This window comes from Strix uralensis, chromosome 2 (assembly GCF_047716275.1).
Source record: "Strix uralensis isolate ZFMK-TIS-50842 chromosome 2, bStrUra1, whole genome shotgun sequence".
Classification (NCBI taxonomy): domain Eukaryota; kingdom Metazoa; phylum Chordata; class Aves; order Strigiformes; family Strigidae; genus Strix; species Strix uralensis.
The window spans coordinates 70431780-70669623 of record NC_133973.1 but is presented as its reverse complement, the minus strand read 5'-3'; the positions used below and the strand labels follow the sequence as shown (position 1 = coordinate 70669623).

Genomic DNA, 237844 nt, shown 5'->3' with positions numbered 1-237844 from the left:
TCCGTGTCGCTTCCCCGGCAGAGCGCCGGCGCTCACCCAGCCGCCTGCCCTTTCTCCCTCCCTCCTTCCCTCCCTGCCGGCTGCGGCCGTGCTCCTGGGAGCCTCCCTGCTCGCGGGGGGGGCGGGGGGACACTCTCCGGACTGGGTCTAAAAAGTTAAATCCGGCGTTTAACTCCTGAAGCCGTTGCTCTCAAAGGCATTAACGTGAGGCGTGTGGAACCGCGGCCCGGGCGGGCGGGAGGCCGGGGCGTGCCCCGGCTGCGCTGGGGGCTGCCGCTGCCTCTGGTGGGTGAGAAACCTAGGTCAGGGGGGGAAACGCGGCTGCTCCTCGCCTGCTGCTCCGGCCGCCCCGCGGCGCGGTGCCGCTTCGTGCCCGGTACCGACAAACAGAGCCGGGCGAAGCAGTGGGAGCCGAGGGGCTACGAGGCGATGGCGGGGAGCCGCCGCCCGCTGGGCCCCGCGGGGTCTGCCCCGGCCGCCGGCGGGAGCCATCTTGGGAGCGGGGCCGGCGCTGCCCGAGCGCCGGGGCGGGAGCGGGGGGCGGCCCGGACCCAGGCACCGACCCAGCCCCGCAGCCGGGCTGAGGCGGCGGGGCGTCCCGAGGAGGGCGGTGGGGGCGGGCGGTTGTCGGTGCCTCCCGGCCCGGCGGCACTTGGCAGCCACCCGCGGGCAGGGCCGGCAGGCCGGCGCGGTGGGGGAGGGCGGCTGGGTGGTGGCGGAGGAGGAGGAGGAGGAGGGGGGGGGGGGGAGCGGAGGCGGGGACCAGCCGGCCCCGGCCCAACCCAGCGCCTTGCCCCGGCCGGACACGGCGCCCGGGGCGGAGATGGCGGACGAGCCCCAGAAGAAGCCGCACTTGTCGGCCTTGGTGGGGCACACCAACGGGCTCACCAAGCCCGCCTCGCTGGCCGCCGCCACCCGCGCCGGGGGAGGAGGAGGGGGAGGCGGAGGCGCGACCGCCTCCTCCAAGAAACTCGTGATCAAGAACTTCAGAGGTGGGTGCGGGCCGGGCCGGGCCGGGCCCTCTGCCCCGGCAGGTGCGCCCTGCCCCGCCGCCCGGCCCTCTCCCGACCTTTGTTTACAGCCGGCCCGGCCGCTCCGCTCCCCGCCCCTTCCCCGCGGCGGGGCCGGGCCGGGCCGGGCCGGCGACGAGAGGGCCCCGCCGCTGTCACCCGCCCCGCCGCCTTATCTGGGCGAGAGGAGGCTGCCGCCGGGCTGATAACCCTCCCCGCTGCCGTCGCTATCCCGGTTTAAGGGCTTACGGGGGACAGGCGCGGGGCTCCGTGCGTGGGGGCAGCGGGAGGAGCGGCGCAGCGACGGCTTGCGCCCTGTGGGAAGCGGGCAGAAAGCCACCTTAGCGTCAAAACTAGTTAAAGCAGGGCGAGGGTTATCTTGCTGCAAGTAACAGGGGGGTAAAACGCGGCAGCCCTGCGGCCGGAGGGCGCCGGGGCTCTGCCCTCGCCGGGCAGGGTCCGAGCTGCGGCCCCGGCCGCCCCGGCGTGTGCGGGGCCAAACGCACCGCGCGAAGGTTTCGTCGCCTTGGGTGGAGTTTGTAACCCGCTCCTTGTGCCGAACTTCCACGATCAAGCACAACGTGGCTTGGGAGAACTGAATGAAGCAGGGTGAGGAGCACTGGTGCGGGCTCCTGTCCGGCGGCTAGTTTTCAACTACCTGTATCTTCCTTCGCAGAAAGACCCAAATTACCAGATAATTACACTCAGGACACATGGCAGAAACTTCACGAAGCGGTGGGAGCGATACAGAGTAGCATTTCTATTAAATACAACCTTGAAGAGCTCTACCAGGTAAGGCGTGTAGGGTTTTTTTCGGTTTAACAAAAGGAAAATTAACTGCTTTGGGACTTCTGCAGAGCTACATATTTAATGTAATACATTTTGATTTGTTAAAAGCTGATTATATTTTCTGAACTGTTCATTCTATACTCTGTTTCTAGTCAGTTTGCAGTTTTTTTTAGCAGTTCCTTGGAGAGTTACCAGGATCTGGGCCCATGAAAAAGCAGTTTATGGGAGACAGAGAAAGCTGTGCCTGGGTATGCTTGAGATTTAAGTCTAGATCTCTCCACTACAGTGCCTACCCAAGATGCCAAAACCAGGATCTTACTCTTGCTGGGTTATGCAGATACGTATTTTATGATGATTCCTCTTTTGTACATGCTTTGGTCTCTTGCGAATACTAATGTTGAAATATCTGTTGTTATTATAGATAATGACAATTAGACCAGCATCAATACCCTTTGGGGAATTAAAAAATAGCCTTGATTGAGCAGGCAACAAACTGTCAGTTTACCTGTGTTGCAGATTACTGTTACATTTTCGTAACAATCAGGATCTTGATTTTTTGATTAAAATGGTGAAAAAGTATTTCTGGAACATCTGGACTACTGGAGCAGGGGCTAGGGAGGGTAAAAGAGATAAATACTCATGAGCCATTTCTTTCTAATTTCTCCATCTATATATGGTTTAGTTTTATAATATTTTAAACGTATGCGCTTTGAGATATTTAACTGAAGTAATTTTTTATAGTGATCATGTTATAAAAAAATTACTGATGCGCTAAGTTGTGCTACATAGCTGAAGTTAGTTATGAGTTTTCTGTGGGTGCAGGTGTTTGATCTGCAGATGTGGATCTCATTGCCAGATCAGGACTTCAGACATTATTATGCTCACCTGAAATTTTCTAAATGTTCAGATGAGGTAGGTTTGATGTTGTCTGAAAAGTGCAGACTGAGGGAGGAGAAGGCCAGCAGTCCATGCTGGGTCCATGCTCAAGAAAATGAGCATGAATTTGAGAGCTGACTATACTTGCTTGTCTCTGATTAGTTAGAATATATAATATATGGGTCTAAAATGGCTGATTTTGTAAATGCATATTGACTTAATATAATTTATTCCCTTTAACTAGGTGACTGATATTCATCTATTTATACTTGCAGGTTTGCAGAGTTTGAATTACATAAGATATTTTATGGTTTTAAATGCTGCATTTGAAAAATCTTGCTTTTTCATGCCTAGCTAAAAAAAAAAATCCACAGATGCTTTGAGTGTTACCTAACTTGTTTTCAGAGGCTGAGAAATGAGATTATAGTAATATGGCTATGAAATCGCCGGGGTACAGACTTGAGTTTTGGCAGAAGAGGAGGAGAGAGATTTCAGATAAACTGTGAGGGCAGAACTGTAGTACTTGCTTTTTCTGTTTGCCTGCTTATTTGTAAAAACTGCACAAGGCTGGTCCAGTAATCTGTAAGGCAGCGGTGCAAATCAGCAAGATTTCTGCACAGTTGGGTGGTGGTGGTCAGCATGCCTGTGCATAGATAGGTACATACTCTCCTGCCAAAGGAATAAAAGATGAAGTTCAGCATCTGTCGGAAACCTGATCTGTACTTACAGATCGTTTTAACTGCCTGTTGGTGATCACCGAGTCATCCACAGGGGAAAAAATTTCTCTGTGTGCATCGGTTCTTACGATCAGGGCTTTCTTTTTTTGTGTCTTTATCTGACATTATGGGAGGAAGTGAGAGGCCTACTAGAGTTCAGTGCAGTGAGCAGGCTGGTGTACCAGCCTGCCTTTGAACTTTCTGATTTATTTATTTAATTTGGCACAGTGGCTGAGGAAAAACTGAAGAACAATGACAAGGCTTTGTAGGAAGCCTGAAGGATACTCCTTTCCAGGCATTACAGGCAGCATGGGATCAGACATGAAGGTGCTTGGCAGAGATGTAGTCAGTGAGCAGTGGGAGGGTGGCAGCCAATTTTTTGCAACTAAAATAGAAATGATGTCTGGGATTGGTGGTAGATTGCACAGATTTTGATAGAAGTAGCTTATACATGATGGGATAGAGAAAGTGGGGCAGTGCAAAGAATTGCCGAGTGAAGAGTGAGTGATAAAAATAATGGAAAAAGAAAATTACCTTTGCAGCAAGGTCCTAAATAACCTGAAATGGGGCAGTACTGCCCTTCTGGAGGACATAAGAGTAGGACGGTGTAGTAGTGAAGGAAAAAAATTGATGAGAGTCCTGACCAGACTTTAATTTGAATGGATTGATAGGAAGGACTGTGTTTTAGGAAACATAACAAACTATCTGCAAATTGATTATGTGTCAATACTGTTGGTTGCAGATGTCATTTCACTTACCTGTGGTGTCATTTCACTTACCATATGAAAAACATAATATAGGCACTGTGTGATAGTTTCATTTGTTTATTTACTTTCTTTAAGGTTGTATCAAAATTGAGAGAAGACATTGTTAATGTGCGTTTAAATAAAATGACATCAGATAGGTTAGAATTACCCCGTGGGGAGATCTCTGGGAAGCAGATTCACTTTATGTTTTGGAAGACAAACTCTTCAGGATGTTTGGACCTGTAGAGGAAATAATACCAGAAGTAGCAATTATTTGCATACTAGATGTTAAAACAGAAGACTCTGCTCAAAACAAGCTATTAAAAGGTTGATTTGAAACAGAACTTTCACTGGGTTTGTGTAGGTGAAGAGTCTAAAAGTGTTGTCTTTCTTGTATCCTTGTAGATGTGATAATTACTGTTGCTTTTTACCAAACTAATTGTTGCAAGATGACTAGAAGTCAAATCAAATTTTGTCAGAAAGAGGGACAGCAAAAACTCTGAATGAAACAAAAGGTGAAGGAGAAGGAAATTGCTGGATTTCATGTCCCCCCATCAAAAAAAGCAGAAGTGGCTAGTAAAGGTGGCACTGAGGTGATATGGCTGTAGTTTGAAACACACTTTAAGCTGACACTGTTGCTCAGAGGAGCAGCCCCGCTTTCCCCCTCACCTCTGTCTTGGCCCATGCACTTGCTAGCCCATGTGTGGGTGACCTTAAACTGAAACAGAGTGAAGAACATTTACTAATGCTTTGAAAAAGAGTTACATGCTGGCATTAGGCACCATAACGTTTCATATTACAAAGAAATAATGTGCACCAAAATAAGCTAAAATTTGGGGAAAACTGAGTAAAGGGCAAGCACTGTGAAAATACTGAAGCTTTGTCCAAGTTCATTGATGCTATCAAAAAATTTATCAACAAAACGTAGCACTATAAATCCTCTGGAGCAAAGGAAAACATTCTTGGATCAGTTTTAGTGGCCCAGATGAAATTGTGCTTTAAATCTTAGGCGTGTTCTCTGCAGTATCACCTCATAGTATAAATGCAGTTGAGGTGAAGTTAAAGGAAAGGACAGCTGGATTTTTGGATTTTTAGTTCTGAAAATCATGTTCAACTCCTTCAAATAATTGTGTGAAGCACTGAACAGCCAAAAATACTTAGTGTAAACTTTACAGTTCTTACAGAACATTTGGCTGTCTTCATTGTGATTCATTTCAGATGCTATGGTCTATTAATAAAATAATTTATTGAAATACAGCATACAAGTTAAAGTGTGCCTGGAACAAAGTCTAAATATAGGCAGTGGTATCAAGCAAGGCTACATTTTTCTCTTCGGCATTCTCATTGAGTTTCTTGTGAGGCAAAAAAGTTAGTGTAAGACAACATAATTACCAAATAGCTGAACAGCAGTATTCTAGAGGTGGCCAGAGCTGTCTCAGCGTAGTCTAGGTCAGCTGCATAATAACTTGATTTACATTAATGTGGTGACCACAAGAATGTTTGTTTTTGGGCAGAATCGGTCATCTTAGACAACTATGGATAAATACTCAACCAAGTCACATGAGGTCCAAATAAATCAATTCAAGTCTTTATTTAATGGTTAATGTAGGGGGAGTTGTTTTGGGTTCTTTTAATTATTATTATTTCCCCTTAGTTTACACACCTTAGCACAAGTATGTGAATCTGTGGAAATATTTGGAAAGAAATAAGTTAAAATGACAGGAAAGCAGCTGTATTCATTTACCATTTATAGAGAGTGATTGAAATGTCTACCTTACAGTTATTAAGAAATGAAAATATTTGGTATGATTGTGTTCCCCCCAAAAAAGTGCGTGTGTGAGTGCACTGGAGGATGTACAAAATGAACCTACAGGAAGAGTTCCACTGCTGAACAGTATTCGGGGGGAGGGGTGGAAATTCTAGTCATGTTTGACAGCACATCTGAAATATGATCCAGATGGTGATGGTGGACCTTGTTTGTACACAAAATCTAGCAGCATAAGAGAGATCAAAATCAGAAAGGAATCATGAAGTCTTAATTTGTCTACATACTTTGGGTAATTTCATTTTGATGTTTTGTTTTTGTGCATGGCTTGAACAGATAATGCTGATATTTTTTTCTCTTTGTTGTTGGCCTTGATTACACAGGCGCTAAAATCTGAGTTCTCTTTTTTTTTTTTTTTTTTTGTCTCATTCATAATCTTCTTTTGGTTTTTAGGCTGTTGAAAATCTCTGTTCTTACAAAGTCTCTGCTACACTGTACAAACAGCTGCGACAAGTCTGTGAAGATCATGTGAAAGCACAAATCCTTCAATTCAGAGAATATCCTTTTCTCGTGCACAGAAATGGTTAGAATGGTTAGTTTAAACCATTATTTTTTAAAACAAAACTTTGTAAAAATTGCACCAGTATTTGCCAATGTGTTAAAGAGGTTCTTTGACCACTTACATATTTTTAAATCAAGTGTAAACAACTTTAATCATCTGGGTGAATAATTTTTGTGCACCAGTATGTAGCATGCTAATAACAAATTACTCATCATTTTAATAGGAATGCAAATTTTACATCTAATCTAGAAAATTTCAATTGCACTATGAGATTTAAGAGCAGGTATGGATTTGTATGACAGGTGAGTAGTGGAGATGCTTACAGTAGCAATAGTTTAAAAAAAAATCACTGCAGTAATTTTCAACAGCAGTGTTTTCTGTAAAAGAATTCTCAAACGTAAAGTACACCTGTTTGACCAATAATAGGTCAGCAGTGATGTGTCATGGAGGAATTCTACAAACCCTTTAGGTATCTTACATGTACCTTGGGAGGTTCTTGGCAGAGAGCTCTAAGGAGATCACCGGGCTGTCTTCAGATGCACAGAAGCCTGAAGTTTTATGATGAATTACCCCACAGTTTTCTGAAGTTACATTGTCGGACTTTTCTTCTGGCTGAACTGGTCACAGAAGTGCCTGTAGATCTTCTCTGGACACCTGGGTGCAGCCAGCCCTATTTTCTGAATCCTGTAGTGCTTTGCATGCTGAGACCATGCTTTATGTGATAGTTGTCTTCTGTGTAATAGCTTTGGGGTTGTGCTTCTTCTGGCAGTAGGATAGATAGACTCTACGCCCACCTGGCTGTCCCCACATTCCTGGATAGTGCCTTAGCAAGCAGATGCTGGAGAGTGCCATACTGAACAGATACTACAGTACTTTGGGTGCTAGCAGTGTTTCCCAGGTCTCTGTATGTATTTTATTAGTAGGAAATGATAGGTTACAATAGACAGAAGGAAGGGACTGGGGCTCAGAAAGAACCTTCTTTCCTGGTGAATGCCTTAAATGTGCTTTGCATTGGGACTCAGCTTCTCAGTTCACTGCATTGCCCAGGTAGGCACCTACACTCATAAAGAAGATAATTTTTTTTTATCCCCCCCCCCCCCCCCCCCCCCCCCCCCCCCATCTAGCTAAGTCCCAACATGGTTTTGAGTTGTGTGTTTTGGGGTTTTTTTTTTTTTGAGTCCCAGTTAAGGAGTCTGGCTTCTACATAGCATATAGGAAGCATAGGTACATAAATCAGCACTGTGAATTCACCTTTTATATGGCAGCTGATTTTTTTCATTACATTTACTTTGATACATTTAAAATCACTTCTAACTATAAAGTACATCAGTCAGTACAGTAGCCTCTTAAACATAACTGATCTCTGAGAACCAAATCTTTCAGTCTGCTTTAAAGCAGTGTACAGTCAACCATTTTTTGTATCCCTGCCTTTTCAAACTTCAGATAATCTTCTGAAGAGGTGTTTTAAAACTGCTTTCTCCCTGCCCTCTGACAGAGTTGGTGGTTTGGAGAGTCGGGAATTTTGTGTTTTACAGGTATATGACTTTATATCCCAAGGACATGAGATCAAATTAATCAGATTTGGCCAGAGGGAATTGGAGATGATACTGTGCAGGAGAGGAAGGTAAAGCCCCGTTTGGATTTACTCATATGACACATGAAAATTCTGTTATTTGTAAATAACAATTGGATCTGTTGTGTAATGAAGAAAACTCTATAGTTTACTTATGGAGACCTGGAGATGTATATGAAAAGAGTGGTATTTGGATTTGTTGAGGATTATTTAGAACTGTAACTGCTTTTAAGAGATTAGGGTCACTCCTGTTGTGCACAGTGTGAACTCATTAAACAAACAAAATAAACCTTTCTATACTTCTCACCTCAGTTGGTGACAAGGTTGTTTTTGACGCTGGTGGGATTTCTTGTTTAAATCTATATCCGAGTTATACATTGCAGCCACTAGATGGTATTACTGAAGAGCAGTGAGTGTTATTCCTTGAAAACATAGGGAGGCCTTCTGGAGAACTGCCAGTCCCTTTGCTAGGCAGAAGCTCTGCAATTAACAGTTTATCCCTGGGCAGTCACAGTAACATCAGAATATCCACGGAGCAGCTTTGCTTAATGGCTGGCAAAGATCATCTCCAGAATCTGGCCTGAAAAGATATCAGCAAGCTACTTTTCCTTAATATGTGCTGTACAGATTCTCTGGATAGTCTTTTATTTTTAAAGAAGATAAATAAATGCTGGCAAGATCATTGCAGACAAATGGTAAGTTGAATGTTTGTTCAGAATACATATCCTTGAGGTGTGAAGTCTGACAAAAAGGGAGTTTGTCATGGTTTTAACTTGGTACTGCGTTGCACCTCCTCCTCCAAGTTTCAGCATTGCTTTTCACTTTCCCCTTTGCTAGCTGGGGGCAGTTTTGTTGTTGAAAACTTATGTTCTGTTGTGTTAACTCTGACTTTCATATGAAGTTGGAATATCACTCAGAAATATATTGTCTCCTGTTTTCTGTGGGTGTAAAGAAAAACTAACCAGGTTATGCTGAAATTGTTTGCTGTTTGTAATTTTAAGTAATTAGAGAATCCACAGTCTTGACCTTTAGATAGCTCCAAGCGTTACGTTAATTTGTGCCTTTTTTTTTTTTTTTTTTGGCAAAGCAGAGATGATTATCCTGACTATAGGGCTAAGAAACAGGAAGATTGAAGAACCGAAACTCTCTCTTTCTTTCTGCCCTTCTTGTCCTCTACCTCCACAATAAATTATGTTACAGAAAAAAATTCTCTCTCAAAGATACTCTGTGTGAATTGTCCCTTTGAGAATGCATCATTATAATTCTAAACCAGCATTTTACATTGAGTTTTCATTGCACTGTCACTTAGCTTTGGCTACAAATGCCCCAAATGTTTCTATTTTCGTTCCTTGAATCCACCCTGCTCCCCTCCCCTATGGGGGATGAGCAGAGGTATGTAATTTTTACCTGAAATAAAAATGGAAAGCATTATGGAAACTATTCAAAACAAATTCAACAATCTGAGAAAATAGAGTTGAAGTTTATTGCCTGGAAAATGTAATTAAACTGGATCTGTGTTTTTTTAAAAAGGCTTTTAATATGACCTCTGTTCACTTTAATTACTTTTGAGTGTTCTTTTTTTTCCTTCTCAAAGCAACAAACTGTAGTAAGTGGCTTTCTTGCCTATGTGCTGAGTTAGCACTTGGGCTATTTAAGAAAAAAAGTCAGCCTCGCTGATGTTGTACTTTAATATGCTTGGCCGGAAACTATGTCAGCTTGAGAATTGCTTCAGAAGCAATGAAATCTTTTAGGGGAGGAGTAGGTGGACAGCTGGGGATAGAAATCTCTGTAGCTGGCCTGGGGGTGAGTTAATTAGTGTGACTGACATCAGGACTGACATCCTGAGTTATGCTAATGCTAAACTGAAAGCTGGGCAGCCTTTTTATGAGCAAAGTTAAAAATGGGTTTTGAATGTGAAACAGTAATAAGCTAAAAACTCACCTCCTTCTCCCATTTTTTTTTTAATTTAAAAAAAAAGATAATATTATATCTTCTTTCCCCTGTTAGAATTAATGTGTATCTATTTTTCTCATGAATTTTGACAGCTAACTTTTATTATGAAAAGATTTGTTGCACAGTTTATTGCTGTCTCTGCTTAAAGCTTCTTCTTTTCTAAAAGCGAAAACTGTGGCAGCATGCTATTTCAGGGTGTGTACTGAATGTCTTGGTGGTACTGCTTGAATAGCTTATGTATCTCTGTAGCAATAAAATTCATAACAGGCTAGTAAAACTATTTAGTTAATGGTTATGAATTTGAAAACTGTCTTGGATGTACTTGGCAATACCGCTTAGCAATAGTATTAACAACAATAAATTACATACCAGTGGCTGTACAAGTCACCACAGAAGTTGAAAACACATGCGTCGGTAGTTAAGGTGCATGTCTATGTGATGTAGTTTTTCAGAAGTTGCTTTATAATTTAAAATGCCACATGATGGTAAAGAGAAAAGCATTTTCTTTATATATTTTCAGATCATGATCAGAAGCATTTTCTTATTTTTGGATCGTACATATGTACTTCAGAATTCAATGCTTCCTTCTATATGGTAGGTATCCATGTAAGTATTCCTTGAATCTGTAGAGTTTGAACATGCTATTATATTTGCAAAGGTTGAAAATAAATTTTTCACGTTATATTTGATCTCTGTAATAGGTCTCTCAAATTTTGTGTTAATTTATGGAAATACATGTGTCAGCACATGCATGTGTCATTTCCTCCTTCCCCAGGAATATTCATTGTCAAGTGAGGGTAAAAGAAGAAAAAGGTCTGTGAACATATGCTTAAAAGTCAAGGCATATATATAGCTGTAGTTGTCACAGCCTGGGTGAGGCTGGCTGTGTAGGGAACTTCCTTGGGCTGCCGCCTCTGTGCCTTAGCGCTGGCCCAGCGTTACTTTAGGTGCTTCTGGTTTTGACAGAATTCAACATTCAACTTCTTGCTCAGTTTTTTTAAATAAGTCGGATATACACTGACAAGGTGCAGATCATCTTTGCAGCACTGGCCTCTTGAGAGTCAAGACCTGTGGCTCAGCATTGAGATGATGCTACTGTACTTTCAGCACACCATATTTGGGCATTCTGTTTTTAAGCATCCCACCTGAGGGGCATTTTATATCATTGCCCAAGCAAACAAACCCAGACTTTGCTGAAAGTTTCTGGTATTGTACTCCGTCTAAAGCAAAACAAAAATGTAGATGAAGTACTGAAGTAAGAGCGTGCCTTTTCCCTGCCTGGCTGGCTTCTGTGCTCTCCAGAGTTCCTCAGGCTGAGGAACATGGCATCCTTCTCCCACTCCTCGGTCATCCTGTGGATGTATGTCTTCCTGACATCTGCAGTAGTTTTCCTCCAACTCTGTGTTAGGCTTCCTTTTACTAAACATTGTTGAAGAAGTCTATTTATACTTTGTGCCTTTTTTTCCTCTTACTGAAAAAATTCCCTTTATTGAAATCCCAATGCATGTGAAGAAGTTGGAGTTAACAAGTTTTATCTCTGTTTTCCTTGGCCAAGGCAATGTTTAATAATTGGCTGCTTCATGGCATAGAAGCACCATTCTTCATCTTCTCAGAATGAAACGATCTGATATAGGAGATCATAAGGTCCTAACCATACAGAATATTCATGCTTTTGAACAAAACTTATAAATTACACACAGATTGACCAATCCAGGGAGTTTTATGTTAAGGTATATGTTCAGATTTTTTATTTTTATAATTTTTATAACAGTAGTTGTTTAATAAACAGAGAATGTTATAGTCTATTATGGGAAATATGGGCAGGCTGGTCACAGTTCTCACTGAGGCGTATGCATCTGGTGGTATGTGGGCTGGTATTTTTATGATAATTCTTGTTACAGTTTTCTTAGTGGACAGTGTCAAAAAGAATATACACACCATTAATATATTCTCTTTATAATATGTATACAGTGTATTTCTTTGATTTTTTTAAAAGACTCAGCAGTGTGATTTATTCTTTTTCAATATTCACACAGGGATATGGGGCTAGAGTTATTTAGAAATCACGTCATTAGTGACAAGCAAGTTCAGAGCAAGACTATTGATGGAATCCTCCTGCTGATTGAACGAGAACGAAATGGTGAAGCTGTGGACAGAAGTTTGCTGCGGAGTTTGTTGAGCATGCTGTCTGATCTGCAGGCAAGTACAGCAAACTTTATAATAAAGGCTATGTTTAGAAACAGAGTTTGGACTTTTATAATTCATGTGTTGTACAGAAACAACTTTATTCTTATAGCAAACGTGCTTCAAAATCTAGCAATTAGATTGATAAGATTGCCTCTTCTTTACCCGGTGTGCAATTTTTTTATTCTCTGTTTTTAAGGGAGACCTCTTTGCCTGTTTTCCTTAGCAGAGGTAATGGCCTGCAGACTCTTAAATAATAGATTTGAAAGTCTTTTAGTATGTGCAATATTTTGTCTGTTTTAATCACTTGTTTTCTAATCCTAGTGCAGATTAAATGTAGGAACAAAAAGACCATCTCTGTCACTGCAAAAAGGCGTCACTTTTTGGAGTCTGGGTCTGTGTCACAAAAACATCACTGCATTGGCAACTTTTTAGCAGAGATGCCAAGGATAGAGTGGGATGTAAAGTTAAGGCCAAGGTTTTCAAATAGATAAGGTCAATCTGTAATTTACTGGAACTTTTCTATTAGCATAGATAACCAAATAGACAAAAAAATGCTGTGCTTCTGACTTTGACACAGGTTGTCCTCTAGTTGTGATGTATGTGATGTGCAATAAAACTTAGGAGCTCTCTTTCATTCTTAAAAACTGTTGAGGTTGCTCTGTTCCCAAGTGGTGTATAGTGTTATGAAACTGGCTGAAGGTTTAAAAAAGAGTTCAAAGAGGAGAACTGCATAAAATAGTTCTTTCTGGTCAGGCAGCTTACCTGCTTTTCTGCCTTTCATGTTAACCCTCCTGACTTTTATCCATAACTTTCTCTAGTGTACCAGAAAGATTAATAACTAATTATTCCATTCAAGAGAGAAGGCAAACTTCTGTCAAAGAATTTTCAGATCACGTAACCTGGAGGTGCTTTTTCCAACTTCTTTTCCCACTGTTATTTGCCAGGTTTCTCTAACTGCATCAGCTTTCCCTAGGTGTTGACTTTTTAACATTTATTATTTTTTAGCAAAGTACTCTGCTAACTAAAGATAAACATTCCCCTTTATTGGATGCTTCTTACAGAATTGGATTTAAGTCTTCATTCTCCTTCATTGGCTCAAAAGTGTAGTTTTCTTTTTTCACTAGGGAAACTAATCTAGTCTCATCTGTTCTTTTATAACATCTGTCACTTCACTGAGATAGAGATGTGCTCATAATCCTGTAATTATACAGCAGGATCTCTACTTTTCCCTCTTTCAACAGAAGTTAGCTTCTGGAGAAAGACTAATTAATTAAGCAAATCTTATATTAATTTGAAAACAGTTCATCTCCTACTCATTCCTGATTTTTAGGCAATTAATGCAATTGAGGCCCAGCTGCTGAAAGTTGATTCCTCCTTGCAGAAATCCTATTATATGGCTGTTTCCTATTGTAGAGTTTTACATGTTTTATGCAGAAAATAGTTCCATATGCTGTTAATGTTTTTCCAGCTATCTTGATGGAAAGAAAGGTAAGAAATGAAATCTAGTATTTGATTGTTGAACACGGAGCTAGTCTGAAGAGAAACAATGAGTTGATGCTGAATTAGTGAGCTGTTATGCTTTGAATGCTTGTCGAGCCAGGGGTTTCATATTTAAGTTCGCATTGAAAGAAAAAAAATAAAGCTTTTAAAAGTTCTTAAGAGAAAAAAATGGTCAGAATGTAATCAGTTTACAGCTCTGCTGTATGTTTTCGAAGAAATATTTTCTTCTGTCCTTCCACCACATTCAAGGAATCTTTCCTTTTTCTTTTCACTAACTGTCCGTTTACATGTTATTCCCTAGCTACTTTCTCCAGCGTGTTTGAACTATTTTATATAGTTGTCCTTTCTAACTTCCCTCCTTTCTATACTAAACTGTTAATCATTATGCAGAAATTTTTCAATGTATGTGAAGTTGGTGGTGCCCTTCTTTAGACACCTTATTCCTTCCCTGGAGAATAGAGAGTTCACCTTATTTGGTATAATTTGTTTTTCCTGGGCCATTGAGATAAACCTGGCAGATCTTAAGGTGCATTACTGAGCATAGTATTATTATACTGGTGGGAATTACCTGTTTTGTGCCAATGTTTCACAGGTTGGAAGTATTTTATTTTATTTTAGCCACAGAAATATCAATGGGAATCTTGAGCTCAGGTGGATTGGATGTCTTTGCTGTGCTGTGATGTTGGGTACTGGTATTGGACTGTGTGCCTTAAGCAGAAGTCTGTCAATTTAGCTGGTTTGAGTACTGATGACTGAAACACACTATTGCTGCACTGGAAAATCAGCTCTGATCTCTGTCGTTCTAAAATCAGTGGGCAGAGAACTTCTGTGTTAATGTAATGTTACTGACATGTCTCATAACTGTGCATTCTTGAGATTTTATTTGCCCTCTATGCCTGACAGCCAAAATATGCTACCATTACTGGAAGCTTAATGTAAGTAACTAAATTAATTTTTTGAGCAGGTTTACAAGGAATCATTTGAACAGAGGTTTCTGGAAGAGACAAATTGCTTATATGCTGCAGAAGGCCAAAGATTAATGCAAGAAAGAGAAGTATGTGCATGCTGTAGATGATTTCAAAATGCTGGTTTTATCTGCTGTGGGATTACATGAGAACTTCTGGTAGTTCCATGGTGTATTAATGTTCAGTGACATTCACTGGTATCCAGGTACACATGTACACATTCATGTGTTTTGATGTGGACCACAGTATTGTATCAAAGGGAAAAGCAGACTCCAGATTGCCTTGGTGCTTGAAATGTACAATTAAGAGTGGAGAAACCCAGTGACGTTTTGTGTAGCTACCAGAAGTCATTTCCACATAAATCTTAAAGGTGTGCCATCAATATTATTTTTGCCCAAGAGCTGTAAAATATCCACTGGCATCATTTTATTATGTGGTTAATACCTAAGTAAACCACTTCTTTGTTGCATTTATTTTGCTGTTTTGTTTCTTTTCCTCATTAGTTAAATTAGATGTAAGACATTTTTGTTTTGTCCTCTTGAGGTTAAATTATGCTCTGCAGTGGGCAGTCTGCAAATGTGGTTATCTCTGAAAATGTGTTTCTTGGTGATCTAGAATACAGAAGACTACCTTTATTAATTCCATTTTAACACTGAGCCACTACAAACATTTTGAAAATGCCTGTTTGCATTGTATTGAGGTGAATCCTTGTGTCTAATCTTGCTCCATTCACCTCATTCCCTGGCTTTCCGCTGGGACCTGAAATGAAATGCTTCAACACAGATTTTGAGACCAAGAGTCTTGCTGCTTTTATATGCCTAGTGGGAAGCTATGGAAAAACACAAAAGGAGTAAGACCCTAACTTATATACATGTACATACTTATGCATATGCACATAATACATCCACATATATGCATCATGCACATGTGTATATGTGTGCATACACGTTGCATAACTGTTTTGATTGTTTGAGGCCTGAGTTTCATACATGTGTTGTAATATGTGCTAAATGTGTTAACTCTCCATAGGGGCAGATACTCCACTGGAGAAACTGCCATTGAAATAATAGAACTGTATGGTTCACACCAACTGAAAATCTGTTCCATGATATTTAAGGACTAGCTTAGCTCAGAAGGGTTTTGAGAAAAAATTAACTTCCTCTGAAAAATTCTCAGATTTCTGTTTTTCTCTTCCTTTCTGTCAGGTGTAGTTATAGTATTTTTAGTATGAACTAACATTGATTAACAAAAATATAGATTATGTAGTATGTAGCAACATTCTGGTGGAATAGTTCTTTCCAATTGGTATTCTCTTTAAATTTGAAGTTTAAAATAATTGTCATGGAACAAGATTATCGGCCTTTCATACCTTTGTAGTTGAACTTGACATTCTGTTGTCTTGCTAGGTCCCTGAATATCTTCACCATGTTAATAAACGTTTGGAAGAAGAAGGAGACAGAGTAATAACATATTTAGACCACAGCACACAGTGAGTACAAATTTTGTCATTCTTAGCGTAAGTCAATCATCCTTCATGAAACAGTGTGATTATCCGTGGTTGTAGAGACAGATTATTTCTGCATTATTTTACATATACTATCTTGCTGACAGCACTTGTGATACAGCTTGGATTTTTTTTAGACTTTATTTTTATCAAAACTGATTTCTTTAAAATCAAAATATACTTTGAATAAGAGGGGAGAAATTTGTCCAGAAAGATTTATTGGTATATACTGAAGTTAACAAAGCATTATATAAGAACTCAATTTTTCATTGTCAAAGTAGCAAGCTGATTTTAGCCATTCATGTACTGATAACAACATTAACCACAAATCCTTTGAGGGAAAGGAAGATTCATTAGGCAAAAAAAGAAAAGAAAAGGTTAAATTATGGCATAGGATAGAGGACATGAACATCATTCATGAGCAGTCCAGTATGTGAACTTAAAAGAAGATCAGCTTTGGTGCAGCTACTGCCAATGTATTGTGCAAGGTAGCTCGTCCTTTTTTCACTCGGGTGTTGAGTAATAGTTCGTGTTTTGCTGGGGTAAGAATGTGCATTCAGGAAGTACTGCAGAGTCACTGACACACTATAAATCTGTAATTTGTTCTGCAGTAAGCTGTTGCTTTTTTTTTAATAAAGAACATAACAGTTAATAAGGAACATAAACTTTTATTTTCTAGTTTTCTGGATGACCTATTGACACTTCCTTGGATGTTAAAAGGACAACTGAATAAAAATTATATTTTTAACTTATTCTCTTCAGACATATTTTATCTATATACTCACACATGTGTTGTGTGTCATGGTACATATTTGAACTTGAATCTTCTTCCTGTAAATGCTGATTGCAGGGTGACTAGCTTTTTCTGGCAAAATCATTCACATTAAAGCATATATATATATATTTATTTACAGTTTAAGTTAAATAGGTTGGTATCATATTTTCAGTCTAGATATATGCATCAAGTCCTTGCTTTGAATCTTGTCCTTAATTAAAGAAACCTTGTCCCTAGAAACCTACTTTTAGAACGTTTCGCACTAATTTTCTTTCTTTGCATTAAGAAACAGTAGTTTTTAATATTAGTGCCCTTGAGTTGTCCTCAGGTCATACTGTCTCTCTGGGTATGCATGAAAAGAGCAGAAAGGATATTAAATTCAGTTATTTGATTTGATCTTGAGGTGGAAATGATACTACCAGGACAAAACTGTGATGGAAAAACGCCATTCAAAATACTTCAAACCAGATTTGTGCAACACTTGGAGAACATGTTGTTGCAGCCCATAGAGGATCGGTACATGCCTTTCTACGCAGCTGACCAGAATAAACATCTCTCCTGGTCGGTCAGTAGGTGACCAAGGTGGATGACTTTCAGGCCATATAGAAGGTACCTCATTAGCTAGCAGTCAGGATAAATACTCATCCTGTCTGCGTGTTAGGAAACAGTGCTCTGCCTCTCAGTCTCAAGCAGATGAATCATCTTTACTTCCTCTGTAGGGAGAATAGGTCTTCTAGGGCAAAGAATGGTATTTTATACAACCTTGACTCCTTCTGTTGTTGGAGACAGTCAGCAGCTGTAGATAGCAGTAGTTGGAAATTTCAGGGAGTATGGAAGTGACCATAAAAATGGCCATATGTGTTAAGACCAAGGGTCTGTCTAACTGGTATTTCATGTTCATAAGCCTACCACTGAAGGGAAAGAACAGAGTAAGTATATGTGATTCTGTGATACTCTCCTAGTATCTGCCTGTTTTCAGCTCAGGGTATTTTCTGAACCTGATGTGGTTTGTCTGTTTGGATCTCTTTCAAATACTTGCACTGTCTCACTGGGATTTACATAAGCTTTTCCATCTGTGCCAGCCTTTGGCAAAGCATTCCACCAGTGCACTAGCCACCACGTCATAAATTGCCTCCTTTTGTTTAAGTCTGGCTCCCAGTACCATTGCTGATTACCCCAGTTCTTGCATTGGAAGGGAAAGTGATCAGTCAGTTCCCTTCCACCTTTTCCGTGCCTGTCAATGCACTGTAACCATGCTAAGTCATCTCTTTCCCAGAAAGAAGAGTCCTAACACATACAGTTGTTCCTCTTGTAGCTGCTGCTGCATGCTTTGATCATCCCTGTTCCTTTCTCTGAACCTTTCTAAATTCTAATTTACTCTTTTTAGGATGAAGGGTCTAAAACTGTGTTGTATGGAAGGTCAGACAAGTGACTGATAGGGTGTTTCAGGAAAGGCAGTGTTTTAGCAAATGTAGGGACATAAAGTGGATGCTGCTATGTAAAAGGCTTCCATCAATCTGAGTCGAGCACCTCTCTTCTAGAAAATCTAAAGTAAGGGTCTGAGAACCAGTTTTGTAAAACTTAACTCAGAAAGAAGTGGTTGGTCTTTTGTTGTCATATTGTAAGCATCAGTAGAAGCTTAAACATTGAAGTTAATTATCCCTTTGCACTTCAGGAATTTCTTTCTTCTTTTAGGCTACAAAAGATGTAAAGGAAAACTTGCCATTATTTTTCAGTCCTGTCTAAACTGAATATATCAAACAAATATTTCATTAATAATAAAAAGTAGGGAAAATTCAAGCACAAATTTAAAATGTTTTGCCAATGTGAGTTTTGTGGTTCTAGCTCAATTTATGCTTATGTAGGTGCATAACACAATTAGATGAAGAGTTTGAATTTTTGAACATCACCAGCATGTATTGTGCTATTTCAAACCCTTGGAGATTTTTGTTTTGTTTTGTTGTTTTGTTTATTTGCTTGTTTGTTTCCAAGAAAATGTCGATTTGACTTTTTTTCCAGAAATGTGTTTGTATTGATTTTTGGTATCTGAGCTTCTCTCTTCTACTCTGTAGGAACTTGCTTTTTAGTATTCAGACCTGAATTTCTTTTTTAATTACATACATGGTTTATTGTCCTCTTTCTTGACTTACATCACGTATGACATTTTTGTCTTAATTTGTAGCCTCTGTTTTAAGTAGAAAATTGCTGATTTTTTGTATTGTAAATTATTCACAAATACACTGTGACAGGAGGAGATTCCCTTATACTCTAATACTTCTAATATACTTTTCTTGCCTTATTTAGGAAACCACTGATTGCTTGTGTGGAGAAACAGCTACTAGGAGAACACTTATCAGCTATTTTGCAAAAAGGTATTTTTTTAAAATTAATATAATCTATGATAAGCAACGGGTTCTCATACTCTACAATAACTATAAACTCCACAGCTTTTATTTAAGGAAGTATATTAGCCATGGGAAAAACTTCCACAGATACAGAAAGCCAACCCTGTGGCTGTTACACCCACTATGACAAGTAAATGTATATGTGGAAACAAATATCTAAAATATAGTTGCATATTTGTAAAGGTTGCTAAACCTTCCAAATTTGCTTGCAGCAGTGGGCTTAGGAATTAAACCTTGAAACTGCTGATTTCCTAGAATTAGATAAACTTCTAAATGAGAGATGAAGTTACTGTCGTGGCTTCTTTCTTGCTCAAGTGCAATAGCTTCACGTGTTCTTGTGATTGTATAGTTTAAGAATCGTGAGGTATTGGAACTAACAACATTCCAAGGCAATGAACTTCCATATGCTTTTGACTGTATTTTACCTTTTGTCTGGCAATTTCAGATAAGAGCTGCATCTTCTTAGGAAGTCCTTATTCAGACGTTAGTGTCTTCAAATCACCATTTCTTTGTTCCTCTTAACTTTTAATCTCTCCTTTTTCATGGAATTTCTGGATTTGATCAGTATTCCCTGATCTTTTAATACTTTAAATGATCCTTTTCTTTTCTTGCAGTAGCCATGTTTTAGGTTTTAGATCTTCCAGCTAATTGTCCTTACATCTTTGTTTCCTTTACTGATGCAAAACAGATGTCCCTAGTAGTCTGGTATCGTCAAGCTCCATCACATCCATGTTTGTTAATACTTTCAGGTTGTTATACATACCTCTTTCACTTCTTTCTTCGTCCCCTTTAAAGATAGACGTACGCTTACAGTTTTCTCTGAACTACTGTGGGAATAGGTTATTTCACTGTTTTTAATACATTTATAAAAATAATCATGGTCTCTTCATTTTAGCTATTCTTAAGCTTATCATAAACACAAGGTAAAAATAATTTTTGTTGATATATGCTAATTTTGTTTGCTCTCTAATTCAAGTATTATTTTTAAGGTACTCTTCCAGTGACACATTTGTTTATCAGTTGGCTTAACCGGAAAGTATGTGGTCTTGTCTTAACCTGAACTTTTTCTTGGTTGATAATGTATATATACCATCCATGTACATATGGAGAGATCTGTACATTTTTATAGTTTCTGTGTTTTAGGACTGTAGTATTGTTGGATCAGCTTTTGCATTCTATGTCTGTACTTAAAAAAAAAAGTCTAACATCACTTGACTTGCATAACTTTCTGCATTCATTTGATCCAGGGCAAGTTGTAATTTGCTTATAACATCCTAGTATTCTGTGTAGGTACAATAAGATATTGCCTTTTGTAGGTTTTGTTTAGGCGAAGGCATGTGATGTAGTCAGTTTGATACAGGGGTGAAAAAAGCTTACAAATGCAGGGTATATTTAAGAAACTTTTTTTTTTGTGTGTTACTACAACTGCCATTGACTAGATATTGGTGGGTTTTTTCATTGTGAGTTTAATAAATTTTTTCAAGGCTGTGGCAGTACTTTCTGGAAGTTGTGTGAAGCCTTGTGTCAGAGGACTTTCCTGTATGTCTTTCTTCATTTGTCAAATATGTGACAAAAATATTTTTTTCAGTCACACAACTCATGTGCCAGAAGAAGAAGAAGAAAGGTTAAACTTTATCATCTAGGTTAAAATAAAGCAGTTGGTGTATCAGTGTCTTTAAATGAATAGGAGGTGATGCTTGGATGTGATGGAATGGGCATTTCTTAATTTCCTGTTCAATGCCAAAAGAACATCAATCACATGTACTCAAGACTTTGTAATCTGTTTTCCTACATTTAAAGTATGTCCATTCTGATATCTCAAAAGTTTAGGAAATCTCAAAACATCAGGCAAAAATTTACCAGACATAATTTTTGAACATTGGCTGCCTTTCTGAACATGTAAGTTATAATATACAATGAAAGTATTTTTAAGATGAAGAATATAGTAGAAAATGGGATAATTCAGTAGTAATTGAAAACCCTTTGTAATCTAATACCATTTAAAAATTGGAATTAATGAAGTGTATTGTGTGAAGTAGGATAGTTGTATGGTGTCAACTACACTGATTATGTGAATTGTCAACCTGTGTAAAATCAAGATTTCTGGATTTAAAAAAACGCCATAAATCTTTGATGCTACCCTCCCACATTAGTGAAGCCTCTGTCATCAACACCAGACAATGTATATGATTAGATTTGAACTACGTTTATCGTATTCTGAAATGTAAAAATGTGTACGTACTTGTTATATGCTTCACATTTTGCTTTGAGCTTCACTTCTCCATTTGTTAGTCCAGCCTAGTCTCATGTAGGGTGAATTGGTAAAGGCAGAAGTTGCTTGGAAGGAATTTGTAGTCTTGTGTTGTTCCATCAGTGTGAGCACAAACAATTCGTAGCACATTCTTAATCTGAAAACACGGCTCACCACTCTCCACAGAAGAAACCTTGCAAAGTATTTATCTTTACTTTAAAATTGGGACAGTTTACTTAGCTTACTGTTTTCTGATATTCTGAAGAGGTTCTTGATAAAAGTGTATCCTTCAAATCAAGCACTGTTCATAAACATTCTGCAAAAGGCTTACAGTCAACACCTTGTTGGGAAAGTACTTCAGTTGAAATAGTTTTAAAATATTATACCATAAATCATTTCAGCCAGTTTAAACAAGGGACCATGTTAACCCTGAACATATCACTTGCTGTCAGAAATTTAGTCTTAAACAGTTCATACTTCTTAAGCACACTGGAGGGTCTTGTCTTTTGATGTATTTCATAGAGATTTTTCTAATACATTTCTAACTGTATTTATGCACCCATATTCAAATTTGCTCTTTCTTTTATTTTTATTTTTTTCAGGTCTTGATAACCTGCTCGATGAAAATAGAATATCAGATTTGACCCAGACATACCAGCTGTTCAGCCGGGTAAAAGGTGGGCAGCAGATCCTTTTGCAACATTGGAGTGAATACATCAAGGTATTTCAAAGATCTCTTACTAATGTCAAAATTTATGCTGCTATCCTGTATTTCATCATCAAAACCAAGAATAATATGTTTGTGTATGCATCAAAATTCTGTTTTAAGCAAATATGGGGAGGGATGTTAATGCTTCCCCCCCCAATAGCAGTCACATGACGAGAAACAGCAACATCTAAGTTTTGGTTTTAAATTTCTGCTTGGAAATTGCTTTCTTTATAGGTTTGAACGTTATACAAGAAGTTATTTTGGTTTGCTTTGCTTTTGAATACAGCCACATGCACATGTGTTTGGAGTATGCTGGACTGTACTATGTGTTGTGTGTTGCTACAAATGTAAACAGTTGAGTGTGTATCTGTGAAATCAGTGAAACATCAGCATGTAGCTATTCTGATGCAGGTTAGCAGTGCTACATGTAACCAACCTACAGCAGTGCTGTTGAATGTTTAAGCTATTTGTAAGGGAATACTCCTCTTGAAAATAGTCCATCATCAAAGTCGTATTTAAATGCTTCAGGTTTGTTTTGCTAGGCATAATATGCATATAGTATGCTACCCCAGAAAGCTTGCACTCTAGTGCTCTTGCAAGATGAAAGCAGGAAAACTTTACAGAAGATATTTCTCTCTGGAGTTGATAATTCCTGATGTGTGGTTCTTCCCTGAATCGCTCATGTGTTTCTCAACCTTCAGGACTAAGTGCACATCAGTTCATTTCAGTGGTGCCTTTCCTGCACATGTATGTCTGGAGTTTGGCATGGTACACCAGTGTGCAGCCCATGGGCATGGGACATAGTCACCCCTCTGTCCCCCAGAACCGAGGTGGAGTTTGCTCTGCAGGGTTTCATCCAGTGTCCCTGTATGCAGCCTGTGGATCCATAGGCAGCTGGGCCAATTGAACAACTTGTGGCTGAGAAGAATGTTGCTCCCAGATCACATTCCTGACTTAATCCTTGTGCTGCCTGCCACTCCATAGACTCTTTTGTGATCTGATTTATCACAGTACCTGGGCAAGGTCAGTTTTATGCCAGGTTCAGTAAGCAAAAGAGGCTCACAGAAAAGTCCTTGTGCTGGCCCAAGAAAAGAAGCAGGAGTTCAGGACAGGTAGGAAAGTAAGGGAAGGAGGACCAGAACCCCTCCTTTCACTGCAGCAAGTTGTTACGTTGGCTTATCATGTCTCACAGAATCAGACCTTGTATGGCTTTGTTTCTAGGAAATTTTTTTACAGACTCAAAAAGCTAGAAACCATTTTCTATAGCATCAGTAAATGTCCTCCTTTCAAACATTTTGTATGACAGAATGCATTAAAGTGAGACTTCAGGAACTTTTATCTTGTGAGCCAGTGTAAGAAGGAGCACAGAGAGTGGGGTGATGGTCTGTGCTCTACTGTAGTCACCTTTTTATGATTTCAGAGGTGCCACTTTGCTTTCTGTATCTCAGTTCGCCATTTGCAGAATGGGGGAGATGGCCTGCAATTTATGAACGTACTTGACAGATGTCTAAATGCTGTGTTAATGAAGGGGAAATTGTGCTAAGTGTAAGATACGACGGACTAGATGATCTTCAGAGATCCTTCCAACCCAAACCATTCTGTGATACACATACTGAATCCAAGGACCTTGGGCAGCCTTGTGTTTGTCTTCACTGCGATATGTTACTTGAGAAAGATCGCAATGAAAGATGACAGTGGATAATTAGATACTGAAGTGGAAATTGTGAGGTTTGAGAGGGATTTCCCCATCTCTCTTTGACTGTTGTGGCTAACATACTTCAGCTGATGAAAATACACCAACTGAATACTGTTTGGCTGTTACTGTGCAGATGTTCTTCTTTCCCATCTTGGAAAACTGATCATTCTGTCTAGGGTGCTGATCAGTGTTAATAAGTAATTGTAAATTGTCTGATAGGTTAAAATCCTCCCTAAACCCTAAAACAGGTTAAAATACCCTAAAACAGGATATTTTGGTTCACTAGACAAATGGTATTGTATCTCTAACTTTAAGATAATAAATGTAGGAGTAAGAAAAGAAGGTCAAGGCTATAGCTGCTTCTTGCGAATGGGAAAATTTTGTTTTATTGCAAGTCAGCTAGGTTTTTGCTTTTAAGCCCTTGCTGAAAGAGAAATCTTGGAGTGATGAGCAACGGTTGAATTTTCACCACCTGTTCCATCAATAGAGCTCTCTAGTGGATTTAAGAAAAATAGTGCAAAGTTTGCCTTTACAGTTAACATTTCTGAGGCAGTTTCCACACAATTTCTTTTATGTGAATCATGTAGTTCTGTACCTAACTGTAAACTTGCACATCATACAGTCATGTCTACTGTGTTTTTTTTTAGCTTTTGTCTTAAATGTATACAATCTTTAAATCAAACAATAATGTTTGAAATCCATTAATGTGTGTCTGGGTTTTTATTTTAAATTTCAATGCATCTCATTTTTTGAAAACTCAAAGTCATATAAGTAGCTCTGTAAAAAAAATTATTCTTTCTAATGATAAATTTTATAAGGGTAAATGTGTCTGTTGGGGGAGATAGGTAGCACTCTAAAGTATTTTATTATCAAAAGTGTTTGTTTTACAGAACTTTGGGACAACAATAGTGGTTAATCCTGAAAAAGACAAGGATATGGTGCAAGAGCTACTAGATTTTAAGGATAAAGTGGACCATATCATAGAAGTGTGCTTTCAGAAAAATGAAAAATTTATAAACTTGATGAAGGAGTCCTTTGAAACATTTATCAACAAGAGACCAAATAAGCCTGCAGAATTGATAGGTACACAAATATTTTTCTGTAAAATATTTCAAAAAATCAGTAGAAAGCATGATAAGATAATGCTGCTGAGTGTGCTAGTGCAATAGTGATGCAGTACGCATTCTGCTTTAGGAGACTCGTTTTTTGGATGCGAGGCAAAAGTTAACCTGGGAGTGTTGCGGGTTCGAAAAGCTTGGGTGTGCTGTTAGGTGTGTGCGTGGCGTCCTGACGGAGCATGCCAACTTCTGCTGTCCCTGCGCTCTGCTTCCTGCACGGTGCCTGGTGCTAGCAACTGCTCAGAGAGTGTAATGCTGATGCTACGAGTGGAGTAAATGGTTAGGGGGAAGAGTAACTGTGGCAAAAAAAGGGAACTGTTTTTAATCATGGTAGTAGAGGGGTTCTTCGGATGTTACGGATCTCTCAGAAAGGACTAAGTACAGCCTGTCTGCCTTGAAGGCTGAAGTTGGGAGAACAGTTTTAAAGCCTTCAGATACAAGGAGTTTGAATAGAGAAAAAAAAAAAAAAGTTTTATTACCTTGAAGGAGGAACTAGTGCTCATTAAGGGGAAGAATAATAAAGACATCTTAAAAATACTATTATTGGGTTTATCCCTGACCTGGCAAAAGCTGTTCTGACTGTTTTGCCTGCAGCAAAACTGGAGCTGCACCATTTTACACCAGGAGAGGATCACATTCCTTGGTTGTTTGCTTTTCCTCTGTACGTTCTTTTGCCTTTATTCAACTTATTTTGTGGCTTCCTTCTAAAACCACCTTTATGTAGGACAGATTGCACAACCTAGTGATACAGGTTAAAGCCATGATATGGGCTGCTGTCATTTGTGGATTGTGGTGCTTCAGCTCCTGCAAAGGTTTCCTTCTTACACAGAAGGTTGTATAAGGATGCTAATGTGGCTTAATAAATAGTTAGCTAAACTCATAGCTTAACCTTATTTCTGGCATTTTGCAGCTACTAACTTGAAAGCATTGCTTCTGTGTAAATTTTTGTATGCTCTTACCAAGGAGCATGAGGGACATGGTAACAGTCTACAAAAATATAGTCCTTTTTGTGTTGTTTGTTTCTGTTTCTCATAAAATACATTCATATGCATTGTACGCTTCCAAAACATTGTGCTTCAGTGAGTACCGTGCTTGCTATGACTATAACACAAAAAGTGGGAATTTCTAATGCATTAATTTTAATGATTGTAGTGTATTTTTTTTTTTATTGGATGGTTCCTTTTTTGTGATATTTTTCCTTCACGGCAATAACACAGTGGGGCTCTATCATTCCATTGAACATAGGGATGGGAAAAGGGAAAACAGAAAATTTAACACTTATGCTATATTTTAACATCATATAGTAATATTTCAAGTGGGAGACGCTTAAGTTTGTTATTTTAGATTTTTTTTTTAAAGCTCTTAAACTGTTTTATTTATTTGTAGCAAAATATGTGGATTCCAAGTTAAGAGCTGGTAATAAAGAAGCAACAGATGAAGAGCTGGAAAGAATCCTTGACAAAATCATGATCATATTTAGATTCATTCATGGTAAGAAATAACAGTTCACCATTGATGTGGTTAAAACTGTTTTCTTTGCTACTAGCAGGACTGCATTCCTCTGAATGTGAGAGATCTTTTTTAGCATGAGTTTCTGCTCAACTTGGTCTTAAATTCAAGTTGCCTTACACCTGAAGGGGCACAGTAAATACACCAGGGAGGACAAACTTGTTCTATAGATATTGGCAAGTCACAGACCTTTTACAGTCTGTGAGTGGAGACCTGAGAGCTAGAGCTGTTGGTGGAAGTTTTTTCACATAAATTAACCATATCTGTAACCACAACCTCTCTTCTAATGACAGAGAACAGAAAGGTTAGTACAGATTTTCTCTTCCCTGCCCACCTCAGTATGTCATAGGTGCAAAGTATGTGAAAACCCAGCAACTAATGACTTGCCTTTTCTCATCATGGTTGTGAATGAACACAGAGGAGGGCTCAGAATGATGGGAGAAAATGTTATTGCTGTGTTTTACTGCCTTTGAAATGCATTTCCCTTATAGATGTCCCTATCTGAGCAAAACCCTTGAAACTGTTAGGAGAATTTTTTTTTTATTATTATTTTTGTTTTGCTAGGTTGGATATCAGAAAAAAAAAATGTGGTTGAGTCCAATAGGTCACTGTTTTGAGGGAAGTGGGATGTGTATCCTGGGCTGGGGTGGAATAAGCAGGAACTACCCAATTCTGTATTAGTATGTTCTGAGATCTGTGGGGTTCTTTCCTCATAAAATCCAAACCAAGTACAATATAATGGGAAAGCAGACAAGAAATCCGTCATAAAGTAATGTCATTTCCATCACGATTTTTGTCAAATGCAAAGGGTATTGGATGGAGATGGTAAATGAAAACAGTATCGCTGCCAACTTGTCAGCCTAAGAGATTTATTTCTGTTAATCTGAAACCTTGACCAACTCTTTTTCTCTTAATGTTTTTTGTAGTATTAAACTAAAAGTGCAAAATTATTTTGAGCTATCTAGTGCATAAGAGTCCTTTTAAGAGAAGATGATAATTAGTAGTTCATTTCTGGGCACTGGACTTTTCGGTGGTATCTTGATGTTGCTTCATGAAAGAGCACTTCACCAGAGGGCAGGATGGAGAAGGGAGAAGAGTGTCAGAGGAATCGCTACATTGGAAGGTGTTTTAAAGGAATTAGGAGGGGCTGCTGTAGGCAGTGCAAACAGTGTCTTGAGTTACAGTGAATTTCTTCCTGTTAAAAGTGAAACAACTTGCTGATATCTTTGCACTATCAATAGAAAAGATTTGCAGAAGCTCTGGTTTAAGGTGTGAAAGTTTGTGGGTGCCTGTATGACTTCTTTGTTTCAAAAGGCTCTTGGCAAACTAAGTAGGAAGACTTCTGTTAATTTTTCTTCACCTTAGGCTTTTAAAAGATATTTCTTTAATAAATTGGAACCTTTTTTTTTAATTTTAATAAATCAGACCACAGGAGGAGAATGTTCTTCTGGACCCCAGAATAATTTCATTGGATTTGCAGCTGATCCAATGGGAAATACAAGGCAGCACATGTTCCGAGGGGAAAAAAGAAGACAGAAGTAAAAATTTTGCAAAATATGTTAAGAAAATTACTTGTTCTTATTATATTTTAATTGTCTACATGTTTTTCTTCACTGTTACGTCATGGATATTGTTCTGCTGATCAACATGTCATGAGGAAGGCTTGTGTCACAAACCTGAAGTGCAATGATGCAAACAGAATGTATGATTTCAGTTGTCTTTTATTTTTGTTTCAATTTCTATACAGGTAAAGATGTGTTCGAGGCGTTTTATAAGAAAGACTTGGCCAAAAGATTGCTGGTTGGAAAAAGTGCATCAGTAGATGCTGAGAAGTCCATGTTGTCAAAGCTTAAACATGGTAGGCGTCTTCAGATGTGTTAAATTTTTATGACTTTTTGGCATGTAAACTGGAACACTTATTTTCTCGTGCTTTAAGAAGTGACAGGCTGGATTTTAAGTAATAGCTGAGCATATCACAGCTTTCATTGTGCTCAGCGAGAACTACTCAGCTGACCTCTTAAATATGCGACTGGTTCATTTAATGTACCTACGGAGGAGCGAAATCCTTAAAATATGTACCTATTTGTGGGTGCTCTCTAACCTGGAAAATCTGGCTCATCTGTCTCAGGTTAAACCTTTATTGCTTGTTCTCTGCTTCTTTGTAATTGTGGCATCTTTGCTTTAATTCATGTGACAGAATGTGGTGCTGCTTTTACCAGTAAACTGGAGGGCATGTTCAAGGACATGGAACTGTCAAAAGATGTCATGGTTCAGTTTAAGCAGGTACATTTAGCTTCTGTTTGTGTACTAAATTTTGCAATAGTCATGGTGTTATACCTTGGATTAAGCTAAAATTAAACAAAATGGCTTTTGAGCAGGTCCTGGTCACAGTAACAGAGTCTACTTATAGTTCTAGATGTCTATGTATGCTCACCCTGTTGTTGCACTTGTCCCTGGGTACCTTTTTTGGGGCCTTGTTGAAGACGTGGTATGGGAGTAATAAAATACTGTAGTGACTTTTCTGTCCCAGACTTTGCAGTCTGGCTTGACTGATGCTATGCTGAAATTATATGAAAATGTTTTGTCTAACAGATGTGGAAATCCCAGGGGATCCTTTTGATCTTACAGTTCTTGCCCTGGCTTCCCATCAAAAGTTTTTCTTTTGCTTTATTTGCAAGTGACTGAAGTTCCTTTGACCTTAATACCCTGTAAAGACAGTGGTCTAGGATACTTCAAGGCATGTTATTTTCTTTTTACTTCCAACCACTTGCTGTGTTTTGAAATTGGGGAGGGGGCATTAAATAGTCACTCAAAATCCTGGTAGAACATGCCTAACCAAGGATGTGGCCTGTAGAAATTTTTCATTGTTATACTAATTTAAATTTCTAATTTAAGTATATATATTTTCTAATTTAGCATGCAGACATGAAGTATTTTTGTCTCTTGTGTTTTAGTATATGCAGAACCAGAGTGACCCAGGAAATATAGACCTGACAGTAAATATATTAACTATGGGATATTGGCCAACTTATACACCTATGGATGTTCACTTAAATTCAGAGGTTAGTGTTTGACTTATTCTTCTAAATGTACTTTAGAGAGTGGAATCACAGTCACTATCATAGGGTGAACTAATGCCCTTCATTTAATGCTTTTCTGTTAGATATTGAAGGGGTTTATCTCATTTTAAAGATTCCAAAATTGCAAAAAATAAAATGTAGCGGATAAAATCCACTTTTTTCTGGACAGTTGTGGGTTTTACCTTTTTAATAATAATAATAATATAAAATTAGTATTAAAATAAAATCAGTGTCCTACTTAACATGGCAGTCAAGCACTTAAAAGTTTAAAACTGGACAGGTCACCTTAATTTAGTCAATCTTTAACTACATTGGTTAGGCATTTTGATATAGCCAATAGTTATGTTGCTGCATGTTCTTTTTTTTCCTGTAAGATTCTTCCTCTGTTCCCTTCAATGTGTCACACAAAACTAGTCCCTGCATTTAAATGGCATTTGCCTGAAAAAAGATTGCTTCCAAGTTGAGAGATTTTTGCAAAGCTCCCATCAGTGGCAATTTAAGTTGAAATACATATTTGGAGTCCTGTTTCTTGCAATACCTTTCTTGATCTGAAACGTGGGAAGCACTTCAGAGGCTAAGAGCGGTAGCAGGGTTCCCGTTCAGTTCAGAAGATGTGGAAGCTTTTGTGCTCTGGCTCCTGTGGCGTCTTTTCCTCCGTAGCAGACTACTTTGGAGGGATCCAACCTGAGCAACAAACACGTCATGAAAATGGAGGGATAAAAACCCCTTACTTGGAAGTAAGAGGTTATAACGTTATAAATCAGACTTAAATCTGCATAGGACAAACTAAAGGAAGCACTAGGGAGCAGATTGGTAATAGTCAGTGTATAGGTGTGAGATGTATGCTTTTGTCCAGTGACTTCTTGGTCAGATTCAAAGTCCAGGACAAAACTAGTATTTATTTTTGAGATTTAAAACTCTTTACAGGGCATTTATTTTACTTTTATTTAAAACAAGCAAGGAAAAAAAAAGAAAAAAAAAAAGGGAAATGAAAGGTATTTTTGAATTGAGACTTTCTTTTGTGCATAATAGTACCAGTATACTTGAGAGTAGAATTTTGCTCTTTGAATTTAGTTTTTCACACAAAAACATTTATTATGAAACATTGTTGAGGAGAGTAAAGAAATTACATGTGTGAAATCATCTGACATCAATGAATTGGTATAATGCTATAAACATTTTTCTGTCTTTGCTCTACAGATGATAAAGCTTCAAGAGGTATTTAAAACCTTTTACCTGGGAAAGCACAGTGGTCGAAAGCTTCAGTGGCAGACCACTTTAGGGCATGCTGTGCTAAAGGCGGAATTTAAGGAAGTAAGTTTGCTTGTTGGGATAAAATTTCAGTCAATTATTTGGAATCTAGTCATGTATTGTATTTTTTACAAAGGTAGTAAATAACATTTTTGTGGAGGAACAATCACAATGCTGTTATTTTGTATAGAAAGTAGGCTTTTTATAATTTAAACTGAAATACTACCTAGCTAACAGAATACAACAATGTGATACCTTTTGGTAACATTTCTATTCATTTGATAGGAATTGTTGGTCATTCGAATAAAGAAAGTTGTAATGAAGCAGGAAATTAATGAAAGAAAAACAGTGCAGCATCTGTTTATTTTTAATATGGAATTGTTTTGATCACAGAAATACTGGTGACGCTTTTAGTCTGCTTCACTGATACAAAGAGAGACTGAAGGGTGTTAGTCATGTAATGACTGTGGTTAAAATTTTAATGCTTGTTGAATTATTTAAGTCTTAAATAACCACATTGTTTCTTGATGTGGTTTTGTTTTGACTCATGGAATATCTTGCCTTGCTAATAATGCAGCTTAATTGAGCCAGAGCAAAGACAAAAAACTTGAATTCTTTTACTAACTCATTGTGAATATGAAACTTAGAGGTTTAGGCATTACATAACAGTAAGATGGATAGGTTTGTAGTTGTCGATTGACAGAAGCATTTACAGCCATCTGAAGAGTTTGAGTTATTTCCTTTCCATTGCCTGTTTTTACAAATGTTATGCTACTGATAATACTGTCACTCCGTATCATAGTAAACCAAAATTATCTTTTGTTTCTTTCATATTTGATCCAATGCCAACATTTCTTTTGTATTAGTTTGCTCATCTCTATAAAATGAAACTTGAAGAGATTTGCTGTTGATGGCAACAAAGCCAGGATTTCATATATTGTAATTAAAATTAAGTAAATTATGTCAAGTAAATACAAGGCCATTCTAATGAGCTTCTGCTGTGTGCTGTATTGCTACCGTTAGAGAAGCAAAAAAAGAGGTTTTAAAAATATCCTGTTTCCTCAATATGCATTCAGGCAGATTCTTCTGTGTGCTAGGCATTCTAAAATGCACATCCCCTCTTCTAGAAATAGAAAAAAGAATGTATAGCTTCTGTAACTTGTCAGATGTGGGGGATACAATAGAAAATGCTCTCAATAATACTTTTAATTACTTGATATTTCTTTTTTAGGGAAAGAAAGAATTTCAAGTATCGCTCTTTCAGACATTAGTGTTGCTTATGTTTAATGAAGGAGATGAATTCAGTTTTGAAGAAATTAAAATGGCCACTGGTGTAGGTAGGAAGAATACTTTTTTATTCTTAAATTTATTCATCAAGTGATTGCCAATTATGATTTGGTATGTAAAGGCCTAATTTTAAGAAATTTGCCATGATCATTAGGACAAACTTTATGAGCCAATAGCATGTAGACACCAAAAGAGATGAGGAAAACACACTGCTGGTACTTCCTAGTGTAGATAAAATAGATGCTTCACAAAATTAATAGCTGTGTAGTGTATGGTGCTACTAACAACCTATTAGATTTACAAATTGTATTATTGCAATTCTTAAAATTCAAGTGGTGATAAAGACTGTTGTGTGTACAGATTATTTTTGTTCTGTTACAGTTTCAAATGCTATATTTTGAAGATGATCTGTTGTAGAATGCTGTCATTTTGGGGTGATTCAAGAGAGTATTTTCAGTTGAACTGTTCTGAGAGCTTTCCCTCCTGTGTTCCATCACTGTTGTTGGGAGTGCCCCATTTACAATAGGTCTGAGTTGTTAAGAGCAGGGTTCTGTAGGGTTTATACTTTGTAGCTGTCTGTCTCTGCACTTGAAACCTGAAGGCAGAAAGGACAAAGAAAACTGAGGAAGAGTTCAGTTTTCTTTTTAACCATCTGCAGTATTTGCATTCTGTGTTCTTCTTACGCTCCTGGGTGATTCTTCCCCCTCTCCCCCCCCCCCCCCCCCCCCCCCTTGAAATAGTTACAGCCATTGGCATTAAAAATGATAATGCTATCATCTCTTTACTCTCTGGAACTTCTGCATCAACCAGCAGGTCATACCCAGTAGCCCTTCATGTGTTGAATCTTAAAATCAACCCAATATAGCAACTGCTGAAAGAGTATTTGAACCCATACAAGTAAAATATTGTAAATATATTTACTGAAATACTGTAAAATGGGGATATCAAGAATCCCTGTGGTTCAGAATGATGCATTGCAGAAGGCAGCCTGGGTGCTCCAGCTTCTCAGTGTCAGTACTTCAAGTTGCTTAGTCATCCACTCCATTAATGCTAAGGGAGCTGAAGAGAACTCATGCCAGTGTGAATGATAAGCATCGGGGTAGACCGCAGAGGCTCATTAGGTCAGAGTACAATGGTTACCGAACAAACATAAGTTCATGCAAGCCTGATCCAGATCCTCCTTTCTCATCTTGTATTGCTGTGCCTTGGAGCTTGCGTTCTGGCTGCCTGACAGCAACAGATAAAATCAGCTGCATGGAAATCCAGTCCATTATAGCACAATAGAAAGCATTTCAATAGACTGTTTTTAAGGCAGCTGGCTAGAATTGATAGTTGGGAGCTACCTATATTGTGTTATGTCATTGCGCTGAGTGCCGTGTCTGTGTTTCTATCTCCTGTGGGGAAGTAGTGTGGGAATGCAAGTAATGAGGACAGTTCGTGGTCCACAGGCTTCTCATGAGGCCAGGATGGATGACGTAAAATCTCTGTCTTCCCGAGCTCTACCTACACAAGGTGTTCAGAGCTGCTTTAGAGAGGTCCCATTCTCACCTAGCAGTCTCCCTACTTCTAATGAAGAGGAAACTCTTATGGCCAGAAATTATGTCAGAAATAGGTCCCACACTGTGCCCTTCCTGCCTTCTGCTACTTGGATGATCCTTTTGCTCAGCAGTACCCTGCCGAAGGCTGGTATCCTGGCTGGTTGGAAAAGAAGAGCAATTCGGTTATTAGAAAAGGTAGCTGAATTTTTGATGCAGCTGCTTGGTGAATTGACCACTAAGGGCAGAGGTGCTGACAGCCATACCTTCAGAGACCACCCTGGATGAACCAGATGTCCTGGCTCATGGGTACAAGTAACAGTATGTGGTAGAAATCCTGGAGGGCAAAACCTGGCCATTAGGGTTGCTATAGAAACAGTTTCTAAACGTTCTAAACATGATGTGCAGGGCTAGACAGACAAGTGGAATTGCAGTGTATGCTTGAAAAAATGACATGTGGAAGAGGGTCTAGATTTATTAGGAAGTAGGAAAGTCTTTGAAACAGGGGAGACCTGTACAAGAAGGGTGGCTCCACCTAAATTCAAAGGGAGTGAAGTTGCTGGCACATTTTAATGTTTTAGAAAGTCTATAGGGTTTGTCAGACTTCTCCCTCCACCATCTAAAAATAACACAGTGGATCTGAGAAATGTTCAGAGAATGGGAATAAAGGTGGAAGACATGGGAGAGCTTCTTTAGAAGGAACAGTTATATGTGCTAGGACTAAACAAAATAGACCAAAAGGTAAATAGAAATCTGTGAATAAGGATTTGTTTTCTTACTCAAGAAAAGCTAGAGGGAAAAAAACCCCAAAATTAGCACATGGTGGTGAAAACTGAACAGCATGTTGTAAAAGCTGGAAGTTTACAGAGTTCAAGGGGACAGGTTCAGGGAAGAGCAAAGCACTGAAGGTTTCTCAGCACATAGAAACCACCTCTGGCTTAGGAAATCCCTGAGCCCTAAGTGATTGGAGACATAGAGAGCAGCAGGATGAAGAGAGCGAGGAAGAGCAGAGAAGTGTGGAGCTGTGTTAGCTTTGCTTTTATATGCTGCCCTATGCACTTGCTTGTGGCCACTGCTGGAGACAGGGTGCTGGGCTAGATGGACCTTCTGACCCAGGGTGCCCATTCTTCAGTTCTAAACTAAACACTGGAAGGAATTCTGAACCTCCTAACTCTGAAGAACTGGCCCTAAGCACTTCCTTTACTTTGGTGTTCACATGTTCCGGCTCTTTTTGGGAGGTGGTGGAAGTCTTCTGCAGTTTTTAGTTAATTAACATGTGTTTATGTTGAGACCTGTTACGAGGTGTTGCTCAGTCTTTACATATTGGTGTTTACTGCAGAAAGTTCAGAGGGCTATGTACATGCCACAGGGCAGAATAAAATAATTGCAAGTTGAAGTCTCAGTAAAGGATTTAGAACAGATGAGTAAATCAGACAGTGAATTAGACCACTGCCAACTCAATAGTATTCACCCCAAAGCTTTACAGGAATCTGTCTAGGTTATAATTTAAGTGAGCCTTGGTGCAGGCTTGACAAGAGCAATGCTAAATTTTTTATCTTCTTTTTACGTTCATGTGGTAATTTTGCAGATTACTGTGGGGTGGCAGGTCTGCACTGGGAAGAACAGAATCGGTAGGCCCATGGATAGATGTATATTAGGGAAGAGCCCGCATGATTTATGTGATGCATGATTTTCCTTTCAAATTCTTTGAGAGACTCAGCAAGTATATGCAAACAATGACAACATATACAGTATATGCAAATGGCCCCAACAACCCCCAGCAGCGCTACAGGCTTGGGGAGGAGTGGCTGGAAAGCTGCCAGTCAGAGAGGGACCTGGGGGTGTTGACTGACAGCCGGCTGAACAGGAGCCAGCAGTGTGCCCAGGTGGCCAAGAAGGCCAATGACATCCTGGCTTGTATCAGAAATAGCGTGGCCAGCAAGGACAGGGAAGTGATCTTACCCCTGTACTCGGCACTGGTGAGGCCGCACCTCGATTACTGTGTTCAGTTTTGGGCCCCTCACTACAAAAAGGACATTGAATTACTCGAGCGTGTCCAGAGAAGGGCAACGAAGCTGGTGAAGGTCTGGAGTACAGGTCTTATGAGGAGCAGCTGAGGGAACTGGGGTTGTTTAGTCTGGAGAAGAGGAGGCTGAGGGGAGACCTCATCGCCCTCTGCAACTACCTGAAAGGAGGTTGCAGAGAGCTGGGGATGAGTCTCTTTAACCAAGCAACAAGCGATAGGACAAGAGGGAATGTCCTCAAGTTGCACCAGGGCAGGTTTAGACTGGATATTAGGAAGTATTTCTTTACAGAACAGGTTGTTAGGTGTTGGAATGGGCTGCCCAGGGCAGTGGTGGAGTCCCCATCCCTGGAGGTGTTTAAGAGTCGGGTGACATAGTGCTTAGGGATATGGTGTAGTTGAGAACTGTCAGTTTTAGGTTAATGGTTGGACTGGATGATCTTCAAGGTCTTTTCCAACCTTGATGATTCTGTGATTCTGTGAAATATGAATATTGTGCACTTGGCTTTTAAAAAGTTCTTGATAAGAGTTCCTCACAATCTCTAAAAGAGACTAAATTTTCATGACTTGAGAGGGAAGTTCCTCTTAGGGGTGAATAATTGATTAAAAGACAGAAAACAGGTAGAAATGAATGAGCAGCTTTCATAGTGAAAGAAAGCTCTTATTTAGGATCCCCAGGTATTATTCAACATGGCCATTAATGATCTGAAGGAGATGAATATTGGTGTGACAGTATTTGATGCCGATTTCTGGAGAAGGTCAAATCTGAAATGTCTAAAAAAGTTACAAAAGGATCTCACACTGTTGAACCGTTAGGAGATCAAATGGCGTCCATTGTTGATGAATATATCTGAGGTGGGGGGAGGGAAAAACCTTAGCTACCTGTCAGAGATTGGCTTTGTTAGGCATGACTGCTCAGGAAAGAAGTTGTGCTGTCATTGTGTCCCCTGAAAACATCAACTGAAAGTTCATCAGTGATCAGAAGGGCAAACAGCGTGCTGGTAACTTCTGGGGAAGTTACTGAGAAAAAGGCAGAAAGCATCATTGTGCTTCATATGTGCTTGTGTTTGGATACTTAATAAATTTCATTTTAGCCCATCTTTACAGGTGTATAGTAGAACTAGATAAGGACAAAGAAAGATGTGAAAAAATATGGAAGGTATAGAACAGTTCCCATGCAGAGGATGGAGAGTTCATCTCTTAAACTTGGGCATGATAGTTTGGAGAGAGGTGAAAAGGAGGAAATACAGTAGTCTGTAGAATTATGAATGGCTTAGAGACAGTGAATAGTGAATTCACGAGTTCTCACAGCACAAGAATTCAGGCACCTTTTAGCTTCTCCATCTGTTACTAGCCAAGTCAAAGAGCCCATGCTGAGCAAGGCAGGTATTTTGATCCAATCCATGAAACCGAGTTAGCTGCCTAAGATTAATGGCAGGCCTTAAAGCACTAACTCTCAAACATCAAATCAACTCAAATTGAGTTAGCCCCCAATTTCTTGCATGTACATTGATTTTTAATTGAGAACACCAAAAAGGTGATCATAGGTTATATTCTGCTTATTTAATGTGTTCCTGTGGACCTCTGACTATATAATGTACTGGAATGAGGTGTGAAGCAGTTGGGATTTTCCAGTGTTAGAAAAATCTGTTTGGCAAGTTCGGTGCTCTTCCTTCTCCTGTTGAAGCAGCTTTAGCAGTGCTTCCACGGGGCTTCCTCAGGTCTGTCAGTCCTGTCTCCCCAACTCCCTTCCTGACTACAGCAGAAGATAGGGGCAGTCAGGTAAATCTATGTTTGTTTCACTCAGGAGTTATACTGATGTTAACATAAAGAAATGATCAGTCAGTATGGTATGACTTAAAACTTTCAGTTGCTTATGCAAGTGCTTTCACAACATAAAACCTAGCAATTTGTGTTCAGTGCTGCTCTTGGCAGGATAGGACAGCTATGTCCAGAGTTTCAGTTCTTTAATAAGTCTTTCATACATTCATTGTCTACTACGTATATTTTACAGAGGTGAATATGATATATTCTGTGGTTCTACTGTCCAGATGCTCATTCATTTATGCAGCTTCAGTACTAGCTACATTGCTGTGTTTACAGTATTACAAGTTAGTTTTGCAAATGTCTTTCACTTTAAAAATTAAGTGGGTATCTGGATACCAAAACCCTTGAGTATTAGGCAACTGGCATTTCAGACTTTGTCTATTGTCTGTCTTTGTGTTCCATTGCCATCTAACACAAAACACATACACTTTTGGAGGTCAAAAAGTCATATGAATTCTCTTCATTCTAAGTAGAAGAGTACCTCATGTGCAATTAACACATTACAAAAAAAAAAAAAAAAACACAAACCAAACCCAAAATAAACAGCACATGGATTTCTGCCTCTTCAGGATATCCCCGTCTTCATCTGCATTAACTGGCCATAGTTGGAATTTGTGTTTTCGAGTCACTGTTACAATAAATTTTCGCCAGTTTCTTGGAAGAGATGAGATTGTCCCTGGTACATTAGTACATTTAGGAAATGCATCAACTGTCACTCAAGAGAAAGAATGGGTACCTTCTCTTTGGTAACCATGCTGCTTTGAGACATGTTGCCCGAATATACTCCATGTTTTTTACCTGCCTTTCGCATTATCAAGAAAGCCTCTAGGAGCTGTAGTTTTTGCTTCAGTGATTGATAGGTAATCGCAGATTCCTTCCCGCTGGCAGACTGTAACCTGCGACTTAGCATGCAAGGCCAGAGCAAAGCTCCAAAGTATACCGAGTGTTTTTAATAGTATCCTTGTGTTTGGACAAAAACACAACTCAACACTCTGCACTTACTGAAGGTGAAACGCCCAAAAAGTGTGAAATATCTTAAATGCCTGTTTAGTCAATGCAGTTTAAAGATTTTTTTTTTTTTTTTTTAGTAAGCACAGAAAAACGAAGTTTAAAAAAAGGAAAAGGACACTGGTTGAAGTATTTTAGAAATAATAATAATGTTAATCTTTTACTCGGCTACACTGCACTTCAGCACTAGATTGCAAAACTTTTCTTTCAATGTTTAGACTAAAACTCTGTTCAGGAGATTCAACACATTTGGTGATAACTCTATATTGTGAATAAAAGTTTTCTAGAGACTGCAGAGGCTGTTTTAATGCAAAATCTTGATACGAGACTTTGCAACATAATTAGTAGAGTGTTTTAGACTCCATTTTATCTACTTGTCCAAATGCTTTTAGCTTTAAATATTGCTGGATAAAATTTTCCTCACCCACTTGTTTCTGCTACTTTCCTGTTGTGGGGGAAGTTTGTGACTATAATAGCTGTCGGCTCTACCTTCTCACAAAACATCTTCCTGCCAATTTAGTTTTTTTATTATATATTTTCTGGTGTGTGTTAAGCATAGTGATGAAATCTTAAAATGAGGGACTTGAACTTCTTGTCACTGACTGATTTGTTTTCTTCTAAAGTCTTGTTACTACCAAACAAAACTAAAGCAATAAAACCAGGCTCATGTTAATGTGAAGTCTTTTCTGAAACTACTTTTGGATGGAAAGCTTAGTGAGGTGAGCCTGAGTCTGTCTTCCTGACATACACAATTCTGGGCACGGTCTCAGTACTTACCTGTGAAAGGTGTGAGACTAAGCTTGAAGACTAAGTTCCTAATTGGAACTTAGCTGGAAGAAGGTATTAAAATAAAACCAGTAACTTTTCAATTGTATTTCAGATTAATCACATAAAACTCTTCATGTTAATGTTTTGTTCTGCTCTCTCCCATACTTCGAACTTCTTCACAGAGGACAGTGAATTAAGAAGAACCTTGCAGTCTTTAGCTTGTGGAAAAGCACGAGTATTGATAAAAAATCCAAAAGGCAAGGATGTAGAAGATGGAGATAAATTCATCTTTAATGGTGATTTCAAGCATAAATTGTTTAGAATAAAGATCAACCAAATCCAAATGAAAGAAACAGTATGTATTTATTTTTTGCATTCATTCAGTTTATGTTAACTGTTTATCCACATCCCACATGGAGAGACAGAATCTCTGCATTTCCTCTCGTAGTTTTTGCATATGGAGAAAGGAAACAGATACTTCATTTTTTCGGTAGTCAGGATGACTCACAGGGGCAATAAAGGTTTTTAAAACTCACTGAAATTGAAACAACTGGGGTTCCTTCCTGTGCTTGCAAATTTAAATGCCTATATATTAAACTGATAGCATCTTGTAGGTGCTTCAGTCCGTCTTAGAAGTTTCTATGGTATTGCTGAAGTGCTGGTACTATATTGAATTCATCAATCAAATGTCACCATGTCACTTCTTTATTTAGCAGGTAAAAGAGTTATTAAAGTCAGGGTTGTCCCTGTTTTTGCAGTTGATGTCTTTGTTGTACTTAAAACCCAATTCTTGACACAAGGTGACATGTTTTAATCAACATTGACTTGTTTCCTTTTGCCTTTGCATATTAAAATCCACAAAAGTCAATTTGGAGTTGATCAGTTTGATACAAAAGACTACTGTGTTTGGGCTGTCAAACTGTTACGTGTTCTCAAAAATCTGAAGTGAGTTTTTAATATTTAGTTTAATTTATCAAATAGATTTAAAATGAGATGTACATTATTCTTTTTCGTTACATTATCCTTAATTTTATCTTAGACTTGCTTTAGCAGTACACTTCAGAATCACTTAGCTCTTAGCATGCAGTAATGCATGCATTTGTCTCAATGATGAATAAGAATACATGAATTTCATTTCAGTGTAAAGGTTAACTATAGAAATGTAATTGATATAAAAAATAGTAATAAAAGTTCCTATGATTTGCGGCATTGTGTTGTTCTTTAGGTCGAGGAACAGGTCAGCACAACTGAAAGAGTGTTTCAAGACAGGCAATACCAGATTGATGCTGCTATTGTACGAATAATGAAGATGAGAAAGACTCTTGGTCATAATCTCCTTGTTTCTGAATTGTATAATCAACTGAAATTTCCTGTGAAGGTAACTGATTTTGTTTTTCAAACCATCCTGAATAAGAAATGTGAAATATGTCTGAATCGAATCCAAAGATTAAGGTATTAAAATGAGCGTGTGAACAGAAATAAACTAGAGTATCAGTGGCATATTTACTGTGGCGTATTTTCTTATGTAGCTGTTAGCTACGTAAGCTGTTAGCTATTTTTTAAAATAAAATATATTTGCATTTATATTACTGTTACACTAATCTCATCTTTTCTTGTAGCCTGGAGACTTGAAAAAGAGGATTGAATCTCTCATTGACAGAGACTATATGGAGAGAGACAAAGACAACCCTAATCAGTACCACTATGTTGCATAATGGAGAATAAATACTTTTATTTAAAAAAATAAAAAACAAACCCAAAAAATAAAAACCAAAATCATCCACATATATCTTCAGGACACCAAATACCTACGCTGTTCCAGACTTTCCTTTTAGCAGATTTCAGGTTGATGTATATTATTCAACCAGCTGCATGCACTGCTGTGGAAAAGAAGCAAAATGACATGTTAATTGATCATCCTTGTCAAGACTCCTTACTAATTTAAAACATCATGGTTTTATTTCTTTTAGTTACTCTTTTGTTCTTTTGGGTTCTTCAAAATTAGGTTTTACAGTTTTGTTTAACAATGTCATTGAAGTTGGATGGAGGGTAAAATTACCTGTGTGAGAAATACTTTTGTGATGGATGCAAGTCTAGTTTCTTCATTTATGTGTTTCTAACTGCATCCCTAAAGACCCTATATGCTGCATTCTTTAGCTACAGTGACAACTTGGGTAACTTTTTAAAAACCCTTAATTGATGAACACTTATGTACAAGCAGTGTTGTTGAAATACACTGAATTTTTGAAATTATGCACCATGAAAACCCTTAAACTTGTGTTCAGTAAATTTTCTTCCAAGCAATGATAAACTTCAGTCTGGTTTGGATAAATCAGGTTTTGAAGTGAGATCCTTGAAGTGCCAAGAGGACAACTGTGTTCATGTGTGTAGTGAGTTGTTGGATTATTTAGCTGAAATACGGATTATTATTTTATTACTATTTCTGCTGGCTTGGGTGGCAAAGATTAGATCTGAGTCAAAGAGGCCCTACCTCATTTTAGGGCAACTGTTGTTTTATCACTGTTTATGTAATTGCCGTAACATTTAGTTTTGCCTTGAAAATAACATACAGGGAACCTACTGTACAGTGTGCTCCACTTGAAAAAACAAAACCTTTTTTTTAAAAAGACTTTTATGGTCTCAATATTGTGAAAGCATAGTTTTTTGTCTTGAAAGACTAAGGATTTTGTGAGTACTTTGTTACATATTGTATATATGTAAGTTGATTTGAATTAAAGAATGAAAGACACTGTAGATCTGTAAGGTAATTGTAACTATAAGGAAGACACCTTTTGTGGCAATACTTACAAGACTCTGTTTATTTTCCGGATTTGCATACTGGTGTGTTTCATTCTGAAAAAGAGCTACCAAAGGAGTTTTGATCATGGCATAAATGAGAATTTAACTGAGCAATATTTTCTTGAGAGATACCTTATTAAGTTTATGTAACACGGAGTTTGTACATCCATTAAAAGGCCACCACCTCTTCTTAAAGTAAACAGTGCTAAGAGTTGACATCTTGTGGATTTACATATTGAAGTCCTTATTCTGTCATCTGGTGTCATTAATTGTATTGCATTCTTCTGAATTATTTTTGTTCCCTTTGTGTTTAGAAACTAAACACGTTTAGTTTACTGTATTTAAAGCATATTTAATATTGTAATTTAATGTAGACTTATTTTAATATTTGAATCTTCAGTTAATGCAAATAAAATCTTTGATGCATATTAGATGTTAATTTCTTAGCCTTTGTGAGATTGTGGCACTTCAGTTTGTGCAGTTTGTTCTTCAGTGTGTACCATTCACCTTGTAATTCATTTGCTAGGCATATGGAAGCCGATCAGATCCATCTTACTAGACTTTTAAAACAAGAAGGAGTATGTGCCTCACAGGAATGTAATGGCCAGAGGCTTTATCCGCACAGAGAGTTGGCAGCAGTGTGCAGTAACTGATCCCAAGCAGTGAATGTGTGCCGCCTTCCCTTTCTGAACCCCAGCTTCCTGGTTCAACGGTTTTAAACAATGGATTAAAAGCAATGGTGTTATCCTGAAGATGATTGAAGTGGTTCTGCCTTACAAAGCAATGTTAATTGATTAAAAGTGCTGAGATGTGCAGTTTTTCTTAATTGCTATAGACTAGAACTCTTTGGCCAAATTACTCTGGTATAGCAATTAAAAATGAGTAGTTCCACGAGCGGTGGAAATAACGAAGTCCATCTTTGTGATGTATGCCCTTGATCCCCTACTGTATCATCCCCCCGCAATAGCCTCAAGCAGCCATAGTGAAGGTTTTTTCTGCTTAGTTCTGCCTTTCTGCTTGTGGGAGCATTGGTTTTGTTCTCCTTTGTCCAGCTGCTGATCTCCACCTGTCCCCCTGCCCCCCAAACCTACAGAGGATCTAATGATCTCTGAACATTTTTACTCTTCCAAATCTGTCTGAAAGTGACTTCAGATGTTCAACAGCTATGGGAGAGATTGACAGGCCAGGTGATCATGACTCTCTTTTTCTCAGGTCCTCATTTTTAATTTGACTTCCTCAAACTTCTCTTCCTGGGATTTTGTATGTGCTGAACCAAGCAGGTAGCTTATTAGTCAGTATGGTAGTCGCTTCTTCATAGCAGAGTAGCTGCATTTGCTCTTTGAGAGCTGGTGATTGAATTTGGCTGAGCATCCAGTCTCAACCAGCTGTTGGTTCGATGCTGGCTCTTTGGGCTCACATTGCCCCCCGAGTGCGTTTGTGCCCACAGGACAGAGGTTGCTAAACATTTCCTGGAAGATTACCCAGTGTTGAAGACATCAGGCTGTAGCAAAGTAACAGATTTCCTCTGTAGCGCATCTGTGTTCAGAAGGTGTCTTGAAAACCTGGATCTTGGCAATTCAGCCTCCTTGGAACAAACTGTGTAGCAGCTTCTATGGAATGACAAAAAATACAGCAGGAATCTGGGATACAGGCAGGGGCTCTCCAATCTTACCAAAAGCGTACAATTTCACAATTTAAATGTAAACATAATTTAAACATTTCCTGAGGGAAAACAAGTGTGAGAATGCAGGCTGACTGCTGACTTGCAGATGCTTCCCAATTACAGCTCTTCTTACCAGCTGCCGAGAGCCTCCTTCCTGCCTGCTCCTTCTGTCCTCTTTTCTTAGTTCTGTATTTTAGCTTCCTCTGATTCCTTTATCTGAACCTGGGTTTATCATTTAACTCCCTTGGTCTGCTGCATCTTCTTTCTGTCTTTGTGCTACGCATCTTTGAAAAAAAAAATTACACCCTTTTCAGGCAACTGTAGTGCATTGATTTGTTATGCAGACAGACTTATTTGTAGGTTTATGATCTTTGGCAGGTGTGTTAGGGAGAGTGGACTCTGTACTATGACCTTGGTTATCTATTCCTAGCAAGAAAGAAAATAACCCTGTGCAGTCAGATAATAAAAAGGCTACAGGAAAAATGGAGTCATATTTTGTGGAAATTCTTTCCCAATAAAATTCCCAACCTGTGCTCTGTCTACCATGACAATATTCTGCCTCAACTTTGCAGAACACTTTGTATTGTAGTAACAGCTCTAGATCTTCTGAGTATTTCCCATGTTCTTCCCCACAAGCAGCTGTTCTGCATCCCCAGCTCTGAAGAGGGGCCAGGAGCTGTACCATGGTTAATCTGGAACGGTGTGCGTGTTGGTTGGCGAGCACCTCTGTCACACAAAATGCGTAAGGGCTGGGTATGGACTACATTTCCCTTGGTGACGGCACTAATTTGGATCTCCGAGCTGTCTATATACCAGCTTTTACAGAAGCTCTAACTTCATGTTTGTTTATGTCTTACCCTGCTATCAAGTTTGATTGATGTTGGCCAATGAGTTATTGAGCAGTGAGTCTGATGGCCAGCATGGTTGCGTAAGACTTGTTCCATTAGGAAAGGAGGGTAACAAACATCCTGGTGATGCTTCGACTGACAACGACATGGAAGTTGGTTATTGTGCAGTCTCTACACCACTCTAAAAGGCTGAGTAAGCTAATGAGCCGCAGCATGCAAGATCAACATCATTCTCTGCTGATAGCCTTATGTTCTTTATTTACCAATTTCTTGCCACAAATGCTTGATGCAACTCATATACTGATATTAATTGGTAATAAGCCAAGTATCCATTATTTTTCAATTCATAGATGCCTCCCAGTTTTCCAGTAGAGGGGCAGACTACTGCACAGCAAGTTTAAACCTGACGTTGGGCCTCCCTCTCTACTTTTTTTTCTGGCAGACTTCAAGTATTACACAGACTTTCCTCGACTCCCACTGCAGGTTTCAAAAAATGAGAACAACCTATGGCCCACCTCCATTAACCTCAACTCTTCTGCAGATGACTCATTCAAACACTTGACCAGAGCTGTTCCTTATGCCCTTTTTCAAGCTGACTAACTTCTGCTTTTGGCAATACATGGCAAGAATAAAGATTGCTAGAAGTGCTGCAGGGAAAACCAAACGTTACTGTCTCTAAAAATGCACAGATAAAAATGCAGCATTAAGAAAGAAATGTCCGTCAATAGCAATAGTGTTGGAAAAGGCAGGCAGATCCCCAAGCTACCCTGAAGAGCAAATGAACTTCTCTAGGATGTTTTGGGGAAACGGGAAGTGTAAGTGAACCGAGACAAACATCAAGGAAAGGTCAAGTGTACAGCAGCTGGACTTTAGCAGCTGGTAGTAGCTAAATTGCATTTCAAACTGGTTCTAAGTAAAAATGTATGAAGGCAGCTTGGGAGCATAAATGATTCTGTCTCAGAGCTGATTAATCTGGAGTACGCTGTAATGAGGAGAGGGATGACATGGCAGTCATTTTGAGAAAACAAAAGCACCCTGCTATTGGCACACTTTCCAATTGCACCAGAAATAGGATTTCAGTAGCAAAACAAGTACTTCTGAGGTTTCAGATGAAGAAAGCATATCCTTAACAGCTTAGATAAGAAAGAGCATTGAATTACAAAGTGATCAAATGGCCTAGGCTCCCTATTTCTGTTACTATGCTAACATCTGAGAATGTTGATAGATTAACTTCATCTATTTTTTTTCTATTTTCTCAAAAAAAAGGGATTTCTTAAAATTCTTGTTTATAAAAACATCAGACATCATCAGAAACTATGTGAAAGTGCAGTTAATTTTATCCATGCAACCACAAGTCATTAGCAGTCCCTGGTTTGGCTTAGAACACATGTGGATGATATGTATACACAGGTATACATACATGCATCACTTCAGAGATACTAGACTGTTAACTTCCAGTGCTTTTACACAGCTGGGACTGAATTAGTTCTATCAGAGATGCTTGTACTCACCTTAGGCTGCCTTTAAACTCAGTGGCAAGAAACATCTGGAGGTAATACATAAATTAGATGGGTTAATTGCTTACCAAAGCCACTTCTCACCCTCCACTATCACCTCTCCTTTAATAAAGGGGCACCTGTGCTGCATTCCCCACTGGGAACCACAGTTAAAAGCCTAGAGCTGGTAAAGCTGTCCCGGGCCCTGATGTTCCTCACAGCTCTCATCTGACCTGAGTTACAGGGCTAAGCCATATGGCAGTTTGCAGAAAGACCCCAAACCTCCAAATGCCCATTGCCAAACATCCGTGCTGCAGGTGAGTGCTAGGCAGGTGGCCCGTGCCAGAGCGGCAGTGCCCCAGGACCAAGCCATGGCTGTCTTCAGCCCATGGCAGAACAGGGTCTGAAAAGCCCACAGGTTAGGGCTGGTGGCAAGAGGAGCCTGGGGCTGCACCACAGCAGCTTGTGATGATGGTGCATTGTACCTGTGTGTACCTCTGCATGCTATCACACAAAGTGTGCATCTGCCCCTGCAGGGGGGAATGTACACACCCACCACCCCACGGCTGTGTGCAGTTCGCACGTGTGAGGGACACAACATGCGATACTCACACCTGTACCAAGGAACGGGCCTGCTCCATGTTTGCATGTGTCAGAACCACCCACCTGCATTCACGTATGTTTTCACACATTTATCTGTGCATGTACATGCATTTACACCTGCATGCGCATTTCAGAGTCACAGAATGGTTTGGGTTGGAAGAGACCTTAAAGACCATGTAGTTCCAACCCCCCTGCCATGGGCAGGGACACCTTCCACTAGACCAGGTTGCTCAAAGCCCCGTCCAACCTGGCCTTGAACACTGCCAGGGAGGGGGCAGCCACAACTTCTCTGGGCAACATGTGCCAGTGTCTCACCACCCTCACAGTAAAGAATTTCTGCCTTCTATCTAATCTAAATCTACCCTCTTTCAGTTTAAAACCGTTACTCCTCATCCTATCACTACACTCCCTGATAAAGAGTCCCTCCCCATCTTTCCTGTAGGCCCCCTTTAAGCACTGGAAGGCCACTAGAAGGTCTCCTTGGAGCCTTCTCTTCCCCAGGCTGAACAACCCTGCCGCTCCCAGCCTGCCCCATAGGTGACCTGCTCCAGCCCCTGATCATCCGCACCCCCAGGCCGCCCCGCCCGCCTCAGGGGCCACCGGTGGAGCGCGGGGGAGCCCCGCCCCCTCCTCTCGCGAGATCCTTCCCCCTCCCTCGCCGGGGGCGCCGGCTGCGCCGAGCGTGTGGGTCACGTGACGGTGCCCGGGCGGGGCCGGTGACGTCATAAGTCATATGACCGGCCGGGGCCGTCGCCACTCTCCCGAGCGCGGTGCGCCGCCGCCGCCGCCGCCGCCCCCCGCCACCGCCCTCGCCCCTTCTCCGCGCTCCTGCCAGTGCCGCCTCGCCCTGTCCCCCGCCATGGCTCGCGCCCAGGGCGCGCGGCGGCTGCTCGCGGCGGCCGCCCTGCTCGGTAAGGAGGGGGGCGGGGCGGCCGCGGCCTGTGGTGCCCGGCGGCGGGGAGGGGTCGCCGCGGCCTGGGGCGGCCCCGGGGCCGCCGGCGCTGGACGCGGCACCTGCGCGCCAGCTGTAACTGGAAACCCGCCCGCGGGCTCCTGCCCGCTGTTGCTATTCCGGGGCGGTGACTCTGACCCGGGGGGTCCTGGGCCTGCCGGGGGCGGCGGCGCGGCACCCAGTTGGTGCCTGGCCTGGGGCTGGGCCGCCGCCCGGCCGGTGGTGGGACGGGACGGGTCCGCCCGCAGGGGTCCCCGGCCGCTGCACTGCGGCGGGTCCTTTGGGGAGGTCATCCCTTTCCCTCCCTGCACCGGGCCCTTGCGGCGGCCGGGGACCCCCGACAGCTGCCGGGGGTACGAGGGGAAGGACGGAGGGAAAGCGGCAGCGGCTGTGCTTGGCGGGGAGAACCGTGCGGCGGCCGGGAACGCTCCTCTGAGCATCTGCTCGGGATGGAGGGACAGCGCTCCGGGGAGAACCGGGAAATATGCCTTTACCTCTCACGAGGCATGGAAGCGCAGGAACTACTGATGTCATTGCTAGGAAGTAGGAGGCTGGGGGTCAGAACTAGATGATTCTTAAGGTCCCTTCCAGCCCAAATCAATTTATGATTCTATAAGTAGCTCTTTCCTATAGCGCGTGTAATGCTCCCTTCACTACTGGCTTTCACCCTGCTGTATCTTGAGTGAAATCTGAAATGTTGCTGGAATAGATTTTGGTGCCTTGATGAGGTTTGTTAGTGCAGTAAGACTGTTTTATGAGGAAGTGTTTCTTGCTTGTTCACTGATGACTACCTTGCTTTAGCTTTCTTGCCTTGAAAGCCACATCACGCGACACAATATCAAGTTTCTGAAATGTGGCTTTGGCAGCAAAGGAAACTGCTTCAGCAGCTAGCACAAATATTTCCTCAGTAAAGCAGCAGTTGAGAACGGTTATCTGCCATAATTTTGGAGATTATGACACCCTTTGAAACTCTTTTAACTTTTCTTTGGTAGTAAATACCATTATCATTGTTGACAGTAGTTCAGTTTCACTGAGCCTGAAAGATGTCACTCACAAGGGGCACTGAGCAGTTGTATCCAGCTTTACAAGCACTGTGACTTACAGTGCTATTAGACTTGCTTTTTAGGACTGGCAACTTCAGTAGCATTGAACTGGTGTTATAGTGGGAATTCTTGTATAGCTGTTTAATATAGTTATGCCTTAAATAAAGAATTGCTGTTGTTTGCCTTCTGATCAGTCTGTGTAGTTTTTAAGTGGTACCACGTGTACTGTTTTCTGGGACTGTAGTAGTCTTCCCCTGCTTAATTAGCAGTTACAAACATAATTCAGTGCATTAGCTTTGTCACTTTCTGGCATGTAAAATGTGTTAGATTCCTGCAGCTGAGGCAAGTTTATTTTACTAGCGTAACTAGTGACAATCAGGGCTTTGTACCTGTGACTAGTAGCTGGGTGTTTCTACATAACTTCATCCTACAATCTCAGGGGAAGACTTTGTGGTGTAAATAGAGACCCCTTCTTGGAGTACAGATAGCCACCCTCTCCTGCCAGAGTATGGGGCTTGGGGGTAGTGAAGGGAGAAGAATATGAGATAATGAGAAGATAGGAGCTGAATTCTTTAGATGCTCGTTTACAGCCTTTTAGTCATCTGAGTGAACTGATGAGGATAAGGTAGTGATCACAGGAGGCTGAAGGATTAGCATGGGTGGGTCAGATGTGGAAGCTTGTTTGGCAATGCCTTGACTTTGGGACAATAGAAGATTTTTTTTTTTCCTCCAGAGTACCTCACCACACCTCACTTGCTCTTCAGTGTGAATGGAGAACTGAAAAAGTAAGCACTAAGCTAAATATTTCATGTCAGCATTAAGTATTTCGTGATGAATTTCCTCATGAGTATCAAACATGTATATGGAATAAAAAAAAGGATTTAGGTAGTACAGTTATAAATACAGGGAATGGGGAGGTACAGGAGGTGAAGTACCTCCCCTCAAACTTAGATGCTGCTTTTTGAAGTATAGAGGAGGATTATGCTTGTCTAGTTTTGAGCACAGTGGATCAGTTGGGTTGTGTGCCAAGCCCAACAGAGCTGCTTATGCTCTTTGAGTCTTAGAGCACCTGTAGTTTTTTTCCTTACTGAAACACAAACACATCAGAGAAAACATTTCTAAAAATCTCAGTTTAGAGTCAGACATGGATTCAGTATAGGGGAAGGAAAAATGAGTTTGACAAGGTAGTGTGATGCTGTTTCAGGGCTATTGACGCATAATTCATGTGTTTCTATTGCACAACTCTAGTTTAAAGGGGAATTTCAAACCTTGCTACCAATGTAGGGATAGCTGAGAGAAACTTGGATAATAAATTCCAGCCAATGGCTAATTTGTTGTATTGTTTTCTTCAGTTTTGGCATTGCTAGCTGTGTGGAACTGAGACAGAGTACAAATTAGTTTTCACAAAATAGAACTGCTTTTATGTTGTGTGACTTTTGAAACGTTGTTTTACCAAATGCTGCCCTTAACACAGTGTTTGCTCGATTGCTTCTTTTAAGTGTGTTGACACGGACTCTAAAGATCTGAATTTGTGTGCTAATGCCAAGCCTGTCACTAGGTGATAGGTTACTCAGCTTTGACTTCGGCAGCTTTTCTGACTTTTGAAGTAACTTCTTACTTGCTGAGTAAGAATTCCTCAGGCTCCCTGACATGATACTTTTGAGATATGCTCCCTAGGTTCCTGTTCAGGCTAACTGGGAAGTTTCATTTTTGGTGTAACCTGTTTCTGGATTGTTCTCTAGTGAATAGGATGTTTTCCAGTCAGTAGCAGACAATAAACTGAAGAATTGCCTCTAGGTACAGAGCAACCCTACTCAAAGAAAAGATGGATATTTTATTGAGAAGTTAACTACTGTTATCTCTGTTAAGCCTTTCTATGTCTTAAAGATAACTTATTTCTAGCACTAAGAAGACACGCCTTGCCTTTGCTTGTTGCAGCTTGACTGCAACAGTTTGTCTTTTCTCTCAAGTCAGGCATGATTATTTGGAAATTGTTTGAGAAAGCTTGGTGCCATAATGGATTTCCTGGTATTTATTCTCTTAAGCTTGGCAGGAGACCCTTTTGGGTGTGTGAGTGGCAGTAGTTAACACAGCTATTTGAACACCTCATTGCATTATCTTAATTCTAAATTACATATTTTAAAATGTACCTTATGCTTTGGTAAATCAGGCTTCCATGTTTTTTATGCATCTGACTCAAGATGGACTGGTGTCCCTTTCAATCTGAGGGTAACAGTCTCTTAACCTTCTGCCACTTGACAGCACCACTGATTGCCAGTACTACTTTTTCTACTGTAATTCAAAGTGTGAGAGTGTTAGTAGCACCTTGGTAGTAGAGTGCAGAGTTTCAATTGCAGTTCAGCTCTGCACAGTGGGCCCTTGTCTAGCTGTTCCCTCTCCAGCGCTCAGGCTTGAGCACAGTAGTCCACACTTTATGCATTTAGTTTTATTAAACTTCAATGGCTTCTGATTTCTTAACAAGGTAGAATTCAGTCTGTGTAATATGGGAACACCAGTTTGTCTTTACTTTCCTTGATGGGGGTGAGGCCTACTCTCTTTTCAATAGGACTGGGAGAGTGGTTTTACTCAGGCAGTTGGTTTATTATCTTTTTTCCAATATGCTCTCCTCTGAGGAGGCTTTATCTTTAAATTGTCAACACACTTGCTCCTTCCTCCAAAAGGGGCTGCCAGCTTGTTTGGGGCTGCCAGCTACCTTGAAGGATGTGTGATAGAGCAGCTCGAACCAGAGCAAGTACAAAATGGACTTGTGTGAATGCTGGAAAGGATCTAGCCACCCAAGTTCAGACCTCCCAGTGGACTCACGTAATCAGCTGCTGTAGAGCTATCCCAAGACTTACTTCCTCTAGATAGGAAACTATAAAGAAGCTTCATGTGACTGAACTTGATGTGGTTGTGCAATTTGCTGGCCAAGTGGCAAGTGCATGGCTGCTAAATAGCTTTTCCTTTACAATGCTTTTTTACTTTTATAAATTTGCTTATAAAGACAGAGGTTATTCATCTGCAAACTTGAATTGAGAAACAAAATGTTTACTGCCTTAACAAAAATCAACAATGTCAAAAACATAACCTGAGACTGTAAATTTGTTTCTGTTAGTTGGCAAGTGCATCTTGTAGGGCTGGATCAGGCACTTGATATAACCAGGTGCTGTATCTGCACAAGTGCAGCTGATTCTCTTTTCCCCTAAAGTACTCTCATCCATCCTTGAATAAAGCTGTTCCCCCTTTCCACCACTGTGTTTGTGTTCAAGTGTGTCCAACAGCAGCTGAAGTGAGTCCAGCCTTGTCTTTCCCTACAATGCTTTCCAGGTAGCCAGTGTTCAGTCTTCTGAGTCTGTTGGTGACAGTTAAGTATAACTCATAATGTTATGAGAACCATCTTGTCTCATGCAAAGTGGTTTGTACATCAAGTCTGCCAAGGGATTTTCCTGCTTTCAGTTGTTCCCCAGAAATGTTAGGGTTAGTAAATAGTGTGATCTTTCAAATAATATTTTATTTTTTAAGTTCTTGCTTTTTCTGTACTATCCTAAGGTAGTATAGATCATGGATCCTAAGCAAGTGATCTTGACTTGGTCTGCTGAGAAAGGACTTATACCAGGTGTCCCTCTGGGAAGTGGTGCTTACATTGGAAGACAAGTGATTAGAGGGGAGCATAACTCCTCAGGGATTTTTCTATTTTCTTCTCTGGCATAGATTTAGGAATCTAAAGTGGTGATGAAGGTCACTACTTTGTTCACAAAATGACAGTGAGCTGACAGGATCCTTCCAAACCATCAGAATGAGTAAATTACTGGGCACTTCTGCTCACACGTACAATAGAAAATAAACCTTCTTTAGATGAGAATCAGCACTTCTTATCTCCTTGGATTAATGCCCCATAGATAGCAGCGTTCGCTGCCATGTACCCTAAGAACATCTGGGCAAAGGTGCAGGGCAGCACAGCAGTGCTGTAGCGTGGGTACAGAATGATTGTGTAGTGCTGGCGTCAGTCAGCAAGCACCCCTTACCTTACGAGTACTGCTGCACAGCAATTACAGGGTAGGCTGTAGCCGAGGAGAGTCTTTGATGTGTGTGACCAGGCTGTGGGTGTGATACTCTGAACCACTGTCGCAGCACTTGTGGGGAGCAGTTAGCTGGGCTATGCTGCAGCCATGGTTTTCCTCCCTCATGCCATAGTCACTCAGTGTAATTGCCAACAGTCCCATCCACTTAAACTACTGATGTGGAATATGTGCCCAGGTGGATTTGGACGGTTTGCTGTCCTTTCCTTCAAGAAGGAGGAAGAAAAATACTGAAGAGGTTTTTACTTATGCAGGAAACATGTCTATAGTAACGAAACCCAGATTATATAAAAGTAGCTTTTGTGTTTGAAATCCTTATTGTCAGTGTTCCATGTTTCTAATAAAGACTGGAGACAAAGTAAATCATTAACTACAGTAACTGAAGTCCTCTTTGCAAGCAGTGTAAACAATTGCCATTAATATATGCTTGCTTTTTTAGAGCACAACAACCATTCATCTTTCTCCCTTAGTAGGTTTCCATTATGTGGCAGAGTAACCCAAGGGTAGCTGTGCTTGGCTAACAGGATTTCAGTTATAAAAAGGTTGAAACCCAGAAGCATCTTTGTGTGGTCAAAGCCGTTCTAAGAGCCAAATTCAAAAGGACTCAGATTTAGATTGTTCAAATGTGCTAGATGGTTTTATTAGCTTAGTAGTTTTCAGTTTAAAATAAACTTAACTTGTTGAGGTAGATTTCTTTAAGATGACTTGCTTGGTTATATAACAATTTTTCGTTTTGATTGACTTGTTTATTGTATTTCAGTGTTAATATGATCTGCTTGGGTTTTTTTGATGTAGGTACATTAGGTAAGGCAGGGTGCTGGATTTAATTCCGGTGACATATCTAGCTGTTTTAACTTCCATCTTTTCTTGCATGAAACTATAATTTCAGAAATGAGGCATAAGGCGAGAGATTTTTCTTATGATTTTCAATTGAAAACATGCAGCTAGAATAAATACGTAAGCAGCCCTTTTTCGGAACCTATTGGAGTACAAAGGAAGCATCTGAACCAAGTGAAATTTCTTTGATATGAGTACATTTTTGATGATTCCTCTACTAGATATCTGTAGCATAATATTTCCAGCCAAGTGAATAATGAACTTCACAAAACTTACTTTTTGTTATTGAAAAGTCTAGGAGCTCTTCAGTGGAGTAAATCTGTAGTACTGCACTTGCTCTAGTGCAGGTAGTTGTCAAATAGGGCACTGCAGTTTATTAAGAGCATTTCAAGTCTGAAGTTACGAAACTGGAGGTTGTATCAGGTTTTGTTAAATAGCAAAGAACAATATTGTTATGAGAAGTACAAGCAATATTCTCAACTTGTAGATACGCCATGACAAAAATTGAGCAATACTTTATGTAACTTAATTAGAAATATTCCCAGGACAGATTGATTCAACATCAGTTTGCTTTTCTGTATTCATGACATTTTGACTGTAGGCTCTTACTATTTGTGGGCTGGTGATGATTCATGCATTAATCTCTAGTCGACACTGAAACTGTCTTCACAAACTCAACAGCTGCTTTCCTGCGAAACCCAGCGAGCTCTTCCTCTGCCTTAAACTGGCTGGAGTGAAGAGTAGGAAGGACCTTTTTTCCTTCAGTGTCTTGATTTGGTTTTCAGTGTTTTTTTGCTAAATTTTCTTTGCCCCTATGTCCCTTAATGTTTCATCTGCATTCCTCCAAACCATGGGAGAAGATGATGCTGCAGCACAGTGTTTGCTCTGATCGCCATCCTTGTACACACTGGCTTAGTCGTGGTGAAACAGCTTTCTTGCTGCTTCGAGGACAGCTCAGTGTCTCGTGCTGGATGTGTCTGTCTCATCTCCAATACTGCAAATCCAGCAACTGCTGAACATTTCTTAAGGAATGGGGTTTCATAATGTTTGTTCCACGGTAACAAAATCAGGTTTCATATCATGGTGTGAATTTAACCTCACAAAAATCTAGTACTTATGCAGGTGGTATTTTTTACTGCTTGTTCATACCCCTTTATTCTCTATTAATTAAACTTGCTGAGGGTGATTTGTCACCTCTTCATTCCCAGAATCTGTCTTTCATTTGGTGCTTTCTGGTACCTCTGTGTTTTCTTTTGTTGTTCTCTGAATCATCTGTAACAGGCAGGTCTGTCACATTTTCCTTTAGGTCAGCAAAATTTTTCTTATTTGCTTTTCAGTCTTTTCTTTCCCCTGCATTTCTTCTTGAAACTGATTTTTTTTTTCTTCTTTCATTCTTTTACTGCCTATTATTTGTTTATTTTTAGCTCTAAAATTGCCAACATTTTTAATAGCTATCAAACAAGGGCGTCAGCATGGATGGTGAAGATTTTCCTTATAGCACATTTTCCATTGGTTGTGTTAGTTCAAGGAGCCATGGACTCTTCCCTGCCTCTATGCTGTGCTAAAAATCTTCAGGAAAGTGTAAGCAGCTTGCTCTTGAGAAAATAAGTGCTTGGGTAAAATGTAAACAAGTTCCAGATGTAATTTTAAATTGAAGGAAACTTTGCAAATTGAAACTTCCGTGTGGAGGAGCATTGACTGTTTCTAGTACTGCTCTGAAGTGCAATAAATAACATTTTCTTTGTGAATATATGTTGCTTAATGAGCACTGAGCTGGACATAAAGGCAAAGGTAGGACAGTTTTGCTTTGAAGTACCAGTTTTCTACACTATCCATTCTTAAGCAATTTCTTTCTTCTGTCTGTCTCTGGTTTCAAGTCTAGTCTCTTTAAACAGCTGGGTAAAATGTATGAATTCCAGTTTAAGTTTTGGCCCCCTTTGGTGCTGGGGGAAGATATATTGTTGCTAAGGGGAAGGCAACAAGGGAAAAGGCTGAGTGCCAGAGAAATTGTTTCTAATGTGTTCCTACAACTGAAGGGCCTTCTACCAAAGTCCAGTTGACAAAAGTCCAGTTCTCCTTAATAATTGTCTTAATACATTTGTACATACCATAGTTTTGTAGTGAAAAGTTTTAAAATTGGTATTTCTTGAAAACTTTTTGGGGAGGGAAGCTAGCTAATGGATAACCCTTCAGCTGGATCTTTTTGCTGTATCAGCAGTTGAATGGATTAGCATGTTTGACTCTTTAAAGCTTAATTGCTTGAGATAGTGGTTTATGTCTCACAGCTGCTTTTTTTTATCAGGTTTTCTGCAAGACTGAAGTTGCTGCAAATGCAAGCTGATAAAATGCTACCATGAAAATGGTGCAGGGTTTTTGCCGTGAGGTTTGTTTCAGATGTGACAAATTGAGAATCAGAAAAATCAAATGCTCTACGATAAAGGACTTGGATCACCTTGGTATTATTTCAGATACAGGAGCGCTGTCCAGTTCCCCTTACTGCAAATGAAGTATGAGATAACCAGCTTTCTGGCTGTATCCAGCCTGCCACAACACATCCCCTAGATGAAGCTGCATTGGCAGTGGATGCTGGTCTAAGTCCATGCTGCTGTCGGGAAGGATGATCCTGTGCTCCTCTTGCCACATGTTCTTACCCTGTTAAGTCAGTAATAGTGTGGTTGGTTGTACTAGTGCTCTGAGCGCTGGGGCTGGAGGGGAGCGAGTGGGGGGAAAAGCCGAGCTTTTGTCAGGAGCTGGGTCTGAGGTTAGCTTAAATCAGTCAGGAAAAGATAACCTCAGTCTGTGTCAAGGTCTTGGCCCTGATCCTCCTCTCAAGTGCAGAGAGTGTGATGACAGTAAAAAGTTCTCCTGGCAAGGGTGGCATGCTCCATCATGCTATTTTTGGCAGTCCCTCTAAAACATCTGCAGTCAGTCCAAGCTTTCTAAATGCTGCATTCAGTGCATGTACAGCTGAGTGTCCTGGTACAGCGGGAATGAAGGCTGCGTGGTGTGCGGGGGGAAGGCTGAGCGCTGTAGGCATGGAGGATCAAATATGCGAAGTCAGTTCAGGCTGAAGGTTGCTAAATAGTTGCTGTGTAGGGTGAACACTGGGTAGCTGCCTTGAACAGGATAACTGGTGTTTGTTGCAAGTTTTTCTTACCCTCTGAGGACCCAACATGTCAACAGTTTCGGTTTGGGTGGCTTTGTCTTGTATAAATGGGGTGTTCAGTTTGTCCTCTGTGTGATGTTGAAGCTAGTGTAGAGACTGTTCATGCCCAGGTTTCCAAACTCAACTGCTGTTTAGGATGTACTCCCAAAATGTACAGTTGTACATATTTGTCTCTTTGGGATCAAAAATAAAAATTTATGTTACACCAAGTTAACCACTTGTCATTCTTAACAGGCTTTTTACAGGCTTCCTCTTCATTTGAGGTGAAAGATTCAAGTGGTAAGGTCTGCATAATTGCTGATTTGACTGTAGACTTCTCAGTGGAATACAAAAGCAGGGGGCAAAAAGAGGTAAGGGCACTATCTCACTGCTAGTCTCTAACTTGTATTTATAAAATGTGTGGTATTTTTGCATGTGCACAGTATTTAAACTTTGAACAAATATTTATGGAAAAACTGCTTCAGCAAAGACTTCCCCCCTCTGTCACGTTGCATCAACTTTTCTGTATTACTGATGCATCTTCTAATTAAACAACAGGGTTAAGGCTGCCTGAAACCATCACAAACAAATACATGTGTGAAATTGCTGTTGTGGCTGAAGTTCCACACCAGTCATATTGGTAGCTAGAATGGCTTTCACTGGAACTGTGAAGGCAAAAATGCTACTAAGCATCTTTTGGTGAACGTGGTTATACTTAGATGGATTAGATCTGAACTAAGCCTAGCTTTTAAACTTCCCTGAAATCTGTGATCTTCTCATTTAGCAAATCTGTAGATTTCAGCATGTCTACAGTCTAGTGCAGTGCTTACAGGTTGTTCTGTATTAACAGCAAAAGCCTGTTAATGGAAAGCTAAAAATTTTTATTTATAAATACTCTGCTTTTCAGTTTACTTTTTTGGCTATCTTCACTACTGAACAGGAATTGTGGATTATAAATAATCTCATTGCAGTTGCATGTTTTGAGGCACTCTTATTGAAGATTATTTTTTCTAGCCATCAGTGTAATGCGAGATTAAAAAAATGAGGTCTGAGATCCTGCTGATACTGGTGTATGAGTTTGCATTCAGAGGTGAATGCTTTCATAACATGCTTTTGCCTGTTTCTTCTTGTAAGCAGCAAGCTCAAAACTTTCCAGTAAACATTGTATTGGTCTTCAGGTACCACATTACTTCTCAATATGTAATAAACTCAAAGTATTATAGCCAAGCTATGTAGGCTGTACCATTTGCTTTAGTTCTTGCGCAATTGTGCTACAAGAAGCAAATCTTAAATTCTCTCAGTTTTCATATGTCCAGAGTTTGCCAGATTTGAGTCACGTAGTACAAAAGTACCTGCAAATTCATGGTGCTAGTTTAGGGGGAAAAAGTCTAAGAGATGCTGTGAGTATGTACCGTTTTATCCTCAAGTTTCAGAGAGCAATATTCTTAGAAATCTGAGTGCCAGTAACATGCTACTTGCTATATACAGGTATATAAGTAGAGATCTTACAGCATGTATGAATGTCAGCTGTATGCTTTACAACAGTTTCATAGGATATTAGAAAGCAGTAAGGAAAAGCTGTTACATCATCCCATTTACATGTGTTTTGTTTCCTACCCCACAGTTTGCACACTTTTTTCTTCCACAAAATGCTACAGTAGAGCCACAGAGCTCATGTGGTAGCGGTAACACATCTCATCCCATTCTGGTATTGGGTTTTGGAGCAGGACATTCATTAAGCCTGAATTTCTCAGAACTTGCAGACAAGTACCAAGTCGAAGAGCTAGTTTTCCACTACAATTTGTCAGATGCAACTTTATTCCATAATTCAACTGCAGGTAAGGTGAAAACTTCCTGTTCTCATTGTGTTAACCTTTAGAGATGTAATACTGATTTGTTTCTGTAAATACTGTTTCATACTAATGCAATGCAATCTTTTTGCAGGAGAAGTGAAGAGAGTATCACATAAAACTATTATTCAGGCATATGTGGGCACAAAATACAGATGCATCAGCTCCAAGCATGTCAACATGAAGAATGTGAACATTACTTTTAGCAACGTTACTTTGGAAGCCTATCTCACAAACGGCACTTTCAGTATGAACAGTAGGTATCTTGTAACAGAAAATGTACTTGGTGAGCTAGTATTTCCAATAATAGATCATTTCTTTTTAAGTCCTGACTAATCATATTTAGGCAGGTACAAACTGGATCTGCAGCTCTAATAGCAGCATCTTTTGAAATGAACGGACCTGCTTCAGGTTTTCTCTGTAGGGGTGTCAGCATCCACGACTAGAAGACAGCGCAGTGTTCGCATGGGTTTTGTACAGGTATTGGGGAACACTCCTTCTGTTCATGAGTATTTGTGGGTGTAAACATCTGCTGTGGTAGGTCAACTGGGCACATGGCCAAAATCCTAGTTTAAGAAGTATCTGATGACTGTCAAGTATTATGCCTTTACCAAAGTAATTTGAACTAGTTACTGTGTGCTCTGGGGAAAATTAGTGATATAGTGGCAGACAATAGAGAACTGATCTGTAGGGAGCAGATACGTACATCTTCCTACAGGAGGCTTTATGTAAGCTGTAACAGTGATGTTCTTTCTCTGTCAGGCTCAGTTACAGAGCATCTTTTTGTCCTGATGGCTTGTATTGAAAAGCATTTTGGAATTTTACTGCTATAATGAGTTTTGGAATTTTACCGCTGACAAACTGCTTTAAGGTGTGTTTGTGTCCTTTGCTTTTGTGGCAACACTCTTCAAACACAGAGCCGTGTAAACTTATCACCCATGCTATCTTAAGGAGTGATAAGTCTTTGCCTTTTGGGGCAAGTAAGAAGTCTTCATCTTCTGGGAAATGTAGAACTTTTCTTATGCTGTTAATCCTATTTATGCACCTGTTAAATTGAAACAACTCTTAAAAACTAGGGTAGTCAGTGCTGGCATGGGATGGATACACTGAACAAGTGCCTTCTACAGGAGTATCTCTACCTTGTCCTGTATCTCTGAAAAATACCTTGTCTGATGCATGGTAATACTGACATTGACTACTTTTATGGCTGCCTGGCACGACTGGCTCAGATTTCAGTGCGTATCATTCTCTTGATCAGTCTTTTCCATTCAATGAACTAGTTTGCAGCAAAGATGTGGACCTACATTTGTAATTAAAAGTATCTTATTTCTATTACTCCAGTCTTTAGAACTATCTCATTTTTTTAATATGATACCTCAATCCAGTTACATCAGATAACCGATCACTTATCATGCATATCAGCAGGCTTGAACATAAGCCATAATATTGGGAAAAGCTGGTTTTTAACTTATACAAAACTTCAATAAAATCTCCCTACTGTGTAATACTTTTCCTTTTAAGACCACTTATTTTTTTCTTCTTACATAGTCCTTTGGTTAAAACAATTCAATATTGCATTATTTCTGGAGGGTGTTTCTTATGCAACACAAGTTTGTCAGTATTTGCTTTATTTTCTGGACTAATATAAATGCTTTAATTTACCATGATCACTTCCCCAGAGTTGCTTTTCTCCATGGTACCACTGTCTTGATGAAACTACTGAGCCTCAGAAAAAAAAATATTTCCTATGATCGTGGGATAAACACTGGTCTGAGTTTAAGCTTTTTGTTTTGTGGGTTTTTTGTTTCCACATTCCTGTTATCCATACTGCCATGCACAGTTTTTTCTTTAAATTACCATCATCCCTAAGTTTTTATTACTCTCTCAGGTCTGCACTCAGATTTTATTTTTTTTCCATTCCTATGGCACAATGAGCTCTTTCTTGGTTTTTTTTTTATTCAGATGGTTAAAAAATTCTCACTTTATCCTTTTTTTAAGTCTTCTTGTCCCTGAAATCACATTGTTCTTTCCAGATCAGTTCCTCTTTTCCATTCTTGTAGACTTGAGACTTCTCCTGTCCTTTTGGCAGCTAGTTATTGATAAACTTTAGATCTGGAATTCTCCCTTAACTTTTTCTCCCTGCAACTTTTTCATTAGAGGATATTTCTGCTGGTGATCTGGACAAGGCTAGCTGAAGTCAGTATTCAGTGCATCACTAGCAATGGTAACTTCTGTCAGTGTACCTAGAGGATAGTGACTGAGGTTACAGTAGTGATTATCTGCAGCTCTGAAGAAAAGGAGGGTTTTGTTCTATCTGTTGGTAGTGTTGTCAGCTGCTTTCCTGTAACTGTCAGAAAAAGACATAAGAATTTGTCTCCTCTTCAAATCTGTCTTGAAGAGTTACTAGGAGCTCTGCTGTAAATAAGTTCAGTAAAAATACTGTATCAAGACACCACCTAGAACAAACTTTCATTTAAAGTGATTTGGTTGTTTCCATCTCTGTCAACTTGAGTAAGAGGCTCTATGTGTTGAGGTCTTGCAGATGGAGGGAAATTCTACATTGAAGTACCAAGTAAAGCTGCTGTTTTGTTTGTTTATTAGGGAATGATTACATTTTGGGACCTGATCAGTATCCCTACAAAAGATAGGGTCACTCCTCCATTCATCCACCTCCCTCTGTTCTTTGACTTTCCAGAAATGGAGTAGAAATAGGAGAGCGTGCTATGTTGGAGTCTCTGACTTCAGAAGGTGTGACTAGAGTTCCTCTTTCTGAGCCATAATCAAAAATTAAATTGCTGTTTAAGTTCAGATATTTAGTATCTGCAAGATACATACGGATTAAATGTTAGAAGTAGTCCCTTTGAGACAGAATTGACTGCTGCTGCAGTTGCCGTCATCCTTATGAAGTGGCAAGCTGTTATCCCTGACATGTGGAGATGACCTTGCCTTGGGACATGGAAGCCTCTACTACAGTAATGACTTTGCTGTGACCTTTGGTTTTGGCTTGGATGTTCAATGCAGGAATCTTCTTGGCTCCCAGATCAAGTTCAGATCTTGCTGCCAGGTGTTTCTGAGTACTCTGGCAAATAAATCAGAGTCACTGTTGTTTCTTCTTTTGCCTTGGAAGTTGCTGCTGAACTGGGTGAAGAGAGAAGGCAGTCTTACACATCTTCACTTACCCTTGTACCACCAGTGGTGGGTGGCTGCTAATGCAGGACGAAAGGGAGGATGGATGGGAAATGACATAGCTGAAATTTTGCCATGAGCAGCAGTGGTTTGGAATTCCTTTGTTAAGGATAGAAGAGCCACAGCACTGCTGTGAGGACTTGGGAGGTCCAGCAGTATTTTAATGTTACAACGAGTATTGCCGAAAGAGTAACATGGGGACCTCACAACCTGGTAGTGTAACTGAGGAGAGGGGAGGGAGACCACATCTCCTGGGAGACCACTTTTACCAGTGGGCAGGAGAACTGTTCCTCTGCCTCTAGCCCACGGGTGCCCAGAGCATCTGAGGGGTACTTATCTCAGCCCTGCTGTGAACATTCGGCGGGAATGCTGGCTCTGTCAGCGTAGCAGTATCTTATTTATCCTGACTTGATGGCAAAGTGAAATGACAGACATGAGTGAAAGTAGATGTGGTCATGGTGAACTTCTGTAAACAACAGCAGAGGGGTCACTTTCCTATGCCAAGCTTTAAAAGTGTCTCAGACTTTGTGACAAGAATTTAGGTAGTGCTTTACCATTGCGTTTCTGAGCTTTGATTATCTTCTATTAGGAAAAGCTACTTGAAATTGTGTCCTCCTTTCCCTTGAGGATTAAAAAGGTAGATCATCCCACAGCTTCATTTTGTTTGGTAATGACTGTTTTCCTTTCTCTCCAGAGACTGAATGTGCTGAAGATATGGTCTCAACTACTGCTGTAGCGCCTACAACTCCTAAACAGACTACTAGCCAGGTTCCAACAACTAGCCCAGCACCAACTGCATCGCCCCCAAATCCTGCAGTTGGGAAATACAATGTGACTGGTCCAAATGGAACCTGTGTACTGGCCTACATGGGGTTACAGCTTAATATCACCTATCCAAAAAAAGATGGAAAGGTACTTTTTTTTTCTCCAAAGCCTTAAGATTCCTTCTTTGGGGAAGACTTGGTAAACTATTATAGGCTAACTTTTTTCTTTAAAAATCCCAGTTCTTTGTGATGTTCGTCCATGTTTGTCCTTTATTTGAATTGCTTAACTTGGACTAGACTAGTGACAATTTCAATAGTTCTCTTCTACTGAAAGTGGTCATGAAAGATTTTTTCATTCAGTGAGAGTACTAAACTTGTCTGTCAAATCCAGTAAGTGTATGCGGCTATTCCACAGAAGCAGTAAAAATTATCAAGATATGAGTAGGGGGAATCTGTTATCATATCAAAGATGCCATCTAAACAATATTTTTTAACTGTTAAATGCAGGAATTTGGCGTGAGGCATCTGAATAAAAACAGTGAATGACTGTTAGAAGGGAAAATTGTTACTGCTGTAAAACTGGACAGGCTTGTGACTTAATTTCCAGCCAGCACCAAAGAGGCTTGGGTTTGACTTTAATGCTTAAGAGCTACTTAATGGCTGATTTTAACAGCAAGAATGCTACATGGTTTATGTAAGATCCAGCCCTGGCACAGGTTCTTTCCCTCTGTTGTTGATGCGAAGCCAAGCTTGCCGGCCCCATGGACAAACCTGTTGCCTGCTGACCGGTAAGGCAAAGCTTGAGGAGTAATCCCAAAGAGACGGCTGAAAGCCCTCAATAGGAAACAGATACCAAGGGTCAGCAAACCTTTATGTTCAGTGAAGCTTTGTTACAAGGACCTTTGATCACAAGCTGCTTTTTCCTAGCCTGTGGCTTAATCTGAGGTAACGAGGATGAGCATTGGCAAACAAATTATGGTGGCTTTTGTGTAGTTTAAGTTGGATCTCAGTGAGGAAGGACCTGGTGTGTGAGGAGGGTGGTATCTGTAGGATTTAGCTGCTTAATGCTGTGGTGCAGAGGAATCTATTGCATTTATGATGATGACTGAGAAGTAAAATCATGAGCACTGAGAGCTGGTGTGTGGCTGTACAGTAGCTGGTGCTGATGGCAGCTGTGTTTTAGCCACCTTTAATTGTGTGAAGTTCCCTGAGCATATAGCATGGCATTCTAGCTCTGCTGAACAGCTGATCCGTAGTGCAGTGACCAGTGAGGAGGTGGCAAATAGGTTTTCCAAAGTCACATGAGGATCAGCTTAGAGCTACTGAGAGGTTTCTATTTGATTGTTTGGCAAGTGCATTTAACTCAGTCTTCTGCAGATACAGGACGGTATAAAATCACGTACCACAGTCAAATCTAAAGCATTTTGAACTGAAGGGAGTTGCAAGATGATCGTGCTTACAGGCGGTTCCCTTGATTGCCTCTTTGTTATGGCAAAGCGGTATTTTACGGCTTGTTGCCCCTTGTGTAGCGGTGTTTATTGATGTTTTTCCTTAAGCTGCTTGGACCAAAGATGTTTAGTGTGGAGAAAGCAGCAGGTCATTGACTGCAGCCAGTCAGGGCTGCAGAAGGCTTCCTTAAGCATGCGAGCGTGCTCTTTGTTAACTCTGTGCCAGCCTGGTAACTCGGGTGCAGCATACGCCAGCCTCTAACTGGCACACATACCTGCCCCGGTGTCTGTAACGTGTGGGCAAATACGCACTGTGTGCATGAGTACAGGCAAGCTAGAAGTTGACTGAATGTGTGGTGATGTGTTACTCTCTTCAAATGCCATATCTGGTCCTCTTCTCTCACAGATGGGTTTGGACTTGCTGAATTTCATACCACATAATACAACTTTCTCTGGGAGATGCGACAATACGTCTGCCTTCTTGAATCTGACTTTTGAGAAAACAAGGGTTATCTTCCACTTTGCATTGGTAAGAATCTCTAGACAGCATGTAGGGCCTGCAAGACTTTTCATGTGGGGAAGACTAATTGGGACAAGTACAAGAGAAAAAAAGATGCAACTACAGAGAGGGGAATAAATAATTCCTTTATTTTTAATACTAGGATTTAGAGGTTTTAATACTTGGTAACCATTATGAGGAAATAATATGTACACGTATATATGCACACATACATATGTATACACAGAAATGTATTTTGTCTGGAATGGGGATTTCTTTTAAGGTTGTATTGCCAACTCTCTAAAGCTTCTTGCCCAAACTGTGAACAGCCTGTGACAAGTAGGTATTTCGTCTAATCGTACAAGTCCAGAACTGGATTTAAATCCTCATTAATATTCTGTGTCTAGCCCAAGGGCCATGTGTGCTTGTTTTATGGTCTTCTATGATGGTTGGGAATCCTGTTTTCCACAGCCCTGCCCTAGTGCTGTATTAGAGCTGTGGACCCTTGAGGACCAAATCCACTGTGTTTGTCAGAGCTTCGTGCTCCTTCTAATACTTGTGAGATTGATCAAATGTGACCACCTTGACCTGTTGTTATTAAATGACTCCCCACATCTCTGTGGGGTACTGAGCTGCTTTAAAGCTGTATCTGTACCACAGGTGAGACTGTTGCAGCAGCCTGGTTAAGGCATGGGGGGTGCTGTGCCTGTAGTGTGGAAGTCAAGTCAGCAGTCTGAGGGGGGACAGTCCCCGCTTACCTCCCCCAAAGCAGCCTTCTCAAAGGTGCATATCTTCTGTAGCTGTTCTCTCCTAGAGTGCAACTAAAGCTCTTCCTTTGGATGCTAATCCAAATTGTGGACCATCCTTTGAAAACCTTTCTCAAAATGCATGCAGAATTGAACCCAAATGTTAACAGCTTATGTTGTACATCAGTAACTTAAATGACAACTACTGGTTTCTTTTTTTTTTTTTAAAGAATGCAAGTACTGAAAAATTCTTCCTGCAAGGTTTGAATGTAAGCACAACTCTGCCTTCTGAAGCAAAAGGTAAGGAGTTTTAAGAAGTCTACTTTCAGTCACTACTTGTATAAATATTCAGGGTTGCCTACATTAAATAACATGTTAGAAATGTTGGGGATGAACGTATTGAATCTAGGCTCTATGAGCTTACGGCTCCTGCTCTTCAGGATTTTGTAATAAGACTTTCTCTTGCACAGTTCCAAAGTTTGAAGCATCGAACAACAGCATGAGTGACCTGAGAGCTACAGTAGGGAACTCCTACAAGTGCAGTGCAGAGGAGAACCTCCAGGTCACAAAAGACGCACTTGTCAATGTATTTGATGTTCAGATTCAGGTTTTCAAGATTGATGGAGACAAATTTGGGGCAGGTAAGAGGTTTACATCTTGCAGGGGGAACTGAAGGTTTGTGAAGTACACTTTGATATAAACATAATATTCTGTAGTCAAATGTCAGCTTGTGGGTGCTATGCTTAGTCTCTGCTGTAGATGATATGGGGACTGATGTCTGAGTTGAGGCTAGTGCAAGAAGTATGTAAAAAACTTTGAAATAACTAGGACTTGCTCCTTGTGGTCCAGAGAAGAGTTAAGGAAGAGTGTTAACTTTCTGCCCTAACTAAAGGGGCAGAGTTCTGGGAAGTTCCTAACTCTTTTAGTGAACACTGTCCTTTGGGACTGTGGTTAAAGCAAAACATAGGGGAGGACTTGCATGGATATCTCTGATGGCTAAGCCTGTGTGCAACAGTAACAGCTCTTGATAAGGCAACAATTATTATAAATCTTCATATTGTACATACAAAACTAGTACTAGAAAGACCTCATCCTGACTTGGCTTCCTTTTGGTTGTTGGCAAGCTAAGCTAGAAGTTAACTTGAGCCAGTTTTATCTGTGTGCTGAGCGCAGAAGCTTGAAGTTCTGGCTATAGCCATCTGTTGCTGCATGGGTGCCTAACATGGATCTTTTTCTCTCTCTTCAGTGGAAGAATGTCAACTGGATGAAAATAACATGCTGATCCCTATAATAGTTGGTGCAGCCCTTGCTGGTCTTGTTCTCATTGTCTTGATTGCTTACTTGATTGGTAGAAAGAGGAGCCATGCTGGATATCAAACAATTTAATGACTTGCACTAAAATTCAGTGTAGATGAAAAGCAATTGCAAGAGGCTGGGAAAAAGAAAAACCCACACATTTCCCCTGAGCTGAGATTGATATTGTAAGGGAATACCTTTTCTTGCAAATTGCTTCTTCTTTAAAGTCTGCTTTATTAAATGTGAAATCATCTTGCAGCATTTAACTATGCACAAAAATAACTTCTGAAAATTCTGGTGTTTAATTTTGCTAACTAGTTTAAATATTTACCCACTTAGAAACAAGCAAAAAGTTTTTAAGGGTGCTTTTTTGGAATTGGCGTAAGGTCATGTCAGCTAAAGATTCCAGAGAGGGATGTTGCTAATTCACACTGACTCAATTTCAGAATTCTTAACAAAGGGAAAAAGTTCATTCTTTGTACTGCTGCCATTCAGTGATGATGTTAATTATACTGATGATGCATTTAAAGTTTAGTAACAACTGACAAAATCAAAACTTAAAATCTATGCTCCACCTTGTCTCTTAGGTGTGTATTTTTTACTTAGCTTTAAACTTAATGCCTGGCACATGCAGGGTGTGAACGACACAATACTCCAACCTTACAGGAACTCTTTAATGATTGGACAACTCCCTTGTTTGATATTTTTGATGCTATACCAGCTTGTTAGGAGCTGGTACTTTTTTAAAATGGGTGTTATTTTTATTTACTTTTTTTGTAAAGTGATTTCAGTCTATTCTGTTGGAAGGTCCAGAGAGATCCTGTTACTGCACATGTGTACAATATAGATCTCAATCTGCTGATTCTCTTGCTTTAAACTTGGCTGGGGGTTGTACACTTTAAGGATCAGTTCTTATGTATGCATTGCCTGTAACAATGCTAATAAAGACACTTTTTTTCTGTATATCTTAGTGTTTCTGATCACTCTTAAAAATGTTTGACTGTTTGCTAAGTGCTAAGGTTGTGGTTTGGCTCTACTGGGGAAGTTTTAAACAATCCTTAGTGTGGAGTTGTGTTAAATAAGTGTTCTAAGTTTTTTCTCTAGCACAAAGGTGAGGCTTAACTGTGCATCTTCAAAACAGTCCCTTGTTTTGGACTTTGTGCTTGGAAACAGGTAAAGCTTCTGTGTATCAATAACCTGAGATCTGAAGAAGTTAACTCCTTCATTAAACTGCCACTTGCTGAGAAGTGTCAGTACATTGGTCTGCCCTGCTAAGCATTGCTTTCCAGAAGTGCTGCTAAGAAACTTGGAATAAGGACTGTATAAATGACACTTTATGTTTTAAAGTTGGATTCTTACCACAGAGTAGGAAATGCATGTCTGCTGAGCCTTATGTGTGTTGTAATGTGCTGGGAATGAACCTTTGTGTTTAAAACTTCCCTGACCCCCTCCTGCAGTAACATTTAAGTGTTAACAGTGCCAACTATGCAGGGCAGGAACCAAGGCACAGAACACTGTGCTGCTGACAAGGAGAACTGGCTGGCCAAAGACACTTTGGACCTCAGAGGTATCTGGAAACTCTGGATTTTGGCAGTGGTGAATAAACTAGTATTTCCTAATACCTGCTGATGTACTAGAAGTATGGCACTGCTACTGTCCTTATAATTTGGTACTCGAGGAAAAAGCTCTATATCTGGTACTGTAAAGATGGGATAGCTTGGAATCATACTGCTGTGTAGCTGTCTACTCACTCATCTACTTCCTCTGAAAAGTTTTGGTTTTTTTCCCTGCTGAGGAATGAAAGAAACTCAATCTGCAGGGGGGAGACAAAAAAAAGCCTTGCTTGACAAGGAATGAAGATAGCTTGGAGTAGTGTCTGAAAAGGAGTGTGGTGTTAAATGGTGAGGCTTTCAACAGGGAGAATGAAAAGCACAAATGGCTGGTCTCTCTTCAGCTGTCTTCCCTCCCTTCCCCAGCAGGAAGATGCGGGGAAGATTTGGCCACGAGAGGGCTCTGTAAGGACAAGAAAGCAAGTCCCAGGCACCTGGCCCCAGCTTGTTTCTGCCCAGGGGTAGGCTAGTTAGATTTGCATTAAGGTATAGCCTTGTAAGTGCCTGATGCCTCACCCTGTCAAGGAAGAAGGATGTTGTTTGTGGCTGTCTTTCTTTACAAGTGTTTTTCCCCAAATTTGTAGAGATACAAGTATATGAGGATATAGCACCTGTAGTGCCACCTCAGTATACCAGCACAAAGTAGAAGTACAGTATCTACTTTCAGCATCCCTTATAACAAAGTGAGAAATGATTGAGTCAAATTACATGTTACCTACTCTGGTAGAACTAGAAAACCCTGAATAAGCATATAAATATTAAGTGTTATAGAGGAATTTTCGCTACTGCTTTCTGGAGCCTGGACTTCCACATGTTCCCTGCTGCCTTTACCTGAAGAGTCATCATACACTGCACAGAGTAACTGCTAGTGAAGATAAAGATCACCTTCCTCATGGCTGTCTTGTCCTGTACTTTACCATACTTGAGTTCCTTAAGTGATAGCAGCAAGGAAAAAGGAAGATGCTTGTATTCTAGCCAACTACTGGCAGTCAGGAAAGATATCAGATAGATATTCTATTCTCTTCACACCAAGAAACAGGTTCTGACAAATTAAATTAATTTATTTTGTACAAATGATAGTGGTGTCACAGTTAATACAATAAGAAGGATATATCATTTTATACACCTGGGGGGGTTTTTAACATTACAAAATGCCCTGAAAAGACAAGGATGGTGACTTTTTTTTAAAAGGAGGGTCCTGACACTGATCACATTCTACTCTGAAAACACTTTAATCCTTTAAAAAAACCCAAAACAACAAGAACGGAACCACCACTTCCAGTTATCAAGTCTAACATACAGTACAAAGTGTTAATAACACTTACTTGAAAGGCAGGAAAAATTGGTCAAGTGTCAGTTAACTCATGGAAAGCTTAAAGTGTGCTTTAGTCAGTGCAAATAGAGGAATGTGTCATTGCTGTAGTATCTGACCACCTGGTTAAGTCTGGTGAGTTATCCCTGAGAAAGCACCTTCTCTCTGCAAGTCTCTCTAAGTTTGTTGATTGTTGCCATAGGCAAGCTTCCAGGGTCTGTGAATATTTTCTGTGGGCAAAAGGAGAAAATTCTTAGTTAAAGTGTTGGCTTTGGAAAACATGCTGGAATTCTCACATAATTATCTGAAGTGTGAAATCCCTGCGTTGATATCCACACTGTGCCATGATTACTGCTGTTTGGCCTCCTTGTGACGGGGTAGCATCTTCATCTACTCTGCTGTAAAGACATGGTAAACCTGTAGCTCCTAACAAGTGCTGTAAGTTACACAAAAGCAACAATACAAAAGCTAGTTTGAATATAAGCGTCCAGTTAAAATTATTTTAGAAGGCATTTGTGTTGGGGGGTGGCTGACATATTTAGAACATATTAAGCCATCCTAGGTAATGCTGCAAAGCACAAGTACATTTCCCATGTGGTGCCAGCACAGGGTGTTCAGGCTCTGGAACACACACATGCAGAGAACAGTATGTTCCTACTGCAAAAAAAAAAAAAAAAAAAAAAAAAAAAATCAGTCTCAATCCCTTGCTATGCTACCTTTGGTCTTCTTTCCCAGGCTTTCCAGGGTAGTAATGTATATGGATGTAAGAATTTCAACTACTTCAAAAGCCATCACATATCTGTGTTGTTTTGTGTTTTTTTTTTTTTTTTTCCACTTTGACTTGTTGCTCGAGAACAATACATTTGTTTCCACTACTTCATCTAAAACTACAGGGCAAGCTGCAAGTTTATGCACTTCAACCTACAGTTAAGATGTGTGGGCCCCTCAGCTCTCTGTAGTTGTAACTGACAACTCTGGAGACAAGATTATAAATGAGCCAGTTCTGAACAGCATTCTGGTAAAGAAGCCTGCACTGCATTAAACTAAAAACTAAGGTTTTGTTCAAGCAGAGGGCAACAGAAAATACTCAACAGTCATCCCCTCTACTGATGCTAGTATCTGTACTGCTGAAAAAAAACCCCAAACAAATCCAAACCCAAAAGTCTTTCAAAGTTATATAAGAACCTAACCTAAACTGTTTATTTAATTGCCTTCAAAGCTCCCTCACTACAGCAGCCAATACATTTAAAATAAACTGTTTTATTCAAGATAACTGCAAGAGAAAGGTAGTTGATTTTCTAAAAACAGCTGCTGTAAAATGTAGTTAAATAAAAAGGGGGGGGAGGGGGAAGTCCTTCAAGGACAAGTGTTTGTATCTCATGGCAATTAACATTTAACAAAACTCTTATTCAAAACCCTTTATGGAATAGGAAAAACGCCTCAAACATCTCCCTTCTAAATTAAAGCTCCACCTGCAATTTATTTTACTTTAAAGACTCAAACACTAGTACGTTAAGCTTATTTTTCTTCTGTATGAGCAAAAAATGAAACGTAACATGAATGACATCCTACTATGACAGACCTATGCACAGAGCTCTGACATGAGCATGAAACTCTTTTTGGGGTAAAAGTCACCTGCTGGGATGAAGTTTTGTGCACACTAGGCAAACAGTGGTAGTGGAGGTAGCCAAGTGTTTTATGACAGATGTGCTCCTGTTACTTTTTTGAAGCTAACATCTTTTACATTTCCATCTTCTGAGTTAAGCTCTGAATCTAATGTTCTATACAGATTTGGCATCCAATCTATTAATAATTTACAAGAATAATTCTTAGTTTGGAAATAAGAAGTTGGTGCTACCTTTTTGTTCTAAACAGAACAATATATTCTGGCACTATAAAGATTTATCAATGCAAGTTTAAAATTCACTTTGTGTCTGCAATACTCTGATACGGTTCATCTGAAAAAAGCACAGAAACATAATCCATAGTTCACTGAAAGAATGCACTAAAGTTATTTTCTTGTCAGACTTCCTGCCTTAACTGGTAAAAAGGGCAAAAAGATTTTTTTTCCCTGTACAACAGATACTGTGAATGGATTGCTATATACAGATTTAGATAATTCTTTTTTAAAAATTCTTAGAAAGGTTGGAGTTTCTTATGTAAAAACATTCTTTGTCCCTTTGGCAATTCCCACAGTACATTTCTCCTAACTGTATCCATCTGTTTCGACTGAGCAAAACATTTTTAAGTCAGTCTTGTTTTTAATTTGTAACATCTAAAAGCTGCAGAGATTTTACCTGCATGAAGCTGTGACACTCTGTTACAAATGTTCCTTTGGTGATCTGCTTAAATTTGTCACAAATGTCAGGGAAGTTTGTGGCTTCCAAAATAAAAGCTTGGTGTTGCTTAATTAATGTTAAGGCCACACGGAAGATGATCTTTGACCCTTCATAGAATAAACAATCCCATATTCGGAGCACAGTCTGCAGAAAAGGAGAGAATTCAGATTATAGCTTCTTGATTTCCAGTAGGTAATTACTACTAAAGCAGTACCAATGAAACAACAATTGCGAGTGTATGTTAAGAGAACTTTACGTTACCAATTACCTCTACTGGAAGAATGTCAATGAACAAGCATATAAACCAGCGTGACACCACTAGGGTCCACATCACTCCATGTCTTTCCATCAGCTCTGCCACAGCTGGAACTTTCATTTTCACAAGTTCTCCAAGGACTTCCTGATCAGTTTTCAGGCCCAACATTGCAGGACTGTAATAATCTTGGAGAGAAGAAACCAAAATTCAGGAATCTGTGGACACAATCTTTCCACAACACTGAAGAGAATGTCCTGTGCAGCTGAGCATATAAAGGCATGTTGAGCCTGTGAATCCCAAGCTGAAGTAAATTAAACCATGCAACAAAGATGTCTGCATTGTGGTCACACAGCCCTTCCTTCTCTTTCAGCCAAGGCTGATCCCCCTACACAAACCCTTCATTCATGCCTACCAACGTATCTGCTTTCTCTCTGATGTTTTTTGGCAATTCATTTTTCCTTCCCAAGGAAGGATAATCTAGGTAGTATTTAACTGCTGGCTAAACTACAAAAGTCTTACTAATATTTAAACAATATAACCACCACCTCCTTCCCATGTGTGGGGGCTGCACACCTCCCAGTCCACACAATACCCAGACAGGTAACAAAAAAAACCCCAAACAACTTGTAGCCTTTAGACTGGGTCCAGTCAGGAACTATAAATGCAAACTTCTGAGTGCCAGCTGTGCAGGGGTGCTGTACCACTTCTCCTAGGGTGTGACCTAGCCATTAAGAGTTTTTTTTTCTTTTTTCCTCTGGCCAAGGAACCCACTTTTCATAGAATAATTCCAAAAGGAAGTGAATGACAGATCCCCCAGGCAACATTTCCTACTTAATTTACCTGCAAGGCAGGGGTTGAAATTAGACCTACATCTCCTACACTGCTGGTCACTGCACTAAACTGTTAAATCCAAAATTAAGAACAGTGGAGCACACTTATGACTGTTACTCCACAGCCTGTTTGACAGGGTAAGCATTTTCATTACAAGGTACAGGCTGATACAACAAGCATCTCAGATCTATAAGCAAGTAGTTCTGGGTATACTTAAGGAAAGAAAAAGATTATTTTAGTTCCTAAGAGTTCAGATGGCCCAGCAAGGCACAAGAATTACACAGATGTTTAAGGAAATTGTATGTTTCATTTAGATGTTGACAGAAACATTTAAGCTGGACTTGATGGCTCCAGCCCTGGGAAGCAATCCTTGATGGTTCACTAGTGCTTTGCTGACAAGACCTATGTAATTATTTAGTAAAAGAAGTAACTGGTAACACAAGCACCCTTGTATGTGTTTCTTTACTTCACTGATTCTGGAAAGCTGCAATTCAGGTTTCTCTAACTTAACTGGTTTCTGCCAAGGTTCCCAGACACACACAGCATAGACCAACGGTTCACAGGAAAGTGAAGGAATCAGAAAAAACAAAGTCTGTTTGTCTGAAATGATTTTAATAAAACTTTTCAGTGCCACAAGTTTAAGATGTCCAAATTACGCAGTAAATTTATAACCACTTTAATTTCCCTAATGAAATCACAAGAGCAGTTTAATATTCCACTCTTTTCTGTGTCAAAGGTTTTCTTGACTGGACTTCCCACCTAAGGAACTATTTGCTCTACATTTGTCCTGTCCAACTGCAGAACATCTACAGGACTTTTTATGATACCAAGGAGCATTGCATTCAACTTTTAGGAATCAGGCTTTTTGTCTGTGATCCTTATTTGATTTGTTCCCATTGAAGAATGATAGGTAAAACTCCTCTACAGACAGAAGAGGCACTGCCACTACATACATTCCTTTAACCGTTTGCCTTTCACTTGCTTGGAGGCAAAGCTCTGTGAGCTAAAGCACAAGTAATCCCATGAAAAAGTGTACTAAAACCAGTCACACCATGACCCCAAAGCCAACACAAAAACCTCTTTCTGCATATTTGGTGTGTTGTGCTCATTTGTGAACTGGAATGCAGGTAAAGTAACATTAACTGGCTGAGTAAACCTTTTTTTAAACGCTGCTTTAACGTAAGCGAAAAAACAAAGAATCACATTTCAAAAAACAAGCCTTCTTCCCTTTCCTACCCTTCCTCCTCCTCTCATATATCCACAAACCAGTTTTTTTTTTTTTTTTCTTTTTTGTGCTCCTGAGACATGTGAGCACTTAAAAGTTCTTCAAGTTATCACTGGCAAGTGTCCTCAGGAGGAAGGACAGCAGCCCACAGGCTCTCTGCTCTGCTGCAATCATCCGATACACTGAAATCAACTGAGCAGCTGCTATTTTTAATTTGTACAGCAAAGTAAATGTCAGGATCTCAGTGAGAACGCAACTGGACACCCACCCAGCTTTTTGAAAGCTGGCAAGTAAAAAGTTAACAGCCAGGCAACTTGAATAGGTTACTCTGTGAATTACTGAAGCAGCATGCAGCCGGGAAGCCTTGACATAAATGAAAATTTCGTTCAAGTTTGTTACATTGTACTGCTGGACAGAAAGGAAAAAGGAACTATTCATCTATCTGGGGCAGCCTCCTGCCACTCCTCACGGAGCAGGAGCAGCTCCCATGTGCCCTGGTACGCAGCAGTGCAACGTTCAGCCCAGCGCTGCTGCAAAACAAGCAGGGGGAGGGATTAACGGTTTTATGCAAATACCAATAACCGAGTAGCAGGTTTTTTCCAGGATATTAGCTGTCAATTCACAACAGAAAGAAGTTACATTAAAAGGATCTGCATCCAAGACGTTTTTATATGTAATTATTGCACTTTAATTATAGTTACTAGGGGTATTAATTCTAATTATTACACATAATTAATATGTGGTTATAATTTAATATCTATAATTTTAATATATATACCGTTATACATAAATGTACATATATAAACTTAGCTCCTCAAATTAAGAAAGCTGCATTTCCAATCCTCCAGAAACATTCCTGCAGCATCCCATATTTGCGCAAAACTTACTCACTGGTCATTTACAAGGAACATAAGGGCATTGCAGCAGCCCAGGGGATAGCACAGACCCAACCATAGAGCTCTAGCATCGATCTTCTGAGGGCAGCGTTACCCCAGATGGAAGCCAGGCCTCCGCCCTGGAGCACGCACTCTGCCACGCATCACACGAAGTCATCAGGGCTACACAGGCGTAGCCAGAATTACACAGGCGAGTCAGAAGAGGATCCAGCATCATGTTTGAGCCACCTTTCATGGTCCATGGCTGGTCTCACTAGTGGAAATGATTTTGCAACTTGGTTTGGTGCCTAAGTGCTTGGGAACATTTAACCTACACGGCTCTTCTATTCTGTTCTTATTTGCTAAGGATGCCCAGTCCCTAGACCTTCTGGAAATGTCCCCGCAGCAAAAATCCTGCACCTCTCTCTTGCTGCAAACGTTTCAGTGTTCCCTATTTTCCTCATGTTTTATAATTGGTTGCTCTGCCCAGAATCTCTCCCTAAAGTCAAGATATCCTTGTTTATAAACAAGCCTAACCCTCCCCTCACCACAAAGCTGTTTTTCACAAGATACTGTGCAGCAAATTAATTTTACTCACCTACCATCAAAATACATTAGCTTTATGTTCCTTCTATATCTTATCTTACACATTATTTGAAATTTCTAGATTTTCACCATCCACGTTTAATTAGTGTATTAATTACTTTTCCCTCTCAATAATCTGGCAAAATACTGAGCAGTTGATGACCCAGAACCGATCCGAGTCAGTAACTGCTGTCACTCTGCCACTTACCAATTTAAAAAAAAAAAAAATATATAGGCTAATTATATTATGTATCTATTGATCTAGGTTATAGGAATGTCCTCTGACTATGTATCATCCTCCTGAAAAAACACATAGCCAGATTGCTTCCTTTTATTCCTCAAATCGTCAAACAGAAGTGATAACGTTAACATTTAGGTGATTGTGCACTACATTACTTTTCATCGCATCTTCTTCTGGAAGGCAACAAATGAAATATTGTATTATAAATTATTATGTTCTACTATTAAATTATTATTATTAACTTCCAGAAAAATCTCTAGATGAAAATTAAGTTTTCCAATAGGAAACTCCACGTCTCCAAGCTCTTTTGTAAACTGGTCCTAGGCTTTCCTTACTTTCCTCTCTGCTTTCCTTTGCCTGTTGCTTTCCCACGTGTACCTGCTTTGCCTAGTCTGTCATTCCTGGTGCCTGCCTGTGGAGTTCTTGCTAAGTTTAGCAGTGCCCAAGAATGTAGCAAAGGGCAATGCAGGCAGCACCTCACCGAGTGCCCCTTCCTCAAAGTCCTTACCCCAAAGAGCAGCTCTGCCGGGATCATCAGCTTCTCTTCCTCTTGGAGTCAAGCAACAAAAAGGAAAAGCCAGCTTCACCAACTCCCAGGTATTTTATTGCTACTGTACAAGACAGGCGACTAGATGAAGGGACTTTTTTCCTTGTTTAAAGGGCTTTTTGTAACTAACACTGCACTGACTGTGGCATGCTGTCACTGAGCTTGACACTGTTCTGGCTCAGCATCTGGCAGAGAGCTATTCCTTAAGCTACATTTCACTGTCTCCCTGTCGCAATAATTAGCACTTCTCTGAATCCTACCAGGATGTCCAGGACTAAGCTTGTGCTCTAGAGCAGTAATGAGATTTGCAGGAAAAAGGATAAAGCTTGTAGGGACTGTATGACCTTGTTCTCCGTTACAAATAGATTAAGAGGTTCCAAAAATAAAAGTTTAAGAAGCAGTACTCTTACAGCCTTGAATTACCTCTACAAGTCAGAGCTGCAGAAGTTGAAAAAGAATCCTTTAAGTCTTTTGTGCATATGTCAGGTTAAATATAAACACTCCTACTGGAACTAACATGATATGAATTCTTACCATTATAGAAATACCCAAGACAAGACCTCAGCTCTGCTGCTTATCTTCCAGCATTTCTAACTGTTATTTCAAGAGTGTATATAACCCAGCCTGGGACAAACTCAGTGATTTGTCTTGGCAATCCAATTTATTTAACCAAACTGAAAAATTAAAAATTAGCTGGTTTAACTTTTCTCATAGTCATGAGCAATGTAAAGTATTTTATTCACAAGAATATAATGTCCATGAGAGCCATGGCAGGGGAGGGGGATTAATGTTCTCTCTCCTCCCCCAAACAAGCAAAAATGGTTCATTGCAACATGCAACATTCAAAAATGTCTCCTTGCTGTAGATTCACGTTACCATTTGCTACCAGACTTCACTGGAATCCAGAAGAGACAAATAGAGCAGGCCTCAATGCTGGCAGACAAAAGCAGAGGTTGCCATGAACAGATTGGCCAGCTTCATGAAAAACACTCAAGTTCTACATTTCAAGTCAAAACAGAAACAGATTCCACCACGTGCCTTTGTGGGAAAAAATCCTATAAAAAAAATCCTTCACTATAAAACTTAACTGTTTGCATGTTACTGAACAGAGGGATTATTTTAAATAACCTTGGCAGCACAAAGCTTTCCTTTCCAAAAAGATATGCTATCATAGCTGAGTTTATGAACTTCATGCAACACACATGGAAGGAGTTTCATCACTTTAGCTACAGAGGTCAAACTAGATTACAATAGCAGTCCCTTCTCACCTTCAGAGCATCTAAATACCATTTATGCTACTCCTACACAATTTATTGACTCGCTCATTCTCCCTGTTGGCAATTCTCAGCCTGCTTTGTCCAAGAAGGCAGGGCAATGTTCTGCTATTGTATTTCTACCATGGGATAGTCCAAAAAGGTGCAACAGGTCCTGTAAAAATCTACATCATGAGCCTGGCATAAAAAGTTGGACGACCTATGTTTGGGAGGAAATCAGAAAGTCATAGTCACAACAGGAAGAGGAGGAAAACCAAGAGTACTGCCAAATCTTTTTGCAATATCAGGCCAAAGTGACCCCCTGCAGATGTCCTGCCCAAAGCAATATCCTGCAGATATGTAGTTAAGCAGCAATCTGAACTCCTAATTATGTTATTTTTAAGACACAAGTTCATAATCCTCCACAGAACTGAGAAGAAATCCAACAAATAAACAAAACAACTCAAAACAGGCTCAAGCCATATTTTTTTTTCCTTCATTGAACCAAACTGAATCAGAATTTCTGTCCTGAGGTAGTAAACTCACACCTGAACCAGCAGTAGCTGTATCATTCACAATTAAATATTAGCTTTAAAACAAAAAAAAAACACAATTCATTTTGGATGGCAGAACTACCTTGAATGCAAGCATTTTATGGATGCTTATTGGTTGTGATACTGAGATTACACAAAATTTAGAATAACAGTATTCTGAGAAATTATTTACTATTAACGCCTTTTTATCAAGCACAAAAAGGCAGTGTTTGATGGTTTCTACATGATTCCATCTGCCTGTATTCATCTTTTGCTTCTGATCCCAAACTTGGAAAAATGGATCCTGTGGAGCAGAAAGAGCCCTTTGGTTTCCTATTTGCATTTCACACAGCACAGTGGGATTGTGAGCAGATGTAGTAGCCACCATTTGGAAACTGAAGAAGGATGCTTGTTAATTATAAAGACAATGGAGAGAAAGGCAAAGATGATATCCTTCCAGACATTACAGAAGGCAGAGATGAAATATATTAAGTACTCCATGTGTAACCTCTCAGAGAAAACAAATTGAAGTTAGCAGCATGTTAGAAAGCACAAATGCTACTTTCAGACATTCTAGTTATGGAGAACTAAACTGGCTAGGTTTTTTATTATTTTTTGGTTTAAACACTAACTCTGTTATGTGCTGCTCAGTAGAGATATATGCATCATTAAAACCTAGTCTAGATTAAAGTTATACCTACCAAAGCACTCTTGTACAGATAAGATATAACTCTGAGCAAAAAATGCTGTTGGCCTATTCTCCTTTCTTCTCTCTCCCCCCTCTTTGTATCCACTACCATTGGAATTGCTCCCTTCGTGGATAGTGGTTTATTTCATAGTATCAGTGAGGTGATAGACACCAATGGATACAGGTTATTCACCACTCAGCTGTTTCCAAACGGCCTGGTCCAACTCCAGTCATTGCACTCTATGAATCATGGCAGTCTAAAGAGTTGCAGAAAAAGCCTTTGGAGAAGGCTGCAGCTTACTGGGTTGATGGTAGTCCCAGGAGCCAAGGCTTTTAATTCACAAACTCACTTTGACAGACTTTTAACATCAATTTCCTCAAATGAAAAGGAAATTCATGAAAAAGCATTGAAGATTACCACAACTGCTTATCATGCCTGCAGAGGAAACAGACTTTATTTTATTTTTTGTAAAAATAAGTTTATAATTGTACAGTGAGTCTTAATGACTGATGACTTCAGCTGAATAAGGATTCCTGGATCTGTGGCTTTTTTAATTCCTCTATGTGATTAGGAAGAATGGCGATTTTATCACTTCACCACGCTGACAAGATTATTCTTAACACTTCAGCACAAAACACAGGATTGATATTCTCTTGCATTTAAGAATCACCCCAGTGTTACATTTTCTTCAGCTCTTTACAAGAACACTACAGATTGAGCACCTTACTTAAAAGACTGGGACAGAAGCAGGAGGCTTAAAATACAGAGCTGGACAGACACATACAGTTCTAGCCTGTTATTTAGAGAGGGAAACCAATCCAACACTTCAGTCTGAAGAGAATGAAAGCCACAATCCTCTTATTTCAAGCTTGAAGAAGCTAACAAGAGAATTAACTTTAATCTTGAAGCAACAGGTTTTAAAACTACAAGAGGAACAAATGAGACTTTTTCACTAGCCATAAATTGAAAGCTTAGTAAAGCATTCAAGTCTTTTGACATAAAACACATGTATCAACCAAGGTTGTATTTCCCAAGCATCTCTCTGAAACCGAACAGTCACTTCTTGTACATTTAGGTAGACAAAAGTTACCACTGTGCTCTGCACATTATTTTCTTCATTTAATTTCCTTTACTCCCAAAGCACATCTCCCTTCACAAACACATTCTTTACATAGCCACCTATGCTACATATGCATTATACTACATTTTGAAACAATATCAAAGCCTGCTATCAGTGCTTCTTTATAATATTCCGTATTAAAAAAAAACCAACAAACTTGACAATATGGTTGAGCAATTTAAAACAACAATTTTTGCAGTATCTTAAGTTGCAAATACGATAAATCCAGAGTAAGCACATCTTAGCTCAGGAAAAGCCAAAGTAATCCTTGGATATTTCCACTACTGAAGGAGAGAGTATGTCATCTCTGTATATGACATTAGCAAACCTGAGGTTAGAAAACTGTCCAGCTCTGATATTCACATTTAAGGCAGGAAGTTGAAGAACTGGAAAGGATGTGAAAGAAAGGGTTACAAATACTACTTACAAAAATTGAGCTCCGTAAAGAACTTCTCTATTTGTAGAATTTATGCAAGGAAAATTAAAAGCAAACTTGACCACTTCATTGAGAAAACACCCTAGGTATTATGGGCTTCTCAATATAGTAAGAGAAAGTCTTAAAAAGAAGTAATTGCTACAAGTTAGGACAAGATAAATTCCAATAAGAAGTATATCAAACATTTTAAATAAGAGTGATTTATAGCTTGAATACACTACCAGGAGTGCCAGTAGGGTTCTTCTTTCAGACCAAGTTTGGGACCTTTCACAAAGACAAGCTCTAGCCAAATGAGTTTGCTGCAGAGGGAATGGGAGGATATACTATCGTTTCCTCAGCTGGCTTCTTGTACAACAAATCCAGTTACATTTCCAGTTTTATGAGTCCTGGCATTTAACACATGGATTACTACAAGCATATGAATACATCTTACAGGGATTTACAAGTTAAAATACAAACCTGTATATTAGGATCTACATTGAGTGCCCCTAACAGCGTTATACATTTGTCAGCAATTATATTATGCTTCCTGCTGTCAAAGTGACATATTCATGAAGGCTGCATGATTAAAATTTTAATTGAATGTGTAGAGCCCTGACTGACCATTAGAAGGTCAAAAAAAAAATGCTATGAGGAACAAAATGTGCTACTCACTCTGGCTTTGTGCCTCTGCCACTTTAATTATACAGTTAAAACAGCACAATCCTTTCATCATGGAGACAGCTCTGTCAAAACTATAGTTTCAATACCACATGTGCACATTAGTGCTTTCACAACTGGAGCCATTAGCTAAAACTAAAAAAAAATAAAACATCCCTACAACATGGCTATTCCAATAAAACATAAAGCACAAACTAAGTAAGCCTTATGCTGCATGCTAAGACTTGGCCACTAACTAGTTTTTACACATAAAAAAAAAAGAGGGGGGATCTCCTCCCGCAAACCCACACTTTTGGGTTTCCACCACTCTACCTACCTTCCTCCTTTGTACACAGCCAGGGAATTCTACTTTTGGTCAGTCCTAACTGAACTAAATTTTCATTTGAAAAGTTTATTTTGCTGGTGGCTTTTGAAATGGATGAAACTTTGATTTACTGGGGAGATAAACAGGCAAATATCACTGCTTGAACAGATAGCCAGAGGCTGCAGTCCTGTCCAGAGTAGTGCCACAGGAGGCTTCTGAAGATCTCAAGTTCCACATAATGGAATTACATTAATACAAGGCTTGCCTGCCAGAAGGAAAGAGGCATACTTGACTTCTTTGAGTGGAAGTCATCATTTAGGTCCCGATTCTAGTGTAAATACAGCCATACCAAGGAACACAATATTCTTTAACATTTTAAAACACTATGGATCCTTTTGCTGCATACCTGAAACTTAGCATGTTTCCTCACCATGGTAAGGCTAACAACACGTATATTCTTGTCATGTACAGGAAACTTCTGTTTTAGACAAAACTAAGATTTCTACCCAGATACCTAAAGCACACCTACTAAATACTGTTACTGAGGAGGCTTGTGATTGGGGGTGGGGTACAATACATACAGGAAATAAATTATTCCGAAAGTCTAAATATATGTATAATTTTAAAGAAGAAATACATCAGTTACTTCCTGCTTGCTCAAGTTTCCTAAATCCCCTAGCAGTTCAGATTTGTAAGTAATAAGCATTGGAGGCTTATCATGGTTTCTAAATACAGGCACACAATGACTCCTACATTCCACCTTCAGCTTAACAGGACACTACACACTTAATTCCTAGGTAAATACAACCAATCTCTAATGTTCGAAGATTAATGCTTTCATCATGGCTGCTATTTAACAGTAAAGCATGTTGGGGTCCCATATTTCAAAACTCCTAATTATTCAGCCTACCAGTCAAGTGTTCCTCTCTCCTAGCAGTAGATGTGATGTCAGAGGCATCCACTGCTATGGCTTCACATGCCATCACAGAGGAACTCTCTGCCAGCTCATGGCCCTGTAGCTGGGTGCTACCAGAAGAGGAAGATAACGAAACAGGCCAGAACCGATCAATCTGCTGAAATTTGAGTTGATGGTGCTATAAAAAAAGCTTGGTTATCAAAAACTATTTTGCAAACAAACATGAGGTCATGCATGTTATGCCTAGCCTTGCAAGGAGCTTTCCACCCCAAAGGCACATGGCTGTAGTGCTCAAGTCTTCTCTGTGAAAGGACATGTTTTTCATCAAAGTCTCCTTCACCGGCTGTAAACTCAGCTCAACATTACTACTATTCAGGTCTTGCACTATCTTTTAGCTGCACAGCTGAATAAAATGCTTCATGTGAAACAAAGTTCCACCCTGCTTTGGAGAAGCGCATCTTAAAAGACACAGCTGCAGAGCCAGTTCTGCATTCAGAGGTTTGCTGGCAATACCCAGAGTATTAAAATAAATTCAGACACAAGAGCAAAATAAATACATGCTTAACTGCAATTAAAAGCAAGCAGTCTAAACAGAAATACTGTAAGGGTAACACAGCATTCTGCATTTCTCAAGCGGCTCTTCCCTTCAAACCTGGAAGTCTGTATGATGGGACTTCAAAGAATTTTATCATATGAATCATTTGAAAGAGAAGGATATACAAGAGTTTGATACATAACTATGTTATTATAGAGTTCAAACATTCATGTCTACTACTACACCTAATCTCTTATGCAACAGTACCCTTAAGTCTGTGGCTGATACAATTGAGAACCACAGAAAGCTCAAAACAAACATGTTAGATATCTATTATCTCAACATGCAGACATTTGCCTTAACCAGCAGTCGCTAAGCTACCCACCAAAGTGGTATCCTGCATTGCACCTTGTATTCTTGCAGATAATGCCAGTTAGTTCAGTGCTGTCTACTACTTTTGTGACTATTACATCATTCAAAACTCTGTTCTTATTTTTAATTATTGATAAACCACCAGGCAGTACACATGGGTAAAATTTTTAAAAAACAAAAGGCTAAGAAGTACCAGGCTGAAGGAAGGTTGTTAGACTGATCCTTGAAGAATGCTTGTAAACTACACCCAATATAAGAAATGTATTAACAATGATGGAGAAAAAGAAAAATCTGGTATTTGTTAACAATCTGAAGCCGGGAGATACTGTCCCACATCGATACACGAGGCACAACAGAGTAACATAGTGAAAAGACTGGAGTAAAGAGAGACATGGCGGTATTTATAATAACAAGGACAAGAACATGCAAATAAAGTTCAGTGAGAAGGTGTTATGAATTCCTATAAGCTGTGGAAAAAGCATCTGTTGACAATGAGAAAGAAACAATAGCATATGCATTATTACTGAGATCACAAATCAAAACCAGAGTGCCACAAGGGAAAAAAGACAAGGAAGATCCTACAGTTTTTCCCTCTCAAATAAAATGTTTTCAGCTGTGAAAAGAGAGAAATAATGCCACTGCACAAGGCACTAGCAAATTTTCCACTGGAAAAAGAAGGGTGCCATTGTAATCAAGTTAAAAAAAAGTAAGTTTGAACTGGAACAAGCACACAAAATAATTATTAGGCTAAAACAGGAACAGAGAAGAGTTTCATGCAAGAAGAGTTTGACTGTAGCATCTTAGTAATACAGAAGAACTGTAAAATGAATTGTCTGTATCCTACAAATACATGAAAGGTAAGCACAAGAGGGAGACTTTTTTTACCCCCAAAAGTCATCATTGGCACAAGAATAAAAGGATAAAAAATTTGCCATGAACAGGCTAGTACAGAAGTCATAACACCTCTCAATCACTGGAGGAGTACTCTACAATTGGTTTTCAGTAAGTGTAAGTAACTCCAGTATAATAGTCCAGTAGACTAATTGGAGTATACCTTGATAAACACTGCTGCTTTCAGACTGAGAACCACTGAAGTGAGCGGAAAAAGAAAATTAAAAATCGTTCTGCTATATATAAGCATAACTGTCATGCTAAAGCAAGTTCAAGTTGTCAAGTTTTTCTTCTCTTAAACTCACCATTTGATCACAAATATGTAAAATATGACAAAATATGCTCCTTAAATTACACACCAAACTACCACAGTTAAAAGTTCCCACCTACCTGATGCTTTCTAAAGCAACCTCCCCAATTATTTCTTCACCAGAACAAAAAGATTTCTCAACAAGAAGCAGAGTGATGAACAGAACAGAAACACTAGAGCTACGCTGAATACATATTGCAGACATATCCACTCTGAGCTCAAATTGTGGGCAACACAGTCTGCTCCGGCCATCTGTTTTGAATGAACCTGGGAATAAAAGATCTTCGTAACACCCAAAACTTCAGTTAAACAAATAATTCTCTTTCCCCTTGCTGTGTTTAAATGAGATACACTCCTAATCCCTCCAAATCCTTGGTTGAGCAGCTGACAGACACAAAAGGGAGCAGACTAGGGGCTTGCCTTCAGCAGAAGCAGCATCTTTCTGTCCTCATCCAGCAGCGCTATGTTCAGACAGGTGAATGGCACGCACACAACTCCAACAAACCAAACCGTGATTTGTGCTGGCTTGCTCTTCCTACTGTGCTAACTCCATCTGAGTTTAACAGAACAATTCAGCTACAGAACCTCTGCTGATGGGGTCCTACTCCCAAATTGTCCCCCTTCTGTCACTGGGTGGAGCAGTCACACCTGCATCATATTCTGTGGTACATTCCTCCACCCGGACCTAAAAACCAGTACAAGTGGGGAGGCAAGTCATAGCTTTGGGAGCCCTTCTCTGTCACTTCCCCAGAAAGCTGCCACTAATGCCCCCATCTGTCACATTCTACATTTTTGAATCAATGACATTGATCTGTGGCTGTCTTGGTTCCTCTGCTGACCAAAAGAATGCTGTCAGCATCAAGGTACTGGAGCAGCTGTTTAATGTAATTAAATGCTTGTGGGCAAGGGGAAGGAAGCATTCATAGGGACACTGCAGAGGGCAGAGAAGGGATTTCTAAACTGTCCTAAATCATCACTGATTTAACCAGCAACAACAGAACATACTTGAAATGAGGACATGACCTGGAGGCATAGCTGTTGTAATGAAAGGGGAAAACATGTAGATTATAATGCAAACAGATCAAGAAAAGAGCATCAATGAAACTAAAGGAAAAATGTTGGCTAATCAAACTGTTCACATCCAAGAAAAAATGATTGCTACTTTTCCCTCTGAAGATCTGGAGAACGTATGCTTCTCTGCTTCCCCAACAAATAATTACAGGGCTTTAAACTGACATGTGCTGTACCTAGCACCTTTAACAGAAGGCTAGTACTTACCTGAGTTTATGGATACAGTCTGTCTGACTGATATTCTCTCTCACATATACACACACAATATTTCACTGAAATTATGCCAATAATTTTATCCATCATGCTTTGAATTTTATAAAGGTAAAACTCAAGCATGATATAGGAGGGTAGTGGGAATAAAAGGGGAAAACTTTTTTAAAAAAAGGGGGGAGGGGAAGCATCAGCAACACATTTTCTGACAATTAAGCCTGTATACTTAATACAAATATTTTTACTACATAAAAGATTCATACTACCCTAACTTGTGCTCTTGTTGAGGCACGCAAGCTGGAAGGAACACCCCACGCTCTCTTAAAACTGACTGTGGAGGGGAAAGGGGCACATTCAGATCAGCAGTTCTGATCAGATATCCCCTTCCCCACTGACTATCAAAGAAACATAAGCATGCGTGTTTCTAACTTCAGCACCTCAGATGGATGCCTGTATTGGATGTGCTGAACCAAGGCCAAAGTCTGTAACAAGACTCTTGTTACAGGGTAGTAAAAATATATCTACAAACAGCATAGTAAAAATATATCTATAAATACAATTAAGTGTACATCTCCTTTACACACAGTAATTGCCTTTCACATTATGAGTTTCTTCTCATCACCAATGCTACTGGCATCAGATAAGTTCAACAACTAAGAGGGAAAAACAAGAGCAACTTGTGTCATTTAGGTAGCATCAAAGTATAGAAGGATATACAAGAACAACTAAAGGAAGCTCTCTATCAAAAGCAATGAATAAAGAATTCTGAATCTACTCCCTTGCCCCAAATAAAAACATACAAGACTATTAAAAAGATTTACCAGCAAAATTTGTCACACATCACTTTGCAGTGAAACCTGCCTTTTACTGAGGGCCTTATCCCTCACACAGTGATGTAAATGGAAAGACATCCAGTGATGGCAGACAGTGGCAGGTCATGTGGTAGACAGCAGCCCTCAAGTCTCCTACCTGTTTGCACAGCTTATAGTTCTCAAAGCTGAACAAAAGCAACACAGTTGATTATTCTTTAGACTATTTTTATAGCTTGAAAGTAAACTTGAAGGCTGCAAACCCTCAAATATTTGCAGACTGATTCAACAAGCCATAGCACTCCCAGACTGTCTCTACTCTTTCAATGTGCAAATGAAGTCCAACCACTCTGCTCACATGCAAGGAGAACCTGGGTTCCTATAGGGTGTATTTATTGTAAAAGATAATTTCTTACAGTCATTCAAAAGCAGTAAAAGACTTGCTTAGCTCTTTTTGCTTCTTTCTCAAAGTCTTTACCTTCTGTTCAATAAGGAACCAAAAATTATACGCTTTTTGTTTGTTTAAATCTTAAACAAGAACAGAAAGAAGCAAAAATGAAAGTATCAACCTTGATGTCCTTGACCAGGACTTAGTTGACACTGTAATACTGAATTCAGCCTCTCACCATTTGGGATAAAGATCTATTCAAAAGCAAAACCGGGCTAATAGGGAATAGAAAAATTAGTCTTCTGTTTTGAGTATGGCTTTACATTAAGGGTGTAGCTGTAGTCAGTCCTGTGCAATGCTAAGGGGAATTCATGATGAAACCATTCTTCCTCTATAATTAAATCCCAAGAAAGAGTATTCCCAAATGGATTTCATAGGGGTAAAAAACATAGCTGTGCCTGATATATGATGTATTTTAAAACCAGAAGCAGACATGTGGCAAGATTCAGCTTATACATGGGGCAAAATTCAGTATATAAACACCTCCTTCAAACCCAGAGATCCAGGCAAGGGAACCTAGAGAGCTACTGAACTGACCAGATGTAGACATTGTCTATAGCTTAGGGTGTGCTGAATTTCCCTCTGGACTCTGTTGACCAGCCTGGCTAGATCACCAGTGATTGTGACAGAGCTTTGATAACTTCACATACAGACACAGACAGAGATTGACATTTGTTTGCTTTGTTGCATAATCACAATGTGTAAAGTGCCCAAGATATCCCGGCTCAGAAGTGAGGGACACAGCAGAAACTGCCGTGCCTAGCAGAAACTAACACCACCTTGTCAAATGCCTCTGAAGAAAGCTCATGCTGCCTCCAGTCAAACCACTGGGAATTCCTACTTCAGGCTCAGTGCTTAAACTGTGCACATCTCTCATCTTTGCTCTGCAGTCACTGCTTCATCTGTGTCTAATATCATATTTCTGCAACCAGAAGTGCCAAACCCCAGACACCCTCCTGAGTCCTGTTCCCCAGTATCGTACTGCTATAGGAAGACATCTACCTAACAGGTATAAGTAGGGAGTGAGACGTAAGACTGCAAATTAACATACACATAAACCACTGCATCAAGACTAAGATCTGACTATAAAACAGACAAGTTCTGCCTGTGTGCTGTGTCTTTGTTCTTTGTCCTGTGTCTCCTGGACCCTTCAGTCCATGCAAGTCCATTTTAACATCTAAAACCTCTAAAAAAAAAAAATGGAGAAGAATGCAAAGATAACATAAAAGCCAAGCTCCAATATACAAATACAGCTATATATGGTTTTAGTATACCAGGCAATATTCTTCCAATAAGAGCATCTAGCAACCAAAAGGATTCCTCTTCATTCTTTGTAATAAGAATCAGGTATCCAGCTATGAAGTTCATGCCCTGAAATAGAAAGAACGGTTTTAAGATGCATACACTTATCTTAAAGAGTTTTTAGTTTATTTCTTTTGATTAAGGACTATATTACTACAATTCTACAAAGTGGGCATATTAAGTAAAATCCTGTAATAAAAGCCACCAGTTGAGTAAGCTGTTAAACCCGCATAACAACAGCTAACAAGAATTATTAACAAAGATCAAGGAGAGAAAAATGAAAAGAAAAAGCTTAGCAGTCTGTAATTTACCTTAAATTTTTTTTTTTTTTTTTTTTTAAATCACAAAGCCCTCTCCCAATGTAACTGGAGACTGCTTTGACCAGAACCAAAACACAGCTGTATCAGATGTGCACTACAAACACAACACATATACAGGTAGACAGTGTGGCTGCAGAAGAATGCCTGACCCAAACAGTCTTTAGCAAAAAGTTGCAGCTCCGGCAGCTTTTACAAGCTGCTTAACTCAAATGACTGCATACAAATCATTTGCTTCCATAATACCTTCAGTACTCCACATGCTAGTCAAGAACTGGCCACTACAGCTTCTGGCTTTCAGTTTGCAAACAGAAGGTAAACACCGGGCTTGGGCTAGGAAGATTGGAAGAGCTACCAGAAAATTTGTGAAAAGTAGTCAAGTCATAACTAGCCAAATACCAACTGTGCAATTTTTGTAACTGTTACTGACTCTCTCTGACCCGAGAAGCGCCATACAGAACACACAGTTTCATGAACTGGTATTCCCTGTAAACACCCTGTCTCTGTCTCAGGCACCCTTTTTCTTCTATCTACCATAACACTGCTAAGTTATGACAATATTACTGATTTACATGCTTAAGAAAGTGAACGACTGTGCATTTTTTAAGATGTCTTTTTCATCGTAAACAAGCTAACAACCCTAATAACATAGACAGTACATCAAAACAATCTACAAAAGCTGCCTCTGAGGTGCAAGCCCCCCCAAAGTCTTCCTAAGCTAACAGAAAGTTACCTTTAAATATTTACAGGCTATGGTGTTGGTTACATTGCCTTCTTTGGTTTCATCCCTCTTTTTGACCTTCTCCCTGTGCTCTCTCCCTCCAAGCTGGGCTTCTCCAGCACGTCTGTCACCACAGGCAGCACCACTGTCTCTAGGTATCCTGCAGTGCTGCCAGTTATGGCTTTGAGCCAGATGACAGCTACCAAAACCAACGCCCCTCGCAGCCCCTGGAAGCTACAACTTCCTCTCTGAACCGATCTAATTTTTTGTATTCAACAGATTTGACCCACCTGTCCCACCTCAGAAAGCCTTGCAATACTCCCAGAACATACAAAATATTAGGACACTGCCTCCTCTCCAATGTCTCATTTTCAAGCTTTGAGTCACTACAGCAGTTGTTACACAAATGGCTTGGATAGACCTTGCATGGCCTTACATGGTGCTTGGCCTTCTAGTTAGGAAGGCAACTCTTTGTTTCCATGCTGACACTTAGTATAGTAATCACATCTATGGTGACAAGAGACTGTTTGGCATTTAACATGGCATGCACAAAAAATTACTCTGGAGCATATGTTCACAGGACACTGAATTTTGCTGGTTATACCAGGGTATGCAACACCGTACCACTGTCACAGCATGACAATGCAAAGCCTAACACACTCCCAGATGGGAGACTTAAATGCCAATAAGTACCACAAATGCACTAGCATGATGGAAACATCCCCTGAAGAGCCTTCACTCAGTAAAAGCTCTGCAAAACACTGACTTTTCTAGTGTTTACAAGATCTCTCTTATCATGCAGTGGGTATCACTATATCTATCTTGATGAAGTCTGCTGCTTCACTAGCAGAAAAGGTGATTTCCTGGAATTGCTTGATTTACAACATGCCTTGGAAAGCAGATGTTGACCTTTGGTTTATGTTCTGGTTATTTAGACAGAAACGATAACATTCACCCTGTGAGGAGACCAGAGATGAAAAGAAATCACATAAGGCTTCTTAATTATTCTTCTTTCACCTCCAGTGTTCATAATGCCAAGTTAAAATGCAAAAGGTTAGCCCATTAAACACTTAATGTACCAAAACTTTTTTTGTAACAATTGGACGTATGTTTCGGGTAGAAGCTAGCATGGTTTAGAAGTTGTGGATGTTTGAGGGTATAACTACCTTTATATAGGAGCCTGACACTTGCAAAAGAAAGTATTCATAATTCTACCCCTTCTGTTATTCTCAAAATATTAAAAATATATTTTAATAAATACATAGTACTGAAATAAAAATCATTTATCTTTTACTCCATTCTTCAAATAATTTCTGTACTAAAACTGGTTCGGATACACAAATGTTTGGTTTTTTTTTTTTGGGGGACTTCAGCCTAGGATTAAGTCCCTCTAAGTCTTCTCCTCTCCAGAATTCAATCAATACAATTCATATTCTTTTAACTTACAGTTGTATTTACTGTACTAACTTTCTCAACTAACATGAGGTATAGGTTAGCCCACATATCCTTGGTGAGGAAGGGGAGGAGAGAGGAGAGGACTCAAATGAACTGAAAACAGATTTTGCTCATAACAGTTCCTGCTTCTTTATGAGCCTTAAAGATGGACACTTTTTTCTTGACTGACATGAATCAAATTTTATCTTTTGTGCTCCACAGGAAACTTTACAATACTTGGCAGTGACGACAGAAGCTTTTTTGAGCCGTCATCTAACCTTCAGTATCAGGTTGAATTTCAAACAGATTTTCTACCTACTTGTCTGTCTATACTGATAGAGGGCACTAAATAAACGCTACCACCCCCCAACAATGTGACGTCACATGAATGTTGGTCTTCCTGTTTTCAGTCACATTTTTCAAAATATGAAGGGAACTGAGATCTCATGATGCCTCATACAAACCAAGGACTGTTTTGGGAAAGAGGAGGGAGGAAGAGGGAAAAGGCAAGCTCACTTTCTCTTTCTCTCCAAAGCAATTCATCTTGATACAACCACGTATGATAAAACATTTATTTTGCAGCTAACAAATGGAACCAAAAACTTGATCAAGCTAGCTACAGAAGAGGCCACAGAGAAACTCACAAGGACATTTGAACTTGCCTGAAGTGATTCATTCCACCAAGGCCATTTTAAAAACAGAAATAGTTTGTGCATCTGCTTTGAAAAAATGCACATTCAAACAGACAAGAACAATTACCACTGTTGAAATGCAGCATTGTTTAAAAAATAGTCATTACATACCTGACAATATCCTACTGCTTTATTATGATGCCCATATGCTACCAACACATTGTAGAGTGTATGCTGCAAACAGGGATCAGCAGTTTTGCGGAATTTTACATTATCTGGAAATGTTCTGTTCATGTCTAGACAAAAAAGGAAAAAGACCAAAATTCACTTTCCAAACAAACTTTCATAGCTTTTCTGAAGTGCAACTGAAACTTCACTATGGTTCACTAAACTGTAGTTTTGGTGGATGAATTTTAAGAAATAGTTTTACCTCCATTTTGGCTAAAAGGCCATCTGCATTCAAGGATAATCAATTCCTAGAAAGATTACTAGTGTACAGAAATCAATTTCAAGCAGGACTAAAGAAATTCTCCTGCAGATTGGACACTCTCAACATCTGACTGCAAAGGCTTAAATGAAAGCAGACCAGACATTTAGACTGATAGAAACAACACATACCAAATTCATCTAGCCAAGTGGCACGAAATGAGCTGCACCTCTAGGAAAGCATATTCTCAGAACAAATTAGATGAACTTTCAGTTGACTTATTCAGTGAACTTCTATCAGTCCTAAACAGCTAAAGAAGTAGTCCTGTTCCTGCAGCTGGTAACTTCCACTTAAAATCACCTTCTAGAAGTTTTAAGTTTCTCCATGATGTGACCATGAGAAAAGTTGTTTCTTCACTGGTGCAAGATCACTGAGAAGGAGAGAAGATTTTTGATATCCAAGCAGCAGAGCACATCCCACATGCTTCAAGCTCAATCCTAAACTAAGTAAGGACTACTCAATTACTGACATTTCAAAACATTCATTTCTTCCAGACAAAACATGAATAGTAGGACTCATCTCTCCTTACAAAGATCTAAATATTAGACATGCAAGTTTGAGCTAGTCACCCAAAATTCTCTTTAGTTGTTAGAAAGAAACAGGCAGAGTTAATTTTTGGCCTGCTTCACTCTATAAAGAGGGAACCCAAGGTCACTAGTCCAGGCTTGTGCATCTGATTTTTAGAAGTTTAAGTTGAGGAGAAAAATCAAAAGTAACTTTGAAGATTTTCAAAACCCAAGACTTATTTATAAAATACAAATAGTTGTTTTGGTTATATTTAACAACAACAACAAAAAATTAGGTTAAAGTTAAAAAAAAATCAGTAACAGCACTACTGTACAGATACCTATGTCCTATGACTTATCACTTCTTATCAGCCTTTTCCTGTATAAAGGAAGAAGTCTGTTACAGTTTTGACACAAAGTTGAGCTGTAAGCAACCAAAGGAAGAGAGCTCCCCAAAATCATTAGTGTAATGGAAGTCACAAGCATTAAAATTTATCATCCTAATCACTATTTCTTCCTTTTAAAGTGAACAAATCATTTACAGAAATGGTAGAGCAGGGAAATATTTCACTTCACCTCTCATGTGAAAAGAAAAACACAAGGAAAAACACAAGGAAAAAGACAATTTTTAAAAGGACTTGAGCAACAGCCAGTTATAGGATAGATAAATTTGTTTTGTTTCTTCCTGGTAGGAAGAGCAGCACAGTATTTTCATAATCAAAATTTGTTGTTTATTAAAGTATATGCTGGACGTTACAGAAAAGATTAATGCTGACATTTCAGTTATGGTTCTTCCCTTCAGCTATGCAGAACAAGGGTGAGGGGGGAGTATGAAGAGTCCATCACATACAGAGCAGAGACTACTCAAACTGAACTCATCTTTAATTTCACAACCTGAGGAAGGCCTGCAGTTGAGAGAATCAGCTCCAATTTGTTTTCTGATTGCAGAGCATGTTTTTCCCCACAAGGGCTAGGGGAAGTCTTCTCTAATTTTATGAAGGATTTAAAACTTTTCTTTATATTTAGTAACAGTATTTTAGTTTGGGAGGAGGAGACGGGGACAAAAACAAGATACAAGAACTAGAAGTCTTCACCCTTAATAGAAGACACAGGGCACAGTCTCACAGGATTCCTTATGCCAGATTATTATCTTGAGCACACCAAGAGCAGGGGGTCCTGCTTCCTCTTCATCCTCCCCTTTCTGCTCCATCTGCATGCTCTCCCTCTTCCTCTAGCTCTGAGGCTCCTCAGACTGCAAGGGAAGCCAACCTACTCCTTAAGTGCACACAAACTGTTAAGTTTTACCATACTACAACTGCCAGAGATGACTTGAGGCAAACAGCAGGAGCTGTTCATGTGACTTGAGCACTTACTCACACTTTGCTACACCTGTCCCAGAGGAGGCATCCAAACACCACCTCCTCCCATTCTGTGCAGCCCACCCTCTGATCTGCTTCATTCTTGATAGACATTAGCGTCCAAAGCAACACAGCCTCAAACTAGTCCAGTTTTGGGGAAAAAAGCGTCAGAATTATTTTCAAGAAGGGAAATGAATGTTAGAACTTTATACTGCTAGATAAACCCCAAAACTATGACCATCTTGTGGTTGCATGCAGATCTGCTGGCTATAACCAAACTAGGTATAGGAGCACGGGACCAGGAAGAAGGTCACAAAGAAAAGACTAGTTACTCCTTTGCAGTAAACTCAGATTAAATCCTAATAGCATTTTTTATTAGATGATCTTTTGAGTGCTGTGAGGTGGCAGTGTTATGCTGCTGTGAAACAAAACCAGCATCTTTCCCTTCCTGTTGATTTACCTCTGTGCAGCAACCATGAGAAGACCACTGGCTTGTTTCTTCCCTTTCACAGGTCTGCAGTACTTCTACCTCTCATTTAGTAATACAAACATAGGCAGAAAGCCACATTAGCCTCAGTTTATAAAACAGATATCTGTTTTGGTACCTGGAATCACAATTGTTGATATTATTTCTACAGCAAAGAGATTTAAATGTGCAGTCCAGAAAACTAATGCTTTCATACCAGTCTTGTGCTTTTCATATTTAGGGTACTTCAAAAGTCAGGCACCTACAAGTCAACCTTCTTCATTTTGCTATCTCATCCTTTCTGTTCTCACCTTCATATCCATCCAGGTGCTACCCACTCACAGACACAGTGCCCAGTAAATCACACAAGTATTTTTATAACTAACATCCTCTACTCCACTTAATGGTCACTTCTTTACTTCTTTGCTACTGCTACATCTGTAACTTGCATCTGCTCTGTCCAGGCAGGTAATTTTTTAATTTTTTTTTTTTACTTATTAAAGAGCAGAATAAAAATTCACCTCAACTGACAGCTACAAGCATTCAAAAACTCCACTGCAAACCTCCAGAATAATGAGGTAAGGTCATCAACTACAACTTGTAAAAATAATATACTTAAAGGGTATTTTAAATTTGTTATAACTGGATATTTAGGACTCAAGTTCAAATTTTTCCCTGTAACACCTGAAACTATAAATTGTTTTGGAGGCTTGGAGGTTTTTTGGTTTGGATTGTTTGGGGTTTTTTTGTTTTTAAGTTAAGGTCAAGTTGCTATCAACTAAAACCAGAGAAACTCAGCCTGACACCCTCCACCACCAGCACCAAGTAACAGTTCAACAGCTTGCAGCAGTCAAGAAAGCAAACAGGGTTAGGATTTCCTACAAAAGAACAATAATGCCACTGTATAAAGCTGAGAAGCACCCACATAAATTCTAGTCTCCTTCATCTCAAGAAGGTGATATCAGAATTGGAGGAATTGCAGAAGAGAATGGCAACAAGGAAGATCACAGGCATGAAGTGGCTACCATACATAGTATAAAACAAGGTGAATTAGAGCACCTTAGTTTGGAAGGAGATGCTTATGAGCAAGACAGCACAAGTCTGCAAAATCACAAGCAAGATAAATTACATGAAAAAGGAGCAACCAGAGCTTTTTTGTGAATTTTTCTCCATCCAATGTTATTAACTACAAACATGTGGCACATGACTCAGGGACTCCCCAAACCACTGATAACTGGAGACTACAAAAAACATTCCTAGGAAATGAGGATGAGGAAATATCACTACACACTTTACTCCTCCAGTTCTTCCTTTAGCTGTTCTGGTAGGCAGAAGACCAGATGAGGTAGACATTTGGATATGATGTAATATAGCTTCTCTTACAGAGAGCGAGAAGAGCTGACACTGCTGTTCCCCTTGCTCTTGCACGGTTAAATGCCCTAAACTCATGTGAAAATTCCCAACCTTCAATAATAGTTTAACCCCGTTCAGAGAAGTTTATTAGTGCTTTAATAGTAAGATATTCACTGTCTCCAGTGAAGTGGCAAAGGCTATTGTTTGAATTAGTTTTCTGAAGCCATCATAAACTAAACTAAGATCCTGCAACTGCTATCAAATCCGTGAAGTCAGATCCTTATGCCAGCAGACATGCAGGCTCAGGGGACTGCTAAATATCAGACCCTGGACTTCATAGCACCTACAACACCTCCTCAGGAAACACAAGAGTGGAAACGTGGATATTAGCTGCATGTGCACACAAGAGGACTTGCAGACACATACTTTGAAACTCAATGACCTGGCCCAAGGGGGCATACTGCAAGGAAGCTACATCAACTTACACCCCAGCCTTTTTGTAGCCAGCATGTAGCCTTTGCATTAGGACGACAGCCATATTTTATCCTGCTAACATCATCTGTCCTACTGAACTTTACTATAATAGGGCATGAACAAAATGCAGTAGGAATGCATGCCCTTCTAAATACATACATAAACTAAGCCCTGAAAATTTCCATCAACATTTATAGATCTGCATTCTTTAAGCTCTTATTTTTATGTTTAGAGTAAGAAGCCTGCTCTCTCCCACATTTCTCTTTTTTTTTAAAAAAAAAAGCATGTTCAAACAGCAAATATTATATAAAACAAAATCAGCAATAAAGCCCATCAGTTCAGAATCAGCAAATTAAAGGGCAAAAATAGTGAAAGGACAGTTTAATTTATTTAGCTGAAAGACTTTTATTGCTATTACTAATCAGATTTTTCTTTAAAGATTAGACCATTTCTCTATACAGTTCATCTGCAAGTTTTAACACGATTATATTCCATTAAAGACATTCCCATATTGCAAATAAGTTCCAAACGTACATGAAAATTGTTTGGAGCTTCTGGGCATGTGAAAGAAACAGGACACATTGGCTCTTAGACATGTTTTACATTGACTTTGAAATAAAGTCTTTGGTTGGCCTTGTCCTCCTGTCTCTCCCCTTGGAGAAAAAAAAAAGGAAGCATGGTGGCTGTTCTCTTGTTTTTAAACCACAGAATTGTCCTGGGCTATAATTTTACAGCCAGACCACAGGACTAAATACAGCACAATTGCCTGAAAATTTTGGAAACTGCAGACATGAAAAGTGAACGGCAGCAAGATTCCACATCTTACTTTAGTTTACTGTTAAAAACTACTACAGTGATGGGAAAACAACACTAGCAGAAACAAACTGAATATCAGATAACAATTCACACTGAAACAGTCCTCAGCTAAAGCCCACTATAAAATATGCACTGTCAACAGTAGCACTAAGTTTATTGAACAAAGTTCCCTTTCACCTAAAGTACTTTGCTCCTTCCATCTCTCATATGTTCACATTGTTTCTTCCTTTCTGAAGGGAAACCTATCACTCTGGAGTCTGAGGTCCTCTTAATTTTTTTTCCCCTCCAATAAAACCCTCCAACCCATTTTTCTTTATCCCTTCCCTCACTTGCTCCTTGTTAGTTTTCTCTTCGGCAGTTTTCCAATCAATGCAGTAGCTCTTCCAAAAATTTATTTTCTCCATAATTCACAAATAGATATTTATTTTCTTCCATTATTTTTCCTCCCCCGGAGAAATATTTTTATTTCATGGCATAACCTGTGTGAAAAGCCTCCCACTGTCATGATATGATCTTTCATGTCATTGTCTATTACTGGAAAAGAAATTGTTTGCAACTCTCTCCTGCAGCAATTGTACCCCAACTGAATACAGTTAGATCTTTCCCCAGGCCCTTTCCAAGGCTGGCTTTGGAAACTCATCTTAGTAGCTCCCTCTGTATTCAGTTAGAGCTCTACTGTTTCTAGTGTTGAGCAGGATATGAGCCTGAAAATTTCTGGCTAGTCTTCATATTTGTAGGAACATGAAAGTTTATGCTCCAAAATGCCTTACTAAGGCGTGTAGTCCCAAAAGCCCACAGAGTTACTGCTGTTGTGAGGAGAGGTGGAGGAGAAACTCAGCATAAAACAAGAAGTGTTCAGATGGTTATGCAGCTTGAATAAAAATCCGTAAAACCCCAACTTTAACTACCTGGCTTTTTCAAGAGGAAAAAGATTACAACTGCACCTGCCATTGTAAGATAACAAACTTCAGCGCTGTGCTTGTCCAGAGCACAGCCCAACCTCTTGACTCATTAATTGGGCAATTCAACCAATATCAGCTTCTCTACAAAAGGTCTGCTGCAGCAGGTTGAAAAGTTTCAGGACAAATATCAGTTACATCAAACTCATACTTGGTTATCCTCCCCTACTGCCTCTTTTAAACACCCAGTGGGCCAGTCTACAGTCTGGCTTCCCTAATATCCTGTCATCAATATTAGCCACTGATCAATGTTGACAGACAGCATACATGAAACTGGATTAGTAGCAGAGGGGTATTTCTTCTCCTACACTTCCCTTCTTTCAGGGATTTACATTTAGTGTTTAGGATTTCATGCATCAAGTAGATTACCCCACTCGTCAGTTTATCAAATTCCTTTTTAAATCAGTTCATACCTCTGGCCTCAGCAGCACCCTCCAGTAACAAGTGCCACAATTCAGTGATATGCTCTTCTAGACCTGCAGCATGACAAATTTCATTCAGTGTCCTTGGTTCTTACGTTACAAGAAACAAATGACAATTGCTCCCTGTTCACCCTCTCTACACCATTTATAATTCATACAGCTGTATCAGCAGCTTTTTCTCAGCAGTCTTCTTGAAGCTGAAATCCTAGCATTCTTCACCTGCCTCATACAGACACTGTACATCTTCAGCCATCCCTGCTGCTCTTCTAGTGTCTTATTGGGACAGAAGGAAGGAGAAATAGACCCTAAGGCAGGTCTCATGGTACAAAGTTACAACTCTTCAACTACTTAGGGAGATGATGTAATAACATTTTCTAGTTTGTTCTCTGTTCTTTCCCAAATAATTTCTAATCTTTCTTAATGCTTTTGACCACATGATGAACGTGGAAAGATCCGTGCTGTTAAAGAGCTTAGGGCTAAACTAATTTACATGTTAATTCAGCACTTAAACCACTACTACAGAAACCTATGTTTTCCATGACATAACTTGATCTTTAAGGACATAGGACAGATAAACACAGATAAACAGTGTTATCAAGACAATAACCTGTTTTGATTGCTTCAACAAGCTTGTCATTCTTCTCTTCTTCAAGCAGTCTGTGGTAATACCCAGGGTTTTGTTCCATGTTGGCTTGGGCCCCACTCACGATCATCCAGATCAATGCACGGTGTTCATTGGGGATGCCTTTCCTGATATATCTCTTCACTGAAAAACAAGAAGTTTGGGGGGTTTTTTTGAAATAAATAAAAGAATCCAGCTGTATTTCTCTTTCAGAAATGAGCAACAGAAAGTTAAGAAGTCACAGGAAAACTCTTGAGTAGAGATTATGATGCTCTCTCCCCTATGCTGCCATTTAGGATAAGCGTTTCCTTCTCAGCTACATGGTATACTTCAGATTCACTCCTAAATTCTTGCCACTCAGACCCTCCACACAGATCGCCAGACCCAGGCTTTCCTCCCTCTTCTGTTCCCCCATTAGGGTTTTGAATCCTTTCTTCTTCTTCTTCCTGGCTTTCTGGATATGAAAAGCAAAGTTTCCCCTTAATCTTTGTCCTTTTTCACCCAGACAAGCACTGACTTTTCCTTTCGCTACATTACCAATGGCCTCTGACATGACAGCCCCCTCCATTTCCTTGGTTATGCTCTAGCATAAATGGCTACGTTAACATAATCCTAGGATTTCAGTTTAGCACCTAACTACTGAAATCACAGGAGAAACTGATAAATATGAAATATGTGGCTACTGTCTAAATGAGCCTCTGGAAGAACTGGAGATATGAGCGAGCAGCAGATTCTTTTTCCTAGAATAACTGGGGAAGTCTTTTCAAATCTAAAGTAGCTCTTATCTCCTGCATCACATTCATCACCAGGGTATGCTTTGGGGGTTTAAGCAGATGATTCAGTGTAAATAACTAGGATGCAAGATTGCAGGAAGAAGCATCAGGCTAATGACAGCCAAAGCAGCTTCCTCCTGGGAATGGCATGCAAATAAGGAGCCAATGCTGCTCATTGGTACATAATCCTAAATCAGCATTAACCCTTCTGACCCCAAAGGACAGCTGAATGTTTGAGATCCTTCTGCTCTTTCCAGGGAGAACAAACTAACAAAGGAATTCAACATTTATTAGTAAATGAATGAGACTGTATCAATTAGAATTTAGGGAGGAGAAGTCAATACTCTATGAGACTCAAATGAGAGTGGAGATTTTGCTTTCACTCCCCCCCCCCCCCCCCCCCAATATCATTACCTAATCTGGTTTTATCCAATCACAAAGATCTGTAACTCAAGATAAACACTGCCTGCATTAAAGGCCTTAAAACAGCAGAGTGAAACATTTTACAACACCTCAGCTAGCCACCTTCTAAATACATTCCACCTGCCTATGCTTTAGGAGCCCAAGCTGCTTTCCCAGTGTCAAGAGAGAGATCCGTGCAACTCTAATGGGCATTTCACCCACCTAAAATCTGGTACTTCCTCTCAGAGAAACACTCCTACCCTTCACATTTGCAGTAAACACCATGGTGCAGTTTAGCTTTTTGCTGAGGATTTATACTATGGGTTACAGTCTCCACTGTTCTAGCTGTAAAGTAACTTTTAACTACAACCTTCTTTTAGACAGACTGGAAATAATTTACTTGTTTCCATGGTTGTTAAATAATCCCCACTTCATGGTTTTTTTACAAGATTTTAAACTCTAATGCTCAGGAAATCCTGTAGACAGACACAGCAAATGCAGGAATGAATATGAGGAACCAGTTGCATTTAGGTCAACAAGAAGAGACATTCGGATGAGCCTGCAAATGTCTCTAGAAGCAAACTTACTGGCTAAATTACTTGATTATCATATTCTAATATATAATTCCAATGGTAATTTTTTCTGGAACAACTATCAATTCTAAAAGCAGAGCCAACATCCACATCCAACAATACACATTAAATTTAAGAGAACCAGGGACAAGCCTTTGACACTGGCACAAGGGGGAAGCAGCCCTGCAGCACAGCATACACTCATTATTTCTCAGCGTCATCGTTCTCATGGTAATAGACAGCCAGAGGCTTGTATTGCCCCAAGTGACTACCTACCCCAGCTCCCTCACTCCCTGAGGAATGGAAAAAGCCCTTTACACAGTGCTTTTCTTCCTCATACCATTATCATACTTGCCAGGATCTGCAAACTGACATACAGAAGCAGCAAAGTAGTTTTGAAAATAAGGACAGTTGCAATTTAATGTTTTATATATACATATATGTGTCATATTCCATACATAAAGATGTTTTATACAAATATTTATTTTGTTTTCTATAGACCTTCTTCCACATTAACCTCAGGAACTAAAAAGCCCACAACAGTCCACACCGCAGAATATCCTCCCACTGTGACATTTAAGAAGCTTTCACAGATGAAGCCGGATTCCGCATGTGTCTCCAATCACACATCTGACTCCCAACTGTAAACCAAGGGCTTGATCTCAAAAGTAGCACTGTTGAATACCACCGAGCCCTGCGTATCCACATGCAGAATCACTCCCAGGGCAACCACAGTGCACATAACACAGTCTGAGCTTTAAAACATGCGTAACAAAGAAATATCTTTAGGTGAAATTTTTGCCACTTCATTAACAAAATACAGAATATCAATTTTTAAGCAAATCAAAGCAGTCTTAATTCCATTACCTCTGACACTCAGTGTCAGTTCCTGCAGGTTGAGAGTCACACTTCATCAATATGTTTATCTTGTAACAAGAAAAAACAGCTACATGATAGGGTAGTAGTCTAGAAGTGCTGATAAATACCCAAAGTAACTTCAAGAGAAAAATATGCAGAAAATAACATTTTTCAAGACTGTGCACTACTTATAGTAATAAGATCTAAAAAGAAGCAAATAATTTTAAACCTGCCTGTCCTTGTTTAATGGTAGAATACGAGAATTTTGGAGGTTTCTGCTTCTAGATAAAGTTGTATTTACCTTTTCCTTCTATTAACATTGTTTCACTCTACACCATAGACTAAGTTTATGTAGGAAAGCCCCTTTTAAAAACAAAGAATATCTTGTCTAAAATACTGGAAGAGTGTGATTTTTGAGAAGCATCTGTGCTCTTCAGATATTTTTTCAGTTACTAACAATTACTGTTGAACGTTGAGGAAACTAACTTGGACTCTAGAGGAAAAATTATACAAAAGAGCTGAAAACAGCATACAACAAGAACTTTAAAGTTTTATTTTATGAATACATTACAGAAGAAACAAAGTAGATCTGTGCTGTAAATGTTCAGGTTACAAACACAAGAACTGACTTTCTAAGACGCTCCTTCCTTCCTCCAACCCCTGGGCTGGAACAGAAGAGCTCCTGTTATAACTACTGTTCAGTACCATTACCTTCACCTTTCACTGTATTTTTTCAGCTTCAAAGACTAGAAAGCACTTTCTGCTACTGGTCAGTTTTGACTAATCCACTTACAACCACATTCTTTTACGTAGCACACTTTTGGTCAGAATTAAGCTACTTTGGGCAATTACATCAGACGGTTTGTTGCCCACCTACAAACAAGCCAGAGCAGAAAGCTGTCTTTTGGTCCCAGATAGCAGCTGAGGGAAGAAATGCAAAAATTAAAGGTTCTCAGTAGTGGTGGAGAGAGAGGAGGCAAGTGACTGAACACGGACTGAAAATTCACACGTGCAGAGGAAACAGTGAAGGTAACAAGGGTAGAGATGGAAACAAAATACCAGAAAATAATGAAAAGGAAGAGACTGGAGCAGGGGCAAAAGGAACTGTCAGCCAAAATTCTCATGACTCGCCCTGCCGGGAGGCTGTAATCCAAAACAACAGGATACACTGCTTAATTACTGTTGTTAAAATGTAGTCTAATTATATTTCTTTACAGTAGAACAGAATTATACACATACATACCACCCTGGATGCAAGGCAAACACAGTACCATGTGAACACACCACATTTCCAAACTCTAAAACGAACACAAGTCATCGCTTCTTCCTGTTCACGCGGACAGGAATTACAAGCTTCTCTGTGTGTAAAGACAAATGGGTGTGGAGCTACCGAGATACCACACTTATGATGCCTCCCTCACATCTACTCACAGCAGGATGCATTTTGAAAAGGCCCCAGCAGAACTCAGAATAAGGATATGGGTTCGCAGATACAGCTACTGCATTTGGGGGGGAAGCGGCAAATCAAATATTCTTCAGTTCTAGCTTATGGCTGACTTGCAGCAGAAGGGGAAGTTAATCAGAACCAGCAGCTCCTGAGCAAAGCTTCAGAGCAATGAAGTCAGGTCGTGGAGGAGGGAAATTCAGTGCATCACCAGGCAGACCTTCTGCTATCTGACTGCCTGCAAGGAAATCACTGCAGGCTCATCTTGCAGGATAAAGCACATGCCTAAACAACTGCTTACATAATTCATATGCCACAAACTTCAATCTTAATACTGATGTAAGAAGGGAAGTATTTAAAGATCAGTAATTGTACAGGTTAACCTGTTGCTCTCCTCTCCTGAGGTATCAGTTGAGGATAATGTGAAAAGCTTATTTTAACAACTTTGAATTTACACTCACACTACATTTCCTCAACATTACTTATTCCAGTCACTCTCCTTAGAGTTACATATTACACATATACATGAGAATACATAGTCTACAAATTCAAGTATCTTTAGCAAAAGTTAGTAATGCCAAAGATGATGCACCAGCCTGTGAGGGCTTGCTACAGTCAAGAGCCACTGCCTGTGTCCACATGGTGGATTTATGGTATCCCATTTTTCACAAACAATAGCTTGTTAGGGACTATTAAAACCACATTAATTACATGGCTAGTGGGGCAGCATGATCATCAGTACTGAAGCCTGGTAGGCAAGTTGAGAGATTGGGTCAAAGTTTTGGCTCCAAAATAAGACCAAAGGTATTCACACTGTTTGTATCACAGTAGTATTCTGTGTCTACAATGCTGGAACAGGGAACACAAGCAAAGAGAAACGTAACTAACTCACAGAAACTGCTAAAAGCTGCCATTGTCACAGTTCATGCATTTTAGGACAAGATGGAGATGAATCAAAACCTGAGATTATTTCTTCACAACAACTAGAAAACTAAGTTCTGCAGAATCTCAAAATCCTCACTAATTCAAAATACTGCACAGTTATCACTATATTCAAACTCAACATCCTAAACAAAAGCATCTTTACATTTGGAAGAAAAAAAGAAGAGAGTAGTGGTGTCCCCCAGGGCTCGGTTTTGGGGCCACTCCTGTTTAACGTCTTTACTGACGATCTAGACAAGGGGATTGAGTGCACCCTCAGTAAGTTTGCAGATGACACCAAGTTGGGTGGGAGTGTTGATCTGCTCGAGGGTAGGGAGGCTCTGCAGAGAGACCTGGACAGGCTGAAGCGGTGGGCTAAGGCCAACTGTATGAGCTTCAATAAGGCCAAATGCCAGGTGCTGCACTTGGGCCACAACAACCCCCAGCAGCACTACAGGCTTGGGGAGGAGTGGCTGGAAAGCTGCCAGTCAGAGAGGGACCTGGGGGTGTTGACTGACAGCCAGCTGAACAGGAGCCAGCAGTGTGCCCAGGTGGCCAAGAAGGCCAATGGCATCCTGGCTTGTATCAGAAATAGCGTGGCCAGCAGGGACAGGGAAGTGATCTTACCCCTGTACTCGGCACTGGTGAGGCCGCACCTCGATTACTGTGTTCAGTTTTGGGCCCCTCACTACAAAAAGGACATTGAATTACTCGAGCGTGTCCAGAGAAGGGCAACGAAGCTGGTGAAGGGTCTGGAGCACATGTCGTAGGAGGAGCGGCTGAGGGAACTGGGGTTGTTTAGTCTGGAGAAGAGGAGGCTGAGGGGAGACCTCATCGCCCTCTACAGCTACCTGAAAGGAGGCTGCAGAGAGCTGGGGATGAGTCTCTTTAACCAAGGGAATGGCCTCAAGTTGCGCCAGGGAAGGTTTAGACTAGATATTAGGAAGCATTTCTTTACAGAATGGGTAGTCAGGTGTTGGAATGGGCTGCCCAGGGAGGTGGTGGAGTCCCCATCCCTGGAAGTGTTTAAGAGTCGGGTCGACATAGCGCTGAGGGATATGGTGTAGTTGGGAACTGTCAATGTTAGGTTAATGGTTGGACTGGATGATCTTCAAGGTCTTTTCCAACCTAGACGATTCTGTGATTCTGTGAATTAGCTACTTTCTGGTTAGCAGTATATGATCTAGCAGCTATAACTCAAACCTACATTTCTGGGATTCCTCAGCCTTAAAATGGACATCCATACACTAAATACACTGTTATATTTAAAATATCTCATTAGTTATCATCCCATTCTTGGTGCCAAGAAAAAAAAAAGACCCCAAAACAACAAACCCACCAGCATTAGCAGTCAAAGTCTGCACTTGAAGCACAGCTCCAAATACTCAGCAGCTATGTTACAGTCAGTACCTGATTAACTTTTGCTTAGTTTTACTCTAACATACTATAGAGTACTCTGCCCAACTCTGAAAGACTCCCAAGAGAAAGCAAGCTGAATAGCATCATTAAGAGCAAAGATGAAACTTTAGATGCTTATATGAAAAAAAATAAGCCAGAGTAAGTGTGGCAGGAAAAACCCCAACCCTTTAGTTTCACAGGATTCTCTGCCACCTTCTGACTCCATTTATTTCTCCCTGTCTCTCTTACAAGATAAAAGATTACTAGAGGTTTTCTTGCTTTTTGAAGTGGCCATTAACAGTTCCATCAGCATTTTATCCAATGTTTCATTAGCTCCTGCATTAATTTTACTTTCTTTACATCATAAGGCATTTAGCATCAGTTCTTAGTATGTACTTTTTTAGCTGTGTGGTGAACATCATTTTACAAAAAGAGGATAAGGAGAGCTAGAAAATCTCAGCAATCTAAACAACAGTCAAAGAGTCAGCAACTGAGAGCCCTTAACATCCTGATCCCTGTGGTTCAAGACAGTGTCTTCTACATAATCTTATGTCTTTTTAAAGAGAGCACAGAGCAGAGTACAATACAACAAACAGCTGTAAAACCACATCTTGAAGTGCCAGTGCCCATAATCCCTGGGTTACAGATGTAATAAAATATTAGAGCATATGCCAAAGGAGTACTCTTTCCTAAGCTTTAAATCAAATCAACAATCCCCCTAACAGCAGCACACTTACTTATGTATTATTACTGTTTATACCACTGTTTTTTATTTGAAGGCAAAAATAGTATTTAACGTTCAAAACCACAAACCAATTTAATAAAATTTATATTGGTTCCAACATAATGCACTTTTACCTATAAATAGACATACATCTTACCTTTTAAACTCTTCTGTATACTCTTATTCCCTTTTAGGAGCTTGGACCATTTTATTGCTCTTCTAGTGAGTACCACTAGATATCTGGAAAAGAATGCTTCATAGGATGCATAATCAAAGTCTTCTGGCCTTTCAAACCCATATGAATCAACCCTACAAAATAAAAAAGAATTCTTGTACAAATGTTTCTACGTATCTACAGCTGGAAAAAAAAAAAAGATATATGCAAGTATGCTTTAAATAACTTCCAGTTGCTATTTCTAAAAGCAGCTCAAAACTCCCTCTTCCCAACAAAAACCTACTTTACACAAACTGCTACACTTCGTTTAGCATATCAAAGCTGTTTAAGCAAATGAATTTAAACATGCACTGTTCAGTCAATTTTAGAGCTTTCACTACTTCTAGAAGTAAGGAGCTGTTAGAGCAAAGGATCTGTTGTGTGCAAAACTGACCCAAATTATGACCACACAGAAGTCTGGGAGGTACTTTTCTCCACAATACCAACAAACGGTTGAAAAGTATGAAGGTATAGCACAACAGCTCAAACATGGCCTGAACTCTCCTTCCACACAGTTCTGCACAGAAAAATGACAACAAAATGTACAAGTGTAACAAGTTACAAAGATTATTTTTAAAAGGGGTAATTTCTGAAATCAGCTTCATTAAAGTATACAGCTTGGGAAAAACACATAAATCCTTGTGTCAATCTACCTTCTTCATATGTAGTTTCAAAAATGCTTATTTTATTAACCATTTTTCAACGTTACAGCACATTATCTCGGGCAGTATGACACTGATGAAGTTTAAGAACTGCAAATCTGATTCTGTTTTAGCTTGATATATCAAGTCACCTTGCTAAACTAGATTTATGGCAACTTCCCAGGATGCTGTATACCTGCCAATTACCACCTGAGTACAGAACACTCATAGGCTTCGCAGAAGTCAAACAGGCAGACGGGTCTGTCTGTCCATGCAGAAAAGTCTGCGAGACAGACATCGAGGCTCAACTTCCAAAAACACTGCCCATTTCATTCATGGAGAAGGAATTTGCCCATGGTGCAGCACCGGCACAGCCTTGGGTAAACTCCGGCTCACGGGATCGTCACGGGTAGTAAAGCATGAATCAGAAGAGGAACATTTTAATATTCAGACCTCAAATTGGTATTATCTAATGGGCAGTTAGAAAAGTATTCGCGTACACCTCAAATCTGAGGCAAAATACACAGGTGTAAAAAACACCGAAATCCCCAACACAGGTTCCTCTAAAAACACCGAACATGAAAATGCTCACAAAAGCCTAACGCCTGCATGCACACACATCTCATATTTATGACTGCCACCGTCGAGGCAGCAAGCACGGATTAATTTCATGCTCAACTCCATTCCTGAGGTAGAAAGGGAAAATAAAGAGTCAGGAAGTCCGGTTTTAAGGAAGTTACCTTCCCTAACCTGCCCCCAGGCAGGGACGGTGCCCTGACGCTGGGTCTGTGCGGGGCTTTCCCCGCGGCTGGCGGCCTCCCCCACCCCCCGCAGCCCCCTCGGCCATTTCCCGCCGGCCCCGGCCGTTACCTGCGGCCGCCCCCTCACAAGCCCAAGCGCTCGGGAGGAATGTCTTGCTCTCCCCGGATTACCCGGCTCCAAACTTCACCCTCCCTGCCCCAGCCCTTCGTGTTTCTCGGCAAGATACCAGCAGGGGAAAAGGCTAATTTAAGGGACTACCAAAAAACCCAAACTCCCTGCAGGGCACTGAGAGCCACCGCTCCTGCTACCGGCTCGCTGCCTCCCTCAGTCAGTGCTGCGGATTTATAGGAAAGTTGTAAAAGCCACATTTTTAGATGTCACACTCCCCACACCCCGAGAGAGCCCAGGTGGGAGCGGGCCGCGGCCGGTCCCGGCTGGGGAGGGGGGGGCACGCCGGGCCCCCCTGCGGGCCGCTGCCGGGCGCCCGGCCCTGGCGAGCGGAAGCCCCCACCGCCGCCGGCAGCCCTACCTGTACGCCCAGTCCCGCCCGTCCTCTCGCCTCTCCATCGGCCTCTCCCCCCCCACGGCGGGGAGCGCGGCGCCTCGGCCGCGGGGTGGGCGCTCCTCAGGCCGAGCCGCGCCGCGGCCGAGGCCCCACACGGAGCAGCTCCCGAGTTCAACTCTCCTGCCGCCCTCCGAGGGGCGGGGGCGGCCGCCGGGTCCCGCCTCCCCCGCCAGGGGCCGGGCGGTTCCGTGCCCGCGGGGCCGGGCGGCGGAGAGGCGGTTCCCCCCCCCCCCCCCCCCCCCGCCTCACCTCACCTGCGCGGCCCCGCTCTCCGCCGCTCCGCCGGGCGGGGGTCCTGGGGAGGGGGGCGGGAGGGAAACGGGCAACTCGGCAGCAGAGAGATGTTGATCTGATTCTGGTACCGTTTTAGATTTGTGTGTTTCACATTCCTGTCACGTCCTGGGGAAAACGCAAGTATTTTAGCGCGAGAGAAATGTCTCGCTAACACAGGGTGAGAGTGGCTGCGGGTGAGGCCCGTCAAACCGAAGGAATTTCTCCATAACCAGCGGGAAGAGGTGGTCGTGTTAGTATTTAAGTTCAATTGGTTGGTTTGGGCTTTTTTTCCCCCCCAAACCCTCGTACTCTTCCATTTAATTTCCCCAAATAATTTGTGAAAGTCGATGCTTTCTTACACTGAAATATCACCAACTTTAGCTTCTGCTGACTTAGTTTCCACTAATGATAATTTTAAAATCATTTAAATAATAAATGGCAGGTTGCCAAAAACGTGGAGTAATAATACCCAAAATTATACTCGAAAAGGCTTCCCCATTTCCAGAATCCGCCTCTAACATTAGCACACTGCTCTTTGTCTTCAGAGGTGTGGAACAAACCCCAAAACCCACATGGACTCTGCCCTACCTGCCTGCCAGCAGCTTAATTCGTAACACACTGCGTAACAGAAGGGAGAGAGCGAAATTATATCCCTGCTTGTCCTTTTTGAATCAAGTTCTGACTTTGCACCCAGCAAAGCACTTGGAAAATTACAGCTACTGCCAGGGAAACATTATCTCGTTCAGCCAGCGAGTAAAAGTTGCTGAAGACAACAGATGGGATTTCACAAGGGAGATCAACAGTTGCTCCCTCCCAGCACACTCCTCGAGAAAGCTACCTCCTCTCTGTGGGATCAAAGACAATCACCCACACAGAAATGTGGAAGTAGTTCGGCTCCAATGGCAGGAAAAAAATACAAAGATTCATACTTGGTTTAACTGCCATCACAGGGGTGTAAAAGTTTGTGATTGTTCAGCAAAATGTAATTTTTTTTTTTTTTTGGTGGGAAAATTCTGTGCTTTTGCAGGCATAGGGCTTCTCCTGCAGGAGGGTGGTCCCGCTCGAATTACTGTGCGGCGTCACGAACACACTTGGGTACTGGCAGGACTGGAACCTGATTACAAACCAGCCCGGGGAGGGCCGGCCGGTGCCTGTGCCAAGCCTGTGCTTTGACATCCCGCCAGCGTTGCCTTGGCGGAGTGTAGGCAGAGGCACGCTCTGCAAACAGCTCTGCCCCAGTGACTTGGTCAAAGTCGCATAGAAAATCCTTGGCAGAGCTGTGAATAGAAGGAGGCGATGCTGTCCCACGGAAAAGAAGAAGGAAGCCTCAGTTAGGCAGAATACCCCCTTCTCCCCCAAATCCTGAAACCACAGGCTTGTTGGTAACAGGGTTATACTTCACCTGACAAGACCAGGCTCTTTGGTGCATATTCCTTTTAAAATGGATCCGTCAAAAGTTCCCTGCAAACAGCAGATTGTTTCTGCGATTAATTAAGGGTACATCTGCAGTGCATCAAGGGTAGCCTTGTGTATACCACAGTGCATTTTCACTGTCAGCAAGCCTTAAATGTTGTATACAGTTTCTGTTGCTCTAACACAAGCATAACAACTGTGTGGTTCACTCAGATTTATGCATTTCACACAAAGGCTCATATTAAGAAACTTCACGTAACTACTGTTAAGGAAGCTACTTAGAATGTTAATTGATTAATAGAAATAATTCCTACCTTTCAGTGCAAGAATTGGATCCCCATATTGTGCCTGATAATACGAACCAGCCTACTGTCTGGCAATAGATAATACCTTGATTGTCTTTCACAGGGTATCAATGCTGCTCTCTTCTGGGCAGATTGTATCATGCTGCTTTTAAAGGCATTCAAAGAAACTGATGCATAAACCCTCTAATCTGAAAACTACTTGGCGTTGTGATCAGCAGAAAAGGATACTATTTACTTTTGATCCTTTAGTTCTGAAAGAGTTTGTGGCAGTGGCAGAGGCAGAGTGCAGGAGGGACACTTAGATGATGTTCAGGCCAGCAAAGCTCACAGCTTTCCTACCTACCACATGGCACAAAGGAAATGTACCTTATGTAACTTTTTTCCCCCCTTTTGCATCTGAACCTCATCCCTGACATTTTTACGTAATCATGAACGTGTCTGGTAGAAATTCCCATCCCGCTGCTGCCAGAATAAGTCCTTAAAATAGTGACTTCCCTTTAAGGGTAGGCATTTAGATGTGTTCCCTGCAAAGGCAGATGAAGACAGCAGACAAGTGTTTCACAGGCTGAGGCATTCAAAGCTTCACTTATACCCTGTATTTTAGGGAGCAAGGCTTCCCTATCTGTGTTTGCAGAGCAGTTATTGGTAAATAACAATACCAGCAAAATTTTCAGCCTTATCCGGAATTAGTCTGGGGTGGCTTTACGCTTCCCAAAGCTGTGAAATGTGTGCTACACCACGTATGCTTGATGTATCAGCAGTGCTAAAACGTGGTCCAGCCTGTCACATACCACCCCAAGGCCACTGTTACTTTTAAGCAGAACTGGAGCAGGAGCATCAGGAGAAAGCCTTTGATAATATTTGTGCCTGAAAGTATTTCCTTGGCTGCCTGTGGGGGCCATAAGGATTCTTTATCCATCCAAGAATGAAAGAAATATATTATTTTGTGTATCATAAATGTGTCAGTTTTCCTGCCCAAGGTTCTTTTCAGTGGCTACAGTGAGGTCCAAGAAATTGTTAGGAGGAAGCAAAGCGCAATAGGACCAAGAAAGGGATAAGGTGTGTGTGGATACAGAAGGTGTGTGTGGATATAGTGTGCCTACTATTTTTGAGATAGCATGAGTGAGTCTGTTCATTGAGAAATACCAGTGAGAAACACCATTCCGAGCAAAGTTATCAGCTGTGCTTTTCCAGATCCAGACAGTAAGGTTTTAAAAAACCCCTAACCACTCAGAAAATGGTTAATAGCCCCTGTTCAGAAAATGTGAATGCAGCAGCATTGGAGAAGAGATAAAACGATAATTCTTGCTAGCGGCTGGGTGTTGTAGTATCCCAAATAAACGATGAAAGTCCCACAGCATACGTGGCTTCCCTAGCTTGTGTGATTTGTCATCCAGCCACCTAGCTTTGTGTCTGTATTTAGTAAACCATGCCACGCAAGCGTACCCTGCTTTGTTGGATCTCTACTCTGCATTCATTTGGCTTGAGTTACTGTCCCATGACATGAAAAAAATCTGCTACTCCATACTTGGGGAAAACAGTTTAGATTAAGCAGATTTGGCAGTATAGAAATATCCAGTAAGAAGTAAACACATGTGTGTGTATATACATATATATTTTTTAACTACTGCAAGTCTGTGTTCTAACCTAGGAACAATGTGTTCCAGCACTAGACAACTCATTCAGCTAGTGAAGTTAAGGAATGCCACCATCACATCCAGACACTTTTGGTTCCTGTTACAACCAGCTACCTACTAAGTTTAGTCAACCTTCACCTATGTATGGATTGAGGCTGTGAACAGGTAATGAAATGCTGAACTTGCTCCATATTTTTGTCCCAGAAAATTGCATCATGCTTACACAATTATAGTCTGCAGGCCTGATTAAACCTGTTCAAGTGAATTGTTCCAACAGCAGTCACTGAACTTCAGAACAGAGTGCGTAACAAGGACAGAAACGTATTTTTAAAAGTTAATTTCCTCTGTTCCCTGAAGGCTTCACAGCTTCATGTCTATGAAGGTTACTAGCTAGTAGGGCGAGTTACAAATCCACATATAGTCTGGGAAGTGCCAGTATTTTGATTATTCTCAGTATGACTGTGGCCCCAGGAGTCAAAGCATACTGATATGAGCAACTATAAAAAGGAACTCTAAAGCTTGCTGCAAACTGCTGCAGCTGCCTGGAGAATAAACATTACCCATGGAAATCTCTGCAAAAAGGTTTCTGCACTCAGCTGCCATCCTCCAGCTGCATCGGAAAAGAAGGCTTGAGGCTGTAAGTGACAATGCTAGAAACAACAGGGAAAGAGAAATAATATGGTAATGCCCTCAGTGTGAAAAACACGGCAAAATTATATGTCAAAACTGATATGGAAAAAAATACTCAAACATTATTAGCAGGAAGAGTTCCTAAGACAGGGACAAGGATGTCCTTAGAAAAACATCAGTAACTATCACAGACCAGTAACCCAATGGTATGGAACTGAGTAAACCAAAAGAGAGATTCATAGTGGCTAATTACTTGATGAGTCTAGCTAAAGTCAGGCTGTAATTCTGTAAAACACGTTTGTTATTTCAACTGACAAAATGAAGTATTTTCTAGATGGTTTTGTTCTGCCTGTTTTGTTTTTCGTTATCTACTTGAATGATCGTGAGGGGTATGCTGAAAACACCTTAAATTCCTGCTGATGATGTTTACTTTCCTGATTGCAAGAAGGCTTATAACTGAACTTTGAAATTTAGCAGGGAGAGATGACAGACAAGACTGGAGATTATTAACTCTTTCTTACTTCTCCCATCCCTTTTTCTTTTTTGTCCCTATTTGTGAAAATATCATGCCTAGCAAATCCGACAACTCCAAGATCTACTGATTAGGGATGGGGTTTAACCTGGATGTTCTCTTGCTGTCTACTATGATTTTACATTTATTGCTAGTTCAGAAATGTGAAGGCAAACCTTCTCCAGGCCTTCAGTTGCCTCTGCATTAGGACTCCTGTAAGGACTCTCATTTCAGTTGTCTCAAACAACATCCTATTCCATAATGAGCTGGCAGAGTTGTCATTACAGGTATTTAAATACAATCATTGCATGTAAATACAGAGTGTTAACTGAGAAGAACGTTATCTATTTCACTTAGTTGTCTCTATGCAGTTAAGGGTTTCTCTAAAAATCATGCATGGAGGAAAAAATCCTTAAAGTAACGACACAGTTTGGTGTAAAAAGAAGAAGGTATAGCTACCCATTAAGGAAGAAACATCCATTTCTCACATGGAATAAGGCAGGATTTTTCCAGGATCATTGATAATTTTAAGTTTCTGTAATTAAATACTATTTCATACTGGATAGGTACAAGGGTACCGAGTTCAGGTCAGATCAGCAAATTCCCTTTCTGTAAGTTCGCAGCTTTGGAGCGCTGAACTAACAAAAGGTGACATCCTCCCAAGGAGGCTGTTCTTCACTGTAGCTTTCTGCATGTTTATTCCCTACATATTTTTCAAACTCACAGGCTGAAAGAAAAATAAGAAGTTTTGTGAAAATCCAAATTTGGGTTTGACAGCAGGAGTAACTGAAGCTTCTTTGAACTGCAAGGTTATAGCAACAACCATCTGTACAGATATGCCTCAGAATTAACATGTGATATAGGCTGAAGTATCATGTTTTTAAATTCCTTTGAAAGGTAAGAATCTTTGATTGCAACATCTAGGATCAAATTATGACTTCCCTCTGTCTTACTTTGTCAGGTTACAGATTATATCACATAACTAATACTGGAAGAAAAATTAAATTCTCATTCTGTGTTAATTTGCAGATAAATGTCCTGCAAACACTAACGTTATCGTTAGCTGATACATTGTCAAAACTGAAATTACTTAATTTAAATTTCTTTTTTTTATTTCAGGTACTTCTGACACTGTTTTTTCCTGTCTTAAAGTAATCAGATTGAGAAGGGATGTGTAGCACTGAAAACTATCAGCAACATTTTGGTATTTCCATGGTTTGCTGTGTGAGTGGTTACAAAAATAATGTGTTCTCAGCAGCTATTTGATTCTTTTTTCCATTGAAAGTGTAGCTCACATGACAACAATACACCAGATTTTTTTTCTCAACTGAGTAATTTTATTTTATCTATGTGTGAACTCACAAGAATTATAGAACTTAATTTGCTGTTATTATCCCTTGAGCCATAACAATCACTGCTTATGACAGTGCTGCAAATTTGTATTACTACTGCAACAGGCACCTTCTATTTCTGTATCTTCATATTTCTCAGCAACATATTTTTCAAGAATTTTCTTCTCAGAAACTCCAATAGTATTATTTTTATAATAATTTCCTTTACATACATCTCATCACTACCAGTCCTTCATGAGCAATTTATAAACTTCTGAACACAGTCAAGTAAGCTTTATGATAATTATTATCTTTCCTGATCTATGCAAGGTTATTTTTTTCATGTGGTTGCAAAAGTGCAAGCATCTTCTTATCAGATGTTGATGGGAAATTGTTGATGGAAAATTGACCATAGTTATAATTCACATGTAGATGTAAATCAACCCATCAAAATGCATAACTAATATTTAGAATGGACATTAGACCATTACAGTTTTGCCTGCTGTGGACATGCCTTGTAGGGCCCTGGATGCTCTGCCCCACTCAGTTACAATTTAGCCCATGATATCTACATGTGATGAAACCATTTAACATTCCAAAGAATAAGTCTGTAAGTAGTTCCAGCTGCAATTCTCTTAACTATGCTGTTCTGGAAATATCTCTCAGACATAGCTTTCTGCATTTTGATGCCGGCATACATGCCCTGTATAAAATTTGATGAGAATTACAGACTTTGAGTATTTAATGGTTCTTTATATGTGTGCAGCAGATTAGTTTGTGTAAATGAAACAAGTTTCGGCAAAGAAAGCTCAGATTCAATCCCACAAAATTCACCAGGATGGTGGGGGGGGAAAGGCTGAGTGTTCGTCATGCCTCTCTTAATAATTTTCAGTTCTTTGTTTCAGCCTGTCCCAGTCCCCAGGGTTCAAACAGCCATGACAGTGCAAGACCAGAGAGTGTACAAATCACTCAAGGAGAGGAGATGATTCTTCTCCAAGTGTGAAAAACTCTCACTCAGGCCTTCACCCAAGTAAAAAAGGTGATTTCTCTTTCCAGCTCCAGTGCCCAGCTCTAAAGCCCGCTCAAGGCTTGGAGCCCCCCAGGGCTCAACATGGGGTTGCTGAACCAGAAGAAACACTGCTGGGAAGCTCTATCACTCTTTCTATCCAGAAATATCCAATCTCTGCATGAAGGAACCAGCTGGCACTCACAAAATATGTTAGATGTGGCTGTTCTGTCTCTCACATGGCATTTCTTTGCTTGTGTTACCAAAAAAAAATAGAGTCTGGGAGCTATATGTTAAAACAGGCCAGGTCTTAAATGTGAAGGTACAGCCACAGTTTTACTTCACATTTGAGTAGTCAGGGAAAGCAAATGTGAAAGAGATGGAAGTAGAGAGAAAGCAAGTTCAGCCTTCCATCCAGTAAAGAAAATTGATGGTGCACTGGATATTGTGCAGAACACTGCAGTTTTCTCCCTGCACATCACAGGATCAAATATATCTTGCAGCAAAATTGCAAGTCTAGCACCTATATGCAAGCTGACAATCAAATGGTCAGATACCAGGAAGATGAACAACTTCCTGAGAACTTCCACCCAGTGCTTCAGAAAGAAAAAGACAAGAGTTTCCACAAAGGGGAAGGACTCAGCCCTTCGAAGTACACCGTCAGTATTGATCAGCATGACTGGGACTTATTTGTGTGGAAAAACACTGGTGGCCCACATGGAAAAACACTTTTGATTGCAGTGCCTGCATTTTAGAGTACTGATGTGTGGTTACTACAAGGGGTGGGTAGTGTTCACAGTGTCGTTTCTAGTATGAAACAAATGCCAGATTAGCAAGGTGTTGTATTTCCCACAGCAATGATAGCGTGTCCCTGGCAATACCATTCATATTCCCAGGAGAGAAAGCTAACTCTGGTCCTTGCAGTCAGGCTTATGTGGTGATAATAAACCTCACAGTTGCTGTCAAGGGTCCTCACAAAGGGGACACTTGTAATAAAACAAGAGACGGCTCCGTTGGACTGTTTTCTGGGAATAAATAACAATTAGGTAACACTTACATAAGAATCAATGACTGGTTTTAGTTTTTCAATGGTCTGATTTTCCGCTCGAGGACCCTTCCGTATCCTTTGTAAATACACTCTCCTGTGCGTAACTGGCTTTTGCAACTTGCACTTCCCTGACCCACAGAGGAATCCCTTCAGATGTTTGGGTCTGGACTGCATTTAACACTTCTCGGTAAACACTTTTTGAAAACCAGTGGAGTAACATCAAATAATATTTGAGAAATTTGCAGCACATGATTACAAAGAGGAAAGCTGTGAATGCTGAAATGTTGATAATAAGGACATGCAAGATGCATATCTTGTCACTTCTGTTTTAGCAATTGCCTTTAATTAAGCTAAAAACCTATGTTGTCCCAATGCATCTGGGATCTCCTCCCTGAATGTACGTGCTTCAATACAGTAATTGAGTTGATGGTCTGTAGTGTGAAAGATGGATAAAAATAGTTCCGAAGAAGGTGAGGCAAAATCTGTCTTTGATGAGTGTGAGAAGAGATGAGGCAGGACACCACAGAGAATCACTGCATCAGGATTTTTGCAGTTCTAATTTGAACATGGCTATTTTCAGAGGACCTGTTGTACATACCAACAACACTAATGACTACCAGCAGAAATAACCGTGTTTCTAGAGCCAGTGACAATGTGTACAGCTCTCAGGATTTAGCAAAAGCACGTTTTTTGCCAAGTAGGCATTAAGTAATTTATTCCTTTCATTCCCATCAAATTGAATGATGCTTTTATTTTACCTCTCTTTCCCTTTGGGCTGCCATTTTTAAAAATAAAACTGTGTGGAACAAAGGACTTAAAAGTAGGGCCTGAGAGGTTTCCACAGGCAAAATTAGCCTGAGATAAATGAGTGGTGTGAAGCCAACCTAAGAGCAAGCATGTGTGGAGTGCAAAGAGATGGGTGGCTCAGGGGATATTAGGCTGGGCCAGTTCAGTTGGGTACAGGATCTGACTGCCCAGGATGGGTGAGAAATTACAATTATTAATGTTTAAATCTGATAGAGGAGGGTAAGAAGGTGTAGTGCAAAGACACCAGTCAGAGCACCGCTTCCCCATGAGTATTCCCTACTGGAATATTCAAAGGCAGTCCTGGGAGGTGAGTTTGTGCTTTAAAGTGTGAAAGCAGTTTAATTACCTGAATTCCTATCTGTTACCTTTTACCTCTGGAGATTAATTTTACAGCCTTCTCACTGTTTAATGGAGTGAATGGCTTTTCTACAAAACTGATTTTTTTTTTTTTTTGTTATGGATGGTAACCGTGATTTCCTATTGCCTTATTTTTATTGCTATTCTGTGGTGCTTCTGACATTCTGGGAAGCAAGGTGATCCCTGCCAAGAAACTTGTCTCCCTCGTTACTTAATCCTGAGAACAGCAGAGAGCAAGACTCCTGTAATCTCTAGCAGGGTACACGCAAACACATTTGCCATATAAATCCACATTCAGCTGTCAGAAGGGCATCCTGAGCTGGGCCAGAATAAGGGAGCTGTCTGTACTGGGTTTGCATGGCAAGGTTTTGGTAGCAGGGCAGCTACAGGGGTGGCTTCTGTGAGAAGCTGCTAGAAGCTTCCCCCATGTCCGATAGAGCCAATGCCAGCTGGCTCCAAGATGGACCCGCCACTGGCCAAGGCTGAGCCCATCGGCTATGGTGATAGTGCCTCTGGGATAACGTATTTAAGAAGGGGAAAAAACCCCCTAGGCAATGGCAACTGCAGCCAGAGAGAGGAATAAGAATATGTGAGAGGAACAACTCTGCAGACACCAAGGTCAGTGAAGAAGGAGAGGGAGGAGATACTCCAGGCAGAACCTGTGGATCCCTGGGGAGAGTAGCCCACACTGGAGCAGGTTTGCTGGCAGGACTTGTGACCCTGTGGGTGACCCATGCTGGAGCAGTTTGTTCCTGAGGGACTGCACCCCGTGGAAGGGGTGCCCACACTGGAGCAGATCGTGAAGGACTGGAGCCCACGGGAAGGACTCATGTTGGAGAGTTTGTGGAGGACCCACACTGGAGCAGGGGAAGAGTGTGAGGAGTCGTCCCCCTGAGGAGGAAGGAGTGGCAGAGACAATGGGTGATGAACTGACCGCAACTCCCATTCCCTGTTCCGCTGCACCACTGGAGGGGAGGAGGTAGAGAAATTGGGAGTGAAGTTAAGCACGTGAAGAAGGAAGGCTTGAGGGGAAGGTGTTTAGAGATTTGTTTTATTTTTAATTACCCTTCTCTGATCTGACCAGCAATAAATTAAGTTACTTTTCCCAAGCTGAGTCTGTTTTGACTGTGACGGTAATTAGTGAGTGATCTCTCCCTGTCCTTATCTCTACCCACATGCCTTTCGTTATATTTTCTCTCCTCTGTCCAGTTGAGGAGGGGGAGTGATAGAGCTGCTTTGGTGGGCACCTGGTGTACAGCCCAGGTCAACCCACCACACTATCACAGGGCATTATTACTTCTGTCTTTGCCAAGGGCAGCTTTCTTATCACCATTTATTGTTAGCAAGCTGTTTGCTCACAGATCTGCCCACAGTGCTGACTGATAATAACCATAAGTGATAAAGCAGCCTTGTTTAAAAAAGATTCTGACTAGCTGTGATGGCTGGGGAATGCAAATTGAATGGCAAGCAGTGGGGGGTCAGAGAGAACACTTTGATCTATGCTTGCAGCAGAAAAACAGCCAAAGAAATAACTGTGCAAATGCTACTGGGGAACGTCAAAAGGGCCTTGAAGTAAATCATGGAGGATTTGATTGTTGATCTCAGCAAAACCCTTCTTGAGTCTGGAAAATGGAAAGAAAGGGCCAGATCCTACAAAATGCAGGGGCTCTGGCTAGGCAGAGCCACTTTGCTGTTGGTTTGTGTTCAGTGCAGCTACTGAGGCCACTGCAGACATGACATCAAAACCCTTTACACTGAAGTGGCAGAACTTTGCAGAAATCTGACAGGGGACCCTCCAAAATGACGTGTGGAGTGGAGGGAGCTGGTGCCTTCACTGGAGAGAGATAGCCAGCGTTGCAGTCTTCCTCTCAGGCCTGCACCACCACATCATCTCTGTGACAGCAAACCCTGGGATTATTTTCGTCAGCAGTAATCTGAGGCAGCAGTCAAATGATTTCTGTCCTGTAAGATATAAAAGTACTCTCTGTGCCAAGTGGTAACGGGGCTTTAAGACCCCAATGCCCTGGTCTTCCTAAGAACCTGTAGCAACTTCACTCTCAGCTGAGCCTGGAAGCCCTGTGTGCGTTGGGAAAGGCAGAGGTAATGGCATAGAGAGTCTTGCAACTTGCAAGGAGGTTTAGTCAGCCGAAAATGCTGAATTTTTTCAGCTAAAAAATGCTGTGCATGCAAAGGGAATGCCCCCAGGCTAGTGAAATATGCTAGTGAGGTATTGCCTCTGCTCCCCTTAGCTCTGCCCCCATGGCACACAAACTGTTGGTCAAAGACAAGCTATTAAGACCTAGAAATGGAATCTCTGGGTTGCTGGAGAGAGGAGGTACTAAGTGCTGCTCTTTGCCAGCAACATGGTCTTCTGAGCATAAATCAGAAAGTTTTCCTCTTTATTACCACTCAGCCTTTGCTGTGCATTGCTCCTTTCCTGGTATTGTAGAAAACCTCCACCCTCTTCTGTGGTCCGCAGCTGCTTGCTGGCTCAGAGGACATCCCTGCAGCAGCACCCAAGCAGCTCCAATCGCAGCAGCAGCCTTGCAGCACTGGGTGTCGGGCATGCAGAGGAAAAACCACAGGCAAATACACCCACCTATGTATCCAGGCTCTTGCAAAACTCACCCATTCCCTGTGGGCAAGTGGGGAACAGTGGTGATGGTGGCAGAGCAAGGGGTACTTATCTGGTCTTGCAGTTTGTAGAGATGAACACAATGGCAGAGCTCATGCCTATAACAGGCCTGGCTTATTTGCAGTGTGTTTATGGTCTGATAGCTGAGATAGCATCCTCCTGCAATGCTGGAAATGTCAGAGGGGACGCTGCTACCTCCTTTGTAGGTTTACTGGCAGCAGCAGCAGCAGCTGCCTTTGCCTTGTGCTGCCCAGGGCTCCAAGATGGAGAGGATCCTGCCTTCCTTCCACCCAGGGCTCCTCCTGAAGCTTGGGTGACGGCAGCAGAGGGAAAGTCCTAGGCTATCCAGGGAGGAGTGGGTACTGCACTGGAGAACAGGAGCCATGGAAAAATGCCCCCTCAAATGTTTTAGTTATTTGGGCACCAAATTATTATCAGATTTGAGATTTGCAGCCAGAAAGCAATATGTATGCACATTTGTGTAGCTGATCAAAACAGTGCATTGAAAATGGTTTCTTTTGAATGGCTGTGAGTGCTTTAAAAAAGTAACCGCGAAGCTTCAGAATGGAAAGATTACTACCTTACTAAAACCTGTTTGTTTTAGGGGTTTTCCCAGGAATTAATGAGCAGCTGCATTTTGGAAAGACATTCCTACTCATGTGGCTCTTGGGAGGACTCAGAAATCTTTATTGAAAAATAACTGGAAAATTTGACCCACAGAGCAAGTTCTCTGTGTTTCTTGGAAACGCATGATTCACATTCCAGCCTCATTTTGTAGCCCTTGGACAGGACAGAAATGTAAGGATAAAGGTAGGAAAGTGGAAAGGAAGAGAGGGAAGCCAGCAATAGGAAATGCATGTGTCACAGGACGAGCTTAGCGGAGTTTCCATGTGGGCAGTCAGGGAAAAACCTGTATTCTTGTGTCTATTAAAAGTACTCTTTTCAACTTTGTATTTTTACTTTTGTGAAGTATTCATATGTTTATTTTTGTGAATTGATGAAGGAGTCCAGATGAGTTTAAAACACAGACATGGATTCTGAAAAACAGATATGGAAACCATGTTTTCCTAAAGGCATGTGATGATTCAGTGGGGCCCAGACTCAAAATTTTTTACCTCCTCGGAGAATTTAGCTCATGGTGACATAGAGATCAGTAATGCTGCAAGTCATTGCTTGAGTCTTAGTCTTGGACCTTGCTGTGGAACCTTTGGAATCAAGCAGTCAATGTGGGTATCTCTTAATTCATGTCTGTGTATTACTAAAGACCATAGGGGGGACAAGAAAATGATAGGATGATCATCACATACCTTTACTTCACCTCCTGGAAGAGCAATGTTAATGATTTTGTGCTGTGGACTGCAGCTGCTGCTGAAGTGGGTGGTGAAGTTCCCTATTTCTATTGCAAATAGTAATGTTTAATGATCAGCCAAAGTAGTAATAATAGCATCTTCAGGGTCATATCTTCATGCCTAGTAAACAGCTGGTCATGCACACAAAATTAAGCATATGGGAGAGCTGTTAAGGAGCATGAAGAGTTAGTTCTTAGCTATCTGTTTTTTCAGATTCCTTTAAGGATGCAGGGCTTTCCCCCATCTTGTCAGCAAACAGCCACGTCTCCAAATGGCAAACTCGCCATCTGCAGGCCAGCAAGACAACTCACAAGGACCGGGGAACAAAACAGCCCCACAAGCTCAAGGACACCTTGCTTACGGTGGTCTTAGGGTTTCCTCTCCTTTTATACACCAGTTAGCAAAAGGAAATCGCTCTTTGGGTGCTATCCTAAATTTTAGAGTGTCTGTCTCCAGAGGTTTATCCTATGCCAGTGGATTGTTTAAAAAATATCTAAAAAATTGAACTTCATGTTCTTCTTCACCAGACTTTTTCTACCCTTGCTAGTGGTCTCCTCATGCCTGGTCCCACCTGCAAGGAGGGAGCACGCTGCAGGGCTCCTGCCCCCTTCGGCTTCCCAGCCCAGGCCTTAATACCCTCCCCTGCTACTAGAAATCAACACCGGTTTCCCCATGAAACGTGGTTTTGATTGGAACATACTGTTTCTTAAGCATATTTTTTTCCATGAAAACACGTTTGATTTTTGAAAGATACCAAAACACGGTGTTTCAGGAAGTTTGAGCTTTCTTTGTCAGGCTGGAGGAACATTACTGGAATGCATTTTTCTATTTAAAATAAATTTTAAGGAGAAAGGTTACCTTATTTCAGTGGCTGTCTTGTAGTGCTCAGGATCACAGTCACATCCAATTAACAGTAAAAAGTCAAAATCAAAAGATTTTTATAATATTGTTTCCATTCAGCCCTTTAAAAAAGAAAGAAGAGGAAACTGAGGCAACCTCAGTTTCACCCCATTTCGAATAAAAGCTATCTCAAAGCTGCCAAAAGGAAAACACACATAGTCAGCTCCCCCAACAACAGAAGGGTTTGTAAGCACCAGAGAGGAACCAGAGAACCTGCAGCCCTGTCTTTGCCAGCCCTGTGTAAGCCATGCCCTAAATACCATCATGCAACATGCTAATGAGAAACAGCAGAGCCTTGTTATTGCTATGCCTCCTGCCCATAATTCACTGTGCATTTGGCCCCACTGGTCCTAACAACTGTGAGGGAAACCCAAGCCTGTCTGCCATGGCCTCCTCTGGCTCTTATCAGAGGTTTGGTTGTGGTCTTGTTCCACCTAGAGCTTCTGCTGCAGAGGGAGCTGCCCTGATGCTGAAGAATTACGAGGAGGTCAGTCACCAGGTGAGGGGCTGCCCAGCTAACCTGTCAGAGCTTTGGGGTCCTGTTGCTGCTGGCTGACTTACTACACTCTTACAATCCTTCATCAGTTACAGGGCACTCAAAGAATTTTAACAATCTTTATGGAGGCTGTCATGATCTCATGGCCTTCAGAATTGATGCTGGACTGTTCTTCAGCCCCTAGGAAGCAGACAATTATCTCATCATAGTTTAGCCCCTGAGATTTGCAAACAGCTGATTTTTCATTTTAACATGCGTTTCTAAAGGAGAAAGTATAAAGAAAGACCTGATTTTGCATTTTTGTTTGCCTAGAGTTGGGTGCTAGTGGTGTACATTGGAGAGCAGTGGTCATTTATTTTAAAAAGATATTTTAAAAAGTTGGTGGACCAATTTTTTAATGCAAAATTAGGTGTCAGTGTTAGCATGTTTGAAAGCGAGCACCCAGAGGTTGTGTCTGTGCCACGTGTCAGCTTCCAGGTGAATTCTGAAAATGAGGGCCTGAAGTTAATAGGAAATAATAAATGTAATCTTCAGTTTGAGTTTCAACATTGCCTGGAAGCTTCAAGGAAGCTCTTGGTTGCAGTCAGGTAGATGGTATATCTGCATACATACACTTGTTGCAGACTACCATGACTCAAAGAACTTACATATCACATATACAAAGACAGTCACCAAGGTAAGGGGAAAAAATCATTCATTCCCGTTATGCAGATGGAGAAGCAAGGTATAGAAAGAAGCTGATTCTTTTGATATGAGAAAGATTTACTCTACTGGGGGGGGGGGGGGGGGTGGAATCAAGACTTACCTGTGTTTTCATTATATTTTCTTAGGAACAGCTTGTGCTTAAGTGCTTGTTCCCATGTTGTACTTGTACAGGTCTGTTTCTTCTAATTAGTGACATTCAGCTTCATACTCGCTCCTGCCAGGAATCTTGCTCCCACACACTTTACACACACCCTTTTTGCCTTTTTCAAACATGGGTTGTACGAGCCAGCAAAGAGAAACACCAGAGGAACATCAGAAGTCCCCAGGCAACTGCTAGCATCAGTTTGAGTTGCAGCTCCACCAAATATACAGCTGAAAAAGTGTTGCCTCTGTACGGGATCACTCTGATAACCTGCGTGCTCACATGGGTTGTCTCCCACTGCAGCTCTGCCCACTCTCCACTGCAATTCTCCTGCTCAGTGGCCATCTCACCTACACATGTCACCTGGAGAATTAACGCTGAAAGAGCCGAAGTGGAGACGAGGATCTGCGGTGTTGGTTTTGGAAGAGGAGTCAGATGCACAGGACAACGGTGACTGTGGGTGGGCAGCCTCTGCCCTGGTTTCCTTGTGCTGCTCGCACCCAGGCGGTGGGCCCAGGCTGTGTGCTTGCCAGACCCTGGCCACAGCTGGCACCCGAGCTCCCCAGTGCCTACAAAGTATGTCCTCTGTTTTGCAGGTGGAATGCATGGAGGGATTAAGTGCTGATGACTGCACAGTTTGTGACAAGAAAGAACAGAACTAAACTCGGCTCCTCCAAAACATTTTCAAAGGGGGCAAGGTGAATCCTCATCAAGATTCCTCTCTTCCCTTCACCAGCATTTGTGGGAGCAGAAGAAAGGCCCAGCTCAGGCAAGGGCTAGGAGTATCCCCAGGGTTTGCTCCTCACAGGCTAGCTCCAGATTTGGCCAGCTGCTCCGGCAAGCAGCAGGCAGGGCTGGAGCGCTTGCAGGTCACCCTGGACCACTCTGTGGGTAACTATTTCCACGTTCAAAGGTTCAGTTTTGCTTGAGTTTTGTGGTCTGGAGGGGACAGCATCCAGCAATCTCAACAGTAAATGCTGGTTTCCTACTCCTTCCTGTTATATATGAAGGAGTAGCTGTCCAAGGCCTTTCTGCAGCTCTAATGCACTAATGCAGCCACCAGGTTACTGGCTTCTCCTGCCAGCCTTGAATCACAGATAGCCAAACCTGATCCAGCCCTGCTGTGGCACCAGATTCATTTCAGGTGTGCATTTAATCACTCCTATCACCAAGGAAAAGCAAGATAGGCAGTCGTGTCAGGTCATGCAGACCTGGCTGGCCACCCCCACTCTACGGACATCATGGGATGAGGAGGTTGGTCCCACCAGCCTGGTCCTTAGCCCGTCACTGCTCCTGTTTTGGTGGCTGGAGTCACCTCCCTGGCACTCAGCCTGCTCTTTGGCTGGGCCTGAGGAGCCAGCAGGACCAGGGCAGCAAGAAGCAAGCTACATAAAATGCAGCTTGTCATGCTCTTTTCAAAGCCACAATATTTGCATAGTTAATGCTTCACATTTTCTACCTATTCCCAGCTGTCCCATGAAACTCAGCATGTGTCAGCTCTCTTGGGCATAAGGAAAACAGTTTGCATACTGATGAGATACTTACAGGCGCTGTTTGTCTTTGTTTCTCATGCTCCTTCCTTGATAATGACAGAATGATTACAAGATCATTATTTTGTATGCTTTTATTATTTTCGTCTTCTCAACACACAAGTAAGACTCAATGGTACAAATAAGTAACCCATCTAAGAAGGAAAACAGTTTTATTAAGAAATCTGTATAGTATGACAATGGTACAGACTTTCTTGTTACATGATGGGTGTAATTTAAATGAGTTAATAAAGAAAATGTCTTTTGGGGATTTCTGTTCTTCTGTGATAAGCATGCTGGAGCTGGGAGACAGTTGGAGCTGAGATACATTTGGTGCGACCTTATCTGGGCGCTTGGATCACTGCTGTCCGCACTGTTCCCATTCTTCAGAAGAATGAAAGTTCTCAGTAACCGGAGCTAGCAATCCAGAGCTGCCTTTGGGTAGTGCATTGTATTGGTACAAATCTCAAGTGACACAAGTATTTCACTCTGATGGTATAACTTGGCTAAACACAGTCATTTCTTGGTAAGGAGGGACTGACTCTGCAGTGTCCAAGTTTTCTTCCTTTGATTCCTTCCAGAAGCCTTGGGGAGCACCACAATGGGAAGGATTCACCTTCTTTTTAGGCTGCATCTCAACCATAAAAACTCTCTCACCTCCCTCCAAGGGCCAGAGTGACTGACTTAGCAACTGCCATGGTGCAGGTCAAAAGAGGTGTGTGGTCTGCAGAAAGCGGTTGCAATTCCTTGCGATAAAAGCAATCTCCACTGGTTGCATTCACCCACAAGGCTGTGGAGAGCTGACTGGTCCCTGCATGACAATTCACAGCCATTTTTTTGTATATGCAGGGGAAAGTAGGTGCCTGTGAAACTCTCCTGTATTGCAAAATCTGAGTCAATTTTTTTAAAAGGGGCTTTGGTTGCCTAACATGAGGCATCTTATGAAAGGAAAGTGATTTTCAGACAGCAAGCGCTGAGCACTTCCTCAGAAAATCAGATCCTTTGATAAGGTGTCCCATATTGGATATTTAAAGTCACTAGCCATTTTCAAAAATATAGGTCCTAACAGATATTTGGTGGCTTTTTGAGGATAACCAGTTCAGTGCATTATAGTTCTTTATGGTGTTATTACCTCAGGAAATTTTCCCTCTGGCAGTGCATTTCTGCTGTTGCATGACACACATCACTGAAAGCCTGCTGTAGTATTTGCTTGCCCAGTGAAAATCCTACCATTTAATGAAGTTGTTCTTGCACCTGCAGCTCAGTGAAATACAAGCAACTGGAGGCGTATTAAGAACAAACCAAGTACAGTAACAGGAGGTGTCTAGCCATTCTCAAAACTGTTTCAGGTCCTTCAGGTAGTAAGAGGTAAAATACTGACCTGCTGCTTCTTTAGCTATTCAGTATACAGTCTTTTAGTTGGCAGAAAAGCAGATACCCAGCAAGATTTTTTTTCCTATGTTGGAAGTTCTCATCAAGGACTGAGAAATGTTCCATTCTGTAAAAAGAGATGCTCATGGAAATGAAAAAGAGAAATAAAGCTTGGAGGACATGATGCATTTTGGAAACCACATAGTGAGTAGAGTAGTTAAAACTCCTTCCACTAATATCTGATAATACCCCTGTGGTTATTTCTCAGGTAACAGAAATTTCCTTTAGTGTTCCAGATCAACTCCCCACCCCAAAAGCTCTAAGAATCCCCAGTTATTACTTGTAAGATTTCTCTGGCCACACAGACAAGCTCCTTTTGGATGGTGTGCAGTCCTTACCATCACAGGAATAAGAGAAGAAATGGTTCCCTAAATTTCCCCATGGCTCCCATAATTATTCCCACTTTTCCTCTGCATTCATCACCGCTTGCTTGCAACCTGCTTTACAGATTTAGCCATTAGGTGGAGCGTTTCTACTGTCAGCAGCCAAGGGGTTTCATCTGTGGCATCTCCCGGATGGGACAGATCCTTTACCGAAATCCTGAATAATCCCTGTGTGCTGGGATCTGCTGGATGCAGGTGGAAATGAAAAAGCTAAAATGGGAGGAAAAGTGGCGTTTTAATATGCGGTCTTTTCTATTGTCTTTAGTGCTTTCTTCTATTACCAGCTCCATTGACATACAAAAAAAACTGTAATGGGGAAAACCTGAGACAAATCATGCAACTTAAGGTATTGGTCTCTATCTTTTTTGTCAGGTGTGACGTGTGAAAGATTGTCTGAGAAACAGCTCTAGAAGATGCTGATAAATTACTAAGTTATTTCACAGTTCAGAGCCAGAAGTGTGCATTCATTAATTTTTTGTTTCATTTGAACCATTTGGAATCAGACAACACTACCAGGACAACTGTTTCTTCCCAGTTTTGGGGTCTGCAGAAAAGTAGTGACATGTTTCCCAATTTTAATGTGGACTGTTTGTGCCTCAAGGTCAGCACTGGCCTGAGTTCTGCCACTGGCTAAATCTTCACAGGTCTTGGGATCTTTTTGCTGAGAGTAGCTATGCTTTATATGCCCACTTTCAATTTAAAAAAAAAAAAAAAATCAGCAAGCGGGAGCTCTTTGTTACAGTTTCACAGAAACAACACTCACCCAGCACAGCTTAGCAGCCCTTTCTGAACTGAGGGGGGAGAGGGAGCTCTCAGCCCTTCCCCTGGGCCTTCTGAGCATTCTCGGTGCCTGAAGCTCCAGAAATACAGGCATCACATTCGCTTCACAAAACTTTTGGAGAAAGTGGTGATCTCTTTACAAAGCTGGGACTCTGAGGCCTGTGTTTGTCCCACTCAGCCCCAAGTGCCTCAGCTGAGGGCTGTGCTGATGTAAGAGATGGAGGGAGAGTGAGGCCTAGTTGACCTAGTGCCTAGTTTGGGACCAAAGGCAGAGGTTTGTCCTTCAGTCAAAAATGCAGGAGGATGAATGGGGCTGCTGGAGATGATGAGTGTGTGTTTGACAGTGGGAAGGAGACTGTACTACCACACTGCTATGCAGTTTTTTTCGGGTCTGTGCTTGGCTACCCAAATCACCCCAAACCAATCCTTTTGTATCCCATATTCCTAAGCCTGTTTGAGAGGTGTCCTGCTGAAGTGCTACGGGAGGTTTTTGCTATGGCCTAATTAGAGAGGACATAAAAAATCTGAAAGACTTTGCTGATGGCTGCTGCTGGAAGCCTTCCTGGCTTCTCTGCTTGCCCCAACCTCTACTCCACCACTTATCACCAAACCCCCCTCAGACCTGCTTCTTCAGCTGGGACCCTTCAGGAGCCCCGGGTGCAGCTTGGAGTCAGGACTCCCTTAAAAAAACTCCTTTATTCAGACTTTCAAACACTCCTGGAAAGCTACACTTTGGAGAAGTGGCCTATGTCTGGGGAAATGACACTGTCATTCATTTTGCCCAGTCCCCTTAAAAAGTTCTCTCTCTCTGAGAGGCTAGTTCCGTAAGAGTCCAAATTTCAAACTATGTCACCGCAGAGGGGTAACCTTGAAAAACGTTCTCTACCTGGGCTTTGTTTTTTCTTTCTTTACCATGTGCCTGGCCTAGTTTTGATTGGCTGTCTGTATCTGTAGCTAAGCCAGGGCTTTAAAGAAGCATTACTAAAACTGGCAAAAAAAAAATCCTGCTACATTAGTGAGGGCTAAGGACCTAATGCCTTCAATGACCTTGAGAGATGTTTGCCTTAAAAGATGTGGTTTAGTAAAGCAAAGGGTTGTAGTGTGGTGGAAGGAACAGAACTGTACAGAATTATACACACCATGCAAAAATACAACAGCCAAGACATGTGCCAACAAATGCATCGAAAATACCTGTTGCCTGGTCAAAGTGAAATAGCAGCCCGGGAGGGCGTTCCCTTCACTGCCTCTCCTGTGACAAGGTGGAAGATGAGCATAAAGGGGAGCAGAGGCACAGGACCTCACCTCCCAAGGCAAGGAAGACTGGGAAGGACTCCTGGGCACTGGGAATAAAACTTTATTTTCTATTGTGTATCTCCCTCACGCAAGGGTCTCACCAGGGTTTAAGCCTTGCCGTTTGCACATGTTCTGGCACAGTTGACATAGATCTGCATAGTCCTCCTCAGACTCCTGTTCTTTCTGAATTACCCATTTCTGACATTTCTTTGCTTATCACCAGTGCTAAATTTCCTTCCAGCATGGTCTGGAGTGGCTTGTTTTGGGCTGTTGACTGCAAGACACACCAATCTGCTACTGCTCTTCTAGCCATCGCCACGGGAATTTGTATGGCTTCACTCTCTCCTTTCCTGGAGGATAAATTGTGTTAGCTCCTGAAATTCAAAACTCAGTGATTTGCTTAAGTGAAGCATTACCCTTAAGGATGCATTTAGTGCAAATCTCTGTCATGTTTTAATTGCACTTCAGGGAGGAATGGTCAATTGACTTGGATGAATGATTTATGTTTTAGCAGCAGAGATTAAGACATGCAGCAACCTAAAAGTTAATCCCCACAAGATGACTCTGCCTGACTTGTCCTGAATACAGGGTGCTGCATTTGAGTCTTCTAGTGCTGTATCTCTGTTGAGAAGAACAGACATTGCAGGTGTAAACTGGAAGAGTTGAAGGTCTCCTGGTATGCACTGACTAGCTCTCCTTGTGGGTATCTGCTTAATATCTGACAGACAGAAGTCCTTTAATTTGTGACAGGGTAGTGATCTTTCCAGGTGTGAATAAGGGGCAAAAAAAAAATTTATTTTAAAATATTAGAAAAAGAATAATTAAAACAGCTTCTCCTGTGCTGGCAGGAGAAGCCAGCTAATAAAGAATATACCATTCAAGTCTGGTGCAAAAGCTTTATGTTGTGAAGACTTTTCTCAAATGGGAAATGAAATCATGGACAATAAAAAGCAAATTATGATTTAGGTTTAGTACAAAGTGACCTTTATGGTTGCCAGCTCATAAAAGCTTTGTGGGTGAAACACACCTCTGCTCAGAAGGAGGTACCTCCAATAAATTCCATTTAGCTTCTATTTTGAGGACTGGTGTGATAATACATATGTGCTTTTCGTTTTGTGAGCCTCCAGATGCCAGAAAGCCTAATTCTTGGCATGTTGCAAAGGAAAAGAAATCAAAGTCTAAGCCTCTTCAGCAGCCAGGGGACACAATGTTCACGTCCCCTCTTTCTCCCGCAGTGTCCCTGGCTGGGCCAGCCCAGTTGTCATGTATGTGACTCATGTGCATTGTGCTGGCAAACAGGTTGGATCTCAGCTTGCTGCCAGCCTGCTCTTGTCCTTGTTCCCTTGCTGGCAGTAGGTCAGGGCGCTCGGCCAACCTGGGCTGGAGGAACGGCCAGCCCTTGGCTGCAGAGTGCGGTTGTGGAGAGCGTCTTAAAAACTGAAGGGAAGTCACTGCCATGGGGGAGAAGGACCTCACTTGTGTAAAACCTCTCTCTTTCTGGATAGATCTGCAACTTTCTTAAGGTGGGTCCTTAGGATATGCCTTTAGGGTTCCTCCACAATAAGTTTTAACCTGAATGCATGGTTACAATGCTAAATTAAACTGGCATATGGGAGAGTAATGCTGTAAGATTTCTCTGTCTGTCACAGCTTTGCTATGACACCCAAGGCAGCAACCCTGCCCTCACTTCTCCAACTCAACTTTCATCACACACAAACTTTGCGCAGAAGACACTATTACTATAAACACAAAAAATCATATCCCATTAGTAGGATTCAGTGACACTGGCTGCTTCTTACTGCTCCATTTCACATTGTGTTGTAAAAAACCCCACTTCCTAAGACTTTTAATGTGAGCTGTGGCACCTGCCTCCTGTCTGTGTGCCCTGGGAATTGGAGTGGGACAGATGTCCAAGGAAGAGCTGAATTGCCCTGGCAAGGTGTTGAGTCTCTCTGACTTACATTGTCCTCAGGAGAGGTCCTCAGGGCCTTTCAGTGTCAAGCTTTTCTGAGCTCTTACACTTGTTGCATGTTCATCTGCAGTAATTAAGAACCCCTTGAAATGGTGTATCTTCACAACAATAATGCATACAGTATATGGTCAAAGTGCAAATAGCTTCAGAGAAGGTTAAATCACTATTTTTCCAATGTTAATATTAATGAGGCTGAACATTTGCATTTGCTGTAAATCCTCTTGTAGCATCAATGTCCTTTGAGGATTTTTCTGCAGATAAATGAAGCATTCCTCTCCTTCCCTCACTACTTCTGCCAACAGCGTCACTCAGTGCAGCAATAGATCAACAGTTCCTGTTAATCTGTGAAAAGGCAGATCTTAGAACAAGCGCTTTTTGACATAATTAAAGCTGACACTGCCTAGCACCATTCCTGGAAGAAGTACTAGCAGAGGTTCATTAGAATAAGTAAATACAAATAGAGTTCACCCTGAACAGTCGTCTTTGTTACAAACAAAACCCATTAGTTAGCAAGGAGAGTCTGGAGCAGGGCTGAATTCATGCTGATCTCAAAGCCCTTCTCATATTTAATTTATAAACTGATGATTAATTCAGTGATTAGCTAATTCACTTGCAGTGATTAATTTAATTCATGTCTTCAGGCTAATGTTTAAGAAAGGAAAAAAACCCAGCTCAGATAGATGCACATCAATGTCCTTGTGATTAAAAAATGATAATATAATGCCCTGGAGAGTAAAGGAAAAAAGAAAGATTGAGAGAATCGGTGGCATGATCACTTGTAAGTTCTTGCCTAAGCTGTAGACGTATTTTTTAGCTGTGATGTTTAAATGTGTCAGTTACTCTAATGATCAGTGGTTTGAAAGATGAATCTAAGGGTCTTTCACTGTAGCTTTCCACTGTGTATTTTGAGAATGACGCTGCTTTAGAGCAGTCCTCTAGTTCTGTTTTTTTCTCACTTGTTTTGCCAGCTGCCTGCCAGCTCTCCTCCCTTTCAGCAACATCTTTCTCATGCCTCACCAAATTCTTTGATGAGAGCACTTGGTACTTCTTAAATCCCGGCTGCTTTTTCCTATTTCCAGCAGGATTTTCCTCATCTTTTGATGCAACATGAAATGAGGATGATTTGGGGGACTTCTCTGTATTAAACAAACTGGTCTCTTTTGGGACAGTATTGCTTTTACAATTTATGCCACCACTTGGCAATGGAGCTTGATAGCTCTTGAAGTTGCTCACAGGGCCTTCCTTTCCCGAGCCATCATTGCTGTGCTTCTCTGACTGAGCTGAAGAGCATGGCTGGTATTTCTCTCTTCTCCCAGGTCCACTCTTCTTTTCTGGGCTAGCAGTTTTGTACGTTGTTTTTTCATCAGGTGGTAGTGGCGATTGCTTCTTTTTGGTTGTGGCATTCTTTTCTTGAGGCTTCACCACTGAATTTGAAGATGGGGACTGGCACACCCCAGAACCTAGATCTTTCCTTTTATCTTTTACAGCACTTGCACCAGGCTTTGTAAAACTTTCAGATACAGTTTGTTGTTTTTCTCCTCCTGGAGTATTTTTCTCAGGCTTTGTTGATTTACTTGAAGGAGGTAACTGATGGTTCCCAGAACACTGGTGTTTATCATCCTTTTTTACATCCTTAGTTTCAGGTGACCTGATGTCCTCCGCTGCTCTTGTCTTTTGCTTTCTATCTCCTGAGGTATTTTTTTCTTGGGACTTCACCACTTTCTTTAAAGAGGGTGACTTCTCAGGATTTGGATCTCCAACTTTTACTTTTACATCATTAGTACCAGGCTTCTTAAAACCTGCAGAAACTGATGTTTGTTGCTTTTGTTCTGGAGTATTTTCTTCTTGAGGCTTAACCAATGTTTCTGATGATGCTGATCGGTACTTCCTGGAACTTGGAAATTTGTTCTTCTCTTTTGTAGCATTCGTATCAGGCATCGTAAAATCTTCACATCTTGTTTGCTGCTTGTCTCCTCCTGGAGTGTTTTCTTCATACTTTTCTGATTTTCTTGAAGGCTGGTATTTCCCAGAACACTGGTGTTTATCATCCTTTTTTACATCCTTAGTTTCAGGTGACCTGACGTCCTCCATTGCTCTTGTCTTTTGCTTTCTATCTCCTGAGGTATTTTTTTCTTGGGACTTCACCACTTTCTTTAAAGAGGGTGACTTCTCAGAATTTGGATCTCCATCTTTTACATCATCAGTACCAGGCTTCTTAAAACCTGCAGAAACTGATGTTTGTTGCTTTTGTTCTGGAGTATTTTCTTCTTGAGGCTTAACCAATGTTTCTGATGATACTGATCGGTACTTCCTGGAACTTGGAAATTTGTTCTTCTCTTTTGCAGCATTCATATTGGGCATTGTAAAATCTTCACATCTTGTTTGCCATTTGTCTCCTCCTGGAGTGTTGCCCTCATGCTTTTCTGATTTTATTGAAGGAGGTATCTGGTATTTCCCAGAACACTGGTGCTCATTATCCTTTTTTACATCCTTAGTTTCAGGTGACCTAGTGTCCTCTGCTGCTGGTGTCTTTTGCTTTCTCTCTCCTGAGGAGCTTCTTTCATGAGACTTCAGCAGTTTGTTTGAAGAAGGTGACTGGCTCTTCTCAGAGGTATGTTTACTCTGTTTTTCATCTGACTTAGTTTCAGGCTTTACAAAGTCACCTGGTGACATTTGCTTCTGTGTCTCTAGTGGGGATGATTTCTTGTCTTGCTTCACCAAGGGATCTGATAATGGTATTTGATTTTTAGGATCACACAAAGTATTCCTCTCTCTTTCATAGATCTTTTTATGCTGCACTGGTTCATTTTTCAAATTATGAGGGGTATTCTCCTCATCAGTAGTCTTATTGTCCTGCCTTGATGTATTTCTTGGTGGCATTGAATAATTCTTGAAGTTTGACTTGATGTTTTTCTTCTCTGCACTGTCATTTGCATGTTTCGTTGGTACGTTTGATGAGGACAGGTGGTGTTTCCCATTATTGTAGCAGATATTTTCATCTACTGTCATATCATGTTCATGTTTCACAAAATCTCTTGAAGGTGTTAGAAGCTTCAAACTCTGCCCAGTATTTTTCACTCCTTGAATGTTGGTATCATGCTCTGATGAAGGTAACTGGGATGTTTGAGGTCTATGAGCATTATTCTCATATGAAGTGTTATTAACATGATCCACCGTATCAGTTGGTGCGAATACTTTTTCCTCCTCAGATTTATGCAAGACATTTATCTCTTCTCTCTCTTCTGTCTCCATCCTATCATTCTCATGCTTCATGTCATCATCTGATGACAAGAACTTATCCTTTTTATGTTTGGAGACCTTATTTCTACCTTTTGCGTGATTCTTTTGGTCTGAGAACAATTCAGTTGGTGAAGGAAACAGGTTCTCTTCCAGCATATCACTTCCTTGCTTCGTGGTATCATCTGAAGTTAGTGTTTGTTTCTCCTCCAAGGGTAATAGGGGCTTTCTTGATAGTGTGGTTTTATTTTCATCTTTTCCTGGCTTCTTGGTTGAAAGTGAAAGACAGTTCTCAAATCTCTGACATGTATTTTTCTCTTCAGCTGTAGAGTTTTCATCTTCTGTTACATGATTTGGGGATAGCACTTGGTTCTTAAAATCACATGCAGTTTTCTTCTTCACCATAATATCATTCTCATGGTTTGTCAACTCATCTGAAGAGGGTGATGGATGTTTCTCACAGCCATGGCTGGCATGCTCATCTCCCACACCACCAGCTCCCTGTCTCACCAGATCTGTAGGTGGAAGGGCTGGGGGATTTCCAAGAATACAGTGGATTCTTTGTCCTGCAATCCCACTCACTAGTGTTGGTAAAGAGGTTGACGAGGGTGACTGCCATGCCTCAGAGTCAGGCCAGGGACTCTCATCTGCAGTGGCCTCTTCACGCTCAGTGAAAGATTTGGATGGCTTGTGACAGGTCTCCAGGTCAGTCAAGGTACTCCTGTGCAGGGCTTGATTGTTTGCATGATTCATCATTTCATTTGATGAAGATAATTTGTTCTTCCCAAAATCTTCTTCTGCAATATAGGAACTGTGCTTCACAAGGTCACCTGGCAAAGGGCTTTGTGTCTTTTCCAAATGATAAGGGACATGTTCTTCTTCTGCAGCACCAGGCTTCTGCTTCTGGCTCTCATTTGGGGACACTGTGGGTTTGGTCTGATTTGCATCTGGATTTGATATGTCCACACTGGAATTACCAAAGTTATTTTGTGGGCTGAGCATTTGAGGAGGCTGTGTCTGGTTGGTTTTGGATTCATTTTGCATTTGGCTGTTGGGTGTTTTATTCTCCTCTTCCTTTTCAGTTGGGACTTCACTATTATTTTTGATAGAAGTAGGGGATATTTTGTTTTCACTGTGATATTTCGCTCCTTCTTTGGCTTCCTTAGAACACCTGCCTCTTAAACCTGGTGCCTCTTTTTGGACTACCGGTGGCCTTTTGCCAGAAGCTGGTGTTAGGAGAGTTAGCTGTTGATCCTCCATTGGAAGGTCAACTTCACAAGATGCTTGAACTCCTGAAGAGTAAAATGGCAGAATGTTTTCCAGTGCTTTATGCTCTGGAAAACATTTTTGGCCTTCAAAGAAAGAATCCTTTTCTGACTCTGTGAGCCCTGTGTCAGCTTCCTCTGAGCTGTATACGTACATAGTTATTTCAGGAATCTCACTTGTTTTAGTATCCTGAGGACTTTGTTCATGGGATCCTTCAGCTGTGCTACGGTAAGGTGAGTTAGAAGGTGGGCTGTCTTCCTTAACATGTCGCACAGCATTGGTAGTCCCCAATAGTGAAGATGTATCAGGTCCAGTTGGCATGTTATTCCTGTTGCAGTCTAGACTACATTCAAACAAGGGAGGAATGCAGTCTGCAAGAGCTTTGTTTTTATGGATAATAGAAGAGCTATTTAGATTAGGATTAAAGCTCGGTCCTTGCTTTGTGAAATCTATTTTAGCCTCAACGTGGTCCTTTGCCTCAGACATGGCCTCAGGTGCCACCAGTAACTCTTCTTTGTCCTCCCTGTTCTGTGCTGCATTTACTAGTGTTTTGTTCTCACCAGGCTCTCTGTCCAACCTCCCCTTTTCCTTCAGTGGTGTGTCATGACTGAAAGGCTGCTTCACAGCGTTATTTTTTGACCAGGTCCAAGGATGGTTAATTTCAGTAGCGATGCTGAGTCTGGGCACCGGGACTGTGGAGCACACTAAATATTGGGACTCTGGACTGTTTATACCTGTGGCTGTCATTGCTGCCATGCGCAGCGCTCTGACCTCTGACTTACGAATAGTTTTTCTGCTTGGAAAGTTTTTAGACTTTTTGTCACCTTTGCGCAAGAGCGATGCTTTCACCTCTGCAGCTGAGCAGAGAGTGCTTTGTTCAAACTGCTCCTTCAGTTTGGACAGGACTGAACTCCTGTTGACTATTTTCGGCAAACCACTGTTTGGCCCCTTCTTTTTCCAGCTGGAAGACTTCTCCTTGGCTTCTTTTTCTTCAGCAGCTAAAAATTTCTTCAGGATGCTCTTCACTGTGTTTTTCCCATTCGCGCAGGTCCACCTTGCTCTTTCACAGGCTGCTGTCTCTGCACCCTCCTCTGCTGCTTTTCCATCTCCTTTCCTGTCTCTGCTTCTGTCCAGCTTGTTACCAGCCCTGCTCACCCACAGCTTCTCTTTAATGACCAGTTTGCCAACTTCTCGCCTTTTCTTGGTATATGGCTCACGATTGTTGTTTAGAAATCTGGACCGCAAGAGCTGAAATCTGGTCGGATGCAGGCCCCTGTTTGGATCTGGACGTGGCTGGTTATAACTCACCTTGTTTTCTTTACCTTCTGCCCATTTTGTCCTCTTGCTGCTGAGCTGTGGATCGCCGACTGCGAGCTCGGTGACGTACAGCAGTAGGCTGCTGAGAACAGCAAAGGCCCCTTGCTCTGTTGCCATCCTATTGAGCTTCTTCTTCAGCACCAAAGGGTCTACCAGCATCTTATCATCTCCGCAAAAGCGTGTGCTTTTGGTGCTGTGCAAGAGAAAACAGGAATGTTCCTTTCAAGTCATCAACATTGCCGCTACCTCCTTATTTTGCTTTAATGGCATGCTGCTGTGCATAAAATGGAAAAAAATATACTGTAATTTAGAATTTCTCAAGAGAGTTGTCATTAGTGGCCTGTTAAAAAGCATGCAAAGTGCTTTACAAGCTTCATGAGGCATGGTGTAGCAGGAGCGTGCAGGGCTTCACATAGTCCCACACGTCACCGTTGGATCTCTCTTCTGTGTTTTGTGGCCAGTGCAAGCACTTAGGGAAGTAAGCAACACTAGTTGGAGTTCCTCTGTGCCACTCCTCACTCATTTAGTAATATTGTGTCCTAATACGAGGGCAACATCAAAGGTGTTTTCCTCTCCTGCTAGGTAAAGCGAAGGCAAAGATAAATATGATGAGAACACAGTTAGCAGGAAAACATAGTTCTGTCTCTGGGTTATAAAAACAGACTCAAACCATTAAAACAAAATATCAAGGCTGAGGAGCACAAATGTGCCACTGATAGTTTTTGCTATTGGTACAGGTTAGAAGTCAGTAGATATCTCTCTAGAATTAAAAAAACACCACAGGAGTTGCATTATTTGCTTTTTGATAGCATTCAAATCCCACATCAGGACTATGCTCTTAAGTCTACTTTGTGAAGGATAGCACCACTGCAAAAACCCTGGCAATGTCCCTTGAATACAACCCCCTTTAATCTGGAGGAAGAAGGCTGGTATGTTGGACCTACGCTTGAGTTTGAAGAATCAGGCCCTTGGACAGCTGGGGATTTAGTCAGTGCTTTAATTGGTGTGGATCAGTTACTAAATAAAATACTGAACTCAGCACAAAAGCTGGAGTGTGAAGTCAATAACAATAGATGGGTCTAGGAAGGAAAAAAGCAAGAGGTGTCAGCTTTCTGACACCACAAAAAGCTGGAAGGTTACTTCACTGTGCAGCGAAATAGTTTCATGCACAGAATGCAGCCTGCATACTGGGAGGGGATTAATTTTTATGAGCAGAAGTGGAATAAAATTCTTTAAATTAAGCCCACACGTAGAAAATGGAGAAAGGCTGCAAAGAGGCTTATCCTTTAGGGAGTGTCAGCCTCGAAAGGTTGGGGAAGGCCTGGCTGTGCCCCAGCAGCTGGTACCCCATGGACCCTGAAAGAAATTGGACCTGGCCCCCCACTGCGATATTATGGAGGCTGTTTGCAAAGTGGGGGGTTGGTCCTCATCCAGTCGGGTCATGACATTTGGGTTCTACTTGGCTGCATTTCAAGTGCACATATTGAAAATTACATTCCTCAGCAGTGGGATGAAGTTGCCATCTTGAATGGAAGAAAGGCTATTTATAATGACTTTGTAGATATTTTTAAAGGCCCATAAAAGAAAAAAGCATGACAACTGGCCCATGTATAATGTGACAAACAATACTTCATAGGTTTTGATTGGGAATAACCGCATTTCAGCATAGCACAGGTGCATGCTCCCATGTGCATAATGTGGTAACATCCACCCTTTCCCTTACTGAATTGACCACAGCCGAGGAGGCAAGGCTTCCATGTTACACCAAGATCCCTGTTTGTCACAAGCATGGAAATTTTCAGAATAAAGAAAAAAACAGAATTCAGGATATAGTTGGCTAAAAATATCCTGGTTCACTCTCCCTCCTATAGCCAGTCTGCTGATATTTTGACTGAAAGCTTGCCATGGCAGAAGATCACTCCTCTCCTACCTAAGAAGTACTTGACTGGTGTATTCAGAAACACACATGGGGCCATCAAACAGCATGATTTTGGGTCAACTCTGATGTCTTAGAACAGCAGTGGAACCAGATTCCCCGCTTACCTCTCCCTTCTGGACTACTTTGGGTACAGCAAATGGCCACAGTAACATATGGACTAGTCCTGCTTTCAGTGACGTCAGCATAGCCAAACTATTATTGACTGTGAAGGGAAGAAGGTTAGACCCTCTCTGCAAGGAATATTCACAGTAATTAATCACTTATGAGCTACAAAATTCAAACAACTTCATTAAAATATATTACTAATGAGCTCTGTTCAGGGTTTTCCTTTTCCACGTTAGAGTGTTCTTACAGGATTCCATCTGAAATGTAGCATTTGTGGGAATACTGCATTGCCCTAAGTACCAAGACATGTTGCATGGATTGAGTGTTTGATCCATATTCATCATTCTGCAAGAAGCAGAAAATGAGCAAACAGCTATGGCACTTATTTAGAGCATCTGCAGTTCTTCCAAGGTGACCTCACCTGCAAACCAGCATCATGACCATCTAAATCTGAAATGTGTTCTGTGCAAGAGCTGTGGTACAATGACACTAAATTCTGAGACCACCACAGAAAATGTGGGTAGTGATGAGTCTGTGTTGTCCCAGTGTTTGGAAAACACCATGTTTCCTCCTCTGGGAAGGAAGGCAAAGTCAGAGTGTTTCACAAGTTCGGAAGTATGACCACCATTTTCAACAGGCTGACATCATTCCTAATATTTCTTCTCCACCTTTTCCGAAGTTGCATCCTGCGGTCCTTAAACTATGTGACCTGTCAGTGAAATACAGACACCTCTATATCAACTACAGATAGTCAACTCTAGTCGCAACTATGGCTGGGAGGAACCAGGCAGGTACCCGCCATGTATAGGGGGAACCCCATGCCAGCAGAAGTCACTTCCTAGTGGTGTGAGCTATGCCAGATGACAAAGTAGATACTTGGGCTCCTCTCCTGATGCTGTGAAATGGCCTAACATGGACTGCAGCCTCTTCACCCCTCTTCTCCCCCAGAGATGCTGGTTTTCATTGTTTTTAATGTGCATGATGCTGCCTCAATGTGCTGCTGGTTTCTGGAAGTGCTGCTGTGTAGTTTTCAGTGTCTGGAGGACAGACTGCTTGGACCTCCAGAGGAGGCAGGGCCACCTTCAAGAGATTCCTGTCTTCTTGGCCCACGAATAATTAAGATGCATAAGAGAGGTAGCTCAGTTATTTATTTATCAGTTCTTTGGTGACACTTATCATGGCAGCATCAGAGTGGCAACAGCCTGATATGTTAACGGGCAGCAGTGCAACCCTATCCCCCTGGCTGGCCCATCCCAGGGAAACATCTGCAGCGGACACCGCTGTGTTGCAGGGTGGAGGAGAGATGACATGCCATGGCAGAGGGTGAGGAGCTGACACTCTCTTCCAGCCCTGCCCACACTGTCCCGCACCAACACACTCCTGCCCTTCCACTCTGTTAGGGGTCCAGAGGCTACTGAGTGGTGACATCCCATGGTGTTTGCTAAATGCATATGGCTGTAGGAGTTTCTGGTTTACTGTCTCTGGTGCGGAGAAGGGAAGGCCCTGTCTCTTGACCCTGAATTACATGTTAAATATCCAACCACCATTTTGCACACCCTGGCAGCCTGGACGACTAGCTGCTGCAGAGGCAGCACTCAGGATAGGGGCATGAGCAGGAGGATGCAGTGCTATGGAGACTTCATCAAAAGACAGGAGAAAAAATGGAAAACACTATCCAACTTGCAGAAGCTGCCAGAGATAGATGGATTGCTCTGACTCACTGAGGGTTGACTCTGGGGAAATGGCCATGAGCTGGAGCATGCAAGGTGCTGCATCCTGTAGGCCCCCTTGCCCCCGGGCATCCCGTTGCTACCTGGCTCTGTGTGGTGTTTGGTCCAGTGACCTACCCCTAGATAAGGAGGGCAACCAGGAGCAGCTCTGCCTGCTCAGATCGATGCACAGGCCTTTATAGTGTTTTCAGTGAAATGATGGCCAACACGCCGTTCACCTCAACAGCTGCAGAAATGGTGCTTTATAGGTTCAGTCTTTGGCAACCACTTTTTAAATGAGATTCTCTTATTTGTCTCTGAAACAAAACTTGGTCCTCCCCAGCCTGGATAGAAGGTAAAGTGGGAACAGTTATGAATGCTCTTCATTGTTTTTGTGATTACTTTTTCTAAAGGAAAAGGAAAAGACGAAGTACTGGAGTAAATCCTACCTTATGCAGGATATGTTCTTCTCTCTTCTCTATTGCTGAATTTATTACAGGTATACTAGAGGCATCCTAAACTAGAAGGAATATTTTTAGAAAGTCTTGGTACTGTTTTAAATCAGAAGCTACTGACAGAAATGCTCCCTTTGGTTTAACATATCTCCAAAGCAAACAAGAAAGCATCTTGCGAAGCTAACAAGAGAAAACATGCTAAAACAACAGTGTGTGAAGTAGCTCACAGTACAGAAAACATTTTCATACGGATATTGTCATGCAGGCTGCTATTCATAACGGCATGGATCACCTGCTTCTCTTTCTGCCACATAACATCACAGTGATGATTCCAGTAATTGCTTACATGGAAAGAGGGGTAGGAAAGTACTTATGTATTTTTAGCGATCTTTTTAAAACGCGGTTCAGCAGCTGGAGAAAGATAGGAGAAACCAACACCATGTAGGCACTCATGGTGGAGATTAGAAAGTGCCATGTAGACCTCAGTTTCTGAACTTCTGAGGTAAAACACAAGGTTAAGCACCAGGAACAAATTCTGCGCCCACTTCTTCTGTGTCATTTCATTGAGGATTCCAGATTCGTGCCTGTGCTGCTGTGGGGGCATCAGAATCTCCTTCACCAGGGTCTACTGTTTACTTTTTCTTCTGTGTGCAACTTTCAACCAAATCATAGTTTGTGGTTTTCTTGAAGAATAAAAATAAAAAATATAAACGAAAAAGAAAAAGAAAAAGAAAAAGAAAAAGAAAAAGAAAAAGAAAAAGAAAAAGAAAAAGAAAAAGAAAAAGAAAAAGAAAAAGAAAAAGAAAAAGAAAAAGAAAAAGAGGAAAAAAGAAAAGGATGAGGAAAGAGACAATTAGAAAAATAAAAAGAATAAAAAGAAAAAAGAAAAAGAAAAAGAAAAAGAAAAAGAAAAAGAAAAAGAAAAAGAAAAAGAAAAAGAAAAAGAAAAAGAGGAAAAAAGAAAAGGATGAAGAAAGAGAAAATTAGAAAAATAAAAAGAATAAAAAGAGAAAAAGAAAAAGAAAATAGAAAAAGAAAGAAAGAAAAAGAAGTTGGAGAGGCGAGGTGAGGCAACATGAGACAAGGCAAGGCAAGGAAAGGGGAAAAAGAAAAAAGGAAATAAAAGGAAAAGAAAAAAAAGGAAAAAGGAAAAAGGGAAAAGGTAAAGCAGTTGTAACTGTTTTCTTCCTAGGGTTTTTGTGGTGCTCAGACTTGTGAAATATATCACAGCCTGACTGCTGACATATTACAACTGCTTGAAGACCTTAGCCAAAAATTCTGATACTGATACAGCAACATATAACCTGCTCAATCTAAAAACAAAGAATGATGCTTAGAAAATTGTGTAAGATCAATTTATTTACAAATATTTCAGCCAGTTATATTTTTAAAAAACTTTTGTTCTGAAGACTTAAGAAGAATAAAAGTGTAATTCAGAAATTTTAGACACACTGATGCTTTGCTGTTCCTTGGGGGTATTTTTAGTGTTGGCTTTTCCTTTTCTGGAAGCTTCTAATGTAACAATACCTTGCACCACAGTGCTGATGCAGGGATCAGTGGTTCATTAAAAGCTAATCTGTGAGACATTAGGTTTGCAAGTGTCACAGACACATTAGATTTGAGAACATGGAGGAACACAGTGGTGAAAGGATTGCCAAATATACAGAAAATATCCCCATAAGTGGGTACTACCATTAGTTTTGCAGGAAAGCATTAGTTCTGAAAATTAATTTCATATGTGTAATTACTGGTCATAGCTGTTTAGGAAGTGGTATTATAGCAAGTTAGACTGAAGTCAGTCAAAAAAAGTTTTATTTATTTTTTTCCATTTGAGATTATCTCACTGGTTTAAGCAGCACTCTTTATACTCAGAAATCCCTACATCTGTAAAAAAACCACAAAGACTGTAAATATCTAATCAGTCTTCAATAATTCAGCTATCTTCGCTTGCACACAATCTACATACAGCCTTTCAGACTAACTCTCAGCTACTTCCTTTGCTATGAACGTCAGTTATCTACAGGGTCTGATATAGTCTTTATAGAAAGAGAAATGGCAGAAACCGCTTTACTTTTCCTCCGTGGATAGTCGGTAAAGATTCTCGCCCAAGTACTCGAGCCTCTCCCTTTGTTCCAGGTCCTGGTACAAGCCTTTGGGGACCTTGTTCAGGCCGTAAACCAAGCCATACAGGCAGCCAGCAATAGACCCAGTAGCTGCACTTTCTCCTGCAGGTTTAAGCACAATTGCAATGGTCTCTTAGTGTCACCTTTGCATACACAACCAAAAACCGCGGAGAACAGAGGAGGAAATATTGAGTCGCTGATGGAGCATGGTGGGGGCATGTTGGGCCAGTCCCAAAGGCTTGAACCACCCCATGTCCTGCCTTCAACAGTGCAGGTGAGGATGCCTAGGGAAGAGAGTGATGCCAAGGCAAGCATGTGGTGATGCCTCTGCGGCAGGCGCTTTTGCACCAGGAGCTTACTTGATTTGGGGAAAATCCACTCTGACACAACAGCTCTTGCAAGAAGCTAGCCATCATTAGGAAAAAAAGAGGGAAAAGTAGTTGCATGGGTCCCTGCTACACGGCAAACCTCCTGGACTGGAGAGTGTCCCTTTCTTCCCCACAGCACAGAGTGGCACTGCATGTGCCTTAAAACATCTAGCCACGGTGAGTAGCACTGATGCTCTGTGCAGTGCCCATGGGGTCATGCCTGCCGCGGTCTGCAGCAAGGGGCTGTGAGTTCTCACTGCTGTGTTGGGGTGAGTGAGCGACCCAGAGCCTCTGCGAAGGGCCCACACCAGGCAGGGAGGGAGCGGGTGATTCGGGGCTGGGATCCTTCCCCGCTAGCTACGCGGTCCCTCTCAAAAGCCCAGCAGGATGCAGCTGCCAGTGAGAGAGTTATCTCTTGCAGAGCTGTAGAAGTAATTAATTGTGTGCCTCTAAATGCTAGATTTTATCTCCCTGGCACTTGATTGGGCGCTGTATTATTTTTCTCCCTTACTTGGTTTCATTATGTTCAACTAAAGAGTTGCTTTGCCAAAGGCGCCAGTGCTTCAGTGGGGGAAGATGCCAGTCCTTTACAAAGCCATACTGGATTTACTCTTTGTGTACCTCTCAAAACTGTGAGACTTAGATAAAGCATCATTTGAAAAGCACCATGAACTGTTTGCATGGCAGCTGCTGCTGCAAGAACAGCCTTTAGGGCATAAAACCAGGGGCACAGATATAACAGGCAACATGGCAGGTTGGCCAACAGCAACAGCCAACAGCCATGAGGGCTCTCTCCCATCCCCGGTGAGGGAGCAGGGGGCAGGAGGCATGGGGGGCCCTCACCTCCGTGGAACATGGAGCGGTTGCAGAGCTCTGTCCAGTCCCCACCGCAGCCCAGCAGGGCGTCATAGGCGATCATGGGAGCATCGTGGCCTCGTCTCCCACCCCGGCCCTCGGAGCTCCACCTCCTGTATGTCTGTGGGAGAGACCACAGTGTCAGGGTAGGGCACTAGAATTGGGGACGTGGGGCATGCAGCGACACCAGGGTGGCTTCTCCACTGGTCGGTGAGAATTGCTTGTCTTGCAGAGAAAGGGTGGTAGGCAGCTGCGTTGCCTGCACTGCTGCCCGCTGTATGGGATGAGCCAGCTCAGGGGCAGCTACCACAGCCTAGGTGACGCCTGAGGTGCAGGTGTAAGCCTGCACCCCAGCTTAGCGCACCAAGTTCTTGGCAGGCCAAGAAGCTGGCTTGATTTAAGCAAGCCAAGAATGGCAAAAAGTAGATCAAGATAGATTCCAAGTTCACACTCTAGAAATTCCTTATTATTTAAAACATCAGCGTTGGTAAGGGCTTACTTTGTCAGTCCTCTTCCTGCCTCTTGGAAATATTCTGAATTCCCCTTGCCACATGTTTGCAAGTGTTTCAATTAGCCAAGTTTTAAGTGAGGGGGTGAAAAAGTTCCGATTCAGTAATTTCTTTAGAGGGTCAATTTCAGATTATGTTAATTCAAGCCCCCTTCTCTGACTTTTTCTTGTCAAGTCTTTTCTCTCCTCTTCTACAAGCATTTGTTGAACAAAAGGGATAATATTTTGTAAATGTAAAGAAGCATTTCTTCCCCAGAAGAAGAAAGAATTAAAAAAAAAAAAATCCAAAAACTTTCTTTTGGAAGGTTTGCAAAGGAAAATCAGATTTTCTCTATAGGAGGTACCTCTGGAACTCACTTATTCCTGTCCAAAATCCCCAAATTAACTCAACACTGATAAATTTATAGTAAAAAAATACCTTCCTTTAAAGGAAATGGGCAGCTTTATTTCCTGAAGTTTAAGTTACATGATGGCAAGTTGAATTGTTGCTGCTTGGCTGGCTCTTGGCTTCTGCAACACATATGAAGGGTTTGCATTTCTATCTATTCACTTTCACCTCAGTCATTACATACTCGCTTGTGGTTTAGCTGCATATACATCAAACAAGGCAGAGTTGGACTACAGCTTCACTCTGGTGCTTTCTTTCTTTTTTTTTTTTTAATCTAGAGAGTATTTATATCTTTGTGTCATGTGCCACATGCAGATTTTCCAGCCTTATTGCTGCAGCTTGAATGCTGGTGGAGCAGTACTGACACACATGTAATATTACCAAAGGCAAGAGCACTAAGTGTGGAGGTGCTATTCTGGGTGCGCAGGTGGGCAGCTCAAGTGTCGCTTCATTTAGCTCTTAAGATCACTGGTGCTCTGCACATATCTGATGTCATCTCCCCTTGCTGAAACAACTTTACATTAGGGATAGTTGTCCTCAGGACCGAGCCTGGGGGGACTTAACTGCACCAAGGCAATTTCTCAAACTTTTCAAAAGTGCAGCCTCCTTTCAACTCCTGCGCCTCTGTGCAACCCTGCGATGTGGCACCAGCCCAGCTTCCCTAGGTTGGGCGGGCGAGGACCAGAAGCACTGAGTGCATGGACATGGTGTCAACACGCACTCCTTCTTGCTGAAGGCACTGAGTTGCTGCCAGGCCCTGGAGGTAATTCACAGGTCCCCTCCTTGCTGTAAACCCCTGTGTCAGTATTTACAGCTGCCTCTGACTTCCTCACCCTCCAGGAGCTGACCTGCTGCTGGCTAGCACTCACTTTCCATTCATTTTGTTTCCCTTTCTGGGTGCTTTCACAGTGCTGGTTTAAGCAACTCCATCTTAAGGGGACAAGCTCCTCAGAGTCTAATTGGCCTGGATGACTTTGGTTTGGTTCCTCTCTTGTTTTGTTGCACATCATGTCCAACATGAGAAAGCGAGCAGGACGACTGATTTGTTTGCAGAAGCAAGGCTGATCCCGACTGCAGTGCCTATTCACTGTATATCTAACGTGTTCCAAATGCGCATCACTGAAAAATGATTTATCCTACATTGGCCCATCTTGTATTTATGCATTCAAGAAGAGGTAATTTGCCTTTTATCCCCACATTTCTAGTAATCTCCAAATTTAAGTCATATACCTGCTTATACAGAATGTGGTCTTTGCTGCTTAACATTTCAAGATATAATTTCTTTTAGAGAGGGAATTGCCTTTGCAATGTACTCAGATCAATCCAAGCCACATTTGGGGGCCTCACTTTCACAACTCCTGTGGCTGGTGTGTGCCTGCAGAAAGGTGCACCTGGTCAAGCAGGAACACGCATACAGCGGCCTGTTGGCAAGAGTGGTGCTTTATTAATTGCCTGGAGAAAGGCAATCAGCTATACCTCCAGACACAAGTGGACAGCTGGTCTGGAGGGAGTGCAAAGGAAAACACTCCTGGGAAAAAGGCAGGCAGGATGGTTACCTTATCCTCATTTATTCTTTCCATCGCTATAAGCACGCTCGGCTTATAAGCGAATTAAGCCTCTCGACTGTTGTCAGGCTGTGGTTTCTGGCTGGCAGTGAAGTTTGAGGGTCAAGCAACATTTTCCTTTCCTGTGCATGAAAATGACTAACTCAATAGGCCAAACTAGTTTGGCTTGGGCAATGAAGGTAAATTCTGTTTCTGTATTAGGAATTCATGCAGTTCTCTCTTTAAATGATCATGGGAAAATACTGTTGTGTTTAATCCCTCCTAAAGCTCTGCTAAGACTCTGGTAGAACTGGAAGGAACAAAAAACTAATAACAAACTCATGGCATTGAAGTAATAAAATAAATCTGGAAGGAGATCTATTCTTTATGTTTAGAGTGAGCAATTTCTTATTATCCACAGTCAATCTATCCATTGGCACTTTTCACTGCATAAATGAGCCCCTAAAAATATACAAAGTGAATTCTCAGAATAGAACTGTGCTTTAATAGTCTGGAGAAAAGGATTGATTTATGGGAAAAGGTGTCAAGAACCACATACTTATTGCTTAGCTGCTAAGTGGAGAGCTTTGAGAGGTGCCAGCATGTATCAGAAAGCTGTAAACACTAGGGAAGAAGACAGATTATTTCTCTTGAGTTAAGAAGATGTAGCCAGAAGTCATGAGGCTAAGGAAAGATCATGTACGCTATAAAATAGTATCCCATGGGACGTGATGAAATACCATCCCTCAAGACACTTAAAACTAGCCTGGGCACAGCCTGCATTGGCAGAGAATTGCTTGGGATGGCTGTCTTCTGTTCAAAGGACCATAACAAGGTCCAGCTCCTAGCACCCGGGGGGATTTCTGTGGGACTCGGGCCACAGCTTCGTTAGGCTTTAATGAGAGTCCCTGTGAAACACTTGCCTTTTCCACTGTCAAATAGCTGTGGCTTATGTTTTGTACCTGCTCTGGGTGTCAACACATCTGACCATTAAGTCTGCCTCTTAGCACTGTTTCCTCCCATTGCAGCAACCCCAGGACCAGTTGCAACTGCTTTTTTATGCTAACACATACCCAAGCCAAGCATGGGAGTTGTTTTTTCTTCCTTGAAATTTTAGGAAAAAAAAAGAGAAGACTTCCTCACTGCTCTGGCACTGGAAACAGTTGAAAAATGCTCGTGTGTCTCTTTGAAAATACCTCTCTCAATTCCAAGCCTTTCTGAGTGCTTCCTGAAGTTACAATTACCTTTTCTCTCTCCTCTGCATCATAGTTGTCCGGAAAGACAGGTTTATTCTGATTTTCCTCATTGATTTCTCTCTCCTCCAAATAAAACTGCCACTTAGCTTCGAAGTAAAACCAGTGCTCCTGGTATTCTGAATGCAAAAGAAATCAATGATGTAGTATTTCATCTTGGCAACATTTTCAGTTCTACTTTACTAAATTTTAAAGAAAATGACAGTGTTGACTGACCAAAAAAACTATGCATTTTACAGCAATGTACATTAAGTAGTCATATGTACTAAGTATGCATTTTAATATGGAGTGGGACACCTAACTGGAAACAGGAAATGTGAAAGAAGAAAATATTTTCAGAATCTTATACTATTTTTATGGTATATTAAAATTACATTAAGATTCATCAAAATGAGATTTTTAGAGAACTCACTGAGGAACACTCCAAGGAAAAGATAAGAGTCAAAAAAAAAAAGGGAAAAAAATCAATTCTATGCCAATTTTTGTATTCTTCTACTATGATTAAAGAATATCTAAAAATGCTTACACAGCCTAATTACAAATTGCCTCCTGCCAGTTTTTAATCACATAATTTCGTCAGTATTTCTGTTCTGTTTACACAGTATTTCTGTGTGATCTTTCAGGAAAAGGCAGATAGGAAAGGTCAAAATTTCCATTTGCATATATTATAATATGTATCAAATGTAGTAAAAGGGGTAAATAACCCATGTCTGCTATCTGTGCCCGTAGAAATAAGCCCTTTTTAATAACCATAGGTCTTTGCCCTTCTTCTGTCACTTTAGCAAGAGCATCTCTAATCATGTTTAACATTGTGTCTGTAAATAATCTTATTAAATTCAGGGTTTTTTCAAGCCAGTGCTCTGGTTCAACCTTTTTATAAAGGCCTAAAAAGGCACGTAAGTCACACTGACCTGTTAAGATCACACTTACACACCTGTCTGCAGAATTGAGGCCTGAGTGAAACCGTGCCTGGGAAGATGATGGGGGTAAGGAATTAGAAATCAGTAAGATGGACCAGACAGCTAAATATGCCAAGGCAAAATAGCAACTCAGTATGGGACTATTGGTACGGTTTGAAATAAAATTGAGCATTGCCACTTCTTCCCTGGCTCCGTCCTGCTTGGTCACTCAGTTGTGTGCTGCCAGTGGCTGAGGAACACGCACACAACCAAACCATTTCTCTGAAGCACATAATCTGATTTTGCTTCTTTTCCTAAAATGCCATACAGGTGACCCTCTTTGTCAATTAAGATCTTTAAAACAGTTCAACTCCATGTAAAAAAATTCCAAGCTGCCTTGTAAGACCTGATACTTTCACAAGGTTGCCGGTTCCCCAGTCCCAGACTGGGATGAGCCTTCAGCCACATGCCCTATATGCCTGGGAATGCCCAGCTGCCCTTTTCCTGAGTCCATGCCCCGGTTTTGCCTGATTACAAGGAAGCCATTCATGAGAACTCTAAAAATAAGGGAGTGTTTAGAAAAACAGTGTGAAAGTGCACTCACAGCCATCAGGACAAGGAGAGCATCTTAAGGGAAAAAAAAGTCACACAAAGAAAATATTGTTGGTTGAGGTAAACTACCAACACCACTCCAGCTGGTTACAAGACTGCTTTTAGAAATGCAGGTGACCCAACAGGTTACTTTCTTTGTGGGGGTTTTTTCGCATTTCCCCCATGACCATAAACCATGAATGCCTCAAAAATTAGTGTTTTCTATGTAGCACATCAACAAGCAAGGAAGCGTGATTATTCCAATGCACAGCTTCAGAAACAAAAGGATCAAGATGTTGCAGGAGACTTCGGTTGCATGGATGACGTGTAGCATGGTCAGAAATCCCACACTGTGAGCCCTAGGGAGGCTCTGCCCCATCGCTCAAGCCCAGCCTGAGACGGCGGTCACATTCAGATCCATGGGACTATCTGGCAAGTAATCACACCTGAATATCAGAGAGGGGCATTGAGTTGAACCCTCTGTGACTGAACACTGTGTTTGTTACCCAAGGGGGATATCGCAGCTAAAAAAGAGTTTTCTAAAATTGGAGGACTCTGGCAGGATTTCTTTGCAGTGCATCTCACCAGTCAAGGAGCTTAACTTTAATGCAGGAGACTTTTCCCACTACCAAAATAGGACAAAGCTTGACAATACAGGCACTAGCCGGAGAGCGTGCCTCAGGAGTCCAACATGCATACCTCCACGCCGAGGGGTCCTGCTCGGGTGGAGTGACAGGGACCTGCTGCAAAGCCACTCAGAGAGGAGCTCTCTCACACTAATCTTGCACCTGCTTCTCATAGGTCTCAGCTAAAAAAATCCTGGTGCGCAATGAGGCGTAGATGAAATTGTGGGGTCTTTCAGAAATGCTCCCTAGTACTCCTTTCAGATTTTAAAGCAGCAGCTTTTCTTCCAGGTAAATGTTCATTTCTGAGTGCTCTTGAGTAAAGATTTCCATTGAGTTCAATCTTTCTCAACAGTTGTCCCTTGAGGTTACCAAAAAAACCTCTTTCCCCAATGTTTTAATGTAATGGTACTCATCTGTCTGTATCAGGTCTCACCATTACAAACACACCACTCCCTAGCAAGAGGGGACCAAAATACCTTTGCCCTGAAGATCACACATATTAGTAAAGTAGCAATATCAAATTCAGTAGTTGTGTTAAGATTAGTTTTTTTAAAACAAGGATACAACAAGTTGTATCTGAAATATATGTTCAGAAAAGCAACAAGTCAAGTCTGAATTTGTGGTCTAAAGCTAACTCTTGGTCAGGAGGCATCTGCAGGTGAGCTTTTCCTGGCAAAATGAGGAATGTCAGTCGGTTTTCTTATGGAAAATATTGGACTGTGCTAATTGATGGGAGCTGAATAATTCATATCTCAGCAGTCAGTTTGCCTAATAATCTGCAAAATATAATTTTCTCCCTACCCCTCTGCCCAGCAATCTTCGAAGATTTCCTAAAAATAAAACTGTGCTGTAGGGCATTATCACTGTTATTTCTCTTTGTATTTTTGCCATCAATATACCAGGCAACTAATGGATGGTAGAAGAAGGTGGCACCACCTACCAAGAGCTTTCAGTCTGAGCAGAGGAAGCAGAGGACAGCCTGTGGAGGTGGAAGAGGGGGGAAAGCAGCAAAATGGGGAGACTGGGGAGAGACGTTTCTTCAGTGTCTTTCTAGCCAAACATAGATTTAAGAAAATAACTCTTTTGATTCAGACATGTTACCTGCCATGTGGCGAATCGTCTTCTTGCAGTATTCTTCAGCCATTGGCACAACCTTCATCATCTCTCTTCCCCACTGCACAAGGGGTTTCCCTTGTATTGCGTACGCCACAAAGAGAGCTGTACATAGAGACCCTAGAAAGCCTGGAATTCATAGATAACAATGATTACCAATGTGCAGTCTGTGCTTGTACCATCCTTGTCTTGTCCCTCGTAAAATCATTAGTGGAATGTCTCATGGCTGTTGGGTAGATTAACAAATGTACATAACCTATCTCTGCCTGTTTACAGGCTGACTCATGTCATGTTGAAATTCCTGACTAATGCGTGGTGCCCATTGGTTTACAACTTAGTTTACATAGAAGGGAGCTTCTGGTCTCAGTGGTGTAACATGACAGAAATTGAGGTAGGGGTCAAAAATAAACATCGTCCACTAACGTGATACTGAAAATCTTTTAATTGAAGTCACATGAAATAATTGACTTGTGCAAAGTGATTCAATTACAAGCTATATCACCTTGCTTACAGAGTCATCCAGGCCAAGGGCTGTGGTTGTTAGATCTAAGATTATTTCTGGCTCATTTTACTCTAGGGGGACAAGTACATGTCTTACTTGGACAATTGCTTCTTTCCTCTAAGGGAACATGGCCTTGTCCAAGCAAGACATGCTGTCTGCCTGCCTAGCTAGGTCTTCCACTTTGGATACAAATATACTTAAGATGAACTTTCCGCTGATGGGCACTCAACACTTCCATGACATCAGAAACAGAGGGGCTCATTCCTTGTATTTGCTTGTGTCCTTGGCATTCTGTCAAAGGCAACAAAGCCAACCCACTGCAATGTGTAAAAGAAGGTTAAGAAAACAAGTCAGTCATTTAAGTAAGCCCCAGGTGAGCAAAGTATTAATGCGTGTGCTTCTCTCGGTGCATGGGTCCCAAAGTATTCACTCATGCATAGAACTAAGTATGAACTTCATGTGTTTTGCTGAAGGTAAAACCAAATTATTTTAGGAGGTTACAAGCCCAGATGAGACAACTACTCATTCTCTCTGACGTAAGACCTGCAATTCTGTGTCAGGCTAAAGGCACTTCTAACCCAGGATCCAATAAATGCTTTCAGAAAGAATAAAAAAATAGAGACAGCTCAAAGGGTCTCACTCTGATAGACAACATCTAATCCAACTTCATAAAGATCCTTGAGTGTCACATTCAGCGTGAGGGTGGCAGCAGAATGTTTAGACGGTGAGGCAAAGGGCTAGCAGGGGGCAGCAGGTGGTGAAGAGGGTGGTGGAGGCTGCAAAGTGCCCAGAAGGTTTTAGGGGGGCTGGCAGTCTCTTCCTGCCTGCTTTCCAGGTAACTCTCTCCCCCTGCTGCTATTGCCCTGCTTCCCCTGCTCCTGGCAGCATTCACATAGCCTCCTGCCCCTCACCAGGGAAGAAAAGCAAGCCCCAGCTGAGGTTTCTGGCTCTACAAATAATGCAAATACAGAGTGAGCCTAATTGGCTTGTCTTCTCCACTCCCCAGAGCTTTTGGACTAGCTTAGGGGCAATTTTAATTAGTCAGCTTGATTGCTTTTAATAGCGACAGCCCTTCTCGTCCGCTTGCTTGATCCCTTTTGAACCCAGCCGTATCTGTGGACTTTGCAGCTGCCTGTAGCAGCGAGGTCTGCAACTTAACTATGCACGACACAGGGAAGTATTTCCTTTGTTTGTTTCAGTCCTGACTGACATGTCAATTGGGTTTTCCCTGTCTTTGAGTTATGAGAATCACAACTGACATTTCTCTGGCACCTTTCAGGATGGTAGTGAGGTCCATGGTGGCCCTTCCACCCTTCTCCTCCCCGCCGTGCCACTTGTCTCTTTTCCCAGTTGAAAACTCCTTGTGGATGTAATTTCTCCTTGTATGGAAGGCGCTTGACAACTTGGATGCTCCTTGCTGCCATTTTCTGGCTCTAGTGAGTCATTTCTGAGGTGGGAGACCGAGAACTGCAAGCAGTCTTATTGCTGTTATTGCACCAGGGACTTTATATATTGGCTTAATGAGATTTTCTGCTTTGCTTTGAATTCTTTTCCTCTAATTTTATGCCATCCTGTTGGCTTTTCTGACTGCTTCAGAGCACTGAGCATGTTGAACATGTCATCATTCATTATGGTTATATCTATTGTTGTTTAAAGCAGACAGAATGAATACACACTTACATAGCATAAAATTATCAGAATGGCAGACTTGAATATTCAAAACAATATTAAATCTACTTATTTATGTTTTGTTCAGAGAATGTGTCAGATTGTGTCCTAAAATACGTGGAGGTAGATTTTTTGGCTTTCTACCTTTACCTACAGTGATTGGATATGACAAAACCTGTCAAGAGAAAAATGTTTTTATCTTCTGAACCATAAACTTGCATGATAACAGCGAGTCATCTGGATGTACATGAATCCTAAAATTTGATCAGAACAAGCGACATGAATATGCTTTAGACAAGACAGATTGTGTTTAGTTATTGGGATTTTAGAAGGGAAAACTCCCAGCCTGATGTTGCTGTCGTCATAATATTCAAGAAAGTACATAAACCTATGTAAGTAATATATGCATGTAAATACTATCCAAGCAAAATTCAAACTAAGGCCTTTGAGTCTGCAAAGCAGAAGCAGTTTAACCAGGTGAATTCACAGAAGCTGCATTAGTCCCACAGAGTGAAAAGCAGCCTTATGGACTTCAGCACACCGATACATCAGTGGACATTACCTGTAGGATGGTTATGAGTCATTCGTCCACATTCAATGCTCACTTCAATAAGTGACTCCAGCCTTTCCGGCTTCCAGTATCGCATGCCTAAACACATGGCTTTTGTGGATGCTCCAAATCCAGAACCTAAAGTAAAAAGATGATGTCAAGCATTTAAAAGGAGACTAATGGTATACACAAATATGTTGCTAAAATGTGAAACAAGCATATTTTATTAATTCAGCTCATGTGTGGGAACTCCTCAGGGAATGGGAAATTAACATGCAAAGTGAGTTACAAGTTTTGAAAGTTTATTGCAAGGAATTTTGTTTCTACACAGTCATTCTGGTTTTACAGGTATATTCCAATATTTTCAAGTGCTACGAAGAGCACAGAGGGTTCAGAAAGCAGTGTGCTCTCTTGTTCACAGGACTTATTTGATTCAAACTCTCATGATATATTTACTCATTCTTGGTTCACCCCACTGTTTTGCTTGCTCCAGATGCCAGCACTAGAAACAGAAGTTTGAGAAATGGATACACTTTTACTACACCCATATTTTGGTAGTGTTCATGCTGAATGCACATGATTAAAACACTTTATATGAGTATCACAGTTGATCTTAAAATTTTAATGCATGTTTCATCCTAGAGAGCCCCACAGGTAGTTCACAAAATAGTTTCTGTTACATACAAAAATAACGTGTCCAAAACCAAACTAAAGGCTATGGAGCCAAATAGTCCAAAGTTAGGCAATGATGTCAGAACTGAGGTTTCCTGTGCAACCTGAGATTAATGCCTGCGTGCATGCTCATCGTGCTATAGCCTGCACTTACTGAGTGTGGTCTTGGGAATTTCTGCCTTGTGCAGCACAGAGTTTATTTATTGAATAGTTAATTCAGAATTTCTTTTAATCCTCAATTGAATGCATGATCCCAGGTGTTCAACTTTTCAACACTTCATTGAATGGGGAGTTAAATTTACTAACAAATTTTTCTGCAGTACTTATCACAACAATATCAGGATCCCACAGAAGTTTTAATGAGCTTATCTTCACAAGACACCAGTGAGGTGATTATGTCCTCTTTGCAGCTGGTGAGCCAATGCCCAAAAAAGCATTAACTCATTGCAGGCACCCACCCTGAGATAGATAGGGTTCGATTTTTCAAAGTACGTGGCATTTTTCAGCACTGCCTTTGCTCAATCACACTTCCCAGCGACCTTGGGTATAGCTGAGAGCAATCAGCATTTCTCTACTTGGCCCCTCGAAGATAAGGGTCATATTTATGCCACCTAATTTTAGCCTCTGTGGAACCTGCATTAGGAGCACAGTCTCCCTGTCTTTCCCAGATAGGCAGTGTGGAGAAAGGCTCTATCTCCATTAGCCGGTAAGATAGCATAGTGGGAGCAATTCATGGACTGGAGTGAATTGAAGCAGCAGATGCCAAAGAGCCAGGGTCAGGGCTTTCAGGTACCAATCTTGAGAAGAGCCCTCAGCTGCTCCCCTGAGCTGTGCCTGCTGTGGATGCAGAGCACCAGGGACTCTCTTGAAGCACTGCTTGACATTTAGTGTCATCCCGTGGCTCCAGCTAAGGTGTCCTAAGATAATGAGTGTGATCAAAGTGTGGTGGTGGCAGAAAGATTTACTTCAAGCCAAAATGAAGCCTGAGCCAAACTAACATAAGCCACTCATTGGCATCTCCAGGTGCAATACCAGGATCTGATTTTCTCTCTTGAGAGAAGAGCTCTTCTTCTCCCTGGAGAGCAGCTAGCCTGAGAGAGCACCCTGGTTAGATGATCTAATTAAGTTAGATGAAGACATTTCTTCCCTTCCTTCTCAGAGTCTAATGTGCAAATTTTGCTTGCAATAACTCTTCAAAAGAAGGCCAAACACCTGATAAATGTGACATGAAACGCTTTGCAAAATACCATTTTATTCCCCACAAGCTCAGAGCTTACTTCTTCATCCCTTGTTAGCCTTCCTAATAACAGTGAAAGAGGCCCTCTCCAGAACACTTTTGGCCACTGCTCCCACTGAAAAGGCTGGATACTTGTCCTACAAATGGTGCGTTTTCTCCTGTACCTCACGTGCTGCAGCTGCAGTGTCTGGTTATTAAGGAGCCAGTAGCAGATAAAACTGTCTGCCTATCCCACAAGTCACATAGAAACCACAAGGAAGAGTCAGGAAAGAAATCCAGTCTTCCAGAGCTCCAGTCAGCTTAAATGGGAGAACATATCTTCTGCTTGCAAGACCAAACTCTTCATTAAACCCTCTGCTGCCATAGAGCATCAGATAAGAGTCTTCTTCATTATGTAGTCTTGGTTCCTCTAAAGGACACAATCCATGCTGGTTATCCAGAGGGAAGGGTGTTGCGCTACACAGAGCTACTAATTAATAACATCTCTTAGTATATCCAAAGTGGAGGATGCACTACAGTAATCTGACTGCTGGTCTGAAGGAGCTTGTCTTTGCAACTTCATTGTGTTCCTCCAGTCTAGGAAGTTATATTAAAACCTTCTGCAGAATTAGACAAGAAAACTCAGTAACAAAAAGTTCCATCACATGGAGTAGCATTAAGCCTAGACAGAGCTTCAGGTGATTAGCAGCTGTTAGCTCCCATCTCTCAGTATCTACCATTTGAATCAATGAAGCAAGGGAGAGTGAGACTAGTCCAGCCAACAGGTGTGACACATGTGTAAGAACATAAGGACTGTCTTCCATGATCAGACCAAAAGTTGACCTGATTTATCATGTCTGACAGTGGCTAATGGAGAGAATAGTTAAGAAAGAGTAAAAGTATGATGACACTATTCCTTTGTACTCACTAAACTGCTGACAATTTGTCTCCCTGATCCAGGAGGCAGCTGGCTATTCATATTTCTGCTTAATAACTGTTGAAGGATTTCCCTTGGGTGAATTTACCCAGCTCTTTTTTGAACTCACATGAACTGTAGCATCTGCAAATTGACACTGGAAAATAGTTGTGGAGCTTAATTAGGTGTTGTGTGAAGAAGTCCTCCTTTTTTCTTGCTTTGAACTCATAACCTGTCAGTTTCATTTGAAGCCTGTGCTGCAGGAGACAGTGAGTTTTCTTTGTCCCTATTTGTGTTCTCCAAGTTATCTATGACTTTACAGTTCTCTATCGTACTGTGTTAGACATCACAGCCTGTGGAAGCTGTTTTTTACTAATCCAACCTTCCTTCCTCATATTTATCTAGTTCTCTTACATCCTTTTGGGAGGAGGGAGGGACCAGATCACATAGAGTAATCAAGAAACAGCAGCTATGGATTTATACAGTGGTGCAAACATGTTTTGTGTTTTGTTGTCTCTTCCTTTCCCAGTCATTTCTAATAGTCTGTTTGCTTTCTGGCTCTTACTGAGTGCTGAAGTGGCATTTTGCAGAACTACTATAGCTCCACTATCCCTTCCCTAACAGAATCAGCAACTGCAAGTATGTATATAAGATTAGGATTCCTCCCCTGCCCCTCCCCACATACGACTTTTCACTTGTCTGCATTGCATTTGGTTCTGCTACTGTGCCACACTGTTATTCCCACAAGTCTGCATCATATTTGCTGACCCCACTATGCATTTGTATTTCCAGACAGTTTGTGGACATGTTGAACAACAGAGTTCCAACACAGACACCTCCTTCTCTACAGAGAAGACAGACCACAATCTCCTGCTCTTCATTTATTGCCTTTTAACCAGTTGTCTATCCTCAGAAGAACCTCTCCACCATCCTGTAGCAACTTAGTGCCTCATCGCTTAGTGCCTTTGGTGAGGCACCTTGTTGAGAGTCTTTTGGAAATCCTAACAGACCATCTTCACAGGGTCTCCTTTTTCCTCCTGTTTCATGGCTACTTCATGAGCTTTCTGATAGAATTCCAAGGTATGACTTCTTGTCACAAAAGCTGTGTTGGCACCTTCTTGTTACATGATTTTCATTCATACACTACCTTACTGTCTTTTAGTGTGTAATACCCAAGTGTGCTTTTCTTCACTCTACATCTGTAGAATAACAAAGATCAGCTTAATGGCTGCTAAGCCCTGAAGAAGATGTGTCTTTTGTGACTACAAACAATTCTGCATGAGAACTTAGGGCCTGGTACCTTTATCTTCTGTCCCTCTGCAGCTTATCCTTCTCTTCATTTTTGTTCCCCAACTTTCTGCATTTAACTTACACTTTTTTCCTCATGCTCCTCTAACAGCAAAAAGGCACTGTTCTCAAGTGCTACTAGGAAGCCCAGCAGCTGCTCCAGTAACTGCAAATAAAGACCTGCTTGGATGCCGCAGCCTCAGCCTGAAATACACACAATACAGGTAGAGCCAAACTGCTATGTGACTGTCCTTTTGCAGTGGCTCCAAAGGCACATCTCTGGCTCAAGGGGCACCACCTTACTCAGATTGTGGTTCCAGCTCTCAAACATCAATGATTCTCTTCTGAACAGTTTGAGGTTTTGGCAATGGAACAAAACATTTTTACCATGTCTCAGAAACAGCAGACTTGTTTGCATCAAAACTTTAAACAAATGTTGTCAGACAAACAAAGGCAAACACTCAGTGGTGAAAATTTTAGCCTTGAGCTTGTCAGTCTCAGAAATTGAAAACAAACTCTTAAAATGGAAGGTGTTAAACAGCCTTTGACAGGTCTTCTGGTGGTTACAGGAATCTCACCAGCCTTTAACATAATCCAGGTACCTCTGCAATGAGTGTGGCAATGAGCATGACATGAGGTGGCAAAGAGACACACAGGGCAGTTTGTCTTAAGAACTCTGTGCTGACTACACCCACAGGAATTTGAGCAGAGGAGCATCATATAAGCAATGCAAAATTACCTAAGCTAAGACTTCACTGGTCCATGAAGGCTGGCACATGAATTGTTGCTAGAAGTGAGATAAGACAGAGTGACCACAGGAAAACAGCATTTTGGTTCCAACCCATCCAAGATATCACCCAAATGCTAGGCATTTCATGCCTGTGGAATGTTTTTGCCTTGAGAAGAAATTTGTGAAAATTCATTAAAAAAGTTAATTATGTCCATAGGAGTGTCAAGTCCCATGGTAGGCTGAACATCTCCACCTCAGGTCCCTGGTTCTTTTGCTCTCAGGGAGAAAAAAAGGCTTCTTGATATGTTCAGCGTGGTATTTGTCAGACCAGATGGTGAAGGTGGGCTTTAACTGCCAGGTCTTAAGGCATGAATTTATTTTAGATCCTTCTAGCCCAGAGTACCCCAAAAGCAAATAGTTCATCGTGGAAAGCTGGGCAGGCTAAAAGAAGAGATGTAGCTCCAACATGGCAATGGGCCAGGGAATAGCCATGCTCCACTGCTTGGAGGTGTTGAGAGCTGCTCAGGACCAGCAGCAACTCCCACAATTATTTTGACCAAATTTTACTCACTGTCTATCAGAAAACATATGACAACTGTCAAAGGGGCACTTTCTCAGATGTGCCTGGTTAATAGCAGGGTGGGCAGAATACATGGGGAGGGGATCCTTTTCCCCCCCAACAGCTGTTGTGAGGAGCAGAGGCATAGTGAGGGATGCTTGTTGTCAGAGTAAACTGACTGCAGAGACCCAGAAATAGCCATGGCATCGTGCCATCAGGTCTTTGCCACGATGTTGTGTCAATATGCAATGCTGTTGAGCAGCGTCGATATGTACTGCAGTGGTAGAGCATCACACTGACACAGCACAACATCGGTGTGAGCTGCCGTTGTCTTGTGGCTGTCTAGGTCTACCTTCTCTGATGATGTGGTGTCTCTACAGGCTTTCAAGATTAGTTGCACCGTATGGGTATATGCATATGTGTGTGCACACAGCTGCAGGCATGTTATTTGTCTTGAAGTAAAAATTTAATTAATCATAAAATGAAAAGTTCATAAACAGAAAGAAAGAGAGGGCCATGGATAGAGAAACAGGGCTAGGAATATTAGGAATTACCAGCAAAACAGTCATGGTTGTTAGCAGGGTATCCACCTGGAGAAAAGCCTTTGCTTTCCCTCCAGTGAACGCATTGGTGCTTAGAGCAATTTACAGGCTTGCCTTTTTGTTTCAGAACTGCCATCACCAAAAAGATCCAAGACTATAAACATTTAAATTAAAAATGGCAGAAAATATTTCTTAAAATAGCCATTAAATGCAAGGACAAAGATCTGGACCCTGAGGCACAGAGCCAAGAACAAAGTCTCTTTAAATAGATGTTAAAGAGGGAAGGGTTCATTTACAAGAGGACATAGTGCCCTACAGAAGGAATTCTTGGCAGATCTCTTGCCATCCTCAGGCAAACATGGAAACGTTTCAGGGGTAGTAGCCTTTGATGTCAGAGGGGAAAAAGGAAACAATTTCCATATAGCCACCAACACTGAAAACATGCATTATTCAAGCCAGCTTCTATAACTGGAAAGCAGTACCATACCCTTTTCATTGAACGGTGTGTGCCAAGCAAGAAGGTAGTTATCTGGTTTTAATTCCCTGCAGCCTTCGATGGTAGCAGGGTCTGGCCGCCTCCCTGAGAGTTTGTCGATAGCATCCACATAGCGTTTTACCAGCTCCCGGTACAGGTCTTCTAAACACCAGTAATCTGCTCAGAGGGAGGAAGAGAAGGTTGCTATGTGAAGGCAGAGGAGCAAGAGAGCACTGAAAACAAGCAAGCAAGCTCACTGTGCATTTAAGAAATGTCCCTATTTCCACTTCTAATACATGGAGTCATGTTTCTGGTGCCATTGTCAACACATTTTTACACACCATGAGAACAGACTGGAGAGAGGAAGAGTTTCATCTTTCTGTTATCTTTTCCTGCTTTCCTTTCCACTTTTCATTTTTTTAATTGGAAAGATGTAGGCATTCTGTTCATCAACAGTAGCTGCTCAGATGCTTTATTTAGACTCTGTGGTGTGAAGTATTTACAGAGGTGTCTAACTGTAAGGCAAGTGTGGTGCTGCCGTGGGGACTGGGTGTGCACATGAAGCCAGCTGTGCCTGGCTCAGCCTGTGCCTTTGCGGGCATTTGCAGACCAGAATGCAATTTAAAAATGAAAGCATATTTTTTAAAATTACCACATCATTAAAGAGAGATATACATGATTAAATGCAAAAGCAAGTTTGTGACCTTGACTTTTAATCTGTATTTTATATTTATTTTGTCTAAAATTTGTATGTCTTTCATGCAGGAATCCCAATATCTTATGTCAGTACAGTAACCAGAACAGCAAGCTTTTATAAAAATGACTATAAAAATCAGTAAGAGTAGTAAAACCCTGCAGTCTGTAGTATTTCCAGCAGATAAATTTCTTTCTGGAATAAGGTCACTAACAATATCTGTTTATTGGTTATTTTTACCAAGGCCTACAGTTTTGCCTAAGGAGGAATCTTCCCCCTGTTAAACATGCACTGTTTTTTCAGTATAGCTGCTTCTCTTGACTGCTGTTGCGTGTTGCTGGGCTTGAAGAGCCCTGCCCTCAGCTCTTGCCAAGAAAAAAGCTTCCACTGGCATCTATTACAGTTGTGTAATCAGTGGGAACTGAGGAGGCCGTTGGGATTTGTCCATTTATATCTTTTCTATGTACTTAGAGAAACCCCATTTAATACTTGGTTTGATGCACAGATTGAATGACACAGCAGGGGAAGTTCTAAAAATATCTTCATTTTGTCAAAGATGGTGATTTCTTGAAATCCACAAAAGAGGTTTCATTTAAGAGAAAGTTTGGAGCTCTGTAAGCCAGAGCCACTTGAAAGTACCAGTTATGCAGACAGGTGAATAGAGAAGCAGGGTAAAACCAAGATATCCCTCCTTTCACATAAAAAAATACCCTATCAATTATGCTGGCCATCCCACATACAATCCTAAAGGAACAAGATACTTTCAAGCTGCCAACTCTTTCCAGATTTAGGAATCAGTTGTCAGTTTATCCGGATGGGAGCCAGGAGCAGGATTTACCACGAGGCAGCTTCTGCAGAAGCCTTGTCTCCAGAGCCAGAGTCCCTGTGGTCCAGCACCTCTGGCTTGCCCGAGTCCACCACAGTTCCCGCACCTGAAGCCAGGCTGCTGCCTCAGCCATCTAGTCAATAGGACAGGTCCTTTCTTTAGAAATGAACCCGCATTTTTTTTTTTTAAACTGTGGTTTAAGTCAGAGAGGAAAAGCCTTTCCTCATTGCAGGGATAGTTCCTCTGTTTTTGATGATGCTGTTCTCATTCCTCCCTTGCGGGACAGATTCCTGCTGGAAGCAGATGTTCTGTTTATCCTTCGTTGTTGGATCGACCTTTCAGTCTGTGCACATGGTGGATTTGAGGAGCACCAGCTCAGTCTGCAGCAGCGCTTGCAGCCCCTGCTGCTTCTGGCTGTGGCCCTCCTGGGATGTCCTCCACACAGCCAGCAAAGCACTGGCCAAATTGCCTCTCCGGGTGAGAACTGCCTTTCTCCTTAACACAAAACTCCACCTCATGCTTGGCTGCTGTGGCTGCGTCAGGCTGGGAGCTCTCCTGAGGGCAGTGCCCTGGCGATGTGACTTCATGGCAAGTCTAAGCCCTGGGTATGCCCGTCTCAGCCTGCAAACATCCCGCATGTACTGCAGGTATGCACCCAGGGAATGCTGCCTGCGGCTGGCGGGCAGCCAGCCAGGTGAACGGGACATGCGGTGAGCGGAGCAGTGAGGAACAGGAATATTTTTATTGCTTATTTCCCCTCCTTCTTTCTTGGCTGGTAATGTTCCAGACACTCAATATATTCCTTAAAATCTCAGTCTCCATGACAATGAGGGCTCCCCACTGCATGAGGAAGGCAGGTCCCTGGGGCTGGTGGCAGCTGCCTTCAGCCTCACGGACCAACGTTCACCTTCTTCAGCTTCACTCTGTTGACTTGGGTGATTTGGCGTGCAGGCTGGGACATGAGCAAGCCCAGTGGCTGTTTTACGTTCCTCTTGGAGGAGACACTGCTGCAAGCAGGAGCGGTTCTGTTCCCTTGTGGGAAGCAGAGAGAAGGACTCACTTTTCCCTGTTCACCGATGTTACTATGAAATGAAGATTTCTTACTAAAATTCCCCACTCCAGATTGTTGCTTTCTCACCAGCCCATAAAAGCACCTTTTTAAAAAGCTTGTCTGATCAGGCCAATGAGAGTATAGGATAAACACAGCTGATGGGAATTATAGCTGAGACTTTTTTTCTTTAGAGCCACAGTGCTGCTTCTATATTTAAGAAATAAGATTTATTATTTTACTGTTAGTCTAACTGGCTTGATTACCCAGAAGTTATGGTTTTAGAGAGTTCAATAAGCAAGAAACATATGATACGTATTTAATCATAGCCTATATTCAGAAATATGTTAGTCATCTTTTTTCTTGATAGGCTGACATCTTGCCCTTATCTTTAGTGTATTAGCTACCCCTTAAACCATTGGTTAGCTAATAGCCAAGTATGAAGTATCCAACACACTCTTCAACTGATCTCTATGTACTAAATTTAGAGCAGATTGGAAGCAGGCAGATAAAGCGGTGAAAGAGAAGCACAAGGGAAATTTCATTGACGTGAAGGATACTTAGCTACATTGTGAGATTCTGCTACTGTTAGTTATCCAGCATTATGTGTTTTATGAAAAATCAGGAATATTTTTATAGAGATTAAAAAAATTGATTCATTCGAAAGAGGCAAAATATTGCTGAGTGGTCACTGTCTTCTGGTGTACTTTTGATGATGATCTTGACAGTCTCAGAAAGCTTTAGTTCAATGGGTAAGGTGTCGATACAAATGTTTTTGTATCTTACAAAGGACTATTCCTACCTTAAGAAAAAACAAAAGTTATCTCTCAAACTATCGTGATTTTAGAAGACATATATTAACCTCCACTATTCTGACAGAATTTATTATAAATGTATTACGTTAGGATGTTTTTTTGGACTAAAGACACAGAGCTCTCCTTATAAAGCAAATTGTTCCTTTTCTGGCCTTACAGGTGCAACCCTTTGCCCGAAGGGCAGCAAAGAGGAGACAGCGCTAGTGATTTTAGCCTGAAAGAGGTATTAAAGTGACTCTACTCCAGCCTGGAGTTCTGGACACAAACATGTTAAAAATGCACTTAGAAGAGCTCTTATCTTTTACAGAAGAATCTCTAGTGGTTATATCAGTCCCTGACATATTCCAGCGTACAGATAATGTACTTAACAATTATTTTTATTATGCTGGACGTGTGGTAGTTTAGTCTTTAAGCTTTAACCAACTGTATAAACCTAGGGAAAATACAGAGAGAGCCCTTCCACACTCAAGAAATCAAAATTCTGCAGTTTGTGTGATGGTTGCAGGATTATGCTCATGGAGAAGGCAAGCTAATACCCATTATCATTCACATAAGCAGCATTTCTGACAGGCTTTCTCATGACTTCCCCAGAACTCAGGCTTATTCTAAGAAATGCAGCAGCCCGACAGTTTTGTTCCTCTCCAGACTGCATTTGCTAGTCCCGTCGTACCTACCTGTGATGACAGCCTCTGCTGTAGCCATATGCATGAGAGTGTTGTCACTTACTGGCCACTTGTCAGGAGAGAGCACCAGGTTCTCAAGGCCTCCAATTTCCTTCAGCTCCTGTTGGATTTTTGCACCTAAGGCATTGTTTTCTCGGGAGAAATTGCGATAACCAAGAGCATCCCCTACCCCAGCCAGTACAAGCGCAGCCTTAAATTTATCCATCCCTGGCACACTTTCTGCTTTTCTTTTGTCCAAGACAGCCACCGAATCTTGATCTTCCTTTGTTCCTTTGCCTTCAGCTCAGCCCCCCTGACACTTTATATCAGCCATTGTGTCACACCGAGAGCGCACTCTATAAGGCAAGCACTTCCTTTTCTGGCTCTGCAGATGCCATCTCTTGTCCGGGACCCGACGGAGAGGAAATATTTCATAACCCAGGGATTTTGCAGGGGTTTTGTTCAATGAAACTGCAAGAGCAGACCCGCAAAGTGAAGTGCAAAAGCCTTGTTTCTGCAACCCAGCGTAAAGCAAGCCAGGAAATCCTTAGCCCTACCCAGTGTAAGTAACTCTACACCCAGAAAAACAGATGCCTTCACAGGGGTGTTTATTTATTTAATAACTTGTAATTAATGTATATTCTTGCCCTTTTCTGATATGCTAGAATCAGCCTTCTTTTCAGGGACCAGTCAGAAGGAAAGCCTGTGATAAAAGGAGTTTCCAAACTCTGTAAACACTAGAATGAGGGGTTAGGCAGTAAGAAAACTAGTCAAATGCAGACAACCTCTCCCATTTCTAATTATGCCCTATGGTGATATTTTGTCAACAGTTTTCTTGCTCTGTTCCACCTATTATGAGAATGTTTTGCTAATTCACTGCACCCCTGGACAAACACTGAGGAAAACACCAACTTCAACCCCATGCCTCTTACTTACTGGCAAAGAGTAAGTTTTTCCTAAGACCGAGCTCAGGTGCAGCCCACATTTGGACTCGGGAAGGAAACTATTTTGAAGGATGTCTTTAAATGGCATACTGTGAGTCTAAGAAAGTTAATGTATGAAGAAATCTCTCTTAGTAGGAGACAGGCTTTATTAATACCATTCTTTCAAACCTGATACTTGTGCAATTATGTGCTTCATTCTGTTATTGCAGTTTTTTCTGTGCTTCTGCCATGCAGTGCAAGAAGGGGCTCTGTAGTCTTGCAGCTTTTTAAATGCATTTTGCCCACAAACACATCTCTGTGTAGGCTCAACATCTTCCTTCGAGGGGTCTGCTGCGACTGACTCAGATTGTGGTTCGGAGTCACCACCCATACTGTCCTAAAGGCTCACAAATTACTACTACTCTACAGATAGAAATACAAATGTAAATATAAACTTAGGTAGATAAACAGAAACCTTTGATTGGCTTGACTGATTTTCATAAAAGATAGCTTTGTTTTTCCATGATCTTTTTCAGAAACGAATACTGATTGCTATTTGGATGGAAAAGCCCAGCAGTGTACAGCATGCATCCTCCAATCACCCAGAGCAATAAGCAGTTTGAATTATTATCACAGACTGAATTATTGACATGTGTAGAAATATCACTGTACTTCACAAGAAACCTTAATACAGTTTCAGAACACAGATAAACATCGCCATCCCTATTTTACATTATAAGAAATAAGGTGCCGAAGTGGTTAAAGTAGCCTCTGTTAGTACATTCTTTTAAAGGTTAGGACTTGGGTAACAGAAGTATTAAGAAGAGGATGCTGAGAGTGTGTCTTCATTGCTAGGAAGGAACAACTTTGCACTGAAAAAGACAAAAAAAAGGGCAATTATGCCTTAGGATACCAGGGGCATTATGTAGTGACCAGAGGAGATGCAGGGCCAAGCGTTCTACAGTGGGGCCATATCCAGCCTGTGCTAGAGATGGATCGCCATGAGCAGTGAGGACACCAGCCCCTCTGCCCTGTGTGGCTATGGGAACAGGCATCACCTCCCACAACTGGGGCATTTAAGCAACGCAGAGGTAATCTGAGTCACCCCTGCACTGCCAGAGTTACTTCACGTTCTGCGTGTCTGAAAGTGAACACTTGAAATAGAAAACTAAGGCCAAGGTTGCTTACAAAAAACGCTCCAGGCAGAAGTACTGATGTTGATGTCTCCATTACAGGTCCATGCACCCTTCTGTGGCACCCACTCCTTCTCTATTCCTGCAGAGCATTACGATCTGGAAGCATGTGGGAATTTGAACTTGTGAAACAAGGACAGGAGAGATCACCTGCTGAGGCGCTGTGGAGAGCTAGTAAGGGCCTCATCAGATGAAAGGTTCCTTCCTGAAAACGGACAAAGCTATTCTTAGTTTTCCATTTATCTCTTCCTTCTGAATGTGGCTGGCAGTTGCACTGCCCTTTTGCCTCCTGTGGACTTTACCCTGTTGCATGCACGCTTGGCTGCTCGTAGCACAGCCCAATTTAGGAGTAAAATCTTTGGCTTTAGAAAAAAGGCTATAATGAAAACCCAGAGAAAATGTCATAAAATTTCTATTTTTCAACTCTGCAAAGCAGAACATGCAACAAAGAATTTAGTTTTTATTTAATTTGTTAATTGCACATGATCTCCTTTTCAACTGGTACTTCCAGCCACTATGATCTTTCTGGGCAGAGGTAGGTTAGGTGCACTGATATCTACCCCTGTTCCCCCCAAAGGAGAAAATTACTTGTAAAATGTACTTGCATGTCTTAAACACAGCCAAAATACAGTAACTCCATTAAGATGGGTAAGTATTCACTTATCACATATATTCACAATAGGAAAAAAACCCAAGTAGAGCTGGCAAAAAATGTTTGATAAATGTTAAATCAGATAAAAATGCGGCTTCAGAGTCCTCTCATTAGTGTACATATGACTGCTTTCAGATGGGGAGAATCCAGAACAAAAGGAAAGGGAAGTCGGGACAGAGAAGAGACTTGTTCGTGTTGCTGGCAACATGCTGTTGTTTCAGCTCAACTGCATTTGAAACCCTATGTGAGAACATGAAAGCAGCCTTCAACAAACATGGCTCCATCTGCCTCCTCCACCTGAGGGGATGTGAATCGATGATCTCCACCACCCGGGAGAGGACTCTTGGGTCATACAGGCACTGCTGTCTTTTATGAACAAATGAACCAGCGAACGGAGCACGTGCTGAGACTGCTCTATCAACACAAGCCCTTCAGCATTTTAAGGTAAAAGACTACACCCCCAGTACTTCACCCATGAATGAGTGACGCTTCTGGCATTCAAAGACATTTGGCAGAGAAACGCTTTTGATTCCAAGTTCACCCATCCAAAGGATGCAGAGCCACATCCTGGAAAAGCAAGGTTGATACCAAGTGGGTGTCAGACTTCTGTCAGACCTGCATCTTTGCCACTACTGAAGGCCTCCACTTCGGCAACAGGATCATTCCTTTAAGAATGATACTAATTATAGAAGACATTCATTGAGATCCAGGAAGAAATAGACTGGTTTTACTCAATTCTTTAAAGGGGATGAATCATTTTCATACCACTTTACACCACTGCCTTAAAGGAAAAATACTCCTTTAACACTACAGCATGAACTTCTTTCTTCTTTACCTTCATGACACAAAGCCTATGTCATGACATGAAGCCTATAGGGTTTGCCTAACAACAAATAGAGCATTTCACTGCTTGTAAAAGAGGGACAAGAAAAAAAACAGGGGAATTCATCAAGTGTACATACCAACAAGAGGAAATATCTCAGTAATTATACTCAATCAAAATCTGAATGCCCTTAAGCTTCCCCAAGCATTTCTCATTAAGAGGTGAACAAGTACCCATGTCTGAAATATGGAATTTTCTGCCTGTGGTTGTAGCGATAGCTGCAGTTGCAGACCCCTCTGTCAACAGTTTATAACAAAAAAGCGTGTGTCATCCTCATGTAATTCTACGCAGCATACTGTACATGATGCAAAGGCCAGAAAACATGTTTTGTTGAATTTTTTTTTTAAAAAAGGTCTTATGGTTGTAAAACATGACACTTTTTCCCTTTCAGAAGGGCTATGCCTTTTGGTGTGCCGGATGCTGGTTGGCATCAGCTGAGGGAAGCTACTGGTGCTGACACTTGAAAGAAAAAGGTTGCCATGGTTCAAGTATCTGCATCAGCAGTTTCACTTATAGGAGAAGGAAGACAGACTCATGTGATACCAAAGCAGACAGTCATTGGTGAAACCACTGGAGAGGGATGCCAGCTGGGAGAGTACAGAGGACAACTTATTTATTTTGATTTAAACTTTCAGAAGAGAATTAAGGACAGTTGAATACATACCTTTGAAGGTTTTTGCACAGACTTCTGAGCATGCTGCTTCTCCTGCAGAGCTCAAAGCCTAGGACTGAGCAAGACTTTCCCTGCAATTACACCTCTCATTGCAGTACAAACTAATGACACAAATTACAGAGAGTTTGGTCACTAGCAGGTACACATAGTGGATGCTGCACTGCAGCTAAACACAGTGAGCTGCTTAAAAGCTTAAAGGTGGCACAGATGAGCAAAATAGACATTTATTATAACCGCTCAAAAATTAATGAGTTACATCCTTGCCCTCTTCTGACTGATTGAATAATAATACAAGAATCTAATAAATTAACCAGAAAACAGAAAAACCCAGCAGCCTTTGCAAGGCTTCCAAAGCAGAAAGCTGACAAAAACCATACAGACACCTCACATCACTGACTTCAAATCCTTTATGTTGACAGTCCATTTATTCCTTTTTCCATTGCCACAAAATTTACACACATACAGCTTACTCAGCAGCAAATCTCTCAGGTGCATTGAATGAGCAGATGCCTGCAAGTCTGCTCTCCTCAGCATGACATACATGATAAATTACATTTAAATTTAGAATTGGCAAGTACAAATCATGTGGCTCAGTTTCAAACACTCTAGGATGTAAAACCAAACAACTTGGCACCAAGTTTAAAAATACATACAGCGTATCTAGGAACTAATACTGTATGCACTGAACAACTTGAAGACATCTGTACCATTTATAAATTGATCAACCTAAGTGTTACCACTGTACCAGCTTACTTAAAAAGCAAGTCAGAGTGCCCTGTAAAGTACAACTGTGGACAGCAGCAATTATTAAAATACATAAGGTACTCATAATTTAAAGGCAGTTTATTTGTTCAAGTGTGAAGGTGTAACTCCATGCTATTATTTATGGGAATGTAAAATGCATATGCGGTTTCAAATGGGTAGAAGACTAAGAACAAAAGAAAAAGCGTACTGCTCCTAGGAAGCTGGCTGATAAGGACCAACTCCTACTTTGAGAGTATTTTGCCCAGTCTTCCTCTGTTGGAAGGTGTCTTCCATGAAGGATCCTCACAGGAATGAGGCTTAAGAGTAAGTGAATAAGTGTGTATGAATAGAAACTGAATACTGTGCTAAGCACCTTCCTTCTTCCTCAGATTAACAAGGCAAAAAAACCTGAACCCACATGGATTTTTTTATGCTCTATTTATTTTAAAAACTTCATCAGGTTGATTTGAAGGAGTTCTCAGCATGAACAAATATTTCACAGGCTCTACCGCTATGAAACTATTCAGTTACATCACATACCAATAGATTAAACTACTTCTGGTCAGTTATATTATAGCTATATATTTAAAGTGGCAATTGTGTGAATAATAAGCATTCCATTGCTTTTGGCTGGATAAATGCACTTGATGTTATGAGATGTTACACATTCTCCAAAGCCTACAGGACATATATAGAAACAGCTTGTTTGGGGAAGGAAAAGCAGGCAAATCAAATCCATTTAAAAAGAGCATAATACTGGTTTTAAATCTCTGTTGATTTCTGTGGAATACCTGGACTTATGTACACAAATACCCTTCTAAAAAGATGTAGTCAGAAAGTAATAATCTGGCTTAATATTACTCCTTAACTCTACACAGAAGCGAGAGGCATCTGAAGACTGAGACACTGACATCCAGTGGCTGCCATGCAAGATCTAACATCTACAAATACTGCTTAGGGTGAAAAGACTACTAATAATACGTCACTCATGGGGCATTTGTAACTTGCCTGCTATATTCTTATTAACAGAAAATCTGCTAATTTGTTCAAATTTGTCCTAATCCTGCTTTTTATATATCATGCACAACTGAAATTCAAGTGGAAGAATTAAGGTAATCTTTCTGTACGCAGCATGTACATTTGCCCTTGTAGGCTGCGTTGACGTAAATGAAAGCTGACTGCTTGTATGAAACTCTAAACATTAGAGTTTAAGAGAATATTGTAAGCTTTTACACTCTCACAACTACAAAATAAAATAGTATGCTGTCATGCAATACTTAAATGATCTGATATGATCCAAACAGATATAAATTATATAACTTAATGCACTATTTTCATCAAAACTCTTGCATCTACTCAGCTCTGATTACAGAAAATATATTGATCATAGCTGTACATACTCTTTAGCAACTCTTTGTTTTAACATACTTTTACAGTGGCTATGAAACTCATTTTGATGAGGTAGCATTTAAAAGAGCCCTGTGTGAAGACATGTTGAATAGCTTCTGGTAAAACTTTTTTGTGCTTAGGCATTGGAAGACACTGTTGAGAAAGAGGAGACTGACCTCTGTACAGTTTATAATAGATGGCTGGTGAAAGGGGAGAAGTGAATGACTGAACAAATTCAGATTTAGTGAAAACTGGTCCAATTCCATTAGCCTTGAGATCAATGATACTGCATTAATTTACTCTTTTTTTCCATTAAATAAATAAATTTGAATGCGTAATATAACCAGAGGCATGAATGCTTATCATCCTTACTATAAAGTCTCCTTACCCCTGAAATATTTCTCCAAAGTGAAAGCCAACTAGTTAAGTCTTTGGGCTTATTCACATTTATTTTCTGTGAGAAGTGCCAGGAATTGCATTTATAACTATGTTGCATTTAGATAGAATTTATGATATGTTTCAGACTACAATAAAAGTTATATTCTACCAGTTCATTATTTAAAGTAAATAAAACACATAATTGAAGACTAACTGAACTATGATTATCAAACATGAATTATAACAGCATCTTTGGTTATTTAATGTCTACTTTAAAATGGTTAATTAAAAAAGCTGGAGTTGCAACATAGCATAGAGCAGCAGGCCTTCCTCAGCGATGCTACTGTTACATGTCCAAGCACTTTAAGAATAATGAGGAAGTTAATCTCACCGGGAGAAAACAAAAGGCTGGATGTAATCAATCTATACATATAGGACTTAAAAATACAAATTTAAAATTTTGGCAGCAAGTAAAAAAAGCATAAGTGTTTTCCTGTTTTGTTACAATTCTATATTAGGACAGATCCACAGAACTAACTTTTATAAAAATACAACATACTGCATAAGTTTTATTTAGGGATTTAATTTATATACCACAAATACTGCTTTTATTATAGGTACAATATAATACAGTTTTATTTATGTAACTGCTGGTGGTCACTTTGGATCATGAACTGAATGGCATGCTGTGCTGTCAAAACTTTAATAAAATGGCCTCTAGTTAAACTTCTCCAAAGTATAAAATCATGCAAAATCTACATCCTATATGATACAACCAGTACAATAATTGAAGCCAATAGCCTACAAACAGCCTCGACTATCTTCTGAGTTGTTCTTGGAGCGTCCACAAGTCAGCCAACATTTTCTTTAGGCAGAAAGGAGGAATTTCAGTTTTGTCTGCAGGATCTCATCACAACCACTGAAACCAGCAACAATGTGCACAGTCATCAGTCAACAAATCTTCATTACCTAACGCAGTTCAGAGCACACGTTTAGTCCATATTGACAAGTCTGAGGTTAGGAAGTTTTACGTTTTCCTCCTGTGACTACTGGTCGTGCATATTCCACAAAATCATCTATAAGAACAGGCCACGCTCCTAAAGAGAAGTCAAGCAATTCAGAAATTAATGTATTGTTATCAGCAATAAATTGGTGTAGTCTCTAAATACAAAGGATCAGAAGCTCACTTTGACATTTCTGGCCTAGTCTAGCTTTAACATGCACGACATGATAAAACTTGAAAAAAGCACCTAACTAGTACATTAAGCATTTGAATCTCTTCTTGCAGCAATAGTTCTTAGTACAAACAAAATGTATTTAAAGCATAATCCAGTCTTCAAAGTTTATAAACATTAGTTGATAGCAAAACCACGGCATTCCTATTAGAGCTATTCATAACTTAGGATATATTTCTGTACACAGTCATTCCAAAATAGGATTTGCAGGATTAGTAGTTACAGAGTGTAAATTGCTTTTAGGTTAGTAAAAAAAATGTTCATGTAGACAATCTTGCAAGTAGAAAAATGATGTATTTCCTTGCAGTTAGCAGCACTTTTGTACAAAAAATACAGTTTCACTGAGACTCCTGCAGCATTAACAGGTTCAAATAGCATGTGCTATATCTCATGATGTGACAATATCTTTACTTCTATTTACATATTACAGCAAACTAGTTAACCTTCTTATCATTACTGTTTTGGCAACAAGAATGAGAGTATATTTGCAGCTAAACCTCTAAGAGTAAACAAATTAAGACAGACACAGCAGCATGTTCTGTTTGTTTATAGCAGTATTTTAATTCTGCTGTACCAATTTTTGAAGATAATCAAGTACTGCTTACCTTCTTCATCATAGTTGGACATATCATCTGCAATCATATTTCCGAAGTCTAACAAAAGATTCCAAGTATCTTTTGGAATTGATCTTTTATGATGTTCCTATAAAGGAGGAAAAATGGTACTGTTCAATCCAAACTATTTTCAAACTCCACAGTAGTATTTTATATTGACATATACAGAAATAACTTTTTCCAAGTTGTTTTTTTTTTTTTTTTTTAAATAAGTTTCAGAGCTTCCAAAGAAAGCTACAAAACAAACTGCAACTAAAGAAGGCAAAAAAGTGTAAGAAGTCTTTGACAGCTGTCTTATTTCTTCCATTCTGCTTTTAGGGTACGTGTTCCTAACTTGTTATGGAAAAGAATAAACCAAATGCACTTCAAATTTCTACTTAACGGCATCTATTCCAGGTTCTGAAACTGTACAGCCATGGGTTAGCATTCTGTCATTTCAACTTGAGCCCCTTTTTCCTTATGCTTACCCAGTCTCTCTTTCAACTTGTTGGTTACAGTTGCACCTACACTCTTCTCACTCCCAGACCGCCTTCCAGCCTCTCTTCAGCTATTCTCTCCTTCACCATGATGCACTACCTGCGTTTGCTCCACTTCTGCACAGTCTGTCCTATTCTCCACAACCACCTCCCTGCCTGATTTCAAATACGCTCTTTCTGGATCACTCCCCACTCACAAGTAGTTGTTGCCACCCTGGCCAGTTTAAGCAGTGCTCCAAAAAACCTTCAGTCCTAGTCAGTGTTCTCTCAGCTTTTAAAGTTAGCTCTCCCAAGAAGAGAGTGTGTGGGGAAACACAAGCAGTTGTGAGCTGTAGGATCAAATCAGATCATTCACATCTCCCTTCATCTGTTGATACTGCTTTATTACCTGAGGATAGCAGGTGATTAATAGGGAATTAAATTTCAACTCCTAGTTTTCATTTGCAGTAAAAAAGTTGCAACTGCTCAGTGAAGGGTTGGGGGTTTTTGTGGGTTTAGTTTTGTGTTGTGGGGTGAGATGTGGTTTGGGTTTTTTTTTAAGCAGTAATACTCTAAACTATTGAGAAGAACAAACTGCATTTCAAAAATCTGAAATTTGATCAAAATGAGGTTGCTGTCCAACACAACAGCAAACATGTCCTCTCACTCAAGCCAACGGCTGTATCTTGACTGCAAAAAATATGACAAGCAAACATACCTTCTGGAAAAGGTTCATTTAAAACAAACCAAAAAAGCCCCCATCCTAATGAGTCCCATCTTGCTTCTTTCTTAGGCTGAATTTTAATCTAAACATTTCTTTTAAAATAAATGTTCAGGTTAAATATTTGTAGCAAAGTAAGACACTGTATACCAGATCATCTAGATTATTGCTTGAAGTAGAGATCTGCAGAACTGCCCGTTGTAACAAACTTCATCACATAAGCAAGTGGGAAAAAAAGTTAAGACTTTTCTTCAGTTACATCTATAGATCCGAATTTAGATGTGTTAAGTGTATTAAGGCAGTTAAAATACGAAATGTTTTCACAAGTTCTCTTGATAAAACTGGTACATTATTCAGTGCGTAAAATAAATATAGTCCAAAAAGTTTCAGAAAATACTGCAAAAATTATACACTTTCCCTATTAAGCACAGGTGATTATGGGACAAAATGCAGAAAGACTTCTTAATTCTCCTAAACGACAGATGATAAATTGGGGAAAAAAATCAACATAAATTATACATTATGTAACATTAGATAAGGTATTTTTTTGCAAGTACATAGAAATGCAAATGTAGAAACATGGATGAGTGAATCAGGTCTTTAATAAGAATATTTTGCAATTTCTAAAGTTTAATTTATGCATCTTTACTCCACTGCCCCCAGAATTGCACTGGTAAGAGAAAACTGTCAAGATCAGTTCACAACTATTATCAAAAAAAAAAAAAAAAGTCAAAATAATTACTCAGACAAGAACTTTTGCTTAAAAAGAAAATTCTCTCAGGTTAAGTCAGACATAACAGAATTGTCATTTAAAAAAGACTGAGTTCATGCATTAATACCGCAAAAGGCAGAGCATGATAAAATACATGGTTGACAATAACCACAGGTGTCTTGAGAATAAAGACTACATTGGTTCAATCTACAGTCATGTCTTCCTTTCATGCAGAAGCTTTCACAAGTAGGAGGATACAGGATCAAGCAAGCAGAATGCTCTACTGCTTTGCTACATCTTTTTGCATTCTTCTCAGAAAATTATATAAAGAAGATTTAGTTTGGCTTGACTTAAGACTATTTTATATCAGTTTTCAAAAAGGAAAAAGTTTGAAGGAAGTATTTAGATACCCTGTCATTTTCTTTATTGTAAGCACACAGCCTACAAGCCAGACTACTGTGGATTAAGACAGTCAGGAAGGAATACAGTACATACTTACCAACAAAAATTTATTCCAAAGATCTAGAAATTTAAACCTTCCTGACAAGACTAAATTCCAATATGCAATTGCCATTTCTAGATCTGCAAGAGACAAAGCAACACATAAATATTACAGCGCGTTATATGCAATAAAACCCTTATCGTTAAACTATTAATGCTATATCCAGTATATTATGATACAAACAGATAACATTCTTTTAAAATCACTACGAAAATTACAAGGAACTACTCTCACTGACCCAAAAGGCAGAAGACAAGCAGTAATGGTATAAATTGCATATTGAACACTGCAGTCAAAGACTAAAATATTTTTGTCACCATCCAGCAGTGCCGGATTAAAGCTACTTTCAATCTGCAGAAACAGAACAAAATAGTTATCAATAACTCCGTCTACAAATAAAAATACCCAAAAGATACACGCAGAAAAACAACAAAAATTGATAGAAACCCAAACATTTAAGTCTGCAGGTGCCAATTCCTGTTAATCTCTCACATTTTAGACACACTTGATTTTAAAGGGAATTTAAGGACATGAGGGGATAAAAAAAGATTTGCTTGGGGCATGATAATTCTACAGCACCCCTTTCGGCAATAATTCTCTTCTGGAATCATTCAACAGACAAACACCTACACCCAATACTGAAAATATGAGTCCAAGAAAGCAGCCCTTATTCTGCACCACGACCGGCTCATGCATGCCAACAGGAGGATTCAGCACTGCCACACATTCAAGCAGAAAAGCAGGAGCAATATTAGACGCAGCATAACGGTAGAAATGATGTTTTTTGAAGGCTGTTTTCATTCTCAGAAACTCACTACCTAATGGCTTCTGTGCTTGGTCCCACAGGCAACAGCACTAAACTGTATGCACACTGCTGTGCAACCACAAAATAAAGCACAGTCTTTCTTAAACCACAAAAAGATGTCTGTTTGTGCCTTCAGTGTAAAGTAAGTATAAACAAAATATGAAACTTGATAGAAAGTATTGTCATAGCAGATAAGATGGAAGTTTGACCTCCACATATAAGAAAGGAGCGTGGTATTTGAAACTGTACATATCACATTACAAACCAAAGGACACTGTCACCTGCAATCAAATTTCAAGTCTGAAAGAGATGTTCCAGATTTTAACACAGCCAGTTCCCTGGAGTCTCTATCACAGAGGGCTGGGGCCCAGACAAAGTGCAATAGTTAAGATGTAGAGAAATGCAATATGTCTATACCTAGCTATACAGAGACAGTGCTGCCAGTGTTTGTTCTACTATGATCAGAGTGCTTTTCAGTACAGAACTTGCTTTACGCCCTAATAAACTTCTTCCAGTCCTTCCTGTTTTGCCACCATGCTCACTTTTTGCAGAAAATAAGTAGGAGAGAATAGTTAATAGCATTTCCTTGCTGTTTAGATATGCAGGTTAATTATTCATATGTTATCCCAAATGAAAAGCAAAACAAATAGGAAGGGAGAAACTTGAATAATCTTAAGAGTTTCTAAACTTCCCTGTGAAGTGACCTGCTTTGATTCCATTCACTCAGGCTTCTTTATGAAGACCCAACCTTTCCAAGCCAATCTTGCAAATCTGTCACGTGACAACATTAAGCAAAACGCACTTTGAAGAAAACACACTTTAAGAACAGAAGAGATTTTATACTTCTGATGGAAATATTCCTTGAAAAAAGGAAGAAGCTGCAGACAAGGAAACAAAGATGGTTAAAGGTGCCACAAAAAAGTTAAAAGGGAAAGAAGAGGACACAGTTCCTCGGCTTATTTGGGTATGTGTCAAATTTAGTATTATGTTAAGGTGAACTTGATTATTGCAAAATTGTATTTAACACAGTGCACGTGAAATATTATCTTAATTAAGTTGATACTTGAGGGATACATTACATGTGTGTGCAAATCGATTCTCCTGCACAAAGATGCAGGAATTATTTGCTGTAATGTACAACAAAAGAATATCCTGCTGAGGATGCCGCTCTGTAGTGGCTGAAACTGGTCCATCCTGGAGGTGCTCTCCCCATTAAGCACATGGAGGGAAGTCCTGATCTTGGTTAAAATTAACTCAAGGGAAAAAATTTAAAAAAGTAAATCTTCCTCATCAGGTTCACTGCAATCGCACAAACTCATGAACTAACACAAGAGATACTTGAACAAAAGGACTAGATGGGACTATCAATTTTGGTAGTGGTGCCAGTTTATGCAATCTTAAAGTGTTTGAGAAAACTAGGCCTTCAGGTATGCTAGATTCTCAGGGGATATGCCTACACTTTTGACTGAAGACCTACCCTACCTAGGTAGAAAAACTTAGCACTTGAGGACAGAAAGTAGGATTTTTCTACTTTAAAGGGAAGACCTACTTACACAGAGTTCCAGTTCTACATTAGGGTGGTGAGAGTAGTATCAATAAACAGTAATGCTGTGGAGTTTGTGTTTCTGCTACAATTAGTGCAGCACTAGAAGATATATATATATATATTTAAAAAAAAAAGGCCTTATGCTTGGGAGTTCTGCATCCCCACAGGAAGATGCTTTTGCAAGGCATGGATTTCTTAGGCAGTCTTAGGAATACCTATTTCAATGCTGCATAGATATGAAGGGATTATTACAAATAAAATAAAATCAAACTACAATTATCAAAATATGGTGGTTTTGTACCAAAAATTATGCTTCACACATTATAGAGTAATAATGCAAGTTTTATAAATGGAAAGGAAAAGACAGATGCATGGATCTCTGGAAACTAATGCCTAAGCCAGGACCAGTTTAGAAGAGACTTCATTGCAAACATACATGTTCATATCCAAAACGTAAAATTGATAAGAGTTAATGTTTAAAGAACATAATAGAAATACCACATCATATACTGTACATTATACAATGGTTTGAGCTTTTATTTCACTCCAAAACATTTTCAGTGTCAATATCTAGCAGGTGCTGTATGTCATGCAGCCCCTTCAGGATAATGGCTTTATAGTTCAAAGTTTTTACATACACTGAAACAAAGCTTCAACATCTAGATGTTCAGCTTTCTAGATATCTAGTCTAGTTGTGGCTACATACAGCATCTATAAAGCTTTCTGTAGTAAAACCCTAAGAACTGAGCCACCTAAGAGTGATAGCAATTACCATGACAAAATTACTAAAATTACTAAAAAAATTTTAAATATATACAATATCTAAGTAAAGCAAGTTCAAGGAGGAAAAGGTTAGTAAAATAACGTTTTATTTTAAACATGACTTTGTAAATAACATTTATTATAGTAAACATGCTTTAGTATGTTTTAAAGGAGTGCTTTACACTTTTGAATTATTAAACAATCAGTTTTTCACAATCAGAAGTAAAGCATTTTGTATGCAGTATGATCTATTTCTGAAACATTAAAGCCTCATTCTAAAATTGTTTTAAAAAAACCCTCAGCCTCTTCTACCCCGATTGAACAGAAAGCCTGAAGTGATAACAAATTAGCACAATTAATGCAGGAGAAATACACTATTAGATAGACAGCCTACATCTACTTTCAAGATTTGATCAAATGCTTATCTTATTAACAATAACAACAGAAAATCATTATTAGATTCTTGCATGATTAAAAAAAAAAATCAAATTAAGTTCCTCACCCCTTTGCTATGATTTTGGACAAGGGCAATGAAGTCACTGCACACAAGTAATCAAGGAAGTAAGAAAACAGAAAGATAATGCATCAGATAGCAAAGAACTGGCTGGAAAGTAGGATTTATGAGGAACACGAAATGAAGTTCATTTAGACCTGCTGTGCCAAAACAACACTCTGGGACTGCAGCACTCACTTGTCATCCTCTGCCAAACAGAGCTTTCCAGCTCTCAGACTGCCCTACCAATAGAGCTGCTCATGCAGTCATGTTTGAAGCTGTCAGAATATTAAAACTAATTCATCTGAATTACTGATATAACTTAAAAGAAAAAAAGACTAAATGCACTACATTGACCTCCTAATGATATTTTAAAGTCTTTATTTATAAGAATACTTTAATATTAGCCACTGTTGCCCTCATGATCCCTAGTTAGCATATTAACCAGGTTCTGTACATTATGATGGTAGAGTCCATCATGTTTTAGAGCTTGTAAACAAGTAATTTATTTTAATTTAATGTTTTGAGATTAACTGATTGTCCCAGTACTGTCCTTTTCTTCCTTTACTGATGTTTAATCTTCTTATCAATATCATAAACTTTGCTATTTATATGTCATCTCTATGAGAGACTTTGAGCAGCTTGTTTTAGGTGTCAGTGCTCACCAATGAGTCTTATTCAAAGAGTACTCTCTCAAGCTACATGGGCAGTAATGTTATTTTTTTTTTTTTTCAAAATAACAGGATGCATCAGTCTTACCCAGTCCATCTACAGAAAGAAAACAACAAATTAGTAAAGAATGTAACAAAGCTTGTAGGAAGGAAAAGTTACTTTTATTAGACCAGTTAATAAGGATGAGGAAAAAAAAAAAGAAAGTTTTGGAACTGAAATTGTCAGAGCCAAGAGCCCCTTTATTTGAGGCTTTCTCTCCCCAGTGCTTGAACCAAAACTTACCCTATAGCTTTGAAAAGAAAAGAATAACAAACTGTCCAGTTCCCAACACTGCATAAAAAATGAATCTGGACAAGACATAAATCTGTCATTCAATTGCTTTGTGAAAACATACGTAGCCTCTGCAAGAGGCTGAACTTCAGATGTTTTCTTTATAGTCATATAATTTGCCCTAAAGTATCATTTGGTTGATATTCTTTGATCTCCTCCCTCTTATTTTCTTACTGTGACCACAGTCAAATATACTTCTGTAAAGCTAAAACAAAAGCCACATTGCACAAAATTGTTTTGTTTCAATAAAATTCCTGGACACCATGCCAAAACTGGTGCAGATGTGGGAACAGTGGAAATTGGTGTCAATCTATCTCAAAAATTGGACTATTGCACTACCTGACCAACAAACATCAAATGAATACTTGCAAGATTCAGTGAGTTACTTGATTCCTTGTTTCCTCATCTGAATGATTTTAAGAGTCTTCTTTGGCCTCCAAATTACTAAGAACATGGACACAAGAATTAGTTTCTTTCCTATCAGACTTTTCCTTCTTCTACAAACAAACAAAAACCACATAGCAAAGTAACAAGAAAATACCATCAGGTTTCAACCTAAAAATCCTTCACCAAATTGCCAAAAGTTTAGAGAAAAATAGCCCTTATCTGCAACTAGGAGCTCCCCACAGAAGGAAGAGAGAAGGGAAAAACAGATAAGGAGTATGACACAAATACTGGAAGTGGCTAAACTCAGGATCCAGCTTAGTTGGATCCATTCATCCCTGAAAAGCCATAAGCAAAGAGCTTCCCAGTGCTTTATGTTAGGGGATGTATAATGCACAGTGTCAAAGTCCCTGTGGTGGACAGGGGAGAGTAGTGATGAGCTCTGCAGGAATCGGGCAGGGTCTGACTGTGCTTATTAACTCTATCTCAGCATCTGCCACACTGAAGCAGGCTGATTCCATGCAAACCTTTCATGTTTATTATCTTAAGCACCAACTGCACAAAAGCAGATAAACTGCTTCTGAACGTGAGCTAGGCTTAGAAGAAGATAGCTATCTAAATGTCAGTTTGAGTGCAGCCTAATGAACCTTCCATCTCTGCAAATCTCTCCACGTACAATTCAGATAAACTACAACAGATGACTTAAAGGCGACTGGATATACATTTCCCAAGTAAGAACCAAACACGAGCAAAAGAATCAATGAGGCATTACTAGAACTGGCAGTTGTGCCACATTTTTTCTTCTACTATTGGCCTTTTTTGATCAGAGCACCCTGTTCTATACTAAGCTTCTCAAATTGCTGGCATTTTCAGAAAGAAAAATGTGAACAAAAATAAAGCAAGGACCATATACACAGGCAAAGGCCATCGAAACACCTAAAACACAGCATTCATAGACCTCTTCCAAAGTAAACATGAAATTAATTTATTGAACTCCCTCAGCTTCTTCCATCCACTCACTCCTACAAACACCCTACAAATGGATCAATCTAATTTTTCATTGAAAGTGGAGGAAATCTTGATAACTATTTATGGGGGGAAAAAATGAAAAAAAAATAGCCAGGTAGCCTTCCCTAATGTCTAAGTGTCTCTTCAAAGAATCTTGAGATACTACTATGATGAAAGCCAAAGCTGATGTTGCTTCAATTAAAAAGAGCACGTTATACTCATCTGCTCATAGAAGATGCAACCTCCTTGAAGTCCACATACCGGATGCAAAGATAGTCATTCTTCTGGTCTTGACGTAATATTTGATTCAAGTCTGAATGACCTCCTCATGCATCATCTGTTGCTTGATCCCAGGAAACTGGCAGAGAGAAGGAAGCACAACCTTTTGAGCCAGCAAGCAGGCGAAGGGACCACAAAGGACTGATGAAGGACCAAATCTGCTTTTTGTTTCCATGTTGAAAGTCGAAGACCATGAAAGAATGCATTAAGTTCCTCCACGGTGCTGAAACAAACTTTAGTAAACTCCTGAGTATGAGGGATCTCCTGAACATATCTTGTTGGGGCTCGAAGGGAGACCCGTTAAGAGACTCACAGTAAGTATCAGGTTCAAAAAAAAAAAAAAAAAAGATGGATCTAAGGCTTTGTTTTGAGCTTCGACAGTGTCCTCAGAAATCTGAACTGCTCTGTATACAACATGGCAAAAGATCTGTAATCCTATTCTTTCATACACATCAACCAAGAGCTAGGATGCAAAATTTCACTTTGGGAAACTGGGAGTAGAAGGTGAGATACACTTCTCCAAGGTGAGATAAACCTCTCGAAATCTGCACCATGCAAAACTTGAAAGATTTATTGTACTAAATATATTAGCAATAACATGACAGCAGATTAAACAGACAGAATCACAGTTATCCATAATAATTCTTTGTAAAAGTCTCCTGGCAAACCAGACCTTAATAAACTGCACCTTTTACATTATCTCAAAATAGATATAAAACACTCCGATGAAGTTTAATATATCTAAATATTATGCCTGCCAGGTCCAATACGTAGCCATTGAGATGGCAATGCTGTGTTGAAACCTTGCTATCTTTTTTTCCTGAATTCTGACCACCACTTAGAGAACAATAGTCTTAACAGTTATAAGCATTCATCTTTTTCTTAGATAATAATCAAATCTCTTCAGATGCATTTGAAAGACACTTGACAGTTGGGTCCTGAGTAACATTATTCAGAACATAATTTTCTGCTTAAAGAAAACCATGATAGATCTTATACAATATGTTTTTGCCTCCTGCATCTCACTACTTACACAAGCTGTCACCTAGGGGGACTGGTACTACATTCAAGTTGGATGAGACTACACAGACAGAAGTCCTGTAGATATAAAGGGAAATAAAATTTCCCTAGTATCACCACATGAACTGTGGAAAAGACTCCTATAAAAGGCAGTCCTGTTTTTAGGAATGAGTATTGTTGTACTGAACTCTGTGCCTATTTTGGGGAATGACAGAATAGATGTAAATTAATTTACTGGAGAGGATTCTTCCCATTTAATTACATAAAGGCAGAATTTCTTGCACTGGTTTTGAGGGAAGCTGTAGAATAAGAAGAAATTAAAAAGCAATGAAAGACAGGCTGTTCTAAAAACAAATAAAACGCAAAATTGCATACACACACCTCCCCCCAGAGCTCTTTCCTGGAGCAAAATCTACTGTATTGCAAAGACGACTGTGTCGGGTATCACCAAAATTCTTCTATCACCAAGAAAACTTCTAAGAAGGGCTTCTGTGCCTTCCCACTCCCTCCCTTACAAATGTCAGCTGGTGTAACAAAAGATACTATGCATCCTGCAGATACCTCCTGGAAGAGAAGTGGTTTGGATACACAGATTTTTTTCAAGATATGCTCCAGGCAAAAAGGTTCAATGAAAACTGACAGTAATCTGATAAACAACTTTTAGAAATTCAGTCTGAAAGCGCTGGTGCCCAGAGTGAAGCTAGACATGGTGAAATTCATCTCAGTGTGCTGATGCAACCTCAAACTGCTACCTATTATCTTTGAGACTACACAAAGATCAAAGGAGGTTGTAGAAGAACCTCAGTGGTTCTCTGCTGAACTGGTGGAAGTAACTTATCCATGGGGGTCAGTCCTGTATCTAACACTGTCCAATACTTAAGTAACTCAGATGATACAAAGAAAACTTCTATTAAATCTGCAACTTACGCAAAACCTGAAAAAGCATAGCATAGTAGAGGACAGGATTAGAATTCAAAATTATTTGGACAAATTGGAAAACCACTTGGAAGTAAATAAAGATTTCATTAAAGAGAAGTGCAAAGTCATATAGGTAGTGGGAATAATTGACTACAGAAATACAAGATCAGAATTAACTGTGTGCATTGCAGCTCTGCAGAAACCCAGTAATATAATAGACCACTATCAGTGTTATAAACATAAGCAAACTTAATAATGGGATGTAAAACAAAGAGCAAAGTATCTAAGGCACATGGAAGATATCGAGCTTGTTTGGGTACAAGAGAAAGTTAGATCAATTGGACTGCAAAGGAAAAGAGAAGATACCGTTCCAATGTCAGAGAACTGGAAGATAAAATTTATCAGGGTTGTTGGTTTTACTCAGTCGAGAGACTAAGGGAAGACACATACTTAGTTGCAAAATATGTAAAAAGTTGTTACTAACTCTAAGGAGACATGTATTCTGTGTATTTGCTCTGGATGAGTAAGTATTGCACTGAAAATTCAGGAATAGATATTTAAGTTATATGCTAGAAAAAGAAAAAAAGTAATTTAACAATAGGTTTGAGCAAGCATGGACATAGATGTAGGAGACCTGCTATTGGAGATTTAAGATTATATTAAGTGAAGGCAGTGGCTCCCAAACTTTTTCAGCCAGAGGACCACCGCCAATCAGATCTCAAATCTTGGTTATAACTACTGAAACTGAAAAGGCAAGTTAGTATACATGGCTAGCACACCATTGAACATTTGGTTAGAAAAAACATCTGCGAGGAAGGGTTTTGGTAGACATTGATCCTGTCTGGCACAAGGGAATACACTATATAAGTGTTTCTCTTAAATTTAAAGACCACCTGGCATATTAAAAAGGAATCCATGAATCACTGTATTTCCTGATGTTCTTCAGGGGAAATGGGGCAAAAAATAAAGTAGTAGTTGCTGCTTATCACTTCTTAAAACAGCAGAAATAGATTTAAAAAAAAAGTAATCTGAAACATATTAAAATACTGATAGAGCAATGAATGTGACTCATAACCAAAGCATCACTGTTTGAACATTTCAGAGATATTTCAGTAATTTCTTATAGTTTCAATATGTTAAGATAAGAAACATGAAAAATAATTGCATTAATGTGTCTTTTTTGACTATCACAGACATTTTTCTGGTGAGCTCTATTCTCAAGTTATTTCTGTTAAAAAAAAAAAAGCATTAGCACTCAGCCTGAGGATCCAACAGAAGAACCATTATTAACAATCTGGTAAGAATAAGAATTTCCCATTTGTCACTGGCACTATGTCAAAGTTGCTTAGTTTTCAAATAGGCGTATTCATAGGTCGCGAGTATACTGAGAATCAAACAATATTCTTTTAGACTACAGATGACTCTCCTGAGCGCAAGAACTACCAGACTTGGTGATTTAAGCTCTGAGTGTAGTAAGAAGCAGCGTTGGATAACACCCCAGAAATATCACATTAAAATATTTTGTAATTGAAAATTAGGAAAGAATTCCTTTGATTATTTCCACTTCATTAACTAAAACCATTCACTTCTATCCCTACTTGATACAAACTTACTGACCTCTTAGTCTTCAAGTCGTAACTCAAATGCAAACGTATGGAAATGAGTAGGCAAGCACTATCATGGGAGCCTGTCACCAGAAATATTTTAAGGCAAGCTGCTAGGGCAGTAGCTTAGGAGTATCCTATATTTAGGTAGCACTGCATGTCATCTAAGGTGCATGGGGAGAAGAAGGGGAGGTCAACACCTTAAGATGACCTAGACAGAGCTACACAGAGATTTATACCAGCTTGTTTGGTAACCAATCTAATTATACATTCTCTTTAACTGTCTGGACTGAATTCATAAAAGCATCCTGAGCCAAGGCTCCAAACTTAGTAAGAGAGAAACAGATTTTGTACATGGATGAGAAATTCCCACATCTCCTTGACAATAAGGCACACAGTCATTGGGACACGAATACCAAACACCTCTAACATTAGTTGTGGAGAGAGGGAGGGAAGGTGGAGTTTCTCATTCTGGAAGAAAATACATAGAGTATACAGAGAAGAGGATATAAAGTAAAAAAGCACCCGAGCCTATATTAAATGTGGCTGAAGCAACTAGAATTCTCAGCTCATACAGACAGTCTTGTAAGAAAACTGACTGATTTTTTTTTTCCCCTTGATGAACACTTTTTTGCTGAAAAAGAACAAACATAGCTCTTAAAATAATCGCAGCAGGAAGCAGCATGTTGTAAATGCCGACCTGTAAACTTATTTTTTTCCTTCATCTCTCTGCTCTGCTGAATATAATGGCATTCCCTGAAAAGATTCCAACTCTAAACCTATACAGTGTTAATTTTTATTTGGATAAGCCATCACTGACCTCAATCACTCAAAAATGTCAGATTAGTCAATATGCTTGCTTAGCACTCTCTTTCTACTTGATCTATAGTGATCCAAGTTCACACCAGAGAAAAATGTGGTGTATCTCCACTGGAATAAGAGCACTAGCACCTGCTTATACTTATCTAATATCTAGAATCATCTTTGCAAAACTAGAAAAAGTCTGACAAAAAACGTCACCAAAATACTGCCATGTAAGAACTAAGCACTACTTGAAATTAAGTAACAGTAAGTATTACCAGAATTATTAAAATTCCTGAAAACTGAAATCAGCAACAGTTCCAGTCAACTCTTTCTACAGTTTATTTTAAGCTTAACTTTAGTTTTTGCATTTCTCCTGCTAATACTTCAACACTTAGTGCAAGAAGGCACTTAGGTGTTTTATTGCCAATAAGCACCATTCTTACACAACAGAGATGACAAACTTAGAAATGAAAGGGCCTCCATAGCGAATAAACAGAAGTAATGGAAAACAAGTAAGTTTCCTTTTTCCTCTTCATGTCAAATAAACAGTACATTCAGTTCCATAATCTGGGTTGGGCTGCCTTCCCTCCTCCTCTCTTTGTGCAGGCTTAGGTGAAAAGCTTTTGAGACGTATTTCCCAAGTACATGAGTTTCATGTTGGAATTGATCCAATTAAAACAGGAAGCCATTTGTAATATTTCTTTAGGTATCCCATAAATTTCAACCTCAGCTGTAAGTGACTTACCTTTTCCACAATCTGAAAGTACTAGGCTTTTTAATGAAGAGAGGCAAGAAAATGAACACCTACTAAGGGACTTGAATTCCAAGCAGCCTCATAGAACCACTACAAGACTATTGCATTTTTGTGTCTGGAAAGGTGGCATGTAACCCATGAAAAGACTGACACATGTAACAAAAAATTAAATTGCTGCAAAAAATAAAGAAAAATGGAAACTGGCTAAAAGTTGCCAACAGTTGGGGGAAAAAAAAAAAAGACACTAGGAAAGACAAGATATATTACTCAAAGTAATTCCCAGGAAAGAATGTGGAACAGACACCTCCAGCTAAGGCAGTCTAAATCAATATTTTGCTCCTCTATCTCACTACTCTTCCAACAATTTTTAAGATAAAGTATTTATTAACCTGCTTGCCAAGTAATGGAGACACAGAGTTAAAGTGGCTATGCTAAAAAAACCCACTTCCTCTTATCTGCAGCACAAAGAGAACAGTGATGATGGTACGGTGCTATTCTACACACAAAACAGTTTAATTCCTTCATACACAGTGTCTTTTGAAAGTGGACATAAATATGAAAGGATATTGGATTTCATCTTACAATTTTTTTCATCTATTCACAAACTACAGATATTTTTGATTTGAAGAGAATAAACATTGGAATTTAAAGATCATATCCATTTTACTCCAGCGATACAAGGCATGGATTGGGTCAAATCTCAAACTACAAAAAAAATTAATACTTTATAAACTGTATGCCTATTTCTATTCACTAGCTTGGAGCCAAGTCCATAATATTCTTTTTCTAGTCTTTACATGAAAACTGTGATCTAAACCTAAAAATTCTTAGAAAAGCATTAACTTTTGCCCATAGTTTTCTCTTTTTAAGCCAATATGGACATCTTGTTTCAGTTGTTCTGAACAAAATGGAAAACACAAGTAGCTCACTAGCTCAGTCTTTTAAAAAAAAATTCCGACAGGTCTCTAAGAACTGTAGGAACTTCCTTTAACAAGAGAAGAAAGAATGTCAATATTAGCAGAAAACCCCATTAAATTATCTGTACCAAGGGGACATTAAAGAAGAGATTAACTGAAAGAAGATGGGAAAGAGAAGATGTCAGTGAAAGAAATCAATAAAGAATTTACTATAAAATTATCAATGAGAAAACTGTATTATTCAAAGTATTTGGAATTGACTTCTCTGTAGATATTGTCTATTTTTTCTACTTACCTAGACCTTTTTGTCCAGGGTTTTTAGCAAAGTTAAAAGTAAACTGATAAAAATCTTTGAACTTTGTTGGATCCTTTAGCTCTTGTTCCAGTCTTGGCAATAGAGCTTTTAGTTTTTCTGTGGTGTCACACCTGTTCAAAAGAGGTTATATTATTTGTAAATATTTAAGATATTTTTACTTTTTTTCTTTTTCCTTCTCTTTTAGTTTTTAAGGTTTAGTTTCAGAGCAAAATAAAACAGTAGTTAAGAAAAACACAGAGTATCCTTCTGGATAGCCTTCTTAAAAATATAAACACTCATATGTCTTTATGAAACGATTTTAAGTGGAACATTATATATAGACATCCATTAAGTACACAACCTAAACAGGATTCAGGTTTAACTTCTTTTCTCGGTCTCTTCATGAATTTATGAACTCAGACAATAGATGTTATTTTGTTCTTAAAGAACATATAAATCTCAATGACATCTGTTATAATTTCCCCTTTTACAACTGTTGCAGCACAAGGGTGTGGGTTTTTGCTTTAATCTAGATAGACATTACTTATTCCCTGCTTTACATAAATGAAGAGCTGGATACTAGGCTTACAGTTAACCTTAACATTACAGGACTTTCCAACAAAATGAACTATGATTTGCAGTCATCCTCTCTCCACCACAGAACACAAAACCTAGGAAAAAAATGAGCCTTTGACAATAGCTTGAAGGCTGACAAACCACTCAACAGCCTGGCACAGGTAAGACATTCTAAGACAGAATCAAATTACTGAGATTTTAGCAGGAACACGTCCCTTAACAACACAAGACTGGAGCATTTTCAGTGATAGTGCTTGAGCTGATTTTAAAAGAAAAAGGGTTTCCCTCACACCAAGGAATCAAATGAATATTCAAGGTTTATAGGATATCACCAACATTCTGAATTGTACCTGGAAACAAAAAGCAAAGGAAGTGGGTTTCAAAGAAGCAGCTATCATAACTACACCTTGCATTTGAAAGTTCTCAGCAGCTAAATGTTTGTATTTATTCTAAAGGTTCAAGAATAATTTTATTAAATGCTGGATAACTATAGCAAAATCCATAAGATGCAGATGCAGTTTTAACTATCTTGCATGGTACAGATAAAAATAAGCACCTTTCTGGCCTCCAGCAGTACCTGGTGGAGAAGAGATAAAGAATTCTGCCAACAGTCTTCAACCGAAAAATTCAGTTTCATGGGGACTTGATCTAGTTTACGATAGGGATGAATATCATACCTTCCTATACATATCCTAAAGGTGCTATATGAACTAAGCCTCAGGAAATTTTTTTTCATTCAGACCTTTACCTATGTTCAGTGCTAAAAACCACAGACACTGCACCTCCAGTATGTAACAAAATAATTCCAAATTCTCAATAAGCACTATACCAACAGCAAGCAGGTATGATCAGATTATGCTCCCAAGAACACAATAACGTGTGTTGAGCAGAAAGAGATAAAAATCACAGACTTCTGTGAAACTGTATCAGACAGTCATGAGGACACAGAGCAATGTGACAATAAAGTTACAAAACAAAAACCAGGCCAGAAGCCACAGGTGGTTTAGTAAAGCCTTTTTAATCAGTTATATCAAATAATGCTGGCAGTCTTTAATGTAACAGCATGAGCACGTGATTACTGTCTGTGGCTAGAAAATCATAATTATTCTTACAGTCTCTATCCAAAGCTACCCAAAGGGACAAAATAAAGCAGTTCAGATGATCTCAAAAGCCATTTAATCACAATTTCTGAATACCCTTACCTAAAAAGGAAAGCTTAGAAATTAGTCAATAACCAATGAGGTCAGTACCAACAGACTACTAGGACGCCTGCTCAAGAAACAACCACCACATTTGTGAGAAGTCGGTTTATTGTAGAAAGGTATTGATAAGGTGCCATTCTAAGATCAAATGAAATTATTTAGCTACAAAAAAGTATGCACAACTAATAAACTGTAATTCTCCGCCCATCTAAAGCAATCTGTTTTTTAAAAAAAAAAAAAATCATTTTGACAGCTCCATATATTAGAAATACTGCATCTCTTCCAAGGAAATGTTATACACAAAATATTATTTTATGGTGGTAAATGCTCGACTTTATTGCTAAACAGAGGCAACGTGGTTTAACCTCTATTATCCAGAACAGCTCCATAATCCAGGAAGGAAAAAAATTTTTATCAGTTACATCACAGCCAGACTAAACAACCTTTTTTACTACTAATACCCTCATTTTTATTTCCATTTCTTATAGATATTCTGTACAAATAAAGTATCTAGTATACATGGCAATAAGAGAAAACTATGGTTTGTGAAACCAGTAAAAAAAAAAAGTTGCATTTGGTGGTGATATGGTAAAAATGAGATAACTGAAAGTTCTTTTCTGCTTTCCTATTTCTTTTCTGCTTCAACACTGACTGAACTTTTTTTTTCCTTCACACATCTCCAGTGACTTCCAGCTTTTAACAGCACACAGTCCAACTCAAAACCTTAACACAATCATGCATACGCTTGTACGAATTACATGAAAAGATCAGCATACCTGTTTTCCTTGCTGTACAGGTAGAAATTATTTTGCTTCACCCTTATTGTGGTCACTGTTAAGGCTTTGCAGTAAAGCACCTATTTAAGGAAGACGGACACTACAGGTGTTTAGCACTGGTTAAGCTTGGCACCAGCCTTACCAGCTTTCTGAAGCTTCACACTTAATTCAGTTAAAAATGTTTTAAACATAAACCAGGCTCAGACCTTACATTTTGAACTATGCAGAAATGGATACTTACCCCAACTCTGTCATGCCATCAACAAATTCCTTTTTACTGAATTCGCATTGAGTAGCCGCCCTGAATTTCCATGCTACAACCAGAACACTGATACTGGCTGGGTCCAGGTTTAAATCATCACAGAACTGTTGAATCCCATCAATGCCAATTTTATTTTCATCTTGTGGGTCTGCAGTTCAAAATACAGAGAGGAGAATTGTAATTATTTACAAAAAATATTTACAAATAATAATCTGCACAGTTTTGATACGCTGCATAACACAGGTCTTCATTTTTTCATAAGCTTCACAAACGTCTTCCCTTGAAATCTAGTAAATTTTAGAAGTACCTTGAAGAGTATCTGTAAATAGATTAAGTATTCTGCAAACTTCCCTAGAAATTGCTTTGCAACTTTTTCCTAAATTCATCAGCTAACATCAATGAAATAGTTTTGTCTTCTCTCCACAATGCTCTATGAAAGATCTGAATTAATTGAGGAGATGCCTGACTACATCTAAAAATAGTAAGGCTGATAAGCACATCAAAATATGATATATTTGTTGGTTAGCACATATTAAACTTTAAAAGAAAAACCAAACCAAAACAAGAAACCCCACAACAAAAACACACCTACCAAGTGAGCCCACAGATTTTTTTTCCTGATAGGGATATACGATAATCCACTATAACTGTTTAAAGACCACAATTAACTCAAACATTTTGGGGTTTTAATTATAAATTAGGGAAATCACCAAAACATTGCTCAAACAATGCCTAGCATAACAGGGTCTTAAGCTAAACAACACAATTTAGGAAATATATTTCAGTAGTACTAAGTTTACCAGCCTTTTGAATGTCAAAACCACACTTTGTAACTATGTATGTCAGGGCAGGTGTCATTGTAACAATTCTGTAACTGTAACAAAATTCTCTCTCACAGAAAAACCCCCAACACCTGAACAAACAAAATCCCCTGCATGTACACTTGAGTAACTGGAAGGAAAAAACAAAACAAACCACACAGCAAAAAAACCCCCAAACCGAACACCTTTAGTTTTCAAAGCTCGACAGTTTACTGTGTTTCCCAGCTTTTGATAGGAAGACATTTCAGTATCGTTAAATTGGGCTATGTAGAAAAGTATCCCTCCAGTAAATTTAAGACCAACTCCTTAAACTGGTAAGATTTTCAACCAGGCTATTAGGTCCTTACCCAGTAAGTTGATTTAAAAAAAAAAAAAAAAAAAAAAAATCAAGTCTAAAGAAAACTTTTTTTAAAAAAATTTTTGGGATGTTAAGCTAAGATCTCTTCCACTTTTCCAGCTGATACGATAGTGGAAGAAACGTTAAAATGCAGAGAGAAAGTTAATTTAGCAAAAATTTATACCCATTAAACAAAGAGTTACAACCATGGTATAACCCAAGGACCTTTGAGCAGGAATAATAAGTAAATATATCTATTCTGCTATATGCCAGATCTAGTTCTAAGACATGTAAAATGCATTTCTTGTATATTTGGGGAGTAATTGAAGAACTGAAGGTGAAAAGTACAGTAGTGTTGAACTCAGTGGAAAAACTCTCTGATAGATTTCAGCAAGGACTGTTTCATCCTTACCACGTTTCATGTCATCCAGGTAACTGGGAACAAAAATGAAATTGTTGTTTTGACAGAGTTGCTGGATAAACAGATAAGAAAACTAGCAAAAAGACAGCACAGAAATCTCAGAAATCACTCATCTCAGATTTCAAATATAGTGCAATGCATCTAGTATGTAGTATTCTTTGTCCTGTAGGACGAAGGAATTCCTTGTTGTTGCAAGGCCAGTGACTCAGGTTTAAGCTATGTATGAAGCTACGTATGGTGGTTAACCAAAACATTTATTGTTTTCTATCAAATCTTGTGAAGGTTTTGTTCAAGTTTACAACTTATACTTAAGTGTTAAAGTGCTAGAACTGCAAAGGTGTGCTGCTAACCAAAACATGGACATAAAACCAACTAGGCTTTCTTTCACAAAAACCAACTGATGCAGTCTGCCACTGCTAGAAAATGATGAATAATAAATAACAAACATTTGTGATTTTTTTTTCATTTAGGTATTCTTAGTAGCACTTATGAATTTGTACATATCTGTACATTTGACCCAGCAATCTCCAAGACTGACATGCAAGGAGCAAGCAAAAGATGTAGACATGTATGTGTATATATATATGCAAAAAAAAAAAAAAAAACAACAAAAAAAGTGGCTCTCTAGTTTTTGGGGTGTGGGTTTTTTTTTTCTCATTTGTTTTGTTTTGGTTTTTTTTCCCCACAAAAGAAATGCTCTAGTGTTGTTGGTTCTTTGTCCCTACACAATTCATTACCACATAATAATGAAATATTAAAGAATGTCTATGCTTAGAACACATTATGGAAAGAGTAACAGAAAAAAGGTGGAAACTATCATAAGAACATGATAAAGTGTATAAAAAGCATGCCATATACTGCAATTAGAAAAGTACATAAAATCATAGTTGAATAATTGTTAAGAGTTCATCTTTTAAAACACAAGATGTATGGATCTCAGCAGGGGCCAGTAATGATTCCAGTCTGCTCTGCTCTAACATGTAATGAACAATGCACACTTTCATATCACATGGCCACACTTCAGAAAGCACTGTTACCTGGATCATGTACATTTTTATATCTACATGACTATCTTTTCCATTTATTTTTTCTGTTCTTTTTAACAATGCTGTAAAATAAAAATAAATGGAAAAGAAACAACTCTGTCTTTAATCCACTTCCACATGGTTTTTCCTCCAAGCCTCTCTGAACAGGCACATCACTTTTGCTGCAATATGCTAGCACAAAGAATAAAATAAGGATGGAGTTTCTATGACTAGCTTTTGAGTTTTCTTATTTAACTGTTTCATCAGACTCCTAGCTGTAATGTTATCTGAAACATTTCTTATTTTAATGTATAGAAATACCGCTATATTTGAATAAAATTAACTCCCCAAGTATTAGTATAAGAATAATATGTATTATTTTGCCACACAAAGTACATTGTGCATGTATTTAATAGCAGCCACTGGCAATAAATCAAAAAAGTTGCATAATAAGCTTTACTCCATATATTCCATATTTACACCATATGCAGCTGACATTATTTCCTCCTGATAGGTTTAATTTCCTATGGTGAATTTACTTTAAATGCTACAGGAATATCTACAGAAGTTGTGTACTGAACATTAAGAGCATTTAAAACCTTTTTCATTCTTATCTCACTACTGCAAACACAGAACAAGAAGCAAAAGCTAGCAACCCTTCCTTAGAAGTCCTTAAGAACGGCAGAGGGAAAAGCAGAAATACCACCCAAACAAAATAATTAGAAAAAACCAAAAACCCACCCCCACAAAAAAAGCACCTTACCTTTGTATCGATTATACAATTGTTCTAATTTCTTCCTGTCTACTGAATTTTTCATGGATTCTTTGTAGTACAAGTCTGGATTCTGGAAGTAGTTGTCTGTTGCCACTTCTAGTTTCCATTCATTCTGCATTAAGCAGTATATAGCAGTCCTTTCACCAGCTTGGGTAAATGCCATAAACTGGCGGACCTTGTCCTTCTGAGACGATTTAAGCTTATGCTTTGGGATGCAAAAGAAGCAGGAAAGCCAATGAAGCTAATCCAGAAGTTTGTTTCAGCATTCTACTACTAACGCCTATTTTTACAAGGTTTTAGTTTTCTTGTTGATGACAACTTTCACTTCAGAATTACAGGAAGACAAAGCCTTGTTCTTCTGCAGTTAAAAAGACAGCATTTTCTTCTGAAAACTGAAATGACAGCATCTATATATACACATTTTTAGCAGCACATATTCTGGCAGTAATAAATTTGTATTTCTGCTTTATTGCTCACATATGCAGAAAGTTTTCTTTCTGCAGCAAACAGCAGCAAACATAAGTTTCATCATATAACAATAGGGTTATCTTCTGAAAAATACGCCTAGTGGTTATATACAAACAAGAAATTACAAAGGCACAACTTGTAGATTCTCAGATTCTGTACACGTCCTTCATACACAGAGAAAAACTGCTCAACAGTTTTCCTAATATTTTCCTAGCAACAATGAACAATGCGAAGTTTAAACATTTTTAGGTGACCAGCTGAAAAAGGCAGAAGCATTTCTCACATTTTTATGTTAGAGACCATTGCCAACAGAAGACATAAGACAAAAAGAAAATAGATAAAGTAGACATGTCAGAGGTTTGTTGAATGTTACAATGAGACTATAAAGTTGCTGTAAATGTGATCTAAAACTTTAACTCTGAAAAATATATTTATACTATTAATATGTTAAATGATAAAACTGCCTATTATAGCAGTATACAGGAACCAATAAGATGTTTCTCCTAATGGCAGCTAACTGCAGCAACCATATTGACATGACATCCCTAAACTTCTGGAAGACTCAAGAGAGGTGGGAACAGGGATTTTATAGGGAGCAAATTTGCTATTAACATAGCTCAACATTATTCTTTACAAATCAAACTCTTGTTTTTATTATAAACTCTCATTTTTATTATATTCTGATACTTCCCAATTTTGTTTAAGCATACTTAATACATGTTCTGGCCCAACAATTAAGCTGAGAAATTTGTCTAAGTTCCTCACTACTGCTTCAATCATCAGGTATAATAGAAAATTTACTGGTCTCTTAAATATCAGGGGGAAAAAGTGAACTCTGATGCAGTGAGCAGTAAGCAGTAAACACAGGACCATCTTTCAGTTTACTTGTTATCTCTTGTACACATATGGATAGTGACATCTTGACTACAGATGGTCCTGAGACAAGAAACACATCATGTAAACAAGATAAGGACTTCGGTCTTTCCTACAAGATTTTTCAATTTTATATAAGAACAAAGATGTACAGTGTCTTTTTATACATGAAGAAACATGTAAAGTGGGAAAAGAGCTGCAAAAATAACTACAACATATTTTGGTAAGAAAGTACTCAATAATCCTTAACTGCAAGCTCTGTGTAACCTCCACCCCCCGCCCAGTTTTCATTAAGGTCCAATTATGAGTCTCTCTGCACTAAGATCTCCCTCAGTTACATAAACTTTGATCAACAAGCTTAGTGATGATCACTTCAAAACAGAGGTCTCTGACAACAATTCCAAAGTAAACTCCATGTCCTCTCATAAATCAACTTAATGCCAGGCATTTAGGGATATTTTATAGGTTCAAAGTGGAACTATTTGAAGAAACCAGAGGTAAGAAACACATCCGACTATCCCATCTACTACTCTGCCACGTTGTATAGCTTCTACCCTACGTTTGTGCCTGACGCCCTGCGGTACCTATAGACTGAAAACTGAAGTGACAGCATCTACGTAGACATTTTTAGCAGCACATATTCTGGCAGTAATAAATTTATATTTCTGCTTATTGCTCCCATATGCAGAAGGTTTTCTGTTCTCTAACAGCAGCAAACACAGGCCAGGGGGAAGGTCTGGCAGTCGCGTTTCCCTTCGCGCTAAGGGAGCCCGAAGAAGGAGGTGTCCTTCGCACCCAGCCATAATTAAGTCACCCTCCGGGGACCCCTCTCAACGCGGTGATGACACCGCACCGCAAATCCCCACGGAGGGCCGAAGACCGAAACAGCGCGGGCTGCGGCGGAGGCACCGGGGGAGCCCTGTCCCGGCCATCCCCGCGCGCCCTTCCCGCACCCCCCGCCCCGGGAAGGGGATTTGTCCTGCACCTTCCCCGCCGCCTCCGGCTGCGCGGCCCGGCCGGCACCCGCCGTTGCACCTGCCGCCGCCCGGGGTGAGGAGGCGGCGGGCGGGGGGACCCCGCCCGGTGCCGGAAGGCGGGACCGAGGGGCACCGGGATCCGGCAACCTGCCCCGCCAGCCCCAAGCCCAAAAAAGGGAAAGGTACGCGCCGGCGGCCGGCGCTCGAAATACCCGCGGCGGTGGCGGCGGCGCCCGGCCCCCTCCCCCCCCCGCCCCTGGTGACCTTCCCCGCTCCCGGCCCCGGCGGAGGAGGAGGAGGGCGGCGGGAGGGCGACTCTGCACGGTGCATGTCCGTCCCCCCCCTTCGCCCCCGCCACTCGCCTGGCGCCATCCCCGTCCCCCCCCGCCCGGACAGGGGAGCGGGACCTGGCGCGGAGGGAGGGGAGTGGCGGGACGCCGCGGGGCGTGGGGGCGCTCGGCTCGCTGGCCCGGGTGGCTAGGGGCTGTTTGGGGTTCCCCCGCTCCCCATTTCTCTGCCTCCCCCCTCCCCCCCGCTCCCACAACCTACCATTTTATCACCGGCGCTTTGACCAACTTCACCGCCCGGCGCCGCCCCCCGCGCAGGCGCGCGCTGTCCCGCCTTCGCCGCCTATCGCCGGCCGCGCGGGGGCACCGGGCGTGGAGGCGGAGCGCGGGATTCAGGGGCGCGCGCCCCCCGCGGAGCGGCCACCGCGCCTCCCGCCGTGCAGGGCCGGGCCGGGCCGGCATGAGGGACTGGGCGGTGTGTCCGTGTGTCCGTCCGTGTGAGGGGGACAGCCCGTTATCGCGCTTCCCGTGAGGCGCCGCGAGGCGGCGCTCGGACTACAGATCCCGTCTGACTCTGCGCTTAAAGGTGCCGCACCGGCGCTCGGTAACCGGCGCAGGGTGAGAGGGGCGGCCGCTGCGGGGGCGGGCGAGGCCGCTGCTAAGGCCGGGGCTCCTCGGCCCTTCCCGTCAGCGGCCACCCCCCCACCTCCTTGCCCGCCGCGTTGCCATCCCGACCTTCCCGCGCTCCCCTGGCCGATGCCGGCTTCCTCCCTCAGGTGAGCGTGGCGGAGGGGAGAAGCGGCGTCCGGGTCCGGCGGCCGCCTCCGTCTCCCCCCGCCTCGGTGGCCGGGGCAGCTGCCGCCCTGAGGTGGGTGCTGGGCGGTTGCCGGGCGGGTGGGGGCTCCGAGAAGCTGGCGGTGGGTTTGTCCCTACTGCCGCGGGGCCGGAAAGTTGAGTGCCGCTACCGGGAGCGCCGGGGTGAGGGGGGGTGGGGGGTGCGGGGCGGCCGCCTCCCGCCCTCCGCCGCCATGAGGGGGCGGGAAGGGGGCTGGTCGCAGCCGAGCTCTCCAGATCTCTCCGTTCTCCCCTTTCTTCCCCCAAACCGGCCTTCCCCAGGGAGAGGGACCGGCAGCCGCCGCCCGGAAGCCGCGAAGAGAGGCGGTGGCGCTGGGAGCTGCCCTTCGGCGGCCATCGCCCTCAGGTGGGTGCGGGACGGGACCGAGGCCCCCCTGGCTCGGCGGCCCTGCGGGTCCTGAGGGGGAGCTTGGGCTGAGAAAACTGGGGGGGTGGTGGCAAGCCAGCAGGTCTGGAGGTGGCAAGCCAGCAGGAGGACCCGCAGGCGTTTTGGAAGAGGGGATCGGGGCTTGCATGGAGGCAGGGTCTGAGAGCAGCTTGGTGAAATCCGGTACTACAGTGTCGTGTTCAGGAAGGAAAGATCGGGAAGAGGGGCAGTAATCCATCAGAAAACAAGCTGTGCTTAGAAAGGACTCCAAACGACAGGAGTTCCCTCAAATTTGATACTTACTGGTGCATGGAGAGGAGTGCTTTTTGTGTTTGTTTCTCATCATTTGCACTCTGAAGCATATTGTATATTTTTATATGTGAGGTCAGTATTCCCTTAAGAGCTTTTGAGCACAGCCCCAGGTGCCACTCTTCTAAGTGGTTTTTGCTAGTCAAGTAAAAGCCACTGTTAATGAAACAAAACTCTACTGTGTCTGAACCACGGCGATAAGTTTCCACAGTGCAGCACTGGGCAAGCTTAATAGTATAAATCTGTGCTGAGAATTTAGTTACGTGGATTGACATACCACGTAAGACGTGGTCTTGCGTGAGTCTTTTACTCACCCCCCTGCAAGCCGAAGCTTGAACTTGCACTAGGCATTTTCCTCTCCCTCTTTCTTCCAGGATGTAGGTTGTAATATATTCAGCAAAATCTCTCCCCAAACGTGTTAAACAGGAAGAGTATTACTTTGTATATATGAAGAAATATTTCCTTAAACACTACTCTAGAATTTTGCTAGGTGGTGGGTATTGTTATTTTTTCCTGATCTCTTAAAAATAGTAAACCTCAGAGCTTTATCAAAGTTCTCAAAATATTTCTACTTTATTATTTTATTGAAATTAGAGTGGTCTAGCTGTGCTTTTGCTACTTTAATTTTTTAAAATTTAATTTAAATTAAAATAACTTTTGCTAATTTAATTTAATCAGTTCTTAATTTTAAATGTTTAACTCTTCATGTTGTTAAACCCTAGCCCATGGTCAACTACTGATAGTTAAATACTTTGGCTTGTATTTTGTGCATTGAAAAGAAATAAACCAACCCACAGGCAGATTTTCTCAGTTCTCCCTGAAACAGAGTTGGGAGGGCATTTTAAAAAGGAAAGTAGTGCATGGCTGTGCTTCCCATCTTCCCATCCCATTCTGTATGTTGACGATGGCTGGCGTGGATCCTTGTGATTGTGACTGCTAATACATTATAGAGAAATAAGATTCTCTCTTAGGCGGACTGCTTCCAGATGATTATGTCCATTTATTGGTTCCTGATTAAGGCTGTTGGCCCAGAAATCAAGATTGAAGCTAAAGTTTTAGGCAAATATCTGCTGTATTGATGATCTATTAACGTGTAGTGTGTGTTGTGCGTTTTTAGAATGCCATGTTTCAGTGATAAATGTGTATTTTGTACATACATTTATACATTGTTATGCATAGCTTTGTGGTGTGTGTGGGTTTTTGTGGGTTTTTGTGTTTGGTTGGGTTTTTTTTTTTAAAGAAAATGTAACTTTGTTATTTTATGATAATGTCAGTATTTTCCTGTAGAATCTGGGGAAGGAAATTTGTTCTTAGTTTTGAAACTCTATCCTGCTTGGTGTTAAAAGCAAATACAGCAGTTTAAATATAGTTCTTCAAGTAGCTTTTGGGAAATGAACTTATGAATGAATTGATTTTACTTTTGATGTTCTTATAGCTCTATTTTAAAATAATGAGGATCGATAATTAGCTTTGAGGTAAAATGCCTCAAGGCCATGCAGCCTTTTAGGTGAAGGTCTTTGATCCAAACTAGTAGTGCTCAGAAGTCCAGGAAGTTTTGCTGTTTCTTTACTGTAGAAATGTTTCATTTGCAAGTATGATTTATAATGTAATCTGTTTCAGTTAAGCTTTTTTTCATTATGTTTGTATAGTTGCGTGTGTTAATGTTTATGAGACTGTATAGATAACAAATACACTTTCTTAGGATAGGTTTGAAAAACTAAAAGATGTTTACTGATAGATAAGAATAATGAGTTCTGGTGCTAGGTTGAAGTACAGCCTATGGCATCATGGCTTAATATTTTTAATGGCTTTTCTCTCATGTAAGAAGTGTGTGTGACTACCTTGTGAAATGACTAAGCTTTCCATTCCGTGTTTTTAAAACAAGGTGATATCTACAAAATAGTCAAGGGGAAAACAAAAATCCATCAATAACCTTGGGCTACTTGTTGGTTTTGATAACTGTTGACTGAAGAAGACCATATATGTTCTGTTAAAGATCATAGCATAGGACACAGTCTTAGGTTTGTTTTCTACATTTGTTTGACCTAATGGCCCAGCATTATCATGTTTGGTAACTGATTGGTACGATCTTGCAGCGTGGTATGCACACTGGAGATGCAGAAACCATGTAGCAGAAAACATTGAGCAGTTGTGGATTATCAGTTTCTCCCAACAGCAATAAAAAGTGAAGAATGAAGGCAACTGGATTTATTTCCCTGTGGACGTTGGTTTCCCTGCCTTGTGGCCAGTTAGCAAATCCTGCAGAACATGAAGATGTAGTAAAGCATGCAATAAAGCTGCACCGTGGGAAAGGAGCTGTTATCACTCAGAGAAAGCAGTGGGTTTTGGAGAGCTGCCGGAAACTGTCTGGTCTTCTTCGCCAAAAGAATGTTGTTCTCAACAAACTAAAAAATGCTATAAGAGCAGTTGAGAAGGATGCAGGACTGTCAGACGAAGAGAAACTTTTTCAGGTGCATACCTTTGAAATTTTCCAAAAGGAGCTAAATGAAAGTGAAAACTCAGTCTTTCAAGCAATCCATGGCCTCCAGAGAGCTCTACAGGGTGATTACAAAGATGTTGTAAATATGAAAGAAAGCAGCAGACAGAGACTGGAAGCCTTGAGAGAAGCTGCAATTAAGGTTAGTTCCCTCATGTTTATTACTAGAGTATTAATATTTTACATGTGATTTTAATTTTATTATGGCATGATTTCAACCTCTTTTAATAAAAAAGTGCATCTACATGAAACTTGCAATAATTTGCTGTTTAAAATGGATTTTGAATAAAGTATTTGTTCTCATTAGTAAAATTAGAAATAATTCTGGTGTAGAGCTTGAAACTTACTAGCAGTTAGAAGTTCTTATTTCAAAACAAAGCTAAGCATAATCATAAAACCTATGGCAAATATTATATTAAAGGGAAAGGAATACAAGAAGTGAGTCAATGCACATAGCACAGTTGCAGTAGATAAGCCAGTGGGATTATCAGAGTGAAAATAATGCCATAAATTGGCAAATATTATGTTAAAGGGAGAGGAATACAAGAAGTGAGTCAGTGCACATAGCACAGTTGCACTAGATAAGCCAGTGGGATTATCAGAGCAGAAATAATGCTGTAAATTGGCAAAATACTGTTTTTTCCACCTTAAATGAGAATTGCTCAACCAAAATCTACAATTCAAACAGAATGACTTCTTGCCTTTTATTTCCATATTCATATAGATGTGAGTAAAATGGATGTGGAAAACATGAGATGATTAAATCTCAGTATAACACTCTGAGCCTAAGAAGTGCAGGTTTGAAAAATGGTGCTTCCAAGAAAGAACTGGCTGAGATAACTTTACCAAGAAAAGCACAGATGAGTAACAGTTGAACCCAAGTACTTCATGGAAAATTTGAGTTCCCATGTCAGTGCAGACAACGTTAGGGTGTGCACAGTCTGCCACGCTCTACTGGACTTGGTAGTGCTCAGACTGTGTCCTGAAAGTCTCCCATTGAGAGAAAATGTAGTTTAATTGGTTTGGTATTTAAATTGCTCTTTTCTTTGCTCTATGCCTCAACAACTGGAGGAATATATTAAGAATTTTCTTTGATTTCTGTCTTCTAAAAAAAAAGGCTGCCCTTGCACAAAGAAGCAAGAGAAGAAAAAAAAAATGTAATTGGGATATAGCATCTGAGCTGGGAGAATCTCTGAAGGGTATTTGTGTAAGAGATGTGCAGATCTTAAGAGAGGAAGATGGCAAGAGTTCATGTGTAAGAAAGGCTGGTGGAAGTAGGTAGAAGTTAGGATGCAGACTTGGGAGACTGAAGTAGTCTGTGCGGTGAAAACAAAGACTGAATTATGGCAAATTTGGATAGGGTGTAGCTTGGATCTAGGTGTGTTCCTATGAAGTGCTCAATATGACTTCGATTATTAGCACTTCATGGAGGTGCCAGCCTCTGCTGCATAGAAATGGTAGCAATTGTCATGAAAATGACTTGATTTTACATCTTTTTTTTTTTTTTTTCTCAGACCTATTAAAATAGCAGCAGTGAAGCTGACAGAATCTTCTTTCTCACTTACCTAATTATTGACAACGTTACTGTAAAATACTGAAGTAATCTATCCTTGAACTTGAATGATGCTTTCTCATTTTTCTCATAAAAGGAGACCTGTGTGTATAATGATGTGCTTTGGATGTATGTCCTTTCAAAACTTTACTTCTGCAGAGGTGGATTGTGTAGGCTTTTTTTGTATTATCATAGCAAGATATTTACTTGAATGAGCAATCTTTTATACCCTTCCTTCTGCTGTCATGCATGCGATTATTTAAATAGAATATTTGTTGTTATAATTTTGCAATTGTTATATGAAGTGAAACAAAGAATAGTGGGGAAATGCATGCCAAAAAGATGAAAATTACACAGGATACATTTTTGGGCCTTGTTCTTACTTCAGAAGACACACATTAGGTCCAATTTTGTTCCAGTTTCATTTTGCTGTAATGATTACTTTGTTGGTGTACTCATAAGACATCCTTCCCATTTTTTTAAACAGTGATTGAATGGAAAATACAAATGACTGTAGAGGGTGCTGGACTCTTCCCTTCATTTTATTTGTGTTGAGTGGAAGTGTTTAGTGTTGGGATATGTATGCATATCTGATGCATTTCTTGTTGGTTCTGCTGTTGGGAAAAGGTATAGCGGAATCATTAATGAGGCGGGGAGGAAGGAAGAAGCAAAAAGATGGCTTCTAACTTTCTTTTCTCCAGGAACCTGTGTGGAGGTTCAGGAAGAAGCAACAAAATCTCACCTACTTTTTATCAGCTTCCAGTTTCTTGGGTGCCTAGTATGCAGACACTGATGGAAAAAATAACTCCGAAGTAGTGTCCTTTTCTGAATGTGTTTTTTTCAGTCCTGATTAAACAGTATAGAGCAACAGCAACACTGTGTTCCTAACCGTCATTGCCCCAGAGTCTTACTTAATTTTGCTCATGTGTTTCTAGGCGTTCCAGTCTCCTGTTTAGTGCACAATCCTTATCTTTATTACCTTGTTTAAAAGACTGTTTGATATGTACCTTGTGATCAGATGTCTCCAATCCCAGCATGAGTTTCAGAACAGTGTACTGTGATGCACTTCTGCTCAACATGTAGCAGGCTGTTTGAGATAGTTTGTCCTTTTCAAGGACACCATTCTCCGTGATTGTCCCACTCTCCTGCTGTGACACTGGTCTGTAGGTGAAAACAGAGATGCCATTTCATTAGACTACGAAAACCTTTGCCTTCATTAATTAAAGAAACTTAGTTAAACTCAGATTTTTTTAAAGCTCTTCTACATTGCTACTCAGAGAAAGTTAACTTCATGTAAATTAGAGCGCTATTTATTTTTCTGCAGTTTAGCTCTGTTCAGCCTGTTTGTCAGAAAGGGCTGATTGGCTTCCTCTGCCCAAAACCTGTTCCGTTTTTGAGGGGAAAGAACCTAACCCCTATCAATTCCATCTCATGCTCCAAGTTGTTGCTGACTGAGGAAAGCATCTGCAGCTCATACAGGGGCTGGTTTTTACATCTTTCAAGCAGTGTCTGCTAGCAGAGAACAAGAGATAGGAAATGTTTTTCCTTGAGGCTGTATGAGAGTGACTGTGTCTCTTGCTTATGTGTTGCATAAGAACTAAAGCAGTTGACATTGGGCCAAACACATTGTTACATTTTTCCCAACTCCAGTTATTTTGGGAACTGGGTAATTTTCATCATGCTGGTGTAACTATGGTAATTCTAAACACCAACAGACAGCAGTTCTGTGTTTTCATCACAACCAGAGGTTGACTGTCAGGATTTTAAAAGGGTTAAACGACAGTTACAGGCTGTACTGAACATGCTCTTGTCTTGGCATCAAGGAATTGATTAAATTATACGCATGCTCTTGCAGGTTTCAAGGTGAAAAATGTCCCTCTGCAAACATGTGGAGGGGGGGACATTCCAGTTATTTAAACATAAGAGTTTAGGACCATTTTAGATGCCCAGGTTATCTAAGATATCTGTGTGGGGTTACGCAGATAAAACACACAACCTAAGGGAGATCTGTGTTCTATCTGATTTCTAACTGGGTATGGCAGGGCATCTAAAATGGAGACAGAAACTTGTGTTTTCTGAGAATTCAGTCTGACCTAGAGATTGCTTGTATTTTTTGCCCAGTCTGTTTTTTCCCTTGGTAATAGTAATGGCTCCCTTGAAGAACAGATGTAGGGTCTCTCGTCTAAATATTCTCATCATCCTGAACTTGACTGAAAGGAAAAAGCCTGCCATTGCATATATTTCCTCATTCATAGTTGTTCTCTCTCTCAACCAGTGCATCTTTAAAAGAATGTGGGCATGTAAAATGAAGCATCTTTTTTCAAAAAAACCTCAAATTATGCTCTGTCAATACACAAAGTATTATGCTTGGTTTTGTCTCATAACCTTGTAGAATGTGCAATGTTAAGTCCAGTCTTGATCAATAAATAAACTTTTTTAGTTCTTTTTTTAACCTGAAACATCCAAAGATAAACGAAACATTATAACTTTATTAGGGATGCTACTGAAATATTTTTACACCATATCAAACAACATCGGCATTTTCTCTTTTCTTACTTCTGAAGCCTAGAAATGGATTTCAGAAGTCATTAGTGCAAGTTCATAAGAGGCACAAACTGAAAAGATAGACAAAGTCAAGTATTTTACTTCTGATAGGAAAATTGCTTCTTGGGAAACATAAACAGGAATCTCAGCTAGAGTGCTTGACTGCTCATCACTAGTCTCTCCCAACTTGCTTTTTTTTTTTTTAGCTGTTTCCACAGTTGTTGTAATTTTTGAAAATCATAAACAGACCTCTTCCTGTGTTTATCAAATGGCTTATAAAATTAAGATTCATTGTGTTTTCCTTCCAATTTGTTTGTTTGTTGTTGCTAGTAAAGCTATGCTTTCAAGTTTATTATGCTTCCCTGCTAAAACACTGAGCTCTAAACTTGACTTGGCTCTGAAGTGTTTCCTAGAGTTCCTCAAAGTAATTTCTTTCTTGTATTTTATGGATTGTAACCTTGGGGCAGCTCTACTGTTTGATGGATTAGAAAACGCAATTGGTTGATATTTTGTTTAGTTGTTGTTTTTCTTGCCTGCTTCCCCCAGTGAAAAGAGAAAGCAATCTTCAAATACCATTATAGAGTCTGTATTGCTTTTGCAGTTCCAGTCATAAGATGTTTTGTGTCAAAAGAAGTGTACATTTATGTCAAATGTTTTTTCTGCTTGAAGGCCTGGCCAGTACTTTTATCTGTGTGTTGTAAAATTCAACAGGAAGAAATGGAATACGTTGAACTCTTAGCAGCAGAAAAACATCAGGTTGAAGCCCTTAAGAACATGCAGCATCAAAACAAAAGCCTGTCAATGCTTGATGAAATTCTAGAAGATGTCAGGAAAGCAGCTGATAGATTGGAAGAGGAAATAGAAGAGCATGCCTTTGATGACAACAAATCTGTAAGTGATGTTTCAGACTCAGTCTTTTCATTGGTGTGCATTTATTTTTCAGTTATGTTCACTGTAGGGGTGTTTCTCTTGTGTTAAAGAGCTGTTAGGATTTTAGTGACTATTTAACCCAAACCAAAGAACTTTTGGCTCTACTTTTGTTTTTGTTTCCCCTTCAACAGAAGAAAATATTTAGTGGTAGAATGATTGCTTGTTAGGAGTGAGCGAAGAGGGATAATTACTCCTTTTTGCTAGTGATTTTTGTGGTTTTGATTTGAAAGTCCTCCCTGCAGCTGCCACTTCAACAGTGACAAGTGAAGTCCATCTCACTGATGCAGCCCATGAGGGTTATGACATCTCAGTGGTGATGGTGGCGACTGTGATATTTAGACTTTGCAGGGTATGGAGTTACCATGTTAAGTGTAGTCTCCACTTTTTTATTTGGTTGAGAAGGTTATGTGAGAACAAGAATCCTTGCACGCAGTTTTCACAGTCTGGGAAAAGATATATTGTTCAAGGTTTAGGACCTGAAACGTGTTCGTGGTGTTGATTTCTTCCACTTCTGACTTTCTCTGCTTTTTGTACTTTGGCCTATTTACATCATTCATTGTTTCTACGTTGCATGATGGACAGTATCCCTCAGGTAAGGCTGTCTGTATCTGGAGCTGGGAGTACATCCGTTTATTCTGGAGTCCCGTTGTGCCATACTCAGAGACTGACTCTCTAAATTGGTCCTGTTTGCATAAACATGGGTTGCAATTTTATTTGGCTTTTGCTCTTGAAAGGTTTTTGGTGATTTGCAGGTTGACTTCCAAGGTGAGCGTAGCTCTTGAATTCTGCTGAGAAGGAAAAACAGTTGCTCTGTAGTAGAGAGCCGGGCCATTTTGTGTAGTTGCACTGAGAAAAGGTGAAAGCAGCTTTTAATTTTGTATACACCAGATCGCAGGAGCAGTTGTACCCAGTGGGAATCCTACTTAGCAGGACCAACCGCAGGGAAGGGATGAACTAGCTGGAGTGCCCTCTTCTGTTCCACTGGGGTATAACGGCATGTTTAAAAGAGACCAGGAATGGTTTCTTCTGCTACACCTGTGAAATTGGCAAAATGCCAACGCATCCTTTTTCTCCAGTGTCTCTCTGGTCTTCTGCTTGTATCTCTATTCATGAAAAAAAAGGAATCGTGAAATACAAGATGGAGGACTATTTATATCTCCATCTTCGCAAGAAACATATAGTGTGTTTTCTCTTAAGCTAGAACACTGGAACATTAGAATAAAGAAGCTCTAATAGAATCATCAGTAATCTGATAAAGATACAAAAGCTTCTATTAAAATATAATCAAATAGAGAAGTGTAGTAGGTACAAAAGAGAAAAGGAATCTGAGCACTTAATGTAAGACGAGAGTGTTTGCTCACTGTATTCTGTTATGTACAACCTACTTTCAGGAACTGCTGTTTTAGGAAATAAAATCCTGAAAACTACTGGGTTTTTTTTCTCATTATGTCCTCAAATTTATTAGTATTTAAAAGCTCATCTGAACCTGTGCCACCTACTCTTGCTCTTGTAGCATAGTCTGACTTCTGTCAGTTCCCTTTTCTTTTGTAAAAGTGAAAATGCACCATAATATTCACACAAGGTAGGATTTTTACATATATTACACAGAAAAAAAGATTGGTTTTCCTAATTGTCTTAATCTCATAAACATCTTCCCTTTTTTTCCTAATATTGTTTCTGACCTATACTGTGAACTCTACTAGATGAGGAATGTATTTATCCAATTGCATTGCTTTTATATGATCTTTGATACATTTTAAATTTTGATATAGAGAAGTTTGGTTAGATTCCAGACACACAAGCTACCAAGAACAAAGGAGCATGTAACAAACTGTCTATGAATTTGGAGTTCCAGAGCTTCAAAGTAGATGCTTCACTGCTGATGTGTTTTATAAGATAATTTTGCTTAGTGAACACCGTTGCTGATGTCGTAACATTAAATTCCCAAGAAGATATCAGAAGAGATGTTGGTTTATTAGCATTTTGGTTTTTAGGCAAAGTAATAGTCATCTGCAAGATGGGGACACTGTACTGAGCACTGAAATAATTTCAGTGTGAAAGTCAGTGTAAAGTATGTTTTATATTGCAGAGCCAACATTTAACAGTAAGCTCTAAGCTCTGTTTTATCCCTGAAGAAGCAACGAGGATGTAGGAGATGGGCTCAGGAGCAAAGATGACAGAAAAACAGTAGAATTGGGCACTTATTGTGTATTCTGATTAGAAACAGTTCTTCATGTCTGCTGACTGTAGGGAAGCCTTTCTTCTTTGCTGTAGTACTGAGAATAGTTTGCATGTACGTGGCATGCAGCTGCTCTTGCTTTCTGCCATCAGCTGAAAACACGAAACCTTGGTTTGGTCTCTTAGACTTGGCAATGGACACCTCATTCTGGAATGCAAAATAGTCTGCTAAGTAGGGAGCTTAGGCAAGTAAAGGCCAAATGTGTATAAAAAGACAGGTTATGGGCAAAAAGGGTAAAAAGACAACCTCATAGACTCATAGAATGGTTTGGGTTGGAAGGGACCTTAAAGATCATCTCTTTCCAACCCCCCTGCCATGAGCAGGGATGTCTTCTGCTAAACCATGTTACTCAAAGCCCTGTCCAACGTGGCCTTGAACACTTCCAGGGAGGGGACATCCACAACTTCTCTGGGCAGCCTGGTCCAGTGCCTCACCACCCTCATAGTGAAGAAATTATTCCTTGTATCTAATCTAAATCTCTTTCAGTTTAAAACCATTACCCCTTGTTCTGTCACTACATGCCCTTGTAAAAAGTCCCTCCCCATTTTGCCTGTAGCCCCCCTTTAGGTACTGGAAGGCTGCTATAAGGTCTACCTGGAGCCTTCTTTTCTCTTCTCCAGGCTGAACAACCCCAACTCTCTCAGCCTTTCTTCATAGGGAAGGTGCTCCAGCCCTCTGATCATCTTTGTGGCCCTCCTCTGGACTTGCTCGAGCAGGTCCATGGCCTTCTTATGTTGAGGCCCTAGAGCTGGACACTGTAGTCCAGGTGGGGTCTCATGATTGTGGAGTAGAGGGGGAGAATCACCTCCCTTGACCTGCTGGCCACACTTCTCTTGATGCAGCTCAGGATATGGTTGGCTTTCTGGGCTGCAAGTGCACATTGCCAGGTCATGTTGAGCTTCTCATCAACCAGCACTGCCCAAGTCCTTCTCCTCAGGGCTGCTCTCAATCCACTCATTGCCCAGCCTGTATTTGTGCATGGGATTGGTCAAGCCGTGTGCAGGATCTTGCCCTTGGCTTTGTTGAACTTTATGAGGTTTGCACAGTCCCACCTCTCAAGCCTGTCCAGGTCCCTCTGGATGGCATCCCTTCCCCCCAGTGTGTCGACTGCACCACACAGCTTGGTGTCATCAGCGAACATGCTGAGGGTGCACTCAGTCCCACTGTCCGTGTTGCCAGCAAAGGTGTTAAACAGCACCGGTCCCAACATCAGCCCCTGAGGAGCACCACTCATCACTAGTCTCTGCTTGGACATTGAGCTGTTGACCACAACTGTTTGAGTGTGACCATCCAGCCAATTCCTTAGCCTCCAAGTGGTCCATCCATCAAATCCATGTCTCTCCAATTTAGAGACAAGGATGTCATGTGGGACAGTGTCAAATGCTTCGCACAAGTCCAGGTAGATGACATCAGTTGCTCTTCCCTTATCCACCAGTGCTGTAACCCCATCATAGGAGGCCACCAGATTTGTCAGGCACGATTTATGTTAGTGAAGCCATGTTGGCTGTCACCAATCACCTCCTTATTTTCCATGTGTCCTAGAACAGTTTCCAGGAGGATTTGCTCCATGATCTTGCTGGGCACAAAGGTGAGATTCACTGGCCTGTATTTCCCTGGGTTTTCCTTTTTCTTCCTTTTTAACAGTGGGGGTTGTGTTTCCCCTTTTCCAGTCAGGGGGAACTTCACCGCACTGCCACGACTTCTCAAATATGATGGAGAGTGGCTTAGCCAGTTCATCTGCCAGTTCCCTTGGGACCCATGGATACATCTCATCAGATCCCATGGACTTGTGCACCTTCAGGTTCCTTAGATGGTCTTGAACCTGATCTTCTCCTATGGGGAGAGGGTGGGAGGTTCTTCCTTCTCCCAGTCCCTGCCTTTGCCTTCTGTGACTTGGGAGGTGTGGCTGGAGCCCTTGCTGGTGAAGACTGAGGCAAAAAAGTTCTTTGGTGCCTCAGCCTCCTCCATGTCCCGGCTAACCAAGTCTCCTGTTTCCTTGCAGAGAGGGCTTATGTTTTCCCTAGTCTTCCTTTTATCGCCAATGTACCTATAGAAGCTTTTCTTGCTGCCCTTGATGTCCCTGGCCAGACTGAATTCTGTCAGGGCTTTGGCCTTCCTAACCTGATCCCTGGCTGCTTGGACAATTTTTCTGTATTTGTCCCAGCCTACCTGTCCTTGCTTCCACTCTCTGTAGGCTTCCTTTTTGTGTTTGACTTTGTCCAGCAGCTCCTTGTTCATCCATGCAGGCCTCCTAATGGTTTTGCCTGACTTCCTCCTTGTTGGGATGCATCGCTCCTGAGCTTGGCGGAGGTGATCCTTGAATATTAACCAGCCCCTCTTCCCTCCAGGGCTTTATCCCATGCTACTCTGCCAAGCAGATCCCCAAAGAGGCCAAAGTCTGCACTCCTGAAGACCAGGGTAGCGAGCTTGCTGTGCGCCCTCCTCACTGCCTTAAGGATCTTGAACTCCAGCACTTCATGGTCACTGCAGCCAAGGCTACCCTTGAGCTTCACACTCCCCACCAGCCCCTCCTTGTTGGTGAGAACATAGCATCTCATTGCATAGCATAGCATCTCTCCTCATTGGCTCCTCTATCACTTGGAGAAGGAAGTTATCATCACACATTACAGGAACCTCCTGGGTTGCTTATGCCCTGCTGTGTTGTCCCTCCAACAGATATCAGGGTGGTTGAAGTCCCCCATGAGGCCCAGGGCTTGTAAACACGAGGCTGCTCCTATCTGTCTATAGAGGGCCTCATCTGCTTGGCCTGTAGCAGACCCCACTATAACATCACCTGTCCCTGCCTTCCCTTTAATCTCGACTCATAAGCTCTCAGTTGATTCCTCATCCATCCCCAGGCAGAGCTCCAGGCACTCCAGCTGGTCACTGATATAGAGGGTGACACCCCCCTCCTTGTCTCCCCTGCTTGTCCTTCCTGAAAAGCCTGTATCCTTCCATTCCAATACTCCAGTCATAGGAGCCATCCCACTACATCTCTGTGATGCCAATAAGATCGTGGCCCTGCAGGCGAGTGCATGTCTCTAGCTTCTCTTGTTTATACCCCATGCTATGTGCGTCTGCATAGAGGCATTTAAGTTGGGCCCCTGATGAAGCTGACCTACTGGCTGCAGTGGCTGGAATTCCTTTGTGCTGCTCTTCAGGTGCTCTCCTGCTGATCTGTGATCCCTCCCCAGGCTCTGGGCATCTATTGCTGGCACTTGCATCAAACTGGTAGGAGTGGGATGGGTTGAGGTTCCCCTCCCACCAGCAACTCTAGTTTAAAGCCCTCTTCACCAGCTTGATAAGCCTATGGCCAAAGATGCTCTTCCCCTTCCAACAGATGGACCCCATCAGCCTGCAGTAGACCAGGTTTCTCAAAGCGAGTCCAGTGGTCTTAGGCTGTGACAGCAGTCCCGTAACCATTTGTTGATTCGCCAGACTTAACTGGCCCTTTCAAACCCCTTCCCTTTGACCAGGAGGATTGATGAAAAACTCCCTGCGCTCCACAGTGCCTTACTGCCACTCCCAGGGCTCTGTAATCCTTGATACTCCTCAGACTGTTCCTGGCTGTATCACTGGTGCCCATGTGAAACAACAGCAGTGAATGATAATCAGTGGACTGTACGAGGCTTGGTAGTCTCTCGGTGACATATCATAATGCATAAAAAGAAAATGGGGTTCAGCCTCTCGCTCCAACACCTAAAAAGGCTGATATTTGAAGCAGCTATTTTATGCTTCTAAATCATTCTGCAAACTTCATAATTTGTTTCAAATTCCCTTTTACCCTCTGTCTGATTCTTAGTGACTTCCAGTTCTTTAGAGGCCCATCATATTGCATGATGTACAAAAACAGGGGAAGAGGTCCTTCCCACGATAAACGATTTTATTAATTATACACACATACACACAAATGTAAGGGGTAGAAGAAAAGAATAAAAATTGCAGGTTAAATATTAAATATTGCAAATGCGATATTTATCTGAACAGTTTGGGGAAATATGCTGGGGAATCAGCAAAGAAAAATAGGAGGCTGTTTTATAGATGGTTTATGTGAATGCATTTCTTCATTAAATTGGGGCGTTGCTTGGGCAAAGTACGGCAATCCAGAAAAGTTGAATGTTTTGTAGTCACTCATGAGAAAGACTCCAGTAAAGAGAGTAGGCTGCTGTCAAAAAGAAGTAACAACCTTAACTGTTTCTGAATATTGGTAAAACCTACATTATTTAAAATACAGTGAATAATGAAATCAGCCTAGTGTCTTCCACGTTGTAATTACAGTCATTGAAGACAGAGCTAGGTAGAAACAGTTCTTATGCCCTCTTCTTAGTATTCACAGGACAGTGACTTTTTCTTGACTTGGAATGCAGTTGTTATTTCATATTTTTGTGAACTGAGTATCATTTCGTAATTTCTAATTTTTTTTTGTTGAGGGGACTAAAATGTTACATTTCAATCCAACCTTTTGTGTTCTAAATGTGATAAAGCTTTTTTTAAAAAAATATTTTAAATCAGATGCAATTGAAAATACTGAATTGGAATTTTACAGCTTTGAAACCCTGTTTCTATAGCTTTTAGTTGGACAACTTGGCTAAAGAGGTCTGGAAAATCTCGGTTTTAGAATGTAAAGCAAACTATAGCTTTTTCAGTTATGGATGTCAAGTTTTAATAAAGAGACTAAAAGAATTCTCTAAGAAGAAACTGCAGTATTTTTATCCAGTGTCAAAAAATTCTGGAACAACTTCAAGCACAGCTAATAGTCTTTCCCTTTCCTTTTTACTGTATGCTTTATTGATTTTTTTTTTTGTTTGTTTGTTTTTTTGTTTTTTTGTTACTTGCTTTCTTACAGGTAAGAGGTGTAAACTTTGAAGCGGTTTTAAGGGTGGAGGAAGATGAAGCCAACTCCAAAAGAAATGCTTCAAAAAGAGAAGTAGATGATGACTTAGGTCTTAGTATGCTTATTGATTCCCAGAACAATCAGTATATCCTTACCAAGCCCAGAGATTCAACCATTCCTCGTGCTGACCATCATTTCATAAAGGTAATCATTTTAGAGACATCCTTGTCATCCGTTCTGGTGAGATTTAGTCCTACTAGTTTGCATGCCAGTACAGCTTGGTTGGATTGCATATAGCTTCAGCATTTGTCCCTCTAAAGTTACCCTAGCATTCATGATTCCCTTGCCTGGTGATCTGCCCAATGTGTTCCAATGTGTAGTACAGTCTTCACAAGACTGATTCTGATGCCACATGAATCCTCTCTGTTTTTATTTGATTTAACTTGTTGTATCTTTGGGGTGCCATCCCTTCTCTTGGACCGCACAGTGTTAAAGCAAGCTACTGCTGTCCCTCATAAGCCACTTGCGTGTTGTCACTAGAGAGAATTTATCTGTTTATGTCTTGTGATGGAAAAAGGGATCCGGGAAGATATGGACATGTTTTTTATAGTATTTGTCCTTCACAATGAATGACTAGACTGGGATTTAAAAAAAAAAAAACAAACCAAAAAAAAAACCCAAACAAACCAACAAAAAACAACAACCGAAACCAGAACATATCTGTTTCCACATTTTGTTTTAATACAAAGTGTCATTCCCCCTCCCCAGTTCCCCAGGAAAACGTCTACTTCCTGTAATATATCTAAAATATTTAATAAATTGATCAAAAGTCCCCAAAGCTACCAGTTACTTCAGGTCAGTACCTCATCTATTTCATCTGCAACACTGCAGTGCTTACACCTACAACAAAGTGTTCAGGTTAGTTTACTGAAATTGTATTTTCTTTTCACAGGCAGTATTCTACATTTAATTTTACAATGCTATTTATCTTTTGAAAGATAATAGTCTTTAATTTCATCACAAATTTGTATGTCCTTTATATTAACACATTTATAAATCTTACATATTTAGGATATTGTAACAATAGGAATGTTGTCTTTGCCATGTGGCTGGCTGTGCACGACAATAGGATTGCCCACCATGTTTGGGTATATCATCTGTGGAGTACTCTTAGGACCATCAGGACTAAATAGTATCAAGGTAAGTGTTCAAGTTGCTTCTTGACTGATTTAATTTGTTGAAATCTGTAAAAGTAGTTTTAAAAGAATATGGTATTGCCAACCTCAAATGTATTTAAAAAACCCCACAACAACTCCTCAAACCTGGACCTTTGCAAAATGAGGCCTTAAAATTTTATGTCTGAATCACTTTGTTTTCAATTTTTTTCTCCTATATAATCATGATATAATTGATGAAAGTGAAAGCTGAAAGTTGTCTTTGTGGGGGTTTTGTGTTTGTTTCCCTTTTCATAAAGCATCACATTTGAGAGCCAAATTATTTAAATGACATCAAATATTCAGAAACTTGCAAAAAGTCAGTGTTGACAGTGGAGGAAGCATTTAAAACAAGTAGTTCTCCGAGTAGCATAGCTTGGCTCTCTGGAGAGTTATTTTGCATCTCTGTAGCTCTTTCATCCATCCTAGTCACCCTAATTCTTTTCCAGTTCCCTGCCCACATTCCTGAAGTCTCTTGAACCTTTTTAGCTGCATCACATGTACCCTGATTGCTAACTATCTCATGCGAAACCATGGGCTGTGGTTGGCTAGACATAGCACATGTTTTGATTAGTGGTCAGCTGTGAATTAACAGATTGTTTAGCCAGCAGGCAAAACAGAACACATGTTAAGGTTGCATGGCATTGTCGGGTTAAGTTACATGTGTCTATTACATCAATATCCACGTAACTGCTTGGAACTTACTGTCTTTGCAACATCTGCTCTTACATGGACTTCTGTTGAAAATGACTCTTGGGCTCAAGTAAATAGGGATAAGTAGAAATTGTAGGATTTTGTCAATCTTGTGTTGGAAGAGAAGGCTACAAATACTATAGTTTCAAAATTTCATATTCTAAAATTCAGATTAAGTGACAACCTTTGTATCGTACATAACTTCTGGGTTGAGTAGGTCTAGAAAGCTTGACCACTTAGACTCAGAAACAAGTTTGTAAGCTTGGCACTATAAAGAGATTGAACCACGGATTTTCAGAGGCTTACACTGAGGAAGATGATGTGGTCAGAACAGACATGAGAGGTTTCTTTAGGACAATTTCTCAGTGAACTGCCTGTTTTTTGTGGAGCTGTGATTAAACGTTGTTCATCTGGATAATGTTCGTGTTGACTGGGTCTCTTGTGTGTGTTCTCTCCTTTTGTCTTTTCTGTATTTCATAAAAAAGTTGAATGTCAGAGGAACTGAGGAGGCAGACAGATTCTAATGTGGCAGGGAATGTAGTTTCCATCTCCACTTCTCTATGATTGATGATAGACCCTGTCCTCTTCTGCTCTGGACTGTAAATACATAGAAAAGATATGTTAGGTTTTTAGAATAGAATAGATTGTTTCAGTTGGAGGGGACCTACAACGATCATCTAGTCCAACTGCCTGACCAATTCAGGACTGACCAAGTGAAAGCATGTTGTTAAGGGCATTGTCCAGATGCATCTTAAACACTGACTGGCTTGGGGCATCGATCACGTCTCTAGGAAGCCTGTTCCAGGGTTTGACCACCATCTTCCTTAGGAAGAAATGCTTCCTTATGTCCAGTCTGAACCTCCCCTGGTGCAGCTTTGAACCATTCCCATGTGTCCAGTCCCTGGATCCCAGGGAGAAGAGCTCAGCACCTCCCTCTCCACTTCCCCTCCTCAGGGAGCTGCAGAGCACAATGATGTCGCCCCTCAGCCTTCTCTCTCCAAACTAGACAAACCCAGAGTCCTCAGTCGTTCTTCCAGCCCCTTGTCCTCCAGCCCCTTCACCAGCTTTGTTGCCCTCCTCTGGACACATTCCAGGACCTTCACATCCTTCTTAAATTGTGGGCCCAGAACTACACACAGTATTCCAGGTGAGGCTGCACCAGCACTGAATACAGCAGGACAATCACCTCTTTTGACTGGCTGGTTATGCTGTGTTTGATGCATCCCAGGATGTGGTTTGCCCTCTTGGCTGCCAGGGCACACTGCTGACTCACATTGAGCCTGCTGCTGACCAGCACCCCCAGATTGCTTTCTGCAGGGCTGCTCTGCAGTCATTCCTCTCCCAATTTATACTTGAGCCCGGCATTATTCTGTCCTAGGTGCAGAATCTGGCATTTTACCTTGTTAAATTTTATCTGATTAATCATTTCCCAATGCTCTGATCTCTCTAGATCACTCTGCAGGGCCCCTTGTCCCTCAAGAGAGTCAACAGCACCTCCCAGTTTGGCATCATCTGCAAATTTGTTAATGGTGCATTCAACTCCTGCATCCAGATTATTGATAAATACATTGAATGGGACTGGCCTTAGAATGGAACCCTGAAGAACACCCCTGGTGACCAGTCACTGACTAGGTGTAGCCCCATTTTTCTGTTGTGACAAGGAAGACAACCACTTTTCTCACTGTTGCACCCTTCTCTCTGAAGTGTCTAGCAGAATGATTATACCAACAGACCAATAGAATAACTAGCCAGAAGTAACTTCTGGAATGCAAGTCTTGGGGGTTTAACAGCATATTTATAAAACGTAGCCTATTTATTTTCAACAAGCAAGCAAGCTTACCTAAATCAACGCACATATGCATTTTGGGTGACGAGCACTATCCAACCAAATTATCTAGTAGAAGCCAGGTGATGGGGAAAAATGTTTGAAACTTAAAGATGCCAAGGGAACTTCTGATATCATATGATCGATAAGTGAACTACCTATGGAAACATAATGAGAAACAATTTGTTTTGTAAGTAGACTTATAATTTGTATAATAAGTAGACTGCTGTGCACTGATTTTTATTTTATTTTTTTAAAAGTCTATTGTACAGGTGGAGACGTTAGGAGAGTTTGGTGTATTCTTCACTCTCTTTCTAGTTGGCCTGGAATTTTCTCCTGAAAGATTAAGAAAGGTATTTTTGTATAATACCTCTACATTACAGGATTTAATTGTTAATGTTCAAGTTATCAGTCATATTTCAGATTTTTACACTCTCCCTCTAATATGCCAGTGTAACTATGTACATTTTTGAGAAGACAAATGTGACATTTGCTGCTTCTCTGTAACTCTTTGGAAAGAAAAGAATGCATTATTTATTCAGTGTCTCAGAAAACCCCAAACTGTGCTACTCCTCTTCATTTTAGTAAAACAGTTTGATTACTAGAAAAATCTTGTACAATTTATGACAATCCATCTCAGCTTTAACATGCAGTTGCTGTTATGGTGTGTCCAGTGATATTTGCCAGTCCTGTTATTAAAAAAAAAATAAATATCAGCTTGCTAGGTACTGCATACTGAATTGATGATACATGCTGTACTGACTGATAAATTGATTATGCAAGTATGTTAGCACAATCTGGAATATGACATGATGCGGCCATTAGGATTCAGTAAAATGGTACAAGTTTCTTTTGGTCTTAATTTTTAAAAAAATGTTATCTCATAAACCAGCTGGAATTTTAATAGTGGAAAATACTGCTGCAAAATATGTAAAGACTGTATGTATGTAAAGAGTTGCATTGTGTGATTTGTTCCTAAAGTGATGGTTGTGAGTTCATTGGATTATAAAAGCTTTAACTGAAACGTGTTAAAATTTATGAGCATTCAGGTTAATCTGCTATCTCTAGTCCATCTAAAGCCAGAGATAAAAATTAGTAATTCAAGGGTTCCTAAACTGTAGTATGTAAACTGCTACTTCAGAATTGTGTGCACACTAGTGTGGAGCAGGCTGCTGCTATTGATGATGGTCTTTGCCACTCTCATTTTTTTCCCCACCCTGGAATCACATCAAATAACTGGTCTTCCATTTGATGATTTTAATATATTTCAGCCCATACTGGACCTTTGGCCCTTAATTTGTCTGTGAGCTCTAGGAAATTTATCTAACTTCTGGTAATGAGCCTTCTGGCCTGGAATATCTACTAGGCATAATAACTTCACAGAGTTTTACATGTATAGGATGACAGCCTGTTACTTCTCTGGCCGAGCTCTGCAGCCCCAAATCATGTATCTTTAACTGCTTATTTGCGCAGAAAATCATTGTAAATTATCAGTGAAAAAAGTGTCATCAGACTTTATCATAAGAATTTGTTTTCTTCCCAAGGTGTGGAAAATATCTTTGCAAGGACCATGCTACATGACAGTTCTGATGATTGCCTTTGGTTTACTATGGGGACACTTGCTCCAAATTAGACCAACACAAAGTGTCTTCATTTCCACTTGTTTATCTTTATCAAGCACACCATTGGTGTCAAGATTTCTTGCAGGTAGTATTCGAGGCGATAAAGAAGGTAAGTATGATTTTAAATATGGACTACTGTAGTAATTACAATAAAATTTGAAAGAAGTTGACTTTGTAATATTACGAGAGAAACAAAACAAAACCCACTGTTAGGTCTGGTTTACAAGTGATCATCCTCCTCTAACACTGGCCAGTGTTATTATATTCTTGTTAAGAGGGGTACCTCCTATTTATGTGGTCGGTCCTCTTTGGAGAAAGACAGCATAGCGGAGTTGGAACTCGCCATGTTAAGAATTTACTTCACTGAGGGTCTGGAATCTTTGTGCTTTCTAAGAGGTTACCAGGTTAAACCATTACTACCAGTCTGTCATCAGGGCAGAAAGGCTAACTTAAATAATTAACATCCTTCTTCAGCAAACTAAGACCAGCTCAGCTAGTCTTTCATAGCTAACAGCTCTTCAAATAAGTACCTTCAAGTGCCATATTGCTAGCTTCTGAAAGACTTTTAAAGGTTTCCTTTCAAAAGTTTTGCTATCCTGCTTTCTTCCACTTAAACCTGCCTCATACACGCTGCATTAAAGTTCTCCCCACCCCCTAGAATATTCATATTCTAATGCCTAAATTCAAAGCATATATTTTACACATGCTGGCTCTTACATGTGTCTGTTATTCTAAAGAGTGTATGTTTTCAGTGAAGGAGTTCCAGCAAATGCATAACTAGTGCTTAACTGCTAAGCAAAGTCTATATTTTTATTGTGTAACAAAACTTCATATGAATATTTTATTTATATTTTTAATATGTCTTTATATATAATTTTAATTTACATACTAGTGGGGAAAAAAAAAAAAAACAGAACACTTTGAATTAACTCATCCCATTGAGAACTATACTTAGTATCCACTTGATTAAGGCATTTCTAGATTTCTGAGCACTGCAAGACTTCATAGATTCTGATTAATGCTTCTGTGACTGCTTTGCTGGTGTACAGGGGATATTGACTACAGCAGTGTACTACTTGGCATGTTGGTGATGCAGGATGTGCAGCTTGGGTTATTTATAGCTGTCATGCCTACACTTATCCAAGCAGGAGTGAGCACGTATTCCAGGTAAAAAAAAAAAAAAAAATATTGTATGTATCTTCCCCCACCCCCTTCCAATTAGTATGTAGATCTCCAATACGAATATGCCCTCCATTCTGTGAATTCCCTTTACTATTTGTACTTGTCATGTTGTATGAAGATATTCTTCCTGCTCTAGCTGCCTTAGTCCTGTCCAGTACTTAAAATTCGTAGTGAAAAGTTTGTTATTGTAAAAAATAAGGTAATTTTTTCAGTTACTTTATTCCCTCAAGATATATTTTTGTCCAAGACTATGCAATAGCATTATTAAGCCTGATGGCTTACCTTGAAGATGAATCAACAAAAATCTTTTTGAATCAACATGAAAGTAAATTCTAGGCTGTAAAAGAGATTGCTGGGCACTCAGCAGATTTAGTATTCATCTTGTTTACTAATGTATCTAAATAATCTTACTGTAGCTAGTCAGTTTTGAACATCTGTGGAATTAGATCTTTTCACTGAAGGGGAACTGGTTGGGAGGCATGAGAGCACTTGAAAGAAATGTTTTGTTTGTTTTTCTCTTCCAGCATTTTCAAGGAAATACTGAGAATACTGATACTGATTGGCCAAATTCTCTTTTCTCTGGCTGCTGTTTTTCTTATATGTCTTGTTATAAAGACTTATCTCATAGGACCGTATTATCGCAAGTTGCATGCAGAAAGCAAAGGGAATAAAGAAATCCTCATTCTAGGAATAACTGCATTCATCTTCCTTATGTTAACGGTAATCTTTTAAATTAATAAACCATTTTGATACACGTGGTAGTTTACTGCATCAGTATCACAAAAGCCATTGCACTTACTGTTATTTTATATCCATGTTCCTCTGTAGCTAATTATTTGGTTCTAAATTGTTTTAAAGCAAACCCCAAATGCACAGATGATTCATGCATTACAACATAGATGAGTAAGAAGAGATAAAATTTGAATGTCAATCAGCTGATCTTCTGGTCACTTTTAATGCAACCAGTTAAAGAGTCATGATTCCAGTTTTAATTTTGGGCTACTTCATGCATTTGAAAATAATTTAGGATGGATTTTGAGATACTGATAATGGCTGATTGTGACATTTGCTCCCAAGTTTCTTTTCAGTAGCAAATTCTAAACATGGTTTTTATTGTAAAATAATTTTATTTTTTTGTGGGAGATAAATAGTTTGGGATGAAGTTGAGAAAGTAGACAAATGCCTTAAGGTTCATAGATTTTGATATCCCTTTTGGGTTTGGTTCATTTTCCTATGAATCCTCCTTCTATTTGTTTCTATCTCATATTTCAGCCCTCTGAAAAACTATTCTGTGGGAGAATAGAATGTGACAGTTGCTGATAATATTGTGGGTTTGAAACTCCTTATCCTGAATGTGCAGATTGTTATGTCCTCTTGAGAATTTCTGAGAAAAATTATCCCAAAAAGTTGCTGTGCATGTGCCTCTCTTTTCTAGGGGTATTTGCTTTAATTATTACAGCTCCAACAGAGAAAGCTGACCTCCTTCAGGAAGAAGGCCAAGAAAGTTGGTGAGGGCATAGCTTTACAATCTGTTGGTGTCTATTGTATACGTTAAAAATGCTATCCCTCTAAACAGCTATTCATATTCCAAACATATCGTCTAACAAGTGAAGGAACAAAACTGGTTTCTCCTTTTAATGTCTAACAAGTAGACATAACATTTGTAGAACAACTTCAATAAAAAAAGAACCAGCAAACCACAAAAGTTGCATAAAATATTATGGTATCTAGAAGCAGTCTTACTTTCATTAAAAATACGGCCTACATAGACTCATCTGATTGAATTGGGCGTATTGTGCCCAAATCCTGTATCAAATGTACAAGGACTTTGTCTACATGACTTTACATAATATATGTGTGTACACAAACCTGAGGGAGAATATGTTTGAGTGTGGTGGATTCATACTGCAAAACAGAATGCTTCTTCATCAAGGGAAACATTTGTGAAGGAGCAAATATTTTGTGTACTTTAAGTGAAAACAATTTTCCTTTTAAAGTTGATAAATAATGTATCAAAGGGAACAGTACAAAGGATACTGCATGTAACCTCAGTAAACCAGTTGAGATGCTTGATATTCACTGACACCGATACATTCATTATAGTAATGCTACAAGTTGTGGTTTGAGCACAAAGACTTTAAAAAAAAAAAAAAAAATGGAAAAACAAACCAAAAAAGTATTTGGTTGGCCAGTTGAACAGCTCAACAAACAAATCTTCTGGAAAACAAATCCTAATTAGTATACATGCCCTACTATGTCAGGAATAAAAACATAGGATGGGGGGTGGCAATCTAATTTGAAAAAATGTTGCATGTATTTGGAAGGGATAAATTAAGGGTTTTGGGTGTCAGGTAGGAAAACAATTAAATTGTCACGGTTCCTGCAAAGATCTTTCTCCTTGGAAAACCAAGCCTAAATATTGATAGAGTTTGTATAATTACCTGCAAACATAAAATTTTCTATACTGGTGTAATTCTAAAAAAGCTTTGGAATTTTTAGGGGGAAGAATAGGAGAGTGCATATTTTAGTGGCCTTAACCAAAGATGATGCTGCAGCTGCATTTAGAAAACTCGAGAGATGTTTTTAAACAAAATATTTTAACTCTCTATCTAGCATGTGAGTTATTCTGCAGGCCACATCCTTTCCAATACATGCCAAAGGGGGTAGGAATGATACAGTATTCCTGCTTCATGCATACAGTTACTTGTTATGTGCTTCAGTGTTGACTGGATTTCTGGGGTCCACCTAAGTTTATCCTGTACTGGGGTTCATCTGTAGCACTAGCACATGTAATGCACATTATATATAAACTTTATAATAATATTTTAATGTAATTTTTAATATATTATTTAATAATAATGTATAAACTTTAACATAATATTTTTTACTTCTTTCCTGTGTTTGAAAATCTCAGATGACTAATTAAACAAGAGTTGCCATTTCTCTACCAATAAGGGCAAATTCTATAATGGAAAACAAGAGGGAGGATAGGACAGAAGAGGTTCCTATACTGCAGCATGAGCAAGCAATTTTGATGTAAGGATTATCCTGTCAGTTGAGGAACTTCCTGTATGGAAGTGACTTTTGAGCATTTCTGAACTGCTTGGCTCTCTTAGATAATGTTGCAACTCATTAAATCTGTAACAGGATCTTAAATATGTCTCTTCTTGATAAACTAGTTTAGAGTAGAAGAGGTGTAACAAATCTGAAATATGAGATATTTTACCAAGATTTGGAGCTTAAGATACCTCTTTCTGTTCCCAGATACTCTCAGATGTAACTGAAATTCCCTTCTCTTTTGTCCCTCAACTAGTTAGGGGGAATTGTGTCAAGTGCCAATCCTATAAAAATCTAGCTGCCTTTGAGACACAGTTATTCATCTTTCGATCATGTAAGTTGTCATCAGTAACAAAGGTTCAGTAGATCATTATTACACTTTCAGCAACTCCTTTTCAAGCTTTGAGTTATGAAAATATGGCTTTTTTTTTTTTTTTTTAAATTGGGGAACTGTTCTGAATTGCAACATAAAGAGCAAATCTAGCTTAGGGTTTTAAATATGACCATTTAGGATTGATGACCAAAACAGTACTTTTAGGTCAAGATATATGCCACAATGAGCTGAAGAACATGAAGAACATGTTATAAGTCAGCCAGAGTTCACTGGTGTAGTGTTGCTTTTTCATGTTCTGTATATACAGAAACATTAAACACTATCCTGATAATGAATTGCTGTGTTAGATACCTGCAGAACAGTGGTCAGTTTTGTTATGTTTTAAAACTAAGTTGCAGAGTGTTATTAAGGAAATGGAAAAAAATAAAGCCTGACATGACAAGAAGGATAGCAGTTGCGTTTACATGTTTATAGGACTCTGCATACACGTGGGGGGGCAGGGGGGGGAAGTGCCTTATGTTTGACCTGGGATGATGGCAGCAGAGGGAAATTGCCAGCTTGCTTTATACACCAAAAAGATGAAAAGAAAATATAGCTATGTTATTGCAGTACTTTATATATGCAAATGTACATACTTTTTCCTGCAGTGTATTAGGAATGTCATTCCTTGTTTTCCTGGAGTACTCAATGGCTCATAACCTGCTTATGGACTCTTTCCTATCAATTGAAAGGAGAAGATTAAGGAAGAACTGTAATCTCAAATATTGTAGTTAATTATTTAATAAAATACAGTTGAGGTGGAGTTTTTACAAGGCTCACTAAAAATTGTTTCCCTTTCCATTAAAACATTATTTCCTTACTATGCAAGCTTAGAATTCACCTCTTTTCTCTTGGGCAGATTTAAGTTATTAAAGCCTGAAATTCTAATACATTTATTTCCATCAGGGATTTCTTTAATTTTACTACTTATCATATTCATTAAGCTTCTATGATGATTAAAAAGTAACAGTAAGATACACATTATTAGAGAATACAGGGAAAACAACTGCTGAACAAATGGTTGAAATTCAGCTGGAACATGTTATAGCACTGATGTTTATTTATTTATTGGTATGGTAGAACATTTGAACATAAAAATCCAATATTCGAGTGAAAGCAAAGCAATCCTTTCTGAATTAGAGTAAAATGGCACCTCTGAAAACTAAATTGTACTGGGAAAAACATGTAAATTGACAAAACTCTTCATTTAATTTTGACTGGAAAAGCTTTCTGTAATGTAGGAGTTGAGAAAAAGGCACTGCAGAGCCAGGGGATTAGTAATTGTTAAGAGCCCTGTTTGGTAAAGGCAAAACATTAAAAATGATGCAAACAGAGAGGGAATACTAAATGCAAAATACTTTCCAAGTCTTGCTTATGTAAGAAATTTTGCTGAGAATGCCTTTCTGCCAGTAAAATAAACCCTCTCCAGTGTGCGTGTGTGTGTGCGTGCGCCCACAGATTATATATAATAAACTCTGATGCTACAGATTTAGTGGAGGAAATGTACCCACTTATTTGGTAATATTGTTGGACAGTCAGAGACCAGGATGGGTATAGTAAAAGGAGTCTCTGTGTAAGTCTAAGTATAAATCTGAAAAACAGACTAGAGGAGGGGGGATGGGGCTAAGAAAATAATGTAATTTTTCATTCTTTTCTTGCCTTCTCATCCCCTTCAGACTTTTCTGTGTGTAGAGTGACCCATAGATTTTGTGGACCTGAAGTTGTGTAGTACCTAGAGAGTGGACAAGAAATACTTAGCTTGCCATAGACTAAAGGAATGGAGTTAAGTTTTTATGCTGTGGGAGCAAACCCAGACGGACATACAGTTCACTCCAGTTATGTCTGATGCTTTCTGAACGAGCATGTTTCTTTCACAAATTGCTCCTTGCTTGAATAGTGATTTTCATAACAGCACAGTATCATGCAATTCCGATACAAGAGATGCTAAATCACTTCTTGCATGGTAACCTAACCATGTGCATGAGAATACTTAACATATTAGCTATAAAAGTTTTGATCTGGAGCTTTGTTGTAGCTGATGACACTTAAGTGTGGGGGGATTATAGCTGAATAGTAGAAATAATTCCAACTTTATTTGAAGAAGCTATATTGGATCTTAGTCATACTCAAGAGGTGGTGACTTTTAGAACAACTAATGTATGATTGAGAAGTACTTAAATGTCTGCTATTCATAACTCTTTCCTTTATCTTACTCATCTTCTGGTGGTTTTAAAGCCTTTATATATATTTCCTTCTTCCCTTCTACATTTTCAAATTGTGGTGAAAAGCACTAAAATTCCTTTTGTTTTAAAATGTTGTTTTGTTGGTTTTGCCTGATCAGTAACTATTTGCATTAGTTGACAGAACCAATTTGTTTTCTTGAATGTCTTGCAATAAATTAGACTGTTAGCACAAATGGAGTTACGTGATGAGCATTTCAGACATTAATACTTCAATACACAAAAGTCTGGGGTTTATTTTTATGTGGCATTTTATGCATAGCTTGGAGGCTTGTTTATTGTGTCTTTTGCTCTCCTCCATTAATTTCAAGCCACTTGAGTTTTAGCTTCACACCTTGCAGTGTAACACCATTCAAGATATGATGAATGTTGTCCACAAATGTACTACGGTGTATTGTTACTTAATCTAAATTAGTATGGAAATAGTCTTCAGTTTTAAACATTGCATTAATATTAATAATGTTGCCCTTTCTCAGTAAGATGACCCTCTGTAGCAGCATGGTTTTAAAGTAATTATTTTAAAACATACTTCATACTAACTAAAAGTGCTGCTTGCTTTTTTTAATGTTCCAAGCATTGCCTTAAGCAGTTGCTTTGGTTTTAGTTCAGTCTCTTTACACGTGTTTCATCTCTTCCTTCTAGTACCGTATTCAAATAATAAAAAAAGAATGAAGTAGTCTGAATTCTTTCAAACAGATACCATGCTTCATTTCAGCAGTTTACTTCACATGCTTAAATGCATCCCTATTCAGTAAAGCACTCAGGCACATTTAAGTCCAATTTGCAATAATAAAATGTAATTTATGCCTGGGACTTTTGCTAAATTGAAACTGTTCTCCCAAATTATAAGCTTTGATTTCCCACCCCCCCCCCCCACCCCCGTTTGACAGCTGGAAAATATACTGTTCTTACTGCTTTATTTCACAGCCTCAATGTATTATGTAATCTTGACTTTGAAGTTGTTAGTCTTTCTCGTTTTTGTGAAATTCAATGCTAGACTTAAGAGTGACACAAAGCATTACAATGTAGATTAAGAAATGTATTTTTGTTTTTGTGGAGAAGGAGGTAACATGGAAGAGAAACTGGTTTTGTGAGTCTTTTGTATAAATACAATACTGCAGAACACTGAAATAGATACACTGAGTTCTATTTGTTGTTGAACTTGCATAAAGACATAGTAATTTCCTACATTCAGTCTAATGTACAGATTTATAATTTCACTGTGAAATAGTATATAAAGTCACTCAGGGCTAGAAAGCAGCAATAGATTCTCTGTTATTCCTTGACAGATCACAGAGCTGTTGGATGTTTCAATGGAGCTGGGATGCTTCTTAGCGGGAGCTCTGATCTCTTCTCAGGGTCACATGGTTACTGAGGAGATTATGTCCTGTATTGAACCAATACGTGACTTTCTTGCCATCATTTTCTTTGCATCCATAGGTAACTTCTAAGAAAACTTACTTAAAAAATAGTGTTAAGCAACAAATGTGGGGGAGGACAAAAACCACATGTCTACAAACTGGGGGGAGGAGATAGATTTTGTTCTGTTAAAATACGAAGCTGTTAACTGACCACAGTGTTGGTTTGCCTTTGCTAATATTTTTAAATGTAACATTCATTTTCATAAGCAATTTCCATGTTGTACTCTCAATTCTTGTTTTAATGTCAGTTTTTCATTGTTAATTCTGAATTCATGCTGTTCAAAACATGTAACTAAAAATTTTAAGAGAAAAAGGTTATTGTTTGGGAGGTGGTTTTGGTTGGTTTTTTTCATGTTCTTCTGTCTTCACAGCAGCTGTATTTGCAAGGTATACTAAAATTGTATTACTCTTTTGAGTCAATTGGTGGAGTAGATTTCAGGTTTTTTGTGGTCTAGAAGCAGGATATGATAATGGAAACAGATCCTTTTTTACAGCACCTTGTTTCTTTTGTTAGCAAAATGTGATCTGTGTGTTCTCAACACAGGGAAAAATTAGTTGAGCAAGATGTATCTCAGAGACTACTTGAATGCCAGCTAAAATGCAGCATTGATGCTTAAGACCAGGAGAGTAACTCATCATGCTTGTTATCTGAAACAAGTTAACTCTGAGAATATTTACAATCAATCAGTGGCTTCACTTTGAACTACTACATTCTCTAGCTGTCCATGGGTGCCCCAATACACTTTCTCTAAAGGAAACTGAATCACGTTACTGAAGTGCTTTGGTCCAGTGAATGAGGAGACAGGCCCTGTGAAAGCACTTGCCTCTTCCTGTGGATTGTGTAGGACATGCGTGTCCTATTTTGGGGGCATTGCAAGGTCTAAAATAGGGGGTTTGAATGTGGCCTGTTGCACAAATCCAACCTCCTTCAACCCATGCTTACTCAGAAATTCTTAGGGTTTGTGTTGGGTTTTTCCCCAAGATTAACCTTGGTTTTTCTTCTGGTTTTATTTTAAGTTTTCTATTGTTCTTTTTATCTCCATATATTTATTCAGATAATAGTGAAGTCCCATCATCAGCATAATTTTAATGTCTTTATATACCTGTTTGATAGTCATTGTTTCATAACAGAAACTAAAACTGGTTTCTGGTGGTTGTCAAAATTAAAAGGAAATAGTTATTCCTGCCAGTCTTGATTTTTGTTTTACTCAGCCCATGATAATAGCTTGTGCTGATCAGTCAGATTGCTTAGTAATAGATATGTTTATTTAAATAACTTATTTTTTAATAAAGGGAGGAAAGTGGTGAGCTATGGTAAAACTCTTGGGCCCATATAACTGACTAGGTTGGATGAGTAATTGCTAAATGTGCACAGGTAAGTTGTTTATGTGTTTTAGTAAAGATGGTGATGGAGCGGATAGTGTTATCAGGGTTACAAAGCATGACAAGTAATTATAAGCCTAAAGTTAATTTTACGAGGGACTGCACAAAAATACTGTCCTGCACTCTTGTGACTGCATAAATTGACACTAGAGATAAGACTTTGGTACAGTACAAGAAAATAGCGAGACCTCAGTTGGCATACTGGCAGCACTTCATATAGCCTATGTTGTACTATAAGGAAATTATTTTGGTAGTTCTATTGGAGAATTAAAAAAAGATCTTTTTAACTGTTGTTACCATTATAATTGCAAGAAGGGAAATAAAATAACATTGCCTAACAGGTTTGTATGGCTTTACAGAAAATGAGGGTTATTCCTGACTGAGAAGAAAGTTAGCTAAAAATCAGAAAAAATGAGCTATGTTACAGGCCTCTGACAAAATGTGACAATGCTTGCTTGTAAAAAAAAAAAACCAAAAAAAACCCTAACAAAAAACCCCCAAAGAAACCTAGCCAAACCTACAAAAAACAAAAAAAAATCCCCCCAAATAAACATTATCCCCCCCTTCCCTCTTTACTTTCAATTACTTTTAAATTTTGTGGGGTGGCAAAGAGGTAGGTTTTAAAAAGAAGTTATGTGATGTGATGTTGCAAAGAAAACCTGAGTAGGATAAAAAGTATTCCTTAAACTTTTTAATCTAATCTAATAAGAAAAGACTTCTTGCTTGCTCTCTACTTATATATGTACACATGCAAATGATATGTATCTATAAATATATAGAGATTTACTCTGTGAAATTATGTAAAGGTCCCAGGGAAAGATTCTCCCCTCCTGCCTAAAGAGAAGGCTTGTTGCTATATGCAGCAAGCAGTCTATTATAGAGAGCAGAAACATTGAGATCCTGAGGTGGGATGGTACACCACTGCAGTAATATCATTTCTGTTCCTTTTAGAATAAAGGAATAAATAGAAAAATTTGACTTCATTGAAAAGTGATGTAAATATCTGTAAAAGTTAGTTCCTAGTTTGCTTGTCTTAAATGCTTGCTTTTCTGTTCACTACAGAAATCCTTCTGGTCACTAAAAGCTGTTTGTGTAATATCTGTAACAGTGGTCCTGCCCTTAGCTTGACCTGTGTAACACTACTGCTTTCAAATTTGCTCATGGGTGCATTTGTGGGAATAATACACCTTTGCAGTTAGGCATTAACAGCTGCACTTTGAGTTATTCTCCATCTGTACATTCATTTAGGCCTCCGTGTTCTTCAAGGTTTCTGGCTTCTACGCTGTCTGCTGAGGCTAGAAAGTTCCTGCTAGTCTCTATCCTCACAAATATTTTTGAGAACATCTGGACCAATCCCTTAGAGCTACATTTTGAGAACTTTTTTTCTCATTTCTGTTTTGGTACCTAGTAATCAGATCCTTCCCATTCCACCTCTGCCTCATTTGACTTTGTTTTGATTGTTTTTTAGAAAGATGTAAGGCATCTTTGCATAGACTGACTTTTTTTTTTTTTTTAAAGGCTCCAATATCCCATTTTTTGTCAGCCTACAGAGTGTTTGGAGTTTGAAATTCGGCATCAGGACCCTATCTGCCACTGGTCAGGAGACAGATTACTTCCACTGACTAAGTTTTGTGTCCTCAATGTGCTGTACAGATGTACTCACTTGCCAGGCTCCATGTTTCCTTTCTGAGTAAATCTTGTGGTTCACCTTGGTCCTTGAATGCAAGATGCTGAAAACTCTTCAACAGTGCGGTCTTTGTCTTCAGAAGATGGGTGATGTGTCAGCACTGTCAGCACTACCACTGTCCAGAACAAACATGTACATAATGTTTCTCTGAGCCTCTTAACATTTCTGTTGAATTTAAGAGAAATCAAAGGAAGATCCCAACTGGAATTTATTAGGTGACATACATCGCCTTCTTATCCAGCCAGCTTTACTGCTTTGTCCTGCATGAAACACAATGAAATTTCGAGGTTTCAAGCTCTCAGAACTGACGTTAGAATCAAGAGGACTTTCCCCTATGCAGAAAGATGGAAATTAATGTTTTCCCCTTCTGCTTAATCATCTAGCCAGGGCTGTAGCATTCATTGCATTTGCTAGCTATCATCTTATTAAGACTCTTAGTAGATACAGCATCCCAATGCATCGCTAACGTGATTTTTCTGAGTGATGACCTGCTTTGAGTATGTGTCAGAACTAATTCTACTGGCTTCAGTTTGACCAACAGAGTTCTGGTTTCTGTAATCTTGTTTGCCATCAAGGATCTCCAAGATTTGTTTTCTTGATCTGGATCTTCCAGGATGTGGTCATGATGTCTGGATCTTCACGTGCTGTTTAGCGGCCATCCAGTGGATTGGTGGAATCTGTCTAATCAGCAGGTAGAGGCAGTTTACTTGTTAAGAAAAAAGTACTTCTGAAAAGAAAGTGCAAAATCTTGCCTGTAGCTGTCCACAGAAGAACACATCCCAGCTTATAGGAGTGAACTGTACTTTTTGGCTTGACGTTGATGCAAGGACACCTTCACCCAGAGGCCTCCATTCCAGCTATTCCAGAACACTGCTTAGAATTGAAGTCTGGTGGCTTATGCTCAGCTCTGTAAAAATGTACCTAAGTGATATCCTAGCTATTGGTGACAGGCCAACATGCCACATGCTACCTGATGACAGTGCTGAAGTTCTTGAATTGCTTGATTGAAGCGTTTTTTCCATTTTGGAGAACAAGTCCATAATGACTCTTGAGCTTAGTTGCAAAGTCTGATTAAAACCATTGAAATAAATGCCCCATATTCACGCACCTTCCATCTATGAAGTTAATCTTTCTGATGACATTTGTATTGTCCTGAAGGCTTCATGTGCTTGTACAGCAGTCTGATATGATTTCTGGCCTTACCCTAAGTTTTCATCTAGGGCTGGGACAGAGGGCTGTAATGACCCTGAAACCCACTACAGTGGGATCTGTTTCCCCCAAAATATATCTGTGTGCTGGGATGTTTGTTTGCTCAGAATAGTGTATGTAACAGGTTTAGGCTTGCTTCACCTTGCAGCAGCTTACCTCCATGGGATTGGTATAGAAATCTGTGGTAGGTTTGTGCCTCAGCTCTTTGGAATATGATGATAATTTCCATGTGGGGCAGCAGTTCAAATGGACTTCAGACTGCCTGTCTTCTCCAGAACTGAAAAGGTAGCTCCACCAGTAGTGATGCCAGCAGTAGGCTATATTTAGAGCCTCCCCCTGAAATCTTCAATTCCAGATGTGGCAGAGTTGGCCCTCTTATCAATCATGACATTGTTACAGGCTGTATTTCTCTAGTTGCTTTTCATGTATATTTCTGAGATTGGCCTAAAGGTGAATGAGGAATGTGTATGTGATACACAGTAAAAAAAGAGAAGCTGCTTGTCCCTCCACATGCACGTGTGCACACATTTGGATTTCTTTTTTTGGTTTGGTGGTTGTCTCTCTTATTCTGCCATCTCTCCCCTTCTTTTGGTAGTCTTTTGCATTTGTGCTTCAGTAGTTGGAGGGAAATTAAGAATTAAAACAGGGCGTGTACATGCTGACTGGGTAGTACTTGTATAAAAATCTCTGATGTACTTGAAGTACGTTTCCATCCACAATGGAATGTGCGTATGGACAAAAACATTGTGAAGTTACTGTAACTTCTCCTGCGCGCACAGGAAGAGAAGATGACTCTTAGTTCTTACAGGTTTTCTGGCTCTGCAGCCCTATGGGGCAGGGAAAATTAGTGAAAACTTGTCTTGCATTAAAACAAGAAGTTACAGCATCGATTTACATGCCTCGTGCTTTAGAAAGCTAAACTCTTGTCCTTCACCAGAGGTGTAACTGGGTTGGAGAACTGCCAACTATTATGGATTTATCAGGAACAGCACCACTACTTTCGTTCCTCTTTTTAAGAGCTTTTTTGAAAAAGGAATGAGCTTCCAAGGATACACAGTTATGTTTGCCTGAACAAGTTCCTCATACCCTAGGAGGAAAAAATGGACTTAGTCAGCTGTGAGTAAGATTCTTCCTCAGTGACTCCAGGACTTCTCCAACAAATATTTCTTTTTATTGTGTTTAATATTAGCAGCATTTAATTTTAAATTTTTGCACTCTTTATGCTTCTTGTTATCTTGCTTCATATAATTACAGCATTAAAATGACAAAAAAAATTGCAAAAAAAGAAAAAAACCAAAACCAACCAAAACCAACATCATAGAAATGGGGTTTTATATAATTCCTTAATTATATAAATTATATAATTATAAACCTGACCATGCTCAGGGGTTTATGACTTTACCTGATTCCAGTTGAAGTGACTTTTCCAGTTCAAGTGTCTTTCAGTGTTTGCAAGTGAGGGTCATGGGATCAAAACAATTATATTTTCTGTTGTAGCTATAGTCTGCGAGTACCAAGTATCATGTTCCTCCCACAGTGGCAGTCCATTACCATGTCATACAAAAATGTTAAATGGCTAGCAAAGTGTATGTTGCAATCGCTCAGCAGAACAATAGAATTGTTTTGCTGCAGTATTTTTATAGTTTTCATTAGAGGTGTGTTTCGGTTCAGATTCTGGATTGTTCACTGGTGTGGAAGAGAGAAAACTTTATAAATGCAAGTGCTCATGCATATACAATTATATCATTATTATATACAAGTCATATACAATTTAACTAAGTTTGGGAATATTGTTTGTGCTAAACCCCTCCAAAGGAAAAATGGTTGGATAATGCAAGAAGTACTTTAGTGATCAAGTCGGTAGTGTAGGTAGGTATGTTAGGGCTTTTTGGCTGTCTGGTTTTGAGAATACAGTCTTGCAATTAACTCTATTATTAACTCAGAAAATTATAGTAAGATATTGGCCTTAAACTTTGAAACATTGTTTTCTTTCCTCCTAGGACTTCATGTTTTCCCCACATTTGTAATATATGAACTCACAGTTTTACTATTCCTTACATTGTCTGTGGTCATAATGAAGGTATTTTCTTTTTCTCTTTTTTATCTTTTAATAGTCACAATAATCTTTGTGCTGCATGCCCTAATGAAAATTCTGTGCAAGAACTGAACATCTGATATAACAGAGAATATTACATATTTACTGTAAATCTGTATTTGAAGTAATCTTGCTTATTAGAATACAGTTTGATACAACATTCTTAGGATATTAAAGGATTGTATTTAAAGTTAAAAGTTACACATGGAGAAACTTCTATTTGTCTAGCTTGGGATTTGTGACAAAGTTAACAAATGTTTTTATTATAGTAAACAAGATACTATTTTTTACTGTGTAATGTACATTTGTCTCTTTTTACATTAATACAGAAGACACATTTAGAAGTCCACTAGTTTATTTTATGTCCAGAATTATTATATTTGATACTATGTATCTTACAAAGATTGTATTATTTTATTTATTGTGCTTCTATTTAAAAAAAACCAAACCAAACCCACAACACCCCCCACAAAAAAACCTCCAACGTTTTTAAAGTTTGTCTTGGCAGTGCTTGTCCTTTCTCTGATTCTTCCAAAGACCAGCCAGTATATCAAGTGGATTGTCTCAGCAGGACTGGCACAAGTCAGCGAATTCTCTTTTGTTCTGGGAAGTAGAGCACGCAGAGCAGGGATCATATCTCGGGAGGTAAGCTGTTCTATAGTTATTAACTTTGGGTTTTGCACCTGAATAACTTACTGGATTTTGTATTACAGTGTGTTTGAATTATCAATACACTCCAATTTTGTGGCATCTCTCAACTGTTAACAAGTAGAATCAACCCATACAAATGGAGACATGTATATTCCTGACAGGGTTTTTAGTTCCTTTTTTCACTTGTTTCATATTGTACTTTAATATTTTAAATAGCAGGTTTTACTTTTAAATAGCTTAGTTATAAACGCTTTACCTTAGCTGCTCTCACAATTTCTTTATTAACTGAGCTGTGAGTTTTAGATAGCACCCAAATCGCTAAGACTGAGAAGCCTTTGCTTTTAAAATCTTGATGTAGCTATAGAAAGAGGTAACTGAGAGTATACGATTTGAATAAGAAAATATCAGTAAATAAGAACTAGAGAGCAGATATGGTGAGGAGGAAGTTGCCTTAACATTTAGACAAGCAAACAAATTTGTAATCTTTACCTGCAAAGCTTGTTCATTTTAAATCTTCTGCAGAAGAAACCACCAGCTTTTTCAGTAGTCATGAAAAAAATCCCCTAGGAAAGAAACCTTAAACTTAGTTTTATGTTGAAGCTGTGAGAATGTTATTTTTTTCAAGATGAAGCCTGCTTTGTGAAATTAAGTAAATTATGGCTATAGAGATACAACAACTGTCCCCACTTCTTCTCTGTATCTCTGCTCACAAAAATACTCTGCTGGCACTCTGAGCTTTTCATTGTGTGAGCAAGTGGGCTGTATAATGCTGGAACCAATTCCAAATGAAGCACGTGTAAAAAACTTACACAATGCTGTTCACTTGTATAGGTAAAGGTGATTCATTTTCATGTTCACTCCTGCATATAATTAGGAGTTATAAATATTGTATGTTTGTATAGAGTTTCAAGATATCCATACGTGATCACAGAACCAGTTTAGGGGCCCACCCACTGCGCTTGGAGGCCTTTAGGCTTTCATTTTTTTCTCTGGCAGCTGTCACGTGATTACCTACTCTATGGGTTTGTGTATCTCTGAAATTTCCAAAAGTCATTCTTCTGTTTGGGACCCAAAACTACTTCCTGTTGCTGTTTTATAAGACTCATTCAGACTATATAGTTAAGATCTTTTTTCAGAAGATATGAAGTATGACTTAAAGGAATTTTTCTTTGCTTTTTTACTGTCTAAAATAGTAGTGTACTTTGCCATTATATCATTAAACCAGAATAGTTTTGGGTGGTTTGCTTTTTGTTTTATTTTAAATAAAGTGTTATTTGGCCTTTGACCTTTTAGCAAACATTGAACTTTCAAAATTGACCTTTTAATCATACATGTAAATAATTGTTTTTCTATAAGCTCATAGTGTTGTTTTTGTAATTGTATCTTCAAAGGAGGTAAACAAATAATTAGACAATTTGAGAATGCACTTGTTTGCTTTTGTAGCAATATACATATTTGGTTAGGAAGACAGGTGAAGTCTCCTGAAAATACTGTCCCGGACAGTCTGATCTCCTCAAACTTCTAGTCACTTCTTAGCTTACCATGTAACTAAAAGAAGTAATGGTTTTTATTTGCAATTTTCAGGTCTATCTTCTTATTCTGAGTGTGACTACTCTGAGCCTTTTACTTGCCCCTGCCCTGTGGAGAGCTGCGATTATGAAATGTGTTCCAAGACCAGAAAGACGCTCAAGTACTTGATTAAGATTTGCACATATTCAAGAATACAACTTCTTGCAAGGAATATCTTCATTGCTCATTGTACTTCTATGCACTCAGAAAACAAGGGGTTTTGAGTAGTCACTCTTAACGTGCACTTGGTTATAAGCCTTATACTGACCTTAAAACAAAATTCAACATTTAAAAATAATTATGTAATTTGAATTGCACACCTTTTACAAAATTTACTTTCTCTCTGACAAATTAGAATCTGCCAGAATATTTGTTCCTGATCCAATTAATTATTCAGAGCATCATGCACATTATGTTGATTATTTTTTGCCTGAATGTGCCTTTTAATTTTCATCCTATTTTGTTACTGCTGGTTCATCACCAGTTTTTGTTTAAAAAGAAATGTATTATGGTGCCTATGGTATCTTCTTTCACTAAATGACTTGAGTCATTTTCCCATTTAGGAGTTTAATACACTAGTATGAAATTAATCACAAAACACATTTCTAAAGGTGAGTAAAAGTGTAGTCCTCTACACCAAGAAGAGGTTTTAAGCAGTCAGATACATATTCCAAATGATGCAGCCAATATTGTATATTTTATTCCAAACTGCAGCATATAATGTATTTTCTTATAGTAGTAACTTTTATTTGTGTTAGTTGTTGTATTTATTTACGTTTTTGACTAAAAGCTGACGGTAAGAAAGGGCATAAGTTATATTTGAAGACTGACAGTTGTCACCCATTCCTGTTGCTAACTGCTGTTAGAGTAATTGTTTACAGTTTGTTTTCTTTGTTTTAAATAAATTTAGTAAAATGGGAAATCTGATTTCAAGCAGGTGTGAAAAACATCAGTTCTGTAACTTTGGAGGTTGGATGTTATTTGACAGTATGCTAGATTTGAAATTATTTTAAGTAAATTAATTTGCACAAAACTAGAAATGGCAGACTGGATGTGTATTTGGAACTCCGCGACTTGATATGTTGCATTTACACTGAATAAATTGTTAGTCTCTTTAAAATACCATGATATTTTAAAAAACAGTGTTTTGAATATGAGCTTAAATGTAAGTGGTTTTGTTCTTTAAAATGTTACATGTAGCAGGATAAGCCTTGTAAAAGCCCATTCTTTAAGTGTCGTAGAGAAAGCTTACTCACAGATAGTAGTCTACTCTGACAAACAATTTAAAAATCATCTTGAGATTTATCTGCTAAAAACAATACTATTAAAGATAGATTAACACTTTAGGTCAGTATTATACTGTCATCTGAAATAACTTTGATACCCAAAAATGGTTAGAAAAATGCATGTTACATAGATTTAAATTACCAATTAAAATGAAATCTGTCCTCCAAGTAGCAGAACAAAACTTTGGATGGATTTGTGTGCTTTATATCTCTTTCCTCTACCACCATAGCCTCAGTTTCCCCCTGTGTTTTCTCTGACATGTGCTGGGCTTGTCAAAATGCAGCTTGGACTAGACTGGAGTGTGTGTGTGTGTACATACTGTTAGGACAGGGTAGGGTTCATCATATTTCTGTTCTTGTTCCCCGAATTCGGGGCTTTCTTTCCAGGCACTGATGCTTCATAAAGGTTGCAGGAACATATGGCAATTCCATCTCTCCTTGAATGATTTCAAAAGTTATTGAGGAACAGTGACAAATACAGAGGAGAAAGCTGCCCTGTAAATAGTGGAGTGGTGGTTTTTTTTTTTTTATAAAATGAATCTGTAACAGAAAAGAAACTTGAAACTGATTTGTTGGTGTATTTCAATATTTTGTATTCAAAACTCTTAGGGTACCATTTAACAATCTACTAGCTTGGACCTTTTTTTCAGGTGCCTCACTACAATAATTTGTTTCTTAACTGTACTAGAGAGAGAAATCTTACTCTATCCACTGACCTAGCTCATAGTTTCTCCTTGAAATACAAGCTTCTCTCTTGAATGCCTCGTTTTCATTTTGAAAGATGTTTATTTCACATGTAGTTTACCACCTATGTTTCAGGGGAAAAAAACTATCTATGACAGACCGTGGTAGAGACCTCTGTATGGTTTCCGTTATGTCTCTTAGTTAGCCCTTGAAACTATTATACAAAGTATTACAGCTGTGATGAGTAAATCTTTTGTCTAAATTAATTGCTGTGGCTAGTGGTACTTCTCTGGAAAATTCCAGTTAGGAAAGTAGGAAATACTGATGGATTGTGTCTCTTAAAGAAAATATTTTCCTGATTACCTTTTAAAGGAGTTGGGTGAAGAGTCCTTTGGTACCATGTCCAAAAAGGAAAGCAAGTATCTAGATAGTTGCCTCATCTCTGTCACTTCTTTCCCAAATAATTTTTGATTCGGTCATGACTTGGCTAGGCTTTAGGAGAACTGG

General features: G+C 40.2%; 6 protein-coding genes across 25 annotated transcripts; 3 read left to right on the top strand and 3 right to left on the bottom strand.

Moving 5' to 3' along the window:
• The first annotated feature begins 783 nt into the window (after positions 1-783).
• CUL4A (cullin 4A) lies at positions 784-42615 on the top strand. Of its 2 annotated transcripts, XM_074859207.1 has the most exons (20): positions 784-992; positions 1687-1802; positions 6356-6460; positions 8664-8732; positions 10511-10584; positions 12027-12189; positions 14642-14731; positions 16049-16131; positions 19226-19293; positions 22180-22298; positions 24873-25065; positions 26487-26591; positions 28357-28467; positions 28807-28892; positions 29564-29671; positions 30890-31003; positions 32172-32277; positions 39571-39743; positions 40614-40766; positions 41008-42615. In XM_074859207.1, exons 1-20 carry the CDS (start codon positions 824-826, stop codon positions 41101-41103), a joined length of 2301 nt encoding a protein of 766 aa, XP_074715308.1. In that variant the 5' UTR covers positions 784-823; the 3' UTR covers positions 41104-42615. The 2 variants fall into 2 exon arrangements, with proteins under 2 accessions (XP_074715308.1, XP_074715309.1); XM_074859208.1 differs by lacking the exons at positions 32172-32277; positions 40614-40766; positions 41008-42615 and having other exon boundaries at positions 39571-39736.
• Positions 42616-47543: 4928 nt separating this feature from the next.
• On the top strand, positions 47544-67605 carry LAMP1 (lysosomal associated membrane protein 1). Of its 2 annotated transcripts, none has more exons than XM_074859209.1 (9): positions 47544-47708; positions 57109-57224; positions 58478-58691; positions 58798-58959; positions 62584-62801; positions 64508-64630; positions 65577-65646; positions 65817-65987; positions 66593-67605. In XM_074859209.1, the coding sequence occupies exons 1-9, from the start codon at positions 47657-47659 to the stop codon at positions 66730-66732; spliced, it is 1266 nt and encodes a 421-aa protein (XP_074715310.1). In that variant the 5' UTR covers positions 47544-47656; the 3' UTR covers positions 66733-67605. The 2 variants fall into 2 exon arrangements, with proteins under 2 accessions (XP_074715310.1, XP_074715311.1); XM_074859210.1 differs by lacking the exon at positions 47544-47708 and adding an exon at positions 56743-56764.
• A 1683-nt stretch (positions 67606-69288) lies between these two features.
• On the bottom strand, positions 69289-108300 carry GRTP1 (growth hormone regulated TBC protein 1). 3 transcript variants are annotated; one of them, XM_074859214.1, is made up of 9 exons: positions 108128-108300; positions 106139-106290; positions 98875-99033; positions 98259-98321; positions 91598-91722; positions 88295-88391; positions 72172-72344; positions 71862-72047; positions 69289-69962 (listed from the first exon to the last, which is right to left on the bottom strand). In XM_074859214.1, the coding sequence occupies exons 1-9, from the start codon at positions 108163-108165 to the stop codon at positions 69951-69953; spliced, it is 1005 nt and encodes a 334-aa protein (XP_074715315.1). In that variant the 5' UTR covers positions 108166-108300; the 3' UTR covers positions 69289-69950. The 3 variants fall into 3 exon arrangements, with proteins under 3 accessions (XP_074715315.1, XP_074715312.1, XP_074715314.1); XM_074859211.1 differs by having other exon boundaries at positions 69289-69794; XM_074859213.1 differs by lacking the exon at positions 98259-98321 and having other exon boundaries at positions 69289-69794.
• A 17017-nt stretch (positions 108301-125317) lies between these two features.
• ADPRHL1 (ADP-ribosylhydrolase like 1) lies at positions 125318-164928 on the bottom strand. 6 transcript variants are annotated; one of them, XM_074859192.1, is made up of 9 exons: positions 164567-164908; positions 160522-160686; positions 154125-154250; positions 151381-151521; positions 148155-148282; positions 144459-144591; positions 143196-143349; positions 136908-137109; positions 125318-131438 (listed from the first exon to the last, which is right to left on the bottom strand). In XM_074859192.1, the coding sequence occupies exons 1-9, from the start codon at positions 164778-164780 to the stop codon at positions 131421-131423; spliced, it is 1281 nt and encodes a 426-aa protein (XP_074715293.1). In that variant the 5' UTR covers positions 164781-164908; the 3' UTR covers positions 125318-131420. The 6 variants fall into 6 exon arrangements, with proteins under 6 accessions (XP_074715293.1, XP_074715292.1, XP_074715294.1 ...); XM_074859196.1 differs by lacking the exons at positions 125318-131438; positions 136908-137109 and adding exons at positions 140904-141013; positions 141119-141184 and having other exon boundaries at positions 164567-164895; XM_074859191.1 differs by having other exon boundaries at positions 125318-137109; positions 164567-164928.
• A 4339-nt stretch (positions 164929-169267) lies between these two features.
• Positions 169268-197417, bottom strand: DCUN1D2 (defective in cullin neddylation 1 domain containing 2). 6 transcript variants are annotated; one of them, XM_074859200.1, is made up of 7 exons: positions 197282-197414; positions 194403-194619; positions 191015-191183; positions 188220-188350; positions 175626-175708; positions 173230-173326; positions 169268-172486 (listed from the first exon to the last, which is right to left on the bottom strand). In XM_074859200.1, exons 1-7 carry the CDS (start codon positions 197282-197284, stop codon positions 172407-172409), a joined length of 780 nt encoding a protein of 259 aa, XP_074715301.1. In that variant the 5' UTR covers positions 197285-197414; the 3' UTR covers positions 169268-172406. The 6 variants fall into 6 exon arrangements, with proteins under 6 accessions (XP_074715301.1, XP_074715305.1, XP_074715304.1 ...); XM_074859204.1 differs by having other exon boundaries at positions 194403-194772; positions 197282-197400; XM_074859203.1 differs by having other exon boundaries at positions 194403-194806; positions 197282-197392.
• A 52-nt stretch (positions 197418-197469) lies between these two features.
• Positions 197470-236835, top strand: TMCO3 (transmembrane and coiled-coil domains 3). 6 transcript variants are annotated; one of them, XR_012627589.1, is made up of 14 exons: positions 197470-197887; positions 198136-198220; positions 200647-201189; positions 205855-206034; positions 213159-213350; positions 214218-214346; positions 217139-217231; positions 218423-218609; positions 219550-219667; positions 220207-220402; positions 226642-226792; positions 233053-233132; positions 233656-233792; positions 235383-236835. XR_012627589.1 is itself a non-coding variant. In XM_074859198.1 (14 exons), the coding sequence occupies exons 3-14, from the start codon at positions 200743-200745 to the stop codon at positions 235494-235496; spliced, it is 2037 nt and encodes a 678-aa protein (XP_074715299.1). In that variant the 5' UTR covers positions 197470-197887; positions 198136-198220; positions 200647-200742; the 3' UTR covers positions 235497-236835. The 6 variants fall into 6 exon arrangements, 2 of the variants coding, with proteins under 2 accessions (XP_074715299.1, XP_074715300.1); XM_074859198.1 differs by having other exon boundaries at positions 233643-233792; XR_012627588.1 differs by lacking the exon at positions 235383-236835 and having other exon boundaries at positions 229675-233132; positions 233643-233710.
• Positions 236836-237844: the final 1009 nt, after the last annotated feature.

What these genes read in the sequence shown, in the direction of transcription:
- CUL4A (XM_074859207.1), top strand. Translation starts at nt 824, where the DNA reads ATGGCGGACGAGCCCCAGAAGAAGCCGCACTTGTCGGCCTTGGTGGGG. An exon ending in TATTTAGACCACAGCACACA is followed by an intron (nt 16,132 to 19,225) that starts GTGAGTACAAAT and finishes TGCCTTATTTAG; the next exon opens with GAAACCACTGATTGCTTGTG. An exon ending in AAATCCAAATGAAAGAAACA is followed by an intron (nt 39,744 to 40,613) that starts GTATGTATTTAT and finishes GTTGTTCTTTAG; the next exon opens with GTCGAGGAACAGGTCAGCAC.
- LAMP1 (XM_074859209.1), top strand. Translation starts at nt 47,657, where the DNA reads ATGGCTCGCGCCCAGGGCGCGCGGCGGCTGCTCGCGGCGGCCGCCCTG. An exon ending in ATTCCATAATTCAACTGCAG is followed by an intron (nt 58,692 to 58,797) that starts GTAAGGTGAAAA and finishes ATCTTTTTGCAG; the next exon opens with GAGAAGTGAAGAGAGTATCA. An exon ending in TGGAGACAAATTTGGGGCAG is followed by an intron (nt 65,988 to 66,592) that starts GTAAGAGGTTTA and finishes CTCTCTCTTCAG; the next exon opens with TGGAAGAATGTCAACTGGAT.
- GRTP1 (XM_074859211.1), bottom strand. Translation starts at nt 108,165, where the DNA reads ATGGAGAGGCGAGAGGACGGGCGGGACTGGGCGTACAG. An exon ending in TTGACATTCTTCCAGTAGAG is followed by an intron (nt 72,048 to 72,171) that starts GTAATTGGTAAC and finishes CCTTTTCTGCAG; the next exon opens with ACTGTGCTCCGAATATGGGA. An exon ending in AGTGTCACAGCTTCATGCAG is followed by an intron (nt 69,795 to 71,861) that starts GTAAAATCTCTG and finishes TTTTGCCCACAG; the next exon opens with AAAATATTCACAGACCCTGG.
- ADPRHL1 (XM_074859191.1), bottom strand. Translation starts at nt 164,780, where the DNA reads ATGGATAAATTTAAGGCTGCGCTTGTACTGGCTGGGGTAGGGGATGCT. An exon ending in AGCAGAGGCTGTCATCACAG is followed by an intron (nt 160,687 to 164,566) that starts GTAGGTACGACG and finishes CCCTCTGAGCAG; the next exon opens with ATTACTGGTGTTTAGAAGAC. An exon ending in GACGATTCGCCACATGGCAG is followed by an intron (nt 148,283 to 151,380) that starts GTAACATGTCTG and finishes TTTTGCATTCAG; the next exon opens with AATACCAGGAGCACTGGTTT.
- DCUN1D2 (XM_074859200.1), bottom strand. An exon ending in ATTGTATAATCGATACAAAG is followed by an intron (nt 191,184 to 194,402) that starts GTAAGGTGCTTT and finishes TTTGAACTGCAG; the next exon opens with ACCCACAAGATGAAAATAAA. An exon ending in TTTGGAATAAATTTTTGTTG is followed by an intron (nt 173,327 to 175,625) that starts GTAAGTATGTAC and finishes CCTCCTTTATAG; the next exon opens with GAACATCATAAAAGATCAAT.
- TMCO3 (XM_074859198.1), top strand. Translation starts at nt 200,743, where the DNA reads ATGAAGGCAACTGGATTTATTTCCCTGTGGACGTTGGTTTCCCTGCCT. An exon ending in CTCCTGAAAGATTAAGAAAG is followed by an intron (nt 217,232 to 218,422) that starts GTATTTTTGTAT and finishes TTTCTTCCCAAG; the next exon opens with GTGTGGAAAATATCTTTGCA. An exon ending in CAGGGATCATATCTCGGGAG is followed by an intron (nt 233,793 to 235,382) that starts GTAAGCTGTTCT and finishes TGCAATTTTCAG; the next exon opens with GTCTATCTTCTTATTCTGAG.